The 254,795-nt window shown below is 40.8% G+C and overlaps 16 protein-coding genes and 1 long non-coding RNA gene across 27 annotated transcripts in view; 13 read left to right on the top strand and 4 right to left on the bottom strand.

Moving 5' to 3' along the window:
* The window catches only part of stard3 (StAR related lipid transfer domain containing 3), an 8,437-nt gene extending 4,473 nt beyond the window's left edge, over window positions 1-3,964 (top strand). The window contains exons 11-15 of the mRNA XM_089018523.1: window positions 1,126-1,221; window positions 1,391-1,470; window positions 1,548-1,652; window positions 1,754-1,847; window positions 2,744-3,964. Coding sequence (XP_088874649.1) covers window positions 1,126-1,221; window positions 1,391-1,470; window positions 1,548-1,652; window positions 1,754-1,847; window positions 2,744-2,875 — 507 coding nt within the window. The 3' untranslated portion in view covers window positions 2,876-3,964. The remainder of the gene's footprint in view (window positions 1-1,125; window positions 1,222-1,390; window positions 1,471-1,547; window positions 1,653-1,753; window positions 1,848-2,743) is intronic.
* Window positions 3,965-4,249: 285 nt separating this feature from the next.
* LOC148885378 (melanoregulin) lies at window positions 4,250-10,903 on the top strand. 2 transcript variants are annotated; one of them, XM_089018526.1, is made up of 7 exons: window positions 4,250-4,591; window positions 4,664-4,825; window positions 5,030-5,195; window positions 5,265-5,355; window positions 6,119-6,282; window positions 7,354-7,596; window positions 10,274-10,903. In XM_089018526.1, the coding sequence occupies exons 2-6, from the start codon at window positions 4,746-4,748 to the stop codon at window positions 7,546-7,548; spliced, it is 696 nt and encodes a 231-aa protein (XP_088874652.1). In that variant the 5' UTR covers window positions 4,250-4,591; window positions 4,664-4,745; the 3' UTR covers window positions 7,549-7,596; window positions 10,274-10,903. The 2 variants fall into 2 exon arrangements, with proteins under 2 accessions (XP_088874652.1, XP_088874650.1); XM_089018524.1 differs by lacking the exon at window positions 10,274-10,903 and having other exon boundaries at window positions 7,354-8,588.
* A 409-nt stretch (window positions 10,904-11,312) lies between these two features.
* Window positions 11,313-13,375, top strand: tcap (titin-cap (telethonin)). Its single transcript, XM_089018527.1, has 2 exons — window positions 11,313-11,555; window positions 12,477-13,375. Exons 1-2 carry the CDS (start codon window positions 11,404-11,406, stop codon window positions 12,865-12,867), a joined length of 543 nt encoding a protein of 180 aa, XP_088874653.1. The 5' UTR covers window positions 11,313-11,403; the 3' UTR covers window positions 12,868-13,375.
* Window positions 13,376-25,847: 12,472 nt separating this feature from the next.
* rprml (reprimo-like) lies at window positions 25,848-31,023 on the bottom strand. The gene has a single exon (XM_089018621.1). The coding sequence runs from the start codon at window positions 29,023-29,025 to the stop codon at window positions 28,654-28,656; it is 372 nt and encodes a 123-aa protein (XP_088874747.1). The 5' UTR covers window positions 29,026-31,023; the 3' UTR covers window positions 25,848-28,653.
* A 4,849-nt stretch (window positions 31,024-35,872) lies between these two features.
* On the top strand, window positions 35,873-46,899 carry itgb3a (integrin beta 3a). Of its 2 annotated transcripts, none has more exons than XM_089017880.1 (15): window positions 35,873-35,913; window positions 37,142-37,227; window positions 38,379-38,583; window positions 38,659-38,911; window positions 38,984-39,146; window positions 39,217-39,378; window positions 39,539-39,634; window positions 39,715-39,804; window positions 40,030-40,164; window positions 40,236-40,665; window positions 43,623-43,845; window positions 43,970-44,070; window positions 44,938-45,057; window positions 45,239-45,405; window positions 46,380-46,899. In XM_089017880.1, the coding sequence occupies exons 3-15, from the start codon at window positions 38,388-38,390 to the stop codon at window positions 46,452-46,454; spliced, it is 2,211 nt and encodes a 736-aa protein (XP_088874006.1). In that variant the 5' UTR covers window positions 35,873-35,913; window positions 37,142-37,227; window positions 38,379-38,387; the 3' UTR covers window positions 46,455-46,899. The 2 variants fall into 2 exon arrangements, with proteins under 2 accessions (XP_088874006.1, XP_088874005.1); XM_089017879.1 differs by lacking the exon at window positions 35,873-35,913 and adding an exon at window positions 36,003-36,158.
* A 698-nt stretch (window positions 46,900-47,597) lies between these two features.
* Window positions 47,598-51,242, top strand: mettl2a (methyltransferase 2A, methylcytidine). Of its 2 annotated transcripts, none has more exons than XM_089017882.1 (9): window positions 47,598-47,744; window positions 47,920-48,008; window positions 48,516-48,772; window positions 49,005-49,054; window positions 49,716-49,776; window positions 49,838-49,977; window positions 50,265-50,371; window positions 50,737-50,802; window positions 50,914-51,242. In XM_089017882.1, the coding sequence occupies exons 1-9, from the start codon at window positions 47,602-47,604 to the stop codon at window positions 51,072-51,074; spliced, it is 1,074 nt and encodes a 357-aa protein (XP_088874008.1). In that variant the 5' UTR covers window positions 47,598-47,601; the 3' UTR covers window positions 51,075-51,242. The 2 variants fall into 2 exon arrangements, with proteins under 2 accessions (XP_088874008.1, XP_088874009.1); XM_089017883.1 differs by having other exon boundaries at window positions 47,920-47,963.
* A 175-nt stretch (window positions 51,243-51,417) lies between these two features.
* On the top strand, window positions 51,418-64,222 carry tlk2 (tousled-like kinase 2). The gene is made up of 22 exons (XM_089017881.1): window positions 51,418-51,834; window positions 51,918-52,048; window positions 53,043-53,125; window positions 54,193-54,270; window positions 54,368-54,437; window positions 55,673-55,716; window positions 55,823-55,921; window positions 56,667-56,768; window positions 57,259-57,351; window positions 57,431-57,541; window positions 57,655-57,791; window positions 58,562-58,714; window positions 58,785-58,851; window positions 59,467-59,564; window positions 59,657-59,738; window positions 60,405-60,496; window positions 60,581-60,670; window positions 60,785-60,954; window positions 62,001-62,139; window positions 62,202-62,313; window positions 63,004-63,111; window positions 63,189-64,222. The coding sequence occupies exons 3-22, from the start codon at window positions 53,045-53,047 to the stop codon at window positions 63,360-63,362; spliced, it is 2,100 nt and encodes a 699-aa protein (XP_088874007.1). The 5' UTR covers window positions 51,418-51,834; window positions 51,918-52,048; window positions 53,043-53,044; the 3' UTR covers window positions 63,363-64,222.
* A 1,182-nt stretch (window positions 64,223-65,404) lies between these two features.
* On the top strand, window positions 65,405-98,533 carry mrc2 (mannose receptor, C-type 2). Its single transcript, XM_089018980.1, has 28 exons — window positions 65,405-65,699; window positions 71,664-72,077; window positions 74,198-74,371; window positions 75,687-75,851; window positions 76,990-77,103; window positions 77,922-78,065; window positions 78,141-78,332; window positions 79,673-79,827; window positions 79,970-80,074; window positions 84,370-84,485; window positions 84,581-84,729; window positions 84,797-85,020; window positions 85,110-85,252; window positions 85,323-85,419; window positions 85,507-85,636; window positions 87,750-87,782; window positions 87,869-88,035; window positions 88,134-88,302; window positions 88,381-88,523; window positions 89,520-89,631; window positions 89,711-89,877; window positions 89,962-90,070; window positions 90,159-90,397; window positions 91,596-91,758; window positions 92,613-92,762; window positions 92,850-92,963; window positions 94,290-94,469; window positions 95,490-98,533. Exons 1-28 carry the CDS (start codon window positions 65,552-65,554, stop codon window positions 95,735-95,737), a joined length of 4,464 nt encoding a protein of 1,487 aa, XP_088875106.1. The 5' UTR covers window positions 65,405-65,551; the 3' UTR covers window positions 95,738-98,533.
* Window positions 98,534-121,547: 23,014 nt separating this feature from the next.
* On the bottom strand, window positions 121,548-147,172 carry rnd2 (Rho family GTPase 2). Its single transcript, XM_089019393.1, has 5 exons — window positions 146,857-147,172; window positions 145,499-145,586; window positions 128,689-128,798; window positions 127,634-127,768; window positions 121,548-123,057 (listed from the first exon to the last, which is right to left on the bottom strand). Exons 1-5 carry the CDS (start codon window positions 146,956-146,958, stop codon window positions 122,788-122,790), a joined length of 705 nt encoding a protein of 234 aa, XP_088875519.1. The 5' UTR covers window positions 146,959-147,172; the 3' UTR covers window positions 121,548-122,787.
* A 3,166-nt stretch (window positions 147,173-150,338) lies between these two features.
* vat1 (vesicle amine transport 1) lies at window positions 150,339-181,764 on the top strand. Its single transcript, XM_089019392.1, has 6 exons — window positions 150,339-151,448; window positions 161,701-161,908; window positions 175,225-175,395; window positions 175,960-176,049; window positions 177,196-177,437; window positions 180,186-181,764. The coding sequence occupies exons 1-6, from the start codon at window positions 151,017-151,019 to the stop codon at window positions 180,450-180,452; spliced, it is 1,410 nt and encodes a 469-aa protein (XP_088875518.1). The 5' UTR covers window positions 150,339-151,016; the 3' UTR covers window positions 180,453-181,764.
* A 1,990-nt stretch (window positions 181,765-183,754) lies between these two features.
* Window positions 183,755-190,198, bottom strand: LOC148885387 (uncharacterized). Of its 4 annotated transcripts, none has more exons than XM_089019391.1 (6): window positions 190,116-190,198; window positions 189,033-189,216; window positions 188,809-188,912; window positions 186,298-188,499; window positions 185,882-186,090; window positions 183,755-185,804 (listed from the first exon to the last, which is right to left on the bottom strand). In XM_089019391.1, exons 2-6 carry the CDS (start codon window positions 189,214-189,216, stop codon window positions 185,717-185,719), a joined length of 2,787 nt encoding a protein of 928 aa, XP_088875517.1. In that variant the 5' UTR covers window positions 190,116-190,198; the 3' UTR covers window positions 183,755-185,716. The 4 variants fall into 4 exon arrangements, with proteins under 4 accessions (XP_088875517.1, XP_088875513.1, XP_088875516.1 ...); XM_089019387.1 differs by having other exon boundaries at window positions 189,033-189,219; window positions 190,116-190,185; XM_089019390.1 differs by lacking the exon at window positions 190,116-190,198 and adding an exon at window positions 189,669-189,778.
* Window positions 190,199-190,250: 52 nt separating this feature from the next.
* phb1 (prohibitin 1) lies at window positions 190,251-193,606 on the top strand. Its single transcript, XM_089018431.1, has 7 exons — window positions 190,251-190,334; window positions 190,760-190,863; window positions 191,417-191,578; window positions 191,654-191,796; window positions 191,877-191,993; window positions 193,059-193,154; window positions 193,244-193,606. Exons 2-7 carry the CDS (start codon window positions 190,779-190,781, stop codon window positions 193,454-193,456), a joined length of 816 nt encoding a protein of 271 aa, XP_088874557.1. The 5' UTR covers window positions 190,251-190,334; window positions 190,760-190,778; the 3' UTR covers window positions 193,457-193,606.
* Window positions 193,607-194,149: 543 nt separating this feature from the next.
* On the bottom strand, window positions 194,150-194,893 carry LOC148885389 (uncharacterized). Its single transcript, XR_016118142.1, has 2 exons — window positions 194,610-194,893; window positions 194,150-194,504 (listed from the first exon to the last, which is right to left on the bottom strand). It is a non-coding gene; the product is annotated as an uncharacterized LOC148885389 (long non-coding RNA).
* znf652 (zinc finger protein 652) lies at window positions 194,391-209,689 on the top strand. Its single transcript, XM_089019482.1, has 6 exons — window positions 194,391-194,529; window positions 199,969-201,177; window positions 202,304-202,451; window positions 202,784-202,899; window positions 203,403-203,547; window positions 208,448-209,689. Exons 2-6 carry the CDS (start codon window positions 200,242-200,244, stop codon window positions 209,053-209,055), a joined length of 1,953 nt encoding a protein of 650 aa, XP_088875608.1. The 5' UTR covers window positions 194,391-194,529; window positions 199,969-200,241; the 3' UTR covers window positions 209,056-209,689.
* A 4,809-nt stretch (window positions 209,690-214,498) lies between these two features.
* Window positions 214,499-219,105, top strand: phospho1 (phosphoethanolamine/phosphocholine phosphatase 1). 4 transcript variants are annotated; one of them, XM_089019379.1, is made up of 3 exons: window positions 214,499-214,772; window positions 215,132-215,198; window positions 215,766-219,105. In XM_089019379.1, exon 3 carries the CDS (start codon window positions 215,785-215,787, stop codon window positions 216,637-216,639), a length of 855 nt encoding a protein of 284 aa, XP_088875505.1. In that variant the 5' UTR covers window positions 214,499-214,772; window positions 215,132-215,198; window positions 215,766-215,784; the 3' UTR covers window positions 216,640-219,105. The 4 variants fall into 4 exon arrangements, with proteins under 4 accessions (XP_088875505.1, XP_088875504.1, XP_088875507.1 ...); XM_089019378.1 differs by having other exon boundaries at window positions 214,500-214,764; XM_089019381.1 differs by having other exon boundaries at window positions 214,507-214,772; window positions 215,834-219,105.
* Window positions 219,106-219,670: 565 nt separating this feature from the next.
* eftud2 (elongation factor Tu GTP binding domain containing 2) lies at window positions 219,671-243,105 on the top strand. 2 transcript variants are annotated; one of them, XM_089018964.1, is made up of 28 exons: window positions 219,671-219,809; window positions 220,196-220,319; window positions 220,417-220,577; window positions 221,014-221,092; window positions 221,200-221,275; window positions 222,156-222,221; window positions 222,297-222,332; window positions 222,516-222,606; window positions 222,671-222,753; window positions 222,847-223,013; window positions 224,550-224,674; window positions 224,743-224,806; window positions 224,902-224,992; window positions 225,061-225,196; window positions 225,952-226,079; window positions 227,009-227,202; window positions 227,290-227,401; window positions 227,486-227,626; window positions 227,705-227,806; window positions 227,891-227,973; window positions 229,349-229,435; window positions 231,630-231,756; window positions 233,021-233,108; window positions 235,208-235,326; window positions 235,605-235,699; window positions 235,771-235,924; window positions 241,956-242,063; window positions 242,808-243,105. In XM_089018964.1, exons 2-28 carry the CDS (start codon window positions 220,207-220,209, stop codon window positions 242,901-242,903), a joined length of 2,922 nt encoding a protein of 973 aa, XP_088875090.1. In that variant the 5' UTR covers window positions 219,671-219,809; window positions 220,196-220,206; the 3' UTR covers window positions 242,904-243,105. The 2 variants fall into 2 exon arrangements, with proteins under 2 accessions (XP_088875090.1, XP_088875091.1); XM_089018965.1 differs by having other exon boundaries at window positions 220,196-220,314; window positions 220,415-220,577.
* Window positions 243,106-248,298: 5,193 nt separating this feature from the next.
* gjc1 (gap junction protein gamma 1) overlaps window positions 248,299-254,795 on the top strand; it is a 35,458-nt gene continuing 28,961 nt past the window's right edge. The window contains exon 1 of the mRNA XM_089018350.1: window positions 248,299-248,383. The gene's annotated coding sequence lies outside the window, so the exon portion shown is untranslated. The remainder of the gene's footprint in view (window positions 248,384-254,795) is intronic.

Below are 254,795 nucleotides of genomic sequence, written 5' to 3' on the forward strand. Positions count from 1 at the left end.
TGAAAGAATCTTATCAGCCAACATCGAGTTAAATGTGAAATTTCAGGCTAGTCTGAAAATAGAGGCGATACATTTGAACAAAAAAAACATTGCTCAAAATTAAATTGAGATTTTGACATGAAATTTCAAGGTGATGCAAAAGTCCAAGAAGCACATACATGGGCAACAGAGATTTTAACATACAATTTCAAGAAATGTAATATAGTGTTAACTCATTCACGTCCAGACAATGTGCAAAAATGTGTCACTCCAGTGCCAGGGTTTTTGTCATTTTCACTCAAATTGCAGGACCCACATGATATTGAGTTTTAGGACTACGTAAACATTCAATGCACCATAAGAAACTTTAGACTCTTAGTCACCATTAAACGGAAAAATATGTCTACTCCAGTGCCAGGGTTTTTGTCATTTTCACTCAAATTGCAGGACCCACAGAATATTGAGGAGTACATAAACATTCAATGCACCCTAAGAAACTTTAGACTATCTTCATCACACATTTTCATCAGAAAAAAACAGTTAATTCCCAAGTTATACGAGTCCGGAGTTATCTGAGCTTGAAATGGGGACAGATGTACAAAATACAATACAATACAATACACACATATTGATTTATATTGCGCTTTAACAACAGCTGAAGCTGAAACAAAGCGCTAACATGGATAAAAGGCCCTTGTCGAAGGGAAAAACATTGCCAGAGGTCTGGCCAGCGCTTTATGGCCACCTCAGCAAGAAAAAACAAAACCCGAACAAATTCGGAAATGGCGCGCCACGTCACACTTTTCAATTCCCCAATAAAATTGGGAATGGCAGCGAAGGAGTTTAGAACGCAATGAATTTTTTTGATAGCAAACCGTTCTCATAAATTATTACAGTAAAGTCTCGTTATATCGATATTCAAGGCAGTCCGAAAAAATATCGGACTAATAATAACCGACCCTGTTTGCATGTAATTTTCTCCGTGCGTGCATAGAAATAGTATCGATATAACCGGGACTATCGATATATCCGATATCGATATAACGAGACTTTACTGTATTATTATTTATAATGGTGAAATTCGGAATGATTTTCGCAAGGAATTACTTGTTTCCAACGATGCCGCCATTTTGTGCTCTGGGACAGGCCTTCATGCAGTGTTCAGCTGAGCTGGTATACCAAGAGGTCATTTTACAGCCCGAAAAGATGGTTCTGTGGAACAGAACTGTATCTGCTTGCCAGGTGAGCATTGAGCAGAATGAATTTGTGTAATATGGGATGTCTTGCTTTAGTGGGAATATTTGAAGTATCAGTCGGAAAGAGGACGCTCCGTGAAGTCTGAAAGTCTTAAAATTTGCCTACATTCTTGTTCACAATCGCAATTGTATATTTCTTTTCCCCGTCTCCTCAGATCCTACAGCGGGTGGACGACAACACACTGGTGACGTATGACGTCTCGGCTGGGGCAGCCGGCGGTGTGGTGTCTGCCCGGTAACTAGCCAGCCGGGCTCATGGCTCGCTATTCCTTAACTTCTCCGTGTTATACTCATGGCGTTGTGTCCACGCAGGGACTTTGTCAATGTACGACGGGTTGAACGTAAACGAGATTGCTACCTTTCTGCCGGCATGGCCACCGATCATGACGCCAAAACACCTTGTGGACGTTATGTTAGGTGAGCAAAATAAGCATCAGGATCTGTCCTTTTTATGGGGGGGGGAGGGCAGAGACACAACATTTTTGTGTGATTTATTTTTATTTATTTTTTTCCAACAGGGGAGAGAACGGTCCCGGCGGATTTGTGGTCCTGAAATCCAGCAGCAACCCGTCCGTCTGCACCTTCATTTGGATCCTTAACACGGACCTGAAGGTGAGGAAAACTGAATGATACACATATAGGTGTAGGTAAGAGGAAAATTTCCCCAAGTATGAGATGCCAACAGGAGTTGGTTAAAATATTCTAGCATGTGTAGTTTTTTTTTTAACTCATTCACTGCCAGACGTGCAAAAATGTGTCCACTCCAGGGCCAGGGTTTATTGTGATTGTCATTCAATTTACTGGACCAACCGAATATTGAGTTTTAGGACTACATAAACATTCAATGCAATCTAAGAATCCTTAGACTCTCTTCTTTAATCTGAGAAAATTGTTAATTCCTAAATTATATGGGTCTGGGGCAATATGAGGTGCAAGTGGGGGCAGCTGTACAAAAGGCAAATGCTGCCCCCTTGTGGGAGGGAAAAACATTGCCAGAGGCTTGATCCACAACCCCCACCCCCCTCTCCCGCAAGAAAAATCAAAACCCGAACAAATTCGAGAATGGCACCCCACGTCATGCTTTTCAATTCCCAAATAAATTCGGGAAGGGCAGTGAATGAGTTAATCTTGTATTACAATATTTTGCTTTGTAATGCCTCATTATCTCTCATCAGAGGAAGAGAAGTGAACGTTTTTTTGGAGTACCTGTATTTGGGCAAGCTCTGTAAAAATAATATTTTAAAGCCAACAATCTTAAAAGCTAAAATTTCTTGCTAGTGAGTTTATTGTGTGCACACAACAATCCATAAAGTTGTGCTCAGAACATTATGGTGTGGAAGAATGTGTGAGATTGCTCTTAAATCCGATCAGTCACACTATAAAATGTTGTGGAACGACTTTCTAGAAGGATGAAATGAGGAAGGAGAGCACATGCCAACAATTTTGCCATTATGAATCAAACTCTTTTGGAAAAAACTCGATGGATATTCATATTTTTTTCCCCCCAGGGTCGATTACCACGCTACCTCATCCACCAGAGTCTGGCCGCCACCATGTTTGAGTTCATGTCCCACCTGCGACAGCGCATCGTCGAACTGCGGCCCGCCATGCGCTGCCCGCGCCAGTACCACCCATGCTAGGAGCAGGACCGCAGGGGAGACTGCGTCCCTTCGACTTGGCTCGTCTAAAGCTAAGAAAACGTGTTGCACATGAACACGCATCGGCCACTGCAAATAATGTGGTTGTTAGGACTATTTTTTTTTTTCGCTCAGCCTTATATTCTTCTGCTTCCTTTGGACTGGTGCCTTCTCACTGAACATTAGCCCTACTCGTCACATGAGGGAGACAGTAGCGGTGGAAGCTGATTTCCTTGCCTTACGGTGTTTAAAAAAAAAAGAGAGAGAGAGACACGCACAAAAAATGGCTGCCAAACAGGGTTGCGATAGTGGTGAAATTTTCCGGTAAATTTCCATGGGAATTTGAAATGCAGGAATAATATCAATCTGGTTTGTTAATGTGTATGACCAAATACTTTTGGAAATTGGGATTTTTGTCACCTTAATTATGGCTTATCGTCAATTTTTTTTCAGATCCAATAGCTTGTGTTTACATCGTCAATAATTCATGGCAAAATGTTTTTTAAACCCTTCTTCATAACATAGCACCCGTCCTCTACCATGCACGCACAAAACAACACCAAAAAAGCCAGTTTGGTTAGCCATGCAAATATCAAAGTTTCATACAAAAAGAATATCGTTAAAATGTCCCCACTATCAATTTTGACTCACTTTTTTTGGCGCAATCCCAATCCAAAATGTCTGCTTTCAAACAAAACGACCAACTTCCTGTTCCAATTCAATCCAAGCTTTTTCCTTTGTCCCAATATGATTGGCATGTCCACCATTTTTTTTTAATTCAGCAGTGAGGATTTTTTTAAAAGCTGAAAACCATCCAATTATTATTCTTGGGAGCGTTCTAAAAAAAATCTTATCATGACAACATGTGATGATCCAGCAAAAGGGAACAGATTGTTCTTTGCTCACATTCAGCTCCAAACATGTGAGCGCTGGAAAATGTCAGACGGTGGAATTGAGCCATGGAGGCATTTTCAGTGCCTTAAACTCTTTGCTTTGTCTCTTGAAGACCGTGCACTTGTTGTCACACACATACTGTACATTTACTGTACATTATACTGTACTTCTGTTTATAAAAACGTTCATTTGAAGTCATCATGACAAACTGACCAACAGTTTTTTTTTTTGGAGCTAGTGTCAAATACATTGATTTAATGTTATAAAGTCATATTATTTTACGGGCCACTATTGGCCCTTTACTAGTAACTGTTCATAGAATTTTAATTTGGGATAGATTAGGAATCACAAATATGGAAGGCAAAATTAAAAAAAAAATCTAAAAATGCCACAGACTGAAAGGGGCTTAGAAATAAAATTAATTATTATTATTATTATTATTATTATTATTATTATTGAGCCAAAATGCTGATTTTATTGCACAAATCAGCTGACCAAAAGCATCATGGTTATCCACAATAAAGCCCATTGAGGCTGACCGTCTAAAATCACATGCCGATTCGGGGCTCCTCGGGGCTAAATTGTGCCATTTGAAAGACAATTTTATAGCGACACAAGGCGGCGTCAAAGCATGTACGCATCCGATGATGGAGAAAAGAGGTGTTGTGCTTTGACTTGTTCGTCCCACTCACATGACATGGCTGTGACCGTGTGCCGGGGCGATGGCTGTCGTATGCGTGAGGTTGCATGTGTGAGTCCACTCCTTGAGAGGCAGCAGACATTCCCTGGCCTCCGCCGCAGCATCTTGAAAGATGGGAAGTTGAGGTAAAAAGCTGGATGTTTACAAACTTTTTTTCCCCCCACATATACTCACTTTTTTTCCTCCCATCGTTTCAGGATGTGAGAGCGAATGTAAGGTGAAAGTCATCCTCAGGCATTCAGGATAAGAAGTGCTGGGATATTCCGACCTTGATCCTCCATGGGCTCGGCATTCTTCAAGTTGTGCTGCTGCTGCTGCTGCTGTGCTGACGAAGATGATGAGAAGCAGCCATTAGTGGAGTAAAAACACTTTTCCAACACCTTTTTTTTTTTTGTAAAAGGCAATCCTGGTCTCAGTATGCGTTGGTAGAAATTTACTCTTAGCCTAAAATATCGACATTTGCTAGTTCAAATAATTGCAAAAAATTTCAGTCATTATAACCATTAAAATATTTTCACTACCTGTAATAATGTTACAACAAAATGTCCACTCGCAATCCCAAGGACTCCGGATCCATTGGAGTATTTTAACCGCGAGGTGCAGAAGCGCCGCGACGAGGAAGCCAACCTATGGAGCGAACCGGGCGACCGCAGCCACTTGGAGCGTGATGACGACAGAGCGCTTTACTCACTGCTGCAAGCCCGCACCAAGACCCGGATGGGATCCACTGTAAAAAAAAACCACAAAATAAAGTGAGATGAAATAAATAAACAAGCTGTGTAATCTCATTCTTTATAGGGTTACCGACGCCTGAGCGTGGACATCGAGGCCATGCGAGATACACGTAGGGAAGTCCGGGACAAGTGGAAGACCATTTTGGAGAACCTTGGTGAGTCCCATTTTTTTTCTCTTCAGAACCACACGTTCACCAGTCTTGTGTAAAATCGATATTTGGTACACATTTTAATTAATTTCTACCAGTTTGAGGGGAAATTATAACTGTATTTATAAAATTTATAAAACAGTTTTTATTCTTCTTGTTTTGTGTTTAGTTTGAGAGTAAACTTGAAAAGTGAGGGTCAATGAACATATCATTGGATTGGATTAGTTTTTATTCATCTCGCACTGGAGAAATTTACATTTCACTGCAGCAAAGTGATGAAAGGAATAGGAATGGAAAGGAAGAAGTAGAAAAACAAAATACAGAAGCTGCTGTAAAGGTAGCCACTCTCGCGGCGCCATCTTGAAGTGAAAAAAAAAAACCAAATAATAAATAATTTGACACAACACAAAAAAAACAGTCATTCAATCTTAAGCACTTTGTGCACGATCTTTGTTGTATAAAGCAGTTCATGATGAAACAGGAGCGGATCAAAGTGTCTTTTTCACCAGTGGATCAGGGCCGTTATGGTGAAATGTGCACGTCTGCTACAAGCTAAATGTTGTAAGCAAATGTGAAGCTGTAGCATCCATTGAAGAAAAGAAATTGTCTCACATCTCCTGTCCCACGTAAATCCGCTTCAATTCCAAGCGGCGGCATACTGCACTTTAATCTCAAGTCAGCCGCATTCATACCTCATGCCACTGCTGAATTTCTGCAAGTACTCCATTGCATTCAAAAAGCAAAATTGACCGCGGACATCATCTTCCAGGCTTTATGGCTGAGGCTGACTCTCTGCTGACCGTGTCAGCTGGCGCCTCGCTGGACCGCATGCGCAACGCCGCAGCAGCGCGGTCTCTGCTCCAGACGCTCCATTCCGAGACATCGCTTTTCAGCAGCAGGGAGCCGCCACCGGAGAGATACCTCTTCATCCTGGTGAGGATGCTTTAAATGTCCCATGTCATAAAGTTTACAATTCAAAATAATGATATGATGATATGGCGACCATCAAGTCATCATGGTCAAGATAGTCTGAGCTTGTCATTTAACTCATTCACTGACAAACGGGAAAAAATGTGTCCACTCCAGTGCCAGGGTTTTTGTCATTTTCACTCACATTCCAGGACCCACAGAATATTGAGGTTTAGGACTACATAAACAATCAATACAGAGTTAGTAACCTTAGACTCTCTTTTTTCATCACAAAAAAAAAAAGAATTAATTAATAAATAATATTAGTCTGGAGATATCTGATCTTGAAATGGGGGCGGCTGTCCAAAATACAACACAATACATACATATTGATTTATATAATAATAATAATAATAATAATAATAATAATAATAATAATAATACATTTTATTTCAAGCGCCTTTCAAAACTCTCAAGGACACTTTACAGTCACAGACAAGCATAAATACAATAATAAATAAAATACAATTCTAAATAGAATCCAATAAATGAAATACAATTATAAATAAAAACTAGAGATAGAGCTACACAGAAAATGCAATTTTAAATCATGGTGCTTTAACAACAGCTGAAGCTGAAACAAAGCGCAAACATGGAAAAAAGGGAAATGCTGCCCCTTGTGGAAGAGAAAAAAAAACATTACCAGAGGTCTGACCAGCACTTTATCGGCACCCCTCTCTCCACAAAAAAAAAAACAAAAATAAAATACATTCGGAAATGGCAGTGAATGAGTTAAAGGGGAACTCGAGTATATATTTTTTTCACAATAATTGTACGAAACGCGCCCACCTGTCTAAACACAGCATTATGATTAATTAATATTGCTTTTGTGGACCATTTGAACATCACATGACTAAATGAAAATAACAAGTGACCAACCGGTGGTCGTTACCTTATCCCTGACGTCACTATTATGTCATTTTAAGTCAACATCAATTGACGAAAATGGCTTTATTCGTAGATGGGTACGAATGTGTGCAAATAACAAAACACCAAACATAATTAATGACCATTGTGATGTGTTTGTCCAACCAGGATCGCTTGCTGTACCTGGACATCGCCGAAGACTTTGTGGCCAAAGCCAGGCGCTTCTTCCCACCCCAGGACAACTCTGACTCGGAGGAGCCTTCCGGGGCCATCAACCTTCCGCTGCTGCTGGCCCGCGTGGAGGCCATGAACGGCGGTGGCCGTTCAGATGACGACAGTGGCGGAAGTCTGGAGAAGCCTTGAACGGCTGTAGTAGCTCCAGATTTCCGGGAGGGGGCGGCAGACGTCAAGGTTTGATTTTCGCTGTAAAGTTGATCCACTTCAGGAGCATCACGTGACTAGACAAACCGTTCCTTAAACGACGACTCGCTTAAAGGACAACCGACACCATTTTTGTTTCCTAACTGACATCAGAAAAACGTTTTATAGCATCTAAAATACTCAAAACAGCAGTCTGATATTTTTAGTCAAATGCAAAACACCAATAAAAATGACTTAAAGTGTCCCAAAACTATTTCAAAATGACCTCAGAGATGTCGAGTTTCAGAAGGTCCCCTTGTTCGTGACGTCACGCCAGGACGTCTTGACTTGCTCTAGAATCAAAACAATGGCTTCAGATTCGGAGAAGATGCTTTCTTGTTACTCATCCACTTATGAATATGATTCAAATAGTTCTGAACAGGAAAGCATAAATGTTTGCGATCGATGAAAGAAGTCCTCCCGTATCAATTCGAGCCGTCAGGACTCCGATGTAGCGTCCACGAAAATGCACAAGATGGCGCCCAAGCTCCGTTGGAAATGGGCTGATTTGTCTGCGGGGAATTTGTGTCAACTAGTATCAAATAGTAGTCTTGCTGCAACACACAACGATTCACCATGGCGTTATTTATGTGTTTTCCTTCTGATTTCGCCATCAAAACGGACCAACACGAAGTTTTCAGACCAAACAAAGTACCCAAAATGCATCGGGTGTCGCTTTATCGGTCAGCGGTGTACCAGACGTGACGTCACGTCTGGAATCGTCACCAACTCGAAAACTATTCAGCGCGGGTCTGAAAACGTAAAATATAGCCATATGCGGTGGAATCTTTGTAAAATACGCTCAGCAGAAGTCATTTGAAGTGTTTTTACAAATTATGGACACAACTTGTCCAGAGGCGTCGGTTGTCCTTTAAGTATTTTTGGAGAATAGCAACCAGTCAACTGTTTGCACAGCCACGCCGCTGTCTGTATTTGCCCAGTTCACAATAATAACAAATAAAGTTGCAAGCCTTCGATTCCCATCATGATTCCGCGTCACATGATGTCAGCGAGTTATTTGAGTTATTTGGGAGTCCAGCGGAGTGATTTAAATTAAATGCTTTTACCGTAAACACATGCTTGTGCACGTGGGTCCAGCTGGCTGGGACACGCCGCCCCGCCAGGCATGCAGCAAATCCCGGGGGGCCTGGCGTGGGGCGCCGTCTGGTGTCTGGTGGTCCTGCCGGGGAGCCGGCCGTGTTTTGGTGCTCAGCTGTTGCTACTGCTTGTTGTTTTTGTTGTGGTTGTTAAGTTACAGAGCTCAAGGTCATGTTTGCGGGATACAAGGGAGATAGTTGTGACTTTTATCCACAAAAACTGCATTCGTTACAGAAAACTTTTACTTTGATGGTCTTATGTGAAAAGTGCAGTTATGTTTTTGACACCATTATTCGGGATAAAAAGGGCCACTTTAAAGGCGCTTATAAATGAAATTTATTATTATTATTCCCACTGTCACTTTATCTTTCTGCCTAGCTATTAGCTAGCTGGCTGGCTATCTATTAGCTGTATGGCTAGTTAGCTAGCTATGTAGCTGGCTATTTATTAGCTATATGGCTGTCTAGCTAGTTGGCTAGCTGGCTAACTATTAGCTATCTGTTAGCTAGCTAGCTAGCTTTCGATCTATTTGAGTTAGTTTCGGGTTGAGTGAACGCTGGCGCATGTGCCTGCCACTGCTCACCCGCAGAAAAACCGATCCTGTGACTGTAAAGTGACCTTGAGAGTTTTGAAAGGCCTTGTAAATGAAATGTATTATTCTGATTATATGTCAGTGCCAGCCTACATTTTTTTGTCATGAGTGGGCCACATTGTAGTTACGGTGTCCTCACAAGGGCCATTATGAATTAGCTATCTAGCTAGCTATCTGTTAGCTATCTTTTATCTGTCTATTAGCTAGCTAGCTTTCTTTCTGACATACTTGTGGGTTGAGTGAAGGCTTAGCTAGCTATATGTTAGCTATCTATTCACTAGCGAGCTTTCTATTCAAATTACTTAGCTATCTATTAGCTGTCTATTAGCGAGCTAGCTTTCTATCTGAGTTACTTGCGAGTTGAGTGAAGGCCTAGCTAGCTATCTGTTAGCTATATATTAGTTAGATAGCTTTCTATCCGAGTTACTTAGCGATCTATTAGCTAGCTGGCTTTCTATCCAAGTTTCTTCCGGGTTGAGTGAAGGCTTAGCTAGCTATATGTTAGCTATCTATTCGTTAGCGAGCTTTCTATCCAAATTACTTAGCTATCTATTAGCTGTCTATTAGCGAGCTAGCTTTCTATCTGAGTTACTTGCGAGTTGAGTGAAGGCCTAGCTAGCTATCTGTTAGCTATATATTAGTTAGATAGCTCTCTATCCGAGTTACTTAGCGATCTATTAGCTGTCTATTAGCTAGCTGGCTTTCTATCCGAGTTTCTTCCGGGTTGAGTGAATACTGACGCGTGTGGCCGCCGCTGCTCATCGCCAGAAAAACGTAACTTGTGGCTGTAAAATGACCTTGAGAGTTTTGAAAGGCACTTTGAAATGAAATGTATTATTATTGTTATTATTATTATTATTATTATTATTTTTAGTAGCTCAGGTTTAGCGTGATTAACATCTGATGATACCATCATAGCCATTACGTGTGTGCGTGATTATCTGTGTATGTGTTCCACTCTGTCATGACCCAATGCAGACGAGTGAGTCACCTGAGTAACATCACACCCAGCAGACGACTTTCCAAAGGCGAGCGCTTCCTTGGCGGCGTAACCCGAGTGCGCAGCGTGGCGCTCTTGTCACTGAGGTGACGAATCCGCGGATGCGACGACCGTGAGGTAGCGAGGAGGCTTGCAGGTGGAACGCGGCGCTGTAGGAGCACAAAAGAAAGAAATCCATTGAAAGAAAAGTTGAACTATGGAAAATGATGATAATAATAATAGTAATAACAATAATAATAATATACACTAAAGACTCGTTATATTGATATCGGTTATATCGATAGTACTGCTTATTACGATACTATTTCTATGAACGCAAGGAGAAAATTTACATGCCGCAGGATCGAATATATCGATAGTCCGGTTATATCGATATTTTTTCCGACTCCTGAGAATATCGATATAACGAGACTTTACTGTATTTAATTTCTAAATCTTTAATTTCTTAACCTCAATTCTGATTTTAATCTCATAATTCTGACAGAAATCTCAGAATTCTGAGTAATTTAAAAATTCTGACTTCAATCTCATAATTCTGATTTTAAAGTGACATTTGTAACTTTAATCTCATAATTCTGATTTTGCTCAGAATTCTCACTTTAAAATCAGAATTCTGAGATTAAAGTCAGAATTTGAGATTAAAATTAGTATTCGACATTAAATTAAGAATTTTACCAACTTTATTTTTTTTTCCTCCTTCATTGTCCATAATCCTCTTCAGTAGCTCACAATTTCATGCAAAATAGAATTATATTCAATTTATTAATAAAAAAAACCCTGGCAGACGTTGACTCTTTCCACATTAGCCATGGCCATAGCCAAATCCATATCAATCCTTTTGTGTATGGTTACATAATCCATGTCCAGGGTGTGCCGTACAGCTGATATGGAAAGTGTTAGTCCCACGACCATTGGGGGGGGTTCATGTCAATTAGTTCCCCGCAGAGAAGCTTCGGTGTCTGGTGTCCGCTGACAACACATGTCCGAAATAGCAACGTTGCGTCTATAAAGGTGCGACTTCAGGCCCCCCCGCCCGACACAGCAGGAGGCCGAGAGACTGCTAGAGTAGAGCCACACTTGCTTCGCAGTTGATCTGAGATTGGAGAAGATGATGTCCGTGTGTACCATGGTGGAGAAATGTAATGGTTGGCTGGCGGCGGCTGAGCTGGCATGTAGCATCCGGGAAGAGAATAAGGCTCAGAAGGAGAGCTACTCGGCTGACTGGAAGAGCATCAGCATCAAGACTCTACCAGAAGAACGGTGAGGGATGGCTTTGAATGTATCTTCCTTCCCCCCCCCCAAAAAAAAAACAATCGAACTGTTTTATATGATGATCGGATGTGTTTTCACAAACGTCTCTGGGTTTTGCAGGAGTCTTGATATCATAGCCAGATGCTAATGCGAGACTTTGAAAACAGTTTTGAATAATAATAATACATTTCATTTATAAGCACCTTTCAAAACTCTCAAGGTCATTTTGCAGTCACGTGATCAGTTTTTCTGCGGGTGAGCAGCGGCAGCCACATGCGCCAGCGTTCACTCAACCCAGAAGTAACTCAAATAGATAGAAAGCTAGCTAGATAGCTAGCTAACAGATAACCAACTACAGAAAACATAAGCCCCAGGCATCATTTTTACATAGTTTCATGATACGTAATTCAATTGGATTAGCCTTTACTAGTCTCGCAGTGGAGACATTTACATTTCACAGCAGCAAAGTTATACAAGTAAGACGGAAAGGAAGAAGTAGAAAAACAAATACAGGAGCTGCTGTAAAGGCAGCCACAGCTTGATCTTGAAAGCCTAGAAGACACAGTCATTCAATCTTAAGCACATTCTGCACCATCTTTGTTGTATGAACCCGTTCTAGATGAAAGCGGATCAAAGCCTCCTTTTCACCAGTGGATCAGGGACATCATGGTTAAATGAGCACATCTGCTACAAACTAAATGTTGAAAGCAAACACCAAGCATCATGTGTCATCTATTGATGAAAAGAGATTGTCTCGCATCTCCTGTCCAACGTAAATCCGCTTCAATTCCAAGCCGCGACATACGCATCAGCGCTCCGCGTTGTCGCTCCTTTCTTCTCATCGCGGGCATGAAATCTCTTTCTTTGATCATTTGATGATTATTATCAAGCATTCGGCTTGTAAATGTGATTTCCGCTTGATACCCGCAGAAAGACGATGAACATGAACGACGCCTCTCGTAAGGAGACCCTCAGCCGGCAATGGAAGGCCTCCCCATTAACCCAATCCTGCCCGTCGGGCGTCTTCCGCGTGGGCACGTTGGAACACGGCGTGAGGGAGCATCAGCTGCTACCCAAGCGACACACCCTACCTTTGCCCATCTTCACACCCGCCGAGCTCGGCGTCCGGCTGGGCCGCGGCGACCCGCATTCCCCCGAAGATTTACGTTCCTTCCCCTTGGCTGACGGCGCCTGCCCCACCAAGAGGAGCGTAAGCGAGATCACGCGGGACCTGCCGCCCGTCAAACCCGCATTCATGGAGCTCTCCAAGGCACCAAAAGCCCTTGGACGCTCCATGTCCCAGGAGGCCCAGAGAGGGTGAAGCAAATATGGTCGGTGGGGTGGATGATGAACGTGCATGCACTTGTGACATCCTAAACTGTTTATTTTTCCTGAGTTCTGATTTGTAGAACTGGTTTTTGAAGCCAGCACAGCACACAAAGACTTGATAGTGCTCTTCACGGCATGGACTCCATGCCATGAGGAGCACTCTATGCCATAGAAGGTTGGAATGAAAAGTATGGACTGCACTTTAGCGTCAAATCAAACACTAGTTTTACACATAGAAAACATTTCAAGGCACATTTTCAGTACAATGAGACAGCTTAATTCTGACTGGGATGGAAAAGCTTTGGAAAGAAAAATCAAGTGTGAGAAGGATGCAAGAGCAAGTGGTTCTGGAAACTCTTGCGCATGACATAGTGTACATACGAACTGTATTTGTGTATCTTCTGTTTTTGTCTTTTTACTCGCTCTTTGTAGATTATAGCTGAGAGTAAAAAATGTACATGTTTGAATTTGTGTTTTTCATAATAAAATCAAAGATGCTATTCCCTCTTGTTTTGCAGGATTGTATTTTTTTCATAAATACAAATACTGTACACCACAATTCTCAAACATTTGACCTTTGTCTTGTATCAATGCAGAGCGATACTTTAAAATCAACCTCAAAGCTCTTGTATTACAATAATTGATAACAAAAAAATACATTTTACGGTCATTATAATTTGTTGTTGTTAGCTTTATAAACGTAAGACGGACTTTCAGTTAGCTTCTGTTTACGTGGTGTCATTTGTGTTTTTAATTGCATTTTGTTGACAATTATTTTCAATATTTTTATCCTACTACTTACTACTACTACTACTACTAATAATAATAATCATAATGATAACGGTTTACAGTACATATATCGTTTATCAATGATAGTCAGAATTTCCGTAGGTAATACGAGGTTGCCTGGTGAAAATATTGGAACTTTAATGATACATGATCGGGTATTGTGGTTGATGAAACACATCATCTACCGGTGAAAAATAATGAAATAATGGTTACATAGAAAATAAATTTCTATTGTATGATGAAAACTACTTGACGTATGCCGAACCGGAAGATCATCGCGTTGGAGGCGGAAGAACACCTTGACCTAACAACGACCCTTGAGGCGGAGTGATCCATTGTACACGTCTCGTTCCGGAAGCTCAGCAGACAGGGTGAATTATACGTAAGTGTGAATTGTGTAAGTAATTAAGACATTGGAAATAACACAAAGTTTATTAAAGGAATAAGTAATGCCATTTCTGTAACACTAAGTCACGGTTAAAATAAACAAAACAATTAGTGACACTTTTCTGAACCAATTAAAAATTGCATACGTTTTCTAAATGCTAAACCTTCAAAACCATTGCCTACGTTCCACAAATCCACTGTTTCATTTTTAACCCAAAAAATCCCATTCAGATGAATGACACATTCAGCAAAACAATTTCCCACTGGCTCCATTCCAAATTCAGCGCATTCTGGACATCTTATTTAATATTTTATTGAAATTCCCAAATGAAGACAATTTCTATAGCATTGATCGCTATCTCCACGTTTCTCGACCATGACGAATAATTCCATTTCGACATTATACATTTCAACAACGCTGAGAACCCCACGGCATTTAATTTCAATTCAATTTCAACTTTTAACCAATCACATGTTCTGCCATATGCATTTTGTAGTTATACAAATGGCCTTTTACTAACTTTTAAAGTGCTATTTTTAATTTTAACCACGAAAAACAATAGATAGATCCAAGTGTGCTCAACTCAGCCAAGTAAGTTTTTCCATTTTGAGCTGAATGGACCAATTAAAAGTATTTTCAGAGGTGGCCATGCTAATGGAACCGAAACAAATATGATGACAATGTGTGATATATATTTTTTTATTTTGGCGACATACAGTATTGTAGCATGAAATTGTCCTCCCTCCACCCACGGCTCAATATTTCTGAACAATAGGTGTTAATGAATTAATGAGAGAGCCTCTTCCTTCGCCTGGCGTGCTGCTTTTCTTCCGCTGTGCGGTATTAATAGCCAAGTAAACTAAACACTGGCATGCTATCGCCGTGTTCTAACCCCTTGGAGCTCTTAATACCGCTGCATTATCAGGGATCTCGATGTGCTCCCCTCTCTTGAAATGAGGCCCCATCACACACACACACAGACGATGCGACGTCAAAGCCTACCACGGTCCCAGAGGACGTGAGGACACATGGAGAGGACATGTGTCATTTCATCGGTTGATTTTGACACTTGCACTGATTAGCAATCATGTGGCCTGCCTTTCGTCAAATTGTGTTGAAATTGAATGGATGGATTATAATTAGTAAATAGTAAGACTCATGGGTAATTTTTACCCCTTGATGAATCCAAATCATGGCTCATCATGCCAGGTTAAATTCTCCACTCAGTGCATTGGGTATAAATAACCCAGTGTTGGCTTGGTCCTTGGGCTGTTCTACCCAATTTGAGTTACTTTTGTCTCGTCCAGTGTGAGATACATCGTGTACAGGTCACCTGCCAATCTCTGGGCACATATACAAAAACACACATTCAAACGAACATTTCTGGAAAAAAAGATTTTTAATCAACACAACATGTATTTTTGGGGGTTGTTTTTGCAGGGTGGAAGGAAGCCAAAGTACCTCGACAACACCAAGCAAGCAAAGTTCAAATGCCGCATCAACGTCAAAAATGGGAGGTAGGTTCTCCAACTACTCAGCACATGGGCTTTGCTAAATTATTATTATATTATTGAATGTCGTTAAATATAACCAACGACTTAATTCTTATTTTTCCAATTTTAATTACATAATCTCTTTTACCCATTTACGCCAAGCGTGTTCATATGAACAATGATACATTCATTGTATTTCGGGTTGAGTGAACGCTGGTGCATGTGGCTGCTGTTGCTCACCCACAGAAAAACTGACCCTGTCACTGTAAAGTGACCTTGAGAGTTTTGAAAGGCACTTATAAATATAGTGTATTATTATTATTATTATTATTATTATTATTATTATTATTATTATTATTGTTAATTCTATATTCTGTTTGAACCTATTTGATTTTAGTTAAAACATTTTTTTATGAATTTATGTGTTCATATGAACACGCTCGGCATAAATGGGTTCAAGAGATACAGGTATCTATTTATAATCTATTAATCATTTGTTTAATATAAATTAACCATTTATTTACATTAAATTGTTTTTATTTTATTTCCCAAAACGTTTGGTATCATGGTAATTGAAGCTGTGCTCAAAAATCGATGTCATGATGCTGACAGCTGTCGCTAACATTTTGATTCTGGTTGAACTGTACGTCTTTACATTACTACCCCCTACTGGTTAATTTGGGGTACTGCAATTTGTAACTTAAAATTCCGTTTTATGTCCGAATAATTGTCATTATAGTAATCAGTTGTCATGTCTAAGATCAAACGAATTTTCCTACTTGTTTGAAAGGATTCGATGTAAAAATAAATGTTCTATTATTATAGTTAAATAACTAATGGCCTTATCGCATGATATAACATTTCATCCTTCTATGGTGTCTGATGAACTACCATTTACCTCCTCCTCCTCATCATCATCATCATCATCTCCATCCCCTCAATCAGGTCTCTTGTTCACACAGCTGCCGTTGTTATCGGCATTGTCAAAAGGCGGCGGTGACGTCACCGGTCGCCGAGACTGTTAATTGGGCGTCAGTTGCATGTGTGAGTTTAACCTCCTGATCCCACAGGATGATTTTTTTTTTTAATTCTATGAGAAGGTGGATGTAGCGCTGCCATCTTTTATAGTTTATTTTATATTTTTCCAATTCTATCTCTCATGTCACGTACTGTGTGTGCAAGCGTGTGCCCATGTGTGACTTTTATTAAAGCTTTGAATTATTTATGACGTGTGAATTTTTATGACGCATTCTAGTGATTATCGTGAGTGAATTGCTCGAGGGGCCTCACGTTATATGATATGTGGCAAATGTTATGTATGGACAGTACAGTGATACCTCAGTTTACGAACTTAATTGGTTCCCAGAAAGTGTGTGTAAGGCGAAAAGTTCGTCTGCCGAACATTTATTTCCCATAAGAAACTAAAATAAAAATGAGAATAATCTGTTCCCAGGTCTCCATAAAACTGAATTTTCTACTAAATAAGCATTAAAACTACATAAAATATACCTTGTTTTATGTATCATAAATGTGGTATTGTATTATAATTAAAGACATAAACTGTATTGTATAATGAAGTTGTTTTATTTACTTTTGTGATGGTCGTTGATGTAGTTGCCTCTTGATGATATCCCAGTGAAGTTTCCGTGCTTTCTCGGTGATAATACCCTCACACACTGTCCCCTGCTAGCTGCTTTTCGTTAATCCAAATCAACAGAAGCTTTTCAACCCCTTCTATTGCCTGAGACCGTTGCTTAGACAACACAGAAACACCCTTAGCCACACATAGCAATGGTCGACTTAGCATACTCGTACTGGGACGCTAAGTCACACAAACGCACACCTCGTTTGTGTTTTTCGATGATCTCCTTCTTCGTAATTTTCTTTTGTGTTTTCTTCGTCTTAACACTAGCCTGTGATGGGGTCTTTTTCGGACCCAAAAAAAAGCAAAAGTATCCACTCGATAAGCAACCACGTCTGCACTGAGTGCACTCAAAGAAAGCGGATGTGGAAAATTAGTCCGCCTGCCACCATGGCGTTGTTCGACCGTGTGGTTTTGTGTTCTTCCGCCGAAAATTAGTCCGCCAGCCATTGTGGCGCTCCGTGTGTTTCTAGAAAACTATTTCATATGCCAAGATTACATTCTCGCGAATTGAATGTTCGTAAGGTGAAAAGTTCGTAAGCTAAAGCGTTTGTAAGCTGAGGTATCACTGTATAGTATTTCCTCTTCAATTTTTTTCCCCATGAGAAAACATTTTCGATAAAACATTCTTTTTTTGGTGAAATGATGAACCTATTTCCTCTAAATGTCTCACACACCCTCCCGGAGCTCCTTCAAAAAGAAAGAATGAAATAAATAAAACTTTCACTCTTTACGATTGTCACTCTATAATGACGAAAACATTTGCCGGTAATGTGACGGGCAGGCCAGAGTGTGACATGAGGAGCGTCTAATTGATATGTTATATATATTTTTTTCAGTGTATGTGCAGTGGCAGACAGTCAGTCGTCGCCTCCTTGACATGACCATTGGGACTAATGGGGTGGTTTGCGGGGTGGGTGCGTCATGGCAAAAATTCAACGTGGGTGCTGATGCCGAGGAAGCGATGGGCCTATAATGAGGTGCCTGCAGGCTGTGTGGCACCGAATAAAATCTCGCTATCTATATACAGGAGAAAAAGATCCACTTTGCAGGAAGGGAGGACACCAGGGAAAGGAGATGGGGGTGCGAGAGTGTTGTTCTCTTCTTGTCACAAAGCCCAATTCTGCACAAGTCAGGACATCGTGTAAAACTCAGACTGCAATGATTTGCTATCACTGCTCAGCAGAAACCCAAGACGAAGAAGTTTTCCATTCCGCAGGGAGCACCAAATGTTTTCTTCTTGGGGCGTAGTTAGAAGCTGCGAGACACTTTAAATGTTGTAATGTTGAGATAATGATGATAAGATCAGATGGCGTAAGCTCGTAATACTACTACTACTACTACTACTACTACTACTACTACTACTACTACTACTACTACTACTACTACAGTGAGACCTCAACTTACGAACTTAATTGGTTCCCAGACAGAGTGTGTAAGGCGAAAAGTGTGTATCTCAAAAAATAATTTCTCATAGGAAACCATTAAAATGGGAATAATCCGTTCCCGGGTTTCCATAAAATATACTTATCAACTAAATAAGCCTTAAAACTACACACAACATACCTTATTCTATGTATAATAAATGTGATATTGTATTGTAATGAAAGAAATACACTGCATTGTAATATAAAGTCACTTTATTTACATTTGTGATGGTCCTTTATGGCTTGATGGAGGTCGAAGGTCAAAGGGAATTGCTGTTTGGAAAGAGAGGTGCATTACATGAGGACTGTAATTAAAGAAATAAACTGTGCTGTAAAATAACGTTTTATTTATTTGTTTTGATGGTCGTTGATGGCTTATGGAAGGAGAGTCAACTTCCATAAGGACTGTGGTAATTTAACCTCTGGTGCTGTTCGGTCGTGTGCTTCCGCCGAAGATCACTCCGCCAGCCGTGGTGAGTGTGTATTATGAAAATAGTGCTTATTATAAGGTTTAATTTTCAGGAATTTGACGTTTGTAAGACGAAAAGTTTGTAAGATAAGGTGTTTGTAAGTTGAGGTCTCACTGTACTATTACTACTACTACTACTACTACTACTACTACTACAACCACTACCACGACTACCACCACTACTACCACTACCACTACTACTACTACTAATAATAATAATAATACATTTGATTTATAAGCGCCTTTCAAAACTCTCAGGTTTACTTTACAGTCACAGGATAAGTTTTCCTCTGTGGGGGAGCAACGGCAGCCACACTCGCCAGCGTTCACTCAACCCGGAATAACTCAAATAAATAGAAACGCATTTCAAGCTCAGATAACTCCAGACCCATATAATTTAGGAAATAACTATTTTTTTTCTGAAGAAAGAATAAAGTCTAAGATTTCTTACGCTGCATTGAATGTTTATGTAGTGTTAAAACTCAATATTCTGTGCGTCCTGGAATTCGAGTGACAATGACAAAAACCCTGGCACTGGAGTGGACACATTTTTGCACAACAAAAAACAAAAAAAGCCACCTTTCGCAAAGTGCTTATGTATCACGCTTCACACCTCATGAATACGCATATGCACATGCCAAACAACCCCACAAAAGCACAAATACAATTCTCAGATTGTTTTTTTTTTCTTTGGGGTGTTGCATGATTTCTATGAATTTATTTCAACAGGCGATCACGCTTATTAGCTTTGACTTTATTTTTAACTTGAGCCACAATTAACTGTTGGCTGCTATGCCTGTCACTATAGCAACCAGTGGACAGAACATCCCCCAAGGATTTAGTTGGATTTTTTGTTTTTAAAAAATAAAAAAGCAGCCTAATTAGTACGGTTGCTCTCCCTATTTATCTGGCATTTCTCACTGTCATATACATGTATATTTAGATATCTTATTCCAAACATGCATTAATTTTACTTTGTATTTTAAATTGGCAATACAGTATTTGGTATTTCTGACTTTACCCTAACCTCAACCCATTGTTAGATGGAAACAATAGTTTTTTTTAGGGAGTGGATGCAAATGTCCACAGTACAGGTCACAACCTGTACTGTACCTACTTGTACCGTCACCACTTGAATCCTGACAATTGTGAAACAAACCTCTTTTTCTACTTCCCTAATGGATCATATCAGTAACGTGTACACGGCTAATGGTCATCCCGGCGACGAATGGTTTAGCGCTTAGAATTAGCCATCGCTTATTCATACAGACGCGGGTGGCCATTAGTGGGATGTTTTGCACATCAAAACAAATGGCAAGTTGGTTTGCAAAGACCACTGATCCCCACCTTCACGTGGCCATTACGTCTCATTACCTTGGCAACAGGAGCTCCACATGTCCCCCTGTATCAGAGGATGGATGCCTTTTTAAAGGGGTAACTCCATCTTCATTGCGATGATGATGATGATGATGATGATGAAGATTAAACAGTTTCTTCCCCCAAGCCATTAACTGTTTGAACAGTAGCCCAAATGGAATTGTATAGTGCCTCTTTGCAATTTTTTTTTTGCTGATGATACTAGTGCAGCGTGTTCGACCGGAAACAAATTCCTTGTGTGTTCTACATACTTGGCAATAAAGATGATTCTGATTCTGATGATGAAGATGTGTGGTCACCACTGGGTTACATCTCACCCTTACAAATAAAAAAGAACATATGAGGATGTGAAATTACAGCTGCCAGACAATGTGTCCACTCCAGTGCCAGGGTTTTTGTCATTTTCACTCAAATTGCAGGACCCATAGAATACAGACTTATGAACAAGATGTGTTCCGAACGGTCGTTCGTGAGGTGAATTAGTTCGTAAGTTGATTCAATGCTATATTTTGGATGGAATGTATGTTTAAGGTTTATATATAGTAATTATGTTTAAGGCTTGTATAAGTAACCTGCATTGGTTTGTACTGAAAAATAAACATTTAATAAAATATATGCTCAATAAAGATATGTCCATGTACAACTGGAGAGAATACTACATATGTTACTACAAAAATGTTTGTATATACCGTTGTTCGTAACGCGAATGTTCGTAAGTAGGTTGGTATCTGTAAGAAACGTTAGACTCTCTTTTTTCATCAAGAAAAAAAGGATTAATTCCGAAGTTATATGGTTCTGGAGTTATCTGAGCTTGAAATGTGGGCATTCATATTGGTTAATGTAGCGCTTTAACAACAGCTGAAGCTGTAACAAAGCGCTAACATGGACAAAATGCAAATTCTCCCCCCTCGTGGAAGGAAAAACATTGCCAGAGGTCTGACCAGTGTTTTATTGGCACCCCCTTAAGAAAAACCTAAACAAATTCAGGAATGGCGCTGAACGTCACACGTTTCAATTCCCGAATAAATTTGTGACTGGCTGCGAATGAGTTAATATACTTAAAGGACAACCGACCTCTCCGAACAAGTTGTGTCCATAATTTGTAAAATGGCTTCAAATGACTTCTACTGAGCGTATTTTACAAAGATTCCACCGCATATAGCGATAGTTTACATTTTAAGACTCGTGCTGAATATTCCGGAAGTCTTGTTTTTGAGTTGGTGACGAGTCTGTACGTGACGTCACTGAAGGAACGCCCCTGATGGAAAAAAGGACACATTGTAGCAGTCCTTCCATCACGTCAATGCTTGTTTGGTCTGAACACCTCGTGGTCCACCAGAAAGAGCCAGAAGAGGGCGTCCAAGCTCCATGGAAGGAATTTATCAGCCTGTGGAAACGTGCTGATTAATTCCTCACAGGAGGTCGCCATTTTCTGCCTCTTTTTAGGTGAGACATTTCCCCCCAATGTTGCCTCAAAATGGCACGGAATAAATTCTTTAATCGATTGCAAACATGTATGCTTTCCTCTTCAGAACTATTTGAATCATATTCATAACTGGATGTGTAACAAGAAAGCATATTCTCCGAATCTGAAGCCATTGTTTTGATTCTCCAGCAATGCAAGACGTCATGGCGTGACGTCACGAACTGGAGGCGGGACTTTCTGAAAATGCCCAATTCGCAGCTCAATTTTTTGCAGATTTTGGACTCTTGACGTCATTTTTATTGGTGTAATATCGTACTGCGTGTTTTGTGTATTTTAGATGCTATAAAACGTTTTTTGATGTCAGTTAGGAAACAAAAAAGTGACGTCGGTTGTCCTTTAAGGTGACCTCGGGCAGCCGATAATGGTTAAAAATGGTTTAAATGCCAAAAAATTTAAAACTATAAGTGGTACTATCCAAGGTGGTCATCTAGTTATATAAAATGCCTTAAGGTGGTCTAAAGTTATTTCTTGGAATTGAAGGCGATCTGTGATGAATGAAAATTGCTCAGTGTGGATATCTGTAGTTGGCGGTGACCTTTAGATGACCTGAGGTGCTCAACAATTTTTTTTAAGGATGCCAATAGTAATCTGAAATAGCCTAAGGTGGTGTGAGCCCATTTCATGTCATATGTCTTTAGTGGTCGACAGTCCCCACTCCTACACACTTAAATGTTCATGAAAGCCTAAGAGACGGAAGCGTCCATCTTAATACTTTGCCCCGAAACAATTTTCACAATGGAATCAGATTCTTTCGGACTTTCTCAATAGGATTATGGAAGTAGGGCTGCACTTTGTGTTTATGACTCACACTACGGTGGCCTGAGGCTGTCAAAACCTTGGCCAAACCTCGATGAGGAGAATGTAACGCACTCTTCTTGGTCAGCACAGGAGGCGCAGAGTGTACTGTAAGGGGAGAATGCTAACACCCTGGTAATACCACCCCACACCCCACCCGCCCACGTACTGACAGCACCGTGTTGCTCTTTTGGCCACACGGAGCCCAAGCATCCGTCCCAAAACAATGGGGGAAGGAAAAGAACTGAATGTCCTTTTCCTCCCTGTCAAGGTGGCGAATTGACCATTTCTCCACAAGCAAAACACTCTGATATACAGTAAAGTCTCGTTATATCGATATCGGATATATCGATAGTCCCGGTTATATCGATACTATTTCTATGCACGCACGGAGAAAATTACATGCAAACAGGGTCGGATATATCGATAGTCCCGGTTATATCGATATTTTTTCGCACTCCCTTGAATATCTATATAACGAGACTTTACTGTACTTTGTTTTCATATTTCACAATACTACACTCGCGTTACTGAGAAGCAGACTACAATTTTACAGTCAGAAATGACAATTATTATTTACAAAAAAAATCTAACTATATTTTGTTTTCCAGGCAATATTTATCAGTCAGTTCAATATATGCGATATTTCATTCTTTATCGTTGGACAATATTTTATTTCTGTGAAACAAGCAATAAATGTATCTGTATTATATAATATAATACAGCATTATTATCAAATCCCATCTCAAAACCCACATATTTATCTCCCGCTTCTATTTATAATTTTATCTATGGTTTTATTTATGTGCCTGTTTTGTGATTGTAAAGTGTCCTGGAAAACTTTGAAAAGCGCTTATAAATAAAATGTATTATTATTATTATTATTATTATTATTATTGATTGTTATTTTTATTTTGGAGGTTAGTCTTATGTTGCAAAAAAAATGTATATATCTGTGTGGTTACTGAATAATGTCACAATGTAAAAAAAATACATTCATCTCAAACCTGCGGCTCTGGGATAATTTTTTGGCCTGCAGGATGATATCTTTCGGCCTCTCCCTTGACATCAAAATTCGAATGTATGTGCAACCTCAGTTTTTTTAATCACTGACACACTACAATAGGTGGTCGATTTGAATTCCATAAATCGTTCCACCCTAAAAAGTATTTCCCGGTGTATAAGGTGCACCGGACTATAAGGCGCACCCACAATGAATGGTGTATTTTCAAACTTTTTCCATATATAAGGTGCACCAGAGTCTAAGGCCTTATATGCATGAAAAAGGTTTTCCAACTATAATATATAAATATATAAACATTTTTAAAATATGAAGCGGAAAAAAAAATCATTGGCACCGCCCTACTGACTCTCGAGGACTTGCACACTGCAAGAATCCAAACTACGGTGCGGAAAATCCTATTGGACCCTCCGCACCCTGCCCACCACCTTTTCCAGCTACTCCTTTCAGGCAGGCACTACCGATCCATGCGCACCAAATCCAAATCCCGGACATTTAAACAGCTTCTTCCCTCAAGCCATTAACTCTTTGAACTCTTTCAACAGTAGCCCAAATGGAACTGCGTAGTGCCACTTAGCAATTTTTTGATGATGATACTAGTGCAGCGTGTTCTACCGGAAACAAATTCCTTGTGTGTTCTACATAATTGGCAATAAAGATGATTCTGATTCTGATTATAAAGCGCTACAGTGAACGCTGGCGCGTGTGGCTGCCGCTGCTCACCCACAGAAAAAAATATCCTGTAACTGTAAAGTTTGAAATTCAGTTGTATTTATGTTGATGTCTGGAAACATGACCCTAAATGGCAATTTCTCCATATTGCTGCTTTGAACAAGTGATTTAAAATGGAGCCGGATGCATGAAACCTGTGTTTGTGTGCGGGTGCCATGGGCTAACCCCTGTCAAGCTTTGGCGACATCTGAATGCAAAGTAATTGAGATGAAAAGAAACCCGCAGATAGCGTAGGAGTGGCGAGCATTGTTCCTCAGCCTCGTCTTTTCAACGCGACACATCCCATTAGGAGGCGGTAGAATAGACCCGAGAAAGGCCACTCAATTTTGAAGGGAAACTGTACGCACGCCCTCAATGAACCCTTTTTGTATCCGGACTGCCTGTCTAAAAAAACACAGGATGGAATTTAGAACAGTTTTCTGAGAAGCAAAAAAAAAAGTGTTCTTTTTAGTCATCCCGTTTGAATGCCAGTGCTACTTTAGTAGCGTTATTCTTGACACCACTTCAGAACTGCTCCGGTGTTCATGATTAAACCTGTGCGAAAGGTCAACCGTGAACCTTCCTGACAAGCAAACATACTCGAGAGCATAGATTTTTTTTTTTGCGATGCAAAACATGTGACGCCATCTTCTTGCCTTAATCATAATTTAGAAAACGACTGTGACCTTTATGTGCCTCTTGTAGTATTCGTAACGTAAAGAACTATCCTCTCTATTATACTAATTAATGCACTTAAAATGTGTGTGTGTGTGTGCATTTTCTCATTTTTGCGACACGGTGGGGACTTAAACCTGACTGCACGCAAACCGGTGGGGACTCTCACACGTGGGGGACCTAAAATGTGGTCCCCACAGACAAAATGCTCTTTGAAACTTCAAACCATGTTTTAAAGACGTTTCATGACATTTCCTAAAGTGTCTTCACGGGCGCATTCCAGACAAAAAAAATCAGGTGTGAGTGTATGCGACCCTAATGAATACACAGCGATACTGCAGGTTTCCACCAGATACGTGTGTCACATATAAAAATTATCTAACTGGCTGGCTATCTAGCTATCTATCTTTTATCAGGTTGGCTATCTAGTTAGCTATCTGGATAACTATCTATTAGCTATGTATTAGCTCACTAGCTTTCTATTTTAGTTATTCCGGGTTGAGTGAACGCTGGCGTGTGAGGCTGCCGCTGCTCACCCACAGAAAAACTTATCCTGTGACTGTAAAATGACCTTGAAGTTTTGAAAGGCACTTATAAATGAAATGTGTGTGGCATATTCTATGTTCATTACACAATCTAGAATTTGGTGTCAAAATATTTTTGGGGGTGGAGAGGAAATGATCACGTTTAGAGGAAAACATGGCATTTTTATGGCACTGCATTACGATTATATATAAATATAACGAGAAATATGTATTGTAAATAATGGGACGATGATCAAAATGCTGCGTCACAACATTATATTTTAGATTTTTGTGGTACTTGCTAACATTTCTATCCAATATTAGCTGTATTTGTCGCATGATATTGTATTTTTGTGGCACGGTACTGTCAGGATTCGCAAGGTGGTGGTGGACCCCAAAAAAGCAGGCGGGAGGAACAGAATATATTTAACAAATTGTATTAAATAAAGTCAGCAGGAACACAATCTCAAACAACAAAGTTTTTAGAAAAGAAAGGTCAAAAGTAGCAAACAAAACCACGAATAAAACATGACGAGACGAAACAAACCTGATAGGGTGAAACAAACAATGACCCGACCATGAATGGTTGTGCCAAGAGTGGCATTTAAAGGGTAACTGACACTGAAACGACCAATGCCTGTGCAGCTGCAGGCGGGGCTCTACAGTGCCACCCGTTGGTCGCAAACCGAAATGTGACGGGTACTGCATTTCACAGCAAGATACATGTTGATTATAATAATAATAACAATAATAATAATAATAATACATGTAATTTACAAGCGCCTTTCTGAACACCCTAGGACACTTTACAATAAAACAACAATACATAAAACAATAAAACCATGGATCAAATGATAAATAACAAAATAGCAGATTAAACTAGACCATGAAAGCAAGTTTAAAAAGGTGGGTTTTGAGGTGTGATTTGAAAGTAGGAAGGGAGTCAAAATTACGGATGTTGGGTGGAAGTGAGTTCCAGAGTTCGGGAGCAGAGCGGCTGAAAGCTCTGCACCCCATCGTGGTGAGACGGGCAGAGGGCATACAGAGGTGGAGGGAGGATGAGGATCTGAGGGCCTGAGAGTGAACGGAGATTTGAAGTTGGTAAGGTTATATAATATAACAAATGGATGTTGTATGTTGTTTGAGCGCTGCCGTAGCTTCTTTCAGTCGATGCCCTCTAATTATCAGCGGCGTTTTTATTTATTCATGCGGTTTCTAGGGGACAGAGGTGCTTGAGAGCATTTGCCGCTCGATTGCACGCCGGCGTGCCGTACCTGAGCGCAAGGGCGTGTTTGCAAGGTAGCCACTTGGCTCATTGAGCGCCTGTTAAAATAATGATGAGGTGGCCAATGTCGTTGTCCGTAAGTCCCCCTTTGGCGTTAAGCTCGGATCCGGTGTCCATTCAAACTATGGTTATCGTCGCACCTTTGCGGGGGAGTAAGTCAGAGTTTCAAGTGGCCTGTGAGTGGGATCGGGCTAAGTGCTGGAAATCACTGTGTTTTATTTTTTTAAACCATGATTTTTCATGATATATTTTTAAAGAATATTTTGTTTAAATCCTTGAAATGTATATTACTTTTCTGATATCATTTTCTGTCACAAACTACTTTTTGTGACCAAACTGGGCATTGTAATGAGAATTTCAAGTGTTGATTTGTCTCCTTTTGTAGGAACGTATTACTTTTTTAACTCATTCACTGCCATTGACAAATGTATTGAGGAATTAAAAATATGACGTAGAGCGCCATTCCCGAATTTTATTTATTTTTTTATTTTTTGGGTGCCGATAAAACACTGACCACTGGCCTCTGGCAATGTTTTTCCCTTGCACAAGGGGCAGCATTCCCTTTTTTTCCCCTTTTGTACCAGCTTCACCTGTTGTGTGAAGCGCTATATGAACCAATATGTATGTATTGCATTGTATTTTCTGATGAAAGAAGAGCGTCTAAGGTTTCTAAGGCTGCATTGAATGTTTATGTAGTCCTAAAACTCAATATTCTGTGGGTCCTGGAATTTCAGGGACAATGACAAAAACCCTGGCACAGGAGTGAACACATTTTTGCACATGTCTGGCAGTGAATGCGTTATTGTATCATTTTCATATTATTGATAAATGATTGATTTGTGGCCAAAGAATGTGTTTTTGTTTTCATTTTTAGGCAGACATCTGACAATCGCTGAGAGGTCACATCCAAAAATAAGGTATTTGTGTGGCAACATACATGTTTTAAGTAACATTTTTTAGTCTGCATTATACACTTACACTAAAAAAAGGCTTTTATTACAAAATGGGCTATTTTTCATGAATAATTTCCATATCATACATTCATCTATCAGTCAACGTTAATGTTATTTTTATTTTTTCATTGTTTGCAATCTCCATGAGTACAAAAAAAAAAGACTTGCATGCATCATATTGTTCCCAAAGTGCAAAAAACACTTTTTATACACCAAGCAGCCAGCATGCCAAACATATAAAGTACAGCAGCATCACTCCATAACGCTGTCTAAAAACGAGTGTGTGCCTCAAAACGTGCATTGGCATTATTTGCCAAAATATCAGGTGGGGCGGGGTGGAAAAAAAAAACTTTTATCCACACGCAGAAAAGAGGAAACCACCAAAACATTCATGAAAATACAATTACCCCAAAGTACAAACGCGACACGAACGTGAGGTAACGGCTTGTAAACATTTTGTTGTTACTTTTTCTTTTTTCAAGTTGGCAACGTTTCAACTCACTTGAACGCTCCGCGTGTCAACTGTTGGCTGCTTTTTACGCACAAACTTTACGCACAAAGGCTGCTACTCCTTTGGAGTCACTTGGAAGGAGACGTGACCGTTTTGCATATCTAAATGTCACCGATTGACAGGCAGGAAAGGAGGTGTGGGTGGGTGGGGGGGATTTGGATCGCAAACGTCGATTAAGTTCATGCAGATTCGGACCTCGGCTCCGCTCCTCTTGCTTCCCCCCCTTTTTTTTTTATGTGAGTCCGATCATTCCGGTCTCCACGTCCTTGGAGGGCCGGCGTTCCTTCACCAGGAAGTTGATCATACTCTCGGACTTGATCATCAAATTGCATCCCAGAAAAAAGACCCCGAATAGCACCGTGAGCGACAGAACGCACAACACGGCGATCTGCACCACGCGCATCACCAGCAGTTTGCGCTCTTCTTGCAAAAGAACCAACGAACCCCCGCCGGCTCCCACGTCGCCGCCGCCGCTCGCACCGCCGTCGCCGGTCACCGCCTGTTCGCTGCCGTTGCCCGAGTAGGCGGCCAGCGTCCCCGCCAAGGTCTGGCTACCTTTGAGGAGAGCCCCGTGAGTGGCGTCGAGGAAGTAGGAGGCGTTCATGGCTCCAAGTTGGCGTGTAGGAACTGACAGGAGCAACTTGGGGTCATGGATTTGAAAGCAAGAAGCGGATTGGGGAGTCGAGCGGTCACATGGAACGACTCAATTCATCCAGGGAAAAAAATATCTTGCTGGGGTTTGTTGAGCGTCCGTCCGCGTCTTGGTGACTTCTTTTAGTGGGTCCTCTTAAAAGAGTGTGCAAGGTGTAATAAGAGACTGAGAGTGGAGTGACCCCCCCCCCCAATCCCCCACACATACTCACCCCCACCCATCTCTCCAGCGCTCCTTTTGTGACAAGGCTTTGGTGCGTTGAAAGTCATGATGAGCTCCCCACCAACTTCCGTGTCTTGGAGTTCGGGGGCGGTCATGCTAGTCACTCGCCACTCTTATTTCAAAACATTTGATCAGAAACAAAGTCGTATTTATTTTAAATGTGTCTGATCAACTCAAATGCGTAATACAGTAAAGTCTCGTTATATCGATATTGGTTATATCGATAGTACCGCTTATTACGATACTATTTCTATGAACGCAAGGAGAAAATTACATGCGCGCAGGGTCGGATATATCGATAGTCCTGGTTATATCGATATTTTTTCGGACTCCCGAGAATATCGATATAACGAGACTTTACTGTATTTCAAAAGTGACTGTGATGACAGAATTTTGCAGCACAATATGAATTTATGTGGCATCATTTTGTGGCTTCAAGGCACAATAAACTATTTTTGGGTAAGATATTTACCTTTTTGGGGCTTTGAGTTTGTTAACCTGGCAGACAAAATTAATGTATTGTATTGTATTGCATTGTATTGTATTGTGTGGTATTGTGTTGTATGCATTTTCTGTATAGCTTTCTCTCTTGTTTATATTTTTTTTATTGTGTCAATTTTTCGATTTTGTGGCATTCCCGTGTCTGTTTCTCCCCCTTAATAAAGATGGAGGAATGGGGAAACTTTCTAGGGGGCCTTTGGCAATTTTTAAGGGGGCGTGGCTTACAAATCCCCTTGTAAATTCATTTTGGAAATTTAAACAAAGGTGGGAAAAGTAGACCCGATTGTAAAGTCGTTTAAAAAAATATCTTCAAATTGTTTGATGCTCCTCCCCATTTGAAGTTTGCGACACGCCCACTTCGCTTATCCATTTATCTTCCTGTTTTCAAATACCATATTTTCCGGTGTAGAAGGCGCCCCAGAGTATAAAGCAAACTCCCTGGTGTATTTTCAAACTTTACATATATAAGGTGCACTGGACTATAAGGCACACCTTTAATGAATGAAAAAAAGTTTTCCAAATATAAAGACCGCATTATCACTCTTCCGGCAAATTGGCATTTTTATGTTTATTATGTTTGTTAAAGTCATTATAAGTGCCTTGCACGCTGGGTCGGAGAGGACAGTCAATTCATCTGTGCTGTATGTCATGCATATTAGCACATTTGACAATCAAGCTGACTTTGATTAGATTTTTCCCAATATGGCGGCACGTGAACACACAGCTGCTCCTCTTTCCCGGCAAATTGGTGTTTTCGTGTTTATTATGTTTGTCAAAGTCGTTATAAGGCGCAGGGTCATTGTTTGAAGAAAATGAACGCTTTTAGGTGCGCCTTATACACCGGAAAATACAGTATTCAAAATGCTCAAAACAAACTCATTAAACAGGGGATACATTTATTTTATCGGGTCCAAAGAGGAGGGTGGTCCTAATGAATGGGATTTTGAGTTAAACGCCAGTTGCCGTGGATACGTACTCCGCCGTCACCGCTTGAGAGTTGTCAATTCCAGCGAGTTATCACTCAGAATGGAAGACATGAATTAATAAAATATGATTGAGCCGAGGCAATTATTTATTGCAGTTATTGCATCTCCCCTGTTATATTGCTGTTTCTCTGCAAAGGTGCCCCTCAAAATAAGCCCAAATTTATTACATTGAAAATAAAAAATATATATATCTCACCTACACATCACGCGCTTTGTAAACAAGTGCATTACAGTTAGACCCGAAAGCTGATCCATCAGGAAACTTGAGCCGCTGTCGAGCGCATAAAACCACATCCTTATGTCTTTCTTGTCGTTGGTCATGCTGAATAAAAAGAGAATCTTCCCGCGTTTATTGATGTTTTTTTTTTTTTGTGGCACATAATATTTCATATTCAAGTTCTCCAATTCAACTTGAGTTGGGACCATTTAAGATGGTGTCAAGTTTGCCTGGGGTACGTCAAATTGTTCTGCAAAATATTCAAGTACTTTATTAATGACCAACTAATCCAATCTTCTCAATCTTATTAATAAAATGTGAGAACATGAACTATTATTTAGAATGTGAACTTTCAATGTGCCTGCGACGCCTCCAGACAAGTTGTGTCCATAATTTGTAAGATTGGATTTGCCTTTATTCGTCTCACAGTGGAGAAATTTACATTTCACAGCAGCAAAGTGATGAAAGGAATGAAAGTAGAAAAACAAAATATACATGAGCTGCTGGAAAGGCAGCCACTCTCACGGTCTTGAAATTGGTGGCCAGAAAGTGATGAAAAAAGGTTTTAAAAAAACAGGTGGCATTAATAATTTTGATTTTCACATTTTTATTTGAAGTAGGCATCCGCAAATTTTCATCATGCGGACCCCAAATGGCTCGTACGCAGCAGGTTTGAGATCCGTGCCTTTTCCGGTCAATTCAGAGATAAATAAACACTGGTTGGGGTGGTGATGAGTGGCTGTCATGGCAATCATCAAAAAGTCACCAGCGCCATTGTGAACTACAAACGCCTCTGATGCTTTGTTTTGCTTTTATGTGAATGAAATCTCATTAGTCGGCGGATTCACCTGAACTTAATTAATTTCCTATTTGCAAATCAACAAGCTGTAATTGTCTGTCTATTAATAAATCAAAGTCTGCCTCTGTAAAGAAACATATCCTTCAGATACATCTTCCTTTATTTATCTATCTAGCTACCTAGCTATCTCGTTATCTAGCTCGCTATCAAATAGATCTGATATCTAGATAGGTATCAGATAGATAGATAGCTATCATAAAGATATATAGATAGATAGCTATCCGAAAATATTAGCGAAAGAAAATAGATGGTTTGAAATGGGAGTAAAAGAAACTATTTTCATAAAACAGCAAAACCTTTCACTAAATCGCCTTGGTGGGGTGAGGTTGCATTTGGATTGTTCGTACAACAGACTTCTTAGACCACATATGCTTAGTTATGCTGATGAGGTGATACCAGAGCAAATGGGGCAATCGGGCCAGTCGTAGACCCCATAATCAGGCAGGACAATAGCAATAGTCAGTCAGGACAATAGAAGTAATCAGTGTAGCCTCTGGGAATAGTCCTCTGCTCCCCCCAACCTGAGAGCAGGGACCTATTATAGCAGAGTCTGCCCTTATGTGGTATAATATTGTAGTATTGCATTTTCTTGGCACAAAAGTATTTTCCTGTAAAAAAAATATTCTTAATGTCAACGCAAAATTTGGTGCTGTAATATTTTCTATTTTTATGGCACAACCCACCCTTGCAGTGGTACATTAACAGCATTTTGCTGGTAGAATAGTATATTCTCAGTGTGTGTTTTTCTTATGAGTGAAAAGAAACCGTTTCGGGCATTAGTGGATTAATCTGCAGATAATTAATTTGCCGCGTGCAAATCAACAAAGTCTCAGTGTCTGACGGCGTGTGTCCGGAAAGTAGTGTGTACTTTATGTAAATCCTCCTTTTGAGCTTCGAATTAAGCCACACTTTATTCACATAATCCTTTTTAATGAAAATGATCCGGAACGTAGCAGCGCTCTTCAACCTGTTGCCTCAACTTTCCACCGCTGAGTCCAAAACTTCATAAAGACATATTGTGGATGAAACATCCCCCCCCCCCCCCACTCCTCACGTGGATGTGAGACTTGTTTCCAAGCAACAGCGGGACCCGGGAGCTCGGTGACAGATGGTTGGTGAAGTTATTTTGAGACTTAGAGCAGGGAGGGTGGGGTGCAATTGCAGGGAGGGGGACTTTGGAGGCCAACAGGGGTTCTCAGGCCGACTAGACGGGTATGTTTCCCCTGACGGGACGGACTTTGCAGCCGAGCAATGCAAATAAATCAAGCGACGGTATCCCTGATCGAAGAGCTCGTCGCGATACTTTGGGTGCGACAGGTGGTCTGCGGGGATGATGGGGGTGGCTTTAGCAAGGGAGGAACTGCTGATCTCGGGAGTCAAAGTCAGCTTTATTGTCAAATATGCTAATATGCATGACATACAGGACAGATGAAATTAATGTCCTCTCGGACCCAGCATGCAAGGCACTTGTAATGTGGCTAAAAAAGACAAGAGACAATACATGTAATTTCTGAATGTAAGTGAGGTAGTGTCGTATGTAAAGTGATGTAGTGTTGTAATACAAAAAAAAAAAAACACACAAAAAAAGGTTGAAGTGAGGTCTTGCCGGAAAAAAAATGACAAAAATAGAGTTCACGATGATAGTACAGTGTGTAGTGTGTACTCAGAGTTCGGTGAGTGTGGCGGTGGGAAGGGGCCGGGAGGGCAGGGCTGGGAGGGAGTTGAGTCTCCTGACTGCCTGGTGGCAAGGAGGTGGGGGGGGGGTATGAAGACCAATCATTCTGTAAACCCTCCAGTTCATACCAAAGTTTCAATATAAAATTTGGAAACTATCAGCGCTTACCAGGCTTCATTGATGCCACGTCCTTTCCCCGCCCGTTCACTCCCCACCTACTTTTCTGATCAAAACTTCACTCTTACGCCAATGATTGCCTGTGAGCGAAACGCTTAAAGGCTTCAGCGGAGATCTATAACACACAGGGGCGAGACCCCCCAACCCGCCCTCCCATGCTTGGTGTCTATCTCACACTGCCACATTCAGACCCCCCCAAGCTCCCTTTTCGTTCCACTTGTCTTGTTCCGTCTTAATTGGCTGCCATCTGACCTCGTCTAGCTCCTCCATTCAGTACTTTGCTCTTCCCGAAAGGCCACTCATCTGTGGGCGAGATACCCAACAAAAGGGTGCCGATATATCCCAGTCCGTCAATAAACACACACTCTCTCATACACACACACACACCGAGTGAAGGCAAGCACAACTATTATTGCCCGACTTTGTCCGCTATTTCTGTCATCCCTTCCTTTTTCTTGCTGGCGGTAACTTAGCAACCATCCGGAAAGCATGAGGGGGGGCTTGCCTATGGGGAGTGGGCGGTATGAATGATTTAAGATATGGACAGACAAGAAGCATCTAAGTGTTTGAATGGCATGATTAAATGCCAAGCGGAAGACCTTTTGTGATATTTTTTTATGCTAAAAGTAAAGACAATGACTGGGAGAATAATTTTTAAAAATAACAACAATAAAAAAGTACAGGTATTTGTTTCCTTTCTGAAGTGACAGATTCCAACCGTGTCTTGTTTTTAGATGTCGCTTGTGTTAAACGATTTTGCCACTAGAGGTCGCTCTACCCCAACTTCTAAATGCAAACAAATATTTGACGTTGGAAAAGTCTACAGTACTTACCAAAATTGTCATAAAATGTATAAACGGTAATAGACTGACTTAAGATATCAATACTGTATGTCAACAATTTCACAGAGAGACAACCGTTTGAAGCTTACTGTCAAACTAAACATCAAACAAAAGAATCACATTGTGAACTTAAAACATCCGATTTGATTTTACACTCACTAAATTATTAATCAGTGAAACATAATTTTTTTACTATCTATCCAGCTCTTGAAAAATCTTAATGTACCAGTAGAATAAATTGTCTTCATTAGTGTATATTGTATTATTTATCCTATTTTATTCATAGTTCAATTACTTTAAAGCTTTTCACCTGACAATAGGTTGACTTTGACACATTTTTAATGCCCCTTATTTTTTATTTATGTATGTATTTTTTAATGTATCTATCTGTCTACCGATTTATTTATTTATGTATTTGTTTGTTTATTCATTTCATATTCATTTATATGTTCGTTGTATTATATATATATATATATATATATATGTGTGTGTGTGTGTGTGTGTGTGTGTGTGTGTGTGTGTGTGTGTGTGTGTGTGTGTGTGTGTGTGTGTGTGTGTGTGTGTGTGTGTGTGTGTGTGTGTGTGTGCGCGCGTGCTTGCGTGTGTGTGGCGAGCCCTGAGGGGAAAAGCCGAAAGGAAAAAAAAAAAATATATATATATATATATATATATATATATATATATATATATATATATATATATATATATATATATATATATATATATATATATATATATATATATTATATATATTCCCCCTCATCTTAAACTCCTAAAATCATTCATCTAACAAATATATTATACTTCTATTTATGTGTTTTAATACATTTGTTGTATTATTAAATTGCCTTTATAATAATAATAATTAATACATTGAATTTCTAAGCACCTTTCAAAACTCTCTAGGACACTTTACAGTAGTTATTTTTTAAAACCAAATATTTTCAATGCCAATTTATTTTACTTTCAGATTGGATTGGATTAGTCTCGCAGTGTCGAAATTTGCATTTCATTAATTAAATTAATACTTATATAAATAATTAAAAAATAATACCATTGATAACTTCAGGCTTTGACTTTCCAGTCGAATCAATCTGGAGTCCTTCATGTTGAACTCATCATATAGTAAACTGTATGCGCATACCTCATAATGTAAAATTGTCCCATTACATAACTTGAATGCAGCACACTGCAAATCGTCCAGAAAAAAAAAATCCCAACACTATGTCCTTATATGGTTATGTTTACTCGACGTCCCCCCCAATGGTATTTACTACCCTGTGACTGATTCACTGGCCACTTGTGTCAATGTCTTTATGTTGTAAACTAGATTGACTAACATGTGTTTACGTACTAATAAGGTAAGTCAAAAAGAGGGCGTAGTTGACGAGTAGGGGAGGACGGATCGCGAAGGTGAATGTGCTGTGGAAGGAAAAGCGTGTGTTTGCGTGTGTGTGTGTGTGTGTGTGTGTATGTGTGTGAGTACTGTTCAGTAGTTCAGGAAGAATGAGGAAAAGTTGTGCCAGTGAGTGGTGCCGTTCACTCACCATGAGAACGTTGCTGCCAATCTTGTGCCTCTTTCTCTCATTCATTTCTTCACTTGGTGGTGAGTTTTTATGACTTTATTTTTCTGTCTTTTGAAAAGTCATGTCTAGTTTAATTGAACTATCCAGTGACATTTTGTTCATCAGGGGCAGATTACATTGCAGACTGGGGTTGTAAGATTATCAAAAGGAAAGCAACACCCATTTGAATGTCATCCTAAATAATATTAAGTGTGTCATTTTTTTCACAATGCATGTCATTGCAAATAAGTTTGAATTTATTCAGGAATTGAAAATATCACATTGAGGGCCATTCTGAAATTTGTTCGGGTTTTTGGTTTTTCGTGCTTGCCGATAAAGCGCCGGTCAGACCTCTGGGAATGTCTCTCCCTACTACGAGGGGGCCGCATTTGCTGCCCCATTTCAAGCTCAGATAACTCCAGACCCATATAACTTGGGAATTAACTCTTTGTATCTGATGAAATAATCAAAGAAGGGAGTCTAAGGTTTCTTACGCTGCATTGAATGTTTATGTAGTCCTAAAACTCAATATTCTGTGGGTATAAATGACAAAAACCGTGGCACTGGAGTGGACACATTTTTACATATGTCTGGCAATGAACGAGTTAAAGATAACTGACTGCAATGCCCTTGTAAAAGGAGAGACGTGTTTTAATTTAATTTAAAGCTGCTGTCACCTACAACTCAAAGCCAGACGCTCACACTGACTCGCCAATGTCATGTGCCACACTACGAGGCACACAATTTTTTATAAAAAACACAATATGATTTTTTTACAATACCCCAAAAAATAAGTCCACTCTTCTATTATGCACAAAGTTCTAGTTTGTAAGGATCCATTCGTCATCACTCCATTGGCATGTTTGTTCAGCATTCTCCTGAAAGGCAACTTGTGGGTGACGGGGGATATCTTGCTCACACATGCTTGTCGGAGTTGAATCATTGAGGAAATGCCACTCTGCAGCGGGAAATGCTCAGCAACTGATGTCTTTCTTGGTTTTTTTTTTTGCGATTGTCCCAACAGGGTCCAACATCTGTACGTCGCGAGGAGTCACAACATGTCAGCAATGTTTGACAGTTGACCCCAGCTGTGCGTGGTGCTCTCAAGAGGTACCATCAAACATAAAACTTTATTCTACAAGGTCAGAGAAAGACAAAAAAAAGACTGTTTCTTTATGCAACCTCGAATTTAGTAGGCGGAGTCTCACAAGCTCCAACAAACTCTCAAAATCTCCCATTTTTATACTACAGTAAAGTCTCGTTATATCGATATCGGATATATCGATAGTCCCGGTTATATCGATGCTATTTCTATGCACGCACGGAGAAAATTACATGCAAACAGGGTCGGATATATCGATAGTCCCGGTTATATCGATATTTTTTCGGACTCCCTTGAATATCGATATAACGAGACTTTACTGTATTTGCCTCATGAAGCTCAGCAGTGGCGGGCAGTGGATTTCATCGCTAGGCCTTCAGTAGTGCTTCGTCTGAATTAATCCGGACTGAAAAGCATTGTGGTGTGATTTACTAAAAGTCCACTAGAAGTTATCATTAGCCAGGAAATAACTGGCCGACCTTTCTTAATGATGTCTGTTTTTGCTTGCAAAGTCTGTCTTGAAAGTGACTTCAACAGTGAATCTACAACCAAATCAATTTATTCTCCTCCTTCAGCCATTGTCGGTTGACAAAACTGCTATTAAAGCAATAAAATATATTTGCTTATGCAGATCGCTACCGATACAGTGTGCTAGCTCTGGCCAGTACGCTCTTGTCACTAGCGGCTAGTGATACTATGATTGACTGATGACTAGCCAATCATAATTTGCGAAAACTTTGACGGCTCCAGCGCCTTCCAGCAGGCCTTGGGTTGCCAACTCAAAATTTGATTAGTTAAAGCTACAGTTTCATCGACACTTCTGCTCCAGGGCCTGCAGAACTGATTGTGAAGGTGCCCAGGTAGATTTCTGACCCTGGTAACAATTGATGATTTAACTATGATTGGTGAGATGCTTAAATATGAAAACACACATCTGTAAGCAGCGCAACAGTGGAAAAGTAATGAAATGAAGCTGAAAGCCAATGTGGAATTATTTAATAAGAATTCAGGGACAAAATATAATTAACATCAATCCAAGGTTCTGATATTTTTAGGCCAAAAGAGAAGGCTTAGCAGGCCTTGACGGTCCACCACTGAAGCTCAGTGTGGATCTTACTAGGGTGTCTTTCAACAACAAAGAAATTGTCTTGTGTTCCAGACCTTTGGGATGGGAGGCTCCGGTGTTTTCCGCTGCGATCTGAAGCAAAACCTTCTGGACGGCGATTGCACCGAGGAATCTCTGGAGTCACCCACCAGCACGTTGACGGTCCTGGTGGACAAGGCCCTCAGCGACAAAGCCTCAGGCGCGGGGGAAACCGTTACCCAGATACAGCCGCAGAAAATTCGCATGGTGCTCAGGCCAGGTGGAGTAAACGCGAGCTAAGTTTAGCCCCTCGAACTGCGGTCCCTTCCGTGCTATCATCTTGTTTTCATTACAGGTGATTCCATGAGGTTCACTGTCAGTGTGAAACAAGTGGAAGACTACCCAGTGGACCTCTACTACCTGATGGATCTTTCGTTCTCCATGAAGGATGACTTGGCTCGCTTGCGTACATTGGGCAACGAGTTAGCCGAGACTATGGGCAAGACCACCAGTAACCTGCGCATGGGTTTTGGAGCCTTCGTCGACAAAACGGTGTCACCCTACATGTACATGGCTCCTCCCGAGGCGATCGATAATCCATGCCATGGGTGAGTGGTCCTAAACGTCTGTTGATCCAGACCGAAACAGGGTCTTATTATCTTACCGACAAAATCCTAAAGGATTCATGAGGACTGTCAGGCCCAGTTTGGCTTCAAGCACGTGTTGTCCCTCACGGAGAAGGTAGCTCGTTTCACAGAAGAAGTTGAGAAGCAGCAGGTGTCGCGAAACCGAGATGCTCCGGAAGGCGGATTTGATGCCATCATGCAGGCGGTCGTGTGCAAGGTAGGATGAAAAAAAAAACGGGTGTTACCATCATTTCCCCTTGGCTTACGTCTCTTGTGTCGTCATTCAGGACAAAATAGGTTGGCGCTCGGACGCCTCGCATCTTCTCGTGTTCACCACCGACGCCAAAACGCACATCGCTTTGGATGGACGCTTCGCCGGCATCGTGCAGCCCAATGATGGACGGTGTCACTTGGGTAGTGACAATGTGTATCACAAATCCACCGTGCTGGTAAAGAATCCTTTCAAAATAAAAGCCACATGGGGCACAGTGGAGGGGAGGTTGGGGGTGGGGTTGTACCTGTGACTTTTGAACCTTACTACCCCTCCCGTAAACAGAACGTAACTGCCATTCTTTTTTTTTTTTGACGGACGCACGCCTGTTTTTGCAGGACTATCCCTCTTTGGCGCTTCTGACGGAGAAAATGTCCGAAAACAACATCAACTTAATTTTTGCCGTGACAAACTACGTGGTGCCGCTGTACAAGGTGGAAACACTGTTTGACTTTTTAAAACACAGAAACCATCCCCCATATCCATGCCCTATTTTTTCCTCCCTCTCCCCTAGGAATACAGTCAGCTCATTCCGGGCACCACCGTGGGAAAATTGTCCGGTGACTCTGGGAATGTTATTGAGCTCATCGAGGCAGCATATGCGGTAAGGACTTCCGGGAGGGAGCTTCAAAATGATCCAAATTACAATACAATACATAGTGATTTATATAGCGCTTTGACAACAGCTGAAGGATGGTCTTCAATAAACTGATTAATGTGTGGTTGTAATTTGAAATAAATAGCTTTTTAATCACAGCCACAATTGAAATTGTCATGGGTACGCATCTTTTTGGGTCACCCTGTATGATTAACGACCATCTGGGTGCAGAAAATTCGTTCTAAAGTGGAGCTGGAGCTTCTGGGGGTTCCGGAGGAGTTGAATCTGTCTTTCAACGCCACTTGCCTGAACGGTGAAATCATCCCCGGTCTCAAGTCTTGCTCTGGCCTCAAGATTGGAGACACGGTATGCTCCAAGACTGATTTTTAATACGATATTTATCTTGGTGACGATTCCAAAACATCTCTCCTCCTCAGGTGTCTTTCAACGTGGAGGCTCAACTGCGAGGCTGCCCGAAACAAAAGACTCAGATGTTTACCATCAAACCTTTAGGCTTCAAGGACTCTCTGGAGGTCACGGTGGATTTTGCGTGCGCGTGCGACTGCGAGGCCAACGCCGAGACTGACAGTCCGTCCTGCAGTAACGGCAACGGCACCTACGAGTGCGGAGTATGCCAGTGTCACGCCGGGCGTCTGGGCCCTCACTGCGAGTGCTCCTTAGAGGACTACAGCCCGTCTGACGATGCCAAGTGCGTGCCCAAGCCTGGGAGCCCCGTCTGCAACGGGCGCGGAGACTGCCTGTGCGGACAGTGCTCGTGTCACAACAGCGATTTTGGCCAAGTGTGGGGCAAACACTGCGAGTGTGACGACTTCAACTGCCTGCGCTTCAAGGGGGCGCTGTGCTCGGGTGAGTGAGACAAATAATGCTTGTATTTGTTTAAAAAAATAATAATAATAATACGTCCGTTGATACATAAAAAGAATTAATAAATAATAATAATAATAATAATAATAATAATAATAATAATAATAATAAATTGATACGCAAATAACAATAAATAATCTCATCTCATCTCATCTCATTTTCCGTACCGCTGATTCCTCATTAGGGTCGCGGGGGTTGCTGGAGCCTATCTCAGCTGTCTTCGGGCACGAGGCGGGGGACACCCTGAATTGGTTGCCAGCCAATCGCAGGGCACACAAAGACATACAACAGTCACTCTCACACTCACACCTAGGGACAATTTGGAGTGGTCAATCTGCCTGCCACGCATGTTTTTGGAGTGTGGGAGGAAACCGGAGGACCCGGAGAAAACCCACGCGGGTCCGGGGAGAACATGCAAATTCCACAATAAATAATAATAATTAATAATAATAATAATAATCACCCGGTTCTCTCAATGAGTCATTCCACGCCCGTTGATACATAAAAATAAATAATAATAATAAATTGATACGCAAATAACAATAATAATAATAATAAATTGATACGTTAAAGAGCTTGTTTTGCGCAACGCTCGGCGCGAATGCACCCAGGGCATTTTCCTTCCCGACAATGCGTTTTGACTCCTATCTGAGTTGCAAACAGCAAGAGCCAGCAAGCCCATCCTCAGGGCCCATAAATGTGAACGCGAGTGAGTGAGTGAAACACTTTACATTCCTCCTCGGGAAAAGACGACAACCCTTGCTTACACGCCCTCTTCGCACGTTGTTTTCTTAACGTCCCTCTAACACAGTTCGCCGACTTTCTCTCAAACCCGCTTGCACGTTTTATGAGTTGGATGTGGAATGATAAGAGAGAGACAGAGAGGGGGGGGAGAAAGAGGGGAGGCAGAGGGGGGCACAGAATGGGAGAGCTTAGAAAGGGAGAGAGGAGGGAGAGAGAGAGAGAGCCAGAGGGAGGGAGAGCTGCCTGGTTTCAGGGTGGAGAAAATGGCTTGATTTCCTATTTTTTAAAACTACAGTAAAGTCTCGTTATATCGATATCGGATATATCGATAGTCCCGGTTATATCAATATTTTTTCGGACTCCCTTGAATATCGATATAACGAGACTTTACTGTATATATATATATATATATATATATAGTTTAAAACATTCAAGCGGATCTTCACAATTTTCATTGTTATGTCATATTCAGGCATTAATTTTTCATTTCACTATGATTTTAAAGGCCAGCACAATCGCCAACGGATGATTAGTTAATAACTGACTACTCCACGCAGTCATCAGAAAAGGTCCAGGTCGCCTTGCCTGAACGTGTGTCAAAGAACACACACGGTTTTGATTTCACTCACAAAGAACGACCGCCAACAATAAAACGGGAGCGGGCGTGGCATCAGAAATCACATGTTCGCAGATTAAATCGGAATGTCCTCACGATGGACCTCAAATCATGTGTCGAAATATTTAAGCGGCACGGTGAGCCAATAGCATGAATACAAAAAAATCTGTCTTTCTATACACGCCTACACATACATCTGACACGTAGATACACCCGCACACACATATATATATATATATATATATATATATATATATATATATATATATATATATATATATATATATATAATATATATATTTATATATATATATATATATATTCCTAATGTGCACACACGCACAGATAAGGAGTCTGCAACCAATCCGGCGGAAATTGACGTCACTTTTTGCTCTTCTAAATGTTTCCAGCTGGTTCCTGAATGTGCTACAATGTGATTCTATGAATAGATGGTTTCATTTATTTGAAATACAATCATCGCGCATCTCCTTTTATACTTTTGTTCTACAGTACAGTCTTCCCTCGCTTGATTGGCAGGTTAGTTCCAAAATATATGTGCAATAAATTCATTTATTTATACAGTGATACCTCGGTTTACGCTTTAGTTTACGAACATTACATTTGTGAGAATATAATCTTGGCATACGAACTAGTTTTCGGCAAGCGAACCAAACCGCACGGTTGAATAGCGCCACCGTGACTGGCGGACTAGTTTTCCCACACCCCCTTTGAGTACAGATGTGGTTTATTATCAAGTGGAGTACTTTTGCTATTATGGGGCCGGAAAAGACCCCACCGCAGGCTAGTGTTAAGCCTAAGAAGAAAATTACGGTTGAGCAGAAGAAGGAGATCATCGAAAAGCACGAACGAGGGGTGCGTTTGTGTGACTTAGCGTCCCACTACCAGTATGCCAAGTCAACCATTGTAACTAAGGGTGTTTCTGGGTTGTCTAAGTAACTGTCTCAGGCAATAGAAGAGGTTGAAAAACTTCTGTTGATTTGGATTAACAAAAAGCAGCTAGCAGGGGACCGTGTGAGTGAGGGTATTATCGCCGAGACAGCACGGCAACTTCACTCGGACATTATCAAGAGGCGACTTACATCAACGACCATCACAAAGGTAAATAAAATGACTTTATTATACTGTACTGTTTATTTCTTTAATTACAATACAATAGGACATTTAATATACATTAAATACGGTATATTTTGTGTAGTTTTAAGGCTTATTTAGTAGAAAATTATGTTTTATGGGGACCTGGGAACGAATTATTCTCATTTTTAATGGTTTCTTATGGGAAATTAATTTGGCCCGCGGGCCGCGAGTTTGAAACCCTTGCTCTAAATAGACATGAATTCACATACTAGTCAACACAAAGCAAAATAATAAACACAACAGGAACATAAAACATGGGCGCAATCTTAATGACACACGGTTTGCAGTCTCGTTGTTTTGTGGATGCTTTTTTTTTAAACAGTAAAATACATTATTGTAAATGGGGGAAAAAAACACGAATCAACAGTTTTATGGCATCGGCGGATGCAAACGGTTAAAGGAATAAATTGTTTGTCTCTCACAGGTCACGGCAAATGCAGCTGCGGCTTCTGCCAGTGCGATGCCGGTTGGGTGGGGGACAACTGCAACTGCACCACCCGCATCGACACTTGCATGTCCAGCATGGGCTTACTGTGCAGCGGGCGCGGCAGCTGCGAATGTGGCGTGTGCCAATGCACGCAACCGGGGGCCTATGGCGCCACCTGCGAAAAGTGTCCCACTTGCCCCGACTCGTGCACCATCAAAAAGTAATATTTGCAGACTTAGTTACAAAGAGCTAAAATATCTTTATATTTTGATGGATCAATAATTGTGCTTGATGACGTTACTATTGTACCGAAATGTTTCATCAGCATGTTCGTCTCTATGCAGGCAATGTGTTGAGTGTCAGCACTTCAAGAGAGGCCAGTACACCAAAGACAAAAGCTGCGGTCGCATCTGCAAAGATGAAATCAGAGTCGTGACCCAACTCGGTGAGAATGCCGGAATCTTCTATTTATTTATTTATTTATTTATTTATTTATTTCTTTATTTATTTACGTATTTATTTATTTTGTTTGTTTGTTTGTTTGTTTGTTTTTATGCACGCATGCACTTTTTTGTTTATTTGTTGATTTATTGATCATTTTGCTTGTTTTCTTCTTTTTCTTGTGTTACTTTGTTTATTTAGCTATTTGTTTATCTGTTTGTTTTAGTATTTATTTATATTTTATTTATGTATTAAGGTGTTTATTTATTGATCTGTTTATCCATTTTTGTTTTCTTGTGTACGTTTATTTATGTGTGCATGTATTTGTTGTATTTGTTTATCAATTTGTTTGTGTATTTATTTATAGTTTATCTATTTATTTATGCACATTGATTTATGTGTTTATTTGTTTTTGTTTTTTGCTCGTGTATTCATTTATATTTTGTTTATATGTTATTTATTTATGCGTGCATTTATTTATTTATTTTATCTGTTTGTGTATTAATGTATATTTTATCCATTTATTTATTTATGCATATTTATTTATTTGTTTATCCATTTGTTGTTGTTTTTTTGCTTGTGTATTAATTTATGTTGTTTTTATTTATTTATGTGTGCGTTTATTTCTTTGTTTCTTTATCTGTTTGTGTGTTTGTATTTATTTCTATTATATCTATGTATTTATTTATGCATGTGTTTATTTATTTCTTTATCCAATATTTTTGTATACTTGTGTATTTATATATATTTTGTTTGTTATTTATTTACTTATTTATGTATTTATTGTATTTATTTATCTCTTTATTTATTTATTTATTCTTGAATCAATGCCTCTCTAATCGGATCGACCTCCATCTGTTTTGTCACGCAGAGTTCATCTCAAAGAATGCCGTCAACTGCTCGTACAAGGATGAGAACGACTGCGTGGAGCACTTTCAGTACTACGAAGACGAAAGTGGCAAATCCATTTTGTTCGTGATTGAAGAGCCAGGTTATTGTCACTTTTAGTAGGTTTTTATTTTAGGTAGTTGTGATTGTGAGCGTGAATAGTTGTTTGGCTGTGCGTGCCCTACGATTGGCTAGCAACTGGTTCAGGATGTCCCCGCCTGCTGCCTGAAGACTGGGATTGGATGGAACTTTCACACGCATATATACCTTTTTGTCTTGCTAAGAATGCCCGCAAGGTCCTGACACCTTGGTGGTGTTATCGGCGGTGGCAGGCGCCATCCTTCTCCTGGGTCTGGTGGGTCTCCTCATCTGGAAGCTGCTCATCACCATCCATGACCGCAGGGAGTACGACAGGTTTGAGAAGGAGCGAGCCAAAGCCAGGTGGAATACGGTGAGAATAATGACAATCAGTGAGAGTCACGATGCCAGTGTACCACTTGACGAATATCAACATATTTGGCAGTGGATGACTTAAAGGACAACCGACACCATTTTTTGTTTCCTAACTGACATCAGAAAAACGTTTTATAGCATCTAAAATACCCAAAACACGCAGGCTGATATTTTTAGTCAAATGCAGAACACCAATAAAAATGAGTTAAAGTGTCCCAAAACTACTTCAAAATGACCTCAGAAAGTTTCAGTTTCAGAAGGTCCCGCCCCCTTGTTCGTGACATCACGTCAGGACGTCTTGCCCTGTTCGAGAATCAAAACAATGGCTTCAGATTCGGAGAAGATGTTTTCTTGTTACTCATCCAGTTATGAATATGATTCAAATAGTTCTGAAGAGGAAAGCATCAATGTTTGCAATCGATTAAAGAAGTACTTGCGTATCAATTAGAGCCATCAGGACTCCAATGTAGCGTCCCAGAAAATGCACAAAATGGCGCCCAAGCTCTGTTGGAAACTGGCTGATTTGTCTGCTGGTAATTTGTGTCAACGACTATCAAATAGTAGTCTTGGTGCAACACACAACAATTCACCATCGCGTTATTTATGTGTTTTCCTTCAAATTTCACCATCAACACAATGTTTTCAGACCAAACAAAGTACCCAAAATGCATTGTGTGTCGCTTTCTCGGTCAGAGGCGTTCCAAACGTGACGTCACGTCAGGCATCGTCATCAAGTCGAAAGCAAGACTTCCTGAATATTCAGCGTGAGTCTTAAAACGTAAAATATAGCTATATGCAGTGTAATCTTTGTAAAATACGCTCAGTAGAAGTCATTTGAAGTGATTTTACAAATTATGGAGACAACTTGTCTGGAGGCGTCGGTTGTCCTTTAAGTGTACTGCTTCGTTTCCGCAACGTTGCTCGAACTCGCTGTTGCACATGCAATCACATTAAACTGTTTTTTTTTCTCAGGCTAACAATCCACTGTACAAAGGAGCGACGTCGACCTTCACCAATGTGGCGTACAAAGGCGCCTCCTCCAGCTGATTGCGGCACTCGGGATTCAACCACACACGCCAAATGTACGAACCTTGTCACGAACCAGTTAGGACACGCAACCAGCCACTGAAGCCCAACCGTATTTATTGTTGTCTTATAGCTTGAACAGTTGAAAGAAAAACCAAGTCGGTTATAAAGCTAAAGGCAATTAAAAAATCTCATGTCTGCTGTCTATGTATAAAATTTGCACTTGTTTGTTTAGAAATGTCTCATGGATGGTCACAATGTTCTTAGCGCTGCATCAGCTCTTTTTTGTTTATCTGTCTGAAAACTGGTTAATGGTTTGAATGTATACATTTACTGTAAGTTATTGTAAAATGAAAACTGCCACCAGTAATGTGCTCAAAATGTTTTGATTTGCCATAAATGCAGTATTGTACGTTTTCTAAAAATGTGGGTGAAAATGCCAATAAATAATTGATTGATCACTTTATCCATAAACTATAAACTTGCCATAATCACACACATAAAATCACAGTAAATGAAAAGAAATGCTTTATAAATGTGATACTCCACAGATAAGTGTTGTGAACAACTTTGGGAAATGTGATGCTATACTCCTAAATGCATCCAAAAGATACATAATCACTATTATTATTATTATTATTATTATTATTATTATTATTATTATTATTATTATAGAAAAGGATGCACAAAACCAGGTTAGATGCAGGACACTGATTCGCTGTGGCGACCCCTGAAGGGAAAAGCCGAAAGGAAACGATTATTATTATTATTATTATTATTATTATTATTATTATTATTTTTATTATTATTATTATTATTGTTATTACGCATTGTTATAATGACTATTGCATGTTTAAAAAAAAATATCGAGTCGTCTGTTATCCACTTATGGGAAATGTCTCCCCTCAGCGGATTCTTTGCTAACTTCAATTTGAGACGTTTAAGGAAATCAGCCAAAGTCTTCGCTCTAACTACATTTGGTAAGATATCGCATCAGCTATTGTGATAAAATAATTTTAAAGAAAGTTTTCCTTATTTTAAAGTTTTTTTTTGTTCGTGTTTTTTTTTTAAATAAATTGTTGTAAATATCCGAAATAATCGTAAATTTAACATTTCCATGTGTACATGAATGTTTCAATTGTCCACATTGGACGCGCCCTTTTTCAACATGGCGGCGCCCGGCACGATGGCCGACGGTGTCCACGGATCCAATCACATTCTGTCGCAGTCATCCGCTCCCAAAGAGAAGCGACCTCAGTTTGGGACTCGTTTTCTTACGGACCCCCGGCAGGTGTTCCAGCACAACGCGTGGTGGGTGAATTGCATCCGGGAAACGGTTTGAATCCACGGCTATTTGGCCACCAAACGTTCATGTTTTGGGAGAGGCAAGAAGTCCTTTTGGCCTGAGATGCTACTATACTGCCAACTCGTATTAATAACGAACGTAAAATCATAAAATACGTTTCAAATATCTCTATGTCAACAGGGACAATGTGGAGTGGACTGAGGAGCAAGAAGCAGCAGCAAAGAGTAAAGTACAAGAGAATAGTCAACCTCTCCCTCTGGAAAAACAAGGTTTAGTTTGGAAATGTGACAATCGTTTTTAGTTGACTGGTAGGTCGTGACATGAGGGACCACTGCTCAATTCAGTGTCTTAAAGGCAAATTGGCGTTGTCGTGTTTATTATGTTTGTTAAAGCCATTATAAGTGCCTTGCACGCTCGGTCCAAGAGGACAGTAATTTCATCTGTGCTGTATGTCATGCATATTAGCATATTTGACGATAAAGCTGACTTTGATTTTGACTTAAAAAATCAGGGTGTTTTGTTTTGTAAATAGATGCACTATTAGGCCCAACTCTTGGTATGATGTTACAGCAATTTTTCAATAATAAATACTATTTATATTTGAAAGATTAGCATTGATAGTAGTCAGCAGTGGTTGCACCACATGAGTTTTTTTAAAGTATGATTTGATGTTCACTAGTCGTTGTTGATCTCATTTTTTTTCAATCCAGTATATTTTGAGAAAAAAAATGTATAATCAACATAACCTCACCTCTTGCATTCTCCACTCCCCACAGAGGATTTCGACAACCGGGCTCACGAGTACTGGAACGATTTCTACACAATCCATGAAAATCGTTTCTTCAAAGATCGCCACTGGCTCTTCACTGAGTTCCCCGAGTTGGCACCAGTATACCTCCACGATCAACGTACCAATCCTGAAAGCGCGGGAAGACCTCACAGTCCTCAGTCCAGTTTGGATCCAAGTGGGGATGTAGCCCGCTTAAATCTGACTGACTTTCCGGGTTCTTCCGCAACGTATCGAATTCTTGAGGTGAGCTGCTTGTCGGAGTTTTGTCTGTGTAAACGTTGAAATGTCTAAAAATCTTCTCATAAGCATGTCATTAAAATGGATGGAAGAGATTTTTACTTGACAGCATGTGTCAAAATGTCTGCCTCCTGAAATGGTTCAAAAAGGGTGGATTTTGTTTCAGAATTTGTATTCTAACAGAATATTGAACAGAATACAGCAGCGTTGTTGGATTTGTTTGTTTGTCTTTTGACAGGTCGGTTGCGGTGTTGGCAACACGGTTTTTCCCATCTTGAAGACCAATAAGTGAGACCAGCCTCCATACGGTGTTACCTTAATTTGCACGTTTAATTCCTTCCATGAGCAAGTCCATATCTAAATTTACTCCAAGTATTTAAAATACAGTGATACCTCGGTTTACGAACCCCTTGGCTTACGAACTTTTCGGTTTACGAATGTTACATTTATGAAAATTTTACCTGGACAGAACACAATTGATGAGGAACCAGATAAAATTATCACACAGAAAGCACCTACAAGGGATCATTCCTCAAGATGGTGAAAGAAGAAGGTTACATTCCTCATCAAGTGTTTAATGCTGATGAAACCGGCCACTCCATTCCATCAAGCCATCAACGACCACCACAAAGGTAAATAAAATGAATTTATTATACAGTACAGTTTATTTCTTTAATTATAATACCATAGCACAATTATTATACATAAAATAATGTATATTTTGTTTAGTTTTAAGACCTATTTAGTAGAAAATTATGTTTTATGGGGACCTGGGAACGGATTATTCTCATTTGAATGGTTATCTATGGGAAATAAATTTTTGGGATACACATTTTTCACCTTACACACTGTGTCTGGGAACCAATTAAGTTTGTAAGCCAAGGTATCACTGTATATATAATTTTGCCATTGAAATGAAGTAATTTCTATTTTATTTTTTTCCCTATAGCGACCCAGGACTTTTTGTTTACTGCTGCGATTTCTCCAGTACTGCTGTAGAGCTTGTCAAGGTAAGAGCCCGTCAATATAATGTCATAGAAAAGTCAATAACATCTCTCTCTCGCCTTCAAGACTAACCCGGAGTACGATGCCAAACGCTGCTTCGCCTTCGTGCACGATTTTAGCAATGACGGCGTTGCCTATCCTGTACCGGATGGAAGCCTTGACGTGGTGGTGCTCATTTTCGTGTTGTCGGCGTTGCATCCTGACAAGTATGGATGCCTTCTTTTTCTTGCCTAAGCAAATTATGGCTAGCTTACGATGTATTGACATTTGTTGTTATCGTTTTCTAATGAATGTAATGTTTGTAAATTGAATTTATTTTGATTCATTTATGTCATTGACAATTGCCTTGGCAGACTATGATAACCCAATGTACATATATGTTTAAAAAAAATCACTTGGTCCTTGAATGGGAAAGTTTACCACTTTGACATCATTTCCTGCGAAATTAAAACACACACACACACACACACACTATCTTTTTTTTTTATTTTAGAATGCGGGCATCCGTGGGCAGATTGGCACGGTTGCTTAAGCCCGGCGGGGTGATGCTACTACGGGACTACGGACGCTACGATATGGCGCAGCTTCGCTTTAAGAAAGGTGAGTTAGCCTGATGTTGCATTGCAGGAAAATGGGAAATATGAAACTTTATTCGTGTAATTAGGAAGACGGCAGGATAATGTCAATTAAATAGATGTACCTTGACGTTGGCATGATATGACAATATTGCACAATATTGCAATTTATTATTAAAAATAATAAAGACAAATATTACCTGCACAGTTAAAAAATAAATACATAAATTTGGCACGGTTTTCCTGTGTTTCATATCATTTCCTACTGTTAATGTCAAAGACAAACAAATTACACTGTCTTAGATACAGTATATACTGGTAATAGATCATGTATATTTCATCTTTTTTTCATTATTATTATTATTATTATTATTATTATTATTATTTTAGGACGGTGTCTGTCAGACAACTTTTACGTCCGCGGCGATGGAACCAGAGTGTATTTCTTTACACAAGGTAACTCCAGTTGCAACATTTTGGCTTGTCCGTTCAGCATTTGCAAAATAATAAATGCTGAATGACTCTACATAGAGAATATGATTATATCAACGTGCTTCTTGGCTCCAGATGAGTTACATGACCTATTCACTGAGGCCGGCCTGGAGAAAGTGCAGAACATGGTGGATCGGAGGCTACAAGTAAACCGCGGCAAGCAGCTCACCATGTACAGGGTGTGGATCCAATGCAAGTACTTGAGGAACCCGGAGGTGGAAACCATTTCAACTTGATAACAATCTATTGCGGCATTAGCTGCTGTCATATGTTGGTCTCTAGTCCACAAACTTCAGAACGTGTTTCAATTCTGTTTTTTAGCAATATTTTGGAATATCATGGCCTAATTTGAACCTTTTGTACGTGCAAGATGAATAAAAATGTCAGTAAATGTTTTGTTTTGATGGGTAAGGGGACTAATTTGTTTTGAGAGCGAAATCGACTTAGGCATCACTGGATGCACTGACTCCGTGCTTTGATTGTATTGTGCGCGCATCAGCTATTGGTCCGCACGAGATTTGCTGGAACAGCCGCTTGCTACTTGACACAATCTCACGAGACATTATGAGATTTGGGTGATTATTGTTTACATTGCAAAAAAAACCCGACAGGAGAACCGAACCGAATCGATCCGGATTCAACTGAAACACCAACTTTCTTATAGGGTAATATTGAAAGTCTGTACGAGGAAGGAAGGGAAGAAGACGCGCATCGCCCAACTTTGTTTTGGTCGTCTTGGACCATAAAAGCATCCCCACCACAGGGGGAGGGAAAAAAGTAGGGGTTAACTGACGACAGCTTTAAAGACATCATTTATACCTGCTGGAGAGAGGTGGGGGGCAAATAACTCCAGGGTCGCCATTGTGTGGACGGGGAGACGAGATATCACAACAGTTATGGTGCTCGGCGAGGGGGACGCAAAGGGGATCCCCGCCTAAGGAGTGCTCAAAGGCGGGTCTGGGATACCCTTAGCTGCCGAGGCCTCCTGAGCGCAGGGTGGGGGAATCCTCTGTCGGAAACCTCTATCTGAATCTGACCGTCGTCCTTACCCGAGTCGACTGCACGATCTTCCGTCACAGGTGTCACGCGAGGCCCGAGGCTGTGGATGCGGCCTACAACGGGAGGGACTGACGAGCACCGGGGGGAAACAACGGGGACGCCACCCGGGGATTAAGACAGACCCCGAGAAACGAGGAAACTCTTGAGTGCAGTGAGTATCTTGGCCGAGGTTGTCGAGTGAAAAATAAGAGTTGGGAGATGCTACGTTGATTCGAGCGTCGTGGCACCGACATCCTGACAACACTTGGACGATGCTTCTTTTCGGGCAGGCAAGCTAACACTAGCCGGGCGCCTTCACCTCGTCTCGCGTCCCCATTAAACATACGAACGGGTATATTCACGCGTTTTCTCTTCATCACCTGCGCTTGTACCTCCTGTAGATATTTCGTCATGTAAAACCTTTAGTTTGAATGTTATTTAGAATTAGTGTTAGCGTCTGGGGTTGCTATGCTAACGTGTGTTGTAGGGGGAGGGTGGGCGCTAGTTAGCTCGTTATGAAGCCGGCTAACTTTCTTGTTAATATTACCAATCGGTATTATTACTTTTCCATAGTCACTTTCTTAGTCAATTCACCCCCTTCGCCCTGAATAATGAAAACTATTTTCAAAAATCGACATGTGTGCTGAATGTTGCTTTAATGTATGCAATCCATAGGTGAGCTTATGTCAGATAATGTTCCTCCAGCAAACTGCTTTCTATTGTCTCGTCACTGTTGCTTTTTTTGAAATAACCAAAATATTCACATGCATGTCCATCAATATATATGCATTATCCTGCCAGCTGTCCTCCATCTGTGTGACCTTTGATAGGTAGCTCCAGCTGCATGTAACTTGGGCCTGTAATTTAATGTCAGGCAGTTATCACATGATGAAACCATGTGTTTTTTTATTTTTTTATTCAAAAGGTGGTAATACCATTAATCAGGCCGCCATTATGGATGCAGATCCACTTTATCTTGTCGTGTTTGTACATAAGCTATCGACATATGTTGGGATGAGTTAAATAAAGAATTCTTTGGTATCCACAGCTGGTCTGTGACTCATCGCAACCTATGTGTTTTAAAATAATGATCCGTCGCTTTCCGCTTGATCATGCGGGACGACGGCGGTGGCCGCTTCTTCATCTGTGCTCTCTTGTGTCCGCAGCCATGATGGAAGAACTGCACAGCCTGGACCCTCGGCGGCAGGAGTTGCTGGAGGCTCGTTTTACTGGGGTTGGCGTTGCTAAGGTCAGTGGAGGTCTCATCTTGCTCCTTCGGACTTTTGCCGTGACATACCTTTCGCTCAGTGGCCTTCCTTTGTGTAGCACGTCTCGTATATGTGTGGTTTTTTTTGGCTGGCCTGACATGACAACCCCTCCACCCACCCTATGCTCATGATGTAGTGCCTGCATATACAAGTGGCGTTGCCTGCCAAGAAGGCCACAGACGGACGGGATGGGAGTGCAAAGGGAGGTGTGGGGGGGGGGGGGGGTTTAGAAATGAAGGCAGAGGAGGAATGCTGAAATAGTTCTTCACCAGGTGCGAGTGAGACGGCGTGGCGGTGTTGTTGCCTCGTCTTTGCGGAAGGTGATTCTGGAACACTTTCAGGAAGGAGACTTTTTGCCAACCATTGGCAGGGTTTGAGCCCGGAGCATGACGATGGCTGCTGGCGCCGCAGAGAAAATGGCGGCCCTATGCCACCCCTGTTTGATGAGAGCTGCTGTATGTGTTAAGGAGGCGTCTAGTAATCAAAGAAATTTACATTTAGGTATTTCTTCCGAAAAGTCTGATGTCACAAACATGTTTTATTCTTGACCTTTATCTTCATATTGAGTCATAAAAGATATATTTGAAGTTTTGTGCAATTAAAAAAAGTAAGTAAAATGTTGAGCACTTTTTCTGTTGATAAAAGTCTGATGAAGTGATTGGTAATTCCCAGTAATAAGCTGATTTCTTTTTTTTTAATTATTCAGTTTGTTTTTTGTAAACGTGACAGTGAAATACATCTTTGGCGGCAAGTCTAGTGTTAAGGGAGCCATTTTAGGGAAGGTTCAGTGAGAGAGCGCTTGTGTGCTCTGAATGACAAAGTCGCTCTCTCCCCCTCCACATCGGGCAGTGCCTGCGGAATTCTGATGTGATTTGTTTGAGTGACAAGGTGGAGAAGAGCAGAGAGGCATCACACGGTCGCCCGTAGCAACAAGGCAGCCTCCATTTTTTTTTTTTAAAAACAGTTTCCACCAGTTTGCGCTCACAGCATCCGATCCGCAATGTTAAACCAAATTACACCTGGGTGATAAAATGTCTTTTCTTACCAGGGCTCGGGCCAAAGTCAGAATGAGTCGTCCAACCAGAGTTTGTGCAGCGTGGGCTCGCTCAGCGACAAGGAGCTTGAGGTTCGTAATTCATTCCTTCTGCTTTGCTGATTATTTACTTGGACAGTATCCATTAAATCCACGACTGTAACCAATGGACTCATTTCACTCCACGCAGACTCCGGAGAAAAAGGCAAATGATCAAAGAGTCCGAAAACGGAAAGCGGACCACTTTGATGGCAGCCAAGGTGAGAAAGTGTCAACACAGCATCTGTGTTGAACTGTTCATTTCAACACAGATGCTGATACGGTTTTACGGGATTTAAATACACTGGCTCCCCACCTTACGAACGAGATACGTTCCGAGCGATCGTTCGTGGGGTGAATTTGTTCGTAAGTTACTTCAGTGCTATATTTTATATGAAATGTACAGTATGTTGAAGTCAAACACTGAATGGGGAAGTAGTGAACACAAATGCTCGAACAGTCGTAAAATAAATTCACACCACCTGTAGTACAACAACATATGTCCTTGTGGCCTTCAGTAAGCCATTTGTGAAGCTGCTGGGTGAAAAATGACAGCTACTTTTTGTTATGCATCGCGTCCTCCTGGAGCATCAACTGGGAAGAGGGATCTCTGATTCGTCATTTTATTTTGTAGGGGGGGCCTTGACTTAGAATAAATACAGCAAAAAAATCCTCTTTTGTGAGAGGTTAGAAAAGTGAAAACCAGTCCAAAAATGTGTCATTTGTCATCATGAAATTCATCGATTGACGCGTGTTTCTGCATATACAGTAAAGTCTCGTTATATCGATATCGGATATATCGATAGTCCTGGTTATATCGCTACTATTTCTACGCACGCACAGAGAAAATTACATGTAAACAGGGTCGGATATATCGATAGTCCCGGTTATATCGATATTTTTTCGGACTCCCTTGAATATCGATATAACGAGACTTTACTGTGTATATATATATATATATATATATATATATGCAGAAACACGCGTCAATCGATACATTCAATTACTGATGCAATCTTCAAGTCACAAAACATATTAGCTATCTAGTTAGCTAGCTATCTATTAGCTATCTAGCATTCTATTGGCTAGCTAGCTTTCTGTCTTTTTGACTTACTCCGGGTTGAGTGAACGCTGGCGCATGTGGCTGCCGCTGCTCACCCACAGAAAAACTTATCCTGTGACTGTAAAGTGACCTTGAGAGTTTTGAAATGCGCTTATAAATGAAATGTATTATTATTATTTCCTCCCTGCCCACACAATACAACATCTAATTCATAGCATCTCTGTCCAAACATTTTTCGACATACCTGAAAAAATCTTCGTATGTACCGTAATTCGTATCTCAAATGTTCGTAAGTTGGGGAGCGTCTGTAGTAGCAGTGGGTAAAAGGAATTTTTCTGTTTAGGTGTCTACATTTTTATCTGTCCACTAACCCAGTTTGTCTTTTCTCATCAGGCAAAGCAGGAACAAGGGGGCATAAAATTAGTGATTATTTTGAGGTGAGCGTCAAAAACTTCTTCTCGTTTTGGCCTCCTTTCATCCTTTTTCCTGCTCAACCCCTTTCCTGTCTCTCGTTTTCTCTTTCAACTTCTTGCTGCGGTCTAGTTTGCGGGAGGCAGCGGTCCCGGTGCCAGTCCCGCCAGGGGGATCCCACCGGTGATCCGCTCTTCCCCGCAGCATTCCCTCTCCAACCCGCCGGTCACGGTGAGCGTCTGTGCTCTGGGCAACCATTTTCTTTCTTACCTGCCGTGTTGATACTTCCCCACTTGGTCGTAGCCGGGAGGGGGGGGGGGTCACGAAGAGTTCTTTTGACATTTTTCTGACCGCATTTGCGTAGTTGTCGCTGTTACAGATTTAGTGTTTAACTCATTCACTGCCAGACAATGTGTCCACTCCAGTGCCAGGGTTTTGCCATTTTCACTTAAATTCTAGGACCCACAGAATATTGAGTTTTACGACTACATAAACGTTAGAAACCTTAGACTCTCTTCTTTCATCAGAAAAAAAAGAGTTAATTACTAAGTTATATGGGTCTGGAGTAATCTGAGCTTGAAATGAGGGCAGCTGTTCAAAATACAATACAATACATATTGATTTATATAGCGTTTTAACAACAGCTGAAGCTGTAACAAAGTGCTAACATGGACAAAAGGCAAATGCTGCCCCCTCGTTGAAGGAAAAAACATTGCCAGAGGTCTGTCCAGCGCTTTATCGGCACCCCCACTGCAAGAAAAAACAAAACCCAAACAAATTCCGGAAGCGCACCCCCACGTCACATTTTTCAATTCCCGAATAAATTTGGGAATGGCAGCGAATGAGTTAGTCACATTTTCATAAACTCGTCTTGTAAAAATCATCGTCCTCCTCATTCTAAAATCAGGAGTAAATGTTGCAAAAATGCTAATAAAGAGCATTTTTATGTTCTTATGTTATGTTTCCTATTTGGCAGGTGCAACAGGGAAGCCCGTCGTCTGTAGGCTCGGCCAACACAGAGCACTCGTCATGCTCTTTGAAACCAGTCGCCCTTTACTTGATCCACAAAGCCACGCAGGTACTTTCTGAGGACCCTTCCTTGAACCGTATTTTCTGGTGTATAAGGTGCACCAGAGTATAAGGCGCACCCCCAATGAATGGTGTATTTTCAAACTGTTTCCATATATACAGTAAGGTGCACTGGACTATAAGGCGCACCTTTAAAGAATGAAAAAAGTTTTCCAAATATAAATATATAGAGGTTTTCCAAATATAAGGCACACCTCATTATAAGGTGCTGCAGTGGAGGTTGGGGTTACGCACTACTTCTTCTACAGTTGGGGGGATGGAATCGGTGGCTGCTGACAGTAGTTTCAAGACCTGTATGGGTTCAATATGACTTCACATATAAGGTGCAATGGCATATAAGGCACAGGGTCGTCTTTGGAAGGAAATCAAGGCGTTTGGGTGTGACTTATACACCGGAAAATACGGTAATTGATTTTTCTGTTATTACCAAAATCACCCCCCTTTTTTTCATCTCCCCGCCCTCTTTTTGCACCTTATAGTCCGACCTTACCATCGAGAGGCTAATCGCTATGGAAAACAACAAGAATTCCGACCTGGAGAAGAAGGAGGGACGTATTGACGATTTGCTGCGGGTAAAAAAAATAACCCCCCCCCCCAACAAGATTCCTCGGAAATTCCTATTTTGACTTTCCTCTTATTTGTGTGTCGCAGGCAAACTGTGACCTGCGGAGACAAATCGACGAGCAGCAGAGGATGCTGGAGCGATACAAAGAGCGCTTAAATAAGTGTGTGACCATGTCCAAGAAGCTGCTGATTGAAAAGGTAAATCCCCACTTCCCCGAACCGCTTCACCGCCACTCCCACGCCTTCGCGCGGAGAACCTGCGACTGATTAATTGATTGATTGATTGTTTGGTCTTTTGTCTTCCGCCACAGTCCAAGCAGGAGAAGATGGCGTGCCGGGACAAAAGCATGCAAGACCGCCTTCGACTGGGCCACTTCACCACCGTCCGACACGGAGCGTCTTTCACCGAGCAGTGGACAGACGGCTACGCCTTCCAGAACCTCATCAAGTAAGCGGCGACGTGCAATTAGAACCAAGAGACGACCGTATAAGCCAGGGGTGTTCGATCGGACTCTGTGGACGAAGGCTTGGACCCAGAAAGATTTTCTTTGCTGCCAGCAGGAGACGAAGCCATTCATGACAGACGGCCGGATTCTGCAGCCCTCTGCCAAGCTATTTATTGAGAGTATATGCAAATTTAAGTGATACATTAGTAAAACATAGTTAGAATACCACACCCCTGAGCGTTCTAAGCGCGAACAGCTGGAAGCAATAAAGCATTGTCTCTTCCATGAACTGATAAATTTGTAACCTGGCTAATGAGCTCTTCCTGTGAAGGAGTTTGAAGTCGTAAAGTGCTTCGGTGATAAAGGAGTTTCCCAAGTCCTAAATTCTGTCCAAGGCCAGATCTCCTAAATGAAGATGACAGTTTAACTTGCTGTGTCTGTTGACCTCAGATTGACCCCAGGTTGTCTGTGCTTCAATTGTGTATTCGAGTCACACATGTTGACTAAGCGTATAACAGCATGAAACTTTTAAATATGATAACTTCTTATTCTGTCTAATCTCTATCAATCATCCAATCAAAATTGTGCTTTCCGCCAACTGCCGCCCAAACAGGAAATGAACAGTGAAAAAGTGAGAATATGTATTTAGTTTTATCGGCGAGCCAGATGAAATCATCAAAAGAGCCATGTATGGCTCGCAAGCCACCTGGTATAAGCGGAATGGTAAGGTGCACGGATGCCAGAGCCACAATTATGTGTCCCCCCTCTGCAGGCAACAAGAGCGCATCAACTCTCAGCGAGAAGATATCGAGAGGCAACGTAAACTGCTGGCCAAGCGCAAGCCACCCTCCATGGCCCAAACGCCGCCGCCCAACTTGGAACAGAACAAACGCAAGAGCAAAGCCAACGGGACGGAAAGCGAAGCGTATGCAAATGCTGATTTTTAACAATTTATTTATTTGGTCACTTTTTTAGGATTTGTTTTCTTGTTACAGGTTATCGCAGGCCGAGTACCACGAGCAGGAGGAAATTTTCAAGTTAAGATTAGGCCATCTTAAGAAGGTAAAGCTTCACTCAGAATCTGAATTATCTTTATTGGCCAAGTATGTAGAACACACAAGGAATTTGTCTCTGGTCGAACACGTTGGACTAGTATCATCATAAAAAAAATGTACTATACAGTTATTTTTGGCCTACAGTTTAGAGTTAATGCCGACGGGGTAAGAAGCTATTAGCAAATTTAAGTCAGGAAACATTAGCTATCTATTAGCTATCTAGCATTCTATTAGCTAGCTCGCTAACTTTCTATCTTTTTGAGTTATTCCTGGTTGGCGCGTGTGGCTGCCGCTGCTCACCCACAGAAAAACTTATCCTGTGACTGTAAAGTGACCTTGAGAGTTTTGAAAGGCGCTAAATGAAATGTATTATTATTATTATTATTATTATTATTAATATGTCTGCTGGATTTACCACATATGGATCGGTAGCGCCTGCCTGAGCGGAGTCACTGGAGAAGGTGGTGGTCAGGGTGCGGAAGGTCCAATAGGATTTTCCGCTGCCTTTTTTCGATTCTTGCAGTGTGCAAATCCTCGAGAGTGCGTAGGGCGGTGCCAAATGCACGGCGACGCATCTTTGCCCACTTTTTTTTTTTTTTTTTTTTTTTTTTTTTTTTTGCAGGAGGAGGCTGAGATCCAGGCGGAGCTGGAGAGGTTGGAGCGAGTCCGCAACTTGCACATTCGCGAGCTCAAAAGAATCCACAACGAGGATAATTCCCAGTACGATTCCTCCCCATGACCCTCCTCGCAACCCCCCTCCTCCTGCCTCATGTGTTGCTTGGATACTCACCTTCCTTTTCCCCTTCTTGCAGATTCAAAGACCACCCGACGCTAAACGACCGATACCTGCTTCTTCATTTACTCGGACGCGGGGGGTTCAGCGAAGTGTACAAAGTGAGAGAAATTCATTCTTCCAAAAAGCACTGAAACCCAAATCGGTCAATTCTCCAACAGTAACGGTAGTCTCGTCTGACCACTGAAATCTCACGTGAGGTCTGAGGCTTAAATATTCAGCAGATTTTATTTTTTCCCTCATTGTAAAGTTTTCCACTGTTAGCAGAATGTTGTAGTCTAAATGAAGAAGACCTCTCTTCCTTCAACTTCAAGGACAACTGACACCATTTTGTTGTTTCCTAACTGACATCAGAAAAACGTTTTATAGCATCTAAAATACCCAAAACACGCAGGCTGATATTTTTAGTCAAATGCAAAACACCAATAAAAATGACTTAAAGTGTCCCAAAACTGCCACAAAATTAGCTCGGAATCGGGCAGATTCAGAAAGTCCCAGCCCCTTGTTCGTGACGTCACTATTGGTCACACACTGCCTTGCTCCAGAATCAAAACAACGGCTTCAGAGAGTTCAGATTCGGAGAAGACAAGACTTCTTGAATATTCAGCGCAAGTCTTAAAACGTAAAATATAGTTATACGCGGTGGAATCTTTGTAAAATGCGCTCAGTAAAAATCATTTGAAGTGATTTTACAAATTATGGACACAACTTGTCCGGAGGTGTCGGTTGTCCTTTAAAGTATCCCCTCCTTAAATGTTCTCTTTCAGGCCTTTGACTTAACGGAGCAAAGGTACGTGGCGGTCAAAATCCACCAGCTCAACAAAAACTGGAGGGATGAGAAAAAGGAAAACTACCACAAGTGAGTGACAGAGCAACGCCCATCAACCAGGATTTTCCCCACCTTTGTGTTACAAAACCCGCGTTTGTCCTTGTTTTGTTTCAGACACGCATGCAGAGAATACAGAATCCACAAAGAGCTGGACCACCCGCGAATAGTTAAACTCTACGACTACTTCTCGCTCGACACAGACTCGTAAAGTCTACTTATGTTGTTTCCGGAGATACAATTTGGAGCAACGTTGTCTTCTTCATCATCAATCTATTTTATTAATTGATTTATTTCTTTTTCTTTTTTGGGGGGTGTCAGGTTTTGCACAGTCCTGGAGTACTGCGAGGGCAACGACCTGGACTTCTACTTGAAACAGCACAAGCTGATGTCCGAGAAGGAAGGTCGCTCCATCATCATGCAGATTGTCAACGCCCTCAAGTACCTCAACGAGATCCGGCCGCCCATCATCCACTACGACCTTAAACCAGGTCAGAAGTTACTGCCGCCTTTTTTTTCAGATAGGCCTATATATGTCCATCCTGGTTAGTTTGGGGAAAGTCTTGCAAACACTGACTGACTCACTGACTGACTAATACTTATAATAATCATTTATAAGCACCTTTCAAAAATCTCAAGGTCACTTTACAGTCACAGGATAAGTTTTTTTTCTGTGGGTGAGCAGCGGCAGCCACACGCGTTAGCGTTCACTCAAACCGGAAGTAACTCAAATGAATAGAAAGCTAGCTAGCTAATAGATAGCTAACACAGCATACTTACTTATACTTACTTGTACTTTCATTGACTTACTTATACTTACTTATACTTTCATATACTTATACTTGCATACTTATTTATACTTACTTATACTTAAATACTTACAGACTTATACTTACTTATACAGTAAAGTCTCGTTATATCGATAGTACTGCTTATTACGATACTATTTCTATGAACTCAAGGAGAAAATTACATGCCCGCAGGATCGGCTATATCGATAGTCCGGTTATATCGATATTTTTTCCGACTCCCGAGAATATCGATACAACGAGACTTTAATGTACTTATACTTACTTATACTTACATACTTACATAGACTCACATACTTACATAGACTTCCGGGTTGAGTGAACGCTGGCGCGTGTGGCTGCCGCTGCTCACCCGTAAAGTGTCCTTGAGAGTTTTGAAAGGCGCTTATCAATGAAATGTAGTATTATTATTATTATTATTATTACATAGACTGACATACTTATACTTACTTACCTTGAGAGTTTTGAAAGGCGCTTATAAATTAAATGTATTATTATTATTTCTTATACATATGCTTACATACTTATACTTACTTATAGTTTTACTTATACTTATAGATTTAGTTATCCTTACTTATACTTACTTATGATAACTCACTTGTTTATTCATTTTTTTATTTGTTTATTTATTAAATATCTTTAGTTTTGCCAACACAGAAGATGACATGCAAAGAGTTGTTTGTCGTTATGATTCATATGGTCGGTGTTAAAATGTCCCAATGATTCAGGTAACATCCTGCTTGTGAACGGCACGGCATGTGGCGAGATCAAGATCACAGATTTCGGCCTCTCCAAGATCATGGATGACGACAGTTACAACTCCGTAGATGGCATGGAGCTCACGTCGCAGGGGGCCGGCACGTACTGGTGAGATGAAAGCGACTTTCAATGTTTTGAAACTTTTGTTCTCATGCCATTTTCACTTTCAGGTACCTGCCGCCTGAGTGTTTCGTCGTCGGAAAAGAGCCGCCCAAAATCTCCAACAAGGTGGACGTGTGGTCCGTAGGGGTCATTTTCTACCAGTGCTTGTATGGTCGTAAGGTGAGGAACACGTTTTAGAAGCAGTCTGGGTTGTGAAATTGGCATGATGACAATTTATTGCATTGGGGCCCTGAACAATTTGGTCGAATTAAAATTGACGTTGCTGTGTATCGTCAGAATCTGATTCTGAATCATCTTTATTGATCACGCTGCACTTGTATCATCATAAAAAAGACATGACAACTAAGTATGAAGCACACTAATAAAGGCTATACAGTTATATTTTTCATGGCTTGGGGGAAGAAGCTGTTTAAATGCCTGTCTGAGCTGGAAAAGGTGGTGGGCAGGGTGCGGAGGGTCCAGGAGGATTTTCTGTGCCCTTATCTTGGTTTTTCCAATGGGCAAGTACTCGAGAGTGGGTAGGGTGGTGTCAATGATTTTTTTTTTCCCGCCGTCCTAACTGTCCGTTCGTTGAAGTCGGATTTTGTCCATTTTTGTGGCGCCCCGAACCAAACCGTGATGGAAGAGAACAGGATTGATTCGATGACTACTGTTTAGAAATGTCGTAGCACCTCCTGTGGCAGGCCATGTTTCTCCAGCAGCCTCGGGAAGTCCATCCTCTGTTGTTGTGACACCTTTTTTTTATTTGCAAAGGATGTTGTTTGGTAGGCTTTATTTATTTAGACATTTTTTCGTGTCTCGATCGATTCAGTGATTATACGGTGAATGTTTCTTTTCTTCCCCGTGAAGCCTTTCGGCCACAACCAATCTCAGCAGGACATCCTGCAGGAGAACACCATTCTGAAGGCCACCGACGTGCAATTCCCGCCCAAACCAGTCGTCACACCAGAAGCTAAAGTAAGACATATTTCTTCTCCTTTTGTTTTTTGTGTGTTTTTTTCAATCTTCACGTTTTGGCTTTGGTGCACCTGCAGGCGTTCATCCGACGCTGTTTAGTGTACCGGAAGGAGGACCGCATCGATGTGCACCAGCTGTCCAACGACCCCTTCCTTATGCCGCATATCCGCAAGTCAGTGGCCTCCTCGGGCAACTCGGCCATGGCGGTGGCCTCCACGTCCAGCTCCTCAAACAGCAGCGCCTCCAACTGAGACCCCGCCAAACGCACCCGCCTACTCATAGCAGCCATCTTGAGAAGAGGTATCAACTCCTTTACCACTGCTGGTGGTTGGTGTGAAAGCCCGGAAGTTAAGGTGGCCTGCGGCATTTGGGGTTTCCTGCTTTAAAAACAAAATAGTTAAAAAAAATTATTAAAAGTCCAGAAACGCTTCAGCTTGACCAATAAGGACGAGACTGTTTTTGTCCCCCTTGCTCGCAAATCCATGCTTGAAGCCCCTTCTGGTGGACGTTTTTTTTTTTTTTTTTTTTTTTGCGTTCCAAGTACCCCCACCCAACCCAAACATCATAGATATCCCAGAGTTTGTGTGCACATGCGCGCGCTCTGACAACGAGGCCATCACACAAGAAGCCCTTCACCGCCATCACCCCGTCAGCCCTGTAACCAAAGCTTTTAACCAGATGGTGGCGCCATTCCTCCTCAGTTCCCCAATGCTGACATGGAGTGAAAGGAGCCCCCACCCCCAAAGAAACAAACAAAATCGCCACCTCTCTGCCACCCCCATTTCCTCTTCTGGATTTTTTTTCGAGAAGCGCAAAAGCGTTTTTATCGCGAAACTTTTAACTTTTCTTTTACCTCCATCCCCCCTCTTTCACATTGCCTTTAAATAGAACTCTTTTTTTTTTTTTGTTGACCCCCCGCTGGCCTTCTACACCTTGTCCCCTCCCCCCTGACTTCCTACAACAAACACACATATTTATTTAGGTATGTTTGAATTCAATTTTCAGTCATTTAAAAAAAATGCAAAGGACTGATTGACCTTCTAGTACTTTTTTGGGGGGGTTGGGCCTTAGCAGGACGTTGCATCAACCATTAAAAAAACTGTTTCAAACATGTGCTTTTGACTTTATTAGTTTCTTAGTCTGACTCCAAAGAATCATTTTTAGAGACAGCAGGCCTGTGAAAAGATTCAATTCAATACAGTATATTGTGAGTTTTAACAGATTCATCAATAAATTGGGAGTAGGTGTCACGTCAAAGTGTCACGTCACTCTTCCAAGAGGAACACCAAGAGCTCTGACGGCGGAAGAGAGGGAACGGGGTTTGGAGGTGGGTACTGTCATTTGCATATCTGTGTTTTGATCCCTCTTGATGTTGCCTTCAAGGAAATCTGAAATCAGTGTGTCTCACAATACAAATATTGTTTCACATTTTAATTGTTTTAAACGTCCGTTCCACATGTCATATATGTATTCAAAAGTTATCTTAGTCTTACTGGATCGGAGTAGTTATATTTACGGGGGGGGGGGGGGGGTTGCAGGGGCATTTATTCTTCGAGAACTTGGTGGCCATTTTGGAGGGCTCAAAATAGTCACACTGTAAGTTTAATAATGAAGTCCCTTTCATAAAAGAATTATAGAGGGATTTTGTATTTTTGGTGTAAACAAAGTAAAGTTCTATTTATTTAAGAAGAATGCATGATAGTAGAAATGATGATAAAGCAATGATTTTTCTTATTGGGTATATGTTTTTTTTTCTTCAGTCCCAAAAAATAAAACAAAGCAATATTCAAAATTAAACAAGCAGCACTTTGTCAACAAAAGACCACTCCCCATTCTATATGAGGTAACTACATCAAATTATGACAAACAGCTCTCATTTTATGCCAAAATGAGTATTAATATTTTCACAGAACGGAGTACGGTGATCCCTTGCCCCTTCGCTGTTCACTTATTGCGGGTTCAGTGCATCATTTTCACGGGAAAAAAAACTGTTAGAATTTAAAAAAAAATCGGAATGACTCATGTTTTGTATATAGCTGTAGCCCCCTCCATCTTATCACGTGGGTTACTATTATAACTACTTCGCGGATTTTTATCTATCGCATGTGGTCATGGCCCCCATTATCCGCGAAAAACGAGGGATTACTGTAAAGCAGTGATTGTCAGCAAATCGTGTGTGTGTTGCGTCTTCTCTGAGTGGCCACTGGGCGTCCCCAGTCCTTATTTTGAGAGACGCACACATACACACGCGCGAACACACGCAGTGTTGACGCAGCTCCATTCATCTGCTCGAGAAAGGGCAGTAGACGGTTCAAACTTATTGGGGTGTAATATTTGTGTCACTTTCCCCACTCTTTGCGTGTGTTTCCCCGTTAAACACCGTTTCTTTGTGCTTGCGTGCGTGAGTGAGTGCGCCTGCGTAAGGACTACAGCTGAGAGCATGCACGGCGACGACGAGCGGCGCCGAGATTCAACAACGACGGCAACAAAATGGACCGATCGGCACCGGTTATTCCAGCGATGCACTTTGTCTTCTCTGCTGCTGCTGCTGCTTTTGCTCGGCGTGGACGTGACGTGGAGCGCCACGGGTGAGCATTTAACTTCTTATTTCGCTCCACGTGTCATTCAGTCTCCAATACGTGTGAGTGGAATGTGTCTTATTCGTGTGAAAATATAGTTTTTGGAGAGGTATTTCATTGTGGATTTTCTGCTTTTCATTTGCCACGAACCAAAAAGCCATAGAGTGAGTGGAACCAGATGTGCATGAAAGAAGGAGGGGGGGGAGGGGGTGTGTTTTTGTGTGTGTGGTTTGTTCGAGAGTTTAGCTCCATGGTGGGCAAAGTATGGCCATTCTTTAATCCGCTGACCATTTTATACAGTGCTCACATTTTCATGCCTTGGAAAAATGAAAGGCTGACAATTTTGCAGATAAAGCACGAAAAAAGACGGAAGAGAAATACAGTAGAGAGAACCCACTCATTACGAAACGGTATTCTGTAATGCTTTATTTTAATTTAGTTTACACTCAAAATATTCTCAACAAAATTTGCTCGTCACTACAGTTTACAAATTCTGTTAGTTTATAAAACCTATGCGATTCATTATTGTCTATTAAGTCATGTAAAATGTATGGTTTTAATTTACGTGGCCTTGCCCACAAACGTGGTTATTTAAAAACTATTTTCTAATAATTTGATGCATTTAGTATTCATTGTGCTCACTAATAATTCTCTGAATAATTCAGAACCAAAAAAACATGGCTTCTTCCGGTGTGACAAACTGGCCACCAGATGGCAGAGTGCTACTCTAAAAAACCAACAAAGAAGAAAAAATTCACAGCGACTTCAATTGAGTCCGCTTCAATATAATTCGGTTTTCCCCAGAGGAGAATATGTATATGCCTGTCAGTATTTTGTAACTAAATAACAGACTGCTATTGATGCTATTGCACGTGTATGCTTCCAATATATGTTAGCCAAGTTCTGTTGCCTTTTGTAAATGCAAACAGTATCACTCTGTTTGTATTTTAATTTGACAGTCAACACCAACTTCCTGTTGGAAGAATATTTACTAATTCTGTCTTGCAATTTGCCATTTTACTTGTGCTCTATTGCGTTTTCTGGCCTGATTTGAATGTGACGGAAGTGAGGGACTTGTCATTTCACTAACCTCCCCCCTCCATACGCCCCCCTGCAAAGAGCCGTGACCTGCATTTCCGGTTACATTAACAGGCTACTCATGTGTGATTGACGGCTTTATTTGTGCACAAAATCAATTATTTCATTGACACTGTTATAGTCCCCAAATTCCAAAAACGTCCTTATGTGTCAATAATAATAATAATAATAATACATTTTAAAAACTGAAAACAAATCATAGGATCTTAAAAAGAACACTTAAAATGTATAAGATTCCAGTGTAGGAGTTATGTGCTCCCTCATAAGGTACCAAAGTTATGACAATGGAACAACAAAATATGCGGCATCCTAAATGGAAGTGATGTGTTTTTGTGGCTGAAAGGCGTTTTTGGCTCCGAATATTTAATTGTCACTGAGAGCTAAAACCACAGTGGCCAGGCGCCGCACTCAATCGCATGCTTAGTTTCACAATAGGAATCGTGTCCTTTTCGGGCCTCTGCGGGAACGGTTTAGGGCCGCTGTACATCCACGTTAGACAAGGGGTGGGGGGCTGGCGTTGGAAGCAATGGGGGGGGGGGGGGGGTGCCGTCATCCCCACCGTGAAATTGGGGAGGAACGAATACAGATACATTCGCCCCCCGTCACCATTCCATTATGTTCCCGGAAGCTTTTGGAGACATTTTAATATCAACTGTTTAGATATTGTGTGACAAACGGGATGCGCGGTGTGACTCATTGCAGCTGCTTTCTGTTATTCTCCAACAACTAACTAGCAAAGCTCTTTTTTGTTGTTTTTTTACATCTGCACAGCATGCCGAAAATATGACAACACGGCTTAAAGGACAACCGACGTCACTTTTTTGTTTCCCAACTGACATCAGAAAAACGTTTTATAGCATCTAAAATACCCCAAAAAAACGCATTATGATATTTATATTCAAATGCAAAACACCAATAAAAATGACTTAAAGTGTCCAAAATCTGCAAAAAAAATTGAGCTGCAAATTGGGCATTTTCAGAAAGTCCCGCCCCCAGTCACACCAAGACGTCTTGCATTGCTGGAGAATCAAAACAATGGCTTCAGATTCGGAGAATATGCTTTCTTGTTACACATCCAGTTATGAATATGATTCAAATAGTTCTGAAGAGGAAAGCATACATGTTTGCAATCAATTAAAGAAGTCCTTCCGTGTCATTTTGAGGCAACATTGGGGGGAAATGTATCACCAAAAAAGAGGCAGAAAATGGCGACCAAGCTGCGTGTGAGGAAGTAACCAGCCCATTTCCACAGGCTGATAAATTCCTTACATGGAGCTTGGTCACCCTCTTCTGGCTCTTTTTGGTGCAACATGACGTTTTCAGACCAAACAAGTACAGCAAAATATATTGACGGGATGGAAGGACTGCTACAATGTGTCCTTTTTTCGGTCAGGGGCGTTCATTCAGTGACGTCACCAACTCGGACTCGTCACCAACTCTAAAACAAGGATATTCAAATACAAATCCGGAATATTCAACCAGAGTCTTAAAACGTAAAATACAAAACGTAAAATATAGCTATATGCGGTGGAATCTTTGTAAAATACGCTCAGTAGAAGTCATTTGAAGACATTTTACAAATTATGGACACAACTTGTCCGGAGGCGTCGGTTGTCTTTTAACTGTGCACTCAAAACACAATAGAATCTGAACAAAAGAATACTTTGAATGTGATCATTGTTATACTTTGGAGAAAATGCCATATTGAAATGATGAATTTATGAATCTATACAACAGGTTTTTTTCAATAGAAGTCAGGTCTTCATTATTATTTTAAAAAATGTAATTAAAATTATCATTATTGTTATTACAATTCTCTGTTTTTATTGCGGCTATTTATCAGAAAAAAAACACAAATTAAATGTTTTTTTCCTCTTTTAATACAAATCTTTGGGTAGTTCTTTGTTGCTCCGTATTTCATCATCCCTCCATTTTGTTTGTTTTGTGATCCTGCTCTCACACCGGCTTGCTTGAATCTGTAGCTTGTCGTCCAGTTCTCAACAAAGTCATCCCAAATTCCTGCCACTAAAGAATTTAAACAGCTTACATACAGTGCGCTCGGGAGCATTAAGTGTTTCTTCATTATTTATTATTTTCTTTCTTGTAGGTTTGCCACATTGCCGTTTCTTGAGGGTTTTCCCCCTCTCCCAATTACTTCAAAAGCGCTCGCTTGTCCCATTCATGTCTGGTTCATTGAACGCAACACAGCGACGCTTTAAGTACACTTCGGAAATATTTTTGTTAAATGTGCCGATTCGATCTTTGTGTTCGAATATTTCCTTGTCAGACTTGCCACATAAAAGATGTAAAATTGTCAAGCATGTGAATATTCAGCCCACTTAACGCACACCTCCCCTAAAATCGGCATTAGCAGAAACCAGCCAAGTCGGAAACTAATGGTGGTTCTCCCGTTTCGACCACTTCCTGAAATAATTTACCACGCGAGACCAAAGTCAAATAAAGTAGAAAAGATGAAAGCAAAGTGGGCCAACGACAACATGTGTGTTGCTCGTTTCCCACAGAGATTGAAGGCTGCCTTTACGGTGCGACTTTATTATCTCTAGAGGAAGCTAATTGGGGGAGCTTCAGATGGACTACTGAGACCAAAGTGTCGCAACAAAGTAACTAGTGAAGCAGCGATGGTTCCTTGCTTCCTCACTTCCTGGCCTCTCGCGGGAGCCTGCTGGGTCGGAATGCTGAGGGTCACACTTTGGTCATCTTTTTTATTTCCGGCTCCTTCACGCTGCATATTTTGCAATATGTGGATGATGATATTTTAGTATTTTAAATGTCTTTTTATTCCCCCCCCCCTTCTTTTGTCTGTGCTGCACACACTAACACACACTGTGGCCTCAACTATGCGAAAACCAACATTGTAAAGAGAAAGAAATGAGAGAAAAACCATTTTTTTAAAAAAAGTAGACGTTTTTCTTTTAGAGCCAGCAGACAACAAAGGTCATTGAGTTCATCAGGTGCATTCTGCCTGATGGCCTGTAGGTGGAGACATTTCGTATGTGTACATTGATTACCGTGATCCCTCGTTACTTCGCGTTTCACTTTTCATCCTAGGCGAGGTCAGTACTGTAAATCAAATTATGAGAAACAGCTCTCATCTAATGCCAAAATTAGTATTAATACATTCACAAAGCGAAGGATAATAAATAATAATAATACAATTCATTTCTAAGCGCCTTTCAAAACTCTCAAGGTCACTTTTTAGTCACGGGATACGTTTTTCTGTGGGTGAGCAGTGGCAGCCACACGCGCCAGCGTTCACTCAACCCGGAATAACTCAAATAGACAGAAAGTTAGCTTGCTAGCTAATAGATAACTAACAGATCGCTAGTTAAATAGCTAATATATAGCAAATAGATAGCTAGCGAGGTAGCCAGCTAGCTAGGTAGCCAGCTAGACAGCTAGCTAGGTAGCCAGCTAGATAGCCAGCTAGCTAGGTAGCCAGATATCCAGCTAGATAGCCAGATAGCTCAAGTGATGGTCAATCCCCACACCTCATGACGACTAACTTTCTTTTTTTATGCGATGGGGGGGGCGGGGGGTTAGAGAATGAATCAAAATATTGACCTTGCTTCTAACTTGCTTCTAAAAAGTTCAAATAAAAGCATCCTCCAGTCGACATGTCAACCTTTTTATTGTTTTTTTTTTTTTTTAAGTGGCTTTTACCGAGAGTTATTCATTATGAATGAAGTACTTCGCGGTTCACTTGTGGTTTCAGTGCGTCTTCTCGGCCCCAGCAAGCACCCCCCTCTGTCTTATCACGTGAGTTAATATTATATAACTATCTACTCAAAACAGTTACAAATATCAAATGTGCTTTTTAATAATGTATTTTTATTCTTGCACTATGTACTACTTTTATGAAACATTTTTGCGCAGTCTTCTGACATTTCTATTACGCATAGAATACTTTGTTTTTATCTTTTCACCCTTACACCCATTTCAATTTTGCTGCAAAACAGTTAGTTAGTGTTCGAGTTAGTGTCCCAAAACTACTTCAAAATGACCTCAGAGATGCCGACTTTCAGAAGGTCCCGCCCCCTTTTTCGTGACGTCACGCCAGGACGTCTTGCCTTGCTGTAGAATCAAAACAATGGCTTCAGATTAGGAGAAGATGCTTTCTTGTTACTCATCCGGTTATGAATATGATTAAAATAGTTCTGAATAGGAAAGCATAAATGTTTGCAATCGATTAAAGAAGTACTTCCGTCTGATTTTGAGGAGTCAGGATTTGTCTGCTGGGAATTTGTGTCAGCTAGTATCAAATAGTAGTCTTGGTGCAACACACAACGATTCACCATCGCGTTATTTATGTTTTTTTTTTCCTTCTAATTTCGCCATCAACACGATGTTTTCAGACCAAACAAAGTACCCAGAATGCATTGTGTGTCACTTTCTCGGTCAAGGGCGTTCCTTCAGTGACGTCACGTCAGGCATCATCATCAACTCGAAAACAAGACTTCCTGAATATTCAGAGCGAGTTTTAAAATGTAAAATATAGCTATATGCCGTGGAATCTTTGTAAAATACGCTCAGTAGAAGTCATTTGAAGTGATTTTACAAATTATGGACACAACTTGTCCGGAGTCGTTGGTTGTCCTTTAAAGGCTTTCTGATTTTCGTCTATCGCGGGTGGTCCTGGTCCCCATGAAGCAGGAAAAACGGGGGATTACCATATGTGAATGAGTGTGTAGTGGAAAGAAGAACAAATGTACTTTGTTCCATTCTGCCGTTGTGCCAGCGTTTTATTTACCGGTTTCTATTTGGTTGTCCCGTGTCCATTATCGAATGAATTGATCGCTCTGGCAGCTCCCATGGAATGTTCTCATCCACTCTATTGATCTTCGTTTCTCTCCACAGCGCCGTCGGACGCTAATGACTTTGCCTTTTTCCACGAGGGCACCCGAGGGTGCCTGGGGGTGCGTGAGCGCTCCCTGGTGATGTCCACGTCGTGCCAGGAGGCCGGCCAGCGTTGGAAGTGGGTGACCCGCGGTCGCCTTTTCAACCTGGGCTCTTCGTTGTGCCTGGGCGTGACCGCCGGCAACGATACCGCCTCTGGGCCGGGACGCGCCCATCTGAGCGTGTACACGTGCGACCGCCAACCCTCTCAGGTGCGCTGGACGTGGAGCTGCGGCCAAGTGCTGGAGGATCTCCGAAATTACCTGCCCTGGCCCTCGTTCTATGAGGCGTCCCCGCCCTCCACGGTGTCCACATTCAGTTCCAAATGGAACGTGCACGGTGAAAAACAAGACCTGTGTGCCAAAACGTATCGCGGTACGTATGCTACAAACTCCAAAGTGCAACAGGAAAATATTTTCTTCTATTTGGCTCATATTTTGAAACAAATTATTGCTGATGAAATACAGTCAAACCTTAGTTTTCGAACAAATATTTCAGGTTTTTTATGCCTCCGTTCACAACCAAAAATCAGTCCTTTACCAAACTGAGCGCACCTGAATGCACCACTCAACTCCCATCCACTTCCTTATACAGTGAGACCTCAACTTACGAACTTAATTGGTTCCCAGACAGAGTGTGTAAGGCGAAAAGTGTGTATCTCAAAACAAAAATCCCATAGGAAACCATTAAAATGGGAATAATCCGTTCCCGGGTTTCCATAAAATATAGTTTTTAACTAAATAAGCCTTAAAACTACACACAACATACCTTATTCTATGTATAATAAATGTGCTATTGTATTGTAATGCATCATTTCAAGCTGATATAACTTCAGACCCATATAATTTAGGAATTAAGTCTTTTTTTCTGATGAAAGAAGAGAGTCTAAGGTTTACTAACGCTGTACTGAATGTTTTTATAGTCCTAAAACTCAATCTTCTGTGTGTCCTGGAATTCGAGTGACGATGACAAAAACCTTGGCATTGGAGTGGACACATTTCTTCACATGTCTGGCAGTGAATGAGTTAATTACAATAAATGAAATAAGATACTTATTCAGAGGGTTTGAAGATCACTGGTTACAGCTCTTTACCAGCGCGACAGTCATGAATCCAGTTAAACATTTCGACAGACTTTTACAGTGTACACACATTTTTCTGCGCAGTGTGAGAAAAAGGGCAGCGGAGAGGAAAGAGGAGGGGCAGGCACACTTAAAAGAGCGAAATGTAGGGCAGACATTTAAGCGAGAGTGGAACGAGAGAGAAAGCAAAGGTTTCTTTTCCCTGGGCTCCCACACTGGCTCGCATTCTCCCTCGTCTGACTAACATCGCGCGTGACCTTTGTCAAGTCTGACACGTCAAATTTGATATGAAAACACGGACGTAACAGAACACGCAAGATTTCTTAGTTTAAGGTATCGGGTTATCGTGGAGGATATCAATACCAACCACAGAGACTTAAGCCCAAAAATCTATTTATATATCTATACAGTGATACCTCGGTTTACGAACCCATTGGCTTACAAAATTTTCGGTTTATGAACGTTAAATTCATGAAAATTTTACCTTGATATATGAACTATTTTTCGGGATACACACGGAGCTGCCACAATGAGTGATGTGTCGTTTGCGAACGAGCCCGTTCTCCTAACAGAAAATGGCTGCCGGCTTGTTTTGGTCCTCTATGCCCCGCCCCCAGTCGTCGGTTAAAGCCACGTGATTGGTCAAGAACGCAGCAGTGGGGGGAGGTGGTTTAAACATTAAAGAGACAGGCAGACGACAGAGAGAGGGTGACAAAATGGATAGAAAACAGTGACATTTGTACTCGTTTCAACTTTGATAGTTCAAAGGCAGTGTAGACTGCAAGGTTTAAATTCTCATAAATCAAGCTCCACAAACAACCCGCACAAGCCATCTGTACACTTGATGCAAAAAGCTATCAACCCAGCTAAACAGAACACAATTTATGAGGAACTAGATACGATTATCACAGAGAACGCACCTACTAGGGATCTTCCCTCAAGATGGTGAAAGAAGAAGGCTACTTTCCTCATCAAGTCTTTAATAGTGATGAAACCGGCCACCCCATTCCATCAAGCCATCAACGACCATCACAAAGGTAAATAAAACGACTTTATTATACTGTACAGTTTATTTATTTCATTATAAAACCATAGCACATTTATTATACATAAAATGATGTATATTTTGTGTAGTTTTAAGGCTTAGAAAATGTGAAAATTGTGTTTTATGGGGACCGGATTTTGACATTTTAATGGTTTCCTATGGGAAATTAATTTTTGGGATACACACTTTTCGCCTTACACACTCTGTCTGGTAACTAATTAAGTTCGTAAGCCAAGGTATCACTGTATATCAATTTTTTTGGGCTTGCGTAAATGGCAGTGAATGAATTCATAGTTTATTTTTTGTTTTTGTTTTTAAAATCGTACTGGCAGCTTGAAACAAGCCTCATCTTGACGTTGTCCTCCTCAGACGTCTACACGATCCAGGGCAACTCGAACGGGCGCCCATGCGACCTTCCTTTCCTTTACGACGGCCAGTGGTTTCACAACTGTACCAGCATCGGGCGCGAGGACGGACATCTGTGGTGCGCCACCACCTACGACTACGCCCAAGATGAGCTCTGGGGCTTCTGTCCCGTCAACAGTGAGTTGAACATGGAGAAAAAAATAAACTTTCGTCATCCTTTTTAGCATCGTCGGTGTCGAGAGAGAAGCGGCGGCAAAACAGGCCAAAATCCAGACTACTCATCCTGAAATGTATTTTTTGAAAAGTATATTATAGAATAGATTTAGGCTTTTACACATATCTGCACTTGTGAATTTCAATTTTTTTTGCTGTATTCTTTCCTATTACCAGTTTCGAACCGTGAATTTCACACCTAGGCCTTCCGTAGTGCTATGTATGAATCAATCCAACCGTTAAGGCACTTAAAAATACAATTTATTATTATTATTATTATTATTATTATTATTATTAATAATAACTACAGTAAAGTCTCGTTATATCGATATTCAAGGGAGTCCGAAAAAATATCGATATAACCGGGACTATCGATATATCCGACCCTGTTTGCATGTAATTTTCTCCGTGCGTGCATAGAAATAGTATCGATATAACCGGGACTATCGATATATCCGATATCGATATAACGAGACTTTACTGTATTTTATGCAGCTACAGCTGCGACTCATAAAAACAGTGGTGTGATTTACTACAAGTCCACGAGAGGGTAGCGTTAGCCAGGAAATAAGGCCTGCAAGAAGGCCTTGGTGTCGCCAACTCGAAATCTGATTGATTAGCAGTTTTGATCAACACTTATTTGATGCTAACCCATTCACAAATTTATTTGGGAATTGAAAATATGACATAGGGCGCCATTCCCGAATTTGTTCGGGTTTTGTTTTTTTTCATACTTGGTTGCCGATAAAGCGCTGGCCAGACTGTTTTGCAATGTTTTCCTTTCACAAGGGGGCAACATTTCCCTTTTTTTCCATGTTAGCACTTTGTTCCAGCTTCAGCTGTTGTTAAAGCGCTATATAAACCAATATGTATGTATTGCATTGTATTTTGGACAGCTGCCCTCATTTCAAGCTCATATAACTCCAGACCCATGTAATTTAGGAAATAACTTTTTTAATCTGATAAAAGTAGGGAATTTAAGGTTTCTTATGCTGCATTGAATGTTTATGTAGTCCTAAAACTCAATATTCTACGGGTCGTACAATTCAATTGACAATGACTATAACCCTGGCACTGGAGTTGACACATTTTTGCACATCATTTAGCAGTGAATGAGTTAACAATAATTTATGGGCAAAACATAATTAACATCAGTCTTTGATTCAGATATTTTTAGGCCAGCAGAGAAGGCCTTGACGGCCCTCGTGGTCCACCGCTGCCTATTACCTACCGCCTTTTTCGTTCCATTTCACTTAATTGGCATGTATCAACCATTTAGGTGGCGGCTGTGAGACCTTCTGGGACACGGACCCCCTGACAGACAGTTGCTACCAGTTCAACGTCCAGGCGTCGCTGTCGTGGAGCGAAGCCCGCATCAGTTGCCAGCAGCAAGGAGCCGACCTGCTCAGCGTCACCAAACTGCACGAGCAGACCTACATCAATGGTTTGTTGACTACTTTTGACTCCCGTACACCCAAATGACATAAAGGAAATATCCAGTAGGGGGAAAGCGCCTCCATCGCCCCCCCACAACCTCCTGCCAACTCCCACTGAGGCCACTCTGATCATCTCCAGTCCTCCACCCATTTATGAGACATTTTATGACCACCAGTGAAATTCCAGCAGTTTTGTGTGCGCCATTTCATTTTACTGTAAATGTGTTCATGATTGAAATGTAATCTGGTTTTATTTTCAATAGTTACTATTGCCCATACAAACTACATATATATCGCAGGTGTCAAAGTCAAGGCCCAGGGGCCAAATCTGGCCCACCACATCATTTTATTCAGCCCACCAAAGCAAATTAAACTTGTGAAATTCCATGATGTTTGCTAAAGTCCCAAACAAAATGTCAAATTGTCATTTGTTAACCACAATAGCAGTTATTCACAAAGAAAGGAGTTTTAAAACCGCATTATTATACACGTTTTTATTTCCGGATTAAGGAATTTCCGTTTGACAGAATTCCTTATGAAAGAAGACTTATGACAGTCTAGCTAGCTACCTAGCTATCTATTTGCTATCTATTAGCTATCTATTAGCTGGCTGGCTAGCTGTCTAGCTAGCTATGGTTTAGCTATCTAGCTATGTCGCTCACTAGGTAGCTATCTATTAGCGACTTTATCCTGTAACTGTTGCTTATAAATGAAATGTATTATTATTATTGTATCTATTAGCTAGCGAGCTTTCTATCTCTTTGAGTTACTTCCGGGTTGATTGAACACTGTCGCGTGTGGCTGCCACTGCTCACCCACAGAAAAAAACTTATCCTCTGACTGTAAAGTACCCTTGTCAGTTTTGAAAGGCGCTTATGAATGAAATGTATATTATTATTATTATTATTATTATTATTATTATGCATTTATTTTTTTGACGTCAAATTTAAAAAATAGTCATTCTTAAATTTGTTGTGCCCTCTAACGGCCCTCGAGACTGCAATATGGCCCGCGGCATAAAAATAGTTCAACACTCTTGATATCTATTACATATACATTTATTGGGAAAAAACGAGAACTGGGAAGCTCTTTTTCTGATAGGTCTCACAAGTAGTCGTTGTTTTTTTTTTTCCTTCTTCTTTAAAGGCCTGTTGACCGGCTACAGCGCCGCCTTGTGGATCGGCCTCAACGACCTGGACATCAATGGAGGCTGGCAGTGGGCCGACTCATCGCCACTGAATTACCTCAACTGGGAACAAGGTTAGACTGTCGGCCAACGTAGACTTATTGGTCAACATACTGATTAAAAAAGTAGTACTTCAAAGTGGTGTAATAAAAGTGACCTGAAGTGAAAAAAACAGGAAAATTTAAGTTTGGAGACAGTCCATCCCCTTCATTTTTTTCAATTGCCTCATTAAAAAAACAAACAAACAAAAAACAAATACGGGGAAATAAAAAATGAAAAAAAGCTCGATTGGATTCGCCTATATTAGTCTCGTAGTGGAAAAATGTACATTTCACAGAAGCAAAGTGATGAAAGGAATTGGATTAGCTGTAGCATCCATTGACGAAAAGAGATTGTCTCACATGTCCTGTCCCACGTACTGTAAATCCGCTTCAATTCCAAGCCGCGACAGTTCCAACAGCACCAACCTTTCCGCTGAACAAAGCGGGGCTGTGAAAATGATGCCCATTACAGACACATAAAAAGCACAATCGCCCCCGAATTGTCCAGTGATGACATTCAAATTGCTTCAAGCTAAATGTTGAATGCAAACACAAAGCTGTAGCATCCATTGACGAAAAGAGATTGTCTCACATCTCCTGTCCCACGTACTGTAAATCCGCTTCAATTCCAAGCCGCGACAGTTCCAACAGCACCAACCTTTCCGCTGAACAAAGCGGAGCTGTGAAAATGATGCCCATTACAGGCACAAAAAAAAGCACAATCGCCGCAGAATTGTCCAGTGATGACAGTCAAATTGCCACAGATCAACCAGTTGATGGTAAAGATAAATTGAGTGGATGCTAATAGTACCGAGAAGATTACAAGACCGCCCAACCACCTCTTTCCTCAGAGCAACCCAATCACGAAGACGAGGAGAACTGCGCCGTGATCAGGACCGAGTCGTCAGGTCGTTGGCAAAACCGTGATTGTTCCGACGCTCTTCCTTACGTCTGCAAGAAAAGGCCCAATGCCACTCTGGATCCTTTTACAACCGGTCAGACCACCAACGCTGTCACCATAACGAGTTCCCCGGAACCCAAATAGCATCACGTCTCCGTTGTCCCGGCAGACTCGTGGGCGGACAATGAGAAGTATGAGTGCCAAGTGGGCTGGCAGGCTTTCCAAGCTGGCTGCTACAAAATGGTGCCGGAAAAAGGCGACTGGGACGCCGGGTTGAAGGCGTGCCAGAAGATGGAGGCTAACCTGGTTAGCATTCACACGTTGCCTGAGATGGAGTTCATCTTGCGCAACATCATGAAAGGTCAGTCACTTTTGGTTGAATTGAATTTTCACTGTACAGACAGACGCTCCCCACCTTACACACGAGATACGTTCCTAGTGATCGTTCGTAAGATGAATTTGTTCGTAAGTTGCTTCAGTGCTATATTTTGTATGGAATGTATGTTGAAGTCAAACACTGAATGGGGAAGTAGATAACACAGACGCTCTCTCAGTCGTAAAATAAATTCTAAATGTTCGTATGTACAGCCGCTCTCCTACTTACGAACATTCGAGTTATGAACAAAGGTACAAACGAACATTTTTGTAGTAACATATGTAGTAATACTACATTGTAGTATTCTCTCCAGTTGTACATGTACATATCTCTATAGAGCATGTATTTTATAAAATGGTTATTTTTCATTACAAACCAATACAGGTTACATATACAAGCCTTAAACGTACTTTTATAAGCCTTAAACATACATTCCATACAAAATATTGCACTGAAGTAACTTAAGAACGAATTCACCTTACGAACGACAGTTTGGAACGTATCTCGTTCGTAAGTTGGGGAGCCTCTGTACCGTTATTCAGAACTCGAATGTTCTTAAGTTGGGCTAGCGTCTGTATGCGCGCGTGTGTGTGTGTGTGTGTGTGTGTGTGTGTGTGTGTGTGTGTGTGTGTGTGTGTGTCCCTAAAAGATGATGTGTTTTTTCAAGGAGGAAAACAATTATACGTTTAATTTTTAAAGAGGTACCATTATGAGAAAATACATAATATGATGTCCCATTTGAGACAATGGGTCCTTCCCGGTCTGTTGACATCATGTTGCTCACTTGAGCTATCTAGCTATCCTGCTTGCTATCTAGGTAGCTATCCAGCTCGCTATCGAGCTATCCACCTAGCTAGATATCTATCTATTTGCTGTCTATTAGCTATCTAGCTAATTTAAATCTGATTATTTTCTTACAGTGTTTTTTAGGTGTTCAATAACCTGCCATGTTTTGGCGTATACTTCCGCCTTCGTCAGAGTGACACTGTCAAGTAATTGAACACCTAAAAAACATTGTCTGTAAGAAAATAATCTGTTTTAAATTAGATATCAAGTAGACAGGATGAACTTAATACAGCTATCTAGCTAGCTATATATTAGTTATCTACGTATTAGCTAGCTGGCTAGCTTTCTATCTATTCAAGCTAGTCCGGGTTGAGTGAACGCTAGCGCATGTGGCTGCCGCTGCTCAACCACAGAAAAACGTATCCTGTGACTGTAAAGTGACCTTGAGAGTTTTGAAAGGTGCTTATGAATGAAATGTATTATTATTATTATTATTATTATTATTATTATTATTATTGTGTTTGTGTGTGCGTCTTCAGACACAGAGCAGCTATGGCTCGGGCTTCACGACATCGCCATGCAGATGGATTTCCATTGGAGCGACCACACGCCCGTCACTTTCACGTACTGGCACCCGTTTGAGCCCAACAACTTTCGCAACACTCAGGAAGACTGCGTGTCCATGTGGGGAGCAGTGAGTGACCCCCTTTCCACACAACCACCAAGACGATCACCCGGGCTTTTTTTTCCAGTCCTCACACGTGGGTGTGTGTTTGTATACACTCAGCAGTTAAATGTGCGTGTGTGTGTGTGTGTGTGTGTGTGTTGACATGCAGGAGGGCCGCTGGGATGACAGCCCGTGTAACCTGACTCTGCCCGCCATCTGCAAAAAGGCCGCGACTAAAAGTGAAGGCAAACCTCAACATCAAGACTGCAAACTGGTATGATGCACTTTTTAATTCCATATTAAAAAAAAATAAAAAATAAAATTACAATAACTGATGATATTTGGAATCTTAGACAAGTAGTACAGATTCTATAATTCGATAAATATAGATATGGTGGATAATATTCACTAGTTTTTTTCAGGGGGGGTTATAATTTTGATGCTTTTAGCTAATACTATCTTTGTGAGTGCTTTATGTCCTGTTTATGATAGTTGTCCACATTAAGCGCTTTGTTACCGCTTCAACTGTTGTTAAAGTGCTATATACATCAATATGTATTGTAGTGTTTTTTACTTCTTACTCTGTAACTCATTTTTATTCCAAATCTTACGTTTAAGAGTAAAAAAAAACGGGCAAAAAAAATTAGGCTAGCTTGTTAGCTTTGCAACGTTGTTTGAGCATGCAGTGTAACTCGGGCTGGCTGGCTAGCTGGTTATCTGGCTGGCTACCTAGCTAGCTATCTATTTGCTGTCTATTAGCTGTCTGGCTGGATATCTAGCTAGCTATATATTAGCTATCTAGATAGCTAGATGTCTGTTAGATTAGCTGTTAGCTAACTAGCTAGCTAGCTTTCTATCTGAGTTATTTCGGGTTGAGTGAATGCTGGCGTGTGTGGCTGCCGCTGCTCACACAGAGAAAAACTGATCCTGTGACTGTAAAGTGACCTTTTTCTCATTTGGTGGAATAATCTAAAAACAATTGAAACATTTATTTTGATTCATTTTTTTCTTCCTTTTTTTTAAACTCATCCACTGCGATTCATAAATCTATTCTGGAATTCCAAATATGACATCGAGCGCCATTCCCGAATTTGTTCGGGTTTTGTTTTTTTCATGCTTGGGTGCCGATAAAGCGCTATACATGGCCTCTGGTAATGATTTTTTTCTTTTCCACAATGGGGCACCATTTCCCTTTTTTCCATGTTAGCGCTTTGTTCCAGCTTCAGCGTTGTTAAAGCGCTATATAAAACAATATACATATATGTATAGCATTGTATTTTGGACAGCTGCCCTCATTTCAAGCTCATATAACTCCAGACACAGAATTTAGGAATTATTTTTTTTTCTGATGGAAAAAAAAAGAGTCTAAAATTTCTTATGCTGCATTCAATGTTTATGTATACCTAAAACTCAATATTCTATGGGTCCTGGAATTTGAGTGATAATGACAAAAACCCTGGCACTGGAGTGGACATATTTTTGAACATCATCTGGCAGGGAATGAGTTAATTGGAAATATCAAATGACATTTTTACAATCCCGCTGATAGACTTAATTATGTTTGTCTACATGTGTTACTCCACCATTTGTGTTCCATTCTGCATCGCTTCAAGGCTCAAAACGCCATGACCATCGATGCTATTTGTTCGTCTTTTGATGGCACGTTGCGTTATGTGTTAGCATCGAGCTAGTGGAATTGTGGTTGTTTTTGCTGAGGGATGATCGGATGGATGTTTAGTTTGACGGTAAATTTCAACTGGGAGTGACTTTGAGCCGCCACTTTTTGGGGAAAATTTCTTTTTGGTAAAATGTGTACAACACTGTGGGTCTATAAATTCCAAATGGAGTCTGTTTATTACCGTCTGCAGCCCCTGACAGTCTGCAGGTCTGTTGGGAGCTTGATTATTGTTATATGTCTTCCAGCTGTTCATTCAGCTTGGAACTCCTGCCCCCCTTTCACCCCTCCAATAACTTGTACCTGCGAACCTTATACGCAGTCATCAAGCTACCACGAATACAGCGCGTGTATCAAATCCCACTTGCGAGAAATTCACACAGACATCTGCCTTTGATTTCTCATCCCCCTTAATCACATAACGCTCCCGTCGTTGACTCGACGGGCCTGAAAGACTTAGGCTGCATTTCTCGGAGACGTGTGACCGCGTGATTTGCAAAAATTTGCCCCCCCCTCCTCCTTCCGCATCTCTTGAGCGATTCAAACAGTTTAATTACCGAGGATGCCGAGCGACGAGGTTGGTCATGTGACGGGAGTTCGCCTGGTGGCCTGGTTTGCCATCCAGCTGAGCTCAACATGTGAAACAACAAGCGAAAAACGCCACGTGGTGGTTAAGCTAACAAAGCTGACTTTGATGTTTGTTGCCGGTCGGCGAGCCCCTTGTAGAAACTTGATACAAAAATAAAGTAGAAGTGCTTCCAATTTGATGAAGATCAAGTCAAAAGAACTTAAAATGACTTAATAATCCTCCATGATCGTTTGGATTGAACTCTGGAGTTCCCCCAAATGCCAGAAGGTGGCGCCGTGATATTATTAGCCATGTTTCCTAAACTAGTTGACGACTTTTCAAGACGCATCCCGCCATGCGGAGTGAACCGGATCTGTGTCATCTGGAAAAACCATTTGTAATTTGAAGCAAATTTGGGAAACTTTATGTACCCCAAATAATAATAATAATAATAATACATTTCATTTGTGAGCGCCTTTCAAAATATCGTTCGACAACATCTCCTTGGTAGACAAGGGCGTGGATATGACAAGTAGCAGCCCAGTGTCCTTTTATTTGAAGCAGAAAGTGAAGCATATCATATTTTCTGCTGTATAAGGCGCACTGGAGTGTAAGGCGCACCCCCAGTGAATGATGTATTTACAGACTTTTTCAATATATAAGGCACTCACTCCAGAGTATAAGGCCCACCTCCAACGAATGGTGTATTTTCAAACTTTTCCCATAGACAAGGCGCACCAGAGTATAAGGCGCACCCCCAATGAATGATGTATTTTCAAACTTTTTTGATATACAAGGCGCACCGAAGTATAAGGCGCACCCCCAATGAATGATGTATTTTCAAACTTTTTCCATATGTAAGGCGCACTGGAGTGTAAGGCGCACCCCTAATGAATGATGTATTTTCAAACTTTTTCTATATATAAGGCACACCGGAGTATAAGGCGCACCTCCAATGAATGATTTATTTACAGACTTTTTCCACATATAAGGCACTCCAGCGTATAAGGCGCACCCCTATTGAATGGTGTATTTTTAACGTTTTCCATATATAAGAAGCACCAGAGTATAAGGCGCACCCCCAATGAATGGTGTATTTTCAAACTTTTTCTATATATAAGGCACACCGGAGTATAAGGCGCACCCCCAATGAATGATTTATTTACAGACTTTTTCCATATATAAGGCACTCCAGCGTATAAGGTGCACCCCTATTGATTGGTGTATTTTTAACGTTTTCCAAATATAAGGTGCACCGGAGTATAAGGCGCACCCTCAATGGATGGTGTATTTACAGACTTTTTCCATATATAAGGCACTCCAGCATATAAGGTGCACCCCTATTGAATGGTGTATTTTTAACGTTTTCCAAATATAAGGTGCACCGGAGTATAAGGCGCACCCCCAATGGATGGTGTATTTTCAAACTTTTTCTATATATGAGGCACTCCAGAGTATAAGGCGCACCCTTATTGAATGGTGTATTTTCAAACATTCTCTATGTATAAGGCACACCGGAGTATAAGGCGCACCCCCATTGAATGGTGTATTTTCAAACTTGTTTGATATATAAGGCGCACCCCCAATGAATGATGTATTTTCTAACGTTTTCCATATATAAGTCGCACTCCCAATAAATAGTGTATTTTCAAACTTTTTCCACATATAAGGCGCACCGGAGTATAAGACGCACCCCCAATAGATGGTGTATTTTCAAATGTTTTCCAAACATAAGGCGCACTGGAGTAAAAGGCGCGCCTTCAATGAATGAAAAAAGTTTTCCAATGTAATATATAAATATATAAAAATTTCCCAAATATAAGGCTCACTACATTATAAGGCGCTACAGTAGAGGCTGGGGTTACTACTAATACTTATTACTTCACATAAAAGACGCCCCTGCGTATAAGGCGCAGTGTCATTTTTTGAAGAAAATCAAGGCTTTTGGGTGCGCCTTATACAATGAAAAATACGGTACTTAAAAGTAAATAAAAATAAGCGCACTTATTTAGTACTGTAATTTATTATTATTTTTTTTAATTCATAGCGTCGATCCTAACTTTTCCGCTGTTATATTGACGTGCATTTTCATTTCCGCTGTGCCGCGCGTATTTTCACGATGTGTTACATTTCACTGTCGGCGTCGTTGTTTGAATGCGATGTTGCAGCTTGAAAAAAAAAATAAGGGGGGAGGGTTGCGTGTAGATGCTAAAATGAGCGAGTGGTTTTTGCGTTTGGGATTGTTCACACCTACCTGGAGAAGACTGCTCTGTCTCACCCCCGATGGCCTCCTGTCTGTTTTTTTCCACCCCCCCCCCACCCCAAGGGCTGGAAATGGCACAGTCCATCTTGCTATTGGGTGTCGGAAGACCTATTGACGTTCAATGAGGCCAGGAAGTCGTGCGAGGAGAATAAGGCGTCACTGCTAACCATCACCAACAGGTATTAGCCACTAAATCTTGATGATTTTCCATTTGAATCGCACCCTAATGTGTTTTGAACACCCCCCCCCCCCCCCTCCCCCTCAATCCCGCAAGGTTCGAGCAGGCCTTCGCCAACAGTCTGGTATTTGGCCGTTCCGATGATTCCTTCTGGATCGGCCTCCACGACCAAGGCAGCCCCAACTCGTTCCACTGGCAGAGCGGAGACCGAGTATCCTACACGAACTGGAACCGAGACCAGCCAGGTGGGTCGCGCGTGGTGGGACGGAGGTCTCAGAATCGCCTCTGACTATCAACTTCCTGTCCTCCCAGTCAGCGTACAGGGAGGTTGCGTCTCCATGGCGACCGGCCTGGCAACCGGCCTGTGGGAAGTGAGAGAGTGCGCATCGTGGAAATCCAAATACATCTGCCGGCAGAATCAGGATGCCGCCCTGAGTCCCGGACCCCCAGTTCCCGTCCCTCAGCCCACTCCGAGCCTCAGTGGTTCCTGCCCCAACGGCTGGAAGAGCAACAGCAACCTGCGCTATTGCTACAAGGTAACCGGCCTTGAAGTGATTGGTTGACATGTGTGCGACCTAAACCCAATCGAGAACCCGTTCCTCCCTGCAATCTGTCGTGTGTGCAGGTGTTTCACTGGTCGCAAATGGATCAGAAACTAAGCTGGATGCAGGCTCACTTGTTCTGCCGCAAACATGGCGCCGATCTATTGAGCATCGGAAGCCCAGACGAGGAACATTTTGTTCTCCAAGTCCTGCACGAGGCCTTTGGGTTCGTCAACCACGATGATGATGATGATGCACTGATGTTGATGATGCTGAAGCTGAGATGTGACCAACAGGGAATCTGAGGACCACGACCAGCACTGGTTCTGGATCGGTCTGAACCGCAGGAACCCGATGGATAACGGCAGCTGGAAGTGGAGTGACGGGCTCGCTGTGAGTGATGACGCTAATAAAAAAAAAAAAATCAAACAAGAAGCAAAAAAATAGACGAGTTGGTCACACTGGAAATCTGATGACTAGGTGACGTACCAGAACTTTGGACGCTATCACTACAACGTCCGGCAGTGCGCCGCAGCAGATTTGGGCTCCATGACCTGGGTGGCCATGCAGTGTGACTCTCAACTAGACTGGATTTGTAAAATCCCTCGAGGTAAAATGACACTGTTGATGTTTTCGTACCGTGGTAGCTTGAGTGACAGCTTTAAATCGAGGGCGGTAAAAAAATGTAACTTCAAATCAATGTTGCCCATTGAAATGAATTAAAATGATTTTAATTCGGGCACAGCCTATTAAATAATCTGCTAATATTAGTATTGTAAGGAGAAAAATATTTATAATAATATTTTTCTTTGCTGATTTCAACACAAAGTACAGTAAAGTCTCGTTATATTGATATCGGATATATCGATAGTCCCGGTTATATCGATACTATTTCTATGCACGCACGGAGAAAATTACATGCAAACAGGGTCGGATATATCGATAGTCCCGGTTATATCGATATTTTTTCGGACTCCCTTGAATATTGACATAACGAGACTTTACTGTAATAAAAACTAATTAAAAAAAACAATATACAATGATTGTTGTAGCCGTCAAGAGACCCCAAAAAATTAAATTACAATAAAAACAATTCTCTTATTCAAAGTACAGTGAGACCTCAATTTACGAACTTAATTGGTTCCCAGACAGTGTGTAAGGCGAAAAGTGTGTATCTCAAAAAAACAAATTCTCATAGGAAACCATTAAAATGGGAATAATCGGTTCCCGGGTTTCCATAAAATATAGTTTTTAACTAAATAAGCCTTAAAACTACACACAAAATACCTTATTCTATGTTTAATAAATGTGCTATTGTATTGTAATGATGTTTACATGTTTACGACATGTTTATGACATGTTTACCTTTTTGATGGTCGTTGATGGCTTATGGAAGGAGAGTCACCTTCCATAAGGACTGTTGGTAAATTAACCTCTCGTGCTGTTCGGTCGTGTGGTTCCGCCGAAGATCACTCCGCCAGCCGTGGTGGGTGTGTTTTATGAAAATAGTGCTTATTATAAGGTTTAATTTTCAGAAATTTGAAGTTTGTAAGATGAAAAGTTTGTAAGATAAGGTGTTTGTAAGTTGAGGTCTCACTGTATCTTTTTTGTGTGCTCATTACTGCCACCGACAGGTTTGGAGGTAAACAGCAGCATGTCGATTTTGGGCTGAGATCAAGGAGTTCTTTTTCACATTCAATAGTTATCTTCCACTGCTAACATGGGCCAATGTATGCAAGAACTCAGCAGATTCAGCACATAGCTGGGCTGTTGTGTGAAAAAAAAGCTCAGTGTGTGGCCTCCACATATTTTAATGTATTCTTTTAAAAGTTTTTAATGTAGTCATTTTTTAATGTATTAATTTTGGACTTGTTTAATTGATTTATGTATTAATTTTGATTATTTAAAATATTTCTTAGTTTTGTAATTTGGATGTAATGATTTTTTATGTTTTTATATAGTAAATGTATAAGTTTTATTTTTTAATTATTTAAATTATGTTATGTATTTATTGTTTATGTTTTTACATTTTTTATTTTTTAATATTTTAAATTCTAATTATTTAAATTATGTTATGTATTTATTGTTTATGTTTTTACATTTTTTATTTTTTAATATTTTAAATTTTCATTTATTTATTTATTTTACTTAATTTGTTGATGTTAGTTTGTATTTTTTTTTATCTTTAAAGAATTTATTTTTTAATTATTTAAACTTTCCAATAGTTTTATTTTTGTAACATTTTTATTTTTCTGTTTCTAATTTTTCATATTTGTTTTTAATTCTTCTGTTGTTTAATTATGTAATTGTTTTAGTATTTGATTTTTATTTTGTATTATAATTTTTTTATTTGTCATGCTTTTACTTTTTTATTTTTCTTATTCTCTATTTATATATTGGATTTATTTATTTATTTATAGTCTCTGCATACTTAATATTATTTTTGGTTGAATATATATATACAAAATATATAAAATGACAAATACATAAAAACTTGTATTGGGTTCAAGTCTGTGACGCATGTTTTCAATTTTGCATTATCGCCACCTACAGGGCATGTGTAGAAGCGCACATCCCCTCCTGTCATCATTAGTGGAATTGTTTATAGCAAATTTTTAGCAGTGTTTAGTTGGAGACTATTGAGCAACTGGTCATAGCACAGCCAACCTGAACTGATGCTTACCGCTTGGTCGAATAACAAATTGTTCTTCCCATTCTTTCAGGCACTGTTGAGAAGGAACCAGAAGCTGCTGAAGGTCAGTGTTTTTAATCTTAGCTTTTATGTGACTTTGCAGCACATGAAAGTGAAAGATAATTTCACGCGGGCTTATTTTGTTCTTAGGCGCCGCTTCGCCCGAATGGATCGGCTTTCAGGAGGCTGAATACAAGTTTTTTGACCACCGCACCACGTGGGAGCAAGCCCAGAGAATTTGCTCATGGTTCGATTCATCTCTGGCCTCCGTTCATTCGGCGCAGGAAGAGAAATTCCTGTCCAGCACACTCAACCAGGCAAGGGAAACACGCCTAATATGGTCACTGGGGTGATTATAATTTCATACAATGATGTTTTCTTGCTTTGATGTATTTATTTTTGCTACGTATTGTAGATGGTCAAGGTGGAGGGTGATAACTGGTGGCTGGGACTTCACACTTTCGACAACGACGGACGCTTCCGCTGGTCCGACGACTCTGTGCTCAACTACATATCCTGGGCTGCCAACAGGCCCCGCCCCCTGAGTCGCGACCGCAGATGCGTCCATTTGATTGCTAGCAAAGGTGAGACGCAAAATCAAAATCACGTGATGATATTTTGCAAATGATTTGATTGAATTTGTACTGGTGGTTGCTCAACAGCGGAGTGGGCGGAGCAGAAGTGCCACTCTGACCTCCCGTACATCTGCAAGAGGGTCAACGTCACCGGCACCCCGCCTCCGACGCCATCGTCCCCGCACCTGCCATCAGGCTGCCCCGAAGGTTGGTCGTCGTATCGCCGCAAGGTAAGATAATTTTGCACTTACTTACCACCAGGTTGTCGAGCAGGATTTTCCACAAAAATAGCATACTACATATTAGCAAATTTGTTTTATTTTATTTTTATTTTTTATTTTTTTAATGTTAACATCTTACAATGTTTTAAAATATTTGAATGTATTCTTTTAAAAGTTTTTAATTTAGTAATTTTTTTATAAATTATTTACTTGTTTAATTTTTTAATGTATTAATTTTGAAATGTTGATTATTTAAAATATATTTTTTTTATTTTTAAAGTTTTTTTTTTTATTATTTGTATTTATGTTTTTTAAATAATTATATAAGCTAAAAAATCAAATATGTTTACAATGCTATTTTTTTATGTATTTATTTTTTGTTTTATTTTTTTTACTGTATTCATTTTGAAAAAGAAATGAATTATTTATATTTTATTTGTTAATGTTTTAATTTTTACATTTTAATGTTTAAATATTTTAATTATTTAATTTTCTATATTTTTTATTGTGACATATTTTTAAATGTTAATGTTTTTTATTTATTTATATATTTATTTATTTATTTATTTTATTCTTTTATTGTTTAATTATTTAATACTTTTGGTATTTAATTTGTATTTCATATTATGGTGATGATTATTATTAATAATAATTTTTTGTTATAATTTTTTAATTACATAGTTTTTTTTATTTATGTCTCTGCTTAATCAATATTTTATGGAGTTAAAAAATATACACATGTATGTATGTATATATATATATATATACACATATATATATATATATATATATATATATATATATATATATATATATATATATATATATATATATATATATATATATATATAGTAAAGTCTCGTATCGATATCGGTTATATCGATAGTACTGCTTATTACGATACTATTTCTATGAACGCAAGGGAAGCATTGCTTCCAAATCAAGTGGACCTTCCCAAAATGGAGTCCATGCGTGAAACGAAGGTTGTTTGTGCGTCCCTGTTAGTGCTTCAAAGTATTGGAGCTGCCGTCCCAGAGAGCCACTTGGTCTGCTGCCAAAATAAAATGTGAGCTGCAAGGAGGCGTCCTGGCCGTGGTGTCCAATCATTTGGAGCAAGGTAAGACAATTAGAGCTTTTATTTTCTTTTTACAGCGTGTAAAAATGTGAAATGGCGCCATCTGCTCCCTCGCTTGCAGCATTCGTCACCATCTTGTTGTCTAACGTCACCGTCGACCTGTGGCTCGGCCTCAGCTCTGACGCCAAAGGCCACTTCCATTGGGCGCAGCCGGGCCTCCTTAGCTACACCAACTGGGCTCCAGGACAGCCGGTCGACAACAACGGACCGCATCACGACAAGAACCCGGTACCGGAGACACTGGATAGACTTGTTTTGCCCTCCTTCACCCCTCCCGGCTCCAATTTTGATAGTCCAGATGTGTCCTACTAGGGGAACTGCGTCTCCACGATACACGGCAACCCTCAGAAGCACAAAGGCATGTGGACCTCGCGGGCCTGCGAGACGGAAAGCATCGGCTACCTCTGTCAGAGGCAACAAGGTACCCGTTTCCAAAATGGCGTGCGATTCACAAAAGGCTGAAATACAATTTGCAAATGAGTCGAAATGACACCGGCCTTTTGATTCAGATCCAGGTATGCCCGCGGCGCCGACTCTGATTCCCGCTTCCCTGTCCAAGCGCTTGGAACTGGGCGGCATCACGTACCAGGTGGTGCAGAAGCGACTGGACTGGACCGGTGCCCTGCACTTGTGTAACTCCTTGAACGGGACCTTGGCTGCGCCCAAAGATGCCGTCCAGCAGGCCTACCTCACCTTGCTCATTAACAGCTTGCGGCTGCCGGCGTGGATCGCACTTTACAAATACGGGGTGAGTCCACTGCCTCTCTATCACAGCCTTTAATGTCATGTGAAATTAGCACAGAGATATAGATATAGGTGTAAGTGTAAGTGTTAGAGTGTAAGTGTAAGTGTAAGTGTAAGTGTTAGAGTTAGGTATAGGTGGAGAGTTAGGTATAGGTGTTGAGTTAGGTATAGGTGGAGAGTTAGGTATAGGTGTAGAGTTAGGTGTAGGTGGAAAGTTAGGTATAGGTGGAGAGTTAGGTATAGGTGGAGAGTTAGGTATAGGTGTAGAGTTAGGTATAGGTGTAGAGTTAGGTATAGGTGTAGAGTTAGGTGTAGGTGGAGAGTTAGGTATAGGTGTAGAGTTAGGTATAGGTGTAGAGTTAGGTGTAGGTGGAAAGTTAGGTATAGGTGGAGAGTTAGGTATAGGTGGAGAGTTAGGTATAGGTGGAGAGTTAGGTGTAGGTGTAGAGTTAGGTGTAGGTGTAGAGTTAGGTATAGGTGTAGAGTTAGGTATAGGTGTAGAGTTAGGTGTAGGTGTAGAGTTAGGTGTAGGTGGAGAGTTAGGTATAGGTGGAGAGTTAGGTATAGGTGGAGAGTTAGGTGTATGTGTAGAGTTAGGTGTAGGTGGAGAATTAGATGTAGAGTTAGATGGAGAGTTGGATTTAGATTTAGATATGCATGGATATATATGTATAGCTAGCTAGCTAGACAGACAGACAGAGACAGATAGATTTACACACATATATATATATATATATATATATATATATATATATATATATATATATATATATATATATATATATATATATATATATAAAGCGAGAGAGAGAGAGAGATGTAGTATTAGATGTAGATATAGATGTAGATAGGGATATATTGATATTGATTGATTGATGGATGAATGGATGGATATTTTTCTTGTTTTGGAAAAAAAAAACAACAACAAAGAAAGCCACCATAATTGTAATATGCATCAAAATGTTTTGTTCCGTGTAATGGACAAAAATCAACAAAAATCATTTTGATCCCAAGACACTCTTTCATCAAAAATACAAACAAACAAAATAATAGGTCTTTTTTGACATTGTATTGCCAACCCACCTAGTTAAAAAAACAACAAAACTGAAAAAAAAAACAACAACAAAAACGACAGTGGCCTAAAAGGACCCAAAAAAATACAATACTATATTTATATTTATTTAATATTTGTGCATCGTCAGGACCGAAGCTTCACTTGGCTGGGCGAGGAAGACTTACCCTATTCCAACTGGGTGGACGGGCAGCCCAATCAGCTGTCAGGCTGCGGTCACATGACCACCTCCGGCCTATGGGCCATGACCCCCTGCTACGCCAAATTGGATGCTGCCATCTGTCAAATCAGTGGTGGGTAACGAAATCGGTTTCTTTGATGAGCTTATTGATCACTTAAAGGACAACCGACGCCCCAGTCAAGTTGTGTCCATAATTTGTAAAATCACTTCAAATGACTCGCGCTGAATATTCAGGAAGTCTTGTTTTCAAGTTGATGACGATGCCTGACATGACGTCACTGAAGGAACGCCCCTGACCGAGAAAGCGACACACAATGCATTTTGAATACTTTGTTTGCATTTTGAAAACTTGGTGTTGATCCGTGCTGATGGCGAAATTAGAAGGAAAACGCATAAACAATGTGATGGTAAATCGTTGTGTGTTGCACCAAGACTACTATTTAATACTAGTTGACACAAAATCCCAGCAGACAAATCAGCCCATTTTCCAACGGAGCTCGGGCGCCATCTTGTGCATTTTCTGGGCGCTACATTGGAGTCCAGACGCCTCAAAATGAGACGGAAGAACTTTTTTAATCAATTGCAAACATTTATGCTTTCCTTTTCAGAACTATTTGAATCATATTCATAACTGAATGAGTAACAAGAAAGCATCTTCTCCGAATCTGAAGCCATTGTTTTGATTCTAGAGCAAGGCAAGACGTCCTGGCGTGACGTCACAAACAAAGGGGCAGGACCTTCTAAAACTCGCCATCTCCGAGGTCATTTTGAAGTAGTTTTGGGACACTTTAACTCATTTTTATTGGTGTTTTGCATTTGACTAAAAATATCAGCCTGCGTGTTTTGGGTATTTTAGATGCTATAAAACGTTTTTTTCTGATGTCAGTTAGGAAACAAAAAAATGGCGTCGGTTGTCCTTTAACGGGGAATTTGTCGCTCCTTAAACCCTCTCCGTGTATGGAACAGATGCGCCAGAGACTCACCAGTGGCACTACCCGGGAAGTTGCCCCCGCTCGGTGGGCGACTGGGCTTGGGTGTCCTTCAGGAACCACTGCTACGCCTTTAACTTGCAAAGACTCAAACTGCAGCAGGACGCTCGTTCGTCCTGCCAGAAAGGTCAAGACGCCTTTTTTTTTCATGGATGACGTGAAGATTTCCCTGCTCTAAACTATTGCTTTCTTTTACATTTTTTTTAAATTGTAGTCGGAGCAGAGCTTCTTTCCATCTTGGATGAGACGGAGAACGCCTTTGTATGGGAGCACATTCAGAGCTCGGCCGAGCAGGCCCACGGAGCTTGGCTGGGAGTCAGCGTCAAAGGTCACCAATCATTTTTTTTCTTCCGGCGCCAGATCAATGTCATCCTGCCTTTGTTACAGTTTAATTACATAACTTGAGCGCAGATGTCTGTGGAGTTCATTTAAGACGACGTGATTTTCAACACATTTGGGACTGTAATGTCAATATTTAGACTTGTCACAGGGAGAGGAAAATGTGTCCAGTCAAACCTCGGTTTTCGAATGTATCGGTTCTCATCCAATTCGGTTTTCAAACCAAAAATGTCATATTTTTTATGCCCTGGTATACAACTGAAATTTGGTTCTCAACCAAACTGAGTGCATCTGAATGCATCACTCGACTACCCTCCGCTTCATTTTACGTCGCTTCCTTATTACGTCTCTTCCTCATTGTGACGACACATTAATATTGTCGTTGTTTTCGGTTATTGTGCTGTTTCGGTTTTTGAACAAATCGGTTTTCAAACAGGTTTCTGAAACGGATTATGGTCAAAAACCGAGGTATCACTGTATTTGAATGGATTTATTTATTTATTTATTTATTGGTTTAGGATTGGTAGGGACAAACTAAGGAAGTTGTCTTTTTAAACATCAATGTGTTTCGGGCACAACCTGAGCTGCCCACGATGTTAGCCACTCTTGTGTCTTGTCCAGCTAGATAGCTACTTAGCAAATAGATATCAAATAGATATGTAGCAAGGTAGCAGCTAGATTTCTAGCTTGTTAGCCAGCTAGATAGCGAGATTTGCTAGCTAATAGATATCTAATAGATAGATAGCCTGAGAGCTAGCTAGCTAATAGATAGCAAATAGATATCTAATAGATAGCAATTAGCTAGCTAGGTAGCCAGATAGATAGCTAGCTAGATAGCACAAGTGAAGCAACATTTTTATTAGCTATAATCTTGATATGTTGGGCCCCAGTACTGTCTTTTTAACATGTTATGTATTTTTATTTTTTATTTGTTTGTTTATTTAAACCCCCAGTACTTTCTATCCAAACCTTTATTTATGTATTTATTTACCCACATGTTTATTTGTTTGTTTATTTAAACCCCCGGTACTTTCTATCTAAACCTTTATTATTTATTTACCCACATATTTGTTTATTTATGTATTTACTCACCCACATATTTATTTATTTAAGACCCTTCAGCACTTTCCATCTAAACCTTTATTTATTTATAGATTCATTTACAGTATTTATTTATTTACCCATGTATTTAGTTATTTATTTAGTTATTAATTTGATCGACAATAGTTCTTTTGTGTTGCGTTCATATAAATGTAACCTTCAAGTACAGTCAGTACAAAATCAATCATTTCAAATCTGTATTTAAACACTTTAGGTCGAGGTCTAGTATGGAGCGAAGAAACAGAGATGTCGTACACCAACTGGGAGTCTCACGAAGTAGCCTTCTCCGTGCTCTCTCCAAACTCCTGCTTCTGGATCCAGAGCAACAGCGGCCTATGGAAGCCCGGATCGTGCCGGAATCGAACGCACGGCGTTATCTGCAAGAGGCCCAGAAGTAAGTACAGATGTTTTATTCATTTTTCTTTTTTTCATAAACAAGGAATCCACAATCTAATATCTGTTTTTTAAACTCATTCACTGCCATTTACTAATAATAATAATAAAATAAAATAATAAAATAACAATAATAATAATAATAATAATAATAATAATAATAATAATAATAATAATCACCATCATCATCATCATCATCATCATCATCATAATATTAATAATAATAATAATAATAATAATAATAATAATGCCCAAAGACAGCTGAGATAGGCTGCAGCAACCCCCACGACCCTAATGAGGAATAACCGGTACGGAAAATGAGATGAGATGAAATAATAATAATAATAATGCATTTCATTTATTTATTTCAAAACTCTCAAGGTCAATTTACAGTCACAGGATAAGTGTTTTACTGCAGCCACACGCATCAGCGTTCACTCAACCCGGGAGTAACTCAAATAGATAGAAAGCTAGCCAGCCATCTAATAGATAGCTAGCAAGATAGCGAGCTAGCTAGACAGTTTATAGATAGCTAGCTAGATAGCTGATAGACGACAAATAGATGTATTCGGGAATTGAAAATATGACAGAGCGCCATTCCCGAATTGGTTTGGGTTTTGTTTTTTCATGCTTGGGTGCCGATAAAGCACTGGCCATGTCCTCTGGTAATGTTTTTTCTTTTCCGCAAGAGGGCAGCATTTCCCCTTTTTCCTCCATGTTCGTGCTTTGTTCCAGTTTCGGCTGTTGTTAAAGCTCTCTATAAACCAATATGTATGTATTGCATTGGATTTTGGACAGCTGCCCTCATTTCAAGCTTATATAACTCCAGACCCATATAATTTAGGAATTAACTCTTTTTTTTTAACTTTTTTTTCTCATGAAAGAAGATAATCTAAAGATTCTAATGTTGTATTGGAATTTGAGTGACAATGACAAAAACCCTGGCACTGGAGTGCACATATTTTTGCACATTGTCTGGCAGTGAATTAGTTAATTTATTATTATTATTTTTTTTTTGCAGTCATCGAGTCCCCCAACGAGCTTCTGAGTGGCGACCACCTCCCCACACTAATTGTGGTGCTGGTGACGGCCGTGGTGCTGGTGGTCCTGATCGTTGGCGTCATCTATTTGTACCGGCGGCGCGGCGGGGTGGGTTTGCGGGGGTCCTACGACGGCGCCCGCTACAGTCGCACGCATTCGGGGCAGGGCGAACAGGTGGAGAAAAACATCCTGGTATCGGACATGGAGCTCAATGAGCAGCCCGAGTAATCGTGTGACATTTCAGACTGGGCCAAACCGGAAACTTTTGATTTTTGTGAAGCCAAAAACATTAAACGTGAGTAAAAGAATCCCCCCCAACGAAAAGTGAACGGCTGCGGAGAGCGCAGCAGCATCGCAATTTCAAGGCTATGCACGACTCCTAAAAAAAAACATTTGACGTGAACCCTCAAAATAAGCAACTCTGAAGCTTTGTAAGCCGAGAAGCAACTTGCCACCCCCTAATTTTTTTCCTCATTTAAAGGACAACCGACACCATTTTTTTGTTTCCTAACTGACATCAGAAAAAAAAACGTTTTATAGCATCTAAAATACCCAAAACACGCAGGCGGATATTTTTAGTCAAATGCAAAATACCAATAAAAATGAGTTAAAGTGTCCCAAAACTACTTCAAAATGACCCCGGAAATGGCGAGTTTCAGAAGGTCCCGCCCCCTTGTTCGTGACATCACACCAGGACGTCTTGCCTTGCTCGAGAATCAAAACAATGGCTTCAGATTCCGAGAAGATGCTTTCTTGTTACTCATCCAGTTATGAATATGATTCAAATAGTTCTGAAGAGGAAAGCATACATGTTTGCAATCGAATAAAGAAGTTCTTCCGTATGAATTCGAGCCGGCAGGACTTCAATGTAGAATTTGTGTCAACTAGTATCAAATAGTAGTCTTGGTGTAACACACAACGATTCACCGTCGCGTTATTTATGTGTTTTTCCTTCTTATTTCGCCATCAACGCGAAGTTTTCAGACCAAACAAAGTACCCAAAATGCATTGTGTGTCGCTATCTCGGTCAGGGGCGTTCCTTTAGTGACGTCACGTCAGGCATTGTCATCAACTCGAAAACAAGACTTCCTGAATATTCAGCGTGAGTCTTAAAAAGTAAAATATAGCTATATGCGATGGACTCTTTGTAAAATGCGCTCAGTAGAAGTCATTTGAAGTGATTGTACAAATTATGGACACAACTTGTGTGGAGGCGTCGGTTGTCCTTTAAAACAGAGACAGCGCAAGCCGACCACAATCGCGATGTCATCATCCCGATCTCCCGCCTCTTTCCTTTCGGACACGTCAGCATCATCCAAAAGACGAGAGGGGTGGAGAGTGGGGGAGGGGGGGGCAAATTTCAAGTGATGTGAACTCGTTCTGTGTTCTTGCACTTTTTTTTTTTTTTTTTTTTTTTTAGAAGGGAGGGCTCTTAAGTGTTGCTACGTTGTATGTTTTGATCCCCCTCCTGTGCCTCCATCTTGAACTGAGTCAGCAGTCTAGATCCACACTCTATTTTAAGGCTTTTTTTTTCTTTCTTTCTGTTGGCTCAGAACAACAAATTTCAAGATTACTTTTGGAACATTTTGCTATCCTCCCCTCCATTCCTGAACACCCCCCACACACACACACACACACACCAAGAAACCCACCCTCAACACCAATTTTTATTTTGTTTTTGCCTCATCTTCTTCATACTTTAAAATTCTTAAAACTGTCCTAGAAAGCCCCAATCCAGTCACCAAACCCTAATTTGAAAGTCAAACTCATTATTTGATACCCAACTCTGAAAACCTGAACCGGAAATTTGAAAACCCGGACTTTGAAAGTCTTTCCCAATGTCGCAAATCCGAAATTTGCCTGCGCTGACGCTACCTTGAAACTTGACTCTAAAACCCCCACTTTGAACCCACGCCTCTTTTGCAACCCAAATACAGTCCGAACGCCCTCATTTAAACCCAACTTTGACACCAAAATGGCTCTTTGTCAACATTTTGCTTCTCTGTCTTTGTGGTTTTCTATTTTTTGGGGCATCAAACTATCTGCAGACTTTGCAGCTTCTCTTTGTGTGTGTGTGTGTATGTGTGTGTGTGCGTGTGTGTGTGTGTGTGTGTGTGTGTGTGTGTGTTGTTGTTGTGTATGTGTGTGTGTGTGTGTGTTCCTTTGTTTTGGGACATTTGCGAAACAACCAAAATCCCCCTCCTGACACCAATGTAAATACCAGAGTGTTGTTTTTACCCCCCAAAAAGCAGATTTAGGATCATTTTCCCGTCTACTCCCCCGCCTCCAGGAATTCTTTGTGTGTGTGTGCGCGCGTGCTGCCTGGATTTGGATTGAGATGGAAGACGTGTGCGTGTGTGTGTGTTTCTGTGCGTGTGTGTGTGCTGCCTGGATTTGGATTGAGATGGAAGATATCTGCGCGCGCGTGTGTGTGTGTGTGTCTGTGTCTCCAGCTGTGGAATGTTGAGTCGGTAAGAAGAGCCCAGTGGCATGTCTGGAACCAATGAGAGAAGAGAAAGCAGTGAAGTGGGTGGTTTTTGGGCGTACGGTGGGGGCGCCTGGGGCTCAGGGACGTGTGGGGGTGAAAAAAAAGTTGTGGGGGAAAAAAAAGAAAGCAGTGGATGTTAAAAAAAAGGATCAAGAGCGAATTGAGGTGACGTGGGGGTCCAGGGTGAGTTTGGAAGTGGTCGTCTGCCCTCTAGCGGTCGTTCGCTTTACCGCAGTGTCTTTGTGAGGCGTCAATCACAGTTTGACGTCATGATGTTTAGATTGGATTCGTTTTTTTTTTTGTCTCAAAGTGGAGAAATGTACATTTCACTGCAGCAAAGTTATGGAAGTTATGATGTACGTGAGCGCGTGTGTGTGTATTTTTGTGACTGTGCGTGTGACAATCCTTTTTTCCTCTCATGAAGTCTGTATATCAGGCGGCCATTTTAACCCTGTGAATATGACCGGAAGTCCCAATTTGTGCAACTTGTCCCTTTTTTGTGGAATGATGAATAAAATTATATATATATTCTGAAATTTTTGTTTCAATAGTTCATAACTGTTGTTATTTTATTGCTCTTTAGTGACTACAAACAGAAAAAAACTAATCATTTTAATACATTACGGGTAAAGTAGTGTAATGTTTGTAATTCTCCGCGAGAGGGCGGAACTCATTTGTTTTATGGCTCGTTCAACTTGAAACTCTCTACCGTAAAAACAAATTGTCTTTGAAACGCAAACCTTCTTAATCAAAACACGAATTTTAACCCCAATTCAGACAAAAAATATTAAATAAGCACGATTTCAAACCAAACCTTTGAACCGCCAACCTTTGTTTGAACCCCAAAGACTGTTTTAAAATCCCAATCCTGATTTTTTTTAAAATACATTTTAAAACACAAACCTAGCCTTTTCTCTATAATGCACATTGGAACCGAAACCACCGGGTCGAGACCTGATTTTGAATCCCTAAATATGATTTAAAATCATGTACCTTAAATTTGATACCGTACCGCAAGATTAAAGCCCTACACTACATGCATACCAAAACAACAACAACAAAATAAACCATCCCTTCTTTTGACCAATGAGCAAAGGTGGCTAAATGGGGGTCATAAATCACACTGTACTACATTGTACAGGAAATACAGATACAGTCAATACGAAGGGTTTTGGACATGGACACTTCAAAATAATATTAAAAACTAAATACAATATTTGCGCGCAATGACCACATCGATACACAACAATACGCAGGTGCCTTTTAGCCCCCCCCCCCCCCCCAAAGTTAATTTATGGAAAGCTGGTGCTGCTGCTGCGGTCCCTGCTTTGATACCTAATCCTTTATTAACACCCCCCACTATCCACCGCTTCGAGCATCAAACCCAAACTTGCAGAGACACCTTGAAGAGTTGACGATCATCACTTTTCAACAACATCAACCCAACTGGGAAATAAACATAGCTCTCAAGTGTGTACATGTGCATGCATGCGTGTGCATGCATGCGTGTGCATGCGGTGTGTCGCAGTGATGATAGCATGAGACTTCATGAAGCAATGAGACTTTCCATTCAAATGGTTCGGGCCAAAGCATCATTGCGGCATCATATGGAAAGTAAATGTCATGACAAAGAGAGTGATTAAAAATTTTGGGGGTCTAAAAACGGCTTGCTATACATTGTAGTTTTTTCAGGCTAAAATAGCCTAACTATGGTCATTGTAGTGTGGCTTTTTTTTTTTTTTAGGGCTAAAAATGTTTTTTGTCGGGCTGAAAGCGCCTTACATGCTTGTCTTTTCAGATCAAAAACGCCTTACTGTACATGGTCTTTTTTGGGGGGCTAAAAATGGCGTACTATACATGGTTGTTTTTTTCAGCTAAAAAATGCCTCATTATACATGGACGTTTTTTTTTGGCTAAAAACGCCTTACTAAACATGGTCGTTTTTTTTCAGCTAAAAACGCCTTACTATACATGGTTGTTTTTTGTATGCCTAAGAACGCCTTACTATACATGGACGTTTTTTTCAGCTAAAAACACCTTACTATACATGGTTGTTTTTTTCGGCTAAAAACGCCTTACTAAACATGGATGTTTTTTTTCGGCTAAAAACGCCTTACTATACATGGTCCTTTTTTTTCGGCTAAAAACGCCTTACTAAACATGGTTGGTTTTTTCGGCTAAAAATGCCTTACTATACATGGTCGTTTTTTTTTCGGCTAAAAACACCTTACTGTACATGGTCGTTTTTTTCGGCTAAAAACGCCTTACTATACATGGTCGTTATTTTAGGCTAAAAACGCCTTACTATACATGGTCGTTTTTTGGGCTAAAAGCGCCTTACTATACATGGACGTTTTTTTTGGCTAAAAACGCCTGACTAAACATGGTAGTTTTTTTTCTGCTAAAAACGCCTTACTATACATGGTCGTTTTTTTCGGCTAAAAACGCCTTACTCAACATGGACGTTTTTTTCCGGCTAAAAACGCCTGACTAAACATGGTAGTTTTTTTTTCGGCTAAAAACGCCTTACTATACATGCTCGTTTTTTTTCGGCTAAAAACGCCTTATTAAACATGGTTGTTTTTTTCGGCTAAAAATGCCTTACTATACATGGTCGTTTTTTTCGGCTAAAAACGCCTTACTAAACATGGAGGTTTTTTTCCGGCTAAAAACGGCTGACTAAACATGGTAGTTTTTTTTTTCGGCTAAAAACGCCTTACTATACATGCTCGTTTTTTTTCGGCTAAAAACGCCTTATTAAACATGGTTGTTTTTTTTCGGCTAAAAATGCCTTACTATACATGGTCGTTTTTTTCGGCTAAAAACGCCTTACTATACATGGTTGTTTTTTTTGGGCTAAAAACGCCTTACTATACATGGTTGTTTTTTTTTCGGCTAAAAACGCCTTACTATACATGGTCGTTTTTTTAGGCTAAAAACGCCTTACTATACATGGACGTTTTTTTCGGCTAAAAACGGCTTACTATAATTGACGTTTTTTTGGGCTAAAAACGCCTTACTATACATGGTTGTTTTTTTCGGCTAAAAACGCCTTACTATACATGGTTGTTTTTTGTGTGCCTAAAAACGACTTACTATACATGGACGTTTTTTTTCAGCTAAAAACGCCTTACTATACATGGTGGTTTTTTTGGGCGAAAAACATCTTACTATACATGGTCGTTTTTTTCGGGTCAAAACAGCTTACTAAACATGGTCGTTTTTTTTGGGCTAAAACGCCTTACTCTACATGATTGTTTTTTTCATGGTAAAAATGCCTTACTATACATGGTTGTTTTTTTCAGGTCACAAACGCCTTACTATATATGTTTTTTTTTTTTTTTTTTTTTTTTTTATTAAAAACACCTCACTGGGTTTTTTTTCTAATGCCAATCACAACTGACATAGTCGCCCAAAAGATCGTCTCCTGATGGGTGAATGCTTAGTGCTGTGGTTCACCAACCCGGAGGTGAAGGGATCAAGTCCAGCAATGGCCTTTTTTTCTGGCTAAAAACGCCTTACTATACATGGTCGTTTTTTTTTTGGGCTAAAACGCCTTACTATACATGGTCGTTTTTTTGGGGCTAAAAACACCTTACTATACTTGGTCGTTTTTTTTGGGCTAAAACGCCTTACTATACATGGTCGTTTTTTTGGGGCTAAAAACGCCTTACTATACATGGTCGTTTTTTTCAGCTAAAAACGCCTTACTATACATGGTCGTTTTTTTTCGGCTAAAAACGCCTTACTATACATGGTCGTTTTTTTCGGCTAAAAATGCCTTACCATACATGGTCGTTTTTTTAGGCTAAAAACGCCTTACTATACATGGTTGTTTTTTTCGGCTAAAAATGCCTTACCATACATGGTTGTTTTTTTTTAGGGCTAAAAACGCCATACTATACATGGTCGATTTTTTAGGCTAAAAACACCTTTTGGATTAAAAACACCTCACTGGGTTTTTTTCTAATGCCAATCACAACTGACAGAGTCGCCAGGAAGATCGGATCCTGATGGGTGAATGCTTAGTGCTGTGGTTCACCAACCCGGAGGTGAAGGGATCAAGTCCAGCAATGGCCATGGACGTTTTTTTTTGGCTAAAAACGCCTTACTATACATGCTCGTTTTTTTCGGCTAAAAACGCCTTACTATACATGGTCGTTTTTTTTGGCTAAAAATGTCCTACTATACATGGACCTTTTTTTCGGCTAAAAACGCCTTACTATACATGGTCGTTTTTTTAGGCTAAAAATGCCTTACTATATATGGTCGTTTTTTTCGGCTAAAAATGCCTTACTATACATGGTTGTTTTTTTCGGCTAAAAACGCCTTACTATACATGGTCGTTTTTTTTCGGCTAAAAACACCTTACTATACATGGTCGTTTTTTTTTCGGCTAAAAACGGCTTACTATACATGGTCGTTTTTTTAGGCTAAAAACGCCTTACTATATATGGTCGTTTTTTTTGGCTAAAAACGCCTTACTATACATGGTCGTTTTTTTTCGGCTAAAAACGCCTTACTATACATGGTCGTTTTTTTTCGGCTAAAAACGCCTTACTATACATGGTCGTTTTTTTTGGGCTAAAACGCCTTACTATACATGGTCGTTTTTTTGGGCTAAAAACGCCTTACTATACATGGTCGTTTTTTTTCGGCTAAAAACGCCTTACTATACATGGTCGTTTTTTTTTCGGCTAAAAACGCCTTACTATACATGGTCGTTTTTTTCGGCTAAAAACGCCTTACTATACATGGTCGTTTTTTTTTGGCTAAAAACGCCTTACTATACATGGTGGTTTTTTTTTTTCGGCTAAAAACGCCTTACTATACATGGTCGTTTTTTTTGGCTAAAAATGTACTACTATACATGGACGTTTTTTTCGGCTAAAAACGCCCTACTATGCATGGTCGTTTTTTTAGGCTAAAAATGCCTTACTATACAGGGATGTTTTTTTTCGGCTAAAAACGCCTTACTATACATGGTCGTTTTTTTCAGGCTAAAAACGCCTTACTATACATGGACGTTTTTTTTCGGCTAAAAACGCCTTACTATACATGGTCGTTTTTTTTCGGCTAAAAATGCCTTACTATACATGGTCGTTTTTTTTCGGCTAAAAACGCCTTACTATACATGGTCGTTTTTTTCAGCTAAAAACGCCTTACTATACATGGTCGTTTTTTTTTTCGGCTAAAAACACCTTACTATACATGGTCGTTTTTTTCAGCTAAAAACGCCTTACTATACATGGTCGTTTTTTTAGGCTAAAAACGCCTTACTATACATGGTCGTTTTTTTTGGCTAAAAACGCCTTACTATACATGGTCGTTTTTTTTGGCTAAAAACGCCTTACTATACATGGTCGTTTTTTTCGGCTAAAAACGCCTTACTATACATGGTCGTTTTTTTTCGGCTAAAAACGCCTTACTATACATGGTCGTTTTTTTTTTTGGGCTAAAAACGCCTTACTATACATGGTCGTTTTTTTTCGGCTAAAAACGCCTTACTATACATGGTCGTTTTTTTCGGCTAAAAACGCCTTACTATACATGGTCGTTTTTTTCGGCTAAAAACGCCTTACTATACATGGTCGTTTTTTTCAGCTAAAAACGCCTTACTATACATGGTGGTTTTTTTTCGGCTAAAAACGCCTTACTATACATGGTCGTTTTTTTTAAAAATGCCTTACTATACATGGCTAAAAACGCCTTACTATACATGGTCGTTTTTTTTTGGGCTAAAACGCCTTACTATACATGGTCGTTTTTTTGGGGCTAAAAACGCCTTACTATACATGGTCGTTTTTTTGGGGCTAAAAACGCCTTACTATACATGGTCGTTTTTTTCAGCTAAAAACGCCTTACTATACATGGTCGTTTTTTTTCGGCTAAAAACGCCTTACTATACATGGTCGTTTTTTTCAGCTAAAAACGCCTTACTATACATGGTCGTTTTTTTTGGGCTAAAACGCCTTACTATACATGGTCGTTTTTTTGGGGCTAAAAACGCCTTACTATACATGGTCGTTTTTTTCGGCTAAAAACGCCTTACTATACATGGTCGTTTTTTTTCGGCTAAAAACGCCTTACTATACATGGTCGTTTTTTTCGGCTAAAAACGCCTTACTATACATGGTCGTTTTTTTTTTAGGGCTAAAAACGCCATACTATACATGGTCGTTTTTTTAGGCTAAAAACGCCTTTTGGATTAAAAACACCTCACATGGTTTTTTTTTCTAAAAACAATTACTATACATGGTCGTTTTTTTCGGATCCTGATGCCTTAATACATGGTCGTTTTTTTTCAACCCGGCTAAAAACGCCTTACTATACATGGTCGTTTTTTTTTTCGGCTAAAAACGCCTTACTATACATGGTCGTTTTTTTTAGGCTAAAAACGCCTTACTATACATGGTCGTTTTTTTTGGCTAAAAATGCCTTACTATACATGGTCGTTTTTTTTCGGCTAAAAACGCCTTACTATACATGGTCGTTTTTTTTCGGCTAAAAACGCCTTACTATACATGGTCGTTTTTTTCGGCTAAAAATGCCTTACTATACATGGTTGTTTTTTTCGGCTAAAAACGCCTTACTATACATGGTCGTTTTTTTTCGGCTAAAAACACCTTACTATACATGGTCGTTTTTTTTTCTAAAAACGCCTTACTATACATGGTCGTTTTTTTAGGCTAAAAACGCCTTACTGTATATGGTCGTTTTTTTTGGCTAAAAACGCCTTACTATACATGGTGGGTTTTTTTGGGGCTAAAAACGCCTTACTATACATGGTCGTTTTTTTCGGGTTAAAACATCTTACTATACATGGTCGTTTTTTTGTGTTTAAAACGCCTTACTAAACATGGTCGTTTTTTTAGGCTAAAAACGCCTTACTATACATGGTCGTTTTTTTTGGCTAAAAACGCCTTACTATACATGGTCGTTTTTTTAGGCTAAAAACGCCTTACTATACATGGTCGTTTTTTTTCGGCTAAAAACGCCTTACTATACATGGTCGTTTTTTTCAGCTAAAAACGCCTTACTATACATGGTCGTTTTTTTTGGCTAAAAATGCCTTACTATACATGGTCGTTTTTTTTGGCTAAAAACGCCCTACTATACATGGACGTTTTTTTCCGGCTAAAAACGCCTTACTATACATGGTCGTTTTTTTCGGCTAAAAACGCCTTACCATACATGGTTGTTTTTTTTTAGGGCTAAAAACGCCATACTATACATGGTCGTTTTTTTCGGCTAAAAACGCCTTACTATACATGGTCGTTTTTTTCGGCTAAAAACGCCTTACTATACATGGTCGTTTTTTTCGGCTAAAAATGCCTTACTATACATGGTCGTTTTTTTAGGCTAAAAACGCCTTACTATACATGGTTGTTTTTTTCGGCTAAAAATGCCTTACCATACATGGTTGTTTTTTTTTATGGCTAAAAACGCCTTACTATACATGGTCGTTTTTTTTCAAAAACGCCTTTTGGATTAAAAACGCCTTACTATACATGGTTTTTAATGCCAATCACAACTGACAGAGTCGCCAAAAGATCGGATCCTGATGGGTGAATGCTTAGTGCTGTGGTTCACAACCCGGAGGTGAAGGGATCAAGTCCAGCAATGGCCATGGACGTTTTTTTTTTGGCTAAAAACGCCTTACTATACATGCTCGTTTTTTTTCGGCTAAAAACGCCTTACTATACATGGTCGTTTTTTTTCGGCTAAAAATGCCTTACTATACATGGTCGTTTTTTTTTCGGCTAAAAACGCCTTACTATACATGGTCGTTTTTTTAGGCTAAAAACGCCTTACTATACATGGTCGTTATTTTCGGCTAAAACGCCTCACTATACATGGTTATTTTTTTTGGGGCTAAAAACGCCTTACTATACATGGTCGTTTTTTTCAGCTAAAAACGCCTTACTATACATGGTCGTTTTTTTTCAGCTAAAAACGCCTTACTATACATGGTCGTTTTTTTCGGCTAAAAACGCCTTACTATACATGGTCGTTTTTTTCGGCTAAAAACGCCTTACTATACATGGTCGTTTTTTTTCAGCTAAAAACGCCTTACTATACATGGTCGTTTTTTTTCGGCTAAAAACGCCTTACTATACATGGTCGTTTTTTTTCGGCTAAAAACGCCTTACTATACATGGTCGTTTTTTTTAGGCTAAAAACGCCTTACTATACATGGTCGTTTTTTTCAGCTAAAAACGCCTTACTATCCATGGTGGTTTTTTTTCGGCTAAAAACGCCTTACTATACATGGTCGTTATTTTCGGCTAAAATGCCTTACTATACATGGTTATTTTTTTGGGGCTAAAAACGCCTTACTATACATGGTCGTTTTTTTCAGCTAAAAACGCCTTACTATACATGGTCGTTGTTTTTCGGCTAAAAACGCCTTACAATACATGCGTCTGTGGGCCGATACGACCAGTCAGACTTTAGTTCGCTGACGAAGCCTCTTGGATAGGAGGCGAAACGTCCGAAACATTCACTTTTGTACAGATGACGGCTGAAGAAACCTTCTCATCGACTTACAATACATGGTCGTTTTTTTTCGGCTAAAAACGCCTTACTATACATGGTCGTTATTTTCGGCTAAAAACGCCTTACTATACATGGTTGTTTTTTTCGGCTAAAAACGCCTTACTATACATGGTCGTTTTTTTCGGCTAAAAACGCCTTACTATACATGGTCTTTTTTTTCAGCTAAAAACGCCTTACTATACATGGTCGTTTTTTTCGGCTAAAAACAACTTGCTATACATGGTTGTTTTTTGGGGGTCAAAAACGCCTTACTATACATGGTCGTTATTTTCAGCTAAAAACGCCTTACTATACATGGTCGTTTTTTTTCGGCTAAAAACGCCTTACAATACATGGTCGTTTTTTTTCGGCTAAAAACGCCTTACTATACATGGTCGTTTTTTTTTCAGCTAAAAACGCCTTACTATACATGGTCGTTTTTTTTCGGCTAAAAACAACTTGCTATACATGGTTGTTTTTTGGGGGTCAAAAACGCCTTAGTATACATGGTCGTTTTTTTCGGAGTTAAAACGGCTCTCTATACATGGTCATTTTTTGGGGTCAATAACACCTTACTATACGTGGTGTTTTTTTTTTTTGCTAAAAACGCCTTACTATACATGGTCATTTTTTTCGGATAAAAAAGCCTGACGATACATGATTATTTTTTTCTGGTCAAAAACGTCATACTATACATTGTCTTTTTTTCAGCTAAAAATGCCTTACTATACATGGTTGTTCTTTTCAGTGAAAAACATCACAAAACAACTTACTCCATGGTCGTTTTTGGGCTAAAAACGGCTTTGTGTGTCTGTGTATTTATTCGACAGTTTCCACGGCGACGGCAGGAAGCAAAGTCCATTTTGTGTATATGTGTGCATGTGTGTGCTTCACAGGAGAGCTTTTGTCACACACACACACACACACACACACACACACACACACACACACACACACACACACACACACACACAACGCACAAACGCACGCACCCACACACGCACAGCCACGCACACACAGATCAGCTCCATTGTAAGAACAAATTGCCTGGGCCATGCAAGCATGCACACACTCCACTGGGCATCTTCGTCTCAAAACGATCGATCTAATCCTTGCCCGTAATGAGTTTCTCTCTGTTTGGGACGTTCTTTGGGCTTTGCGTTCCGTTATCAAAGACCACCAATGTGTTTCTTTACGGATTCATTGTTTTGCGTGATCAAAGACGTGCATTTTCGCATCTGATTTGAGCGTTCTGTAATTTTCACAAAAAGAAAATGGGGTCGAGTTTCAAGGTTTTTTTGCACATTGGACAATTGATGAAGATTCAAATCATACCTAATCGAGAAGAAATAAAGTGTTACCTTCGCAATTAGAATGTTGTCATTTTCTTAAAATTTGTTATCAATCGAGTACTTTGGTATTTAGTGTAGACTGCGAAACAATTTAATTTTGAGCTAAGGAGAATACATATATCTGTATACACACACACACACACACACACACACACACACACACACACACACACACACGCACACACACACACACACACGCACGCACACACACACACGCATGCACGCACACACGCAAATATGCATACACACACATAAATATACATACACACAAATATATACATATACACACACACATATATATGCATAGATACGCACATACACATATGCATGTATATATATATATATATATATATATATATATATATATATATATATATATATATATATATATATATATATATATATATATATATATATATATATATATATATATATATATACATATAATATATACACAGATACATCTATACATTTTTACACATATACACACAGACACATATACACATATACATACACATATATATATACACATATACATACACATACATATATACATACACATAAAGACATATACATATATGTATATATATATATATATATATATATATATATATATATATATATATATATATATATATATACACATAAAGACATATATATACACATATACATACACATACATATATACATACACATAAAGACATATATATATATATATATATATATATATATCCACTTAATTTGTAAAATGATTTTTAAAAACCAGTCTTTCTGTAATTGCTTCTCTTTTGTCAGCCAGGTCATGATTTATATTCAGCAGGATGAAAGCATCCACGGCTGCTCAGAGCACAGAACATTTACATAGAAATGGACAAGCGCTTGCATCAGAAAGGAATCAAATCACATGCAGCAATTTGAGCCGGTGTAGTCCTACATCTGCGCTTTTCTGCAAAGGGACATGCGCTTGTATTTTCTGTCTTAGAACACGGACAGTGCAGGCTCAATTTGAACAAATACCCGATTTAGTGAAGAGCCAATGAGAGTCAGGTTGTCATCAATATGAAGAGTGAGCTAATAATCACTCAACCCGGAAGTAACTCAAATAGTTAGAAAGCTAGCTAGCTAAAAATTAACCAATAATCACTCAACCCGGAAGTAACTTAAATAGATAGAAAGCTAGCTAGCTAAAAATTAACCAATAATCACTCAACCCGGAAGTAACTTAAATAGATAGAAAGCTAGCTAGCTAGCCAAGAGTTAGCTAATAATCACTCAACCCGGAAGTGACTCAAATAGATAGAAAGCTAGCTAGCTAAGAATTAGCTAATACTCACTAAACCCGGAAGTAACTCAAATAGATAGAAAGCTAGCTAGCTATCCAATAGTTAGCCAATATACAGCGCTTTAACAACATTTTAAGGTCTTTATACTAATATCTAAAATAACACAAGCACATTTAAAAACATAATTCATCCCACAATATATAGATCATTCCCAAATATGTACATTATTTAATTAACCAATACGTATGTATTCCATTGTATTTTGGACAGCCGCCCTCATTTCAAGCTCATATAACTCTAGACCCATATCATTTAGGAATTAACTCATTTTTTTCTGATGAAAGAAGAGAGTCTAAGATTTCTTACGCTGCATTGAATCTTTTTATAGTCCTAAAACTCAATATTCTGTTGGTCCTGAAATTTAAGTGACAATGACAAAAACCCTGGCACCGGAGCAGACACATTTGTTTGCATATTGTCTGGCAGTGAATGAGTTAAAGACACTGTATCGTATCTTCATAAATGTATTTTAAAAAAGGGAATATGTTTTTTCTTCTATATTTCTCACTATACAAAACTTCACCTATTTCTTTTTCTTCCTTTCTGAGATCTCTCTGGGGAGAGTGTAACGCTGAATAGAACCAGCCGGTGGAAATTGGCAATGTCAGACGTTCCAGCAATTGAGCTTGCGCGTGCGTGCGTGTATCTCTGTCTGCCTGCAAAAGACAAAAGTGCAAACAAGGCGTCTGCTCCCAGTCAACAAAACTCGTTTTGGCCCAGGTTTGACTCGCAAGCTTACTTCCATCCACAAAGTGACAAAATGGCTGACCAAAATAAACCATGGGCACGGAGATGAGGTGCTTTTATCACAACAGGTGAAAAACACCCTCTAAGTCCTCGTCAAACACATCATTAGCCGCATACTCAAGCTAGCTGTGCATTCATGAGCATTTGTGGACTTGAGCCAAGACAAAAAAAAAGAGCTGCTAATGGATTAGCCTTGAAAACAAACAACACTCTTTGCTAATGTCTGCCTGTCTTCAATCTCGATGTTGAATGTTGTTCCTGGCATCTGCTAGAGCCAATAATCCAGTTCGGGGGTTACTGCCCTAATCACTCCTGGTAGCGTCGTTGTTCCATTTTCTTTAGTTCTTACTTAAAGGACAAACGACACCTCCGGACAAGTTGTGTCCATAATTTGTAAAATGGCTTCAAATGACTTTTTCTGAACGTATTTTACAAAGATTCCACCGCATATAGCTATATTGTACGTTTTAAGACACGCGATGAATATTCAGGAAGTCTTGTTTTCGAGTTGATGACGATGCCTGACGTGACGTCACTAAAGGAACGCCCCTGACCGAGAAAGCGACACACAATGCATTTTGGGTACTTTGTTTGCTCTGAAAACTTCGTGATGATCGGTGTTGATGGCGAAATTAGAAGGAAAACATAAATAACGCGATGGTGAATCGTTGTGTGTTGCACCAAGACTACTATTTGATACTAGTTGACAAAATTTTCTAGCAGACAATTAAGCCGGTTTCCAATGGAGCTTGGGCGCCATCTTGTGCATTTTCTGGGACGCTACATTGGAGTCCAGACGCCTCAAAATGAGACGGAAGAACTTCTTTAATCGATTGCAAACATTTATGTTTTCCTCTTCAGAACTATTTGAATGATATTCATAACTGGATGAGTAGCAAGAAAGCATCTTCTCCGAATCTGAAGCCATTGTTTTGATTCTAGAGCAAGGCAAGACGTCCTGGCGTGATGTCACAAACTGGGGGCGGGACCTTCTGAAACTTGCCATCTCCGAGGTTATTTTGAAGTAGTTTTGGGACACTTTAACCCATTTTTATTGGTGTTTAACATATGACTAAAAATATCAGCCTGATTGTTTTGGGCATTTTTAATGCTAGAAAACGTTTTTCTGATGTCAGTTAAAAAAATGCTGTCAGTTGTCTTTTAAAATGACATTCAAGATAAACACTTAAAAGGGATGAGAAATGTTCCTGGGCCGTTGCGTTCTAATAAAAAGCTTTCTTTGATGCCATTGGTGTGCCTGCTTGCCAGCTACTTCCACCCCCCCCCCCCCCCCCCCCCGTGTTTGATCGCATCTATTCAGCGCCATAGCAGCTCACCGGGCAATGTTTGCCACTTGCTAGCTAGCGCTTAGCGAGACAGCGGCCATGTGTTTGATCCCACCTGGCATGTGGAGATTAAGCCAGTGTGTGTGTGTGTGTGTGTGTGTGTGTGTGTGTGTGTGTGTGTGTGTGTGTGTGTGTGTGTGTGTGTGTGTGTGTGTGTGTGTGTGTGTGTGTGTGTGTGTGTGTGTGTGTGTGTGTGTGTGTGATGTGAATAAGTGCCTTGTTGTGGATCCTCGAGAAGCAGATGGGCATAATATTAGATATTGAAAAATCACAAGACAGACCCTGTGTGGTGACAGTGAACTTTACTCACCTCCGAATAAGCAGCATGTTGGCAGGTAGTGAACCCGCTTTTAATGGCCACTTGGAGGTGCCTTTCATTGTCAATTTAAACCTGAAAACAAAGAGGATATTGCGTGTGCATTAAAAAAACAACAACAACATAAATTGGTCTTAATGTTTGCTCGTTAATTTTAACACACAAAGTAAAACTCGACAGGCTAACAAACGGGAGCTGCGTTGCTTGAGCTAAAACTGTCAAGGTGGTGGATGCCAAAAAAGCATGCAGGAGGGGCTAGCAGGCTCTATTTGACAAATTGCGTTAAATAAAGTCGGCAGGAACAAACAGCAAAGTCATCCAAACAAAAAGGTCCAAAGTAGCAAACAAAACCATGGATAAAACACGACAAGACAAAACAAACCTGACAGGGTGAAAAAAAAAAAACAATGACCCGACACGGAATGGTCATGCCAGGAGTCCTTTTAACTGCCAACGATTAAAACGACCAACACCTGTGCAGCTATAGGCGGGGCCTTACAGTGCACCCCGTTGGTAAAAAAAAAAACAAAAAAAAAACGAAATGTGGTAAAAACCCTGCCAAGAATGGATATTTGAACACAAAAAGTGACACAACACACAATGTTTAATGTAGCAAGACTCATGTATTATTTATCCTCTGTGAAGAACGACGAGCAGCTGAGAAAAATACCATTTCCTTTTTTAAATGTGGAAATAGGATTGGAGATATTAACATGGTCATGGAATGAGCTATAATTAGCTAGCTATCTGGCTACCAAGCTAGCTATATATTTACTTTCTATATGCTACTTGCTATCTATATATCTAGCTAGCTAGCTATTAGTTATCGATTAGCTAGCCAGCTAACTTTCTATCTATTTGAGTTATTGAGTGAACGCTGGCGCATGTGGCTGCCGCGGCTCACCCACAGAAAAACTGATCCTGTGACTGTAAAGTGACCTTGAGAGTTTTGAAAGGCACTTTTAAATGAAATGTATTATTATTATTATTATTATAAATTAATCGCTTTACAAAAAAAAAAGCTAATTTATTTGTCTTGGCCCCCGATTGGCCTCAGGGAGGGAACAGAGGACCTCGCATGATCCCCTTTGAGCGCACCTGGCACAGAGTCATGACACCACAGACAGACATAAGGACGGACAGACGGACAGAAGGATGCTGTGAGGTTTTGAAGTCTTCTGGCTCTGGTCGCCACGGCGACCAGAGCCAGGCGGCGAGACTCGCGGGCCGGCGATTTGGCTTTTCTTGGGCTTGGCAGCGGTTCCACAATGAATGGCAACCAAAACAAGGCCAATTCGTTCCAATGGATCACGCCACCTAGTGGCAGGAAATGGTATAACCAATGACATCCTGGCATTTCTGATTAGATGAATCGTAAATACGTCTTGGACTGAGTCTGAATGTCTTTGTAAAAGTGGATTTTTTTGGGGGGCGACGTTTCAATATTATCCTTCTCATTTTCCCATTTGTTACCCCCATGATGTCCATTTTATACATTAAAGGCTCATTTTCGTGTTCGGGTTCTAATAGGTTTTCATTATAGGAGAGCTTTAGTTCATTTTTGACTTTTTTATTTTTAATACAGTTTTTTATTACATCCCGAGTTTGAGTTTCATTTTTATTATTTTTGGTATGAACCATAATTTTTTCCCCATTTGTCAAGTGTAATATAACAAAAGGCTCGTTAAATATTGTGTAATAAACGTAATAAAACAATAATTCCTAAATAACATTCTTTTTACCTTACGGTCATCCATCCATCTACAATTCCATCCACCCATTCATCCATTTTCTAATCCATTCATCTGCATAAGGGTCGACCATGTTATGTTATTTAACATTATTTATGTAAAATGTAGTTTAGCATACCTCTGAAGATGGAGGTTACTGATTCGCTGTGGCGACTCCTTGAAGGGAAAAGCCGAAAGGTAAAGAAGAAGAAGACGTAAAATGTAGTTTATGTTAATGTTGTTTTTTAAAGCAGCGAATTTATACAGTGTATTGTATTTTACAAATATATATTTATTTGTTTATTTGGTTAGTAAGTCACTTAGCTGGTTAGTTAGTTAGTGAGTTGGTTAGCTAGATATTTAGCTAGCGAGTTAGCTAGCTAGCCTGTTAGTTAGCTAGATATTTAGCTAATTGGTTAGCTAGATATTTAGTTAGCACGTTAGCTAGCTAGCCTGTTAGTTAGCTAGATATTTGGTGAGTTAGCCAGCTTGCGAGTTAGCTAGCTAGCCTGTTAGTTGTCTAGATATTTAGTTTGTTAGCCAGCTTGCTAGTTAGTTAGTTAGTTAGTTAGTTAGTTAGTTGGTGATGGGTTAAGAGAATTCCCCTAACAGTTGGTTTGTTGTTTTTTGGGTAGTTAGATAGATAGATAGATAGATAGATAGATAGATAGATAGATAGATAGATAGATAGATAGATAGATAGATAGATAGATAGATAGATAGATAGATAGATAGATAGATAGATAGATAGATAGATAGATAGATAGATAGATAGATAGATAGATAGATAGATAGATAGATAGATAGATAGATAGTTATCTTGTTTGTAGTTATTTTGTTACCTTTCATTAACTACAATAACCTTGGTGAGGATACAATAATGTATGGGACATGCTATGATTCCCCCCACTCCCTCCACCTTCATGTTGTGATAGCCTTACGGCTAAAACTTTATTAGCAGATTTCTAGCGATAAGTTACACATCGCATCCAAGCTCCAGAGGGCCGCTGGCGAAGACAATGAAATGACACAGTGGACAGACTAAAGCCCTTCTCTGCGATGATTACGCCAGCCCATTACTTCCTTCTCTGTCTGCAGTCATCAGAGAAAAAAAAAACCCACTGTGATTATGTGTAGCCTCAGAGGATGCAAAAAGCCCCATTTTGGTAAAATGCTTCATTTTTTTACAGCTTGAATATAAAACACCAATTGATTCAGACTGTGTGGCACTGTGTGTTTTACTCATTAGCATATAATCTTTTTCTTCTGTGCCAAACAATTCGTGTTAGTGGCGTACTGATGAGCTGAGACGAATTGAGATGTTTCGATTTATCACTCTGTCAATCTCGTGCTTCCTTCGGGTCGTCTGCTATCAGATTTTGTCCCTTTTTTTCCACATGGATTGCATTTTGAAGCCCACACGACTTCACATGTATTGTGTTAGTCGCACCGTACAGTTCTGTGATGAGCCATCGCTGAACCGAGCCCATTCTCTCTTGGGGTGCCAGAGCCGCATCATCGCCGTGGGCTTGCCTAGAGGCCAGCTTGGATTTATTTGGATGACACAACGACTCCGGATGCAGAGAAGACACCAGCTGCACCCGGTATGTTTCCAGAATATGAATTGCTTTATTTCTATCGCATATATGCGCATATTATTCTGCTAGTCTATCTTTTAGTTGTTGACTCAAAAGATTCACCCCCACCTCCCAAAAAAAAAGTTGACTTTATCTCTGTTTTCTTCAAAAATAGCAGGGACCTCCTCAACGTCCAAATGTAAAAACATAAATAAAACATCTATGTATATTTGTATGTATAAATAATAGTAAAAATTATAATATAAAAGTGTCCAACAGATGATAGAGTAAAAAAACAAAAAAAGCTTTAAAAATGAACAGTTAATGATTATTCATGACAAGGAGTGGAAAGCAGTACAAGCAGTAACTCGTTTGATTAGTGGAAGGGAACATTGATGTTAATTTGGCAGCGCATTAACACAAGTACAGTGATACCTTGGCTTACGAACTTAATTGGTTCCCAGACAGAGTGTGTAAGGCGAAAAGTGTGTATCTCAAAAATGATTTTCTCATTGGAAACCATTAAAATGAGAATAATTCGTTCCCAGGTCCCCATAAAACATAATTTTCTACTTTCTAATTTTCTAAGCCTTAAAACTACACAAAATACACTTATTTTATGTATAATAAATGTGCTATGGTATTATAAATAAAGAAATAAACTGTACTGTATAAAAAAAGTCCTTTTATTTACCTTTGTGATGGTCGTTGATGGCTTGATGGAATGGAGTGGCCGCTTTCATCAGTATTAAACACTTGATGAGGAACGTACCCTTCTTCTTTCACCATCTTGAGGAATCATCCCTTGTAGGTGCTTTCTTGGTTATAATTTTATCTAGTTCCTCATCAATTGTGTTCTGTTTAGCTGGGTTGATAGCTTTTTGCATTAAGTGTACAGATGGCTTGTGCGGGTTGTTTGTGGAGCCAGATTGATAGGATATTTTAACCTTGCAGTCTACACTCTGCCTTTGAACTATAAAAGTTGAAACTCTCTCACTGTCATCTGCCTGTCTCTTTAATGTTTAAACCACTCCCCCCCCCACTGCTGTGTAGTTGACCAATCACGTGGCTTTAACCGAAGACTGGGGGTGGGGAATAGAGGACAAAAACAGTCGGCTGCCATTGTTGTTAGAAGAACAGGCTCGTTCGCGAATGACACATCACTCATTGAGGCAGCTTCGTGTACGAAAAAAGTTCATATGCCAAGGTAAAGTTCATATGCCAAGGTAAAATTTTCATAAATGTAACGTTCGTAAACCGAAAAGTTTGTAAGACAAGTTCGTACAATCAAGTAAAATCTTTTTGTAAATTTCCCCATTTTGGGACTATTAAAGGCTTTCTGATTCTGATTCTGATGTTTGTGAATCATTTTTTTGCGAGCTGAGCCATGATTGGTTCTTACCTGAGCGCAGAGGAACGATGATGTCATTTTCAGTCGCCACCAAATGTCAAAATGGCCGTCCCTGGAGATGTATAAAATGGTTTACTGCTTTAAATCATATTCCACAAGCACAATAGTAATCAAACTGGACTGGTTGTCGACCAATAAATTACACAACTAATCACACACATTCATTAAAAGATAAACCGTGAAGCTAGCATGTATGATTTTAGGAAAGAGGAGGAAAAGCAAACATGGGGAAGAAATACAAACCTCGTTAGCATTCTGAAGCAAAGGTTGCCACGACGTCAGTGACTAATTCGGGACTTGAGATGTGAAGGTGCAGGGTGAGAAATCACAACTTGTCATGTGACCGTTCATTCACACGCCGCGCATACATTCCTTGGATTTTTCTGTGCGGCGAGCAGACAACGAATGGGCTTGTGTCGTTAGCTTGGAGTGTAAGGAAGACCAAGTGGGAAATCCTGCATCCCATTAGTCAAGCTGACAAAGCACAAGAGAGAGCGGAGCACATTTTGATTACGTTTTTATGATCTCCTCCTCCGCAGAGACGGACCTCTCCGCTGGAGATCAAGGCCGTAATCATGAAGTGGCACCGTACGCAATAATGGAGCGAGCGCCGCTCGCCATCAAGATGAGTGGCAAAGCAACATGATTGGCTTAGCAAGCACCGATTACGGCAATTATGCACTGTTGTTATGGGCTACAACAGCTAATGTTATGTCAAGTAGTTAGCTGTTATTCTTTTAAAAAGGTAGTCAATGTTCAACCACAAATAAAATAAAATCAAAGTAATAAGGCTATCCGCACATTGGTCAACAAGTCAATACATTTGGATCAACTGTAAAAAAAAAAATCATATTCTGTGTTCAGCTAAAAACAAAAGACATTGCGTGATAACAGCAAGCTACTGAATATCTGGACGCCTAGCAAGCTAAAAAAAAAGCTACCACTCATAGACATTTTGAAATGAACCCATCGGTATTGAAATGTAAAATACGGCAATTGTGTTGAAATGCTAATAAAAATGCTAGCAAGCTAACAAGGCTAGCTGTACAGTTCATTCATTTAAATTGGGCAACAGGCAGACTTTTTGTCTGCGCTAATGTTAGTCAACAGAAATAATCACTATTACTACTATGATGACATAATCAATTTGTCAAAGTTCAGTTAGCAAGCTAAAACAAGCTACAACTCATAGAACGATTGAAATGAACCAATATGTGTAGAAATGTTAAAAAGGCTATGGTGTCGTCATGTAAAAATGCTAATATCATGCAATGTAGGTAGCTGCTAGTAGGCTAACAAGGCTAGCTGTACAGTTCATTCATTTAAATTGGGCAACAGGCAGACCTTTTGTCTGCGCTAATAGTTAGTCAACAAAAATAATGACTATTACGACTATGATAATCAATTTGTCAAAGTTCAGTTAGCAAGCTAAAACAAGCTACAACTCATAGAACTATTGAAATGAACCAATATGTGTAGAAATATTAAAAAGGCTATGGTGTTGACAGGTAAAAATGCTAAAATCATGCAACAGATGTAGCTGGTAGCAGGCTAACAAGGCTAGCACGAAAAGTGAAGCCATTCACCATGTCTCTCTACATTAATTTGACCTTGATGCGTAACGAACATGGTAAAATCATGCAACAGATGTAGCTGCTAGTAGGCTAACAAGGCTAGCACGAAAAGTGAAGCCATTCACCATGTCTCTCTACATTAATTTGACCTTGATGCGTAACGAACATGCTAAAATCATGCAACAGATGTAGCTGCTAGCAGGCTAACAAGGCTAGCACGAAAAGTGAAGCCATTCACCATGTCTCTCTACATTAATTTGACCTTGATGCGTAACGAACATGCTTGTCGACGAGCGTGCAAACAGCTGTTTCAATCCCTTCCAGTTGTCGATCACACCACTAAAGAAACACAGACAGAAAGTGTATTTAAGTGTCAGCAGCAGAAATATCAAGAATTACGACCCACCCTAATGCCACCAAAAGCTAAAAGACTTCAAAGCAATATCAACGGTCTGTCATATTCAAATTAGAAGCACTTTAAACATAAGTGTGTGGGTTGATTGATCCATACAAGAGTCTGGCAAAGCAGTCAAATACAATCAAAGCTGAAAAGTGTCAACGAGGGAAAGGTCGTTAGATTTAACGCACTGCTAAAGGCAATGCAGGATACATGAGTGTGTTTTAGTTGCGTGCCTCTGTTCTTTCCTACACGTATTTTAACTCATTCACTGCCAGATGTGCAAATCTCTATCCACTCCAGTGCCAGGGTTTTGTCATTGTCATTGTCATTTGAATTCCAAGATCCATAGAATATTGAGATTTAGGGCTATGTAAACATTCACTACTACGTTAAAAACCTTAGATTCTCTGCTTTCATCAGAAAAAAAGGTAATTCCTAAATTACATGGGTCTGGGGTTATCTGAGCTTGAAATGGAGGCGGATGTACAAAATACAATGCAATGCATATAGTATATCTATGTCGATCTATCTCTATCTATCTATATATGTCGATCTATCTCTATCTATCTATATACAGTAAAGTCTCGTTATATCGATATCGGTTATATCGATAGTACTGCTTATTACGATACTATTTCTATGAACGCAATGTCATGATCTGGTTGGCGACCAACGGGGGGCGCTGTCGGCCCCGCCTGCACCTGCACAGGTGCTGGTCGTCCCGATCAGATTGGCGACCAGCGGGTAGCGACGTCAGCCCTGCCGGCAGCCTCGCAGGTGCTGGTCGTTATAATCGATGACACTTAAAAGGACACCTGGCACGATCATCCGGTGCCGATTCATTGTTTGTTTGCTGCTTGGTTGCAGCATGCATCGTGTACGTGTTTGTTTAACCTTGGCGGGCTTTTACTTTTGGTCTTCTTTTGCTACTTTGTATTTTTTCCATTCAGATCATTTTGATGTTTTACATTTTGTTCCTGCTGACTTTATTTTAATACAATTTGTCAAACAACCTCCTGCTCCCTCCTGCCTGCTTTTTGGGATCCGAACCCGCCATCACCACCTCGCAAAACGTGACAGAATGAATCGGCCAACCATCGGATCCCGCAGGTACATCGGACCCGTCTCATTTCCACCCTGTGCCTGGCAATGCTACGTCCACGTTAGCGCAAGCCTCGTCGCGTTTGAATCGCGTCACTCGACGAGCCGCAACGTCCACGTAAACGTCCGGCCGAGACCTCCTTCCAGGTGGCCGTCCAGGGTGACCCTGGGTGACTGGCATTGCACGCCCACGTCCAGCCACGCTGTCGTCGTGCATGACGAATTGAGTCTCATCCACGACGAGCCGTGCAACGTCCGCGTCAACGTCAGTCCGAGACCCCACTCACCGCTGGATCCCGGAGCGGCTCTGGACTGGTCTCGTTCCCCCGGAGCCGGGCAGTTCACGCCCACGTCGGCGTCCGACCGAGACCTGGTCCCATACGGCCGCACGGGGTGCCATTCTGCGCCTGGCAGTTCGACGTCCACGCAGAGCCATGCGCCTTCGCGTGAACGTGCGAGAGGGATCGCACTCACGCCCACGACGATCCGTGCCGCGTCTTCGTCCACCCCAGGCCGAGTCCCGTTCCCATCAGGCCGCCGCCCGTCGTATGCTGGAGAGGCAGCGGTTGCCCTCTCCACCGACCGTTCCCTGGCGAGTGGACCTTTTGGGAGACTGTTGGGACTTCTGGAAGCAGCCCCTTGAAGGGGGGGTACTGTCATGATCTGGTTGGCGACCAACGGGGGGCGCTGTCGGCCCCGCCTGCACCTGCACAGGTGCTGGTCGTCCCGATCAGATTGGCGACCAGCGGGTAGCGACGTCAGCCCTGCCTGCAGCCTCGCAGGTGCTGGTCGTTATAATCAATAACACTTAAAAGGACACCTGGCACGATCATCCGGTGCCGATTCATTGTTTGTTTGCTGCTTGGTTGCAGCATGCATCGTGTACGTGTTTGTTTAACCTTGGCGGGCTTTTACTTTTGGTCTTCTTTTGCTACTTTGTATTTTTTCCATTCAGATCATTTTGATGTTTTACATTTTGTTCCTGCTGACTTTATTTTAATACAATTTGTCAAACAACCTCCTGCTCCCTCCTGCCTGCTTTTTGGGATCCGAACCCGCCATCACCACCTCGCAAAACGTGACACGCAAGGAGAAATTTACATGCCGCAGGATCGGATATATCGATAGTCCGGTTATATCGATATTTTTTCAGACTCCCGAGAATATCGATATAACGAGACTTTACTGTATGTCGATCTCTATCTATCTATCTATCTATCTATCTATCTATCTATCTATCTATGACATGTATATTGCTTTATATGACGCTCGACCAACAGCGGAAGCTGGAACAAAGCGCTAATATCGGTAGCAATGGAAGAAGGCTAACAAGGCTTTCCAAAATCCTTGAAAAAGTTGTTTACGCCCAGCTACACTGTCACCTCTCCCAGAACGATCTCTACGAAGCATTCCAATCTGGTTTCCGCCCCCCCACCACAGTACAGATTCAGCTCTCTTATAAGTCACAAACGATCTTTTGGCAGCTGACTTTCAGTTTACTCTCCATCCTCGTCCTTCTTGACCTCACCGCAGCTTTTGAAACCATTTCTCATCCCATCCTCCTTGACAGAATTTCCTCCATAGGGATCACCGACACGCCCCTACGCTGGTTCTACTCTGATCTCTCTGGCCGTTCTCAGTTCATCCAAATGAACTCCTTCACTTCACAGTCATCTCTTGTATCTTTTGGTGTGCCCCAAGGCTCTGTCCTGGGACCCCTAATCTTTATCACCTACCTTCTTCTCCTTGGCAATATTCTCCGTAAATTTGGTATACACTTTCATTGCTTTGCGGATGACACCCAGCTCTATCTCTCCAGCAAACCCGACGCCGATAAAAAAAAAAAACATTGCCAGAGGCCATGGACAGCGCTTTATCGGCACCCAAGCATGAAAAAAAAAAACAAATTCGGGAATAAACTGTGAATGAGTTAAAGTTGGTCATGATACAGGAAGTATTTTCGAAAACCACTGCAGGAGTACATGCCCACTTTTTACAACAGAATAGGAAGGCCCGTTTAATTTCCAGCGATTAGTCTGTGCCTTTTAAGCGTTAGCATGAATGACATCATCGGCATGTGCGGCGCACGCTAATAAAATAAACAGCAGCCAGCAATGAAATTGGCCATCTGCAGTCAAGCTGGCACTTTATTTTCCCAACTTGAAGAGTCGGCATAAAATAACATAAATCACAACGGCGGTGTTGCAAACATAAGCAAATGGATTTGGATTTTTTTTTTTTCTCAACAAAAGCACTTGTGGTCGCGACGCGTGCGCACGGCTAAGAAACTAACCACCCACTCGCCGCATGGCTCCAATCCTTGTTTTTTTTGCCATCTTTTGTCCTTTTGACTCATCACACTTACACGATGGTAGCGTCCTCGTGCATGGCGTGTCCTTTAAAGGACAACCGACACCATTTTTTTGTTTCCTAACTGACATCAGAAAAACGTTTGATAGCATCTAAAATACCCAAAACACGCAGGCTGATATTTTTAGTCAAATGCAAAACACCAATAAAAATGAGTTGAAGTGTCCCAAAACTACTTCAAAATGACCTCAGAGATAATCATACGATTATGATTATGATGATGAGATGTCGAGTTTTAGAAGACATCTAGTTCGGGACATCACGCCAGGACGTCTTGCCTTGCTCTAGAATCAAAACAATGGCTTCGGTTTCGGAGAAGATTCTTTCTTGTTACTCATCCAGTTATGAATACGATTCAAATGGTTCTGAAGAGGAAAGCATAAATGTTTGCAATCGATTAAAGAAGTCCTTCCGTCTCATTTTGAGGCGTCTGGACTCGAATGTAGCATCCCACAAAGCGACACACAGAATTTGTGTCAACTAGTATCAAATAGTAGTCTTGGTGCAACACACAATGATTCACCATCGCGTTATTTATGTGTTTTCCTTCTAACTTCGCCATCAACACGGATCAACACGATGTTTTCAGACCCAACAAAGTACCCAAAATGCATTGTGTGTCGCTTTCTCGATCAGGGGCGTTCCTTCAGTGACGTCACGTCAGGCATCGTCATCAACTCGAAAACATGACTTCCTGAATATTCAGCGTGAGTCTTAAAGCGTAAAATATAGCTATATGCGTTGGGATCTTTGTAAAATACGCTCAGTAGAAGTCATTTGAAGCCATTTTACAAATTATGAACACAACTTGTCCAGAGGTGTCGGTTGTCTTTTAAGGCCTTATTCTTACACATGAAATGACACCGAAAAAGAAGCTGATTCCCCACAGCGCAACTTCATTTTTCATCTCCTGCAGTGCAACACAAAAAAATAAATAAACATAAAGAGGCTTCCTCTGGTATATATTTCTGTACACGTCTCTTTTCTACATGAGCACGCAGCTCTTGGCTCGGTCCTTCCTCAAGACGGGCGTTTGGTCCGCGGGCTCATTCCGGCCCGGTAGCGGCGGGAGGGCCAGCTGGGATGTGCGCTTGAGCACCCGGCGGGAGGCGCAGCGCTTGAGGGGCGCTTTGTGGGGCCGGCGCACCGACGCAAGGGTGGTGACGTGGAATACGTCCCGCACGCTGTTCTCCGACATTTTGGACGTGCACTCGGCGTAGGCCGCGGCGCCCATCTGTCGGGCAATGGTGCTGCCCTGCGTTGGGAACAAAAAAGGCAAGGTGGAAGTGTTTTTGTTTTTGGGGAACAAAAGCCATGCCAATAATGTCAAAAAGTAAAACTTTTTAAAGCTGATTTTACATTTTTTCAATTTTTTTTAAACACCAACATCAATGTTTTTTTGGAAAATGTAATCACAACGTCTTGACTTAGTGTTATTATATTATATTATATTATATTATATTATATTATATTATATTATATTATATTATATTATATTTATTATATTATGAGACCAAAGTGTAACTCTGTGGCAAAAAGTCAGATCAGATTTTTTCTTTTATTTTGAAGGAAGGCAGAAATAATTAATCCAATGTAAACAGAAAACATTCCCGTGATGTTGAAAGAAAATGTCTGTTTTTGAGGAAAAACAGCAGTTCTATTAAAAAAAGAATCAAAACTATGGTTACTCTCGTTTGAAATTTTTAATGAACAAAATAACTAGGAAAATCATTAAAAAAAAATTGCATTCTAAATATTCTGAAAAATGTTCAGTTGCAATTACAGAAAAAAATACATACATATATATACATATATACATACATATATATATACATACATACATATATACATACACACACACATATATACACACACACACACACACACATACATATATATATATATATATATATATATATATATATATATATATATACACATTCGACATAGAAAATTGGTTACTCTCATTTGAAATATATATATATATATATATATATATATACATATGTAAGTGCCCCCCCCCCCCCCCCTGCCCGTCTCAGCACGATAGGGTACAGAGCTTTCAGCTGCTCTGCCCCCAAACTCTGGAACCCAGTTCCTCCCATCATTCGTGTTACTCTTGTCAAGAAGTAAAAATGGATACCAAAAAAAGTTTGAATGTTATCAACCAAAATTTTTAGAGGAAAAAAAAGTTGGGTAATACATATTTGTATTTCATTTTTTAAAATCCCAATCTGCTCCTTTTGATTGTTCAAAAGAGGAATAAACCAAGCGATGACGATGATTCCCCTCCTTCCTGTTCGGCACGGTGACTGTTTATTGTCGAAAGGCCGCGTCGACTCAGACAACACGGCTGTCAGCTTTTGATTCGATTGGCGTGCCGGCTTTTTGTGCGGGCACCCAACCCGACAGAACGAGCTGATTGTCATTCGCGCCTCGGCCGAGCGGTTTATCGGGCCTTCCTCAAACCGACGCGGAGGTCGGAGAGTCCGGGCTCGCTCGTTTGTCAACGTCTGTTTTCTAACTGTCGGAACATGCAAATCCGCGCGGGTGTCCACGGTTGCCCGGTCAGCGAAAACAACAACCAAAGTGCCGAGCCAAGCGAAACGTCAACATTCTCACCTACGAATAAAGAAGCGCCCAAACCGATAAACATTTTAAGGCAAAAATTAGTGCATCCAAAAGATAGGCTGCCAAATGAAAAACAAAGTAATGTAGTATATTCAATACATTGTAAAAATGAAAATTGTAAAGAGCAATACATTGGGGAGACTCAACAAATTCTCAAAAGAATACTTTATCAACATCACAGGGATAATACTAGTGGGCCTCAATCTGCAGTACATATGCACCTAAAAGCTAGCAACCACTCATTTGACGACAATGACGTTAAAATCTTAACGAAAGAAAATAGATGGTTTGAAAGGGGAGTAAAACAAGTTATTTTCATAAAACAGCAAAACCCTTCACTAAATCGCCATGGTGGGGCGAGGTTTAATTTGGATCATTCATACAACAAACTTTTTAGACCACATAAGTCTTAGTTATGCTGATGAGGTGATACCAGGGCAAATGGGGCAATCAGGCCAGTCATAGACCCCATAATCAGGCAGGACAATAAAAGTAATCAGTCAGGACAATAGAAGTAATCAGTGTAGCCTCAGGGAATAGTCCTCTGCTCCCCGCAACCTGAGAGCAGGGACCTATCGTAGCAGAGGTCTGACGGTTGAAGAAACCTTGTCATCGAATAGCCCATTGACTTTTTCTACTATCCTCACATGACTCGCCGTTTTTGCAGTGAGGCATTCTGGGTCGTTAGCCAGTTGTGAGTCTCATGAGTGACTTTTAGGGGAATATTGTGTCCATCCTTGTTACCTGCTCATGGGTGACGGGGATGAGGCGCTGTTTGGAGAGTTCCCTCAAGGTGTTGACGTCTGTCCTCATGTCCAGTTTGCAGCCCACCAGCACCACTTTGGCATTGGGACAAAATTCCTGCGTCTCCCCCTGCCACTGCGGACATAATGAACAACACTGCGGATTATTTTCCTTTTTTTTTTTTCATTCCCCAAATTCTGTCCAACAATCAAGTGAGTGGACTTGCCCTCGGGGGGCAATCAAGTTGCATTCAGCACCCAAATGCCATGGTAGCAAAAAGGACAAAAAAAAAAATCAACTTACAGTGATACCTTGGCTTACGAACTTAATTGGTTCCCATAAAGTGTGTGTAAGGCGAAAAGTCTGTATTCCAAACATTAATTTCCCATAGGAAACCATTAAAATCAGAATAATCCGGTCCCGGGTCCCCATAAAACATAATTTTCAACTAAATAAAACTACACACACTATTATATTCTAACATTAAATTCAGGCGAGTGTAGGGTTAAAAAAAACCACATCAAATAAACATTTGACCTCTCCAGCCTCACCCCTAAGGTCAAAGGCTTTGATTGTTGCTCCGCGTCAGCCTTCCTCGTCAACGCAAGTCAAAAGTCTAATTTGGGACAGCGTTTGTTGTAACAGGTTTGGAACGATGAGATTAACAGGGCGACGGCTCCGGGGTCAGAGGTCATGGCAACCCCCTTCGCCTTTCATGCGGAAACACTTGCGCTTGTTGACAGGCTCCACTGGGGCCTGTCAACATATTTCAGGGTGTCCTGGGTTATATCTACAAAAGTCTGTAGGGGGGTGGCTGGACACTCCAAAGCCAACCAGTAGCTTACTAAACATACGCGGGATGTAAATAGATGCACTACGTTCAACAACTTGTGGCTGTCATCTTTAATATGGAGTGTAAAGGCTCATTTGCATATCATATGCAAACACCCCTGACCTTCAGTTCTGCAGAGGATTATATATATATATATATATACACATTCGACATAGAAAATTGGTTACTCTCATTTGAAATATATATATATATATATATATATATACACAGTGTAAGTGCCCCCCCCCCCCTGCCCGTCTCAGCACGATAGGGTACAGAGCTTTCAGCTGCTCTGCCCCCAAACTCTGGAACCCAGTTCCTCCCATCATTCGTGTTACTCTTGTCAAGAAGTAAAAATGGATACCAAAAAAAGTTTGAATGTTATCAACCAAAATTTTTAGAGGAAAAAAAAGTTGGGTAATACATATTTGTATTTCATTTTTTAAAATCCCAATCTGCTCCTTTTGATTGTTCAAAAGAGGAATAAACCAAGCGATGACGATGATTCCCCTCCTTCCTGTTCGGCACGGTGACTGTTTATTGTCGAAAGGCCGCGTCGACTCAGACAACACGGCTGTCAGCTTTTGATTCGATTGGCGTGCCGGCTTTTTGTGCGGGCACCCAACCCGACAGAACGAGCTGATTGTCATTCGCGCCTCGGCCGAGCGGTTTATCGGGCCTTCCTCAAACCGACGCGGAGGTCGGAGAGTCCGGGCTCGCTCGTTTGTCAACGTCTGTTTTCTAACTGTCGGAACATGCAAATCCGCGCGGGTGTCCACGGTTGCCCGGTCAGCGAAAACAACAACCAAAGTGCCGAGCCAAGCGAAACGTCAACATTCTCACCTACGAATAAAGAAGCGCCCAAACCGATAAACATTTTAAGGCAAAAATTAGTGCATCCAAAAGATAGGCTGCCAAATGAAAAACAAAGTAATGTAGTATATTCAATACATTGTAAAAATGAAAATTGTAAAGAGCAATACATTGGGGAGACTCAACAAATTCTCAAAAGAATACTTTATCAACATCACAGGGATAATACTAGTGGGCCTCAATCTGCAGTACATATGCACCTAAAAGCTAGCAACCACTCATTTGACGACAATGACGTTAAAATCTTAACGAAAGAAAATAGATGGTTTGAAAGGGGAGTAAAACAAGTTATTTTCATAAAACAGCAAAACCCTTCACTAAATCGCCATGGTGGGGTGAGGTTTACTTTGGATCATTCATACAACAAACTTCTTCATAAACAAACCACATAGGCTTAGTTATGCTGATGAGGTGATACCAGGGCAAATGGGGCAATCAGGCCAGCCATAGACCCCATAATCAGGCAGGACAATAAAAGTAATCAGTCAGGACAATAGAAGAAATCAGTCAGGACAATAGAAGTAATCAGTGTAGCCTCAGGGAATAGTTCTCTGCTCCCCGCAACCTGAGATCAGGGACCTATCGTAGCAGAGGTCTGACGGTTGAAGAAACCTTGTCATCGAATAGCCCATTGACTTTTTCTACTATCCTCACATGACTCGCCGTTTTTGCAGTGAGGCATTCTGGGTCGTTACCCAGTTGTGAGTCTCATGAGTGACTTTTAGGGGAATATTGTGTCCGTCCTTGTTACCTGCTCATGGGTGACGGGGATGAGGCGCTGTTTGGAGAGTTCCCTCAAGGTGTTGACGTCTGTCCTCATGTCCAGTTTGCAGCCCACCAGCACCACTTTGGCATTGGGACAAAATTCCTGCGTCTCCCCCTGCCACTGCGGACATAATGAACAACACTGCGGATTATTTTACTTTTTTTTTCATTCCCCAAATTCTGTCCAACAATCAAGTGAGTGGACTTGCCCTCGGGGGGCAATCAAGTTGCATTCAGCACCCAAATGCCATGGTAGCAAAAAGGACCAAAAAAAATCAACTTACAGTGATACCTTGGCTTACGAACTTAATTGGTTCCCATAAAGTGCGTGTAAGGCGAAAAGTGTGTATTACAAACATTAATTTCCCATAGGAAACCATTAAAATCAGAATAATCCGTTCCCGGGTCCCCATAAAACATAATTTTCAACTAAATAAAACTACACACACTATTATATTCTAACATTAAATTCAGGCGAGTGTAGGGTTAAAAAAAAACACATCAAATAAACATTTGACCTCTCCAGCCTCACCCCTAAGGTCAAAGGCTTTGATTGTTGCTCCGCGTCAGCCTTCCTCGTCAACGCAAGTCAAAAGTCTAATTTGGGACAGCGTTTGTTGTAACAGGTTTGGAACGATGAGATTAACAGGGCGACGGCTCCGGGGTCAGAGGTCATGGCAACCCCCTTCGCCTTTCATGCGGAAACACTTGCGCTTGTTGACAGGCTCCACTGGGGCCTGTCAACATATTTCAGGGTGTCCTGGGTTATATCTACAAAAGTCTGGAGGGGGGTGGCTGGACACTCCAAAGCCAACCAGTAGCTTACTAAACATACGCGGGATGTAAATAGATGCACTACGTTCAACAACTTGTGGCTGTCATCTTTAATATGGAGTGTAAAGGCTCATTTGCATATCATATGCAAACACCCCTGACCTTCAGTTCTGCAGAGGATTGAAGGTCAAGTGAATATTTTTAATAATTGGTTACTACGCGACCAAGCCACATGTGTGGCGATTTGATCCGAAACAAGCCACTGACCTTTTTAATGACGCTGTCCAGTGTCTCGGGGCGGCTGATGTCAAAGCAGATCAGGACGGCATCGGAGTCGGGGTATGCCAGTGGTCTCACATTGTCGTAATAAGAGGAGCCTGAGGATACACACGCACACGCACACACACACACACACACACGCACACACACACACACACACACACACGCACACACGCGCACACACACACACACACACACACACACACACACAGAGTCACATATGGTGAGAATCGGGTCAGTACCGGCAGCAAAAAATAAACACGTTTGTGTTCATCACAAGATGTCTGCATTATTTGCGTTCTCTGGTTGGTTGTCAGAGTAAACTAGACAACTTCGTCTCGAGCAATTGATGATAATTTATATAGTTATACATTTTACGTTGCTCAAAAGGCTAACTGGGGAGATAGTGAAATAGATAGCTGGTGAGCTAGCTGGATAGATGGCGAGCTAGCTAGCGAGATAGATAGATGACGAGCTAGCTGGCTACATATCTGGTAAGCTAGCTATATAGCTGTCAAGATAGCTAGGTAGATTCTGATTCTGATAGCTGTCAAGTTAGCTAGCTAGATAGCTGTCAAGCCATCTAGATAGATAGCTGTCAAGTTAGCTAGCTAGATAGCTGTCAAGCTAGATGGATAGATGGCGAGTTGCATTGCTAGACAGCTGTTGAGCTTACTAGCTACATAGTTGGTAAGCTAGCTAGCTATATAGCTGTCAAGATAGCTAGGTAGATTCTGATAGCCGTCAAGTTAGCTAGCTAGATAGCGGTCAAGCTAGATAGCTGTCAAGCCATCTAGATAGACAGCTGTCAGGTTAGCTAGCTAGATAGCTGTCAAGCTAGATGGATAGATGGCGAGTTGCATTGCTGCTAGACAGCTGTTGAGCTTACTAGCTACTAGTTGGTAAGCTAGCTAGCTATATAGCTGTCAAGTTAGCTAGCTATATTGCTGGCGAGCTAGATAGATAGATATATGGCGAGCTAGCTAGCTAGATAGATAGATGACAAGCTAGATAGCTACATAGTTGGTAAGCTAGTTAGCTAGATAGACAGATAGCTGTCAAGTTAGTTAGCTCGATTGCTGGCGAGCTAGCTAGCTAGCTAGATAGTTGGTAAGCTAGCTCGCTATATAGGTAGATAGCTGTCAAGTTAGCTAGCTAGATAGTTGTTAAGCTAGATAGATAGATGTGAAGCTAGCAAGCTACATAGTTGGTAAGCTAGCTAGCTAGATCATTTTTTGGCGAACTAGCTTGTGGCCAAAGGAAGGATAAGGGGCCCATCTGTTTCGGGAATGGAAACAGATATTTAGGCACATAATTCTTGATACTTAAACTCAAGGTTACCTGAATCATAAAAAATATAGCACATAATGCTTAGAAGTGGAAAACACAAAACCAAGTTGTTCTGTTTTGTGTTGTCGGCATAGCTAGCCAGCTAGCTACATGCTATAAGGGTAGAAATGGTCTAAGTCATTGTAATTAAGTAGCTGCCAATTTCACACACCTCCATTTCTTTCTCAGGGTTTGGTCCAGTGTGAGGGTGGTCTTCTATTATCAAATTAAGAATGTGGAGTGTTTCTCAAAGTGAAGCCGTGGTGGCGCAAGGGCCGCCCGGCTTTTGTTCCTCATCTGGAAAGCAGCGGCACAAAGGCCAAGCTGAAAAGATCGAAGCCTTTAGAGCCGTTACTCAAACCGTCTCGGAATTTTTGCTCTCGCAAGTGTGGTGCTCCCCCCAACTCCGAAAGCGCTGGCCATCCACATGCATACTTTTTGAACAGCGACGGTGTCAATACCGCATGCGTCACTCCTGCTCGTCAACTATTCAACTTGTTAAAGCGCAACTCGGTCAAAGGTGCACAAAGGCGAGCGCAGCCTGTTTTTAGCATCCCTGTGTTCTCTTTTGTCATCGACAGAATAACACGACAACAATGGAGCGAGCATGCGGCAACGTTATTCAAAGCGGCGAATTACCAGGGGGTGACCCGCTATCACTCCCCGCTGAGAACAATGCCGCAAACAGCCCGGAACGCACTCGCAGGCGCGTCAAACATGGATGCTTTTCAGCCTCGGGGCCGAGTGGAGATGTTGAATCTGTTGTGCAAAGTCATTTCGGAAAATGTTTGGTTTTCAGCGAGCAATTAAACCTTTCGAGCACTAACATTTACAATGTGAGAAGCATCAGAATCATGTTCATTGGCCAAGTATGTAGAACGCACAAGGAATTTGTCTCTGGTAGAATATACTGAACTAGTATCATCATCAAAAATACATGGAGGACACTAATAAAGGCTAATGTAATGTAATGTAATCCAATCAAATTCCTCAATGTAATTGGTTCCTTGTCTGTATCGGTAGCTGGAAAAGGTGGTGGGCAGGGTGTGGAGGGTCCGGTAGGATTTTTCTGCGCTCTTGTTGTGATTCTTACAGTGTGTAAGTCCTCAAATGTCCACTGTGGTAATCAATGTCTCCGAAAGGGTTAAAAATAAATATTTAGATTAAAAACTATAACACTACCTGGGAAGCATCTAATCACCATGATACGGCAGAGCATTAGGGCAAGGTTGAAATATATTTTTTTTAGAGATGAGGTATTATTCTGAGAAAAAAAAGGCGCAAATTTGCGAGTTTCAGACTTGCAAATTTGCTCAATTTATAGTCACAAATTTGCTAGATTTAAAGTCACAAATTTGCTAGATTCAGACTTGCATATTTCCTAGATTTAAAGTCACAAATTTGCTTGATTTAAAGTCACAAATTTGCTAGATTTAAAGTCACAAATTTGCTAGATACAAACTCAAAAATTTGCTAGCTTGAAAGTCACAAATTAGCTAGGTTCAAACTCGCAAATTTGTGAGATTTAAAGTCACAAATTTGCGAGATTTAAAGTCATAAATTTTCTAGATTCAGACTCGCAAATTTGCTAGATTTAAAGTCACAAATTGGCTTGATTTAAAGACACAAATTTGCTACATTCAAACTCGCAAATTTGCGAGATTTAAAGTCACAAATTTGCGAGATTTAAAGTCACAAATTTGCTAGATTTAAAGTCACAAATTTGCTAGATACAAACTCAAAAATTTGCTAGCTTGAAAGTCACAAATTAGCTAGGTTCAAACTCGCAAATTTGTGAGATTTAAAGTCACAAATTTGCGAGATTTAAAGTCACAAATTTGCTAGATACAAACTCGAAAATTTGCTAGCTTGAAAGACACAAATTAGCTAGATTCAAACTCGCAAATTTGCGAGATTTAAAGTCACAAATTTGCTAGATTTAAAGTCACAAATGTGTTAGATTTAAACGTTTAAAAAAACTTTTGGAGTTTGATATACATCATTCGGTCGCAAATTTGCGAGTTTGAATCTACAAATTTGTGACTTTATATCTAGTAAATTTGTGACTTTTTTTTCTCTGAATAATACCTCAACCAAAAAAAATATATTTCAACCTGGCCCTAATGCTCTTCTGTACCATGAACATTCGGTGGGATGCACTGAATTGGTATGGTGCCTTTCCAATGAGTTATGGGGACCTGGGAATGGATTATTCCAATTTTAATGGTTTCCTATGGGAAATTAATTTTTGGGATACACACTTTTCGCCTTACACACTCTGTCTGGGAACCAATTAAGTTCGTAAACCAAGGTATCACTGTATAATATAATTTGTCGGACCCCAAAAGTGATTGTGTGGAACACAGCTTGATTTCAATGTTTGTTTCCATTCAGGACGGCCAGTCAAGGACATTGAAAAAGGTGTGCAAGTGATGACGGACGCAAACGGGGAATTAGGCAAAATCATGCAAATGAAGCGGTCGGCACGTTAGAAAGCATTAAACGTTGAAATTAAGAGCTGCATAACGAGGCCGTCGGGATGGATGCATCAACCGCAAACATCAAAATGATTGGCAGGTCACGGTCACGATGGGCCTTTCATGACTGCAAGAAAATCAACGTACGCTATTTCCCCCCAATGGGTGACCATGGGGAGCCGCCTCAGCACTTTTGGCAAAGTCAAACACAAAGTCCACAGAGAGAGGAATAAATAAACAAATAAACAAACTAATAAATAAATAAATAAATAAATAAATACTAAAACAATAACAGAATAAATTAACAACAGAATAAAATTATAAAATACTAAAAAATAAAATAAAAAATATAAAATAAAATAATAAAATAAAACAATAACATAATAATCAATCAATCAATCAATTAATCAATCAACTCATAAAAAAATAATTAATTCATAAAGAATAAAATCATAAAATAATGAAATCATAAACTCATAAAATTAAAAAAGATCATAAAAACCATAAAAATAAAACAATCATAAAATCGGAAAATCAGAAAATCATAAAATCATAAAAATCGTAAAATTCATAAAATGTTAAAAATAAAAAAGATAATAAAAACCATAAAAAAACCTAAAAACATAAAATCGTAAAATCATAAAGAACATAAAAAAAATCATAAAATCATAAACTCATAAAACCACAAAATCATGAAATTATAAAATCATAAATACATTCCATTTCCCACTGACCAAAAGTTTTTTTCTCAAGAAATGCAAATGCAATCTGAGTTTTTTTCCGCTTTTCTAGTAGGTTGACAATATTTCAATATTTTCCTTGTTGTCCGTCACTCATAACTTCTATACGTATTTCAGAAAATCCAATATGACGCCACACAAGGAATTGTTTTTGGAAGACGCGTGTTTTCTACAAGTATAAAGTAAAAAAAATGTGTAATTAGACGTGTTAGCAGCTGAATTGTAGCATCTGATTCATCACTAGTGTTGGCGTTTTCTACAAAGTGCGCAAGTGTGTATTGTGTCTTTTCAATACAATCAATAAAAGTGCCTTTGAAAGGGAATTGAGGGGAGCGGGAGCGAGGCAATCATGCACAAAAGAAAAAACAAAACAAAACCGCTTATCACCTCACAGCAGCCAGTTGACACACGATTAAAAAAAACACAAGAAAAACGGCAATAGGGGTCACGCTGAGATCGCCGCGTTCAGACAGATCAAATAAAGAACCACCGGCACTCTGCCCTTCTTGACGGAAAAAAGGTTAAGTGAATCTGGAGGAACAGGGTGTAAAAAAAAAATACATCAGGTCAAACGGGAACAAGACAAGGACAGACACACAAGTGCATAGTGGAGGGTGGGGTGCTTTGGCCTGAGTGGGTGTTGGCTTTTACTCTGGGGTAAATATTTTTCTATGCACCAGTTTTGATATACAGTAAAGTCTCGTTATATCGATATTCAAGGGAGTCCGAAAAAATATCGATATAACCGGGACTATCGATATATCCGACCCTGTTTGCATGTAATTTTCTCCGTGCGTGCATAGAAATAGTATCGATATAACCGACTATCGATATATCCGATATCGATATAACGTTATGGGGACCTGGGAATGGATTATTCCAATTTTAATGGTTTCCTATGGGAAATTAATTTTTGGGATACACACTTTTCGCCTTACACACTCTGTCTGGGAACCAATTAAGTTCGTAAACCAAGGTATCACTGTATAATATAATTTGTCGGACCCCAAAAGTGATTGTGTGGAACACAGCTTGATTTCAATGTTTGTTTCCATTCAGGACGGCCAGTCAAGGACATTGAAAAAGGTGTGCAAGTGATGACGGACGCAAACGGGGAATTAGGCAAAATCATGCAAATGAAGCGGTCGGCACGTTAGAAAGCATTAAACGTTGAAATTAAGAGCTGCATAACGAGGCCGTCGGGATGGATGCATCAACCGCAAACATCAAAATGATTGGCAGGTCACGGTCACGATGGGCCTTTCATGACTGCAAGAAAATCAACGTACGCTATTTCCCCCCAATGGGTGACCATGGGGAGCCGCCTCAGCACTTTTGGCAAAGTCAAACACAAAGTCCACAGAGAGAGGAATAAATAAACAAATAAACAAACTAATAAATAAATAAATAAATAAATAAATACTAAAACAATAACAGAATAAATTAACAACAGAATAAAATTATAAAATACTAAAAAATAAAATAAAAAATATAAAATAAAATAATAAAATAAAACAATAACATAATAATCAATCAATCAATCAATTAATCAATCAACTCATAAAAAAATAATTAATTCATAAAGAATAAAATCATAAAATAATGAAATCATAAACTCATAAAATTAAAAAAGATCATAAAAACCATAAAAATAAAACAATCATAAAATCGGAAAATCAGAAAATCATAAAATCATAAAAATCGTAAAATTCATAAAATGTTAAAAATAAAAAAGATAATAAAAACCATAAAAAAACCTAAAAACATAAAATCGTAAAATCATAAAGAACATAAAAAAAATCATAAAATCATAAACTCATAAAACCACAAAATCATGAAATTATAAAATCATAAATACATTCCATTTCCCACTGACCAAAAGTTTTTTTCTCAAGAAATGCAAATGCAATCTGAGTTTTTTTCCGCTTTTCTAGTAGGTTGACAATATTTCAATATTTTCCTTGTTGTCCGTCACTCATAACTTCCATATATATTTCAGAAAATCCAATATGACGCCACACAAGAAATTGTTTTTGGAAGACGCGTGTTTTCTACAAGTAAAAAGTAAAAAGAATGTGTAATTAGACGTGTTAGCAGCTGAATTGTAGCATCTGATTCATCACTAGTGTTGGCGTGTTCTACAAAGTGCGCAAGTGTGTATTGTGTCTTTTCAATACAATCAATAAAAGTGCCTTTGAAAGGGAGTTGAGGGGAGCGGGAGCGAGGCAATCATGCACAAAAGAAAAAACAAAACAAAACCGCTTATCACCTCACAGCAGCCAGTTGACACACGATTAAAAAAAACACAAGAAAAACGGCAATAGGGGTCACGCTGAGATCGCCGCGTTCAGACAGATCAAATAAAGAACCACCGGCACTCTGCCCTTCTTGACGGAAAAAAGGTTAAGTGAATCTGGAGGAACAGGGTGTAAAAAAAAAATACATCAGGTCAAACGGGAACAAGACAAGGACAGACACACAAGTGCATAGTGGAGGGTTGGGGTGCTTTGGCCTGAGTGGGTGTTGGCTTTTACTCTGGGGTAAATATTTTTCTATGCACCAGTTTTGATATACAGTAAAGTCTCGTTATATCGATATTCAAGGGAGTCCGAAAAAATATCGATATAACCGGGACTATCGATATATCCGACCCTGTTTGCATGTAATTTTCTCCGTGCGTGCATAGAAATAGTATCGATATAACCGGGACTATCGATATATCCGATATCGATATAACGAGACTTTACTGTAGTCAAACAAAAACCATGCATCCATCCTCTTTAGCAAGGGTCCGCAGTCCGATTTGGTGATTTGTTTCTGACCGGACCATGAAGGTCATCAATCTTCGAAATTTGAAAACTCATTTGTGTGCTAAATATGTTGCTACATCGTTAACGTTCATGCAATTATTACTAGCATGTCAATGACATTTTGCATGAAGAGAAAATGACTTTTTCCAGAAGCTTTGTTGCCCTAAAATATATTTGGATTGGATGTACCATGATACCTCGGCTTACGAACGCTTCAGCTCACGAACTTTGAAAGTGGAAAAAAAAACCAAAAAAAACCAAAAGTGAAATGGTGAGAAAATGGATAGAAAACACAGAGAAATTTGGACTCGTTTCAACTTGATTGATAGTTCAACGGCATCTAGTGTAGACTGCAAGGTTAAAATTCCCCATAAATCAGCCTCCACAAATAACCCGCACAAGCCATCTGTACAATTTGAAGAGATCATACAAGCAAGGGAACCAGCTATTAATGACGTTTCTAGTGTGTCTGCCTGCATCTGTTGCTGTTGCAATATCACAACTTCTAAGATGTACAACCCAGAGATCCTTGAGACACTTTATGCAAAAAGTTATCCATTCCATCAAGCCATCAACGACCATCACAAAGGTAAATAAAACGACTTTATTATATAGTACAGTTTATGTCTTTTAATAACAATATCATAGTACATTTATTATACATAAGATAAGGTATATTGTGTGTACTTTTAAAGACTTATTTGGTTGAAAAATTATGTTTTATGGGGACCTGGGAACGGATGATGTTCATTTTAATAGTTTCCTATGGGAAATTAATGTTTCGAATACAGACTTCTCGCCTTACACACACTTCCTGGGAACCAATTAAGTTTGTAAGCCAACGTATCACTGTACCTTTATTCGTCTCACAGTGGAGAAATTTACATTCCACAGCAGCAAAGTTATGAAAGGAAGAGGAAAGGAAAGAAAGAAGTAGAAAAACAAAATACAGGAGCTGCTGGAAATGCAGCCACTCTCGCTGCGCCATCGTGAAGTGAAAAAAGAAATAAATATATATTATATATATAATATATTGTGTGTAGTTCTAAGGCTTATTTAGTTGAAAATTTTGTTTTATGGGGACCTGGGAACGGATTATTCTCATTTTAATGGTTTCTTATGGGGAATTAAAGTTTGGAATACACACTTTTCGCCTTACACAGACTTTCTAGGAACCAATTAAATTCGTAAGCCAAGGTATCACTGTACCTTTATTCGTTTCACAGTGGAGAAATTTACATTCCACAGCAGCAAAGTTATGAAAGGAAGAGGAAAGGAAAGGAAAGAAGTAGAAAAACAAAATACAGGAGCTGCTGGAAATGCAGCAACTCTCACTGCGCCAGGGGAAAAAAAATCCAGACTCAATGATAGTAGAAATGGATGTGTTCAAATACATGATATGCGCTATTTAATAAGAAATGCACAGTTTGGGGCAACCACAAGGCACCCCACTGGGCATCCTTCAATTGTTGGTGTTTTTCAACTAAACTGTCCAGTTCCCATAGCAACTTCAATTAAACTGCTGAACTCAAGCAAAAGTGTTGAACTTAATTTCAAAGCCGACTTGAAAACTGACCTGTGTTGACAACATTTCGACTCCGAAAACAAGAAAAGCAATGGCTGAGCAACTTGTCGAAGTTTTCAAGCGCTCACTCTTTTTGTTATCAATGAAATAGTCACTTTTTCCACACAAAAAAACAACGGAATTTCGCCTAAAGCAGGGGTGTCAAAGTCATTTTTTGCCACGGGCCACATTGTAGTTATGGTTTTCTCTCGAGGGCCGTTATGAATTTGGGGAAGCCATTAGAATGTTTAAATCCCTTCAAATATTACATATAGAGCACACAGCAAATTAATGAATAACTTGTTTTCAAATCTGAAGTCAACAATAATGACTTTTATTGTGTTTGACATCCAAAAATATGACATTTTGGCTCAGATTTTAGCAATCATCATGGAATTTAACAAGTTTGATTTGCTTTCGCGGGCCAAAAAAAATGATGTGGCGGGCCGGATTTGGCCCGCGGGCCTTGACTTTGACACCTGTGGCCTAAAGGATTTCTGATATGTCGGTGCTCATATGGCAAGCAAACAGCCTCATTAGGCCGTCGAGACGCCATGCAAAACAAAAGCACTTTTGATATGCTCTGAAATGTCGACAAATACATGCAAAACATCCAGAATGAGGCGCTTAAAAGCGTAACCCGAGAAAACACAGACGCTCCTCTCACCACAGCTGTTTCTCCTCCCTGAGGTTTCACCTTTGGTGCCGGGGCGGCTGAGTATCGTAGCAACCCGGGCAGATGGGGAAATAGGATGGAGGGGGTGTTTTGCTTTGAGGGGGAAGCGAAGACTGTTAGAGGCTAATAACTCCAGCGCATGAATGATTAGTGGCCATTAAATAAAGGCGCAGAAGAATAAAGGGGAGTGGCAAGGAGACTTTTTATTGTTAGAGGTACACCGAAATAGAAATAAACAATGCGAAACAGCGCTAAGAGGACGCTAGGGGGACTACACGTATTGAGTATATTTGGAAACTCGTATTACGTTGGTCACCGATCACAGGCCTGATGCTGCTCAGATGAAAGAGTAAAAATAAACAAACAAAAACGTCTGGTTTATTTATGAAGAGAGGGTGAAAAATATTTGAGTTAGCATGTGGTGATGCTAGTTGCATAATGCTGATAAGCTAGCACAAGCTGCTCAGATGAAAGAGTAAAAAAAAATCTGGTTTATTGATGAAGAGAGGGTGAAAAATATTTGAGTTAACATGCCGTGATGCTAATTGGATAACCCTGGTAGCTCAAGCTAGCAAAATGAGTTAAAAATATAAAGGACACTCGGGGGACTACGACTATCGAGTATATTCGGAAACCTGTATTACATTGGTCACTAATCACCGGCCTAAAGCTGCTTAGTTGAAAGAGTAAGTAAAATAAAATAAAATACAATAAAATTCTGATTGATTAATGAAGAGAGGATGAAAAATATTAGAGTTAGCATGCGCTGATGCTAGTTGCATAATGCTGATAAGCTAGCACAAGCTGCTCAAATGAAAGAGTAAAAAAACAACAACAAAAAAACAAAAAAAAACGGGTTCATTTATGAAGAAAGGGTGAAAAATATTTCTGTTAGCTTGTCATGATGCTAATGGCATAGTGCTGATAAGCTAGCAGAAGCTAGCAAAACGAGTTAGAAACATAAAGGGCGATTGGGGGACTACAGGTATCGAGTATATTTGAGAACTTGTATTACGTTGGTCACCAATCACCGACCAAAAGCTGCCGAGATGAAGGAGTAAAAACAAAAAAAACCAAAAAAAATTCTGGTTTATTGCTGAAGAGAGGGCGAAAAAGATTTGAGTTAGCATGCGGCGATGCTAGTTGCATAATGCTGATAAGATAGCACAAGCTGCTCAGATGAAAGAGTAAAAGCAAAAAAATAAAAAATAAAAAAAGCGCCAATTCTAGACAACGGTGTTGCCGCCTACAGCAATTTTACTGGATCTATTAAGCATGTTATTTATTTATTTACAATTTTTTTTTGAAGCGAGTGATCTCCGGCAAGAAAGGCTTAGCATGGCAGGAAATGATTACGCCGCATCACACACAGACACCCACAGACCTCCCGTGATTCAATCATTGTTTCTGCAAATCTCAAAGCCACAGGCGATGCAGAAATATGTCCGCGAGCATAATCACTTTGATTCTGGAATAAGTGCCTAAATTGGGGCCATATAGTATTACCCCCCTGCACCCCCCCCAAAATAAATACAATAAATAAATAATAAATAAATAAATATTCAGTCCCTTGCCGATCTCAGCAATCAACAATTTGGAGTGAAAATATTACACAAACGTCTGTCTGTCTTGATAGCTAGCAATCCAGTTAGCTGGGTAAATAGATTGCTAGCTAGCTAGGTTAGCAAGGTTACTATTATAATACAGATAGATTGCTAGCTGGCTAGCTTACTATTATAATACAGACAGACAGACAGACAGATTTCTACTTAGGTTACTATTATAATTCAGACAGACAGACAGACAGACAGACAGACAGACAGACAGACAGACAGACAGACAGACAGACAGACAGACAGACAGACAGACAGACAGACAGACAGACAGATTTCTAGACTAGACAGACAGACAGACAGATTTCTAGATAGATAGATAGATAGATAGATAGATAGATAGATAGATAGATAGATAGATAGATAGATAGATAGATAGATAGATAGATAGATAGATAGATAGATAGATAGATAGATAGATAGATAGATAGATAGATTGTGAGGCTGCTAGCTAGCTACCAACCTAGCTAGCAACCTATGTATGTATCTTTTTCATCGTTACCATCAGAACCAAAGTCCAAAGAAACATAACAGGCCAAAATAAGGATTCCCGCACCGCACCTGAGTCCATTTTAAAGACCTCACGATAAACAGGAATGAAATGACACATTATCATCGTGTTCCACCTGGACAACCGAATCATTTCATCATTTTCTGTTTCTTTAATCAAAATGCTTTTAAAAGTCTCCGGGCGCTCCCGCGGGTTGCGTTCTTACACGCATCTCAAAGACTTCCGAGCGTGGCGCTTATCCACAGGAGCTAAAAAGGTTGGCAGACAAATTGGGCTTCCGTGTGAACCTCTTCAAGTGAAATGACGCAGTCAGGAGCCCCTGCGCTGATTGACAGACGCTTTGAAGCCTTGGACCCGATTCAATGTGAAAGTTTTACCTTCAATTAGCCGCTTCAAAAGCACTTGGACAGGCGGAAAAATGAGCGAGTGGGCAGTAAAGCTGAGCAACGGCGGGAGCAGATAGCTCGGAATTCTCGTTACGCCGGCGAGGGGAGACTGATAAGAAAAGGCCAGAGGCCAGAGGAAGTTTGAAAATGGATGCGGCGCAGGAATACGATCATTACTCTCCTCTAGCGCAACTGGGAGGCAACTCCGTTTTGGCTCCCCTGATGGATTCCTTTGCGCGGGGCCATCGGCTAGCGTTATTCCACGTCACGGTACCTACAAGTGAGAGCGAGGCAACAGGGCCAAATCGCCAGGAAATCATCGCCGTTTGATGGATATGACAACGGTGCCATTTCAGTGAACTCAAAGCGACTCCAAAAAATGGCAGTTTTCTTCCTTTTTCCCTTGAACGATTTGCTGCCATGGGCAACAAATGTCCACGGAGCAAGTGACTCCGGGCGACGCAAACAGTTTTAAAGGACAACCGACACCATTTTTTTGTCTCCGAAGTAACATCAGAAAAACGTTTTAAAGCATCTAAAATACGCAAAACACGCAGGTTGATATTTTTAGTCAAATGCAAAACACCAATAAAAATGAGTTAAAGTGTCCCAAAACTACTTCAAAATGACCTCGGAGATGCCGAGTTTCAGAAGGTCCCGCCCCCTTTTTCGTGACATCACGCCATGACGTCTTGACTTGCTCTAGAATCAAAACTATGGCTTCAGATTCGGAGAAGATGCTTTCTTGTTACTCATCGAGTTATGAATATGATTCAAATACAGTAAAGTCTCGTTATATCGATATGCAACGGAGTCCGAAAAAATATCGATATAACCGGGACTATCGATATATCCGACCCTGTTTGCATGTAATTTTCTCCTTGCGTGCATAGAAATAGTATCGATATAACCGGGACTATCGATATATCCGATATCGATATAACGAGACTTTACTGTAGTTCTGAAGAGGAAAGCATAAATGTTTGCAATCGATTAAAGAAGTCCTCCCGTATCAATTTGAGCCGTCAGGACTCCAATGTAGCATTTTTATTGGTGTTTTGCATTTGACTATAAATATCAGCCTGCGTGTTTTGGGTATTTTAGATGCTATAAAACGTTTTTCTGATGTCAGTTCGGAAACAAAAAAATGATGTCGATTGTCCTTTACCAAAAATGTATAATAATATATAATAATTCACCCACCTTGTCTTGAAAGGGCAATTTGCTCCTTACAACAAAAACGAATGACACACGACAGAGGAAGTTCTGGACTCCTGATATGAAAAAAAAAAAAAACATTTAAAGATGAGGCGAGCGTGAGCGATAAACCCGACATTTTCCCAGGCTAGCGCGACTATATCGAGAAGAGAGACAGAGTGCAATCATGCCTCGGGCTGGTTACAACCTCCCAGACTGACTGACTAGCAACACAAACGCCTCCTCCTCCCTCCCGAGCATCGAGTGTAAGCAGCAGTAATGACCCTCAGGGAAGTTCTCGCTGAGACACATTGACATTTTGGACCATTTGACCGCGAGGGTTACTTAAAAAATCAATTAGGATGCGAATATACACCGGAAGACCTCGTCAGGGTAAATGGCAAGACAGTCGTGTGGCGCACAGGCAAACATTTCAATTCTCTGCGGTCCCTTTTTGTAATTGGAATCATTTTCCAGATGGTCTCAACGCACAAAAGAGAGACAAAGTAGCAGTCGGGGTTTTTCCGGAAGCGATAACGGGCTTCTTTGACGTCTGTTCAATGCACCGCAAAATAACATAACAGCAACACAAATGTATATTATGTTTACTGTTGTCAAGACGGACTTTAAGAAAAAAAATGGACGACATTAAGAAAGGTTGAACATCTCTGAATATTTCAGAAAATAGAAAATAAGATTGCAATTGTATGAGGTTATTATTGATCCTTCCCGATCTATGAATTGATTCAGATATAGCACTACTGAAGGCCCAGGGGTGATATACACAGCCTGCCACTGATGATTTTCATACAAAGGGAATAGTAGGACAACATTATACAGTGATCCCCTGCTACTTCGCGGTTCACTTATCGCGGTTTTAGTGTATCGCGGATTTTTTTCAGGAATTTCTTTTCCACATATCGCAGATGGTTCTGGTACCCATTAACCGCGATAAACGGGGGATTACTGTACATCCAAACATTCCATCCAGTGAAGCCGTATAGTATACCGTATATTCTACACGATTTTAAAAGACATTTCTCTAATATTTCAACACTCCTCCTCCAGTTGAGCTTGGTCAATCCCAAACTCTAGACAAAGTCCACACAGAGGCACCGCGATAACGTTGGCAAATCAATTCCATAAACACCTCAAAATGCCCCCACTCTCATCCGAGAAGAGGAATTAATGAGATCCAACCAATCGATGGCCGATGACAGAAGCGCTTTAATGACATGCGATCACCAGAGAGCGAGAGAGATGAAGGCCCAGACGATCGGTAAGGCTTTGAGATCGCAAACAAGGGACGCCAACCTGTGATTAAGGATTCGATATTCTTCAAAGGTTTGGGGATCTATATCAAAGCAAGTAGCCTATTGAATTTTCAAGCACGGAAAAAAAATACATACACTTAGTAGCAAACCAAAACGGTTCCAGGAAGAAAAAAACACACACACACACTCATGTCAACTTTCCTCAAAGTCACATTTAGACATCTGATCAACCTCGCAGGGGGAAGTGGAGCTCCATTATAGAAAGAACTCGATTGATTTTTCAAGGTAGCTAATGTACAAGTTTGCTCAGTTTATCCGGTTTAATGCCAGAGTGATACAACTTGAGTAAGAGACAAGCTTTGTATGCCGAAGAGGAGTCACGTTTAGCCTGGGTTGTTAGTGGAAATTAGGATAGGTGGATTTTTTTTTCCACAAAATCAAAAAAATCTGTCAAACATTGATTATTATTATGACTGAAGTTATAAAATGAATTTTAAATGAAAATATTTTGAGATCATAGCTTGTGGTATGTTTATAGTTAAAACTATGAATTGAAAATGTACATTTTTTACGTACATTACAATTGAAATTTACATTTCACATGAGCAAAAACGAAATACAGGAGCAGCTGTAAAGGCAGCAACTCATGCGGTGCCATCTTGAAGTCAAAAACAAAACAATATGGAACTATCAGTCTACAAAATATAAGAGGTGCCCGTTTTTCGAGATAAGGATCGTGCTGAAACCATCTTACAAATAGTAAGGGGGTTTAGCTCACGAAAAAGGCTGCAAATAATGTACAGTTCAAGTCACAACGCTCAATTATTGACAACATTTTTGACCCCCCCTACCCACTCGACAACAAGTAAGCAAAGCCGTTATTGTACTCTAGTTAGCTTTCACAATGTGTTCCCATGTCAAGTAATTTCACGCCACCTCTTATTAATCTGGTGAAGTTCAGTCCCTAATGTTCACATACTACGTTAGCATGCTAATCGAAGTTCAGTGCTATGCTATCCTAGCGAGTGCTAGCACTTACCTATATAAGTGGGACTTATGTTGTAGTTATAGTACTGTAGTTACTTTTGAGATCTAGTAGTCTTCTTCAACTGGTGAAGTTGAGTCTCTACTGTTCACATGCTACGTTAGCATGCTAATCGAAGTTCAGTGCTATGCTGTCTTAGTGACAGCTAGGACTTATATCCAGAAGTGGGACTTATGTTGTGGATCTAGTACTGTAGTTACTTTTGAAATCTTGTAGTCTTCTTCAACTGGTGAAGTTCAGTCCCTACATGCTACGTTAGCATGCTAATTGAAGTTCAGTGCTATGTTGTCTTCGCGAGAGCTAGGATTTATCTCCATAAGTGGGACTTATGTTGTGGTCATAGTACTGTAGTTACTTTTGTAATCTAGTAGTCAGTAAAGTAACACACACACTCAGGGGGGCTAGCTCACATAGGCGACATGTTTAAGGTCGCAAAAAAAAAAAAGATTAAAAACCACTGGCGGCAAAGGTGGTTCGGGGTTATAAAGACGCACGGAAGCACAACATTCCCACGGCGTCATTTGCTACCATGATAAGGAGAACCCCCGAAGTTAAGTTACGGCCCCTGGGGGACGCATTGCCACTGAGTGGCAGGCAGATTTACTGTCAGGGGAAGAAGACTTACTCTCCGGGGCTAATGCTAAAACAACAACATTCTTTCCCGGGCTGACCACGAGGCACAGTCGAAAGATCTAAAGATAGTTTGGAGTTGGGAATGTTGACAGTAGACGATCCCCTTCTGTCCGGGTCTCGGATTCTGATGATTTGAAGTGTCATAAAGTAGCGGAAAGCTTCCGATTTGAAGGTTTTTCAGGATACATGCTGTCACTCCAACATGACTTCTTTTTTGAGATGTGGGCTAATATTTCCCAACAGTCCATTTTCAGTGGACACATGACCAAGAAACACAGAAAAATCACAAATTTGGCACGGACATCAGCACGAGTTATCCACCTATGCTTCGAGCGCCAACTTTTCCCAGCCTGACCTTGGTAGCCAGAGCATGGGAAGACGTGTGAGTGGTCGTCACGGGAGGAAAAAACAAACAGAGAGAAAGCAGGCTGGCGCTCGGGCAAAGACAGTAATCATCGAATCATTCGTTTGGGTCTCAAAACTAGAAGTCAAACAGAAGATGTTTTTTAGGGGGGGGGGTGGACACGAATGAAAGCGACTCACCTGATGTGTCCCACATGTTGAGCTCAATGCGGTGCTTTTCGATCTCAAAGCTTGCCGTGTAATTCTCGAACACGGTGGGTACGTATGTCTGAAAACAACAATCCCACCCCCAACAAAAAACATATTGGTCCATTTGCATATTTTTGATCAATATCAGTGAAGACATACTCAACTGAGTTTTATTTGGAAAATCAATTCATTTGCCTAATATGAATATTTCAATTGTTGCCAGTTATTGTGCTTTTCTATGGCTTAACTCATTCACTGCTATTCACAAATGTATTCAGGAATTGAAAATATGACGTAGAACGCCATTCCTGAATTTGTTCGGGCTTTGTTTTTTCATGCTTGGGTGCCGATAAAGCGCTGGCCATGGCTTCTGGCAATGTTTTTCCCCTTCCACAAAGGGGCATTATTTCTCATGTTTCCACGTTAGTGCTTTGTTCCAGCTTCAGCTATTGTTAACTCACTATATAAACCATGTATGTATTGCATTGTATTTGGACAGCCACCCTCATTTCAAGCTCATATAACTCCAGACACATATAATTTAGGAATTAACTCCTTTTTCTCTGATGAATTAAGAGAGTCTAATTTCTAACGCTGTATTGAATGTTTATGTAGTCCTAAAACTCAATATTCTGTGGGTCCTGGAATTCAAATGACAATGACAAAAACCCTGGTACTGGAATAGACACATTTTTGCACATCGTCTGGCAGTGAATGAGTTAATAATGATAATAATACATTTTTTTATAAGCGCATTTCAAAAATATGACACAAATGGATGAAGCATTTAATTATTGGCGTTTTCGTTTTTATTATGTTTGTTAAGTCATTATAAGTGCCTTGCACATTGGGTGCGAGAGGACAGTAATTTCATCTGTGCTGTATGTCATGCATATTAGCATATTTGACAATAAAGATGACTTTGATTATCATTATTATATGTTGTAGTTTTCTACGTTGACTTAACTTTTCAATGAAACAATTTGAAAAAAAGATGATTAAGGCACTAAAAGTTTAGAATTAGAAACTAATTGGAGTGTTGTGTTTTCGACAATTTTAAAAATGCAATACTTTCTTAATACAAAGTATTTATTGCAGTAAAATTAAATCACAGGAATGATTTTCATTGAAGTGTTTGGCATTGCTGGTATCATCAATGAATAATATGAATGAATTCATCATGAAATCTACATACAAAGCTCCAATTAAAAAGGTCCCTGGATCGGAAACGTTTTAAGAGCAGCGATACTTCACTGTTAAATTCCAATTTAACGAGAGTCCATATAAAATGGAATTATTTGATTTAAAAAAATGTAAAGCATAATGTGAAAAGCAGTCTTAGTCCTTACCTCCGGGAAGCAGTCTTTGGCGAAAACGTGTAGCAGCGCCGTCTTGCCACACTGCGCGTCGCCCACGACCACAATCTTACAGCGGCTGCCCTGACTCTCCATGCCGGTCAGAGGTGCAATCGATGTTCGCCAACATCCGTGAACACGAAACAAACCGACAAACTGCGAAGACTTGTGCCGGGGGTAGGGGGGGGGCTCTCCGTAGCTCCAGCACAGCCTTCCCGGGCGTGCAGCTCCTCCTATGCGGTTGACAGACTGGCTGAGTGCCGCAAGTGCTGCCAGGTGACCGAACTGAGCCAACAGTCGGACAAGCGAGCAGGTAGGAGGCGGGGTGGTGGGTGGGGGGTACACCGCGAAAATGCGCATGCGCAATCACGGCCAGATCTTTGGGTGGCCACGCCCACCTGGCTGCATAACAGGAAGTTGGGTTCGAATATTAATTTTGTCTTTTTCATCCTCCATTGATGAAAAACGTGACATTCTTTTTTTTTATTACTAAACATATTTTCAAATCATTCTCTCTATATGTATACATATACAGTATATTCATAATTATAATTATCAACATGTCAAACATTGTCCCCCCCATGATTCGAACACATGACAAAAACATCCGGTTCGAATTACATTTGTCCCGGACAAGACTATTTTTGTTAGTCTTTGGCCCAAAAAATTAAATAAACTCCAACTCGGTCCTCTTTCGAGAAAATAAAAAAATATCTATAAAATTAATCCCCCTTGCAGCCGTCAGAAAATATGTTCGCATTAACGTCCGTTGAATACTTGCCATTAATGGTGGAACATTAAACGTGGCGTATGGTCATTAAACGGCCATTAAACGCAGCGGTTGAGTGTGACCACTTTAGTGTTTATAGCACGTCTTTCCTTTAGTTAGTTCGCGATGTGAATGATTGGTTTTGAGCAATGAATGAATGAGCAATGAATGAATGAGCTCATTAAACTGAAAAATACCACGACCGGAACAGTTCGGCATCATTTTTGGGTCTCTCTGAGGAGTCACACTGCCCTCTTGTGGCCAAAATTGAACTGCATCGGTGAATCGACTCATTGATAAAAATGTATTCACTTTTAAAGGACAACCGACGTCTTCGAACAAGTTGTGTCCATAATTTGTAAAATGGCTTCAAATGACTTCTACTGAGCGTATTTTACAAAGATTCCACCACATATCGCTATATTTTACGTTTTAAGACTTGCGCTGAATATTCAGGAAGTCTTGTTTTTGAGTACCATATCGTGACGTCACGGTAGGTATCGTCACTGATCAAGAAAGCGACACACGATGCAGTTTTGGTACTTTGTTTGGTCTGAAAACTTCGTGTTGATCTGTGTTGATGGCGAAATTAGAAGAAAAACACATAACACGATGGTGAATCGTTGTGTGTTGCACCAAGACTACTATTTGACACTAGTTGACACAAATTCCCAGCAGACAAATCGCCATCTTGTGCATTGTCTGGGACGCAGAGATTGGAGTCCTGACGGTCTGAATTGATTCAGAACTATTTGAATCATGTTCATAACTGGATGAGTAACAAGAAAGCATCTTCTCCGAATCTGAAGCCAGTGTTTTGATTCTAGAGCAAGGCAAAGACGTCCTGGCGTGACGTCACGAACAAGGGGGCGGGAAACACGCGATTTCCGGGGTCATTTTGAAGTAGTATAGGCACACTTTAACTCATTTTTATTGGTGTTTTGCATTTGACTAAAAATATTAGCCTGCGTGTTTTGGGTATTTTAGATGCTATCAAACGTTTTTCTGACGTCAGTTAGGAAACAAAAACAAAAAAATGGTGATAATTTAATCTAATTTAACCTCACTTAAATTGTCTCTTTTTTTAACCTGCGATTTGTTACGGGGACTTTCTCGAGTATTCTGGAATTTTCCGTCTCACTAAATTATACTACGGAATGTTGGCTCTTCTAATCCTCCAGGAATGTTCCTTCCTTAGTTACATGATGTTCTCGTTTTTTTTTGTTTAAGACAAGACATGAGCAGTGCAATATGCTTGACAGTGACAATCAATCAATCACATTGATTCCTACTCAGCTCAGAGAGATTGTGGGATATCGATTTGGACTTTGCTGACGTCAGTCTACACTAGAAGTGCTGAGTGGCACTTTATAGCCACAAGGTGTCTCCGCCTTACCACTGACAAGAAAGAAAGTAGGGAGTTGGAATTGGATTTCTGGATTTCACCCAAAAATATTTTTTGTAGCTGTCTGTCACAAGCCAAATAAAAATTGTCATACACAAGGAAAAAAAGCGGGTCCATCCATCTATCAATGCCGAAACATGCTGCCTGCAAAGGTTGAATGACAACAATGAGTTTGTAGCTCTCTATTGTATTGTACCAGGTTGTATTATGTGGTTACTGTGCATTTCCCTCTGTGCAATTCTACAGGCACCATGCTACTAATAAATGTGTCAGCGTCTTAAGTGCTCCTGTATGTGAGTATTGTTCTCCTGTCAACAAATTAGTAGATTACACATACTGACGTATGACTCCGTTTTATCAAAGTCTTGTTTTTAAAACAGATACATTTCTTTTAAATTTTACACACCACAATAGACACAAAGATATTTGATTGAAGTTTCTGGTGGCGGGTTTGTATCCCACCTGATTATCGCTGGAATATTTTTACACAGTGACAACGGGGCACTCTAAAAGCAGCCAGGCCAGTCGGAGCCCTATATTCCCCATTATTTGTCAACTGAGACTTTTTAACTCATTCACTGCCAGACTGTGTGCGAATATGTGTCCACTTCAGTGCCAGGGTTTTTGTCATTTTCAATCAAATTGTAGGACCCACAGAATACTGCATTGAGTTTAATAATAATAATAATAATAATAATAATAATTGGATTTGATTTGCCTTTATTCGTCTCGCAGTGGAGAAATTTACATTTCACAGCAGCAAAATAATAATAATAATAAAACATTTAATTTCGAAGTGCCTTTCAACACTCAACATTCAATACAGAGTAAGGAACCTTGTACTCTCTTCTTTCATCAGAAGAGTTAATTCCTAAATTATATGGGTCTGCATTTATATGAGCTTGAAATGAGGGTGGCTGTCTAAAGTACAATGCAATACATACATATTGGTTATTAGCTGGCTATCTATTAACAGGCGAGCTGGATGGCTATCTATAAGCTATCTAGGAGCTAGCTAGCTTGCTTTTTATTTATTTGAGTTATTCTGGGTTGAGTGAACGCTGGCGCGTGTGGCTGCCGCTGCTCACCCATAGAAAAACGTATCCAGTGACTGTAAAGTGACCTTAGTCTTAGTCTTCATTCATCATAAAAAAAGTTAATTCCTAAATTATATGGGTCTGGACTTATATGAGCTTGAAATGAGGGCGGTTGTCCAAAATACAATGCAATGCATAAATATTGGTTGATATAGCGCTTTAACAACAGCTGAAGCTGTAAAAAAAAAAAAACGGTAACACGTACAAAGGGGAAATGCTGCCCCCTTGTGGAAAAGAAAAAATATTGCCAGTGGCCATTGCCAGCACTTTATCGGCACTCAAGCATGAAAAAAAAAACAAACCCCGAACAAATTCGGGAATGGCGTTCCACGTCATATTTTCAATTCCCGAATACATTTGTGAATGGCAGTGAATGAGTTAAATTTGTTTTTCGCCATTTACCAAGAGTGTGTGAATTTCTCCACTGTGAGACAATGAAATGTTTTCTTATTGTTATTCTCATAAATAGATTTGGCAGAATGGCCTCAAGACAGAAATGTGGTATCTCAACAGAATGTGTCCCTAACTGGCTCGTTTGTTTATTTATTTCACAATCCGTACGTCTGTCACAATGGTAGATAGTTTGTCGCCGAAGCCCTACCCATTGTCAAGGAAAATCCAGCCAATCACGCACACAGGAATCCGCGAATTTGATCATCTCTCCGTGTTTTCCAGTCGGCCTCGGTCTCGTCCCACTCACTCTCACAGTCTGAGCCGGGCGTTGACAGCCACCTTTCCTCTCCACCGGTCAGCACACTGTGTCATTTTTTTAGTAACTGCTGCTAAAAAAAGACTATTTCGAAAAACCACTGCACGTTCACGCACAGGTTTTTAAAGAAAAACAAAGTCCCTGTCTTTACATTTCCCAAGATAATTTGCAAATATGTCTGGAGAAGACGCCCCTGTCCAGCAACAGAACGCCGTGGACCAGAAGCAGGACCCGAAACCTACCGAGGAGACCAAAACGCAGATCGAACCAGCGGCCGCCGGGGCTGCCGACGCGTCCGCGGCTGCAGCGGACGCAGCTGCCCCGGCGACAACCGAGAAGGTCCCCGAAGAAGAGGCGTTCACGTATCGCGCCCTGGTGCTCACCGGCTACGGCGGCTACGACAAAGTCAAGCTGCAAGTGAAAAAAGGCAAACCGTCTCTGAAGGCGACCGAGGTCCAGGTGCGAGTCAAGGCTTGCGGGCTCAACTTCGCCGACCTCATGGCGCGCCAGGGGCTTTACGACAGGCTTCCGTCACCGCCGGTCAGCCCCGGCATGGAGTGCTCCGGGGTGGTGGAGGCTGTGGGGGAGGAGGTGAAGGATAGAAAAGTAAGTCCAAACGCATCGATTCCACCTTTGCAAATAATTACGAGAGAATAAAATGCTACATAGCTTGATCGTGCATGCTTGTAGATTTTTACATGGGCGTGTCCGCCTACTGCAGGACAGTATGATGATTTTCTCAATAAACGCATTCACTCCGTCCAACTATGTCCTCATAATCCAACCAAAAAGGACACTAAAGTCCCCAAAATACAATTTGTCATGCCTTTGGTGCATATTGTAGACAAAAACACTTGTTGTTCAACATGGTGTAAAAGATGAATGCATCGGTGAGTTAAAGTGTCTAAATTTGCATGGAATTTGAATGCTTCTCGAAATGGATGATCCAGATTGCCTACAACGACCAAGGGGAGAACTGGCAACCCACCCACGCCCCTCGCGCCATTCACTCACTCGCTACTGCTTTCACTTTGCATTCCGGCAACTTTTAGCGAACGCGACGCAAATTCAGTAAAGTTTTCTAGTTTGGTGGAAGCAAAAAAGCAAATTAACGCGCTTTGTTTTATATGTATCATTTGTGGTTTATGCGTTAAAATTTGAATTGCGGTGCGCCACGGTGTGGTACACAGCCGCGTCAAGCCACCAACGTATTTCCGGGATATGACCGGAAATCAAATACTGCATTCAAAATAAAACGAGTTGAACGTCAAATTGTGTATATTTTTCGGCAGATTAGACAAAATTGTGATTTTTATATTAGCCTCACACAGTTAAGCAATTAATCGTCACGAACGACACATTTGTAGACGTTTGACGTCAAAAGGACTCGAACAATTTAAGATGACGTTTTATTTTGTTAACACTGGAGACCGGGTGCCGTGACTTTTTTTCTGACTTGACAACCGTAGGAGACCTGGAGTTATTGACGCCTTTTGTTTGGAGAATCGGTGCCGCACAGAAATTAGCAAGGTGCACCAAAAACAGAGCCCTGCCTCGCCCTTGATGTATTCACTCATTTAACACAATTCAAGCAAAATGGCGAGTTCAATTCACTGACCAAAAAGAATAAATTCGTATTTGACAGACAGCCACTTCTTTTGATCCTTGTTGTGGAATTGTCTTATTTTTTGTCTTGAATGGGGAGAAAAATGCCCATTTGTGGGGTTGGGCCATCACAGAACACTGGCCTAATTATTGTGAGAGGCTGAGAGTTGGCTGATGAAGAACAACTGGGGCGTGGTTAACCCATGTGGCCACACCATGCTTAGAAGAAGCTGTACAGTACTATACTGTACTGCACATAATGGCTTCTCTACAAATGATCAACTTTACGTTTGTGGAATGGCTGTCACTTTGTATTTAGAAACAAAAGGTTATTTAGGCCAACAGAAAACGGTGTGCTTTCATGATCAAGTATGGTCAATAGAAGCTTTTGTGTAGTTTGGATTGGATTGGATTAGCCTTCATTAGTCTCACAGTGAATGGATAAATTTAAATTTCACAGCAGCACAGTTCTGAAAGGAAGAGCAAAGGAAAGAAAGAAGTAGAAAAACAAAATATAGGAGGTGCCGCAAAGGCAGCCACTCTCGCGGCGCTATCCTGAAGTCAAAAGAAAAAAAAAAAAAAATAATTAATATGACAACACAAAGACATAGACAGTCATTCAATCTTAAGCACTTCCTGCACATTCTTTAATGCATGAAGCAGTTCTAGATGAAAGAGGAAATTATCAAAGTGTCCTTTTCACCAGTGGATCAGGGACGTCATGGTGGAATGTGCACGTCTACTCCAAGCTAAATGTTGAAAACAAACACGAAGCTGTCGCCAATGACGAAAAGAGACAGTCTCACATCTCCTGTCTCACGTAAATCCGCTTCCAAGCCGCGACAGTTCCAACAGCACCAACCTTTCCGCTGAACAAAGCGGGGTTGTGAAAATGCTGCCCATTATAGGCGCAAATAAAAGCACAATCGCCCCCAGAGCTGTCCAGCCATGACCGTCAAGTGGCATAAACATTCATCCTGATCAAAAACAGTTCTGGACTATGATCGAAAACCTGTGTTTTAAAGATATATCAGCCCATGTTAGCATGTATGTTAGCTACATCCAAACAGTGTGCATTTTTGAAAGGGGAATTAAACCACCAAATATATTTTTGCAATGTTTATGTTCTTGGTAGCTGTAATTGTGTCTAAACATGCTAGCACGTGTTGGCTATGATAGCTTCTCTTAGTCACATGTTAGCATCAGGCAAGTTAACCAAAACAGCATACAGACTAGCATTGTCCTACTCGTGTTATAAAGTGTTGTGAGCCACATTTTACATTACAGTACATTTGTTTGACTGTTATTTTCGGTAGCTAGCACGTATCTGTAACAGGAGCAGGTGTTTCTCAGAGTGTAAATCAACGCTAAACGTGATAAGTCATACAGTCAATGGCATCATCACCATTAGTTTTAGTCAATTAAACCACGAAGTGAACAGGCTAACATTAAATCGTCGATGACTCACACGTTTTGTCCTCTGAGCCCATTTGTTCACATGCCATAAATGTCAATGATGTTTGAAGTGAACAGTCCGTGTGGGCGTGGTGAGATGAACCGACATGAAGGGGATGGAGAGGGAAAAGTGGGGGCATCGCTGGCGCCTAATTGGATGACAATTGGTGACGGGTCAGCCGGACATCACAGTCGAGCAGGCAACCTTTTGAGTGTGTGAAATAGCCAATAGGCGCTTTCCACATTGTCAGTCATGTAGATTGGATTTAAAGGTCAACACGCAAACAACACGGCTTGTCATCGCCTACGCCCTCGCTTATAGAATTACGAGCCAATCTAGCTAATGGAAAAAGATCTATGAGATCTTTTGGCGGAGCTTGGTTGGGTCTGAACAGCTTTTGTTGTTGTTGTTTAGTTTTTTTTCCGTTTCTGGGTTTGTGGGAGAGGACTGGCTTTGATTTTAGGTCAGAACTTTCAAAACTCTAACCACATGTTTGAAAAGACTTTCTGACAGCAAGCCTTTGAGGTAGGACGCAAGTGAAAACACGTTGTGAAAGCGTAACAGAAAGCAACAGCCCCTTTCAAGCCTCACACATGGAATAAACAGCCTCCAAATGGCTATGACTTAAATGCAAATGGTTGAATTGTTGAAAAAAAAGTATGCCATTTCCCACGATTCCTCTGTAAAATACAGACAGTCCCCAACTTATGAACGAGATACGTTGCGAACGGTCATTCGTAAGGTGAATTCATTTGTAAGTTGCTTCAGTGCTATATATTGTATGGAATGTATGTTTAAGGCTTGTATAAGTAACCTGTATTGGTATGTACCGAAAAATAAACATTTAATAAAATATATGCTGTATAAAGATATGTTCATGTACAACTAAAGAGAATATGACATATGTTACTACAAAAATGTACCGTTTTTCATAACTCGAATGTTGTAAGGGAGTGTCTGTATAGACGTTCGCTACCTTACAAACGAGATATGTTCCGAGCGGTCGTTTGTCAGGTGAATTTGTTTGTAAGTTGCTTCAGTGCTATATTTTGTATGGAATGTATGTTGAAGTCAAACACTGAATGGGGAAGTAGATAACGCTCTGACAGTAAAATGAATTCACACCTACTGTAGTACGACGACATATATCCTTGGGTCTTCAGTAAGCCAGTTGTGAAGTTGCTGGCACGTCATTACTGAATGACGTGCCAGCAGCTATTACTTTTTGTTATGCATCGCGTCCTCCCGGAGCATCAACTGGGAAGAGGGATTTCCTCCCCGCTCACATACTCTACGCAGCCAATCACAAGCGAACTCTGCCGGAAAAAGGCGTGCAATACAAAATCTAACTTACATCTCCGTCCGAACATTTTTTGACATATAGTGATACCTTGGCTTACGAACTTAATTGGTTACCAGACAGAGTATGGCGAAAAGTGTGGATCAGAAAAATATAGCACTGAAGCAAATTCAACTTATGAACGACAGCTCGGAACGTATCTCGTTCGTAAGGTGGGGAGCGTCTGTATATTGAATTAAAATTCCTTTTAACTTCTCAGAACGTGGCGCTTTCTCTTGGGTCTTTCTTTGTTTGTCTTCTTATATTTCACTAAGTGCAGCAACATTTAAAAAAAAATGCCATGATAGACAGACTTTGGTGACGAGTCATCCGGAATGAGCTAACAAAGGCTTTTTTTAAAGGAAAAATGTGACAATGAGTAAGCAAGGGGGGATCACGAATCACATCGAAACTCTTATGACGAAGCGCATCAGCACTTTTTAATTCTCCTTTTTTTTCCATTCCACACGCCGAGCAATTTGGTCGCATCTCACCCCAGATGTTCTCAATTACCCCTGGCTCGCATTGTCATTCTGGTATTTCCTCCAGCCTCCCCCTCCCTTTTATCTAAATTTCCATTCTTTTGTACAAATACCTCTCCATGTTCCTCCCCTTGTCAGTTACGATATCCCTGTTCAACCTTATCCATGTGCTTGTCTTCGTCTTATTTACTGATGGTATAATCCGAACATAAGTGAATTGTAACGGTGCTTTCTCTGCATAATAAAACCACTCAAGTGCAACAGAGCAGCACATAAGGGGGGGGGGGGGTCCATTGAACGCTGCATGCAAACAGGGCCACACCCTGACAAAACATTGCCAGAGGCCTGACCAGCGCTTTATTGGCACCCCTTGCAAGAAAAATCAGAACCCGAACAAATTTGAGAATGGGGCTCCACATCACACTTTTTATATATGTGTGTATATATATATACAGTGATACCTTGGTTTACGAACCCCTTGGCTTACGAACTTTTCGGTTTACGAACGTTACATTTATGAAAATTTTACCTTAGCATACGAACTTTACCTTGGCATCCAAACTTTTTTCATACACGGAGATGCCTCAATGGGTGATGTGTCGTTCGCGAACGAGCCCGTTCTTCTAACAACAAAATGGCATCCGATTGTTTTTGTCTTCTATTCCCCACCTCCAGTCTTCGGTTAAAGCCACGTGATTGGTGAAGAACGCAGCAGTGAGAGGGGGGTGGTTTAAACATTAGAGACAGGCAGACGACAGTGAGAGTTTCAACTTTGATAGTTCAAAGGCACAGTGTAGACTGCAAGGTTAATATATGCCATCAATCAGGCTCCACAAATAACCAGCACAAGCCAACTGTACACTTGATGCAAAAAGCTGTCAACCCAGCTAAACAGAAGACAATTGGATTGGATTGATTGGATTGGATATGCCTTTATTAGTCTCACAGTGGAGGACAATTGATGAGGAACTAGATAAAATTATCACAGAGAAAGCACCTACAAGGGATCATTCCTCAAGATGGTGAAAGAAGACTACGTTCCTCATCAAGCGTTTAACGCTGATGAAACCAGCCACTCCATTGCATCAAGCCATCAACGACCATCACAAGGGTAAATAAAACGACTTTATTATACAGTACAGTTTATTTATTTAATTATAATACCATAGCACATTTTACACATTATACATAAAATAAGGTATATTTTGTGTAGTTGTAAGGCTTATAAAATTAGAAAGTAGAAAATTGTTTTATGGGGACCTGAGAACAGATTATTCTCATTTTAATGGTTTCCTATGGGAAATTAATTTTTGGGATACACATCTTTTGCCTTACACACTCTGTCTGGGAACCAATTAAGTTCAAAAGCCAAGGTATCACTGTATATATGTGTATACAGTACTGCATGTTATATTTGGAAATGTCTATTCATTCATTGAAGGTGCGCCTTATACACCGTAAAATACGGTAACAATGTGACAAGAGATGTTAAAAAAAATATCCTTTTTTTTTTTCCCCGCTGAGCTCGCCAACCAACAAAGCCCCTGACCTGCATACCCCCTCCCGCCTCCCCAAAATTGAATTGGCATTTGATTAAGTCCGTGAATGCATATGCAGCTAACCGGAAAGCGTCTTTTGCTGACCCCGACAGTGACTGTGCTGGATGCCCAGAAATGTGCACGCACAGACCCGCATGCGTGTGTGTGTGTGTGCGTGTGTGTGTGTGTGTGTGTGTGTGTGTGTGTGTGCGTGTGTGTGTGTGCGTGTGTGTGTGTGTGTGTGTGTGTGTTTTGCAAGTGTCACAAGGCTTTCTCACTTGGCCTTGAGTGCTCCTCACATGCTGTATGTGGGCACAAAAGAAGAAGAAGCTATCAAAATGGCTGCCTGAGTCATGTCGCTTTCCCGTAAATGCCGTCAGCGGCACCACCTCCACCGCTGTCTTGCATTGTTCTACAGAAGTGACCCAATGCCTTCAAATAAACACACACAGAGTCAGCATGTCGAACAAAGATATGAAAAAAAGGGAAAGTGTTATTTGTATGGAGAAGGAAAAAAAGAGGGGAGCTGTCTCTAATTGGAGCTGATAGACAGAAAGGCACATCATGGCTCCCTCCGGAACCTTCGAGGGGGCCGAATGTAGCGGGTTTGTTCCCAGGAGGAGAGCCGCTTGTCTTCTGCTCAGCCATGGAGAAGAAACCTGGCAGGGCCGATGATGAGTGAAGTGAAGCCAGGGAGGCGGTTAGGGGAAGAAGATGGGCCTCCATTGTCTCGTCTACTTGACAGGGGAGGATGAAATCTTTGAGTATGAGACAGTCGGGGATGAAGAAATCGAGAGACAAAAGGGGGAGGCATATTTCTAAAGTTGTTCTGGTGTCGGGAAGTGAAAGAGAAAGAAGGGAAGAGGAAAAAAAGTGAGGGTGGCGGATAGGAGGAGGGAGAGTGTTTTCTGAAAAAAGGAGGAAGAAAACAGGAAGAAGGCTCGAAGGCCGCAGTTGTCTCTGTTTCCTGTGTCGCCTGAGCGGGTCTTCCTGATTGGATGGCGACGCAATGGGGAAGTTTACAAGCAAAAGCTTGTTGCGCAGTCAGTGGCGGATCCGGATTTGATAAGAACCGAGTGACAACATAGAGGAAGCGGATAGCCATTTTGAAACATTGACATGCTTATTTTGAGCTCAAGACCTCATCAATGAATCAATCCATCGTAATTCACGACTGACATAATTAAAATGGTTGAAAAAGAGTCTACAGACCCATCCAGACCCAATTTGACCTGCGGCGGACCGTCAAGGCCTGCAAAGCCTTCTCTGCTGGCCTCAAAATATCTGAATCACAGACCAATGTTAACTATATTTTGCCTATCAATTCCTATTAACTTATTCACTGCCATTCACAAATTTATTCAGGTATTGAAAATATCACGTAGAGCGTCATTCCCGAATTTGTTTGAGTTTTTTTCATGCTTGGATGCCGATAAAGCCCTGGTCAGACCTCTGGCAGTGTTTTTTGCCTTCCACAAGGGGGTAGCACTTCATTTTTTCCCCATGTTAGCGCTTTATTCCAGCTTCAGCTGTTGTTAAAGCGCTACATGGACCAGTGTGTATTGCAGTGTATTTTGTACATCCGCCCTCATTTCAAGCTCATATAACTCCAGACCTATATAATTTAGGAATTAACTCTATTTTTCTGATGAAAGAAGAGAGTCTAAGGTTACTTACGCTGCATTGAATGTTTATGGAGTCCTAAAACTCAATATTCCATGGGTCCTGGAACTTGAGTCACAATGACAATAACCCTGGCACTGGAATGGACACATTTTTGCACGTCCGGCAGTAAATGAGATGAGAAAAGTTAGACTAGCAAAAATAGCAAATAATATTGCAATTTAATGAGGTTATGTTAGAGGTGTTCGGTCGGACACTGTGGACAAAGGCTCGAACACAGAAAGATTGTCTTTTACTGCCGGGAGGAGACATAGCCATTCATGACAGACGCCTGAATTCTGCAGCCCTCTTCCAAGCTATTTATGTGTATATATATATATATATATATATATATATATATATATGCCAATTTAAGTGATACATTAGTAAAACATAGTTTTCTTGATTAGAATACCACACCCCTAGAACGTTCTAAGCACGAACAGCTGGCAGCAATAAAACATTGTCTTTTCCATGAACTGATAAATTTGTAACCTAGCTAATGAGCTCTTCCTGTGAAGGAGTGTCAAGTCGTAAATTATTCCTGTGATGAAGGAGTTTCCCAAGTCCTAAATTCTGTCCAAGGCCAGATTTCCTAGATGAAGATGACAGTTTAAGAGGCTGTGTCTGTTAACTTCAGATTGACCCCAGGTTTCTCTGTGCTTCAATTGTGTACTTGAGTCACACGTGTTCACTAAGCATATAACATGAAACTTTTAAATATGATAACTTCTATTCTGTCTAATCTCTATCGGGTTATGATTGATGATTCGCAAATCATCTACTTTGCGGTGTGAAAGAGCAACTTCTAACCCCTAATCATGATTCTAAGCGTTGATGGTAAAAACTCAAACAGTTTAATGACAGTATTTCTTTCTTCACAAGTTATTTCCTGGCTAACTGTACAGTCTAATAGTACAGGACCTGTAGTAAATCACACCACACTTTTTTTTTTACAGTGGCAGCTGCAGATTGATTCAAACATAGCACTACTGAAGGCCTAGGAGTGACATGCACGGCCTGCCAGTGAATTTGACTGAATTTTCAACGCAGTGTGCGGGGATTCAGTACCCGCTTTTCATAACAGGCCGACAGTTGGCCACTTGTGGTTATTATTTGGTCTTCAGGCTTATATCCATGTTATGAATCCAATAAATTGGGTGGTAAATATTTTATCGTCAAAACCATGAGTGAAACTCTCGATGGAACAGTGTTGAATAATTCAACCGAGTAGGTGCAGATTAACCAGTTTGTCATCTGAATGGTTGGAAGCGTGAAAGCAACTTTTTGCCACCTTATTTTGCCTCCTGACAGCCTTCTGTCGTCATTTCTACGTAAAACAACAAACAAGAGCTGTCTCTGTTTTACATTCTTCACGCAGAGTAAAGCCTTCAAGGCTGGGCTGTATTTTTGCATTTCTGTCCTTGTGGTGACCAAAAAACCACCCACGGGGGCATGATCCAGACCCCGTGAAAAAAAAGCTTTCACTGTAAAAACCACAACATTTTCACCATCTTTGTTTTTTATGTGTGTGTGTGTGTATTAGCCCGAGATGTGGCTCAGTTTGAAAGAAACAACTTAAGGCTGACATTGTATCCAACGTCAATTTTGAGTGGGTCACTTCGACACTGATGCGTTGGCGTGCCGATAAGGATTTTTATTTTTTTTTTTGCCGGCAATCTTAAGAGTCAAAACACGCTGCAATGTCAGCTGCGGTAACGCTTGACGGAATCGCTCACACTGCCAAAAATAAATCCAAACGAAAAGCAGAAATGGATGAAACGTGGCCCTCGTTAAAACTCAACTACATCAACCACAGTTTCCCCAAAGCTTAACTAAGCCAAGGAATGTCATTTATATTCGAAAAAAAACCCCTCATGGCACATAAACAAACAAAAATGTCACCAGAAAATACAGTTAAAGCCCACCTATTGCTTATTCACTATTCCGTTTTTTTTTCTGTACACTCAAAGCCTTGTCTTGCCATAATTGGTGTCAAGGTAGAAAATTGTGTTTTATGGGGACCTGGGAACGGATTATTGTCATTTTAATGGTTTCTTATGGGAAATAAATTTTTGGGATACACACTTTTCGCCTGACACACTCTGTCTGTGAACCAATTAAGTTTGTAAGCCAAGGTATCACTGTTTAGGATTGATTCAATGAAGTACATCATCTGTTGGGCCTTTCTCTGGACTTCTTCTACAGGGGGAAACGTAGTCGGTGGCTGCTGACAATAGTTGCCAGACCTGTTGTGGCTCAATATAATTCTATCTATTTGAGTTACTTCCGGGTTGAGTGAACGCTGGCGCGTATGGCTGCCGCTGCTCACCCGCAGAAAGAATATCATGTGACTGTAAAGTGTCCTTGAGAGTTTTGAAAGGCGCTTATAAATGAAATGTATTATTATTATTATAACTGTATCTATTAGCTAGCTTTCTATCTATTTGAGTTACTTCCGGGTTGAGTGAACGCTGGTGCGTGTGCCTGCCGCTGCTTACCCGCAGAAAAAATATCCTGTGACGGTAAAGTGTCCTTGAGAGTTTTGAGAGTCGCTTATAAATGAAATGGATTATTATTATTATTATTATAACTTCACATATAAGGCGCAGGGTCATCTTTTCAAGAAAATAAGGCTTTTGGGTGCGCCTTATACAACGGAAAACACACTACCTTATTATCGCTATATATATATGTTTATTTTTTTTCTTTCCTTTTCACATTAGTCATCACTAATCTAGTCTTTTGATTCACATTCTTGTCATTATTTCCCCAGGTGGGTGACCAAGTGATGGTGCTGAGTCGCTTCGGCCTATGGCAAGATGTGGTGGCGGTGCCCGCCAACCATACCTTCCTCATGCCCGAGGGGATGAGCTTCGAGGAGGCCGCCGCCATACCGGTCAACTACATCACCGCCTACATGATGCTGTTTGACTTCGGTCACCTGCGGCCTAACCAGAGCATCCTCATCCACTCGGCTGCAGGTAGGAATGACGCGTGGTGCATGTCACTCACTTTAAAATGTATTCAGGCAAAGATAATTGATTTTTTAGCAATGTACATTCCATTGTCAAAGTACTTTTGACATTATATATTCAATTTAGCCATCTTTTTTTTTCATAATATGCTAACAAAATGAAATAAAAAAGGACCCCGAGGCTTCGTGGCGAGCTTTTTCACAGTAACATTTTCAAAGCCAACTGCAACTAAATATGATGAGCGTTATGAGCCGCGCCGCCATGTGATCGAGGCCTTGTGACAATTCCGCATTGACGTATTGCACCTTTTCATTAATACGTCACCATCCCCGTGGAACCTTGCATCACCTACCAAGTGAAATCTTTAACACATTTTTTAGGGAACGGGGTCAAGTCTTGGACTTCCCGTTGTAATTTCTATGGATGCCAATTTAGACAGTAAATAAGCCGGGTAGTCAAATAGTGAATTTTACTGTGCCTCCATTGAGTCAAGTCATGGAATTTTCACACACAATGTTTGAAACCACCAAATTCCAAAGTTGCGAATGGGCATTCGTGGGAAAAATCTAGTGAAAGTGTTTACACCTGTTTTAGGGTGTGAAGCAGCAAGCAAATGCAGCTGCAGAGCAGGAAAATGCATTAGTTTGCCGTCTGTTGAATTTGCGTCCTTTAACTATGGTGAGGGATTCGGAGCAGGAACAGGATTTAGAGGCACTGGGGACAGAGTGTGGGTGTACATGGAACGAGACGAGATGTGGTAGGATAGCTGTGAGGTATTTTCTCAGGGAAGACCAACCAGCTGTACATCAGCGAAGTACAGTCGAGTAAAAACGTCACCTCTCAATTGAGACCGTTAAAGGGGAAGTTTGCAGTCAAGATTTGACGATAAATTCACTTCACGAATACCTTTAAAGGACAACCGACACCATTTTTTTGTTTCCTAACTGACATCAGAAAAACGGATTATAGCATCTAAAATACCCAAAATATGCAGGCCGATATTTTAGTCAAATGCAAAACACCAATAAAAATGAGTTAAAGTATCCCAAAACTACTTCAAAATGACCTCGGAGATGCCGAGTTTGAGAAGGTCCCGCCCCCTTGTTCGTGACGTCACGCCAGGACATCTTGCCTTGCTCTAGAATCAAAACAATGGCTTCAGATTTGGATGATTTCTTGTTATTCATCCAGTTATGAATATGATTCAAATAGTTCTGAAGAGGAAAGCATAAATGTTTGCAATCGATTAAAGAAGTACTTGCGTATCAATTTGAGGCGTCAGGACTCTAATGTAGCGTCCCAGAAAATGCACAAGATGGCGCCCAAGCTCTGTTGGAAACTGGCTGATTTGTCTGCTGGGAATTTGTGTTTTTCAATACAGTGATACCTTGGCTTACGAACTTAATTGGTTCCCAGACAGAATGTGTAAGGTGAAAAGTGTGTATCCCAAAAAATAATTTCCCATAGAAAACCATTAAAATGAGAATAATCCGTTCCCAAGTCCCCGTAAAACATAATTTTCAACTAAATAAGCCTTAAAACTACACAAAATATACCTTATTTTATGTATAATAAATGTGCTATGGTATTATAATTAAAGAAATAAACTGTACTGTATAATAATGTCGTTTTATTTACCTTTGTGATGGTCGTTGATGGCTTGATGGAATGGATATCTTTTTGCATAAAGTGTCTCAAGGAGCTCTGCAGCAACAGATGCAAGAAGACACACGAGAAACATCATTAATAGCTGGTTCCCTTGCTTGTCTTTTCATTTCAAATTGAACTGATGGCTAGTGTGGGTTATTTGTGGAGCCTGATTGATGGGAATTTTAACCTTGCAGTCTACACTCTGCCTTTGAACTATCAAAGTTGAAACGAGTCAAAATTTCACTGTTTTCTTTCCATTTTGTCACTCTCTCCCTGTCGTCACCCTGTCTCTTTAACGTTTAAACCACCCCCCTCACTGCTGCGTTCTTGACCAATCACGTGGCTTTAACCGAAGGCTGCGGGCGGGGAATAGAGGACCAAAACAAGTCGGCTGCCATTTTCTTTTAGAACGGGCCCGTTCGCGAACAACACATCACTCATTGTGGCAGTTCCGTGTGTATCCTGAAAAATAGTTTGTATGCCAAGGTAAAAATTTTATAAATGAAAAGTTCGTAAGCCAAGGGGTTCGTAAACTGAGGTATCACTGTATAGTATTTTGATTAAAGTACAGCACACTACTACAAGTACTTGGAACAAAGTGTGAGATCCACACAGCAGTGGGCTCATATGGTGCCTCAGGCTGTGGTGCGGTGGGGGGTCCTAGCAGCTGAACCTGTCAAAAATTGTTCCTGATGTTCTGTGATTAGAGAGATTAAAGGTATCGGCTGTGTTAAGCGGTACCGCCAAAGGAGGGAGACAGTTTTTTTTTTCTAGCTACATTCTTAACACTTATATGTTTGCAATATTATCCCAGAAATAATGCTCAAGGATTCATATTGCAGGTATGGTGGGGAATAATGCAAATGAACGCAGTTTCGATATTCATCATTGCGAGGTAAAATATTGTTCATCAAAAATCACCATGTCTTTGCAATTATGTTTGGTGACAGGGTGTAAATATTAGAAATAGGTGCGATGTAGCAATATCACCCCAGTGGAAGCATTATTGATTCCTTGATGACTCCCAATGGTCTGTTTTTACGGTCTTGGTGGAAAAAAAAAACAATCGGTACGTCACGTCATGATTTGGAACATTGTTGTTACGGTCATTAGTTCAAGAAGCCTTTTTCCAGTCAAAGCTCTTTTCATCTCACATTTTGATGTAACTGGGAGGGGGGGGGGGGGGTCATCACAAGCTATCCGGTGACTACATGGAAGTGAAAGCAGCCAAAAAAACAGCGGCGGCATGCCCGTGCAACTCTGCATTCGTACCCTATCGACTAAGGTGGAGCCAGGATGCAAAATAATCAAGTCGTGATGACACAAATAGTCACAATGCAACACTGAGGTCACAAAACTGAAACTCCACGTATTCCGACATTGAGATTTATGATCCGAGCGACAATTCTGAGAGATTTTCCCGAAACACTAAACAAAAGCATAAAAAAACTTGACAGATCGCAATAAATACATGTTAATGATACTGAATATGTACACAGTGTTACTGTGAATTTCAAAACAATGAACACAGCTAAATATCCAATGGTTTGATTTTTTTAATGATGGTTTTAGTTTAGTTTTTTGTTCAGTGTACAGCTGTAAGAGATTTTGCTAGTTATGGAGGTATTGAGTGATTAGCATTTTAGCATTCGTCTAATGTGGTTTAGTTCAAGATACTCTACTATTTGTATCCCACTGAGTGTTAGCTAATCACATAAAAAAGCTCGACAGATTGCAATAATAATGTTAAGATTATGGTATTAGCGTTACAATATTTAAATAAAACTGTGTTTGCTGATTTTGCTGGTCATGGAGGTATTGAGTGTTAGCATTTTAGCATTTGTTTAAAATGGTTCAGTTCAAGATACTCTGCTATTTGTATCCCACTGAGTGTTAGCTAAACACATAAAAAAAGCTCAACATATTGCAATAATAGTGTTAAGATTATGGTATTAGCGTTACAATATTTAAATAAAACTGCTTTTGCTGATTTTGCTGGTCATGGAGGTATTCGGTGTTAGCATTTTAGCATTCATCTAAAATGGTTTAGTTCAACATACTCTGCTATTTGTCTCCACTAAATCAAACTGCTTTTGCTGATTTTGTTGGTCATGGAGGTATTCGGTGTTAGCATTTTAGCATTCATCTAAAATGGTTTAGTTCAAGATATTCTGCTATTTATATCCACTGAGTGTTAACATTATGGTATTAGCATCACAAGTATTTAAATAAAACAGCTTCATTATGTGTGTTTTTTAATACTTTAAGCATCATGCCATCATCTAAACTATGCTAACAATGCAGGCAAGTATTTGGACACGTAGCATGATGATGATGATGATGGCCGGCATCTGCTCCGGTGGCTGTTAGCTGCTACCGCTCACTAACTTTTAAACAAGTCAGCGAAGGACTACCTCTATAAATATTTACAATATGAGCGTGGTTTTCATTTGTAACTGTAATTCCAAAAGGTTGTGCCCAAACAAAAGTCTTTGTAGCACGTGGAGTGGGAAGCTGGAACGCATGCCAGAATAAATGTTGGAGATGGTAATGTGTGGACTCTGTACAACCTGTTGATATTCTGAAAAGGTAAATGTCAACAAGGTGACGTGACAGTTCACAAAGTCACATTACAGAAATGCAGCCAAGTAAGATACAATGTAGCATAAAGCTGTGGCTCAGATTTTGATATAGGCTATGCTTTTTGCCCAACTTTAACTCAAAAGATTGTCAACTTTGAGGCTACAGCGATTTTAGCCAGTCAAGCTAATGAGGTTAGCTCCTGGTTGTAACATTTATTATTATTATTAGCTATCTCTTCTCTAGCTAGCTAGCTTTCTATCAATTTGAGTTACTTCCAGGTTGAGTGAACGATAGCACGTGTGGCTGCCGCAGCTATCTCTTAACTAGCTAGCTAGCTTTCTATCTATTTGAGTTACTTCCAGGTTGAGTGAACGCTGGCACGTCTGGCTGCCGTTGCTCACCCACTGCAAAACTTATCCTGTGACTGTAAAGTGACCTTGAGAGTTTTGAAAGGCGCTTATAAATGGAATGTATTATTTTATAGTACAGGCAGTGGTGGGATAGCTTTTTGCTAGCCAGCTTTACCGAAATAATGTTGATTAATGCCAAATGTCATTTTCTTCTAAAAATTTGGTGAACTTTTGCCTATCACATGACCCGAAAAAGCACCTCGTCCGGCCCACGAACGCATAAACAGTCGTCAGCTGCCTTCCCTCATGTCCCTACCGCCACTGCTGTCCTCTTTATTTGCCAAACAATAGCTTGTTGTATTTCCTCCCGCCGTGCCATTGCTCACATCTGCATCCTCCTCCACTCCCCCGGCAAAACCTCCACCATATCCTTCGTTGGCGTAACTCGCTAATCCCTCTTGTGTCACCCCACTCCCCTGAGAGAATTTGGGTGTGGTCATGACGGTTGACATTTGGATCCGTCTTTGCGAGAGCCATCCAGTGTGACCCTCTTTTCCTCTCTGACCTCTCCCTGAACCGGCGCCCGGCGTTTGTGAACCCTTCACTTGGCATCTATTACAAGCACCACACCCACGCTACACATTCCTGCATACGGTCCAATGATGACGTGACACCACTTTGGTTTTGTGTCAGAACTCCCGTGACAGCAAAGCACTAGCATATGTTCTCAATCCAGACTGGTTGTAAAACCGTCTCGTTCTGGCTCTACTGGCCTAATCGGAAGACTTCCATGCAGCTGCTTCATGCAAGAATGTTGAAATATGTGCTTGACAGTAAATTCGGATGATTGACAGAATCAGAATCGTTTTTGTTGGCCAAGTGAGTATAAAAAAAATACAGTGATACTTCGGTTTACGAACCCCTTGGCTTACGAACGTTAAATTTATGAACATTTTACCTTGGCATATGAACTTTTTTCGGGATACACGCGGAGCTGCCTCAATGAGTGATGTGTCGTTCGCAAACGAGCCCGTTCTTCTAACAACAAAATGGCAGCCACTGTTTTTATTCCTCTATTCCCCGGCACTTGGACACATTTTCTGGCCTAACAAAAAAATGGTGTCGGCTGTCCTTTAAATTATTACATTATTATTATTATTACATTGTATTCTGTAAGCACATGTGTTTTTTTACAAATGTCGCTCACGTGGTTATGCCTCCTAAGGGCGTCAGTAGAAAGTGCGAGTGTCTGCAATGCTGGGCTAATTCAGTGTGATCACCAAACAAAATGGGAAGTTGTTCGGGCAGAGCCGTTGAACCGTCAGCGCTCCTCGGCAGGCCTGGCTGGCATGGCCGCCGGCACATCAGCTACGCTGATAAGAGAAGGGAAAGCAGGGTGACCTTTGAACTAACGCTACAGTCATGTCGGTGTTTCTCTTCTTGCCTCATTCATACCACACCGCACACATTGGCAGGTGTTTTAGTGATACACATAATTTACACTGTCACGCTTCATTCTTGGGCAAAGATGAGCCTCGCAAAAATGAATTATTACATTGTACTAGCGTGACATTTTCAAAGTTCCCTTTTTATTGATCACAGAATGCCAACACAAAGTGCGGTTGAAGAAAATATGGTTCTGTTTATATTCGTCCAAAGTGAGAGACATGCACGGCGTCATCGGAAAATGTTAATTTTTTACATTTTGCAACACTGATACTGGTTTTGCGAATGGGATGGTTAGGGTTTTTGTGTCTATGGTTATCGAGTATTAGCTTTAGGAGAAGTGGGTTAGTATTACGGGGTTTAGGATAATGGCTGCGATTAAGAGGGGTTAGATTTGGGAGTTAGTTTTGGGTTTGAGAGTAGGATTGAATTGGATTAGCCTTTGTTAGTCTCGCAGTGGAGAAATTTGCATTTCACAGCGGCAAAGTGATACAAGTAAGCGGAAAGGAAAGAAAGAAGTAGAAAAACAAAATATAGGAGCTGCTGCAAAGGCAGCCATTCACGCGGTGCCGTCATGAAGTCAAAACAACAAAAACATTGCTGTTGTGTTACTTCCGGGTAGAGTGAACGCTGGCGCGAATGGCTGCCACTGCTCACCCGCACAAACAAATCCTGTGACTGTAAAGTGTCCTTGAGAGTTTTGAAAGGCGCTTAGAATTAAATGCATTATTATTATTATTATTATTATTATTATTATTATTATTATTATTATTATTATTATTATTATTGCACAACACAAAATACACGGACAGTCATTATATCTTAAGCACTTTCTGCACTCTGTTGTATGAAGCAGTTCTAGATGAAAGAGGAGCGGATCAAAGCATCCTTTTCACCAGTGGATTAGCAACATCATGGTGAAATGTGCACGTCTGCCACAAGCTAAATGTTGAAAGCAAACACGAAGCTGTATAGCATCCATTGACGAAAAGAGATTGTCTCACGTCTCCTTTCCCACGTAAATCCGCTTCAATTCCAAGCCGCGACAAGTTCCACATATGCACAACACAAAATACACGGACAGTCATTCTCCAATCTTAAGCACTTTCTGCACTATGTTGTATGAAGTAGTTCTAGATGAAAGAGGAGCGGATCAAAGCGTCCTTTTCACCAGTGGATCAGGGTCGTCGTGGTCAAATATGCACGTCTGCCACTAGCTAAATGTTGAAAGCAAACACAAAGCTGTATAGCATCCATTGACGAAAAGAGATTGTCTCACATCTCCTGTCCCACGTAAATCCGCTTCAATTCCAAGCCGCGACAATTTCCACATATGCTCCTTTTGGGAGTTTGGGAATCCCTTATCAACTGTATGAATCTGAGATAACATTACCGGTATAACTTGGCGTGGGCACGTTTATGCGTGTACAGGTTGCATAAGGAAGAGAGGGCAAGAGGATCACCACTCATATGTTTTTCTTTCGGCAGGCACGTTCCATCCATAAATAGTCATGCTGTTTTACAAACAAGATAGTGTGAATTACCGGCGTGACATTCCTTCCTCGGGAAACCTACAGGCTGCCTGCCTTCACCACACTCAAACTGGCTTCCTGCACATGCTGCCTGCTAAGAGTTAAGATGGAGCGAAAAAAGAGAGAGAAGGAGCGAAAGGACGTTAATTTGATCGTCACCGAACTTTGCCTGTGCAGCCCACCAAAATAAAAGAAATACAAAAATACCAAGGTTACATAATGCAGAGTAATAGAAGTGCAAAGAGTGCAACGTTGACAAGCTAGCTCGCATCAGTCTGGCATCTGAGTTGAGGATGCAGAGAAGAAGACGACGGGAAGGAGACGTAAATAAAAGGCTTGGTTGAAGGCTTGTCAGTCGTTGGCCACCATTTTCTTTCTTACTTTTTTCGTCATTCTTTCGCATGCTGCCGCAAGCAAATGACGGGTTGTGAAAGTTCCTCAAGTAAAAGTAGGGAAAGAAATGCAGAGGAAGTGACACAGCTAAACATGTCTGTGACGGCTCAGCTCACAAGCATTTTTATTACGATAGTGAGCGGGACATTGAGTCCAGGGAGGTGCTTATACAATAAATAAAATTGAATATGGGGGAAAAAAAAAATCGCAGGTAGAGGACATGTCTTTATAGCTCTACGAATATCCAATGACTATTAAAAACATCAATAAAAATCACATAAACTACTGTAAAACTACACAACTATTGCTCAGAGTATATATTTTTTGGTTATGTTTTGCCTGTCAAAATTTGTCCCGATCATTCAAGAGGCAGTAAATAATCAATGGGTCCTATTTGATGTTATTCAGTTTTATAAATTATAGAGAAAACACCGAAGGCTTTAAAGGACAACCGACGCCTCCGGACAAGTTGTATCCATAATTTGCAAAATCGCTTCAAATGACTTCTACTGAGCGTATTTTACAAAGATTCTACGGCATATATCTATATTTTACATTTTAAAACACGCGCTGAATATTCAGGAAGTCTTATTTTCGAGTGGATGATGATGCCTGACATGACGTCACGTCTGGAACACCCCTGACCGAGAAAGTGACACACGATGCATTTTGGGTACTTTGTTTTGCTCTGAAAACTTCGTGTTGATCGGTGTTGATGGCAAAATTAGAAGGCAAACATAACGCGATGGTGAATCGTTGTGTGTTGCACCAAGACTACTATTTGATACTAGTTGACACAAATTCCCAGCAGACAAATCAGCCTATTTCCAACGGAGCTTGGGCGTCATCTTGTGCATTTTCTGGGACGCTACATTGGAGTCCTGACGGCTCTAATTGATACGGGAGGACTTCTTTAATCGATTGCAAACATTTATGCTTTCCTCTTCAGAACTATTTGAATCATATTCATAACTGGAGGAGTAACAAGAAATCATCTTCTCCGAATCTGAAGCCATTGTTTTGATTCTAGAGCAAGGCAAGACGTCCTGGCGTGATGTCACGAACAAGGGGACGGGACCTCCTGAAACTGAAATTTTCTGAAGTCAATATGAAGTTGTTTTGGGACACTTTAAGTCATTTTTATTGGTGTTTTGCATTTGACTAAAAATATCAGCCTGTGTGTTATGGGTATTTTAAATGCTATAAAACGTTTTTCTGATCTCAGTTAGGAAACAAAAAAATAGTGTCGGTTGTCCTTTAATAGTTTCCAAGTCGTCAAATTGCATAGCTGTCAAAATATACATTTCCCCTTATTTTATTTATATATATTTTATCATTTTAAAACGATGTACAGCGTATTACAACTTTTATATGGGAATTGTAATCATTTATAAGGGCAGCTATTAGCCAAGGTTGACAGGTATGAAATTGTATTCAAATACTGTAATATGCAACCATAACTCTCAAAGAGCCCAACATGGCCCCAAAAATGCAAAGGGAGACAATGCGCACTCATAGTTTGGCAGAAACTTTGAATATAAATGAAGATATTGTAAATTTTAATCAGGATGATGCAAACAAGTCACCCCACCTCAATGTCATGTTCCGATAAATCTGCCGAGCATTTTAATGCGCTATCGTCCGGCTATGACTAAAACAACAGCGTCCTGATGTGGTTGGTGGATTCCTCCGTGTTTTTGTCTCAAATTCCTCATTCGATGGAAGTATGTCAGGATTGGGGGAGAGACAAAAAGCCCTGCTGTGACTAAGAAGCAGGAAAAAAAAAACAAACAAACAAACAACCGGCGTGATTTTTTTGGTCAGGGGACAACAAATGTAAACATTTCAATTGGATTTCAAGAGAGCCAATGCGATTAGCAGCAGGAATCTGCATAGGCTGCTGTCTCAGACCTTACAGTGGATCTAAGGTTTAGTTAAAGGTCTGGACTTTGGGTTAAGGAGTGATTTAGGGGTGGGGGTATTAACTCAATTCTACAATGGGATAGTCATTAGGATAATCGATTAGACAGTGACACCTCGGGTTTCCAACATAATCTGTGCCGGAAACCTGCATGAAAACGGATTTGTTCCAAAACCAAATCAGCACTTTCCATTATAATCAATGTAAATAATGTTAATCCGTTCCAAGTCCAGAAAATTACTATTTAAAAGCACTGTACAGCATAAACTGTACACATATATAATAAAAGAACATGTCATTTGTAAAATACTCTAAAAACAAACTGTAATGTTTTATTTTCACCAATTTTAACATCAACGTGAATATGATTCAACACGATAACAAGTCCGATTTGCGTAGATCTCAATCAGGTACGTCTGCTTCTTCGTTCATAAATCAACTTTATTCAACAACACAAATGCATCGGTCACAATGATGAAGGCACGACACGAGGTGACGTATAAGGAAGTGACGTATAGGAAAGTGACGTATAAGGAAGCCTAGGATAGTCGAGTGACGCATTCAGGTGCACTCAGTTTAGTTGAAAACTGAATTTCGGTCATATACCAGGGCATAAAAACCCTGCAATTTTTGGTTGAAAACCGAATTGGACGAATGCCGAAACGTTTGAAAACCGAGGTTGGACTGTATAAGGATGTGATATCATAGCTCTATTGGCTCTAGTCAGCTAAGGGGTGAAAGTGGTCAGTGGATGTGTGGAGAATTTTGGTTCCGTTTGGGGATAAGGTCAGGATATAAGGGCCCGCTCGTGCAAGACCAACAGGGCTTCGCGGACCAAATGAACCTTTTATCTGGAGTGGCGGCATACTTCCTAGGATTAAACTCTGATCTGTGCACATGTGCACGAGTGCGAGTGAAGTCAGTTAAAAGCGCTCAAGGAGGCCCACTGGCTGGGATCCCAGGTCTTGTGACGCACCGTTAGGAGTTCTCTTCAAGAGGAGGGTTGGGGGAGAAAGGAGGGGGTGCAGGGGAGGTTTCTGGGGGGGGGGGGGGTGACAGGTACCTTCTGGGTCTTCCGCTAACTGGAAGTTCGTGTTTACGTGTCCCCACGCTGCACACAAAGTTATCTGATGGTTGTTCACGAGGTTGTTTTGTTAAGCTGTCAGCCGAGCGCTGATTTAAAGTCTGGATGGAAGGTCAGAGTTTTGTTCCGCGCCAATGTGGAGAGAAGGTGTTTATGCACAATTGAGTGCTGGAGCAGCACCAGCATTGGCAGATTTGTGTTTACACCTTACAGTCTCTTCTCTATTTGCTATCTAGTTGGCTATCTATTAGCTATCTAGCTGGCAATCTATTAGCTATCTAGCTTTCTATTTGCTCACCCACAGAATGCTAACTTATCCTGTGACTGTAAAGTGACCTTGAGAGTTTTAAAAGGCACTTATAAATGAAATGTATATTATTATTATTATTATTATTATTATTATTATTGTTGTTGTTGTATTAGACATAATTAACACTCTGAAGCATTTTTCTTTTCTTATAGGGCCTTTAACGTTATTCACAATAGATATTGCACCCCTCAGCAATCATGTCTATTTCCAGGCCAGCCGGCAAATGCATGCCATGCTCGTTATTAAAAAATAAATAAATAAATGACTGTTGCTAAAGTATAACCGGCGGCATGGTGGTTGAATGGTTAGCATGTCATGCTAATGATAACAAAAAATCAAAATAAAAAACAGAAAGAGATTACCGTTGCAAAAGTATAACCGGCGGCACGGTGGTTGACTGGTTCGCATGCTATTACTAGGAAAGAAAATCAAACATCTAATAAAAATAAATAATAAAAGGCTCATTATGTGCATTCATTTGGCTTCATGCTTCATTCCAGCATAATAACCGCATACTTATCTTTTGTCAACTAAAAACAATATTTGTGGCTTCACGTTGAAAAGAAAATGTCTCCTTTTGCTCAGTCATTGCTGGCAATTTGGCACGTGTTTCCCTGGCAACATCTTTTTTCTTTTTTTGATCACCACAGAGAACGAGAGCGGAGCCATTGTTGCTGCTCTTACAGGAGCAACAACTCTTGCATCGCTGTCAAACGTCACTAAGATGATCGTAAAATATTTCGGTGTGAATGAATGCTAGGTACACCAGAATAATATCCATTATGAGATCAACATACATATCTTTGCAAAAAAATGACAAGAACCTCACAAACATACACACACTGTAAAAATGTCTGCTCTTTCAAAGGCTTTTTGCGCTATCAGACAAAATGTGCAAAGCGAGATGGGGTCAGGCATGAATAACCTTTATGGGTGTCTTTCACTTCGAGTTCTGTGCAAGTCAGCCTCCCTTTCAGCCCACCTCGCCGCTTATCAGTAAACTATTACTCCTCGGCAAACACAGCAATGGCGCTTTCAAACAGTGCGAAAGCAAACACAGGTATCTACTTAAAATGTCTGCAATGTGCCACGTTGTTTTTCTGTGTGACGGGTAGAGAAAAAAATGTCATTGGATTCCGTGAATGAGCCAGAAAACAAAGCAAGAGATGCATCATTTGGCCAGCTCATTGTTTGGAGTGTCAGTCTCGCTAATGTGATTGGGTAACAATTCGATTTTTGCATACCTACATGCACAAAACCAAATGGTGCTGCCTTGTTCAAAACAATGAATCACGCCAATCACGCTAACTATATTTGCTTTTAAAAAGTGCATACACTTACTTATGTCATATGATCCTTGGGTTTTTCAAGGTGACAGATTCTCAGTCGTCTTAATAATATTATTGTGACATGATTTCTATCAAAGAACATACAAGAATCAACAATTACAACACACTATTTCTTGACTTGCTGAAATTAGCCAGTTTTAATGCTGCCTTGTTGCTTGTATTAGCAGGGGTGAAACTAAATTTGAGCACCCTCTACTTGGGGAAGCTCAGAATCAGAAAGCCTTTAATAGTCCCACAATGGGGAAATTAGCAATCTACAGCAGCAAAATTGAAGGGATATATATAGTACAGGTAACATCCGACTTACGACCGGCTCAACTTACAACCACCTGTAATTACGATCACGACCTCCAGACCCTATTTTTTAAAATTTTAATTCTACGCCTGGCACCGCAACACGCTAGCAGGCCAACCAGCCAGCATCACACTCTCGCACAGCAATCGACCGTGTGATGGCACCAGAGAGGGGGAGTATGCGAGTCATTTAGCCTACAAGTCGCTATTCAACATTTTGAATGGATTTCGACTTACGACCATTTTGACATACGGCCGTTTGGTCGAAACGGAACTCGGTCGTAAGTCGGATGTTACCTGTATCGTAAATCAGACAGATAAGCAAAGCTTTTGAGTAGAAGATTTAGAAGAAGGGTAACCTGGGCTTGTCGCGGGGGATCAATTAAAATTCTATTTGTGTTACCCACAAGGTGGCGTCGGCACGGCGGCCACGCAGCTGTGCAAAACAGTGAAGGACGTCACAGTGTTTGGCACGGCATCGGCAAGCAAGCACGAGGCCATCGGCCAGGCCGGGGTCACGCATCCCATCGACTACCGCACCAAGGACTATGTGGAGGAGGTCCGCAAGATCAGTCCGAAAGGTGAGAGACCAGCTAAGCAGAGATCGGTCTGCCAAATTGGCAAACGTATGCAACGAGCCTCGTGCTCATGTGAAAAGTGGAATCTGCTAAATTTGCAAATGTGCTATGGATGAAAATCTAACCCAATGTCTCTAATTAGACGTTTGGATCAATATGAGCACTTTTACAGTTACAGTTACAGCACGAACAGTTAGAACGGCGGAAAAAATTATTGGCACCACCCTACCCTCTCTCGAGGACTTGCACACTGCAAGACTCCAAACTAGGGTGCGGAAAATCATACTGGACCCTCCGCACCCTGCCCACCACCTTTTCCAGCTACTCCCCTCAGGCAGGCGCTACCGATCAATGCACACCAAATCCAGCAGACATTTAAACAGCTTCTTCCCCCAAGCCATTAACTGTTTGAACACTAGCCCAAATGGAATTGTATCGTGCCTCATTGCAATTTTTTTTCTGATGATACTAGTGCAGCGTGTTCGACCGGAAACAAATTCCTTGTGTGTTCTACATACTTGGCAATAAAGATGATTCTGATTCTGATTTACTTTGTCTCCAATACAGGACTCGACATAGTATTGGACCCACTTGGAGGATCAGACACCCACAAGGCTTACAATCTGCTGAAGCCAATGGGCAAACTCATCGCCTATGGTCAGGAAAACAATGCAACAATTACACGCAAATTTCATTCAGTTAACATCTACTCTACATATGTAGATAATTTTATGAGGGTGGGGGTGCTGCTGATGAAAAAAAAAATAGTTTGTCTTGAGATAGTTGTGAAAATCTTTGCCATTTGGATTGGATGGGATTAGCCTCTAATGGTCTCACGGGGAAGAAAATTACATTTCACAGCAGCAAAGTGATGAAAGAAAGAGGAAAGGAAAGGAAGAATTAGAAAAACAAAATACAGGACCTGCTGTAAAGGCAGCCACTCTCGTGACGCTATCTTGAAGTCAAAACTTCGGAAAGGATAGCTATTAGCTGTCTAGCTGACTAGCTGTTGGCTATCTATTTATTTGTTATCCATTAGCTAGCTAGCTATTAGCTGTCTAGCTGACTGGCTGTAAACTGTCTACATGGCTAGCTGTTGGCTATCTAGCTATCTATTAACTATTTATTTGCTATCCATTAGCTAGCTGACTGGCTGTAAACTGTCTAGCTGGCTATCTGGCCATCTATTAATTATTTATTTGCTATCTATTAGCTAGCTAGCTATTAGCTGTCTATCCAACTGGCTGTAAACTGTCTAGCTGTTGACTATCTGGCTATCTATTAACTATTTGCTATCCATTAGCTAGCTACCTAGCTTTCTATCTATTTGAGTTACTTCGGGGTTGAGTGAATGTTGGCGCGTGTGGCTGCCGCTGCTCACCCACAGAAAAACTTTATCCTGTAACTGTAAAGTGACCTTGAGAGTTTTGAAAAGCGCTTATCAATCAAATGTATTATTATTATTATTATTATTATTATTAAACAAAAAAACACATTATGCTGTCCCCTATATGGTGCATGCATGTGCGGACTGTGGGAACACTTCCATAATGGGAGTGGGTGAAGACGGCATGCGCGGAGAACAGAGCTCCGGCTTTTTTCATGTCACACAAAAATCCTTCCATGCACAATCCTACCCTCACTCATTCATCCCGGACCTTATCTTCCATCTTTATCAGCACTATTCACAACCAAACATTGGAGGCATTGTATATACTCCAATGTGGCACAATCCCAGCGTGTATGCTATGCAAATGTGGACCTGATGTGACGCACGACATAAACGACGCATTTCTTCTTCAGGTGCCGCAAACATGCTGGCAGGTCAGAAGAAGAACTTGCTAGCCGTGGCCAAGAATTGGTACCACCAGTTCTCTATCCACACCCTCAACCTGATCCAGAGCAACAAATCGGTGTGCGGGTTCCACCTCGGCTACCTGGACGGCGAGACGGAACTGATCAGCCAGGCCCTGAACACCATTTTGGACCTCTACAAGCAGGGCAAGGTCAAGCCCCGCATTGACTCCACTTGGCACCTGGAGCAGGTAAATGTCCGTCCAGTGCAATAAAATGATCAGAAATGGGATGCGAACAGCAGTTGGCGTGTCAGAGATGTTTGTTCGGACACCGTAAACAAAGGCTCGAAGACAGAAAGATTGTTTTTTACTGCCAGGAGGGGACGCAGCCATTCATGACCGACGTCCAACCTCTGCAGCCCTTTGCTAAGCTATTTATTGAGAGTATATGCAAATTTAAGTGATACATTAGTAAAACACAGCCTTCTTGATTTGAATCACAATTACAAGCACCAATATCCATAAACCAACAAAATATCGGCATTTTAACGGGCTGTCTTTCCATGAACTGATAGGTTTGGAACCTGGCTAATGAGCTCTTCCTGCGAAGGAGTTTATCAAGTCGTAAATTAGTCCAAGGCCAGATTCCCTACATGAAGATGACAGTTTAACAGGCTGTGTCTGTTCACCTCAGATTGACCCCAGATTTTCTGCGCTTCCGTTGTGGGTCTTGTTTTCGGTCAACTAAGCATACAACAGCATGATACTTTTAAATCCGATCAATTGTATTCTGTCTATTCTCTATCATGGCCTCAGCTTGATAGACCCTAGAAATATAGCGGTGGGAGTGGGTGGGGATGGAGCCATCTCTAGCAATTTCCATTCAGGATAAGAATTTTAGCTTTCCCATTAAAATTAGTGTCAGACGTCAGATGCCATCCGCAGCTTTACAAAGGAGGCCAATGTCTCAGCCTGGGCCAGACAGACTCAGACTGTTGATGGGAAGAAAGCTGGCAAAAGGCACATTATGAATGGAAGTGTGAGGAAACGGGGAAGACACTGTGACACTCGGTCAGCAATTGGAGCTTCTAAAATGACGCCCTCCCGCTGTTCATCCTTTTCTTTCTTCTCCTCAGACATTTCTTTGCCTTTCCATCTGTAACAGACTCCTGTTTTATTTTAAACACCCTCCCTTCTTTCCTTTCCCCCCCACCCCGCCTCTCTTGTTGCCATGGCGACACCCTGTCGTATGTGCGCACGCGTCTGGTTTAGGGTGGGGTCCGTGATGCAAAAGACAGAGATGAGGAGGAGAGGAGAGAGAGGAAAAAAAGCATGGCGAAGTTCTTCACAAGGCATCACTTTGAATCCTTCTGTTGATCCCTCGATCTAGGGATCCCTCAAAACAGGAAAGAATAACACGGAAGGTTTATTTAGAGTCACAGTTGATGTGCTTTTCATTCGGTGCTTGCTAGCCTCTGCCAAAATTTTGTCTTTCCTTAGATTGCCGACAATAGTCCATTTTGAAATTTCCTAATATTTGCCTGCTCGGCTGGAGCTTCATTCACATCTTATCGCATTCTTCTCAGAAACCCATCAGTTATTCTACATCCACTTCCCGCCTTCCTTCATTTCCCATGGAGTGTGGAAATCGTCAGGGCTTTAGGTTGCTAGGAGATGGCCCCTGTTGCCGTGGCACCGGTCGATAGGTGGTCCACCCGCCTCTCGCTAGTGATGACGAGAGAGGAGGCATGAAGAGGCGGCGTCGGCGAGCAACAAGTGGAATCGCGCAGAATGCAAGAGCAACTTTGACCCTCCCCCCCTTGCTGGGTTATGAGTCGTAAGAGTGACTCATAAGGAGATATTAGCATTATGTTTTTGCCATGGAAAAACACCAGATACAGTTTGATCTTGTGGGGTGGTTTGCACAACAACAAAGAAAAATACTGATAGACGATGTGCAAAAATGTGTCCATTCCAGTGCCAGGGTTTTTGTCATTTTTCACTTAAATTGCAGGACCCACAGAATATTGAGTTTTAGGACTACATAAAGATTCAATGCAGTGTAAGAATCTTTAGACCAGGGGTGTCAAAGTCATTTTTTGCTGCGGGCCGCATTGTAGTTATGGTTTCCTCTCGAGGGCCGTTATGAATTTGGGGAAGCCATTAGAATGTTTAATCCCGTCCACATATTACATATAGAGCGCACAACAAATTAATGAATAACTAGTTTTCAAATCTGAAGTCAAGAATAATGACTGTTATTGTGGTTTACATCCAAAAATGTGAAGTTTTGGTGAGGATTATAGCAAGCATCATGGAATTCCACAAGTTTGATTTACTTTTGCGGGCCGAAAAAAATGAATTGGCGGGCCGGATTTGGCCCCCGGGCCTTAACTTTGACACCTGTGCTTTAGACTCTTCTTTCATCAGAAAAAAAGTTAATTCCTTAGGTAAATGAGTCTGGAGTTATCTGATCTTAAAATGGGGACTGCTGTACAAAAGGCAAATGCTGCCCCCTTGAGGAAGGGAAAAACATTGCCAGAGGTCTGACCAGTGCTTTATCAAAAAAAAAATAATAAGAAAAACCCGACCAAATTCAGCTTTTTGTTTTTGGGGTTTTTTTTTTGTTCATATTTTCAATAACCGAATACATTTGGGAATGGTAGTGAATGAGTTAATAGCTGGAGTCGAACCATAATAAATAGACTAGGATATAGTAGGACATAATAATAATAATAATAATAATAATAATAATAATAATAATAATAATAATAATAATAATAATACATTTCATTTACAAGCACCTTTCAAAACTCTCAAGGACATTTTGTAGTCACAGGATATTTTTTTCTGCGGGTGAGCAGTGGCAGCCACACGCGCCAGCGTTCACTCAACCCGAAAGTGTATTATTGGTCAGATGAGGAAAAGATCAATTGGCCTTTGTGCCCATGGACATTCCAATCAACCAATCGCTCTTCTCTCTCGTTTTCTCTCCAGGTGGGTGACGCCATGCGAAAAATGCAGGAAAGGCACAACATCGGCAAGGTGGTCCTCATTACGGAGCCCATGCCCGAGGAGGAAAAAAAGGAAGAAGCACCGGTGGCAGACAAGAAGAAGGATGATAAGAAGAAGGATGACAAGAAGAAAGACGACAAGAAGAAGGATGACGCCAAGAAGGAAGAGAAGAAGGATGACAAGAAGAAGGAGGAGGCCAAGAAGGAAGAGGAGGAGAAGAAGGAAGAAGCTAAGAAGGAAGAGAAGTAAAAGGGGTTATGGGGATGCAGATTGGTAGTTTGGGGCTGATGGTGGAAGTGAGGTGGGGAGATTTAAACCACTCTCGTTGCCATCCAGATCTCTTTTTTTTAGTGATTACTCCTGCCTAACCATAAAAAAAAAAAAATCACCTATCAGACTGATTTTTTTTCTTCCCACCCTCACCCACCCACCTTCCCCGTGGGTCGTCCATTTCCACCCACCCTCTCCCATCTATAGCCACCTCTTCCAACTGTGCTTAATTATTGTTACCTGCTACCCCTCCCCCTTTTTTTTTTACTGTCATGGACCTCGCGCACAGACAGGCACAAAGACGAACCGCACCCACCTACCCATCCTCCCTCTAGTTATGTCACTCAGATGAGTCAGCGAGTCATATGATTGGTCGACGTTCAGCACCAACAAGTATCCCTTGCTAATTTAACAGAGCGCCACAGTTAATAATAGTCGCTTATAGAGAGCCTCTCTGTGTAAGATGAATTGGGTAGTGGGAAGAAGAGGGGAATGTGGGTCTTTTTTTTTTCAGCCGCTGACGGACACAAGCTGAAAGAAGCACTGTCACACTGACACCACCCCCCCGTCCCCCTTTGCTCCTTTTTTTTCCAGAAAACCGTGCCAGACACCCCAACCTAGCTAAAAAAGGGGGTGGGGGGGTTCTACTACAAGCCTCCAACCCCCTCTCCTTCCCGTTCACTCTCCGTGGTCGGCATAGCAACTGGTGTCAGGCTTGTCAAGAGATGCCACTAGTTCCTCTCCATAACCCCTCTCTCAATGTATGGCAACAATAATAATAATAAGAAGAAGAATGATACTACATTTCATTTCTAAGCGCCTTTCAAAACTCTCAAGGACACTTCAATCACGGGATATTTTTTTCTTCTTCTGCGGGTGAGCAGCGGCAGCCATTCGCGCCAGCTTCACTCAACCCGGAAGTAACACAAACTCACGCTACTAATGTGAGTGTCAATGTAACCCCCTACCCAAGTATTTTAAGTGATAACACTGAAAAGACACGGGGCCTCCCTCCCAAAAAAATATTCGAAAAAAACTAGTACCGTATTGACAATTGAATGTAAGTTGTGGCTAAACAAAGTGCACGGCGCCCCCTGGTGGTCCTTAGAAAATTTTCATCACGGACTCATAATTTCGACTCTATCCAAACGCAATCCAAAGAATTTGTCAGAATCAGTGAATTCATCAGATTTTTTTTTCTTCTGGCCTTTCCTATTTGATTTCAATATCCTCTTTTTCGCTATTGTCCTCGTGCCTTTTTCTGACTAAAAACGGAAGACTTTTTTTTTTTTTAATACCAAATTCGCTCACTCTTGCCGTCTGTCTGCCTGCCTGTGTGCGCCCCCTAAATGGCAACTGGTGAATTTGTTTATAAATGTATAAAAAATGTATTAGAAAAAAATTGATAAGCATGAGTGGCCTCCCTCATGTGTTGTGTGCCATTGTGTGTGCGTGGGCATGTGTCTGTCCTCAGGTCATCTGCCCCCCCCCTGCCCACTCCAAACTAACCATGCTCAGCACCATCTTTAAAAGAAAACCCCGAATCCCTTCCTCTTGGGCTGAACAGGGAGGACAAAGTGATGTTTTGTACGTTTTGCACTCTGTTCACTAATCCTAATGCACTTACAAGTGAGGCGCTCACACCCCAGCTCCGTTCTATCATTAGATTGCGTGTGGCGCCCCCTAGCGGGCTGGAGTGTGAGCAGAGCATGGACTCATGCATCCTGTCCAGCTCTGGTTCCGATTATGATGATTAGTGTTATTATTCGTGTTTTGTTTTAATCTGCTGGGCTCCCTTTGTGAACCTGTGCACGGTGCTTCTGTTTCGAGTGCCATGTGTGATGAAAGAAACACCCCCCCCCCCAAAAAAAAAAAAGTAATGTATTTCGTTTGGAGTGTTGGGGACCCTTTTTATTCTTAAGCTGTCTTTTATGTCCGAACCACGTGTGCCAAATGACAATGTATATTCCTCTTGGCTTTGAATATTTACAGCGCATACAAAAAATATATATATACAGTATGAAGCTAAGTGTGGTTTTGGATATATTTTCAATCCTCTTGAGAAGGCTAAACTTTCCGGTGCATTTAACAAATGTCCCAAACATGTGCTCCAAAAGAGGATTGTTGTTGTTGTTGTTTTCATCTCTTTTGTTTTCCTCACTTTTGATTGTCTGCTTGTCGCTCGAGCTCAAGGGCCCGCACTGTGCTAACTCCTCCTTGCACACAGCTTACCTCAGTCCATCCCCGAAACTAGACAAAAAAAACATCCTTTACACTGTGCTCTACCAGCTCCCGTCCATGTGTTTACTAACAACCACGTCACAGTGAGAAGGAGCTGCGGAAGGTCCATTTTTACACGTCAAGGTCAAGTGTACATGACGTGGGACTTACTTTCTTTCTTAACTGCATATGCTCGTGTGACGAGTGAGCGAGCAGATGATGTTTTTGGGTCCAATCCAGACATATTAGCCTGATGTTTGATCCCATTAAAAAAGGGTTCATAAAAGTACATGTAACATTATTGTAAGGTACTGTAACATTATGCAGTTTGAACATTAACAGTGCACTTCAAAAGTAAAATCCTAAAAACTTGTAGTGGGCGAGCCACTACCAGTGACGCCTGATGGGACAGGCATAAAGTTTCAACAGCTTAAATGATATACTGACTTAATGAGAAATATCCATACAGGTCCTACTCAAGCAAGAGGCTCTTAAATATTAATACGTGGCGCTAGCGGTTAGCCATGTAGCATAGGGGACCAAAGACATTGGAAGAGTATTGTATGTCATACAGCCCTGAGGTAAACTGTTGGGTTCGTGGATCTGCTCACCACTTCCTGCGACATGTTTTAAATGGCTTTGCAGCATTTCCAGACACTTATGCAACAAGAGGAAAGTTTCCGAGTAAACACCGCAGTTCTGGATTGGATGTTATGTGCTCCTTTTTGAAGGGTGTGCGGTGAGCAAGAGGGGCTGGAAAAAAAAATGCACTGAGACAACAAGCGTTCAATCGTATTCCTTTTTTTTGGGAGGGCTTCTGGAACTGAGACTTGTCTTTTAAAATGGTTTCTCAGGTCCTTCCAACGGTTTTAGCTCAATTTACAGCACAATCCATCACGTCCGTGTCCCATTGGTGGAAATGTTCCCAAATTCCACATGGCTTTTCCATTCACGCCTGCCAGCCAACTAGTGAAGCAGTCTCAAGTTCAAGTTACTGGCTGATCATGTACAGTAATCGGATGCATGTTTAGTTTTGAAAAAAAAATGTAACGGTGTGTGTGTGTGTGTATGTTGTGTATATACAGCTTAGTTTAGTAATTTTGTGGTAGTGTGGTGTGAGAAAGAATGCCCGCTCAGTCATGTGTTAAGTTGCCAAGCGAAGCCTCCAGCATGGGCAGCCACCTAACTTTGGGAATGTGCCGCCTCTCTCTTCCCCATCCCCGCACCAAAATGTTGACCACCCCCCCCCCAAATCCCCTCAATACAGGCTTCCTTCAAACGTGATCATTTTTGCACGTGTTGTGTAGCTTTGTATGCCCTCCCCCACACAAAATAAAAAAAAGAAACAACGCTCATCAAAATCGTGATTTTTTTTTTATATATAAACCCTTTGCAAATTGATGCTGCTTCATTCTGTGCTCGACTCTGGGTGGGTTCCGTGTTGGCCTCTACAACTTGTAACGCTTCAGTGTGTAATGTTACCATATGCCTTACATGTTTTCCAGGACTAATTAAAAAAAAGCATAACAAGAAATATGAAAATTGTCTGTGTTTTGTTTACTAAGTACTATTACATCAATACAGAGGATTTAACTAGGGCAGGGGTGTCTAACTCCTTTTTTGCTGCGGTCCACATTGTAGTTATGGTTTACTCTCAGGGGCCATTATAAATTTAGGGAAACCGTTAGACGGTTTTATTTCCTCCACATATTACATACAGAACATACAAAAAATTACTGAATAACTAGTTTTCAAATCTGAAGTCAAGAATAATGACTGTTATTGCGGTTTACATACGACAATTTCAAATTTTGGTTCGGACTTTAGCAAGCATGATGGCACTTGACATGCGTGATATGCTTTTGCGGGTCGAATAAAATGATATGGCAGGCCAGATTTGGCCCCCGGGCCTTGACTTTTACACCTGTGAACTAGGGACTAGCCAACACACATTTTGTTTATTTATTCATTCATTAATCTATTTATTTGTTTTTAGGCTGATACAAACTCCAAATTTTGGAAGAAAAAAAAATGAAGAACCAAATGAAATGATTAAGGTTTAGATCTATACATAGATCTCACTCTATATATATGTATATATATCTAGGGTCTATATATAAATTAAGGTTCATACAGCTATTCAAACAGTCAGTGCTTGTGAGTCATCTTGAAGATTAAGATGGAGTCCAAATATTGTTCTTTATGGTACAATATATCTCTTAAATGTATATACAGTATATCAGAATACCTTTATCCATTTAGAAAGATATAAACGCATATGAACACCGGATTATGAAACATGTCATTCAATAACAGCAATGGCAATCCACTGTTTTTTTTTTCTTAAGGTGAATTTGTTTTTGTGATGCAGTTCAAGCTGTTATATTTCCATAATAGAGGACTCCTGTCTTATAAGACACTTTATCCTTAGTGTAAACCTTTGTTTTTATTTCTGATTATGGAAAAATATTTATGAAAAGACCTTTGGTAAAATCAATGGTCTCCCCATTAATGCATCTTATCATCATGACATACCTGTCAACTTACCGTATATGTTTTCCCTGTATTTTATGTTTTTTATCATTTCAAATAATGTACGGCGTACTACAACTTTTATATGGGATTTTTTTTAATCTTTTAATTGTGAAATGATCTTACAAAGAGCATTTTTGCCTCAAATCCAGTTGGTCTCAACTGCTGGTAGCCAATGACAATGCTGCTGTCGATCGCTACTATTGTCACGGCAAACCGGCAAAAAGTAATCCTCAACCATATTTTTTTTATCACTGCGTATGGTCGGATTGGTAAAAGCATAACGTGCAAATGCGCGGTAAACTGTCTGCATTTCATTTTTTTATCATTTCAAATAATGTACGGCGTACTACAACTTTTATACGGTAATCGTCATCATTTATAAAGGCAGCTATTAGACAAGGTTGACAGGTATTTTAAATTAGCAATAATACACTATAAAGTGCTCAGACGAAATCCCATGTGTAAACATATAATGCGCCCGAAAACTCTCAAAATGTAAAAGATTGACCTTTGATCCCATGTGCCATCAATATGTCTGAGAGGCGTTCCAAGTAGGAAGAATCCGGGTAACCGTTCCTGAGGGACCCAAAATGTGAGTTTTTACATTTTTATTTCCGCTGCACGCATTCGTCATCATCTACAGCCTGACTCACCCCGATCGGCCGCCCTGCAGGCTGGTTTTGTGCGGAATGTTGTCCCAGGTCACTCTAGAGCCCTTGTCGTTGCTTGTCACAGTGAAGGTGAGGCCCTGGCGGAAGGCCTCCTCCAGTCTGGGCAACAGATTCCTGCTTTTGTCGCAGTCGGGGAGGAAGGCCTCGAAGACGCCCCCGTGGAATGGCTTTCCAGGAGACGGGTGATGGTCCTGGCGATTAAACAAGAAATAATTGACATGGATCTCATCCACGTTAGGCAAAATTGTACAGGCGCTCCCCATTTTACGAACATTCGAGTTCCGAATAACAGTACATACGAACATTTTTGCGGGTACAGTATGTCGAAAAATGTTTGGACAAAGATGCTGTAAATTAGATTTTGTAAGTTGGGGAACGTCTGTATTCAAGCGTCCTACCTTTTGTACACCATCAGCAATGCGATAGGTGACCTTGATGGTGGCGTGTCTATTGTGACCGGGAAGGCTGAAATTGAGTTTGCAGTGGTTCATTGTGCCCTGAATGCCCGTCATTGCCGGTTGCTGCGGTGGTCCGCTGTGGCACACCCGACAATGGACGTGAACGGCTTCCAGGCACTTGGTGCACATGACCACCCCGCACTCGGTTCGATTCATGGAGGTGCCGGCCTCCCCGCACACGCAGATGTCACCTGTCTGGGGTTCTTTCTGCTGTGTGATGTTGTTATTTTGAAGTGTTCCTGACCAGACGCCATTCACGTTTGTCGGGACTGATGTCTTGCGTCTATCCATCATACTTGCTTTTTCCAATTTCTCCTTGAGGACGGAGTCGCCCCTGGTTGCCGCTTGACCGTTAGTGCAGTTAGCAAGCTCATCCTGGCCCTCTTTAAGTTGCAAGATCTGTTCCTGAGTCGCAGAATATACCCGAGTGTCACCGTCGTCGCCTGCGGTGTCATTCTGCATATCTCCTTGGGTTCTAACTCCAGAAAAGACCTCTCGCAAAGAAGCGGCGACCTGATCGCACAAGCGTTTCGGGCCAGTGAGATACAAACTATTCCTCAACACCCGGACACTAATCTTTGTAAATCGTCGTCGAACTTCCGCACAGCAGGCCTGTAAGGTTTCATCTTCCACGCCGCCGACGCCGAGCTCGGAGAGGTGAAGCTCGTGCACGCAAATATCTGCGCTGACGGCATCGACCAGTTCCTGTAAAGCAAGCTGGCAAGCGGTGACTGCGGTTTGGTCGGAGCCGCTGATGCTGATGACGGATTGGATCCTGCCGTGCGACGCTCCCTCTTTAAGTTTCAGGTTGCACGTCAATATTTCCACTTGTTTGTTGTACACCTCTTTAATATGAAGCCACGTTATCGTGGACACTACAACCTCCGCATGGAAGAATTTAGGTTGGTCTTTCTGTTTTGGGTCGGTCATGCTAGAGGTTCTGGTTCTGGATGAAAAGGAATTATCTTCAGTTTTCTGAAATCTCTGCTGAGTCATTCCCGCAAAACTGTTAGTTCTCTTCGCCGTGGATCCCGTGTGGGGTTTTCCAGGTGGATGGATTGGAGTCGAATTCCGGAAGGATCTTGTACTCTTCAAAGCAACGTCTGAAGATGTTTTATTCCTTATCAGCGGACGAGAAACTCCACTTGGATCTCCTACTGCTTGTGACCTCAACTCATGAGTGGATTGCTTACTGGGATTTGAGGTTCTGCGCAAGTTTCCTGGAGGAGTCTCTCGCGGTTGTCCGGATTCTTTAAATCGGGCAGCCAGATGATACATTTTGCCGTCTTCTGATTGCTTCCCAAAATTTTGAGTGCTTGTCAAGGGCAGAGACACACGCTCCTCAGCAGTGGTGTGTCGAGAAAACGGACTTCCAAGAAGAGTAGCGATGTCTTCCGTTTCCACCACTCTATGTTCCCGGAGGAGAAATTGCTTGGCCTCTGACACCTCACTGCCGTCGCCGATAAGGAAGACACAGCTTTCATCGTCATTGAGAAGAAGTTTGGGAAATCTGACCTGCAATATCTCCATCGCTTGCTGCAGGTCCACCTTAGGGTCCAGGTCGCTCTTGAGTAGCTCAGCCTGACAGATTCTCCTCTCACACTCTTGATAAAGTTCACTTATCGCCATCCTCGCCAACTCTATGCGCTCTCGTTCCTTGCCGCCCTCGTCAGTTGTCACTTGCAGAAACAAAGTTGTGATCCCCTGATTGGTTACGTCCACCACGTCAACGCCATACCGATTCAACAAGCGCTGGTACTCCTGGCCATGTCGCTTCTGGAGATACCGGAAGACATCTGCATCTACCATCAGCGAGAGATCCTCTTCCGGGGTGGCAAAATCACCCGTAAGATCTCTTTCATCCACTTTCTTATTTGGAGACTTCGGTGGAAACCCTGAAAAACTAGCGAAAGGTCGACCTGAGCCTGAGAGCTGCAGAGACTGTGGGTCTTCTGGATGGGAGCCAAGCAGCTGGGCCAAGACCAACTGGATTTCGGTGTAGGCACCACGCAGTCGGTATAATTTCTTTGTCGAGTCACAGCTGGTCTCAATACCGCGGTGTTCCGCCAGAAGACGAGTCAACATGCTCCTTCCCTCTGGAATCTGACTGCAATCCACAGTTGCTGTTAGACTTGGGATGACCTTGGAGAAATGGAGAAAAAATGCACATTTAGGGCTTCCTGAAATAATTGTTTCTGTGTTATCTCCTGTATTTTGTTTTTCCACTTATTTCTTTCCTCCCCTCTTCCTTTCCACATTTTTCGCCAGTAAAAGACCGCAAGTGCATATACATTTTATACTAATTTAATGTATAAATAAACAATGAAAGCATTTTGCGTTTTATTTACTCCTGATTTACACTTTTGTAACACACATTATTTTAACACGGACCACAGAGTCGCGAGTACGAAAATCTCACTATTTATGATTTCTGAAACATGTTTGATGTACCTTGTCAGGATCCAGGTTTTGGCGGTGTTCGCTGACAGTAAGAATGTATTCTTTACCGTCTACTTTGAGAGTGTGCTGGCCATGTTGGATTACCCTCTGGGACACTAAGAGACAATAAATGAGAGTGTCACTTAATGGACAGATTTTATGCTTTTTTTTGTCAAAAAAAACCTCTAGGACTGTGCTTTTTCTCATGGAGGTATGCACCATAACCTAACACTGACCTCCACTGTCCTCAAACTGGACCAGGGCACAGTCTGGCTTTGTCTTGTCAACGGTAACAGAAACAATTTCCCCTCCGCCATTTCTGGATCTCAAGAAGTATACAGTTAATTTATCGATCAGCCTCTCTTCTGCAACGCCGACAGGCAAGCCGCTCACTCGCACAGTCCTGCTCGCCTCTGCCATCTGCTGACAGACAATATTAGAATCTGTACATGTATTTTCAATGAATTGTGTTCTCTCAAACTATAGATCAATGTAACAGTCACAGCAGCAACAGCAACCAGTGCTGTACAACCAACATCGTTAAAAATATTGTACAATTATGATTTGAAATAGGACAAGACACTGATTGAGACTTCTGAAACAGCTTTTATGACATAAGGCTATGTGTACTAAATATTGTGTCCATATCGACTTTTTTGACAGACGTTTGGAAGTGACACGCAAACGACACATTTCTCGAAGGTTGATACAAATAAAACCTACTGCAACTTTTTCGTACCATTTATCCAAAAGCCGCGAATGTTTACAGGTTGTCAAATGCAGGAAGTGAGATAAAACACGTCTAATGCCCCATTAGAAACGGCGTTTTAGGTCGATAACTACATGCCCAATATATAAAAGGTACTTTTTACCTTTTAAATGTGTATCTGTTACCTTTCAGAGCCTTATTTATCGGTGGTTTATATGTCGCTTTTTATAGAGCGTCAAAATACTTAAGAGGCAATTCTAAAGTGAAACTGTGATTTGGCCTTTCCGAGTCAGGGGGCGATCGAGTGCGCTCGTTTGGACTTTAGAAAGACGTGCTTTGATACGAAGAAAAGTTGAGCATCTACAATGTTAAGTTTGAGTGTTTTTTAAAAACAAAACTCTTCATTGTTTTACAGGCAAGTGAAAAAGAACTAAATGAAATAATTTAAAGACGAAAATAAAATGAACTTTGAGCCACAGTTTTGATGTTTTGGGTTTTGATGTTTGTGACCACAGAAAGGACGTTTGGGAGACAACTTACAAATATACAGCATTATCCACAAGTTTACGATAAATTGGTACCTTTGTCTGAAACTATCTGACTTACTTACCCATAAAAACACATGAGCGTTTTAACATCGCACAGGAGGAAGTGTTTTAGACCTAAATAAAGTACCGGAAATTCGGAAGTGAAGGAGGAAACAAATACCGTAGAAGAAGAAATCCAGCCAATTGGGTTACTTCAGCCACGCGCATGCGTGCTGGTGTGGCGATTTCATGTGCCGCACGTCGTGTCCGGTGGAGGTCATAGACGCTTGAACGAAAAACAGGTTAGTTATGACACATGATGCCCAAAAGAGACGGCAAACGTTTTAATTTGCCACAAGGATAATTCCCCTGCGAGCTTTTGAGATTATTTCAATCTGTTGTGTGGAGCCAATGTTGTAATTTTTAGTGTTGAGTATGCGAAGCTCTTTCGGAGCCCGATTAGCAATAGATAAGTGCCCTGTTCCCTCGCGTGCTGCTTATTAATTTGTTCGCTTGTGGTTATTTTGTGCTCTTTTAGGCACAAAGTATGCGCACTTGTGTTATTTCACACGTTTCTATTGTCGTATTTTCCTTACTAGCTGTTTTACGAGCTAGCTAATAAGTAAAGCTATGCAAGTTGACGCCTTCAGTCTCTCCCCTGCCAAAGTCAACAATGCATGGCCTAAAACGTGCTCTGATACTCATCTTGTCTTGTTTTCCTTTGCAGTAAAATTAGATTTTCCACAATGGCCAAGCTGTTTGAGTCTATTGGGAAGCTGGGACTGGCGCTGGCCATCGGTGGAAGTGTTGTGAACTCTGCCCTATTCAATGGTGAATACCTTTTTCATTGACATAATGCAATTGTTTTCATAATCAAAATGGCTCCCTCACAAAACAACTATGACTCGTAAAGGCTGCTAAAATATTTTTTTCTTGTCATATAACAAGTTGCATAATCAAAAAAAAAGTATGTATCCACAATTTAGTGACAATTTGCGGACATGTAAAGCTACGCATTATGAAGTTAAAAACACTGAACTTGTAATTTTCTGATTGTATTCAGGCATCTTTCAAATTTTGACGAAAACCTGACATGTATCGGGTATTTGCTAATGCGAGTGGAGTGTAAACGTGTAGATTGGATGTACCACTTCAATGCCTGCATGATGTCATTAAAGCATAGAATTGGATTGGATTTACCTTTATTAGTTTCGCAATGAAGAAATTTTCATTACATTACAGTTTAGTCTTCTCAAAGGTTTGACATATGACATATGAATGTTAAAAACATGTTCCGTGAATCTAAAATGACATTAATAATTAAATAGGGGCTAAATCCATAACCCAATTTTCTTGAATTTAACTCCTTGTCTTCCTGTGACAGTTGATGCAGGGCACCAGGCGGTGATCTTTGATAGATTTCGTGGCGTGCAGGAGTCAGTCATCGGCGAGGGTACTCACTTCCTCATCCCATGGGTGCAAAAGCCCATCATTTTTGATTGTCGCTCCCGTCCACGAAATGTGCCCGTCATCACAGGAAGCAAAGGTACGTCATGTCGCCATAACCTTACGGGATTAATACATCCTGTTGCATCGGGTTAAAATGTGATACTTCTCACAGATTTGCAGAATGTCAACATCACATTACGAATCCTCTTCCGGCCGGTGAGCACTCAGCTCCCACGCATCTTCACCAGTATTGGTGAGGACTATGACGAAAGAGTGCTGCCGTCCATTACAACTGAAGTTCTCAAGGCTGTCGTGGTGTGTAATTTTGGACTTGATGAATTGGGCCCAGATTGGATACCTGTCCAAACTGATGCGTGGCGGTTTGTCCTTTTTAGGCTCGTTTTGATGCCGGCGAGCTCATCACACAAAGGGAGCTGGTCTCTCGCCAGGTCAGCGAGGATCTCACAGAAAGAGCCTCCACCTTCGGCCTCATATTAGATGACGTTTCATTGGTATGAAGTAATGAACACGTCCGCACGCATTGTAGCAAAGCAACCTGTATATATAGCGTACGTAAAATGAAACAAAAATAACTTATCTTACTAAATATACTAAAAAATATATACTAATATATATTTAATATATACTAAATAATATATATATATAAATAATATATACTAATATATACTAAAAAAATAATATGAATTTATTGATATATAGCCTATTTCGATCAACGAACAAACAATGTCTTCAGCTGCATCATGAATTCTAAAATTCAACAATGACTTTTGTTGTAATTATATGTAGCGCTTTTGGCTATTTCAATCTCTTTTGTTTGGTTCCACTTCATCACGCAATTCAGTTTATTTCTTAATTATGTACTCCGTTTGAACCTATTTGATACTCTGTTTTGATTTTACTTAGATTTTTTTTAAAGGATTTTATTTTGTGTTCATATGAACACACTCATTGTATATTGGTTAAAAAGGTCAATTGATAAAGATAACTTAGCGATATGATCTTCAAGTCAGGAAATATTTCTTTTGTTAGTTCTGAGAAGTTGAGAAGTGATCAGCAACCTTTGCAGGCAGGTTATGTTCAGCAACAATTTAGTAGAATAAAGTTGCCGCTTTCGTCACAGAATCCGTGTGTGTGTGGTTAATTTACCCACAATTCGTGTAATTTCGTTCGAGGGCAAAAATTTGACCATAATCCGTTTCAGAAAGCTGTTCGAAAACCGATTTGTTCAAAAACCGAAACAGCACTTTCCATTAAAATCAATGTAAAAAAACTTAATCCATTCAAAGTATAGAAAACAACTTTTTAACAATTTCACAGCATAAACCGGATAAAAACTAAAATTAAAAACTATAATTGAGCAGGTCATGTTTAAAATTCTAATAAAACAAACTTATTTTCACCAATTTTTAACATCAGCATTTACATCTGTTCATAAAAATCTCTCTCTCTATCTGTCTGTCTATGGAGCCACTCCTAAATCACCAAACCTTCCCCGTCTTTTCTCTGTCTGTATAACGCATGTGTGGGCATTTAAAGGTGGATTTGCATTCTTTCAGACACACTTAACGTTTGGCAAGGAGTTCACTGAGGCTGTGGAGATGAAGCAGGTGGCACAGCAGGAGGCCGAGAGGGCCAGATTTGTTGTGGAGAAGGTACATCCTCTCACTTTTTGATTGTCCGTGTTGGCGGAGATGCGTGGATTAAAAGCATACTTCAAATGTTGTCCTTTTTTGAATTTCAGGCTGAACAATTAAAGCAAGCCGCCATCATCTCAGCCGAGGGTGACTCCCAGGCCGCCCTGCTCATCGCCAATTCCCTCATGGAGGCCGGTGATGGCTTGGTGGAGCTGCGCAAACTGGAAGCGGCCGAGGATGTCGCCTTACAGCTCTCTCGCTCACGGAATGTCACGTACCTGCCGCCAGGGCAGGGCACTTTGCTTCAACTGCCCCAGTGATGATGTTCCTATCTGTGAAACTATTCAGTTGACTGGGTGAGAGAATTATTAGAACTCACCTTTAAATCTGCTCATGTCTTTGGCGCATGGATATGAAGAACATATAAAACACCATATTCCTCAAGAACAATAAAAAATATCTTTCTACCATCCTGTTGTCACGCGAGTCCTATCTTAAAATTTCCATTGCATGTCATTATATTTTTGGGCCACAAGAGAGGGCTGTGGCGTACAATACAAAGGAGGTTAATTTCTAATGTCAGATATTTGTGGATAGAATACAAAGGTTAATTATTTTTTTCTCTTCATGTAATAGTTTAATCTTCAGGATTGACAGCGTTCACTGAGCATGCAGCATGTATTTAATTGGATTTTCATACTTGTGTTGATTCGGAAGATGCTGTGTTTTACAGCATTGCAATACATGAAAGGAAAACAGTTTATATAAGCAAATCAACGTTATCATTCATTAATTACACAACTAGAGAAATATTTTACATTGAAAACCTTAAATACATTTTAAAAATATATTATCTTAATTAAAGTCCCAAAAAGCTAATCATTTAGATATTCAAAAAGTTTTTTTTTTTTTCATTGTTACGCACGATAGAAAAAAACATTGCCTTTTGGTCAACAATATTCATCATTTCAGGAACCGCATCAATATAGTTAAGAGCATGCGGCAGTCAAATGCATGATGGATTGTTGTCATTTAATCTATTCATCCTTTAATGAATTCATCCTTCAATCGTGGGTCTCTGGTGGGTGCGCGCGCGTCCCCAGCCCAGACAGCCGCGCGCCTGTCCTCCAGACTGCGGCGGCGACGACGAGGCGAAGGCGGCCTGGCCTCCCTGACTGGCAAGAACGCGGGACGCCGACGTCAGAGCGACAAGCGAACAGCTCAGATCGGCCGGGCCACGTAGCGTCAGCGGGGCGACTCAGGTCGCCGGTGGGCTCTCGTCTCGGTTCATCTCGGGACAGCGGCTTCTTCTCCTCTCCCTCCCACTGTTGAAGAAGCACACGAGACCCTGATTGTGAGCTACCGTGCCTGCAAGGAGGAGGAGGTCGTAGAGGTAAGCTTGCCAAGCAAAAAACCAAGTCAGCCAGCTATCCGGCTAGCCAGTTAGCCAGCCGGACCGTAACTTTATCTCGCCTTGCTGAGATCCATGACACGCAGGGGGGGATGCGTTCATTGCTCGCCGGTCGCCAGTGGTGAAGCTGCGGTGACTGGCTCCAGTGAGCGGCGGACTTAGTGACAGCGTCGACACGGGGTGTCAATACAACACCTCGGGCTGTTACTATTTGACATTTTATCGTTAACCTTTCTATCCTAGACTCTTGACTCGTATAATAAACCCGAAAAATATATATTTTGTTGGTGTTTGGATTTTATGTATGAAGTTTTCCAAAAGCAGACACACTTTTTCCCCTCCTTGGCGCGCCGTGTCGACGTTGTTGAGTCAAATATTTGACGTTACGGTTAGCTCTATGCTACCTAGCATAGTGTTGGGGGGATCTGGACTGGTTAAAAGACAAAAGTGAAATCCTCTGCAATTATTTTTGGAACATGTCATTAAACTTTGCTCTTTTGTGTAATGTTTTGACCCGTGGTGCAACTGTTGTGGAATATTTGACATGCGCCTTTCAGCTAACGTAGCCATGTTAGCATATCATGTGTGTACCTACGGGTTAATGTAGTTGTGCGTGTGTGTTTAGCGGAGCATGCTAAGTAGCTCAAGTTAACCGGGGCCTGTGCTGTGTTGGTGCCGTTTTCTGCGTTTTTGTTAACCCTTTGCTCCCTCCTCGGTTACTAACCATTTGACTGGCATTGTCAGCATTCGGCCAGAGGAAGTGGAAAAAGACAACGTCGCTGTAGCCATAATTCCAAAAATTGATGTGGAATTATTCTTAACCACCTCCCCAATGGCAAAAGCAATTCGGGCTCAGTCTTGAGTTTACTGAACAGTTAAATAACATGGTCATATGTTGTTATTAATCCAATATCTTCTCAACTATGACAATTTTCATTTTGACAAGTTTTTGAGGAAGTATTCGTCTTTGCAATGTTTTACCTATTAAAAAACGTCTCAATGTTGTGAGCAAAAGGTTGTCATAGTATGCAGAAATGTGGTATTGTATGGGGGGGTCATTGTTATGGGTGAAAATTCATACAAATTTAGGGGGACGAATAGTAATGTTATGTTGGAGAATTCCATTTTATTTGTGGAAGCCATATGTGGTGGGGAACAGTTGTTACATTACACAAGGAAATTAGATGCAGGAATTCTGACAGTTTTCTTTAAAGAAATATAATACATTTAAAACTAGATACCAGTACCTCTGGAATTTCATTCTTATTATATTCATCTTTCCCGAACGGCATGATCGGGATTCAAATACTTAGAGACACTATGGAGACCCCCTGCAGCAGGGCACAAACTGAGCGGGTTAGGTTTTTACGAGATTGCCAAGAGTGTGGAATGTGAACCCTCGCACGGTTCCTTCCCTGCAAGCGGTGAAAAGCTCATTAAAGTCTGAGCGCCACCGAGCTTGAGTGCTTCCCAGGTCACTGTCAGTTCCACACTTGTAAACACTTGCCCCATTTTATATTATTGCGCATTGTACTGCGGTGTGGGTTTGCAGTATGAAGCTTTCATCCTGTCATCTGAAAGCCACTCTTTCATTCTATTTGGTGTTTGTGTGAGTTACGTTGCGGCCATATGAAACCACATTTAGCTTCTTGCAAATGTCAGTCGAATAGAACACTTTGATATGGCTGAGAATAATTATATAGCTTGCTAACCAGATCAGTTAAGATCAACTGATTTGTATTGATTTATTTTGGGTCAAACATGATACAATAGACATACCGAGGAATTATGTCTGTGATGTACAAGAGATATTGTAAAGCCACATCAAAGTGGATTATTTTTTTCAGACTGAGCGAAACTCTCAAATGACTCATCAACAATAATATGAAGCAGAGAAGGCATTTTTGCTTAATACGGGTGTTGCATAACCGCATGTGTTTGGTGTATTAATCAGGTTAATTTGTGAAGGCTGAAATGGGATATTATAAGCAGCTAGCGTGACAGTGGGGGCTTTTTTTCATACAATTTGCGTTCGCCTGTCACCCCCACTCGGGATAATCATGTCGGCTTTATGTCAAATACTGCCGAGTCGCTCCATCACAACCAAGCTCGTTTTCCCCATGTGCTTGTTATGCCGCCATTCTCAGGATGTCTCGACATATTGTACAGAAAAATTCTCATTTGTACTTTTGCCTCACAGTGGAGAGTTGTAGGTTTCAATCCTCAACCCGGAAGTAACTCATATAGATAGAAAGCGAGCTAGCTAGCTAACATATAGCTTATAGATAGGTACGTAGGGGTTCTTCAGGTACTCTGGTTTCCTCCTACATTCATGGTATGTTAACAGAACACTCAAAATTGTCTCTAGGTGTGATTTTGAACGCGAATGGTTGTTTGTCTTTATATGTCCTGCGACTGGCTGGCATCCAGTTCAGGGTGGACTCCGCCTCCGGCCCAAAGACAGCTGAAGGAGGAGGGTGGACAAACTTTAGGAGATTGATGGATGGATGGTTAGAAACAAATTCTGTAGTTTACTTTGGAGTCAGCCAATCCTCCATGAAGCATCTCCAGCTGGTCTAGAATGCTGCTGCTCACCTCTTGACTGGTACTCTTAAGAGGGAGCATATAAATGCTACTCTGGCATTTCTTCACTGGCTCCCTATACATTTTAGAGTTCTTTTCAAGATCTTATTAGAAAAACCGATTCTGTGACCTTGAGAGTTTTGAAAAGCGCTTAGAAATTAAATGTATTATTATTATTGTATTGTAGTAATTTTTTGGCACACTATCTATCTGATGTGTCCCCGTCTTTGCCACCAGGGGTCAGTCTAAAACCGCGAAACAGTACTTGAAACGTGAATCTTCATTCACATCCACTGTTTTTTTTGCGGTGCCTTCCAAAATAAAGAATTTCATCACAATTCTTCTCATTTCATTGATGATGTCATTTCCACAACGGCTTTCACAAAGTAACAATTTTGGAAAAAAATTTGGCAGCTGCTTATTTTTGACACATTGTTCAAATTTCAGGAAAAAAAGGGCTTGTTACTTTTTGACTGGGCGATTTTATTCTTGGATCGCAAGTTGATTTTGACTTTATCACTGTCGACATGCCTCAGAACTGAGTTGAATTCTGATACGCTACACTGGCCTTTAGTAGAGGTAACCATTAACCCTTGTCTCTCATGGTTTTTGTTTGCGCTGTCCTCTCTCTGTACTGATTGTCGCCTGTGTTGTAAATATTGTTTCATTAATACAGGCGCTGCATAAGATACCTGTGGCAGAAAAATAAATGTGCCGTTTTCTGCTAGAACAGGCCTGGCATGTTTTTTTTCTTTCTGGCAAGCAAACCTCCCCGCTGAACACTCACACAGTTGCAAGGTTGTATGAGGTCAACTCACAGTCAGCCGGGTGCATGCACATGCTTGTGTGCGCTTCAACTCTTTCTTGTGGCCTTTTTTGTATCTTTTGAGCATTGCTGTGCGATCCCTTGCCATGCTTGATGCCTTAAAGGACAACCGACACCATTTTTTGTTTCCTAACTGACATCAGTAAAACGTTTTATAGCATCTAAAATACCCAAAACATGCAGGCTGATATTTTTAGTCAAATGCAAAACACCAATAAAAATGACTTAAAGTGTCCCAAAACTGCTTCAAAATGACCTCGGAGATGCAGAGGTTTAGAAGGTCCCGCCCCCTTCAAGACGTCTTGCCTTGCTCTAGAACAGGGGTCTCAAACTCAATTTACCCGGGGGCCGCTGGAGGCAGAGTCTGGGTGAGGCTGGGCCGCATCAGGATTTTCACAAGAAAAGCACAGATAAAACATTCTAATGTTCTCAAAATCTATATTTTTAATACACAAAAAAATTAATTAAATGAATAAATGGAAAATGAATAAAAAATAAATTAACCAGTAATAAATAAATACAATAATTATAATGATCATAAGGCAAATACAGACGACTGAAAAAAAAAACAGAGGAAAGTAATTATATTAATAAAGTTTCAAATGTCTGTATTCACAGTTCTTTAACCTCTAACTTTCTGAACATAAATAAAATATTGAACATGAACTGTCCTGAACATGGCTTCTCTTGCCTACTTCTTGCTGCTAGAGACCTGGCAGCACTTCTTTTCACAAAGCCGAGCCACATTTGGCTTGAGGCAGTGGAGAATCTGAGTAGGGCTTGAAGATGCTCATTAGTAAGTCTGGACCTGTACTCGGACTTATTGAAGTTCAAAGTGGAGAAGTGCTTCTCACATAAGAATGTGCTCACAAAAAGACACATGGTCCACTTGAACATTCGGGAAAGTTCAGGGAAGCTGGCGGTTAACTCTCTCAAACATTGCCCAAGTTTGTCTGCTTCTCCATTCACATCCCTGAACTTGGCTTTGATTGCAGAGTGGCACTGTAGGTCACAGAGCTCCATTTGGAACACAGGAGGGGCATCTTGCACATCAAAAGAGAATGGGTCCGCAAAAATTTGAAATGTGGCTTTGTGCGTCTTGAGGTCTGCAAATCTGTGATTAAATTCCCACTGTAGCTCCAAAATGGTGGTTTGTTCAGCGGTTTGTTCAGCTCCACAAACAAGTGTCATTCATATCAATCATGCGGGTCGGACTAACATTAATCTTTCATGTCAAGGCGGGCCGCAAAATATTATTTAGGGGGCCGCAGATGGCCCGCGGGCCGCGAGTTTGAAACCTGATCTAGAATCAAAACAATGGCTTCAGATTCAAAGAAGATGCTTTCTTGTTACTCATCCAATTATGAATATGATTCAAATACAGTAAAGTCTCGTTATATCGATATCGGATATATCGATAGTCCCGGTTATATCGATACTATTTCTATGCACGCACTGAGAAAATTACATGCAAACAGGGTCGGATATATCGATAGTCCCGGTTATATCGATATTTTTTCGGACTCCCTTGAATATCGATATAACGAGACTTTACTGTAGTTCTGAAGAGGAAAGCATAAATGTTTGCAATCGATTAAAGAAGTCCTTCTGTATCGATTCGAGCCGTCTAGAAAATGCACAAGAAAAAAACAAATCACGAACAAATTCGGGAATGGTGCTCTACTTCAGTTTCAATTCACGAATAAATTTGTGAACGACAGTGAATGAGTTAAAAAAAAAAGGATGACTGGATGGAACATTCTTGAGCGCCGATCATCTGTTGACTTGTTTCACCTCGGACTGCGTGTAACGCATTTATTGTATGTTTCAGTGCACACCCATTCATTTAAGAGAACTTGTGGTTTTTCCTTTGTTTTCACAGCAGCGCAAATGCAGTTGTCACTTTCATTTCGTTTGTTGTCTCTTTTTTTTTTTTAATCATAACAGCGGAAGACAGTTTTTTTTTCTATCTTCCCACACAACTCATCAATATGTATTTCTGCTTCTTGCAGGTGATGCTCTGTTCATTGCTACAGATGGCTCTGCCCTTCACAGGAAGTCAACTTAAGCGTCGTCAAGTGCTATTTTAAAGTTTATGGAGGCGCGTGTGTGACAGCGTCGTACACCTTACAGTTGTACTTCCCCTTTCTGGATGACATGGACGGGTTATTTGAATCCGGTTGACTGTCCCATCCACCTCATTCCTTCCTTCCTCTTGAAGGAAGGGTGGGGTCTCGGTGCACCTTCCCCCTCTTTGTGGAGTCACTTCAGCTTCATAACCTTTCATGAAATCCTGCCAAAGCTTCAAGCAGGAGGAGGTCTCCTCCCCGTGCCTGGGCGGGATGTCACAGGAAGAGGGTCACAGGCCGCAGGTGTCTACCTACTACCGCCCCTCCATACCAGAGGTGGACTTGACGGGAAAGCTCTACAAGAGGGAGGCGGCTGGGGAGCCTTACTCTGTACTGGTGGATAACAAAATGGCCACCAAGATGGAGGCCGAGGGCCCTCAGCAGTATTTCCGTGAGGGCGCGGCGGGACGAGACGTGCGCGCGCAGGAGGAAGAGGCCACTTCGGAGGATACCGAAGATGACGACGACGACGAAGAGGAGGACGGGCCGGAGGAGGGTTTTAAGCGTGAGCAGATCATCGTGGAGGTAAATCTCAACAATCAAACCCTACACGTATCCAAGGGCGACAACAACAAGGGTGATGCGGCCGGAAACGACTCGGAAAGAGGTTGCAGCGAGGATGATGAAGATGGGGAAGAGGTTGAAGACGAGAGTCAGTATGAGATTGAGTACGAACACGAGGAAATCGAAAGACAAAGGACAAGGTCAAAGAGGGCACACAGGAGTACAAGCTGCGCTTCCGACCAACCGCAGAGGAAGAGTCTTCGAACGGCTATCAACTCGCAGTCTTCAGGAATGACCACCAGGGGGCGACGGAAGCACGCCAAGACATCAAAGATCCAACGACGTTCTGCCCGTTCCACTCCGCCGGTGTCCGCCAGTGTCATGGTGGCGAGCGGCAAGGCTGAAGGGGAGAAGGAGATGCTGGCGTGTGAAAAATGCCCACGCGTGTTCAACACGCGCTGGTACCTGGAGAAGCACATGAACGTAACGCACAGGAGGATGCAGATCTGTGACAAGTGTGGCAAGAAGTTTGTCCTGGAGAGCGAGCTGGCCTTGCACCAGCAGACCGACTGCGAGAAGAACATCCAGGTGAGAAGACGCGTGTGTATTGTGTGTGTCTTTTTACTACATGATTTTACTACATGATCGGATATCCTGAAGAAAGACAAAAAACAGCGCTTTGCTACCTTATGACCTTATTAGGCAATTGCAACGCAATTTCGCTATTTGTGGCGGGGCTTGGTCCCGAGCCACTTCAAATGACACTGTAATCCAATTAATTTAAACGTATACGATGAAGGCATTTTCAGGCTATTGAGCGTTGTCCAAATGGTGACAAAACGACTTATTAACGCTTTCACTGCCAGACGTGAAAAACATGCCTCCACTCCAGTGCCAGGGTTTTTGTCATTGTCACTTGAATTCCAGGACCCACAGAATATTGAGTTTTAGGACTACAAGAACATTCAATGCAGCGTAAGAAACCTTAGACTATCTTCTTTAATAAAAAAAGAGTTAATTCCTAAATTATATGGGCCTGGAGTTCCATGTATATGATACTTGCAATCTATTAGCTATCTATTAGCTGTCTAGCTGGCTTGCTAGCTATTTAGCTAGCTATCCTTTAGCTAGCTAGCTGACTAGGTAGCTATCTATAAGCGACTGTCTGCTGTGACTGTAAAGTGACCTTGAGAGTTTTGACAGGTGCTTATAAATGAAATTTATTATTATTACAGTATAGTCTCGTTATATCGATATCGGATATATCGATAGTCCCGGTTATATCGATACTATTTCTATGCACGCACAGAGAAAATTACATGCAAACAGGGTCGGATATATCGATAGTCCCGGTTATATCGATATTTTTTCGGACTCCCTTGAATATCGATATAACGAGACTTTACTGTATTATTATTATTATTATTATTATTATTATTATTACTTCCGGGTTGAGTGAACGCTGGCGCTGCTCACCCACATAAAAGCTTATCCTGTGACTGTAAAGTGACCTTGAGTTTTGAAAGGTGCTTATAAATGAAATGTATTATTATTATTATTATTATTATCATCATCATCATCATCATATGTGCTGTGTTGTATGATTCATTTCTGTCAGCAGGGGGAGCTAAAGGATAAGGAAATCTACAAGACACAAAATGGGGGATCATCTATCTGTCCCTTATCATTCTTCTTCATGTTTTATTTCTTCCAGTGCATCTCCTGTAACAAATCCTTCAAGAAACTGTGGTCGCTGCACGAACACATCAAGATCGTGCACGGCTACGCAGAAAAGAAGTTCTCGTGCGAGATCTGCGAGAAGAAGTTCTACACCATGGCCCACGTCCGCAAGCACATGGTTGGTGAGTGAAGTGTAACGGCCCTGATGACACGCTAATAAAACATATTGTTGAAGTTGTGTATATGTATATAACTGTACATACATACATACATACATACATACATACATACATACATACATACATACATACATACATACATACATACATACGCACGCACAAGGTGCACTGTGATTAGTAATTAATTTAAAAATGGAAAAGAACATTTGAACTTGTCAGATTCTTTTTCATGTCACCCCTCGTTGAGTTTTACAGTATCCTGATGCCTTGGGTTCATCTGCCGTTCCTTTTTCTCTCTTACCAAACTATATTTCTTACCTGTCAACAACACACAGCTCATACCAAGGACATGCCATTCACCTGCGAGACCTGCGGCAAATCGTTCAAGCGCAGCATGTCCCTCAAGGTGCACTCGTTGCAGCATTCTGGAGAGAAGCCCTTTCGTTGCGAGGTAAGACCCGTAAGGCACTTTTTACACGTGATCACTTTACCCTTTCAAAAATATATTTTTCGGGGGTGTTCTGGTGCAAGCGTGGGCCATTGTTGCATCATGTTCATGAAATGCTCTTTGTGTGATACTCATCATTAATTGATCAACTAGCCATTCATCTTCACAAGATGCTACCATAATGTAGCTCAGGCGCCATGTTTTTCTTCTTCTTGTAACTAACTTCTTGTAAGCCGCCCTTTTTGAAATCAAGTGGACAGATGGAGCGTTGTCCTTCACCCGCACAGGTGGAGCCACTCTAATTAAACGCGAGACTTCACCCTGCCCCTGTACCATGTTATTACCGTCTTATTTTAGCAGCATGTAGCATCGGTGGTCTCGCTGCCGCCGACGCAGCCTTTATTTATTTTTTTTTCGCCAGGTGCTGTCTCACTTTTCAAATGTCGTTTGCGTTGTGCGAATAACCCCATGTATTTTTGTTTGTTTGATGTGATCTGAACCTTCAGAATTGCGACGAGCGCTTCCAGTACAAGTACCAACTGCGCTCACACATGAGCATCCATATTGGACACAAGCAGTTCATGTGCCAGTGGTGCGGCAAAGACTTCAACATGAAGCAGTATTTTGACGAGCACATGAAAACGCATACAGGTGAGGAAGTGATCACGGGGTCTGTGAATCCAACGTTTTCTCAATGTCAAAGCATTTCTTAAGTTAAATTTAGTTCCTGATATCTGGTTCGGACTACCACTTCGCCTCGCTTTTCGTGTGTTCCGCCACCTACTTTTCTATGCTTCATAAATCTGGTTAACTTGCAGTGCTATTGCACGCTGTGAGCACACGACACCGGAAAGGCAGACGACAGAGTTTGAAACAAAAAATAAATAAAAGTGAAAGGTGAGAAAATGGATAGAAAACACAATGAAATTTGGACTCGTTTCAACTTTATTGATAGTTCAAAGGCAGAGTGTAGACTGCAAGGTTAAAATATCCCATCAACCAGGCTCCACAAATAACCCGCACAAGCCATCTGTACAATTTGAAAAGAGCATACAAGCAAGGGAACCTGCTATTAATGAAGTTTCTAGTGTGTCTGCCTTGCTGTTGCAATATCACAACTTCTAAGATGTACAACCCAGAGCTCCTTGAGACACTTTATGCAAACACCCAACCATTCCATCAAGCCATCAACGACCATCACAAAGGTAAATAAAACGACTTTATTATACTGTACAGCTTATTTCTTTAATTAAAATACCATAGCACATTTACTATACATGAAATAAGGTATATTGTGGGTAGTTTTAAGGCTTATTTAGTTGAAAAGTATGTTTTATGGGGACCTGGGAACGGATTATTGTCATTTTAATGGTTTCCTGTGGGAAATTAATGTTTGGAATACACACTTTTTGCCTTAGACACACTTTCTGGGAACCAATTAAGTTCGTAAGCCAAGGTATCACTGTAGTTTGTTTATTGACGACAACACTTAAAAAAAGCTATCTGTGCCTCCTCCACTCTGACAATAATGTCAAACTTTTGAGTTTCAACACATTTGAACACACTCCTCCTACAATGCCAACCTCAAATTAACACCACACCTGGCGCGGGAACATGGTGCCGCATGTTTCAAGCCCTTTGGCAACTTTGACATGCGGTGTGACTCCAGCCTTCAATACATTTGCGATTAGATTCGTAGCTTTCCACTTGTGTGTCACATTCATTACCGCCTTCCACCCATGTCACTCTGTTTCAATCTGATGAAAAATTATCCATTCTAAGTGGTACCACGGCAACCCAAACTGGACCGCTAGGTGAAAATGTAGCTTCTGGTGTCTAAAAGAAGCGGGTGTGACATTGTTGAAATGCATGTTTTAGTGAGACGTCGCCCATTTGTTGTAATGAGAGGAGCTGCAGAATATGAAGGAGCGTAATGACTAGCCGCTCACATGGCGCCGACTCCCTCCCTTTGATTTTCGCTGCCTGCTACCTCCCCATTTTCCCCAAACCAAGATTTTGTGGTACAAACCTTTATTTCCCAGGATTCCATGCAGCTTCTATTTGTGATATGTAATTACACGATTCCCTTCCTGTACTTGCTGTTGGGAAAGGACACACCCAGCCAAGGCCTGCATTACCAGCTCTCCAACATTTTACATTAACTACCAGCTAACAATAGACTTAACGTACGGTACTTGTGCAAGAACAACTACCATGATGATTTAAAAAATACAGTAGCAAAGTAGGCTTAAGTGTTCATCCAAAAAAAAGAAATGAGGCAGAAATATATTTTTGAATTAATTGCAAACCACCGCCGCACAATGCCCTGTTTGAACGTGAACACGGAGTTGAATCATCCTGTGGTTATGAATCAATTCAAATGTAGGGATGGGCTAGTATCGATACCCAGTATTGGTCTCGGGTCAATACCAGCCTTATTTTATTTTTGGTAACTAACAGATAGCGTCGAGGCTGCTGATGATATGGGCCAATATTTAAGGTCAAGAAAGTCTGACATCAAGTTCACCTTGGAAGTAGCTGGATCTAAACTGTCAGCGAATCATCATTGACGTCAGAAAGAGGTTTAAATTTTTGATATTCAAATATCTACAGAGATTAGTTATCGGAATCAGCTAGGAAATACTATACTCAGCTAGCTAGCTAGGTAGGTAGATATGTTTCTAGCTAGCTAGATAGGTAGATTGTATTTTATTTATTATTGTACCGATGCTTGTCTGACTAAAGTGTCCTTGAGAGCTTTGAAAGGCGCTTGAAATAAAATGTATTATTATTATTATTCTGATTATTATTAGATAGGTTGCTCGCAAGCTAGCTAGGTAGTTAGATAGAGAGGTTGCCAGTGAGGTAGGTAGGTAGGTAGATAGGTTGCTAGCTAGCTGGATGGATAGGTTGCTAGCTAGCTGGATAGATGGATATGTTGCTAGCTAGATTATAGATAGGTTGCTCGAAAGCTAGCTAGGTAGTTAGATAGAGAGGTTGCTAGTGAGGCAGGTAGGTAGATATGTTGCTAGTTAGCTGGATGGATATGTTGCTAACTAGCTGGATAAATGGATGGATGGATATGTTGCTAGCTATCTGGATAGATGGATGGATAGGTTTCTCGCTAGCTGGATAGATAGGTTGCTAGCTCGCTGGATAGATGGATAGATACGTTGCTAGCTAGATGATAGATAGGTTGCTCGAAAGCTAGCTAAGTAGTTAGATAGAGAGGTTGCTAGTGAGGCAGGTAGGTAGATATGTTGCTAGTTAGCTGGATGGATATGTTGCTAACTAGCTGGATAAATGGATGGATGGATATGTTGCTGGATAGATGGATAGATACGTTGCTAACTAGCTGGATGGATGGACAGGACAGTACATCTCAAATGTACTGCACTGGAGTCAACACCATTTCAGCCTCTGTCACATTTATGCGCAGCTTGAACATTTAACAATTTTACTTTTAATTTTTTTTCCACCCACCCTGCAGCGCAAACCACCCTTTGAGAACCGCTGCGTTCGAATGCAGAGCTCAACTCCCCACAAGCGAATTCGTGACAAATTCAACCCCCTTTTAATGTGCCGGTTACACAAGATGGCTGCCACCTCTCTAATGTTGGAGCTGGTTTTGCCGGCGATATGGCAGATGAAGGCGTTTGAGAGAACCCTTCAGCCGCCGGCGGAGGGACGGCGGCGTGGGCGCCAGCAAGCGCATTGAATACCCGCGTGGAGGAGGTTAATGAGAGTGGCTGCACCGACTGTACATTTTCCTGTCTCCTCAAAGTGTCATTTGTAATAGCTTCCTGCCGAGTGGGCGATTCGTTGGCACAGACCCTCCGGTGGAAATGGAGGCTTATTAGCATTTAAGAAAAAGACATGCCGGGAACAAGATGTGATGTTTGACAGAAAAATAGAAGCTATATTTATGCAAATTTCGAGGGTCACAATCAGAATTGCACAGTGGGGGATGTTTAGTTGCACAATCTGGGAAATATTTCAGAAAACAATTTACACCCACGTTTCTGGCTAAAATCCCCATTTTAATTCCATTACAGGTGCTCACCTACTATAAACATTCGAGTTGCGAACAACGGTACATACAAACATTTTTGTAGCAACATATGTAGTATTCTCCACAGTTGTACATGTACATATCTTTATAGAGCATATATTTTATTAAGTGTTTATTTTTAGTACAAACCAATACAGGTATGTTACTTATACAAGTCTTAAACAAACTTATATCAGGGCTCAAAATTTGAGGTCGCCCGAGGCAACTTAATTTCCCATTTGGGCAGTTTGTTCAGTTACTAGCCAGCCCGGTTGACTAGTTTAAAATACTGTGGTGCCTCGGCTAATTTCCTCGACCTCGAATTTCGTGCCCTGTAAAGCGAAAAGTTCGTTAGCTAAAGCGTTTGTAAGCCGAGGCATCACTGTATTTTCAACTAGTCAACCCGGATGCCTAGTAACTGAACAAACTCCCCAAATGGGAAATTAAGTTGCCTCGGGTCACCTCGAATTTCGAGCCCAATATATAAACCATATATAAGCCTGAAAAATACATTCCATACAAAATATAGCACTGAAGTAACTTACGAACAAATTCACCGTACGGACAACCGTTCGGAACATATCTTGTTCGTAAGTTGGGGTGCGTCAGGAAATGCTGTGAAATGTAAGTTTCTCCACTGTGTGACAAATAAAGGCTAATATAATAATATAAACCTTAAACATACTTATATAAGCCTTAAACATACATTGCATACAAAATATAGCACTGAAACAACTTACGAACGACTGTTCGGAACATTTCTTGTTCGTAAGTTGGGGAGCGTCAGGAAATGCTATGAAATATAAGTGTCTCCACTGTGAGACAAATAAAGGCTAATACAATAATATAAACCTTAAACATACTTATATAAGCTTTGAACATACATCGCATACAAAATACAGCACTGAAACAACTTACGAACAAATTCACCTTACGAACGACCGTTCGCCACATATCTTGTTCGTAAATTGGGTTGTGTCAGGAAATGCTGTGAAATGTAAATTTCTCCACTGCGAGATGAATAAAAGCTAATATAATAATATAAACCTTAAACATACTTATATAAGCCTTAAACATACATTGGATTGGATTGGATTGGATTGGATTGGATTTGCCTTTATTAGTCTCGCAGTGGAGAAATTTACATTTCACAGCAGAAAGGTTATGAAATTGCATACAAAATATAGCACTGAAACAACTTGCGAACAAATTCACCTTACGAACGACCGTTCGGAAAATAATCTTGTTCGTAAATTGGGTTGTGTCAGGAAATGCTGTGAAATGTAAATTTCTCCACTGCGAGACGAATAAAAGCTAATATAATAATATAAACCTTAACCATACATTGCATACAAAATATAGCACTGAAGCAACTTACGAACAAATTCACCTTACGAACAACCGTTCGGAACGTATCTTGTTCCTAAGTTGGAGAGCATCTATTTTTTCATCTTTAACCGTCCCTCGCCACAATTCTGCTATATTTTTTTTGCCACACAGGAGAGAAGCCGTTCATTTGCGAGATTTGCGGCAAGAGTTTCACCAGCCGGCCCAACATGAAGCGCCACCGCCGCACGCACACGGGCGAGAAACCGTACCCGTGCGACGTATGCGGCCAACGCTTCCGCTTCTCCAACATGCTCAAAGCGCACAAGGAGAAGTGCTTCCGGGTCACCAGCCCATTAGTGCTTCAACCCGGCGCTCCGCCCGTACCGGTGGGCCTCTTCGCCAGCAGCGCTTTCTCCACCTCCTCGTCTTCGTCGTCTTCTGGTCCCGGGCCTTCAGCATCCACGTCGCCAACCGTCACCAGCACGGCCACCCAGGGGATCCACTCACCCGGGGCGGCTTTACCCTTGCGAGGCCCTTTGGGACACATCTTCCCTCACGTGCAGCTCCACACGGCTTCCTCGCACCAACACTCCCAACCGCACCTTTCAACCACCTCCCACAATGCCCACCACCTGGCGGTGCCCCCGGTCTCTCTCCTGCCCCCTCCGCCGGCCCTTTTTAAAAGTGAGCCTCTCAACCACTGTGGGCATGAAGACAGCACTTATATGCACCACGCGGCTTCTGCTGAAAAGGCTTCCGGAGCTTCTCAACATCACTGAATTGTGAACCACGACTCACGGGCACTTTCTCAGCCGCTCAAACAATCGCTAACTTCATGGATTCAATATGTAAACCAGTTTTTGGGGACAAAGGGGGGGGTGGCTAAAACCCAGTCCTTCATTTACACACACTGCCCGGCACCGAGTTAAGTTACATTTTCACTAGGCAGGTTCATATGCGTTTTTTTTTAACTCATTCACTGAAAAGCCATGATGTGGAGCGCCATTCCCGAATGTGTTCAGGTATTGGTTTTTCTCTCGGAGGGGTTCATTTCAAGCATCGGTCAGACCTCTGGCAATGTGTTTCCCCTCCCACGAGGGGGCAGCATTTGCCTTTTGTACAGCCGCCCCCACCCAATTTCAATGCAGATAACTCGACAACCAAGTAAGCTTGAAATAAACTTTTTTTTCTGATGAAAGAAGAGAGTCTAAGGTTTCTTATGCTGCATTGAATGTTTATGTCGTTCTAAAACTCCATTTTCTGTGGGTCCTACAATTTGAGTGAAAATGACAAAAACCCTGGCACTGGAGTAAACGCATTTCCAAAAGGATGGCGACAAGCAGGATATTTGGGATATTTTTTTTTACAATGGATTCACTCATTCACTGCCAGACGATGTGCAAAAAAATTGTCCATTCAGTGCCAGGGTTTTTGTCATTGCCACTCAAATTGCAGGACCGACAGAATACTGAGTTTTAGGACTACATAAATATTCAATGCAGCGTAAGAAACCTTAGGAATTAACTTTTTTTCTGATGAAAGAAGAGAGTCTAAGATTTCTTATGCTGCATTGAATGTTGATGTAGTCTTAAAACTCAGTATTCTGTCGGTGCTGCAATTTGAGTGGTAATGACAAAAACCCTGGCACTGGATTGGACACATTTTTGCACATCGTCTGGCAGTGAATGAGTGTATCCATTGTAAAAATAAATAACTAAAATATCCTGCCTGTCCCCATCTTTTTGGAAATAGGTGTTTACTCCAGTGCCAGGGTTTTTGTCATTTTCACTCAAATTGCAGTACCCAACAAAAGATTGAGTTTTAGGACTACATCAACATTCAATACAGTGTAACAAACCTTAGACTCTCTTCTTTCATCAGGAAGAAAAAGTTAATTCCTAAGTTATATGGGTCTGGAGATATCTGAACTTGAAATGGGGGCGGCTGTACAAAATGCAAATGCTGCCCCCTTGTGGAAGGGTACAAACATTGCCAGAGGTCTGACCACTGCTTTATAGGCACCCCCTTGTAAGAAAAAACAAAACCCAAACAAATTCAGGAATGGCGGTCCACGTCATGTTTTTCAATTCCCCAATAAATTCGGGAATGGCAACGAATTAGTAAAAAAAAAACGATCATTTTGATGGATCGCAGTATAGTACGTCAAAACGACGAACCCAATTAAACGGACTGTTTGGTGGAAACATGTCTTTATGATACAGCCAAGCCCGTATTGTTCCAAGCATTTCCCCGAATCCGTTGTTCAACTTCTGGACCTTCAGCCTGTCACGTCACAAAAGCGATCCATGCCAGGGTGCTCCTCTGCTGCACATTTTACGTGCTTAAAAGACTCTGACTTATACGGACTCCATGTTTAAAACAAGCTACACACATTTTACAGAGTACGTTGCAAGTATTCTCAAATGGATTGAGAGGGTTTTTTTTCTTCCTGGAAGTCTAAAATATTGTGAATATTTTGTCACAGTGCCATAGACTCCAGTGTGTGAGAGAGGGGGAAGGATTATTAGTATTATTTTTTTTAATCTATTTTTTTTCTTTACTTAAAATGGATCTCATTACGCTTCAATGGTGCTTTGCATTCCAGTAGACGCAAGTTCTTTACTTTGTCTCGCTACTCAAATTTCAGTCATAACCCCCCACCCCTTCACCATTCCCCCGATCAAATCGCAGGCAACACCACTCAAATGTGGACCTGATATAATCATTTCTGCCACACTTCTGTCAATAATACGGGTTTTACCATGTTATAAAACTCACATGTTCACTCGACACACACTTGCGCACAAGTCGCTCGCTTTGCTTTGGCGTCGTATCGGTTCCGGAAGGTCGTTTGTGGACCTTTGTACCGCACTGGCTAGGTCCGTCGTTTTTTAGCCTGTTGAATGTTGCCTACGCAGAAAAACGCTCGTTGTTTTTACTTTTCGGCGACCCCATAGTGGATAAAATCCACACACCCCCTTGTCTATTCGACGCGATCACAAGCGCATTACATTGGTGATAAAATGTATTAGCCGATGGTGTGAATGTCATTAGCTTTGACTGTTATCTGACAGCATAGAAGTACGTAAAGAAATTTCTTGGGCCACTATTGGGGGAGATTAAACCTCTTGGAAGGTTGAGAAATTTGTGTCTTTGTTACTTATCCTGCTACTTCCTGGAAAAATTAATTAGCAAGCGCCACTCCCTCAAAAAAAAAATGGTGTTCGATCAAATTTTAAATGCAGTTCTCAAAATGGTGGACAAACATCCTTTTTTTGAGCAGTGCTATTTTCAAAGAAGTTTAATACCAATCAGCTTGTACAGTGATACCTCGGTTTACGAACCCCTTGGCTTACGATTTTACAAATTTTACAAATGTTACATTTATGAAAATCTTAACTTGGCACACGAATTTTACCTTGGCATACGAACTTTTTTCGTACACGGAGCTGCCTCAATGAGTGACGTGTCGTTCGCGAACGAGCCCGGTCTTCTAACGACAAAATGGCAGCCAACTGTTTTTCTCCTCTATTCCCCGCCCCCGGTCTTTGGTTAAAGCCACGTGATTGGTCAAGAACGCAGCAGTCAGGTGGGGTGGAGACGGGCATACGACAGTGAGAGTGTTTCAACTTTGATAGTTCAAAGGCAGAGTGTAGACTGCAAGGTTAAAATATCCCATCAATCAGGCTCCACAAACAACCTGCACAAGCCATCTGTACACTTGATGCAAAAAGCTATCAACCCAGCTAAACAGAAAACAATTGATGAGGAACTAGATAAAATTATCACAGAGAAAGCACCTACAAGGGATCATTCCTCAAGATGGTGAAAGAAGGTTACGTTCCTCAAAAAGTGTTTCATGCTGATGAAACCGGCCACTCCATTCCATCAAGCCATCAACGACCATCACAAAGGTAAACATAATGACTATTATACTGTACAGTTTATTTCTTTAATTATAATACCATAGCACATTTATTATACATACAATAAGGTATATTTTGTGTAGTTTTAAGGCTTAGAAAGTAGAAAATGATGTTTTATGAGGACCTGGGAACAGATTATTCTCATTTTAATGGTTTCGTATGGGAAATTAATTTTTGGGATACACACTTTTCGCCTTATGCACTCTGTCTGGGAACCGATGAAGTTCGTAAGCCAAGGTATCACTGTATTTTTGGGTAGACATTAGCATTACATTGTCCGTGACCATCTTTCAGCCCGGGGTGCTAAAAAGGGAGTTGTTGATGATGGCGTGTCTTCGTCTGATGGATTGGACCTGCAGTTTGTGTTTGTGTGGCTCTTAGTTCCACTTCATAATCAGCTCATCATCCAGTTGCAATATGGTCCATTGTCTTATCTGATGCCCCCCACCGCCGCCAACCCCTCCTTCTTTTCTTTCTATGTGTATTCTCTGCACTTTAGCGCTGCGTGGGCAAAGCGCAGGGAAGTTGCGATTGTATTGCAGAACAGAGCACAGTCTGGGCTGTGAGCGAAATTGCTTTTTTTTTTCTTATGAGGGTGAGGAAAGGAGAACAGTGATAGATGTGGAATGGACCCTACCAAAAAAAAGGATGTTTCTATTCCTTAAAAAAAAAAAAGCATCCTCTTATTTTGCTGACCACACACTTGGCCATCCAATCTGTCTGCAGTACATTCTTTTATTTTCATGCTCTGCGCAAGATGGTCCTAGTGATGATGATGATGATATGATACTCCTTTCTTTGCTGCATAGAATGCACTTTCTACTACTAAAACTCTTCGCTAGTCGTGAGGAGATAAAGCAAAAAAAAAATAACATTGTATATTCTAAGATTTTAAAATGTTTTAAAAATGAAAAAAAAAATCATTATACTTTTTTTCTCCCTGTCACCTTTCTTTGTATTTCTAACCACTTCATGTAGCATTATCGTGTACTTTATTATAATTATATCTGGTACAAAATCTACGGCTTTATAATGTCCTGGTTTGTCTTTATTTTTTTACGTTTTCCGGAGATTTGAGGAACTTGGAATGAAAAGTTGGGTCTTTTTGTTTTTTTTTATGCTTAATAACTTGTATATTTTACTTGTACATTTAATTAACTGACTGCTAACTTTAAGTAAAAACAAGTAGCCACGTGTGTGACTCCTCCTTTTGTTGTGGTTACTTTTGCAATATGTTACGAGTACAACAAAACTGAGCACGTGCGCGTGTGGAAGTATGTCAGATGTCATTTAAAGTGTCAATCGGTTCGATGGCTCGCTGCACGTGAAGCCTCAGTTCTTATCTGCTATTTGTTTATGCAGTTTTTTTTTTTGGGGGGGGGGGGTAGATAAGTACTAAATAGATTGTATAGTGTTCAAGAGCGTTGACCTTGAGCAACTGATCAAATAAAAAAGAAACTCCTAAATATAATCCCATACCTGCCAACTACTTCGGTTTTGCCGTAAAAACTACGGTTTTCATTATCCCATTCCGGGTTATGGGTTAATAATAAAAATTATGGTTTCCAATAACAACAATAAATCCAAAATCGTCAAAATACTAAATACAGCGATACCTCGGTTTACGAACCCGGTGGCTTGCGAACTTTTCGGTTTACGAATGTTAAATTTATGAAAATTCTTACCTTGGCATACGAACTTTACCTTGGCATACAAACTTTTTTCGTACACGGAGCTGCCTCAATGAGTGATTCAATTTGGATCGTTCGTACAATAGACTGCTTAGGCTACATAGGCTTAGTTATGCTGATGAGATGATACCAGGGCAAATTGGGCAATCAGGCCAGTCGTCAGTTAGGACAATAGAAGCAATCAATGGAGCCACAGGGATTAGTCCTCTGCTCCCCCCAACCTGAGAGCAGGGACCAATCATAGCAGAGTCCGGCACCGCCGCGTCTGGACAGTAGGGGAATATATAGGGCCGAAACTACCAGTAAGACTTTAGTTTGCTGACGAAGCTTCTTGAATAAGAAGCGAAACATCCGACACCCTCAAAGAAGTACATATGACGGCTGAAGAAACCATTTCATCCGTGTTAGGTGGCAGCGGCTAAAACATTAGTACACTGTTGTGTGTGTACTCATTTGTGTACTACTTATTTCGTGTATATGTGTAAGGAGGAGGTGGGTGTGATGTGTGTGGTGGGGGGAGTCCGAGTGAAGCAGATGGGTCTCGAGAGCTGTGATTCACCACTGGAGTGTAGGCGGTTCGTAAACGAGGTTGAGAAATAACACGCTGTGGAACATCTTCACCTTTTTTTTTATTTTTGGCTCGGCACGATACAGTGAACCTGCTGTGAGTTGTTCGGTTGCCTTCCTGCAATAGAGCTGCTGTGTACGTGAACGCGCACAGCAGCTCTATCATTCAAAGGGCGGGCGTACAGTCGTCGCTGCGCGTGCACGCCGCGTTTGGGCGTCACATAAAACCAGTTGAACTCCTCGCTCTCCTCTCAATACGACGGCACCGAACCTCAAAACGGACGGCAAGTGCTGACCCACACCAGTAAGGATGTAATTATGTTTATTTGTTTCTTTAATGTGCGTTCTACTATATAAATAAATACGTATATTCCTTAATAGTCTACAATAGAATGCTAAAAACTACAATTAATAACACGCACCTTCATTGATTTTTTTTTCTGCCAATGTTTCAAATGACTCGGAAACCGATTTTGCATGTTGACGACGGTTTTTTATACACTAAACTTTAATTAACGAATAGCAAATGCTAAAAAAACGAACGAATTCTTGAACGTTCCACAATCACTTAAATGAAATGCCACTTTTTAATTTCATTTCAACTTTTTTTAATTTCCTGTGGTGCCATGTCACGCCTTTGTTTTATTTCTTGTGTTTTTTTTTTTCGATAGAAATTATCTGAGGACGTCTTGAAGGAACGCACAGTCACGTGATCACGTCACGCAGCTTCCCATTACAGTGAGTAAAATTTAAAATAAAAGCAACATCACCTTGTTATATTAACATATTTTCACAAATATTATCATCGTCAACGCACCTGAAATATTGAGAAGCGTGTGCGTGTTCGTATGTGTATATTGTACTAGTATTTGTATATCGTGTGGTGAAAAAATGTGGTTACACTGCCCTCTGGTAACCAAAAGAAGGAAGTGTGGTGTGACGTCATCATGATGCGCAAACTGAATCATTCTTTACGTTTACGATTAGATGACGTTTTTATGGTACGTTTTTATATTAAAAAATACTACAGGGTGTCATTTTTACGTTAAAAAGACGTAACGAAAATTAGTGGTGTTTTTTAAGGATGCTGAAATGAATTAAAAGCAACTAGTATGTCAAGGTATAACTGTATGTGATGTATTTATTTTAATGATAGAAGAGCTCTGGTTAAGAATATTATTTTGTCAATGCGTTTCATATGTAGGTGGTCACTCTTGATGAGCTGTCAAGGATCCCCAAGAGAAAATTTCCAGGACATTATCTCAAAATATTGTTTAAATAATCATCTTTTCCCTTGGAATGCAGTAACCAAAGTGTGACAGTCATGGGGGAGTCGTTCTTCAACTGCTGTTATCTCCCACCCCAAACCCCAGGCGAGGAGGAGCCACCCCCCGGCTTCCGAACCGGCGGCGAGGACAGAATGGCTTCACGCATCTCCCCGGATAAGCGCTTCCTGATCTTCTTTGATTTTGATGAGACCATCGTGGACGAGACCAGCGACGACATGGTGGTTCAGACGGCCCCCGACCAGCATCTCCCCGCCTGGCTGAAGGACACGTACCAACCGGGCCGCTATAACGAGTACATGCAACGGGTGCTGGCTTATTTAGCTGAGAAGGGCGTCACTGAGAGCGACATCCGCGGCGTCATGGAGAAGCTGCCCGCCACCCCCGGCATGCTTGCGCTGCTCCAATTCCTGCGCAACCGCCCGCCGCAGGACTTCGAAGTGGTCCTGCTGTCGGACGCCAATACCTACTTTATCGAATCCTGGCTGAGGCGAACCGGGACCCGGTCCCTCTTCCATCGCATCTTCTCCAACCCGGCTACCTTCAACCGGGACGGGCGACTGGTGCTGAAGCCTTTCCACTCTCACGAGTGTCCGCGTTGCCCGGAGAACATGTGCAAGCAGGCGGTGCTGAGAGAGTATATCGTACGCCGGATGCAGGAGAGGGGGCGCCCTTACCAGAGGGTTTTCTACGTGGGCGACGGCGCCAACGACTTCTGCCCGGCGATCGCCATGGGGCCCCGCGACGTGGTCTTCCCGCGGCGAGACTTCCCCATGCACCGTCTCATCACCGAGACCCACGAGGCCACGCCGGGGGAGTTCAAAGCGGTGACGGTGCCCTGGTCCTCCGCCGAGGAGGTGGTCCAACGTCTCAGGAAGTTTGTGGCCGAGTAGCTAATTCGGACGAGCGTACCAATCGATTAATTACCCTGGTCAATCACATTTTTTTGCAGTCTGCTAGATATATTTTTGACGTAGATTTATTTAAAGGACAACCGACGCTGCCGAACAAGTTGTGTCCATAATTTGTAAAATCACTTGAGAGTACTTCTACTGAGCGTATTTTACAAAGATTCCACCACATATAGCTATATTTTACATTTTAAAACTCACGCTGAATATTCAGGAAGTCTTGTTTTCGAGTTGGTGACGATTCCAGATGTGACGTCACTGAAGGAACGCCCCTGACCGAGAAAGCGACACACAATGCATTTTGGGTACTTTATTTGGTCTGAAAACATCGTGTTGATGGCGAAATTAGAAGGCAAACTACATAAATAACACAATGGTGAATCGTTTTATGTTGCACCAAGACTACTAGTTGATACTAGTTGACACAAATTCCCAGCAGACAAATCAGCCCATTTCCAACGGAGCTTGGGCGCCATCTTGTGCATTTTCTGGGACGCTACATTGGAGACCTCATGGCTCAAAATGATACGCAAGTACTTCTTTAATCGATTGCAAACATTTATGCTTTCCTCTTCAGAATTATTTGAATGATATTCATAACTGGATGAGTAACAAGAAAGCATCTTCTCCGAATCTGAAGCCATTGTTTTGATTTTAGAGCAAGGCAAGACGGCCTGGCGTGACGTCACGAACAAGGGGCGGGAACATCTGAAACTTTTTCGGGGTCATTTTGAAATCGTTTTGGGACACTAACTCATTTTTATTGGTGTTTTGCATTTGACTAAAAATATCAGCCTGCGTGTTTTGGGTATTTTAGATGCTATAAAAGGTTTTTCTGATGTCAGTTAGGACAGAGGTCCCCAACCCCCGGGCCGTGGATCGGTACCGGTCTGTGCGTCATTTGGTACCGGGCTGCGCAGAAAGAATAAATAATTTACATAATTCCAGTTTTATTAATTATCTGAGTCCGAACTATGTTTTATTTAGAAAAATGAAAAATTACCACAATGGATTCACCTTTACTATATTTAAAAGAAAGAAAAAAACAGTTTCCATGCCTGTCGTATCATTTTATTTTGTTGTATTTATCCGCCGGTCCGTGAAAATATTGTCTGACATTAAACCGCTCCGTGGCGCAAAAAAGGTTGGGGACCACTGAGTTAGGAAACAAAAAAATGGTGTCGGTTGTCCTTTAAATTATGCCTTGACTTTGTTTTTTTTTTTTGTGTTTTTGCACATCAGGTTTTTGCGATGCTCGTATGGTTTTATTTTGTTAAGTTTGACCCATCCATATTTTACCATACGTTGTAATTGACAATTGACGCTTCAGAAAACAAAAAAAAATCTACTTCTTGCTGAACCTGATCAGAAATATGGTTCATAAAGGAGATTTAAATTCTGACTTTATTACATATTGTGTTGTAGTTGTTTATTTTATTTATTTGTCTTTGCATTGTTATTACAAAAGCCTGATGTGCTCGATACCAAAAATGGCACAGCTGGAATCAGCCTAGAAAATTAATCATATTTTTTTTCTTGCATCTCTGATAATAAATAATAATAATTATTATTATGATAACAATTGTTTGACCAGTGTAATTAATTAATGGTTCGAAACAATCTGCGGAGGTGATATTGAGTCATTCTTAACTCGTTTGCCCTCCAAAGAAAATCATTTATAAGGCCAACTACTTAAAAAAGATAAAAATCCATTGACAATTTTTCCAAATTAATCCATTAAGGTAATTTATCAATTAAGAAATAGACATTTACATGACCATTTCAGAGCACATTCCTAAAAAAAAGTGAAAAAAAAAATGAAGAAAATATAATTTAATATATATTAATAATTTAATATATATTTAGTTTTATCTTTTAAACTTTCCTTTATTTGCAGCACTTATGCAATGTGCACTTTTTACCGGGAATAAATGAATACATAGTTTCAAAAATCAAAATAAAATTGAAATATAACATTTGGCATTTAATTTGACTGCCCATCCTAACTTTTTATACGCTCCAATACTGAGGATGTAAAATCACATGATTTGAAATCACATTTTTGGGGAAAGTGTTTTTCAGAACATATTATTTAAAAAAAAATAAAGTGACCCATACAGAAAGTTATTTACTTAAATATTTACAAATTAAGATACTTAGTATTTATAAATTCCCTAGCCATTGTATGAAATATACAATACTTTTCAAAATGTATGTCTTATCTGATAGCAATACCTGTTCGGTGTTTGTCGTGTGTTGGTTCTGCATTTTTTTCTTTCATGTTCTTCAGCAATATTCTTTCACAAAGGTGCTTCTTTTAAAATATGTTATCCATGTACTGTACTACATATGCGTTTTATGTCTTTTGTGTCTTTTTTGTTTGTAGGCCATTGCCTTATTATTGAACTTGTTATCAGCAGCAATATGGAAATAAAGCCATCAACTGAAGCAATGTTTGTGTTGTGATTAATCAAATTTACAGCAACATTTTTTTAGGGAAGAAATAATATACAACTAACATTTTTGGCTGAGAATGGTGTCTCATTAGCAGAGCACAATGGACTACTAATGGATGTTGCTTTCCCCGAAAGCAAGTGCTTTATTCTTACGCAAAGCCAAAATCAAATTATTGTGATTAAATGGATATGATTTATATACATAAAATTTTCGGTTGCAGAATACAACCCCGTGGTTTTTTTTTTTTAAATACGATTTTGCATTGTTTTCTTTAAAGTCAGACCTGTCATATTCCTTTTAGTGGAAAACATTTTCGAAAAAAATAGCATGATATATTTAAGTTTTCACCTTAAGGGGTGTATTATTAACCAGATACCTTTCTTGATTCATTTTTTGTTTAAAAAATGTGAAGTCGAATTGTCGTAAAATAAAACAACCTCCCAGTGACAAATGCTTATTTTTAAATTAGCGAGCTGCATTCTATAAATCGCCGCTTGTTGAAACAAAGGCGATAGTGAGTACACTCGGGCGAATATTCGCTGTTCAAATAAACGAAGAAAAAAATACGATACCGGAAGTGGTCTTTCATACGCATGGCGCTATTTGAAAAATAGTTTTACTTGCTAAAAGCTAAACGAATTGCTGCATATTATTTTGGTGATTATACGTTATTCTTTCGTGATTGCACGGTACAGGTGAGTGTTCCATTTCATCGTTGTAAACTATGATTTTTGTCGACGGTTTTAACGTAACACAAACGTTTCTTCGGGTGTCATTCATTCTTATTTGCTACGCTAGCCGGCTAGAATGCTAATAGTAGACTCAAGTCATATTTTGCTGCATGTTAGGGGCAAAAGGTTAAAACCTTCTAAGACATTTAGACGATAAATACTTATCTAATATCTCAGTGCTCTACCTGGAAAGTAATAGAATGAAATGACTGTAAATTTCCATAACACGTATTGGAAGGTTCCCTGATGTTGAGGTCTCTTAATAGATTAAGCTTTATGTTTCCAGAGTCATTAATATTTGTGCTTTGTCTATGCATACCTTTTACCAACATGTGCATTTCTTGTTGAAGTTTTCGGCATAATGGAGGCTGATCTGTACGACGAATTTGGAAACTACATCGGTCCAGAGCTTGACTCTGACGATGACGATGAGAATGACTTGGATGCTGAGGACCGAGATGCAGACGAGGTATTGTGTAGCTTTTTCTCCCCCTTTATTTTGGCTAGGACATGGTTAATGTGCTTGTTGAACCAATGGTGAAATAACACGTGTTTCCCTTCTGATGTAGAGAGATGAGGATGATGATGATGAGCCTGCTGATGCCGATGAGGATGTCCCCGGCATGGAAGTTGTACTGCATGAGGATAAGAAATACTATCCAACTGCCGAAGAGGTGTATGGGCCGGAAGTGGAAACCATTGTCCAAGAAGAGGACACTCAACCTCTCACAGGTTAGAGATTTGAATGCTTGCACTACCATTCGATTAAAAAAAATATGAAAAAACAAGAAATTACTATTGGATATATAATCAGAGAAAGTAATGTATTATAATATTCCAATTTTTTTTAAAACCTTTATTCATTTACACATGAAAACAACACTCCACCCCGGTAAATAGCAACAACAAACTTTAAATAGGAGCATGAGTGATTATTTCATGCTTTTTTTGTCTGTGAAAAAAAATATATAGTATACAAATTAATTACTATATGTTGTCATTTGTGTGTAATTTATTTTATTGACTAAACAAGATGAACGTTTTTGGTGCACGAAGGAAACCAAATTATCAGGTTACATACTTGATATAAATATACTTTGTGATTAATTTCATTCATCAGCTATCACCATTTAATATTCTCAAAAATCCTCTCTCACCCTCCAACCAGAGCCCATTATTAAGCCGGTGCGACACAGGCAGTTCACCCTAATGGAGCAAGAGTTACCAGCCACGGTTTACGACATGGAGTGAGTTTGACTACAAAGAAGGAAAATGCTCAAATTCAACCCATTTGTCAGAAAGTGTGTACATTACCTCTAAAGATCTTCAATCGTCATTTTCCTTCTCCTGCCAGGTTCCTCGCCGACCTGATGGACAGTCCCGAGCTTATCCGTAACGTCACACTGTGTGGTCACCTCCACCATGGCAAGGTGGAACTCGACTTGTCATCTCTGTCTTTACCTCTGTGGCATTTTGCCCGTTTCATCTTGCGCTCTTAAAGGACAACCGACACCATTTTTTTGTTTCCTAACTGACATCAGAAAAACGTTTTATAGCATCTAAAATACCCAAAACATGCAGCCTGATATTTTTAGTCAAATGCAAAACACGAATAAAAATGAAAGTGTCCCAAAACTACTTCAAAATGACCTTGGAGATGCCGAGTTTCACAAGGTCACGCCCGGATGTCTTGCCTTGCTCTAGAATCAAAACAATGGCTTCAGATTCGGAGAAGATGCTTTCTTGTTACTCATTCACTTATGAATATGATTCAAATAGTTCTGAAGAGGAAAGCATAAATGTTTGCAATCGATTAAAGAAGTCCTCCCGTATCAATTCGAGCCGTCAGGACTCCAATGTAGCGTCCCAGAAAATGCACAAGATGGTGCCCAAGCTCCATTGGAAATGGGCTGATTTGTCTGCTGGGAATTTGTGTCAACTAGTATCAAATAGTAGTCTTGGTGCAACACACAACGATTCACCATCGCGTTATTTGTGTTTTCCTTCTAATTCCCCCATCAACACGGATCAACACGATGTTTTCAGACCAAACAAAGTACCCAAAATGCATTGTGTGTCGCTTTCTCGGTCAGGAATCATCACCAACTCAAAAACAAGACTTCCTGAATATTCAGCGCGAGTCTTAAAAAGTAAAATATAGCTAAATGTGGTGGAATATTTGTAAAATACTCTCAGTTGAAGTCATTTGAAGTGATTTTACAAATTATGATCACAGCTTGTCCGTAAGCGTCGGTTGTCCGTTAAGATAACCCGACTACACTTTTAATTCTTTTTTTTTTCCCTTATCAGACTTGCTTTGTCGACTGTCTGATTGAGCAGACGCACCCCGAGATCAGAAAGCGAGATGACATGGACGTGAGTGTGTAGTCTGTAATAAGAGCTTGCTCAAAATTACTGAAGACTTAACACCAGTTTTCTTGAATCTTTCAGCTGCGGTACACAGACATCCTTTTCACTGAACAGGAGGTGAGCGTGTCGTTTTAGAATAATAATACATTCATAAAAAGTGCATGGCATATATCAATATATGCCTAGATAATAATTCGAGTGACAATGACCAAAACCATGGCACTGGAGTGGACGCATTTTTCACATGTCTAGCAGTGAATGAGTTAAATATTAGAATATTTTGTTGTTTGCATTTCACAGAGAGGCGTGGGTATCAAAAGCACACCTGTCACACTAGTCCTCCCCGATTCCAGGGGCAAATCTTACCTGTTGAACATCATGGACACGCCAGGTACACTCCCATCATTTTACAACCTCAATGTTAAGATATTGAAACGGTTCCCTTTCCCAACCAGGCCACGTCAACTTCTCCGATGAGGTCACATCCAGCATCCGCATCTCGGATGGCATCGTCCTCTTCATCGATGCGGCGGAAGGAGTACGTCTTAAGTGTCGTAGTTACCTCAGCCATTTTAAAAGTTGAGAGCGGGGTCATTCATAGGCACCTGACTTGCAACGTTGTCCACCGCAGGTGATGCTGAACACGGAGCGCCTGATCAAGCACGCCGTCCAGGAGCGCATGGCCATCACCATTTGTATCAATAAGGTGGACCGGCTCATCGTGGAGCTCAAGTTGCCACCCACCGACGCTTATTACAAACTCCGCCATATTGTGGACGAAGTCAACGGTCTGCTCAAGTACGTGGCTGTCACACCACTCACCCATACCTGACAACTATCTTGGTTTTGCCGTTATGAGTACGGTTTTCATTATCCCATTTCGGGTTATGGGTTTATTCATGAAAATTACATACAGTGATACCACGGCTTACGAACGCTTTAGCTAACGAACCTTTCGCCTTATGAATGTTAAATTCGCGAGAATATAATCTTGACATACAAACTATTTTTCGGGAAACACACGGAGCGCCACAATGGGTGATGTGTCGTCCGCGAACAAGTCGGTTCTTGGAGCTTTATCTCTGAAGTGAACGAAGCTAAAAATGGTAGCCGGCTTTTTTTTCCTCTATTCCCCGCCCTCAGTCTTCGGTTAAAGCCGCACGTGATTGGTCAAGATCCGTGGTAGAGGAGGGAGGGGACACACGGAGCAGGACACACGCAGCAGTGAGCGGGGGGGGAGGGGTTACATAAACACACACACGAAAGGGAGATGACAGAGCTTGAAACAAAAACAAAAGTGAAAAAAAATGTAATGGTGAGAAAATTGATAAAAAAACAGTGAGATTTGGACTCATTTTAACGTTGATAGTTCAAAAGCGGAGTTTAGACTGCAAGGTTAAAATAGCCCATCAATCAGGCTCCACAAATAACCCACACAAGTCATCTGTACAATTTGAAGAGAACATACAACCAAGGGAACCAGATATTAATGACGTTTCTAGTGTGTCTGCCTGCATCTGTTGCTGTTGCAATATCACAACTTCTAAGATGTGCCACCTTGAGACACTTTCTGCAAAAAGCCATCCATTCCATCAAGCCATCAACGACAATCACAAAGGTAAATAAAACAACTTTATTATACAGTACAGTTAATTTCTTTAATTACAATACCATAGCACATTTATTATACATAAAATAAGGTATATTGTGTGTAGTTTTAAGGCTTATTTAGTTGAAAATTATGTTTTATGGGGACCTGGGAACGGATTATTCTCATTTTGATGGTTTCCTATGGGAAATTAATTTTTGGAATACACACTTTTTGCCTTACACACACTTTCTGGGAACCAATTAAGTTCGTAAGCCAAGGTATCACTGTATTCCAATAAAAACAATTAGTTAAAATGGTCAAAATCGTAAATATCCAACGTTTCTGGTTTCAGAAGTTGGTAAGTATGCTAACCTCTCTCAGTTCATTTAGAATCAGAATCATCTTTATTGGCCAAGTATGTAAAACACACAAGGAATTTGTCTCTGGTAGAACACGCTGCACTAATATCATCATTAAAAAAATGCAAAGGGGCATTATAGTTATATTTGAGTTACTGTTTAGAGGGGAAATGGCTTAGGGGAAGAAGCTCTTTAAATATATGCTGGATTTGGTGCGCATGGATTGGTCGCTGGAAAAGGTGGTGGGCAGGGTGTGGAAGGTCCAATAGGATTTTCCGCACCCTTGTTTTGATTCTTGCAGTGTGCAAGACGTCAAGAGTGGGTAGGGCGGTGCCATTGATTTTTTTTTCCTTTCATTTAGTGTCACTTTCCCCCCCTCTTTAGCACGTACTCCACCGATGAGAACCTGGTGGTTTCTCCTCTCCTGGGAAATGTGTGTTTCGCTAGCTCCCAGTACAGCATCTGTTTCACGCTAGGCTCCTTTGCAAAGATCTACGCGGACACTTATGGTGAGATGATCACATGTTCACACTCGGGCAAGCCTCCTTTCTGATGAATATTTGTTTTTTTTTTTCAGGTGACATCAATTATACGGAGTTTTCCAAGAGACTCTGGGGTGATATCTATTTCAACCCGAAAACGTGAGTGTTCGACCAACATTTGCCATTTAAACATACGTGTTCTCATTTTTGTTTTTTGTTTTTGTGTGCGTGTGTTTGTGTTTTGTGTCATGAAGCCGCAAGTTCACCAAGAAAGCTCTCGCGAGTAACTCCCAGCGCAGTTTTGTGGAGTTTGTCCTCGAGCCTCTTTACAAAATCCTTTCACAGGTTGGGAACAAAACCTTACATGAGCCCACGAGGTCCAATCGTGACAAATTACTTGAAACTTTGTTTAGGTGGTTGGGGATGTGGACACGTCCCTCCCAAGAGTACTGGATGAACTGGGGGTTCATCTGAGCAAAGAAGAACTGAAACTGAACATCAGGCCGCTGTTAAGGCTCGTGTGCAACCGCTTCTTTGGAGAATTCACTGGTACACAATTTATTTATTAATTTTATGTATTTATTTATTTACAGTGATACATTGGCTTATGAACTTAATTGGTTCCCAGACAGAGTGTGTAAGGCGAAAAGTGTGTATCCCAAAACTTAATTTCTAATAGGACACCATCAAAATGAGAATAATCCGTTCCCAGGTCCTCATAAAACATAGTTTCCTACTAAATAAGCCTTAAAACTACACAAAATATACCATATTTTATGTATAATAAATGTGCTATGGTATTATAATTAAAGAAATAAACTGTACTGTATAATAAAGTCGTTTTATTTACCTTTGTAATCGTCGTTGATGGCTTGATGGAATGTAGTTGGCGCTTTCATCAGCATTAAACACTTTATGAGGAACATAGCCTTATTCTTTCACCATCTTGAGGAATGATCCCTTGTAGGTATTTTCTCTGCTTTTGAACTATCAAAGTTGAAACGAGTCCAAATTTCACTGTTTTCTATCCATTTTATCACTCTCTTACTGTTGTCTGGCTGTCTCTTTAATGTCTAACACCGAGCGCTGACGTCACCCAATAACAGCACAATATCTCATGGTTTACAGTGGGTGGTCCTGGTCTCCATTAACCGCGAGAAACGAGGGATGACTGTATTGTTTTGAAAGGCGCTTAGAAATTAAATGGATTATTATTATTATTATTATTATTATTTTTATTATTATTATTATTATTATTATTATTATTATTATTATTATTGTATTTATTGTAATGTTCTCTGCAGGCTTGGTGGACATGTGTGTGCAGCACATCCCCTCGCCACACGATGGCGCTCGGAACAAGATAGAGCACACCTATACTGGCGGTCTGGACTCAGACTTGGGGGAGTCAATGGTTGAGTGTGACCCTGAAGTGAGTTTTTATGAGTGGAGATAATATAGGAAATTATATTGTAAAGATATTCATAGACTATAACAGAGATGGCAAGCCAGCAGGGGCTATGTATTTCTTCCCCATGTATTTCAATACTTTGGTTCGTAAACTCTAAAATCTTCTTTTCCTTTCGGCTTTTCCCTTCAAGGGGTTGCCACAGCAAATCAGTGTCCTCCATCTTTGGAGGTTTGATCCGCAAGTTTGTTTTGGCCAAGCTTTTACGTCGGATGCCCTTCCTGACACAACCCTCTGTAAATATCCGGGCTTGGGACCGGTCCCTTTGTGGCTACAGAACAAGCAACTCGCTCAGTAAAAGTCTCCCAAACACAAAATGGTTATCGGCACAGCAACATTCAAAAAAGCAAAAACTTTACTCACCATTTGATGACAATGCTCTGATCTTACCGTGACATACAACTGCATAATCAGAAATCATGGCTTCCCGCGAACAGGCACACATTTGACACTAACTACATTTGTGGATTCATACAGATGATATTGTTATTATATTAAAAAAAAATGGTACCCTGGCTCAATAAACGCTGCATTTATCACTAAAGTAGATCACTTATGGAAGAGGTAACCAACATGGTGACCCTGAAGGACTACCGCAAGTCAAGTTTAACTCATTCACTGCCAGACGTACAAAAATGTGTTCACTCTATTGGTTCGTAAGCTGTAAAATGACATTTGTTAAAGCACAGGTGTCAAAGTCAATGCCCCGGGGGCCAAATATGGCCCGCCAAATAATTGTATTCGGCCAGTGAAAGCAAATTAAGCATGTCAAGTGCTATAATGCTTGCTAAAGTCCAAACCAAAATTTTTAATTGCCGTATGTAAACCACAATAACAGTCATTATTTTTTACTTCAAATTTGAAAACTAGTCATTCATTTTTTGTTTATTCAGGGCCCTCTGATGTGCCACACCACCAAAATGTACAGCACAGAGGACGGCGTTCAGTTCCACGCCTTTGGCCGTGTTCTGAGCGGGACCATTCAGGCGGGCCAGCCCGTCAAAGTGTTAGGAGAGAACTACACTCTGGAGGATGAGGAGGATTCTCAAGTTTGTACCGTGGGCCGCCTCTGGATTTCCGTTGCCAGGTGCACCTTGAAGTTTTGGACTTTTTAAAGTTGGAGCGTTTTTTTTTTTTTAGGAGTTAAATCTCACCTGTTCCATTTTTTTTTAAGATATCAAGTTGAAGTAAATCGAGTTCCAGCCGGGAACTGGGTCCTTATCGAGGGATGTGACCAACCCATTGTGAAAACGGCGACTATCACAGAGCCACGAGGGAACGAGGAGGTCAGACTCAGCTGACCCTGACAAATGGCGGCCAAATCTAAAAACTAACGCATGCTTTATCGACTTGTTACTCTCTCGCTTCAGGCTCAGATTTTCAGGCCCTTGAAGTTCAACACAGCGTCGGTGATTAAAATCGCGGTGGAGCCCGTAAACCCGTCAGAGCTGCCCAAGATGTTGGACGGATTGCGGAAGGTCAACAAGAGTTACCCCTCCCTCACCACAAAGGTGCGTCACATTGACTCAAGTCGATGTCACCGTGTCTGTCAACTCGCTTCACGTGTCGCGTTGTCTTTGACTTGACAGGTGGAGGAGTCAGGAGAGCATGTCATCCTGGGCACGGGAGAACTCTACTTGGACTGTGTTATGCACGATCTGCGCAAGATGTACTCTGAGATCGACATTAAAGTAAGACGGATTCATGTTCTGCTAACATTTCATCCATTTTTTTTTCCACTTTTATTATGAAACAAAATGTCTACATGTCCGTAGGTTGCCGACCCGGTGGTGACGTTCTGTGAAACGGTGGTGGAGACGTCGTCTTTGAAATGTTTTGCCGAGACGCCAAATAAAAAGTGAGTATGAGGTACACGACCTGCAAAATAAAATCCGGAAGAATTATCCCAAATGTAATTAATTAACTCATTCGCTGCCAGACGATGTGCAAAAATGTGTCCACTCCAGTGCCAGGGTTTTTGTCGTTGTCACTTGAATCCCAGGACCCACAGAATATTGAGATTTAGGACGACATAAACATTGGATACAGCGTTAGAAACCAGAGACTCTCTTTTTTCATCAGAAAAAAAGTTAATTCCTAAGTTATATGGGTCTCGAGTTATTTGATCTTGAAATGGGGGCGGCTGTACAAAATACAATAAATACATAATAGAAAAAAATAGTTAATTCCTAAGTCATATGGGTCTGGAGTTATTTGAGCTTGAAATGGGGGCGACTTCAGAATACAATAAAATACACAATAGAAAAAATGAGTGATTCCTAATTAAAATGGCTCTGGAGTTATTTGAACTTGTAATGGGGCGGGGCTGTACAAAACACAATAACATACATAATAGGAAAAAAAAGAGCTCATGCCCAAGTTATATGGGTCTCGAGTTATTTGACCTTGAAATGAGGGCGGCTGTCCAAAATACAATGCAATACATACATGTTGGTTTATATAGCGCTTTCACAACAGCTGTAGCTGGAACAAAGTGCTAACATGGGGGAAAAAAGGCAAATGCAACCCCCTTCTGTAAAGGAAAAAAAACATTGCCAGAGGTCATGGCTAGCGCTTTATCGGCACCCAAGCAAGAAAAAAAACCAGACCCGAACTAATTCGGGAATGGCGCTATACGTTATATTTTCAATTCACGAATAAAATCGCGAATGGGAGTGAATGGGTTAAATATATACAGTATAATGATTTTTTTTCTTTGACCCAGCTGAATTTTACTGTCAAACTAAACATAAAATGAAAGGAATAAAATTTATGAATACATGAAATGAGGGTGGCTTTCCGAAATACAATACAATACATCCATATTGGTTTATATCGCGCTTTAACAGCTGAAGCTGGAACAAAGCGCTAACAGGGGAAAAAGGCAAATGCTGCCCCCTTGTGGAAGGGTAAAACTACTGCCAGAGATCTGGCAAATATGCTCCAATGAATGCATTTTGGTCTATTTCAGTCAGTTCAGTCTACTTCGGCAATGTAGTTAAATCGGGCCCCAGAATTTGGCCCCCTTTTGTGACACAAGGGGGCCAACCATTTTTAATTTCCCAGATGCATCCCTGATTTTGTCGGGATTGAGGGTTTCATTATCATAGAGTGGAAAAAAAAGAATTGTGTTGGCCCCCCCCCCCCCCCCCCCCCCCCCTGAAATGTTTCCTCCCCTTTTGGCAAGCGGTGTCATAGTGATTGACAGCTGACTGTGCCCTCGCCATTGGCAGGAACAAGATCACCATGATCGCAGAGCCCTTGGAGAAGGGGCTGGCCGAGGACATTGAGAACGAAGTGGTGCAGATCACGTGGAACAGGTACGAAGCCGTTCGTCTCGCAGCCTTCATACAGCCACTAATTATGTCATTGTCAGAGATATTCGGTCGGCTGTGAACAAAGGCTCGAACACAGGAAGATTGTCTTTTACTGCCGGCAGGGGACGCAGCCATTCATGACCGACACCCAACTTCTGCAGCCCTCTGCCAAGCTATTTATTGAGAGTACAGTGATACCTCGGCTTACGAACACTTTAGCTAATGAACATTTTGCCTTACGAGCGTTAAATTAGTGAGAATATAATCTTGGCATACAAACTATTTTTTGGGAAACACACGGAGCGCCACAATGAGTGATGTGTCGTTCCCGAACAAGTCTCTGAAGTGAACGAAGCTAAAAGTGGCAGCAGACTTTTTTTCCCTCTATTCCCCGCCCCTAGTCTTCGGTTAAAGCCGCACGTGATTGGTCAAGATCCGTGGTAGAGGAGGGAGGGGACACATTCAGCAGTGAGCGGGCGGAGGGGTTCCAGAAACAGAAACGCACACACACACACACGAAAGGGAGGCAGCTTGAAACAAAAGTAAAAAAAAAAACAAAAGTGAAATGGTTAGAAAATGTATAGAAAACACAGTGAAATTTGGACTCGTTTCAACTTTATTGATTGATAGTGTAGACTGCAGGGTTAAAATATCCCATCAATCAGACTCCACAAATAACCCGCACAAGCCATCTGTAGAATTTGAAGAGTACATACAAGCAAGGGAACCTGCTATTAATGAAGTTTCTAGTGTGTCTGCCTCGCTGTTGCAATATCACAACTTCTAAGATGTACAACCCAGAGCTCCTTGAGACACTTTATGCAAACACCCAACCATTCCATCAAGCCATCAACGACCATCACAAAGGTAAATAAAACGACTTTATTATACTGTACAGCTTATTTCTTTAATTAAAATACCATAGCACATTTACTATACATGAAATAAGGTATATTGTGGGTAGTTTTAAGGCTTATTTAGTTGAAAAGTATGTTTTATGGGGACCTGGGAACGGATTATTGTCATTTTAATGGTTTCCTCTGGAAAATTAATGTTTGGAATACACACTTTTCGCCTTGCACACACTTTTTAGGAACCAGCTAATTTCGTAAGCCAAGGTATCACTGTATATGCAAATTTAAGTGATACATTAGTAAAACATAGTCTTAATTTGAATACCACATCCCTGGACGTCCCAAGCACGAACAACTATAAAATAACAGAACATACACATTGTAATGGGTTGTCTTTCCATAAACTGATGAATTTGTAACCTGGCTAAAGAGCTCTTCCTGTGAAGGAGTTTACCAAGTCGTACATTAGTCCAAGGCCAGATCTCCTACATAAAGATGACACTTGAACAGGCTGTGTCTGTTCACCTCTGATTGACCTCAGATTTTCTGTGTTTCCATTGTGGGCCTTCTAAGCAAGAAGCTTCTAACATTTAAATATGCTAACTACTATTCTGTCTATTATCTATCACTCATGATGAATTGGGGCGATTTGTAACGCTGCACGTACAGCGAGACTTTCGCTTAACGGCTCCCGAGACGTTGTCATATTTCTCTTTTATCCCTCTCCTGGCGACTTGAATGATGCGCAGGCTTGCCGAAGTAACCGTTTGGTCTTTTAATTAAATGCCAGGATGGACAAATGCCTCACAGTCACATGTGTATTTGAAGCTAAAAACGATGTAATATTCTTTTTAATTTTATGTGACGCGCTACGGCCCGCTAACATTTCATTCCACTGAGTGAGTGTTTTTTTTTTTTTTTTTTTTGGGGGGGGGGGGGGGTTGGATTTCCAGTGATTTGCTTTGTAGTGCAGTTTGGACAGAAAATAAAAGATGTGCTGTGTTTGTTTGGTGAATCAAACGTGGACCTCTTTTTTAAGAGCCCTCCCTCCTCCCTGTATTGATCAGCTCACTTACGCTAATTGGAAATGCTCTGAAAGCACACATGGTTTCCTTTCACCGTGATACGTGTGTGTGTGTGTGTGTGTGTGTGTGTGTGTGTGTGTGTGTGTGTGTGTACCCAGGTGTGAAGGTGCCGCAAAAGCGACACACTTCACACCCCATTAAATTGAACCTCTTCCTCTTCCATTAACCCCTGCGCACATCCCAATCAACTCATCTCTTTTATGTTACAGCTGACACTTCTCGCAAAGCATCTTTTTTTTTATCTTCCTTCTCATCCAGGAAGAAGCTTGGTGAATTTTTCCAGACAAAATACGACTGGGATTTGCTGGCCGCCAGATCCATCTGGGCTTTCGGACCCGACACAACCGGGCCCAACATCCTGGTTGATGACACGCTGCCATCTGAGGTCAGAATTACAAAATCGTTTTCAGCAAATGAGACCTGTGGGGAAATGGCACCTGTGTTTGTTTGTGTGTGTGTGTGTGTGTGTGTGTGTGTGTGTGTGTTTGCACATTTCCGAAGTTATTGGTAGGGTTGCAAAGTACTAGTTCAGGGGCCGGGGACTCCTTTTGAACTAGGTGGCTGCATTCTACCAGATCACCGCTAGATAAGATTGCATTAGCCTTTATTCAATCTCGCAGTGGACAAATATACATTTCACAGCAGCAAAGTGATAAAAGTAAGAGGAAAGGAAAGAAAGGAGTAGAAAAACAAAATGCAGGAGCTGCTGTAAAGGCAGCCACCGTCGCGGCGCCATCTTGAAGTTAAAGCAAAAAAAAAAAACGAAATAACAAATAATGTGACACAAAAGACACAGTCAGTCTTCAAGTTTCAGCACATTCTGCACCCTCTTTTTGCATGAAGCAGTTCTAGGTGAAAAGAGGAGAGAATCGAAGCATCCTTTTCACCAGTGGATCATGGACGTCATAGTGAAATGTGCCCGTCTGCTACAAGCTAAATGTCGAAAGCAAACACAAAGCTGTAGCATCCATTGCCGAAAAGAGATTGTCCCACGTAAATCCGCTTTAATTCCAAACCGCGACAGTTCCACATATGCACATTTCTTCTCATTGCGGGCTCTTCAAGCCATACATCCATCCAGCCGCAGACTGTCCAACTGCACCGACCTTTCCGCTGAACAAAACAGTGCTGTGAAAATGCTGCCCATTACAGGCCCAAAAAAGCAACATTGCTCCAGAGCTGCATTTTCAACATACAGATGGTTCCCTACTTATGAACATTCGACTTACGAACAACGGTGCATTCCGAACACTTATGTAGTAACATATGTAGTATTCTCTCCAGTTGTACATGTACATATCTTTATAGAGCATATCTTGTATTAAATGTTCATTTTTCAGTACAAACCAATACAGGTTACTTATACAAGCCTTCAACATACTTCTATAAACATTAAACATACTTATATAAGCCTTAAACATACATTCCATACAAAATATAGCATTGAAGCAATTTATGAACGATCGATTTACGGTCGTTCGTAAGCTGAATACGAACGACCGTTTTGTCCCAAAACCATTGACAGGAAGTAGCCAACTATCTATTTATTGTGCATTTGTCAACTCTATTCATCATTCTCATCAACTTTTTTTCATGTTAATTTATTTATTCATATCAACTGTGTCCGTCCGTGTTGTCGTGCTCGGCAGGTGGACAAGGCGCTGTTGGGCTCGGTGAAAGACAGCATCGTTCAAGGTTTCCAGTGGGGCACAAGGGAGGGACCCCTGTGTGATGAGCGTAAGGACCGTCCGTCTTTTTTCAAAGATGAACCTCAGCTGCACTAGTTTAGATTTTTTAAATTATATAAATAACCTATTTTCCAGTGTATAAGGCACACCGGGGTATAAGGTGCAACCCCAATGAATTGTGTAATTTCAAACTTTTTATATATATATATATATATATATATATGTATGTATGTATGTATGTATGTGTGTGTGTGTGTGTGTGTGTGTGTGTGTGTGTGTGTGTGTGTGTGTATATATGTATGTGTGTGTATGTGTATATATATATGTATGTGTGTGTGTATGTATATATGTATATATATATGTGTGTGTATGTGTATATATATGTATGTGTGTGTGTATGTATATATATATATATATATATATATATATATATATATATATATATATATATATATATATATATATATATATATATATATTTCCCCATTGCGGGACGAATAAAGGTATTCTGATTCTGATATATATATATATATATATATATATATATATATATATATATATATATATATATATATATGAGGCAAGTCCTCAGAAGCCAGCTCAATGGCAAGAACAAGACCCGGGCAATAAACAGCTATGCCCTGCCAGTGATCAGATACCCTGCAGGAATAATAAGGTGGCCAAAGGAAGAGATTCAGACCACGGATGTTAAGACCCGAAAACTCCTCACCATGCACGGAGGGTTCCATCCCAAGTCCAGCACCCTGAGACTGTACACAAGCCGTAAGGAAGGAGGCCGGGGACTAGTGAGTGTGAGAGCCACTGTCCAGGATGAAACATCCAAGCTCCATGAATACATCAAAGAGATGGCTCCAACGGAGAATGTCTCAGTCAATGGGGAACAGAGGATGAGGTGCTGGAAGAGGGACAATCATGGGAGGAAAAGCCCCTACACGGGATGTACCACCGAACCATAGCAGAAGTGGCTGATCTCAAGAAGTCCTATCAGTGGCTAGAGAGGGCTGGCCTAAAGGACAGTACAGAGGCACTCATCCTGGCTGCCCAAGAACAGGCCCTGAACACCAGAGCCATAGAGGCAAGGATATACCACACCAGACAAGACCCAAGGTGTAGGTTGTGCAAAGAGGCACCTGAGACAATCCAACACGTAACTGCAGGGTGTAAGATGCTGGCAGGGAAAGCCTACATGGAGCGCCATAACCAGGTGGCTGGCATAGTCTACCGAAACATCTGTGCGGAGTATGGACTGGAAACCCCAAGGTCAAAATGGGAAGCACCTCCCAAGGTGGTGGAGAATGACCGAGCAAAAATCCTGTGGGACTTCCAGATACAGACTGACAAGATGGTAATGGCCAACCAACCAGATATCGTGGTCATAGATAAAGGGGAAAGGAAAGCCGTTGACGTGGATGTAGCGGTCCCGAGTGATGGGAACATCAGAAAGAAGGAACATGAGAAAATCGAGAAATACCAAGGGCTCAGAGAGGAGCTGGAGAGAGCCTGGAAGGTAAAGGTGACAGTCGTGCCTGTGGTGGTCGGAGCACTTGGGGCAGTGACCCCCAAACTCGACGAGTGGTTGCAACAGATCCCGGGAACAACATCGGATATCTCGGTCCAGAAAAGCGCAGTGCTGGGAACAGCACGGATACTGCGCAGAACCCTCAAGCTTCCTGGCCTCTGGTAGAGGACCCGAGCTGAAATGGGGACAGACACCACCCATGGTGGGTGAGACGAGGAGTTTTATTTATATATATATATATATATATATATATATATATATATATATATATATATGATTTAATATTTAATATTAATAATGATAGATTTCATTTCTAAGCGCCTTTCAAAGAAAATGAAGGCGTTTAGGTGCGCCTTAAACACCGGAAAATATGTTTTTCTTTAAACTTGCTTAGGAAGTTTTTTAAAAAAATCAACATTTCCCTATTGTGGGATGATTAAAGGCTTTCTGATTCTGAAGCTGTTGGGGCAATTCGCTCAGAAGCTAATGCTAATGCTAAAACTTGCGCAACCCCTCACGCCAACTTCACCATGAATATTGCCGGCGAGAATCTTGTATTTTTATTTTTCCCCTCATTGACGTCTTTCTCCCTTCTAAATATCCGCCAGCCATCCGTAACGTCAAGTTCAAGATCTTAGATGCGGTCATCGCTCAAGAGCCGCTTCACCGCGGAGGAGGCCAGGTCATCCCGACCGCCAGGAGGGTTGTGTACTCTGCCTTCCTCATGGTGAGCTCAGCGTTACCCTCCTCCCAAACCCCCCAAACCTCCGCCATCTTTCCCGTCTGTCATTCGACTCCTACCGCCTCACTTTCTTTAATGTTCCATTACACTGATTACACTTTGCATTTCGCTGACGATCGTTCTCTTTAATTACAACCCGGCGACGTTTCTCGCTCACCCGTTTTTTTTGGCAGGCCTTCTAATCTGATTTTGACAGTGTCACGCATACATGTGATTGCCGCATCTTCAACTGGGTTCTTCTGGTTCCTATTTTTGCACTTCAGGCCACCCCAAGGTTGATGGAACCATACTACTTTGTGGAAGTTCAAGCGCCCGCTGATTGCGTCTCTGCCGTCTACACGGTGCTCGCCAGGAGGAGGTCGGTCTCTTTCCACGAGGACTTACACTCTCAAAACGACAATCGGATTTCACGCTGTCATCGTTTCGCAGAGGTCACGTCACGCAGGACGCGCCCATTCCGGGTTCTCCCCTCTACACGATCAAGGCCTTCATCCCGGCCATTGACTCCTTTGGCTTTGAGACCGACCTTCGCACGCACACTCAGGGCCAGGCCTTCGCTCTGTCGGTCTTTCACCACTGGCAGGTATGAATTTGCCACCAAATTAATTTTATGCCACAAATAAGTTGATGCAAACTCTTGTTGATTTAATAAGGAAGTATAAATATTATTTCGTAGATTCAAAATATATTTTTTAACTATATACAGTGATACCTTGGCTTACAAACTTAATTGGTTCCCAGACAGTGTGTAAGGCAAAAAGTGTGTATCCCAAAAATTAATTTCCCATAGGAAACCATCAAAATGAGAATAATCAGTTCCCAGATCCCCATAAAACATAATTTTCTACTTTCTAATTTTCTAAACCTTAAAACTACACGAAATACAGTAAAGTCACGTTATATCGTTATCGGATATATCGATAGTCCCGGTTAAATCGATACTATTTCTATGCACGCACGGAGAAAATTACATGCAAACAGGGTCGGATATATCGATAGTCCCGGTTATATCGATATTTTTTCGGACTCCCTTGAATATCGATATAACGAGACTTTACTGTATACCTTATTTTATGTATAATAAATATGCTACGGTATTATAATTAAAGAAATAAACTGTACTATATAATAAAGTCGTTTTATGTACCTTTGTGATGGTCGTTGATGGCTTGATGGAATGGAGTGGCCGGTTTCATCAGCATTAAACACTTGATGAGGAACATAACCTTCTTCTTTCACCATCTTAAGGACTGATCCCTTGTCGGTGCTTTCTCTGCGATAATTTTACCTTGTTCCTCATCAATTGTGTTCTGTTTAGCTGGCTTGATAGCTTTTTGCATCAAGTGTACAGATGGCTTGTGCGGGTAGTTTGTGGAGCCTGATTGATGTGATATTTTAACCTTGCAGTCTACACTCTACCTTTGAACTATCAAAGTTGAAACGAGTCCAAATTTCACTGTTTTCTCTCCATTCTTATCACTCTATGCGTCGTCTGCCTGTATCTTTAATGTTTAACCCCCCCTCACTGCTGCGTTCTTGACCAATCATGTGGCTTTAACTGAAGACTGGGGGCGGGGAATAGAGGACAAAAAATGTTGGCTGCCATTTTCTTTTTTGGAGAATGGCTTCACTCTTTCTGTCTGTAACCTCCACCCCCTCACTGCTGCGTTCTTGACCAATCACGTGGCTTTAACCGACGACTGGGGGCGGGGAATAGAGGACCCAAACAAGGAGAACGGGCTCGTTGGGAACGACACATCACTCATTGTGGCAGCTCCGTGTGTATCCCGAAAAATAGTTTTTATGCCAAGGTAAAATGTTCATAAATGTTACGTTTGTAAACCGAAAACTTTGTTAGCAAAGGGGTTCGTAAACCAAGGTATCACTGTACTGTGTGAGTGGTGAGCCGTGAATTTCACAAGTAGGCCTTCAGTAGTGCTACGTCCGAATCATTCCACAGCGGTGACTGTAAAAAAGTGTGGTGTGATTTACTATACGTCCGCAAGAGGGTACCGTTAGCCAGGAAATAACTGTCCGACTGTTCTTAACTCATTCACTGCCACATTTTTTGCACGCCTGGCAGTGAATGAATTAATAAGAATTCACGGACAAAATACAATTAACATCAGTCAGATATTTTTAGGCAGGCCTGCAGAGAAGGCCTCGTAGGCCCTGACCATCCACCACTGTACTGTGTATAAAACTCATTTCACAGTGTACACGGAAGATTTATGTTGTCAGTTGTGCACCGTTCAATCCACCTGTACAGAACTTTTAAAACCCCAAACCGTGACCGCGACACCGAAGGCACACGTGTCGACATCGCGTAACACGCAACAAATGTCCACGCTGTACAGCCGCACATTGCGCATCCCATCCGCCACTCGGCCTCAATCACCGCTGATGTGCGGCAAGTGGTGAGTCATTAAGATTTAAGCCCCGTCCCGGCCTGCCATGTTCGACATGTGTTTGCGCGCGCTCTCAGCGGCTGTCGCTCGGCGTTAAGCTCCACTTAGATAAGATGAGTGCTTATTACGGCAAATTCCTTCTTCTGGAAGCCATAGTGAAGGTGACGTCTTTGCACCTGAACGTCTCACCGGCAGCATACAGGAAATAGAAGTGGCGAAACCCGCTTCTCATGTTTAATTGGGAGCGCTCAATTAACTCATTCATCAATTTATTCAAGATTTGAAAATATGACGTAGAGCGCCATTCCCGAATTTGTTCGGATCTTGTTTTTTCTTGTTTGGGTGCCAATAAAGCGCTGGCCATGGCCTCTGGCAGTGATTTTTCCTTTTCCACAAGGCATTTCCCTTTTTTCCATGTTAGCGCTTTGTTACTGTTGTTCAAGCGCTATATGAACTAATACATATGTATTGCATTGTATTTTGTACAGCCTCCCCGATTTCAAGCTCAAATAACCCGACACCCATGTAACTTGGGAATTAACTCTTTTTTTCTATTAGGTATTTTATTGTATTTTGTACAGCCGGCCCCATTTCAAGGTCAAATAACTCGAGACCCATATAACTTAGGAATTAACTCTTTTTTTCTACTATGTATTTTATTGTTTGTAAGCTCTCAGTCGTACAGGAGTGGTCCACAGTCGCCCCTGTACAAAAGTGAAGGTTTCGTTTCAAAGGTCAAATAACTCCAGACCCATATAACTTAGGAATTAACTCTTTTTTTCTACTATGTATTTTATTGTTTTGTACAGTCACCCCAATTTCAAGTTCAAATAACTCCAGACCCATATAACTTAGGAATTAACTTTTTTTCTGTTATGTATTTTATTGTATTTTGTACAGTCACCCCCATTTCAAAGTCATATAACTCCAGGCCCATATAATGTAGGAATCAACTCTTATTTTTTTCTATTATTTATTTTATTGTATTTTGTACATTCGCCCCCATTTCAAAGTCATATAACTCCAGACCCATATCATTTAGGAATTAGCTGTTTTTCTGATGAAAAAAGAGAGTCTAAGGTTTCTAACGATGTATCCAATGTTTATGTAGTCCTAAAACTCAATATTCTGTGGGTCCTGCAATTTGAGTGACAATGACAAAAACCCTGGCACTGGACTGGACACATTTTTGCACATCGTCTTGCAGTGACTGAGGTAAAATGCAAGTTTCATGAGTGTGTTGATCTGATCGACGAGTGCAACAAATATGGGAGGGGCTTTATTTATTTTAGTTGGACCGTTAAAAAGGTGAAACTCAGTTGTAATTTGGATTTTTTACATCTTCCCAACAGATTTCATACTGAAGCAAATCGTGTCTCTCATATTCTGCATTTGTACAATCACAATGACTTTCAAAAGCTACCCAGAGCGATTTTTGCGTTTGTTCTTCAGGTCATTTATCACCGTTATTTCTCCACCAATCATATTTTCATAGCCGACGTTCGTGTTTATAATCAGGTGAAATGTAAACGAATCCTATCACGCCGCGCCAGAGGTCTGATTTATTTCTCCCAAGTCGCAAACTGGTTGTCCTTGTCCCTCGAGGGATCTGCTCGATGGCCTCCAGCAAGGGAATCACATCATCACTAGCTTGCGTAATTACATATTTACTGACTCAGCATTCGTCTTGTTCGCCCGCCAAGGCGCTTTGGGCGCAACAGACTGACTCGCGTTGATTCAGCTGCCCCTGGACGACGCTTTGTTTGCCCCCATTAAGCTTGTTAGTGCGCTGGTGGTCTGCCAGTGCCGCCATGTCATCGATGTCAACTTAGTGCTTCGTCGTCCATCTGTTGATTTGCCTCCAGCGTCTCGCTTGATGGTGGCTTCCCATGTGTTGTCCCATCCTGAGGCTGGGAAACTTGCCTTCAGTCTTGGGTGTCTTACACGGGGAGAGAATAATCAATATTTCAGGACAGGCTGAAGTCAAGAAGCCGTAATTTGTGGCAGACAGTAAATTTCCATAAACACGTTCACTTCCTGGATTGTTTTGGACCTTTAATTAACTCATTCACTACCAGTCAATGTGCAAAAATGTGTCCACTCCAGTGCCAGGGTTTTTGTCATTGTCACTCAAATTCCAAGACCCACAGAATATTGGGTTTGAGGACTACATAAACATTCAATGCAGTGTAAGAAACCTTTGACTCTCTTCTTTTATCTGAAAACAAGAGTTAATTCCTAAATGATATGGGTCTGGAGTTATATGAGCTTGAAATGAGGGCGGCTGTCCAAAATACAATGCAATACATCCATATTGGGTTATGTAGCGCTTTAACACCAGCTGAAGCTGGAACAAAGCGCTAACATGGAAAAAAGGGAAATGATGCCCCCTTGTGGAAAAGAAAAACATTGCCTGAGGCCATGGCCAGCGTTTTATCAGCACCCAAGCATGAAAAAAGAAAACCCGAACAAATTCGTGAATAGCGCTCTACGTCGTATTTTCAATTCCGTCATATTTGTTTTTTTTTTCGTTGACTTCCAGCAGCTCCTGCATTTTGTTTTTCTACTTCTTTCTTTCCTTTCCTCTTCCTTTCATACCTTTGCTGCTGTGTTACTTCCGGGTAGAGTGAACATTGGCGCGAATGGCTGCTGCTGCTCACCCGCACAAAGAAAACACACAAAAAAAGTACTTATCCCGTGACTGTAAAGTGTCCTTGAGAGTTTTGAAAGGCGCTTAGAAATTAAATGTATTCTTATTATTATTATTATTATTATTATTATTATGTGAATGAGTCAATCCAAAATACTTTGTGCCTGATGAAGCAAAAAATAAAAATAATATAACAACACAAAGACACAGAGAGTCAAGTCTTGCATGTTGCGATAGCGTTACCTGACAATGAGGCTCATGACGTGCTTGTGATTTACGTGACTCATTGGCTAAATTGTCTTCAAATAAATAAAAAAATAAAGAAATTACCGACTTCCCCTGCCAACGTTGCACCGATGCCAACACCAGTCACCAGCACATCTTGCCTCCCCATCAACATGATGGACGCGCTCCTGAGTCAGTGGCAGTAACGCAACACAAGCAAGGCAATGATTCAGATGAGAGGCAGGCAGGTGGAGGAAAAAAAAAACACCCAAAAATAAAAAAAGGTGCCCACTCAGCGACATTTTTCAGATTTGATTGATTGTTTCTCAGATTCTTTTTTCTTTCCCTCTTCCTCTCAGCTTGATACAAATGAGAAGCATCCTCAAAGATGCTTCTTTCATGTTATCCAGACGGGGTTTTTAGAATTTATGGATTTTTGAATATGAGGCCAATGACATCTCTGATATTTGGCAGATGTTTTGAGAGGCACTTATGAATTACATTTATTATTATTAGTATGATTATTATTATCATTATTATTATTGCTATCATTATTATTATTATTATTTAATTATTATTACTATGATCATTATCTTATCATTATTATTATTATTATCATTATTATTATTACTGTTATCTTATCATTATTATTATTAATATTATTATTGTTACCATTATTATAACTATTCTCATTATTATTATCATTACTGTTATTATTATTATGCATTATTATTATTAATGACTATTATTATTCATGATAATAGTAAGGATAATAATAATAATAATAATAAAAATATTATTATTATCACTATTAAAAATATATAAAAATCCAAATAAAATTTTAATCCAAATGTAAGCATTCGCCGGTTACCAGAATTGCATTAATAATCATAGTAGTAATAATAATAACAATAATAATAGTAAAAATAATTTTAGTAATAGTAATAATTATTATAATTATAATACTATCATTATTATCATTAATAATAATGATAATGATAATAATGAAAATGTTATTATTATTATTATTATTATTATTATTATTATCATCATCACTATTTTTATCTTCATTATTATTATTCGTGATAATAATAATATTATTATTACTTTTATTATTTGTATTATTATTACTCCTATTATTATTAATGCAATTCTGGTAACCGGTGAATGCTTACAATACATTTGGATTGCAATTTTAATTGGATTATTTTCACTTTTTTTAGGGGGCAGGGCTGAGTTGTCTTAATGTGTTAATTTGTTTCCCACAGGGAAAATCTAAATCTAAATAAATTGATTTATGAGCTTGATCATGAAATAATCATATTTGCCAGATTGTTCCCGGCGACCCGCTGGACAAAAGCATCGTGATAAGACCCCTGGAGCCTCAACCTGCCCCCCACCTGGCCAGAGAATTCATGATCAAGACCCGACGACGCAAGGTGAACTTTTTTTTCTTCATATTGTTTATCATCGCCTGTGGGGGTTTTTATTCACAAATCATTTTTTTAACCCATTTACGCCGAGCATATGAACACAGATAAATGCAATTTTCAAAATAAAATTAAAACATAGTATTAAATAGGTTCAAATGCAGTGTATAATTAATATTATTGCATATAATTAACAATAATAACATTATCTATAAATATCAATTAATGTGGCAAGAAACAACATGAATGCATTTGAAAATGAATTTATCTGTGTTTGTATGTCAGCTTGAATCAAATTTGTCTTTGCACACTTTGTCCCGTTGCCTTTTATTCTTTGACTTTGATTATTATTGTTATTGTTATTATTATTATTATTATGGTTATTGTTATTATTATTAGTTTTATTATTATGGTTATCATTATTATTATTAGTTTTATTATTATTATTATTATTTTGTATTATTATATTTTTTTAATTAATATTGTTATTATTCTTATTATTATTATTATTATTATTATTATTATTATTATTATTGTTATTATTATTACTACTACTATTATTATGAATGCAATTCTGGTAACCGGTGAATGCTTACAATACATTTGGAGTGCAATTTTATTTATCTATCTATCTATCTATCTATCTATCTATCTATCTATCTATCTATCTATCTATCTATCTATCTATCTATCTATCTATCTATCTATCTATCTATCTATCTATCTATCTATTTATTTATTTATTTTCGGCAGGGTTTGAGCGAGGACGTAAGCATCAGCAAATTTTTCGACGATCCTATGTTGTTGGAGCTGGCCAAACAGGACGTTGTGCTAAATTATCCCTTGTGAGTGCGACCACAACGTGGCTAAAACTTTTTTTTTTATCTTAAAAAAATATACATCCTGGTAGATATACAGTCATCATGTTTTTTTATTTCTCCTTTTGTTTTCTGTATGTATAAAATAGTTGTTGTAGTATACACCAAACACAATGGAAACCATTTTTTAACAATATGCTGTTGATTTCAATAATAAAAAACAAAAAAAAGTGTCTTTGTACTTCAACTTGGTTTCTTCTTTTTTAATTACCATTGACGAAAATCCTCATTTTAATTCATGGTGTCTGTGTAAACTCACAGTCGTACAGGAGTGGTCCATCGATGAAAAGGTTTCTTCAGCCGTCATCTGTACTTCTTTGAAGGTGTTTTGCTCCTCATCCGAAAAGCTTCGTCAGTGAACTAAAGTAGTGCTGGAACTTAGGGAAACCTCCAACATCTTAAAAGAAGTACAGATGACGACTGATGAAACCTTTTCATTGATTCTGGGTGATTTTTTGGGGGGAGGGGCATGAGGATCCTTGCAATGATATTACACAAAACGCCCACAGGCGATAGGGACCATGCAAGCTAAATGACCTCAACATTACCCAAAAATCAGTGATTAAAGATAATGAAGTCGCCAAATGCAATTTGGTACAGATCTGGATTCGACTTTACTACTTCTGACCCTTTATAAACACCAACTTTATTCAATTTGTCGACAAACGCTCCTCTCCAGAAACCTTTTGAGCGAGGTCGCATCCGCGGCGACGTTTGCGGTGATCGCCGTGTCGACCCGCGACTCTGTGTGGGTTGTGACTGATGGACATGTTGATGAATGAATGGAGGCAGTCGGGGGGGACCAAGCCAAAGTTGGGAAGAAACTAAGACGCTGATGAAACGTGACAGTGAAGACACTGAAGCGACACGACTTGGACTGTACATATAAATATTGATACTTTGTTTGGGGTGGGGGCAGGGGGTCCCTTTTCAAATGCAAGCTACGGCGCTACTGTCCACTTTTTACCGGAATGTCTATAAAAAAACGACCATTTTCCGACTGCACGTGATGCTGATAATTGGACTTGTCCAATCCAAAATCTGGATATAGAATAATTGTACTATATATTCCAGTACCAAAATTAATTGTCAAACTAAACATCAAATAAAGAGAATTTGTTTAAGTTGTTTTTCTTAGGTTAATTATTTTGTTGTGTTTTTTTTTGCAGGAGGTTAGATTAATATCATTTCCATTCATTTTTTAGCAGTACAGTGATACCTCGGTTTACGAACCCCTTGTCTTACGAACTTTTCGGTTTACAAACGTTAAATTTATGAACTTTTTTTCTTGGCATGCAAACTTTACCTTGGCATATGAACTTTTTCGTACACGGAGCTGCCTCAATAACAAAATGGCAGCAGACTGTTTTTGTCCTCTATTCCCCGCCCCCAGTCTTCGGTTAAAGCCACGTGATTGGTCAAGAATGCAGCAGTGAGGGGTGGTGGTGGTTTAAACATTAAAGAGACAGTGAGTGAGTTTCAACTTTGATCGTTCAAAGGCAGAGTGTAGATTGCAAGGTTAAAACATCCCCTTAATCAGGCTCCACAAACAACCCGCACAAGCCATCTGTACACTTGATGCAAAAAGCTATCAACCCAGCTAAACAGAACACAATTGATGAAGAACTAGATAAAATTATCACAGAGAAAGCACCTGCAAGGGATCATTCCTCAAGATGGTGAAAGAAGAAGCTTACGTTCCTCAAGTGTTTAATGCTGATGAAACCGGCCACTCCATTATCAATCCATTAACGACCATCACAAAGGTAAATACAACAAACTTATTATACAGTACAGTTTATTTTATTATAATAACATAGCACATGTATTATACATTAAATAAGGAATATTTTGTGTAGTTTTAAGGCTTAGAAAATTATAAAGTAGAAAATTACGTTTTATGGGGACCTGGGAACAGATTATTCTCATTTTAATGGTTTCCTACGGGAAATTGATTTTTGGGCTACACACTTTTCACCTTACACACTCTGTCTTGGAACCAATTAAGTTCGTCAATGTATCACTGTAATTCGAGTTCCGAGCATAGGCCCAAAATGAACGCAGCTCATATCTAGAGGCACCACTGTACGTCTTGAGGGGTCGGGTCACCCCCTCGACAGAAAAAGACTGACTCGATCTCGTCGCTCGTCGTCCTCCAGCGCTCTGGCGTGAGTCGTAGCTCGTTCCCGACCGCGGGCCACGAGACGGATGGCGCCGCTTCTTGCCGGTCTGAACACTGAAGGGCCCCCGAGCACTTGTTGCAATCTGTGGTCCCATGTGCTGCTAAATATAGACGATGGTTGAGAAAAGACACAAGAGATTCTTCTGGTGTGTTCAAGGGCAAGATGGACCCCTTTTTTCAGGTTCCATCTGCTCAACTTTACCTTATATCGCTCTCATTTTCCTTGTTTTTTACCGCACGATTCAGTCTTTGCATCGTTTATAGTGATTTTCTTTTCTTAAAGGACAACCGATGTCATTTTTTTGTTTCTTAACTGACATCAGAAAAACGTTTTATAGCATCTAAAATACCCAAAACACGCAGTATGATATTTTTAGTCAAATGCAAAACACCAATAAAAATGACTTAAAGTGTCCAAAATCTGCAAAAAAAAATTGAGCTGCGAATTGGGCATTTTCAGAGAGTCCCGCCCCCCTTTCGTGACGTCACACCAAGACGTCTTGCATTGCTGGAGAATCCAAACAATGGCTTCAGATTCGGAGAATATGCTTTCTTGTTACACATCCAGTTATGAATATGAATCAAATAGTTCTGAAGAGGAAAGCATACGTGTTTGTAATCGATTAAAGAATCTTTTCCATGCCATTTTGAGGCGACATTGGGGGAAAATCACCCAAAAAAAAGAGGCACAAAATGGCGACCTCCAGTGGCCATCTCCGCTTCCACAGGCTGATAAATACCTTATATGGAACTTGGACGCCCTCTTCTGGCGGCTTTTGGGTGCAACACGGTTTTCAGACCAAACATGTACAGCAAAATACATTGACGTGATGGAAGGACTGCTACAATGTGTCTTTTTTTTTCGGTTAGGGGCGTTCCTTCAGTGACGTGACGTACGGACTCGTCACCAACTCAAAAACAAGACTTCCTGAATATTCAGAGCGAGTCTTAAAACGTAAAATATAGCTATATGCGGTGGAATGTTATTAAAATACGCTCAGTAGAAGTCATTTGAAGCCATTTTACAAATTATGGACACAACTTGTCGGGAGACGTCGGTTGTCCTTTAATGGTATACTCCAAATCCAGTTAATTGTCATCCTTTGAAGTGTCCTATTTGTGATTGTCTGGGTCGTCACTTTTTAGATGTAAGGTGTGGGTGGGAAATCAGTGGCGAACGGTCAAAGCCTTCTCTGCTGGCCTAAAAATATCAGAATCACAGACTGATAATCATATTTTGTCCATGAATTCTTCTTGAATAATTCCGAATTGTTTTTCAGCTTCCTTTTATTACTTTTTCCCAGTTGCGCTGCTTCCAGGTGTGTTTTTGTATTTTAGCATTTAACCAATCAAATTTCAGCCATTATTTTCTACCAGGGTTAGAATTCGACCTGCACGCCTTCACAATAAAGTTCTGCAGGCCCTGTCGCATGTAATGTGTCGATCAAACTGTTGCTCTGAACAATTAGATTTTGAGTTGGCAACCCAAAAGGTAATCACTCGCCAATCATAATTTGCGAAAACTGCTCTTATCAGCCGCTAATGACAAGAGCATACTGGCCAGAGCTAGCATACTGTATCAGTAGCGAGCTGCATCAGCAAATATATTCTTGTGTTGATTTAATAGCAGTTTTGTCCACCCACAATGGCTGAAGGAGAAGACAATTGATTTGGTTGCAGATTTACTGTGAAATCCATTTTCAAGGTGGACTTTCAAGAACAAAATGGACATCATTAAGAAAAGAAATTAAATGCATTATTATTATTATTATTAAGATCGCTAAGTTATTAACTAGCTAATGGTACCCTCTAGTGGACTTGTAGTAAATCACACCACATTTTTTTCAGTCTGGATTTATTTAGACATAGCACTACTGAAGGCCTAGCGATGAAATCCATGCCCGTCACTGGGGAAAATAAATACATAACAAAAATGTTGCCATGTGACATTGTGACTACTTGCCCCCGCGGCACCCCTCAAATCCTGAATCATCATCCCCTGACACAATCAGACAATGTCTCATCGTCCCCGCTGAGACAGGACGTTATGAGTCGGACTGACAAAAGAGATAATCAAGGGAAACGCAACTTGCTATTTCCACTTTTTTAAAAATCCCTTCTAAATCTCTAACCTTTCTCAGATCCCCCCCCCCCAAACTCAAGAAGATCTCCCTTAATACTTGAAGTTTTAATGACTTAAAACATCAAAATGCCCACAAAACTCCCCAAGAACTCCAAAAGCCGACTCCGATTTTTTCTAAATCCGCCTAAAACGCCACACCTGCAAAATTCTAATGCCAATCAAAATCTGAAAAACTTCGAAAATAGCCTCCCCCAAAGTCTAAAATTTGCATTTATTCATCTCCTTATCTTAATTGTTGAAATAATAATTTAATAATAATAATTAAAGTCATAATTTTCGTAGTCTCTGTTCCTTTATTAAACAGCTGCTGACCCATCGGGAGCGCGCAGCGGTTACAAATGCGCACGCGCGGTCCTCGTTCCTCACCGAGACACGCGCGTGCCTAGGAGACCCCCCCCCCCCCCACCCCCACCCCCTCACTCTCCTCAACTGTCACTCAGGAGGATTTCGGCTCCCAGACTTCCACGCGGAGGAAACTCCAGAAAAATCCAAACCGCGAGAACCGCCGCCCCGCCTCTCCTCCCAGACCTTCACCGGGATCCGAGCGCTGCTCCCCGGTCGTCAACAGATCGGCGAATCGGTGGTCCGCGCGGAGGATATGGGAGCAGGCAAGACAATGCCGAGGCAAGCATGTGAGCGAGTATGATCGAAGCATATGACCGACTCGTGAGCGCTGACATCGGTTGTAATCGCCACGAGAGGTCGGTCCTCCTACGGAGGCTAAATTAATATATAAAAAGAAGAAGAAGAAGGTTACGTTCAGACCGTCAAACATGACCCGAGCATCATCACCATCAGCCGGCACCGTTGTGACGGAAGGGGCCCGCGGGGATCGTGGCACCGTTTTTACGCAGCAGACCACATAGTGAGCGACCACATTGTGTAAAGGAAGGCCGGCATGGACAAAAGAAGAGAGTGGCTGTGAGGGGGGGCAAAAAGAAGAAAAAGAAGCGATAAAAATGAAATAAGAAGAATAAAAGAACTAGCAGAGAAAGTCCGGCATCGCTTCAAGTTTGGACCGAGCCAAGCCCCCCCCCCCCCCCCCCCCCCAAGAAAAAAAACAACCTCGTCCTCATTCTTCGTGGGCTTCTTGAAATCTAAAGAATCTTCACAGACTCGCAGAGCGGTAAGCAACAATTTGATCATTTTTACAACAAATGTATTATAAGGCTATATTATGAACACAAGTATTTTATTTTGGTGAGTTCCGAACGCGTGTTAGTGTGCTCGTGCACGCGCCTTTTAACAATGTGGCGCGCACGTTATACGACAGATATTTACTGTACTATACATACTATAAATACATATGTATTTCAAATTATGAATTGTTTTTTATGACATTTGTGCTCTTGCTGTGCACGCGCGTCTTAGTTGAACCCGTGCACGCGCAACGCCAGGCAATTCGGCCACATGTCATTTTTTTCACCTTAAAATGTGAAACGAGGCACCGTGAATGTAGCATATGATGCAATGTATATATAAAATGTATACTTTTTTTGTAATATATTCAATTAATAATAGGAAAATGTTGATGTATTAAAGCACAGGTGTCAGACTTGTGTCATCAGGGGCCATTTTACATGTTTTCCAAGTCTCACAGCTGATTCAAATGAACAGGCTAATTTGTTTGCTAATTATCTGAAGAGTTGATCAGGTGTGTTGCAACGGGGACACTTGGAAAACATCATTAGCATAGCATAAGAAATTCTCCGTGGTTTAAAAATATCATGATTACTGCATGCATAGAAGCCTGGCAAAATAAAAAGGTGTTGTTTGGATAAATATGAAAAATAAATAATTTTATTTGTGAGGAATTGCATATATTAAAATGTATCAGGCTTAATGTAGAATCATAAGAAACTTGCAGTGGTTTAAAAAGTATCAAAATTACTGCCTAGAAGTCTGGCCAAAAAAAAAAACATTGGGTATTGTTGGATAAATATGAAACATAAATACCGTATTTTCTGGAATATATATTTACAAACCTTTTCCATACATAAGGTGCACCGCATTATAAGGGTCGCCTTCACTGAATGCCATTTTAAAACCATACATAAGGCACACCGGATTAGGAGGCGCATGGTCAGCTTTTGAAAAAAAGTTTTCTTTTAGGTGCAGCATATAGTGCGAGAAAATACGGTAATTTTATTTGCGAGGAATTGCATGTATTACGCCCACCTATTTAAAATTGCATTTTCTGTGTAGCTCTATCTCTTGTTTCTATTTATAATTGTATTTTATTTATTGTATTCTAATTCTAATTGTATTTATTATTGTATCTATGCTTGTCTGTGACACTAAAATGTCCTTGAGAGCTTTGAAAGGCGTTTGAAACAATTTTTCGGTATCATCATTCAGGGGGCATTTTACCGGGGAAGCGACCTACACCTGGCGGCCTTCAGCGTCATGACACGCTAGATGCTTTTGAATGACGATCCATCAGCTTAAATAATGATGACTTTCCTTCCTCACCGCTGCGCAAAATGAACATAATCTATTCATATTTATCGAAAACGGGGGATGGCTCTGGCCCAGTAACCAGAAAGCGGGATCGTTACGCTGCTTGCAAATCCTCCTGGATAAAATATGTTTCTTCCCCCGACCTCCATCGACTCATCATATCATTGGCGGGCTGTGAATTTCATCGCTAGGCCTTCAGCAGTGCTACATCTGAATCAATCTAGACTGAAAAAATGTGGTGTGATTTACTACAAATCCACTTGAGTACTGTTAGCCAGGAAATAACCGACCGACCTTTCTTAATGATGTCCATTTCTTCTTGAAAAGCCCATCTTGAAAATGGCTTTAACAGTAAATCTCCAACCAAATAAAAAATTTTTCTCCTCCTTCAGCCATTTTGGGTTGATAAAACCGCTATTAAATCAACACAATATATTTGCTTATTCCGCTCGCTACCGCTACAAGTGATGGAAAGGAAAAAGTAGAAAAACTAAATATATGAGCCATCTCGTGGCGCCATCTTGAAGTTAAAAGACCAAAATACCGTGTGGCAACTAGTGCAGCCTGCTAACATGCTAACGTGGGGCCAGGTTGTCCATCGCCCTGAATGTTCTTTGACTTTTATGATTTTAAGTGTATTAGCTAACTAGCTAGCTAGCTTGCTCTCTATTTAGCTTGCTATTGGCTATATGCCTATCTAGGTGGCTAGCAATCTGGCAAGCTATCGCTCTGCTATCTATTAGCTATCTGCTAGCCGACTGGCTGGCTTTCTATCTATTTAGCTATCTATTAGCTATATAGCTATCTGGGTGGCTGTTTATCTAGGTAGCTATCTGTTGGCGACGTAGCTTTCTTACTATCTAAATAAAACTCACATCAGTCCGTGATTCAGATATTTTTAGGCCAGCAGAGAAGGCTTTGCAGGCTTTGACAGTCCGCCATTGCATCATATGTATTTAAGTGCACTCTGTTCAAAGCATGGCCGTCGTCTTTTTGGCATGGATCACATGCGTATCTCGGCATATCAATACAACGTGCAGCGCATACGTACCACCGCAAATCGCGCAGTATTGAGCGCGTACATATCTCCATCCATGTATTAGACACATATTTCAATTCATCACATGAAGTGCATACATAAGATGTCTCCGCTCGATATCAGGCCCATGGCGCATACCTCTAGTTAATATATGACGGGGGAGTGCATACACAACTCTACTGCGCATATCCGTACGATATTTTTACTTAAAGGACAACCGACACCATTTTTTTGTTTCCTAATTGACATCAGAAAAACATTTTATAGCATCTAAAATACCCAAAACACGCAGGCTGATATTTTTAGTCAAATGCAAAACACCAATAAAAATGACTTAAAGGACAACTGACACCTCCGGACAAGTTGTGTCCATAATTTGTAAAATCAAATGAAATGACTTCTACTGAGCGTATTTTACATGGATTCTCCCGCTTATAGCTATATTTTACGTTTTAAGACTCACGCTGAATGTTCAGGAAGTCTTGTTTTCGAGTTGGTTACGATTCCATATGTGACGTCACTGAAGGAACGCCCCAGACCGAGAAAGCGACACACAATGCATTTTGGTTACTTTGTTTGGTCTGAAAACATCGTGTTGATGGCGAAATTAGAAGGAAAACACATAAATAACGCAATGGTGAATCGTGTATTGCACCAAGACTACTATTTGATACTAGTTGACACAAATTCCCAGCATACAAATCAGCCCATTTCCAACGGAGCTTGGGCGCCATCTTGTGCATTTTCTGAGACGCTACATCGGAGTCCTGACGGCTCGAATTGATCTGGAACGACTTCTTTAATCGATTGCAAACATTTATGCTTTCCTCTTCAGAACTATTTCAATCATATTCATAAGTGGATGAGTAACAAGAAAGCATCTTCTCCGAATCTGAAGCCATTGTTTTGATTCGAGAGCAAGGCAAGACGTCCTGGCGTGACGTCACGAATAAGGGGGCGGGACCTTCTGAAATTTGCCATTTCCGGGGTCATTTTGAAGTAGTTTTGGGACACTTTAACTCATTTTTATTGGTATTTTGTATTTGACTAAAAATATCAGCCTGCGTGTTTTGGGTATTTTAGATGCTATAAAATGTTTTTCTGATGTCAGTTAGGAAACAAAAAAATGGTGTCGGTTGTCCTTTAACATTATCACACGGCAGAGGATATACAGTATACCTCCCGCTCATCTGCATAGCTCTTCCGGCACATTTGTCATATTAGCTATTCCGGCTAAGTGCTTCATCTGGGTGGTCCGATGACCTCTGTTGCATCTCCTTGCTCTGGCAATTGGGTGAGGGTAGGTGGTGGGAAGGGGGGGGGGGGGTTGGGTATTGCACACCTGCACTGAAGAGCGATGAGGGTGAGATTGTGTGTGGCGGCTGAAGTCGAACAAGGTTGCAGCCTTGTGGGTGTAGTTTGTGCAATTGTGCGTTTGGGATGAATTTAAACCTGGCTAACATTTAATTGGAGCAAGGCATCGATTTGTTTTGAGTGTTTTATGGGAAAATATGGTCCATCACAAAAAAAATAATAACAAATAAATCACCCTCCACGTTGAGTTGATGTGTTTTTACGGGTGTCTGGACCCATTCACAGCCATTACCGAATTTATTCGGGAATTGAAAAGCATGACGTGGAGCGCCATTCCCGAATTTATGGGGTGCGTTTCAAGCTGCGGTCAGACCTCCTTTTTCTGATGAAAGAAGAGAGTCTAAGGAATTGAAGCAATACATAATGTGCCATTCCTGAATTTGTTCGGGTTTTGGTTTTTCCTGCAGCGGGCGTGCCGATAAAGCGCTGGTCAGACCTCTGCCAATGTTTTTTTTTTTTTTCCTTTCACGAGAGGGCAGTGTTTGCCTTTTGGACCGCCGCCCCCACTTGCTCCCCAAGCGCGATATAAATTAATATGTATTGTATCTTGTACAACCGCACCCATTTCAAACTCAGATAACTCCAGACTCATTTAACTTAGGAATCAACACGTTTTTTTTCTGATGAAAAAAAGAGAATATACGTTTTTTTTTTACGCTGTATTGAATGTTTATGGAGTCCTAAAACTCAATATTCTGTGAGTCCTGCAATTTAGGTGAAAATACCAAAAACCCTGGCACTGGAGTGGACACATTTGAACATCGTCTGGCAGTGAATGAGTTAATATCCCACCTCAAAACCCACCTGTTTAAACTTGCTTTCATGGTCTAGTTTAATCTACTATTTTTATTATTTATCGTTTTATTCATAGTTTTATTGTTTTATGTATTGTTGTTTTTAATGTAAAGTGTCCTTAGGTGTTCAGACAGGCGCTTGTAAATTAAATTATTATTATTATTATTATTATTATTATTATTATTATTATTATTCACAATTTTACACCATTTATAAGAATCAATACCAGATTCCATTTTTCCTGATAGTTAAAAGCCTGAATGACAGTCTTTGAATGGGGGGTGTCGGTGGGACGATGCGCAATTAACCAAAGCTCAAGGCACATTCGACTAAGTTGTAACCTTTTGAAATGCGCAATGCATGGCGACTAAATCTGGAGCAAAAAGAGGTTGGGGGCATATTCATTCATGTTTCTTACGTTGTATTTTATTTATCTATTTATTTATTTAATTTGTGCCTTAAAAATGTCCTCGTTATTACAAGAATCATATTAATTCTGTAATTGATTAAAAAAAAGGCAATTAATCCGGCTTTTGCAACAATGGTAGCTGCCTTGTGGAACGCCCGCAGGAAGCTTTTTTTTTCAAGTCAATGACACGCTTCAACGACGTCTCTTCGCTCTCGTCGGGTGCTTTGAATGCACTTCCTGTTTCTTTACAGTTGTGTCACATGCAGTCAGTGGAGGGTCAATGATGCTCCAATCACAGCATTTTTGTTTTACTCTCCGAATGTCACGTGTTCTTGAAATTAGATTAGATTAGATTAGATTAGATTAGCCTTTATTAGTCTGGCACCGGAGACATTTACAATTCGCAGCAGCAAACTGATGAAAGGAAAACGGAAGGAAAAGAAGAAGTCGAAAAACAAAATACAGGAGCTTCTGGAAAGGCAGCCATCGCGGCACCATCTTGAAGTCAAAAGAACAAAAAAAAATCAATAAAATAACAAATAACATGTCAACACAAACACACATTCAATCCTAAACACTTTCCGCACCTTATTTTCATATGAAACAGAAGAGGATCAAAGCATTCTTTTCACCAGTGGACTAAGGATATCACGGTGAAATGTGCACATCTGCTACAAGCTAAATATTGAAAGCAAACACGAAGCTGTAGCATCCAATTGCTACTTAACTTTGTGTGAATAGTAGGAAATTAGCTGGCTAGCTAGCTTTCTATCTATTTGAGTTACTTCCGGGTTGAGAGATCGCTGGCGCATGTGGCTGCCGATGCTCACCAGCAGAAAAATTTATCCTGTGACTGTAATCCGACCTTGAGAGTTTTGAAAGGCGCTTAGAAATGAAATGTATTATTATTATTCACTAAAAGAGATTGTCTTACATCTCCTGTCCCACGTAAATCCGCTTCAATTCCTAGCCGCGACAGTTCCTCATACGCATCGCCGCTCTGCGCTGACGCTCCTGTGAAAATGCTGCCCATGACAGGCGCTTTAAAAAAAAGCACAATCGAACCCAGAGCTGTCCAGCGATGACAGTCAAATGGTATCGACATTTCTCCCAATCAAAAACTGTGCTGGCATATTTGAAAATGTGCAGCCACTCAGCAGATACAGTAAAGTCTCGTTATATCGATATCGGATATATCGATAGTCCCGGTTATATCGATACTATTTCTATGCACGCACGGAGAAAATTACATGCAAACAGGTTTGGATATATCGATAGTCCCGGTTATATCGATATTTTTTCGGACTCCCTTGAATATCGATATAACGAGACTTTACTGTATTCTTACCAATGATATTCGTCCAATTTTTTTTGTGGGGGTAAAAAACAGGATTACGGTGGTGTCATGACAATTAAAGAAAAATGGTAGCCTTCGAAGCTAACTTCAGCGAGGGTAAAATA

Source organism: Hippocampus bargibanti, linkage group LG17, assembly GCF_051943395.1.
Source record: "Hippocampus bargibanti isolate YZ-2025 linkage group LG17, ASM5194339v1, whole genome shotgun sequence".
NCBI lineage: Eukaryota > Metazoa > Chordata > Actinopteri > Syngnathiformes > Syngnathidae > Hippocampus > Hippocampus bargibanti.

Excerpts from the sequence above, each read along its gene's own strand:
- LOC148885378 (XM_089018526.1), top strand. The coding sequence starts at position 4,746 with ATGGGCTCGGCATTCTTCAAGTTGTGCTGCTGCTGCTGCTGCTGTGCT. Across the intron at positions 4,826-5,029 it reads GAGAAGCAGCCATTAGTGGA|GACTCCGGATCCATTGGAGT; the intron begins GTAAAAACACTT and ends CGCAATCCCAAG. Across the intron at positions 6,283-7,353 it reads AGAGATACCTCTTCATCCTG|GATCGCTTGCTGTACCTGGA; the intron begins GTGAGGATGCTT and ends TTGTCCAACCAG.
- tcap (XM_089018527.1), top strand. The coding sequence starts at position 11,404 with ATGATGTCCGTGTGTACCATGGTGGAGAAATGTAATGGTTGGCTGGCG. Across the intron at positions 11,556-12,476 it reads AAGACTCTACCAGAAGAACG|AAAGACGATGAACATGAACG; the intron begins GTGAGGGATGGC and ends TGATACCCGCAG.
- rprml (XM_089018621.1), bottom strand. The coding sequence starts at position 29,025 with ATGAACGCCTCCTACTTCCTCGACGCCACTCACGGGGCTCTCCTCAAA.
- itgb3a (XM_089017879.1), top strand. The coding sequence starts at position 36,059 with ATGAGGAAAAGTTGTGCCAGTGAGTGGTGCCGTTCACTCACCATGAGA. Across the intron at positions 37,228-38,378 it reads GTGCGTGGTGCTCTCAAGAG|ACCTTTGGGATGGGAGGCTC; the intron begins GTACCATCAAAC and ends CTTGTGTTCCAG. Across the intron at positions 39,635-39,714 it reads ACGTGGTGCCGCTGTACAAG|GAATACAGTCAGCTCATTCC; the intron begins GTGGAAACACTG and ends CCTCTCCCCTAG.
- mettl2a (XM_089017882.1), top strand. The coding sequence starts at position 47,602 with ATGGCGGCGCCCGGCACGATGGCCGACGGTGTCCACGGATCCAATCAC. Across the intron at positions 47,745-47,919 it reads GTGTTCCAGCACAACGCGTG|GGACAATGTGGAGTGGACTG; the intron begins GTGGGTGAATTG and ends CTATGTCAACAG. Across the intron at positions 50,803-50,913 it reads AGTGTATTTCTTTACACAAG|ATGAGTTACATGACCTATTC; the intron begins GTAACTCCAGTT and ends TCTTGGCTCCAG.
- tlk2 (XM_089017881.1), top strand. The coding sequence starts at position 53,045 with ATGATGGAAGAACTGCACAGCCTGGACCCTCGGCGGCAGGAGTTGCTG. Across the intron at positions 54,438-55,672 it reads CCACTTTGATGGCAGCCAAG|GCAAAGCAGGAACAAGGGGG; the intron begins GTGAGAAAGTGT and ends TTTTCTCATCAG. Across the intron at positions 55,717-55,822 it reads AAATTAGTGATTATTTTGAG|TTTGCGGGAGGCAGCGGTCC; the intron begins GTGAGCGTCAAA and ends GCTGCGGTCTAG.
- mrc2 (XM_089018980.1), top strand. The coding sequence starts at position 65,552 with ATGCACGGCGACGACGAGCGGCGCCGAGATTCAACAACGACGGCAACA. Across the intron at positions 78,066-78,140 it reads TCTGGATCCTTTTACAACCG|ACTCGTGGGCGGACAATGAG; the intron begins GTCAGACCACCA and ends TTGTCCCGGCAG. Across the intron at positions 85,420-85,506 it reads AGTGGAGTGACGGGCTCGCT|GTGACGTACCAGAACTTTGG; the intron begins GTGAGTGATGAC and ends TCTGATGACTAG.
- rnd2 (XM_089019393.1), bottom strand. The coding sequence starts at position 146,958 with ATGGAGAGTCAGGGCAGCCGCTGTAAGATTGTGGTCGTGGGCGACGCG. Across the intron at positions 127,769-128,688 it reads TGGACAGCGTCATTAAAAAG|TGGCAGGGGGAGACGCAGGA; the intron begins GTCAGTGGCTTG and ends TTATGTCCGCAG. Across the intron at positions 123,058-127,633 it reads TCCCCGTCACCCATGAGCAG|GGCAGCACCATTGCCCGACA; the intron begins GTAACAAGGACG and ends TTCCCAACGCAG.
- vat1 (XM_089019392.1), top strand. The coding sequence starts at position 151,017 with ATGTCTGGAGAAGACGCCCCTGTCCAGCAACAGAACGCCGTGGACCAG. Across the intron at positions 151,449-161,700 it reads AGGAGGTGAAGGATAGAAAA|GTGGGTGACCAAGTGATGGT; the intron begins GTAAGTCCAAAC and ends TTATTTCCCCAG. Across the intron at positions 161,909-175,224 it reads CCTCATCCACTCGGCTGCAG|GTGGCGTCGGCACGGCGGCC; the intron begins GTAGGAATGACG and ends GTTACCCACAAG.
- LOC148885387 (XM_089019391.1), bottom strand. The coding sequence starts at position 189,216 with ATGGCAGAGGCGAGCAGGACTGTGCGAGTGAGCGGCTTGCCTGTCGGC. Across the intron at positions 188,913-189,032 it reads CCAGTTTGAGGACAGTGGAG|TGTCCCAGAGGGTAATCCAA; the intron begins GTCAGTGTTAGG and ends ATTGTCTCTTAG. Across the intron at positions 186,091-186,297 it reads TTGCTGATGGTGTACAAAAG|GACCATCACCCGTCTCCTGG; the intron begins GTAGGACGCTTG and ends TTTAATCGCCAG.
- phb1 (XM_089018431.1), top strand. The coding sequence starts at position 190,779 with ATGGCCAAGCTGTTTGAGTCTATTGGGAAGCTGGGACTGGCGCTGGCC. Across the intron at positions 191,797-191,876 it reads AAGTTCTCAAGGCTGTCGTG|GCTCGTTTTGATGCCGGCGA; the intron begins GTGTGTAATTTT and ends TGTCCTTTTTAG. Across the intron at positions 191,994-193,058 it reads TATTAGATGACGTTTCATTG|ACACACTTAACGTTTGGCAA; the intron begins GTATGAAGTAAT and ends GCATTCTTTCAG.
- znf652 (XM_089019482.1), top strand. The coding sequence starts at position 200,242 with ATGAAATCCTGCCAAAGCTTCAAGCAGGAGGAGGTCTCCTCCCCGTGC. Across the intron at positions 202,452-202,783 it reads CGTCCGCAAGCACATGGTTG|CTCATACCAAGGACATGCCA; the intron begins GTGAGTGAAGTG and ends AACAACACACAG. Across the intron at positions 202,900-203,402 it reads AGAAGCCCTTTCGTTGCGAG|AATTGCGACGAGCGCTTCCA; the intron begins GTAAGACCCGTA and ends CTGAACCTTCAG.
- phospho1 (XM_089019379.1), top strand. The coding sequence starts at position 215,785 with ATGGGGGAGTCGTTCTTCAACTGCTGTTATCTCCCACCCCAAACCCCA.
- eftud2 (XM_089018964.1), top strand. The coding sequence starts at position 220,207 with ATGGAGGCTGATCTGTACGACGAATTTGGAAACTACATCGGTCCAGAG. Across the intron at positions 235,700-235,770 it reads ACGGTGCTCGCCAGGAGGAG|AGGTCACGTCACGCAGGACG; the intron begins GTCGGTCTCTTT and ends ATCGTTTCGCAG. Across the intron at positions 242,064-242,807 it reads TCAAGACCCGACGACGCAAG|GGTTTGAGCGAGGACGTAAG; the intron begins GTGAACTTTTTT and ends TATTTTCGGCAG.